General features: G+C 38.6%; 1 long non-coding RNA gene and 2 pseudogenes across 1 annotated transcript; 2 read left to right on the top strand and 1 right to left on the bottom strand.

Annotated features, from left to right (window-relative positions):
- Positions 1-27,793: 27,793 nt before the first annotated feature.
- LOC117097405 lies at positions 27,794-28,527 on the bottom strand (annotated as a pseudogene).
- Positions 28,528-78,458: 49,931 nt separating this feature from the next.
- On the top strand, positions 78,459-79,953 carry LOC117097404 (annotated as a pseudogene).
- An 86,101-nt stretch (positions 79,954-166,054) lies between these two features.
- LOC117097447 lies at positions 166,055-270,871 on the top strand. Its single transcript, XR_004442938.1, has 4 exons — positions 166,055-166,122; positions 172,678-172,752; positions 197,801-197,851; positions 270,775-270,871. It is a non-coding gene; the product is annotated as an uncharacterized LOC117097447 (long non-coding RNA).
- The last annotated feature ends 17,487 nt before the right edge of the window (positions 270,872-288,358 follow it).

Below are 288,358 nucleotides of genomic sequence, written 5' to 3'. Positions count from 1 at the left end.
CCTCCCCATCATATTTCATTCATGTATTCATTCACTCCACATCTATTTAGTGAATCTCTATCATGTGCCATGCACTAGACAGGGCATTAAGAACACACTGGTGAGCATAAACAGACCTGGAACAGGCCTCCTGGAGTTTACAGTCTAGACTTAGAGGGAAAAATAGCCTTTAATCAAACAATTTACATCAATAGATGTAAATCACAGCTCTGATAAATGCAACGAGGTAAAAGCACATACTATGAGTACAGATAATAGGAGAGATTGAACTTAATCCAGGGTTCAAGGTGGATTTTCCTGAGGAAGTGATAAATGCTGAAAGGTGAAGGTTGAAGAGAAACAAAATCACTCAAGAAGGAAATGAAGAAAATTCCAGGTTAAGTAGCAGATTTGGAGATCTGAGTTGGCATGGGGCAAGGGAATGACAGAAAGATGGCCGGGGGAGCAGAGAAGAGGCCAAGGGCAGCTCGGTGACAGTTGAGGCGGGAGAGGGCCAGACACATGAGACTTGAGGTCAAAGTAGGACTCTTCTCTTCGTCTTGGGAGACCGCGAAGTTGCTTAAGGGTTTTATCACAGTGCTGGGCAGCAGTTGGACAGGCAGCATTCAAGTGGAATTCTCCCATTACTGCCCTTTTCCCCACCACTGTCCCTTAACCTCTGCATCTTCTAGATGCCCTATTTCTGCTCCTCACCCTTTGCTCATCCAGAGCTCCTGCCACCTTTTCACCTTGGCTCCCTGCTTCCCCTTATTTCAGTCTCTACCCCCTTGGGCTTCTTGCTTTCTTGGCCCAAGGCCATAAAACCCCCATTACGAATTCAGAGTTAAGGTAGCCAGGGATATATAGGTGAGGCATTCTTGTGAGAGGATCCAGGTACCTTGAATTAGAATTTTGAATGTATTTGCCCACAGAATCAGGGGTACACAAAGTCTTAAGGTTCTAACTCACCTATGGGGTGGTTGACATTGGCCTTGGAAGGCTGCCCTTGAGCCTCATATCATAGGATGTGTTTTGTTTCCATGGGAATCATTATTTTAACAAACTTCTAAGCCAAATGCATTTTTTTGATTAGCAACTACCTTTATCTATATAAATACGTTTTTGTGTGGTGGGTGACTTAATAATCTCTCTCGTACTTTCTTTTCTTTCATCTTTTGTATGTTGAACTCGAGCAAATGTTGAATTAATAAAGAAACTAATGGAGAACTCTTTAGCTCCAATGATAATGGTTTTTTTCTGTTTGTTTGTGTGTTTCACCTCTGGCTATGAACGGGTTAGATTAGTGATTTGAATTGCTAGTTTTGATAAAATAGCCAGATGTAAAAATTTTGTAAACTTCAGTGTGGAATGGAAATCTAACTCATTGTAAACCGTTAATCTCTCTGTAGTTACTCAACAGGCACAAGCTTGTGTTTGTGTTTTGTCCATTATTCTTGCCCACATTTTACTTTAGTTAGACTCTCACCTTTTTGTTCTTTGCTTCCAATCAGGGATTCTTTTTAAAGTCCCATTCTCTGTCTTCCCATCTTGTGAATAGTATGACATCTTTCTGGATAGATTATTTATTCAACAAATATTGTAGTGTTCTTACTATATAGCCAACACTCAAGGCCCTGTGATACCATAGGAAAGACAGATAAAGGAAACTTATGGGTCATACAGGCAACAGCAGTGCAATGATGGTAATGTCCTATGTGTGCACTGTCCAGTATACTAGTCACTAGCCACGTATGGCTACGAGCACTGAGAATGTGACCAGTGAACTGAAAATCTGAAAGTTTAATTTTTTTTTTTTTTTTGAGATGGAGTCTTGCTCTGTTACCCAGGCTGGAGTGCGGTGGCATGATCTTGGCTCACTGCAACCTCCACCTCCTGGGTTCGAGCCATGGCTCAGCCACCCCATTAGCTGGGATTACAGGTGCTTGCCACCATGCCCAGCTAAATTTTGTATTTTTAGTAGAGATGGGGTTTCACCATGTTGGCCAGGCTGGTCTTGAGCTCCTGACTTTGTGATCTGCCCACTTAGGCCTCCTAGAGTGCTGGGATTACAGGCATGAGCCACCATGCCCGGCCTAGTTTAATTTTAATTAATTCAAATTTATTTGTAATTAAAACAATTTTTTTTTCTTGAGTCAGGGTCTCACTCTGTCACCCGGGCTGGAGTGCCACGGCACAATCTCAGTTTACTGCAACCTCCATCTCCCAGGCTTAAGCGATCCTCCCACCTTAGCCTCCCATGCTCCCACCTTCGCCTCCCAAGGAGCTGGGACAACAGGCCTGTGCCACTGTGTTGGGCTAATTTTTGTATTTTTTGTAAAGATGAGATTTCACCATGTCACCCAGGCTGGTCTTGAACTCCTGAGCTCAAGTGATCCACTGGCCTCAACCTCCTAAACTGTTGGGATTACAGGCGTGAACCACCGCGCCCGGTCAATTTAAATTTAAATAGCTACATGTGGTCACATAATCGTATAGTACAGCTCTAGGAGGCCAGAAGAGATGGGCCTAATAAGATATAAAGAAGGTAAATAGGTGGAGCTTGGGAAAATAATTAACTACTTACACGGTTTGGAACTAAAGGAAGAAGTAACTGAGTTTCAGACAAATGCGATTAACATAGGGAAAATATAGAGTAAACACACAATCTTCTAGAAAGGTAAATTTACAAGTCTTAACAAAGTTAAAAATCCATGAAAAAGAATGTTTGACTATCTATTGGCTTCTCTCCAAAACTATACAGATACACCTACCTATAGCCTTTCCCCTAAAAAGGATCCTGTGATGATTTTCAATATCAAACACACAAATACTTGGAGCTTCTTGGAAGTAGCGGGAGACCCTTACAGTACAGATGTGCTAGAAGTCATTATTTAATTGACTGCACCACGGGAAAGAAGTTGAGCTTTTAAGGATAAATGGGTCATGCGATGATTTAAAACACCATTGAAAAAAATCTCGCATAAAATGTTTTGTTCTGGAAGAGTATCACCTATTTTAGAAATCAGTTCAGAGGAACTCTTTGGCTGGAACAGCTTGTATCAGAGTTGTTTAAAATTGTATGTTGTGTTACTGCTAGCAACAGCCTTCTGAGATGTTTTGTGGTTAAAAGTCATCATACCTAACTTGCAGCTGCTAATCAAGGAAGGAATTAAGAAAAGGAGGGAAAACTTTCCCTCATATTCCAAAAAGAACAATGCCAAGAAAACATTCTTGGATTGGGAAGAGCTGGTAATGGGGCGGGGCTCTCAGAATAGAGGGATGCCCTAAATGGCAGTGATCAATCTGTGTTCCATCCTTCTTGGGAGACACAGTTCAAGACAGAACAGAGCCCTTGCAGCTCATGCACAGGAGCTAGAAAGGAAATTAAAGCTGTGTATTTAGTTGTTTCTAGAAAGCTAATAAAGAAAGGAGACCACATACGGATAAAGAAAGGTGCACCTGGAGATAAGCCTAGGAGGAATCTAGCTTCAAGGTAGTGGATTCAGTGTGGATTAAAAAAGTAGCCTAGGCCGGGCGTGGTGGCTCACACCTGTAATCCCAGCATTTTGGAAGGCCGAGGCGAGTGGATCACCTGAAGTCAGGAGTTTGAGACCAGCCTGGCTAACACGGTGAAACTCCCTTTCTACTAAAAATACACACACACACACACACACACACACACACACACAATTAGCCAGGCATGGTGGCGCTAATCCCAGCTACTTGGAAGACTGAGGCAGGAGAATCACTTGAACCTGGGAGGCAGAGGTTGCAGTGAGCTGAGATTGTGCCATTGCACTCCAGCTTAGGCAACAAGAGAAAAAACAAACAAACAAAAAAATACAGCTTAAATCTTTAAGTGGAAGACCAAGGTTAGATTAAATTGTGATAAATAAGTGCAGATTTCTGAGAAAAGTACTTTTGATAAATTCAAATTTATGCTCTTTAAAGATTGTTCAAAATTCACTGTAACTGAAATAATGAGATATAGATTTTAAAATGCATTAACCTTGACCCATTTATAGCCGTGTAGGAATCTCAGTTAAAAAGGAACATATCATCTAGCTGCCTTCCATCACCTGGTGACAGTCTACTTGAAATGTATTTCCTGGAGACATTTTTACACTTCTATCTCAGTCCCCTTATCATTAGAATAAAGTCAATAATATCTATATTTATCTCAGCATGTTTCACAGAAGTGACAAGCAAGAAAACAAGTATAAAACTCTCGAACATATGCAAATACAAGTAATTCTATTTATTATTTGAGTGGCAAATGATGTCCCTGAAACTTAAATCTATAAACTTAAACACGGAATTATTACAACTAGTATTGAGATAGGCTTTACTCTTCCTACTGGTTAGTTGAAGGGAAGTGCAATGGGGGAAGACAGAGAATGTGACCGTCCTGCGAGTTTGCTAAGTAGCTGAACTTTTTTTTTTTTTGAGATGGAGTCTCACTCTGTTGCCCAGGCTAGACTGCAGTGGCACAATCTTGGCTCACTGCAAGCTCTGCCTCCCGGGTTCTCCTGCCTCAGCTTTCCGAGCAGCTGGGACTACAGGCACCCGCCACCATGCCCAGCCAAGTTTTTGTAGTTTTTAGTAGAGATAGAGTTTCACCATGTTAGCCACGATGGTCTCGATCTCCTGACCTCATGATCTGCCCGCCTCGGCCTCCCAAAGTGTTGGGATTACAGGCGTGAGCCACGGCGCCTGGACAGTAGCTGAACTTCTAAGTATTTCCGGGTCTGTAAGAGGAAGGGCTGGAATGAGAAAGTACAGCCCAAATTCTTTTCTGCCCATTATAATGGAAATTAAAAATATTTGTATGTTTTCATTATGGTGCAACCTCCAATGTGTGCATCTAGTTAATTCCAGGCACGTATATAACTTTCTGTCCGTTCACAAAGCACCTCTAACCACTGTGGAAAGTAGAACGAACGAATGAACGAACTAACTAACTAACTAACTAACTAACTTACATAGAGGGCCACTGCTCTCTAAATCATAAGATTAGAATGAGGCTGTCCTTTGGTTATGTGACTATGAATAGTTTACTTTCTCCTTCTGGGGAATAATATTCTCTGTTTTAGAATAAAGTTCATCTGAGTTCTTGGGTTTTAGGACCCTGAGGTTAAGGATCACAGAAAGATCTTACTTTCTTAGGGCTTACTCAAATTAAGTAGCTGGAGCAACTGGCTGAATTCATCAACTCCTTTTGAGATTCTTTTCCTTAGTGATTATAGGTCTCAGGAAAGAGGATGAAGCAATGGAAGGTGCTTGAAGGAAGAAAGAGGCGCCACAGGGCTGTGGTGTACATGATATGTATTTAAGGGCTGGCTAAGAGGGCCTCTGGAAGAGAGATCTCAAAGCAAATCTGCTCGACCAGGGAGGAGCAAACTCACATATGTGTCAAGCGCCAGTCATGTGAAACAAGTCTACTAGGCACTTTACACGTCATCACTTTGTTTAATTAGCAGGGAAGAGGAAGAGTTGAATAATGTCCTTGTTTATGCAATTTGGCTATAAAGTAAAATTCTGCCTGGTGAATTCCAATTTTCTATTGACTTTTGTGTCACATTAGAGACTGTCCCTGTGGCTATGGCTGCTCCAGTGATCTTTCTTTCCTGGAAGTTTCAGCAGGCTCAGTTATCATAACAAGTTTGTATCATCTCAGTTATAATTAGGCTTACTTAAAGGGATGTTTTCATCATTGGTGTTGCTCCAAATACATATTTTTCCCCTAAGTATGTTGGAATTAAAATATTGTCAATGTTCAAGGGCCAAACACATAAAGCCATGTTTGTGTTTTAAGTCTTCAGACCTTGGTCCTTGAACTCCATACACTGGACCCTTGCTGTTGGAGTTTCCATAGGGAACGAGGCTCCCCAAGGCCTCTGAAAGAAATGGAGCCCAGCCAGCTGAGTCAGGCTGGGTCCCACGCCTCTGTAGGGCCGAAGTCCAAAGCAACAGGCAGGCAGTTCTCGCAGGCTTTTCCTCTGCAGAGTCATTATAATACTTTATTGTCTTTTTTTTTTTTTTTTCACTATTTCAGCAGCTCCCTCTATGAGGACATATTCTTCTCATCCACAGAAGCCCTTTTCAAACATTACTAAGAAGTCTGATAAGAAGAGAAAACATCCACTGATGGGTTCTCAGAAAGAAAGCATTAGATTTAACTACAGGGCAATACTGCCCTGATTACCACAGCCCCAGCTGACGGTAAGGTTGCCAGGCAGCTCTCATCCTGCCAAGAATGGTGGTGGAATGAAGCAAGCATGTGGTTTGTATTACCATTTTTCAGTTTTTTAAGGTTTAGAAAAGAGAACGTCACCAACAATGATAATTCACTTTGGAATGAATACATTTTCAATGCAGTGTTCAGCAACTGCTGGTGTGTCTTAAATCCTAGAGTTCATATGCAACGTTTTACAATGTGAACAAGATAAAGCACAGGATGTGTCAAGATCCTACTATATGCAAATAACTAAGTTTCTGGCCAAATCCTTCTTTTTAAAAAAGAACGAAAAAATGAAAAACCTCTCCAGCATTTCTAAGCTGCTACTTACAGCCTTTATAAAGATAGCACAGGAAAAAGATGCTAAAGCCAAAGAGTAAGCTAAATTCTGCCTTCCATTTCCTGGCACCATCTTCTTGAAAGTTGGGGTGGATTTTTTTAAACGTTTCAAGTCATAATTTGCCACAAATGAATCAATCTGTAAGCTTAAGTTAAATCATAAAATTCAAATATTTTAATTTGTCTTTTATTATCTATTTTTTTTTAATTTAAAAAAGGAGAGACAGATATGGGATTATTCATACTTTGAATTCTCCTGGGTGTTCTTGGAAATACTATTCTCAGAAAGTCGGAAACACTAAATTGGAACAAATGATTTGATTCTTAGACAAATTTACAAAGTCATATGGTTTGAGAATCTGCATTGAGTTTAGTGAATTACCTTATGCCCCTTCCTCAAAGAAGCACATCTGTTTCCCTCTCAGTGAAGCGCATCAGTATTTCCATGACATTGCTGCCAGCCTGATCCCTAAAAGAAACAAATTTTAAGAAACTCATATTGTTCAAAGCCATTTTCACAGAATTCAGGTGCCCCTTAGAAATCTATTGCCTTCTTACGACATTTAAAAGATTCTGGGAAACCCACGAAGACATTGCACCTCCTGGAAGCAGCATCTTTCTATTGGAGGTTACAGGGCAGCAGAAACCAGAAAGAACCCATAGCTAGTGCAGTCATACATGTCTGCAAAGACCTTCAAACAAATAAAAAGTATATAACTTGCCAGTTGTGAGGCCCTGGCCTAAACAAAATGCAGCCCTGCTTAACAAAATCCTGTCAAATGTGGTCATTTGGGCTCTAAAATTATGCTTTGCAAAACACTAAATTAGTTTTGTCAAAACATAACCTTGGTTCGCAAAACATTGTCAGAACTTCTAAAGTTCAGTAACAGGGGGCAGCATTTGTGGTTTAGGTGACATTAATCCTCTCTATTTATTCTACATAGCATCCATCGGGTTATCCATCTGTCTGCCCATCCATTCATCTAACCATTTCATTCAGTTTCAACATGTAGCGCCACATTCTTATTATGTGCCAGGCAATGTGCTGGACCCTGAACACAAAGATAGAAAGACACAGCCATGGACTCAAGGCTGGTATCCTAATGAAGAGATAGATGTGATGAATTGTTATAATTAAGTTAAATGACCACTGCAGGGGACAGGCCATGAAAGCATGAGGGAAATGATTGCTGTGATACTGCATTAGTTCAGGATTCTCTAGGAACTCAGCTGAAGACAGACTATTCTTTTCAGATACCTTTTTTTTTTTTTTTTTTCTCTGAGATGGAGTTTTCGCTCTTATTGCCCAGGATGGAGTTCACTGGCACAATCTTGACTCACTGCATCCTCTGCTTCCTGGGTTCAAGCAATTCTCCTGCCTCAACCTCCCAAGCAGCTGGGATTACAGGCATGTGCCACCACGCCCGGCTAATTTTGTAATTTTAATAGAGATGGGGTTTCACCATGTTGGTCAGGCTGATCTTGAACCCCTAAGCTCAGGTGATCTGCCCACCTCTGCCTCCCAAGGTGCTGGGATTACAGGTGTGAGCCACTGCACCAGGCTTTTTTCAGATACTCTTTAAAATTCACAGAAGACTTAATGTCTGAAATTACTTTATTTTTTCTTTTCTTTCAAGATGCACGGGATTGATGGCACTGTCACAAGGTATATACCGTCATGGAAATATCCAAATAAGGTGTTTAAACACACATTTCTCAGAGGAAGAAGATTTCCTGGAGAGGGTGAAGGAAGAGAGGAAGATATTTGGCAGCAGTTGATTGGTGGGTTGCCCTCCCACTAGCTGTAATGACATGTCCTTCTTCTCTTTCGAGGAAACATCTAAGCATGCAAATAAATGAGAGTGACATTGTATGGGATAACTCAAATTTGACATAATTTATTTAAAAAACAGATATTTTGAAACTTTTATACTTAGTTACACCTGATAAGTGACAGATTTCATAGATATTGACGGTTGTGTTGATTCATTGCCGGTGACCATGACTTGTTGAAAAAGCTTGCAAAGACATCCTTAAGGAGTTTACATTCTCCCAAGGTAAGATTGTTGGTGTTTTAACACATCACTTCAAAAAAATTATAGAAAATGGATTTAATTTTATAATTTTATTCTCAGTGACTTTACGTGTCATCCGTCACATACAGGCTGACAACCGCAACTGCCCTCCTACTTTTCCAACATTAAGAATGAGAAAGTGTGGTTGCACTCAACACTTATTTATGGCTGGGGAAGTACCCTCTCTGTCACACAGCACTTTAATAGAGCCCCAGAGGCGAATTTAGAAGGCAAGTCTGATGGTCTTATAGCAGTTCTTTAGAAGACCCTTGAGTTCTAACAGAACATGTCCAGAGGATGTAGCTGAGTAATTAGGCCAGAGGTGGTGGTGGTAGGGGTGGAGTATGGCTTATTCTGGAATCTGTAGGCCTGGGTGATAAGATTAGAGGATGTGCTAGACTAGGCGATATTCCCTTTACTCTGTAGGTTGAAAGGACTGTGTCTGGTCACACTACAGGATACGCTGTTATAAAACCAACTAGTAATTCAGAATTTTTCATTTTTATCTTTGCACAGTCCATTCAATAGCAATCGGTTGAGGACACGGTTTGTTGATCTTTTTCAATCGCTAAGACTGGAAGCTAAAACCCTAGATCCATTTGGTCCACTTCTTTTAGCCATTGAGATGCCACTGATATTTCTGCTAAACAAATAAAGTATGATAAAGCCATTGAGAAGCTTTATAGCTTAGTAAATAAAAGACAGGGAATGAATTCACTGTGCATATCTCAAAAATCTGATTCTTTGAATTTACTTGCCATCTGTCTTAAGTTTTGCGCTGAATATTGTTTGATGTTGGCCCTCGTCAGCTGGCTCAGGTTGGGAAGAAGTGCTTAGTGACTTGGTGCAGAACCCACACTTGGAGCTGCTGAAGAAATGGAGCTGCTTCCCCAGGAGTGTCAGCAAGTGTTTATGAACCCACGTGTGTTTCTAATGCATGCTGCCATGCTCTTCTTTGTTCAGAAGTCCATAATCAGTATTTATTCATTTAACTTAAATGTATTTTTCAAGTGAAAAAATAACCAATAAACTGAAGTTTCTGGCCGGTGGCTCATGCCTGTAATCCCAGCACTTTGGGAGGTCGAGGTGGGCGGATCACCTGAGGTCAGGAGTTCTAGACCAGCCTGACCAACATGGTGAAACCCCATTTCTGCTAAAAATACAAAAATTAACTGGGTGTAGTGGCAAGCACCTGTAATCCCAGCTACTCAGGAGGCTGAAGCAGAGAATCACTTGAACCAAGGAGGCAGAGGTTGCAGTGAGCCAAGATCTCACCATTGCACTCCAGCCTGGGCAACAGAGTGAAACTCCATCTCAAACAAAACAAAACAAAATAAAACAAAACGAAACAGAAGTTTCTTAGTCATTTACATGTATATACCTCTGAGTATATACTTGAGTATTTATCATCTATAGCTGTCCCAGTGGAACCACAGGGCATCTGTACAAGACCACCAGAGCTTCCCATGGCCATGCAGTGCTGAGGACAGCCTTCCATGTTCGTAGAGGAGGAGGAAGCCATGGAAATGGTGAATCTACAGATTATTGAGCCCTAGATAAAAGGGCCCCTCTTCTTTCATCTGGAGTTTCTCTGTTTCCTCTAATTTCTGGCATCCAGAAGTGTGCCTAGTCTCCACTAAAACTTACTATTTGGAGGCTGTTTATCCTGCCCTATTCCTGCAGGCTTCTTTTTTTCAATGCCAGACCCTGCCTCCTATTCCTTATCTCAGTCACCTCAGACAGGCATTCTCACAGTCTAGCTTTGCAGCAGACACTTCGGATTGCACCCTATGGCTTGGAAGCTGTGTCTGTTTCTTGTTTCCTTGGATTAGGAAGGCTGCTGGGCAGGGGTCTGAACTAGCCCCACTGCCCTCTCCCTTATCCTCCCATCTCCTCATTTCCATTTGACTCCAGCCTCGCCCACTCTCACCGGGCCTCTCTTCTGTCCTGGGTTTTTGTCCCTCTTAACCAGCTCATTTCCTCTACCTCTATTTCCCTCTAGGGCCTCCCTGCACAGTTGGACTTTCTGCCTACAATAAGCACCATAGTGTGAATGACTTTATTTGACCCTTTGTTGCCAGTGAATATTGACAAGCAAGGAAAATGGAGATAAGGGATTTGGAAACTTTTAAGGGGAAGCAGGGAGAAAGAGGAAGGCTACTTTTGAAGGAGAGGTGAAAGGACAGAGGCAACAGGAATTGTGGACATAAATGGTAAACCTGACAATCTGTCTTGATACCTATTTGTACGGCCTTCCAGCTCTGCTCACTCCAAACATGGTAAGTTTTGTCTTATGTGATTGTGGTTCTTGTGTACATCTTACATTCCTTCATTTTATTCATCCGTTCCACAGATTTTTGTTGGCTGCCAACTCCAAGCCAGTCGTCATTACAGGTACTAGGGATTCAATGGTGGGCTAAGTGAACTCTGAAGAAGTCTACAGAGAAGAAATGGCAATCCAATTATCACATGATTAATGTAAATGGAGTGGGGGAGTTACATGATGCAGAGAAAGGTTATGATATATGAGTTTAACCAGTTCACTAATATCTGGAAAAATGTCTCAGGAAAAGTGACAAGGTTGCGGAGATTTAGTGGCAATATAGGATATAATGTGGTGAAGCTAGAAAGAAATACCTTTATTGCAAAATTAGAAGATAATGAGCAAAAGTTCTGTAGTAGAAAGGAACATCATGTGTCCAAAGGACGGAAGGGGGATCTGCATGTCTGGGAGGCAGAGAGTGGTTGGGAAATGTTATGGGATGTGGCTGGAGAAGGGGGTTAAGCATTTTGCTCTTTCTCCTAAGAGGAATGGGAAGTTATCCACTATTGCATAACAATTTATCCTCAAACTTAGTGGCTTAAAACAATTATAAACATTTAGTATCTCAGTTTCTGTGGGTCAGGAATCCAGGAGCAGCTTAGCCAGGCAGCTCTGGCTCTAGGTCTCTCATAAAGTTGCTGACAAGATATCTTACAGGACTGAAGTCATCTGAAGTCTTGACTAGTCATCTGCTTATAAGGTGGCTCACATCGTTGGAAAATTAGTTTTGACTGTTGGTGAGAAGCTTGAGCTCCTTCTCCATAGGGCTGCTTGAATTTCCATGCCATGGTAGCTGTCGTCTCTGAGAGTAAGTAAAGAGAGAGAGAGAGAGAGAGAGACAGAGAGAGAGACAGAGAGAGACAGAGACAGAGACAGAGAAAGAGAGAGAGATAGAAAGACGGAGAAAGAGAGAGAGAGCAGCAAAGCTATACTTTTAAAAACTTAGCCTCAGAAGTCACATAGCACTTCCATCACATCTATTTGTTAAAAATAACCAGGGCTGGGTGTGGTGGCTCACACCTGTAATCCCAGCACTTTGGGAGGCTAAGGTGGGCAGATCGCCTGAGGTCAGGAGTTTGAGACCAGCCTGGCCAGCATGGTGGAAACCCGGTCTCTACTAAAAATATGAAAATTAGCCAGGTGTGGTGGCACATGCCTGTAATCCCAGCTACTTGGGAGGCTGAGGCAGGAGAATCACTTGAACCCGAGAGGTGGAGGTTGCAGTGAGCCGAGATCAGGCCATTGCACTCCAGCCTGGGTAACAACAACAACAACAAAAAACCACCTATTTCCTTTCCACATTCAAAGAGAGGAGAATTAGGCTCCTCTTTTTAAAAGAAGTAATATCAAATAATTTGGGGCATATTTAAAAACCACCAAACCATTAAAGAGAGTTAAGCAGGAATGGTGACATGATTAAATTTGCTTTTCAAAAATGATACTCTAAATTGCATTTCAAAAATGATACTTTATTATGGCTATTATTTCCTACGGAGTATACTTCCCTGTCCCATTGGTGCTGGCCTTGGCCATGTGATTTGTTTTGGCCAGTGAGATGTTAGCAGATGTGACAGGAGCAGATGTTTGAACTGTGCCCTGGAACTTTCTCTTTTGTGCTCTTTCCTTTGCTTCATAAAGAACATGCCTTGGATAGCCACTGGTTTGTGGAGGAATTAGCATACCTGGACCCAATTCAAAGTTTGGAGCCAAGTCCAGCTGACTCAAGCCTACATAAGTTGAACCTGATCCACAGATATTGAGCAAGAGATAAATGCTTACTTTTGAAAGCCACTAAAATGTCAAGGTTTTGTTGTTATGCAGCATTGTGCTAACAGCTGACTGATGCAAAGGCCTAGGATCTAGTGGCAAGAAACACTATTCTGTTTTTTTTTTTTGTTTAGACAGAATCTCGCTCTGTCATCCAGGCTAGAGTGTAGTGGTGTGATCTTGGCTCACTGCAACCTCCATGTCCTGAGTTCAAGCAATTCTCCTGCCCCAGCCTCCCAAGTAGCTCGGACAACAGACGCCAGCCATAACACCTGGCTAATTTTTGTATTTTTAGTAGAGGCAGGGTTTCACCATGTTGGCCAGGCTGGTCTCGAACTCCTGACCTCAAATGATCCACCCACCTTGGCCTCCCAAAGTGCTGAGATTACAAGCATGAACCACAGTGCCTGGCCAAGAAACACTATGCTTTAAAGTTCTTATTCGATTGCATGCAAATTAAGAACAGTGTTTATGTTTGATACACGGTTGTATTAGCAAAACCTAGCATAAAGTCTTGGTCAAATACTTGGTGAATGTATGAAAGCATGGATGGACACAGTCTAATTTAGCCATGACTGTTTATCACAGATGTCTGTAAGTCACATACACATATTCCTTTTTTTTATTTTTTGAGATGGAGTCTCACTCTGTGTCCGGAGCCATGAGGCCCGGAATTAGCCGACCTCTGTTGCTTGATCTCCGCAAAGCGGAGACAAGACGGCACATTCCCGGGTTCTTTATTTACAAACCCTTCCCGCGCGTGCCTAAGTTTTTCCCGGGCGCGCCAAAACTGTTCCCGCGCGCGCCCACCTTTCCCGCGCGCGCCAACCTTTCCCGCGCGCCGGCAAACATTTTCCCGCCCAGGAAGATATGCAGCCTAGGGCGCAGGCGCGATCGGGAAAAGTACAAACCCACGGCGCATGCGCGATTGTAATTTGAGAAGACCCAGCCCGCGTCACCGCCCTGGCCCAACCTCTTCCCCTGCCAGCCTATATAAGGCATGACCCTACATTCAATAAACGAGACTTGATCAGGCTATTTGTCTTGTCTCCATTTCTCGTGTTTTCTTGTCTCCTCCATTCCCACTCCCCCTTCCAGGGCCTGTTCGACTGTCCTGCGGGTCGGGACAACTCTGTCACCAGGCTAGAGTGTAGTAGCATGATCTCGGCTCACTGCAACCTCCGCCTCCCAGGTTCAAGCGATTTTCCTGCCTCAGCATCTCCAGTATTTGGGACTACAGGCGAGTGCCACCATACCCAGCAAATTTTTGTATTTTTTAGTAGAGATGGAGTTTCGCCATGTTGGCCAGGATGGTTTTGATCTCTTGACCTCGTGATATGCCTGCCTCAGCCTCCCAAAGTGCTTGGATTACAGGTGTGAGCCACCGTGCCCGGCCTACTACATATATTCCATATATTCTTTTTTTTTTTTTTTTTTTTGAGACGGAATCTCACTCTGTCACCAGGTTGGAGTGCAGTGGTGCAATCTTGGTTCACTGCATCCTCTGCCTCCTGGGTTCAAGCGATTCTCCTACCTCAGCCTCCCGAGTAGCTGGCACTACAGGTGCGTGCCACTATGCCCAGCTAATTTTTGTAATTTTAGTAGAGACAGCGTTTCACCATTTTGGCCGGGATGGTCTCGATCTCTTGACCCATCAGCTACCCAAAGTGCTGGGATTACAGGCGTGAGCCACCACGCCCGGCCCGTATATTCTTATAATAGCTCTTCCAAGCAGTGCATCCTCAAAGAAGAAGATGCTCGAAGAAAGCTTGATGCTGTGATCTTCAAGATCAAGAACTGTATCCCTTTCCCTGAGTACATTTTCCTTACATGTTGTAAAGAAATGCCCAATAAAATTGATGTTCTTTTTAAATACTATGTGAATATTTTAGAATATATTTTAATGTTGTTTTCAAAGCAGATTTCAAGGGAACAAATTTTAAAATTAAAAAAGAAAGTTATTAGTGGCAGTAAACACTCCTGTAAATAGTGTGTCAATGGAATGAAGGCAATCAAAGTGGCGCTTTTGGCTACTAACGTTTTCACAAAAGCTTTGATTAGTTATGAGGTAATTGTGAGAGATGATGAGTTGGAATCCAAGAAAGAAAAAATAGTTTCTCTACTTTAACAGCTGTGGAATCTTTTGGTAATTGCTGGAATATTCCTTTTCAGTAAACTTAAAGTTTGCTTTTTTCACATTACAGTTGAATGCTTGATGTGAAATATAAATTTTAACTTTGTCTTATTTACAACTTTCTTCAGTGTGATTCTAAGTTATAGTTGAGAAGGAGAGAAAGACAGCCCTTGGGTTTATATGTTATCTCCATTAAATAGAAAAACTCTGTAGGAAAAGAAAAAAAGAAAAAAAAAAACGGTGGCATTTAAAGTATTTGCCTTTTGATGTTCTGGTTGTTAATTGTGATTTTTTCCCCCAAATGTCTATATAAAAATTGTCTGCCTGGGTGCACACAGGCAAGTGCAGTTGTCCAGTGTTTACAGGGGACACGTTAAATTTTACCTTGCCTGGTTTGACCACAGTGTGAAATTTTAAAGTATAAACATGATCAAAAAGAAGAGTGGTTTCAAAAATGAAGGAACAACAACATTCCATTCTCCCAGAACCTTTTCAGTCTCTCAAACAGCTGCCCCCTACTCTGTTCTCCCAGCAGTCAGCAGAAACAACATCCCATTCCCCACACCAGCCCCCACCCAAGAGTAAAGGGTACCATCAACTCTGAGAAAGAAACTGCCGAAATAACAAAACGTACTGGAGTGGATAATTCCTCACAGAACTGCCAATCAGCTACAGACGCAAATCTGCCTTCCTTATCCCTCACCCCACCCCTTAGCTGGGCAAACAACCTAAACCCTCAGGAGAAACTTCGCCTTTCAGCCAAAGAATAATACAGATGACGCTGCCAACCTGGAATATTTTGCTTGTACTTCCCTTCTACCTTCTTTATTGCAACAGCTGACTGTGTAGCTGTTTGTCTTTTTGTCTTTTCATTTTGTTCAGTGTTCAATAAAGTTATTTTACCCCAAAAGAATCACAAACATGGTTAAAAAAGCCAACAGTATAGAAAATAAATGTCTCCCTCTCCTCACCACTCCTTCCTCCTTTTTCCAATTCTCTTAGACTTCCCAATAGCAGAAGTGTTGTGATGGGAGGAGGGAGTGTGTGTGTGTGTGTGTGTGTGTGCACGTGCGAGAGAGAAAATTGGAGATAAATTCTTGATACCATCTTATTTTTCATTTAAGAAGAAAATAAGTATCACACACAGAGATCCCTTCATCTCCCCACCCTACCCCCCCACCAGAAGAAAACCTCTGCTGTTTAGAACTCTTTCAGAGTTGCTGGTCAAAAATCTTTCAGATTAAGCTCATTCCAAAGACATTTCCAGTATAACCAAACACTGAGAAACACTGGTATCCAGCCAGGCGCAGCCCCTGCCATCTCTGATTTAGTGCAATTTGATGATGATTAACTCAAAGACAGGATGGAGATGGATTCATGTAATAGGAAAACAAAAAATCCTCCATTTATTTATATTTAAAATATCCTCTTTCTTGATTATTTTAGAGAATAAATTCATATACATTTAGGATGATTTTGCTGATAAGGAAAAGTCTCTTGGGCCTTACATTTTCTCCTTAATTATAAAGGTTTGTGGAATGTTTTTCTGAGAACAGAAACCTTCCTCAAGGAGTTATTCTTCCTAGAACGTTAGGAGGGTCTCTACTAGGTAAACAATGATGTCACTGCAAATGTTTGAGCACTCTTCCCTCCCATCCAACTTGGCTTGGGGTTTTTTAGTTCTGTTACTTGAATGTTTTTAAAACAGATTGAAAAATTTGCTCACCAAGAGAACAATGATTAACAAAATCTGTAAATTGCATTTCACTTGCTAATCAATAGCTCAAAAGAAAATCTAAATCCATGACTAATGGCCCAGGAGTGAACTACTTGCTTAGAAGAGCCTCTTTAGGTCAAAATGTTCTTTCAGAAATCTTTACGGTATTTTTTTTTTCTTCTGTTCCCTATGTTTTTATTATACATTTTTAAAAACTTACACACTCTATAAATAATAAGGAAATATATTCCCAGGCCTCATTCTCTTTTTAAATACACACTTGAGTATCTATCATCAGTTTTTCCTCTGAATGTCTATTCTTGGATTTTCCATGAGACATTGTAGAGTATTGGTTAAGAGTATCTGCTTTGGAAACAGCTGTTCTGACTCAAGACCTTACCAGCTATGTGGTTTAGATTAACTCTCTTAATTTCCCTATACCTCAATTTTTCTCAGCTGTAAAATGGGGACGAAATTTATAATCATAGTGTGAACTTGATAGGATTGTGGAAAAGTCTGAATGAGAAAATGTAATCCAAGTTCATGTTATAGTTCTATCCCATAATAAGTCTCAATGAAGGGAGGCTTAAAAAAATAAGATATACAGGCTGGGCATGGTGGCTCACGCCTGTAATCCAAGCACTTTGGCAGGCCGAGGTGGGTGGATCACAAGGTCAGGAGGTGGAAACCATCCTGGCCAACATAGTGAAACCCTGTCTCTACTAAAATGCACAAAATTAGCCGGGCATGTAGCCCCAGCTACTCGAGAGGCTAAGGCAGGGGAACTGCTTGAACCTAGGAGGCAGAGGTTGCAGTGAGCGGAGATGGCACCACTGCACTCCAAATAAATAAATAAATAAATAAATAAGGTATACAAGATAAAAAATTTTAAACTTTCAAAAAATCCCCAACTAAAAAAAAAAAGAAATTCACCAAAACATGTGATCTTGGATAAATAGAGCTTATTTCTCCAGATTGTTCTGTGTCTCAAGTTTTGTGACAGTGGGTATAAAAGTACACATAGATAGAAAGACTAAGTGACAGTTCAGGGATGCCCATGGCAGTGTGCTGGTCTGTGTATGGAATATCTAGATTATAGACTCCAGAAGGAAAAAGTCAAGAGAAGTTATGTAGATCATAGTGAGATTAGACAAAATGGCCCAGGGAAAAATATGTGCTATCAATTGTATTACTGATTGGAGAGCACCAAGACTATGGCTAGTATTTCCATGTGGGAGTTTACACATTTTTGCCTACACAGAATCCAGGGCCAAAGGGATTACTGACTCTTGGCCTTATTCATCTGAAAAATTTTAAGTCCCAACAACAAAATGTACCCATCAAGGTTATAACATATAATCACATTAGTTCTTTTTCATATGCATTTTTCTAGAAAAGATGCATTCATTTATTCCCTAAGGAATCAATGTATATCTCTTTCTTTTCTGTGGGGCAAGTCTCCTAGGCCTACTCTCAAGGCTGTTGAGGTAAACTGATAATACCAATAGAGTATTTGGGGTAATTCTGCGAGACAATGAGGGATATTTACTACTCTTATTGGGGGGTGGGAGGCGGATGGTGTCACAACTATGGAATGATTCTAGAAGGAGGAGTAAATGTCTGCAGAGTGAAAGGGAAGAGGAGAGAGATATTCTTATGAAGAGAGATGCAAAAGTGATAGACTGGTTGGTAGCAGGTGGATCTAAGGTCAAAGGAGGGTTTGTAGTGAATGTGAAGCATGTGGGAATATTTGCAGGTTGAAGTGGGAAAGTTGGAAAGGAGAGGTAGGTTAAAAATATAGGAAGAGTGGGGGCAAGTTTCAAAGAAGGTGGTGGTGACCTTTAACTGAAAGAATATCTCACCATTTGGGGAAGTAGAGTAAAGGAGATAAGGTTAGATGTGGGGACAAACTCTGATAATTTTCATTGATTTTCCTTTGATTAGAAAATGCGTTTTCCTTTGAACACCAGGGTAAAAAGCTGAACAGTTTATTAGAATTTCCCTGAATGCAAAAGAAGTAGAAAAAGAAGAAAACAGAGAAACATATTTTGTAGTGGAATACCTGTAAATTCTCTACTTAGAAAATATTAACTTCAGGCCGGGCGCGGTGGCTCAAGCCTGTAATCCCAGCACTTTGGGAGGCCAGACGGGCGGATCACGAGGTCAGGAGATCGAGACCATCCTGGCGAACACTGTGAAACCCCGTCTCTACTAAAAAATACAAAAAACTAGCCGGGCGAGGTGGCGGGCGTCTGTAGTCCCAGCTACTCGGGAGGCTGAGGCAGGAGAATGGCGTGAACCCGGGAGGCGGAGCTTGCAGTGAGCTGAGATCCGGCCACTGCACTCCAGCCCCGGCGACAGAGCAAGACTCCGTCTCAAAAAAAAAAAAAAAAGAAAAAAAAGAAAATATTAACTTCAAATTAGTTTTTCTGTTTTATCCATCTTGCAGAAACACTTGTTTTGTGTGGGTGTCAGTTGGCTAAAAACATTTTATATTTTTTACAAAATTCTCAGTACTTACAATCTTGTGTGTACACAAGGCAGGGACATTCTTTGTATTATCAAATATTTTATTTCCTCTGAGGTTAACATATTTTTATTTCCCAGTTTTGTGAATTGTCAGTTTTTTCATCTGAAAGAAAGCTTTTTTACAAAACACCTTCAAGCAAAAGAAAAAAAATTGCCTAGGATCAAGAGAATTCAAGATTCTCTGATCTGGGGTGGATGAATGGCGGAAACAGGAAGAAAATAACCAAGACAGAAAAGATGCATAGAAATATAGACTCTCATATATGAAAGGGTCTCTATGCAGTCCTGGTCCAATCAGTATCAAATTAGTGGATGTGATGTGTACTTTCTCGATGGAGCATTCCTCTAATATCAGTTAGATTACTTCTAGAAATAGAGAGATCACTATCTCTTGAGACTGCCCATTCCATTTTGGGTCTCAAAAGTACCTATGTTTGAAAGAGTCGAAGTTATTAATATACATATGAATAGCAGTTAAGTACTAGCTTCGAGAGCTTCCTATGTGCCAGGTGTAATTCTAAGTACCTCACATGTATTAAATCGTTTAATGCTCAAAGAGTCATCTTAGGAAGTTATGATTATTATCTCCATTTTACAGATAAGACTAGATGTAAGTTCAGATATCTTTGCATTTTTTCTGGTCTTAAGGGGAAAATATCCAATCTTTCATTATAAAGTACCATGTTAGCTGTAGTTTTTCATAGATATCTTTTATGAAGTTGATAAAGTTTTCTTTTATTCCTATTTCTCTGAGAGTTTTTATCAGAAATTTATGTTGGATTTTTTCCAATGCTTTTTATGCTTTTACTGAGATGATCATAAGGATTTTATGTTATAGCATATTAATAAGATAATTAAGTTGATTGATTTTCAAATGTTAAGCCAAAATTGTTTACCAACACTGTTTTCATGAGATAAATCCCACTCTTTCATGATGTATTATCATTTTTATATATTGTTGGATTTGATTCGTTAAATTAAAAAATTGCATTTTTGTTCATAAGGGATATTGGTTTGGGTTTTTTTGTGTTAATTGATGTCTTTGTCTGGTTTTGGTATCAGGGTAATGCTAACTTTATAAATTGAGATGGGGAGAATTCAAACCCTTCAATTTTTTGAAGAGTTCATGTAACAATACATATTATTTCTTCCTTAAATTTTGGAAAAACATGTTGGCATGGGATTTTCTTTGTGAGAAGATTTTTTTAGTTACACATTGATTTTCTTTAACAAATATAGAATTGTTCAGATTAAGTACTTCAGTGAGTTTTGGTCATTTATGTCTTTGGAGAAATTTGTTTATTTCATCTAAGTTGTGGAATTTATTAGCAGGAAATTCATATTATTTTCATATTTTCCATTTATTATTTATATATTTGGTTTTTTTTTTTTTTTTAGATGAAGTCTCGCTCTGTCACCCAGGCTGGAGTGCAGTGGCACGATCTTGGTTCACTGCAACCTCTGCCTCCTGGGTTCAAGTGATTCTCCTGCCTCCTGACTAACTGGGAATACAGGTGTGCACCACCATGCCCAGCTAATTTTTGTATTTTTAGTAGAGTTTCACCATGTTGGCCAGAATAGTCCCCATCTCTTGGCCTCGTGATCCTCCCGCCTTGGCCTCCTAAAGTGCTGGGATTATAGGCGTGAACCACTGTGCCTGGCCCATATTTTTCTTTTGTTACATGTAGTTTCTGTAGGGAGGTCTTCTCTATCATTTCTCATATTGATAATTTGTGTTTTTCGGATTAGTATCACTTTTATAGATTTTTCTCAACGAACCAAAGCTTTTCTGTATTTTTGTGGTATTCTACAAATTTAGGTATGTTGCCTTCTCATTTTCATTCAGTTTAAAATACTTTCCAATTCAATTTGCCATTTTTTCATTCAATTATCACTATATTGCAAGAAGGTATACTTAATTACAAGTTTAAACTATAGCTTGGTAATCTTGAGTCAGGCAGCAAGTTTTAATAAAGGCAAACTGCTTATTCAAAAGTGATCATGGAACAACTGAAATGCAGAGTAAGAAGGATGAGAAACATCTAACTGGACAATAAATTTAGTTATCTCACTATATGAAATAAGCTTTTCATTTTTAGGAGAGGTAACTTCTACTGAAGTTATAGTTTATCTCTCCTAAAAATACAGAATGCAGAATACAAAAATACAATACAGAAATATTTTGTCACATAGACTAGTTTCCATTTAGTCAATCAACTATTCCCAGTTTCTCAATTGGGATAGATACATTTACATAACTGACTGTGCTTCAGGCTTCTTCGCCAGCAGCTTACGTTGGCAGTGCACTTGGCAATTCTCTCCTTTTTTTTTTTTTTTTCCCATCTATTCGACATTTATATCAGGTATAACTCCCAATGCAATCCCTCCCCCCTCCCTGCTCCCCATGATAGGCCCCAGTGTGTGATGTTCCCCTCCGAGTCCAAGTGATCTCATTGTTCAGTTCCCACCTATGAGTGAGAACATGTGGTGTTTGGTTTTCTGTTCTTGTGATAGTTTGCTAAGAATAATGGTTTCCAGCTGCATCCATGTCCTTACAAAGGACGCAAACTCATCCTTTTTTATGGCTGCATAGTATTCCATGGTGTATATGTGCCACATTTTCTTAATTCAGTCTGTCACTGATGGACATTTGGGTTGATTCCAAGTCTTTGCTATTGTGAATAGTGCTGCAATAAACATACGTGTGCATGTGTCTTTATAGCAGCATGATCTATAATCCTTTGGGTATATATCCAGTAGTGGGATGGCTGGGTCATATGGTACATCTAGTTCTAGATCCTTGAGGAATTGCCATACTGTTTTCCATAATGGTTGAACTAGTTTACAATCCCACCAACAGTGTAAAAGTGTTCCTATTTCTCCACATCCTCTCCAGCACCTGTTGTTACCTGACTTTTTAATGATTTCCATTCTAACTGGTGTGAGATGGTATCTCATTGTGGTTTTGATTTGCATTTCTCTGATGGCCAGTGATGATGAACATTTTTTCATGTGTCTGTTGGCTGTATGAATGTCTTCTTTTGAGAAATGTCTGTTCATATCCTTTGCCCACGTTTTGATGGGGTTGTTTGTTTTTTTCTTGTAAATTTGTTTGAGTTCTTTGTAAGTTCTGGATATTAGCCCTTTGTCAGATGAGTAGATTGCAAAAATTTTCTCCCATTCTGTAGGTTGCCTGTTCACTCTGATGGTAGTTTCTTTTGCTGTGCAGAAGCTCTTTAGTTTAATGAGATCCCATTTGTCAATTTTGGCTTTTGCTGCCGTTGCTTTTGGTGTTTTAGACATGAAGTCCTTGCCCATGCCTATGTCCTGAATGGTACTACCTAGGTTTTCTTCTAGGGTTTTTATGGTATTAGGTCTAACATTTAAGTCTCTAATCCATCTTGAATTAATTTTCGTATAAGGAGTAAGGAAAGGATCCAGTTTCAGCTTTCTACTTATGGCTAGCCAATTTTCCCAGCACCATTTATTCAATAGGGAGTCCTTTCCCCATTTCTTGTTTCTCTCAGGTTTGTCAAAGATCAGATGGCTGTAGATGTGTGGTATTATTTCTGAGGACTCTGTTCTGTTCCATTGGTCTATATCTCTGTTTTGGTACCAGTACCATGATGTTTTGGTTACTGTGACCTTGTAGTATAGTTTGAAGTCAGGTAGCGTGATGTCTCCAGCTTTGTTCTTTTGACTTAGGATTGTCTTGGCAATGCAGGGTCTTTTTTGGTTCCATATGAACTTTAAAGCCGTTTTTTCCAATTCTGTGAAGAAACTCATTGGTAGCTTGATGGGGATGGCATTGAATCTATAAATAACCTTGGGCAGTATGGCCATTTTCACGATATTGATTCTTCCTATCCATGAGCATGGTATGTTCTTCCATTTGTTAGTGTCTTCTTTTTTTTTTTTTTTTTTTTTTTTTTTTTTTTTTTTTTTGAGACGGAGTCTCGCTCTGTAGCCCGGGCTGGAGTGCAGTGGCCGGATCTCAGCTCACTGCAAGCTCTGCCTCCCGGGTTTACGCCATTCTCCTGCCTTAGCCTCCCGAGTAGCTGAGACTACAGGCGCCCGCCACCTCACCCGGCTAGTTTTTTGTATTTTTTAGTAGAGACGGGGTTTCACTGTGTTAGCCAGGATGGTCTCGATCTCCTGACCTCGTGATCCGCCCGTCTCGGCCTCCCAAAGTGCTGGGATTACAGGCTTGAGCCACAGCGCCCAGCTGTTAGTGTCCTCTTTTATTTCACTGAGCAGTGGTTGTAGTTCTCCTTGAAGAGGTCCTTTACATCCCTTGTAAGTTGGATTCCTAGGTATTTGATTCTCTTTGAAGCAATTGTGAATGGGAGTTCATTCATGATTTGGCTCTCTGTTTGTCTGTTACTGGTGTATAAGAATGCTTGTGATTTTTGCACATTAATTTTGTATCCTGAGACTTTGCTGAAGTTGCTTATCAGCTTAAGGAGATTTTGGGCTGAGACAATGGGGTTTTCTAAATATACAATCATGTCATCTGCAAACAGGGACAATTTGACTTCTTCTTTTCCTAACTGAATACCCTTGATTTCTTTCTCTTGCCTGATTGCCCTAGCCAGAATTTCCAACACTATGTTGAATAGGAGTGGTGAGAGAGGGCATCCCTGTCTTGTGCCAGTTTTCAAAGGGAATTTTTCCAGGTTTTGCCCATTCAGTATGATATTGGCTGTGGGTTTGTCATAAATAGCTCTTATTATTTTGAAATACGTTCCATCAATACCGAATTTATTGAGCGTTTTTAGCATGAAGGGCTGTTGAATTTTGTCAAAAGCCTTTTCTGCATCTATTGAGATAATCATGTGGTTCTTGTCTTTGGTTCTGTTTATATGCTGGATTACGTTTATTGATTTGTGAATGTTGAACCAGCCTTGCATCCCAGGGATGAAGCCCACTTGATCATGGTGGATAAGCTTTTTGATGTGCTGCTGAATCCGGTTTGCCAGTATTTTATTGAGGATTTTTGCATCGATGTTCATCAGGGATATTGGTCTAAAATTCTCTTTTTTTGTTGTGTCTCTGCCAGGCTTTGGTATCAGGATGATGTTGGCCTCATAAAATGAGTTAGGGAGGATTCCCTCTTTTTCTATTGATTGGAATAGTTTCAGAAGAAATGGTACCCGCTCCTCCTTGTACCTCTGGTAGAATTCAGCTGTGAATCCATCTGGTCCTGGACTTTTTTTGGTTGGTAGGCTATTAATTATTGCCTCAATTTCAGAGCCTGCTATTGGTCTATTTAGGGATTCAACTTCTTCCTGGTTTAGTCTTGGAAGAGTGTAAGTGTCCAGGAAATTATCCATTTCTTCTAGATTTTCTAGTTTATTTGCGTAGAGGTGTTCATAGTATTCTCTGATGGTAGTTTGTATTTCTGTGGGGTCGGTGGTGATATCCCCTTTATCATTTTTTATTGCATGTATTTGATTCTTCTCTCTTTTCTTCTTTATTAGTCTTGGTAGCGGTCTGTCAATTTTGTTGACCAAACTCCTGGATTCATTGATTTTTTGGAGGGTTTTTTGTGTCTCTATCTCCTTCAGTTCTGCTCTGATCTTAGTTATTTCTTGCCTTCTGCTAGCTTTTGAACGTGTTTGCTCTTGCTTCTCTAGTTCTTTTAATTGTGATGCTAGATTGTCAATTTTAGGTCTTTCCAGCTTTCTCTTGTGGGCATTTAGTGCTATAAATTTCCCTCTACACACTGCTTTAAATGTGTCCCAGAGATTCTGGTATGTTGTATCTTTGTTCTCATTGGTTTCAAAGAACATCTTTACTTCTGCCTTCATTTCGTTATGTACCCAGTAGTCATTCAGGAGCAGGTTGTTCAGTTTCCATGTAGTTGAGCGGTTTTGATTGAGTTTTTTAGTCCTGAGTTCTAGTTTGATTGCACTGTGGTCTGAGAGACAGTTTGATATAATTTCTGTTCTTGTACATTTGCTGAGGAGTGCTTTACTTCCAATTATGTGGTCAATTTTGGAATAAGTGCGATGTGATGCTGAGAAGAATGTATATTCTGTTGATTTGGGGTGGAGAGTTCTATAGATGTCTATTAGGTCCACTTGGTGCAGAGATGAGTTCAATTCCTGGATATCCTTGTTAACTTTCTGTCTTGATGATCTGTCGAATGTTGACAGTGGAGTGTTGAAGTCTCCCATTATTATTGTATGGGAGTCTAAGTCTCTTTGTAAGTCTCTAAGGACTTGCTTTATGAATCTGGGTGCTCCTGTATTGGGTGCATATATATTTATGATAGTTAGCTCTTCCTGTTGAATTGATCCCTTTACCATTATGTAATGGCCTTCTTTGTCTCTTTTGATCTTTGATGGTTTAAAGTCTGTTTTATCAGAGACTAGGATTGCAACCTCTGCGATTTTTTGTTCTCCATTTGCTTGGTAGATCTTCCTCCATCCCTTTATTTTGAGCCTATGCATGTCTCTGCATGTGAGATGGGTCTCCTGAATACAGCAGACTGATGGGTCTTGACTCTTTATCCAGTTTGTCAGTCTGTGTCTTTTAATTGGAGCATTTAGTCCATTAACATTTAAGGTTAATATTGTTATGTGTGAACTTGATCCTGCCATTATGATATTAACTGGTTATTTTGCTCGTTAGTAGATGCAGTTTCTTCCTAGCCTCGATGGTCTTTACATTTTGGCATGTTTTTGCAATGGCTGGTACCGGCTGTTCCTTTCCATGTTTAGGGCTTCCTTCAGGGTCTCTTGTAAGGCAGGCCTGGTGGTGACAAAATCTCTAAGCATTTGCTTATCTGTAAAGGATTTTATTTCTTCTTCACTTATGAAACTTAGTTTGTCTGGATATGAAACTCTGGGTTTAAAATTATTTTCTTTAAGAATGTTGAATATTGGCCCCCACTCTCTTCTGGCTTGGAGAGTTTCTGCCGAGAGGTCTGCTGTTAGTCTGATGGGCTTCCCTTTGTGGGTAACTCGACCTTTCTCTCTGGCTGCCCTTAAGATTTTTTCCTTCATTTCAACTTTGGTGAATCTGGCAATTATGTGTCTTGGAGTTGGTCTTCTGGAGGAGTATCTTTGTGGCGTTCTCTGTATTTCCTGAATTTGAATGTTGGCCTGCCCTACTAGGTTGGGGAAGTTCTCCTGGATGATATCCTGAAGAGTGTTTTCCAACTTGGTTCCATTTTCCCCCTCACTTTCAGGCACTCCAGTCAGAGGTAGATTTGGTCTTTTTACATAATCCCATAGTTCTTGCAGGCTTTGTTCATTTCTTTTTCTTCTTTTTTCTTTTGGTTTCTCTTCTCGCTTTATTTCATTCATTTGATCCTCAATCGCTGATACTCTTTCTTCCAGTTGATCGAGTCGGTTCCTGAAGCTTGTGCATTTGTCACGTATTTCTCGTGTCATGGTTTTCATCTCTGTCATTTCATTTATGACCTTCTCTGCATTAATTATTCTAGCTGTCAATTCTTCCATTCTTTTTTCAAGATTTTTAGTTTCTTTGCACTGGGTACATAATTCCTCCTTTAGCTCTGAGAAGTTTGGTGGACTGAAGCCTTTTTCTCTCATCTCGTCAAAGTCATTCTCTGACCAGCTTCGTTCCATTGCTGGCGATGAGCTGCGCTCCTTTGCAGGGGGAGATGCGCTCTTATTTTTTGAATTTCCAGCTTTTCTGCCCTGCTTTTTCCCCATCTTTGTGGTTTTATCTGTCTCTGGTCTTTGATGATGGTGACATACTGATGGGGTTTTGGTATAGGTGTCCTTCCTGTTTGATAGTTTTCCTTCTAAAAGTCAGGACCCTCAGCAGTAGATCTGTTGCAGATTGCTTGAGGTCCACTCTAGACCCTGTTTGCCTGGGTATCAGCAGCAGAGGTTGCAGAAGATAGAATATTGCTGAACAGCGAGTGTACCTGTCTGATTCTTACTTTGGAAGCTTCCTCTCAGGGGTGCACTCCACCCTGTGAGGTGTGGGGTGTCAGACTGCCCCTAGTGGGTGATGTCTCCCAGTTAGGCTACTCAGGGGTCAGGGACCCATTTGAGCAGGCAGTCTGTCCCTTCTCAGATATCAGCCTCCATGTGGGGAGAGCCACTGCTCTCTTCAAAGCTGTCAGACAGAGTCGTTTGTGTGTGCAGAGGTTTCTGCTGCTCTTTTTGTTGTTGTTGTTTAGCTGTGCCCTGTTCCCAGAGGTGGAGTCTACAGAGACGGGCAGGTTTCCTTGAGCTGCTGTGAGCTCCACCCAGTTTGAGCTTCCCAGTGGCTTTGTTTACCTACTTAAGCCTCAGCAATGGTGGGTGCCCCTCCCCCAGCCTCGCTGCTGCCTTGCCGTTAGATCGCAGACTGCTGTGCTAGCAATGAGGGAGGCTCCGTGGCCGTGGGAACTTCCCTGCGAAGTGTGGGATATATTCTCCTGGTGTGCTCGTTTGCTTAAAGCACAGTATTGGGGTGGGAGTTACTCAATTTTCCAGGTGTTGTGTGTCTCAGTTCCCCTGGCTAGGAAAAGGGATTCCCTTCCCCTTGCGCTTCCCAGGGGAGGCGATGCCTCGCCCTGCTTCAGCTCTCGCTGGTCGGGCTGCAGCAGTTGACCAGCACCGATTGTCCGGCACTCCCTAATGAGATGACCCCAGTACCTCAGTTGAAAATGCAGAAATCACCGGTCTTCTGTGTCGCTCGCGCTGGGAGTTGGAGACTGGAGCTGTTCCTATTCGGCCATCTTGCTCTGCCGGCTGGCAATTCTCTCCTTTTCCTGCTGTGCAGAGATGCTCTGCACCACGTGCTTCTCCACCTAATTTATCATGTGTTCTCGCTTCTTTCAAAGCATCATGTTCTGCACAGATATACGATAGTCCAGGTGATTCTTTAGTTACTTATATACTCTATGCAGTTGTTCCCAGTAACCTCCAAAGCCATGGCAATGTTGTTTTTCTGCACATCCAAAAGGTAATGGCGCTTCTGAAGGAGTGCCCGCTGTGACTTCTCCAAATCAACTGCATCCTGGATTTGTTTGATAGAAGCCTGCTCTACCTCTTGTAGTTGGGCAATTTTTTGTTCATTGAATTTTTCAGCAAAATCTCCAATAGAGGCACCATATTTTTATATTATATAGACAAATAACCATACTATTGATGTGGTAGAGAAGGTCTCTGGGATAATCATATATTTTTCCTTGGATAAAGCACACAAGATAAGCCCAGTTCTGAGCACAAAGGGTCCTGTTACACCAGTTTTAGGATAAAGAAACTGGAAGAATTCCTCAGGGATCAGCCCCAAATGAACTTTTCCTCCATATTTAGGAAGAGGTGGTAGAGGGGCAAGGCATGGCTGCCCTGTGTGAAAGGTCTTCATTGCCTGCAATATCCCTGGACCTACTAAGGCTGTATTCTTAAGAGAGGGGGCCACTATGGCGGCGGCAGAATGTGCCACCTGGGACAGCATGGTCAGCAAAGGCCCAGGCAGTGGTCTTAGCATCCCTGTGATTCCAATCAGAGCCAATTTGCCTTTTAATCTTTGGTTTCTAGAGATTTCTATGTTAGTCATTTTAAAAATTTTATTCCTCTGTAGTCACAGAATAGACTTTGTATGATCTAAATTCTTTTAAATGTATTTAGACTGGTTTTATGGCCCAGAGTATGGTCTATGTTTCACATGCACATGAATGTTTCACATGCACATAAGAAAAATGTGTATTCTGCTGTTGTTGGTTGTGGATTGTTCTATAAATGTCAATTAGGTCAACTTAGTTGATAGTATTGTTCACATATTCCATGTTTTAGATAATTTTCTGTCTACTTGTTCTATCAAATATTGAGAGAGGTGAATTTAAATCTCCAACCATAATTGTGGATTTGTGCATTTCTTTATACAGTTGTGTTAGGTTTGGGTTCCTATGTTTTATTTATTTATATTTATTTTATTTTTTATTTTTAAATAGGTTTTGAGGGAACAGGTGGTGTTTGATTACATGAATAAATTCTTTAGTGATGATTTCTGAAATTTTGGTACACCTGTCACCCAAGCAGTGTACACTGTACCCAATGTGTAGTCTTTTATCCCTTGCCACCCCTCATTTTTTCCTCCATGTCCCTAAAGTCCAGTGTATCATTGTTATGCCTTTGGGTCCTCATAGCTTAGCTCCCATACATAAGTGAGAACCTATGATGTTTGGTTTTCCATTCCCGAGTTACTTCACTTAGCATAATAATCTCCAATTTCATACAGGTTGTTGTGAATGCTTATTATTTCACTCCTTTTTTATGGCTGAGTAGTATTCCATGGTATATCTCTATCTCTATCTCTATCTATATCACATTTTCGTTAAATACTCCTTGATTGATGGACATTTGGGTTGTTTCCATATTTTTTGCAATTGCAAATTGTGCTGCTATAAACATGTGTGAGTAAGTATCCTTTTTGTATAATGACTTCTTTTCCTCTGGGTATATATATGTTAGTGAGATTACTGGATCAAATGGTAGATGTACTTTTAGTTCTTTAAGGAATCTTCACACTGTTTTCCATAATGGTTGTACTAGTTTATGTTCCCACCAACAGTGTAAAACTGTTTCCTTTTCACCATATCCATGCCAACATCTATTATTTTTTGATTTTTTGATTATGGCACAATATAATCACAAATTGATTATGGAACAATATAATCACAATATTGATTTTACCCATCCAAGAGCATGAGATGTGTTTCCATTTATTTGTGTTGTCTACAATTTCTTTCAGCAGTGTTTTGTAGTTTTCCTTGTAGAGGTCTTTCACCTCCTTGGTTAGGTATTTTCCAAAGTATTCTATTTTATTTCTTTTGCAGCTATTGTGAAAGGGATTGAGTTCTTGATTTGATTCTCAACTTGGTTGCTGTTGGTGTATAGCAGAGCTACTGATTTGTACATTAATTTTGTATGCTGAAACTTTGCTGAATTCACTTACCAGTTCTAGGAGCTCTTTGGATGAATCTTTAGGGTTCTTCTGTCCTCTCCTTCCCTCCGCTTCCCTCCCCGCCACCCCCTCGCCTTTCTTTTTTTTTGATAGAGCCTCGCTCTGTTGCCAGGCTGGAGTGCAGTAGCGTGATCTCGGCTCACTGCAACCTCCACCTCCTGAGTTCAAGTGATTCTCCAGCCTCAGCCTCCCTTCTTTAGGGTTTTCTAGGTATATGATCATATCATGAGCAAACAGTGACAGTTTGACTTCCTCTTTACTGATTTGGGTGTCCTTTATTTCTTTCTTTGGTCTGATTGCACTGGCTAGGACTTCCAGTACTATGTTGAGTAGAAGTGATGAAAGTGGGTATCCTTGTCTTGTTCGTTTCTCAGGAGGAATGCTTTCAATGTTTCCCCCTTCAGTGTAATGATGGCTCTAGGTTTGTTGTAGGTGAATTTTATTACCTTAAGGTATGTCCTTTCTATGCCAATTTTGCTGAGGGTTTTGATCATAAAGGTTGCTGGATTTTGTCAAATGCTTTTCCTGCATCTATTGAGATGATCATGTGATTTTTGTTTTTAATTCTGTTTATGTGGTATATCACATTTACTGACTTCTGTAGGTTAAGCCATCCCTGCATCCCTGGTATAAAACCCACTTGATCATAGTGGATTATCTTTTTGATATGCTGTTGGATTTGGTTACCTAGTATTTTGTTGAAGATTTTTGTATCTATATTCATCAGGCATATTGGTCTGCAGTGTTTTTTTGTTGTTGTTGTTGTTATGTTCTTTCCTGGTTTTGATATTAGGGTGATAATGGCTTCATAGGATGGTGTAGGGAGCATGCCCTTTTTCTCTCTTTTGGAATAGTGTCAATAGGATTTGTAGTAATTCTTTGAATGTCTAATAGAATTCAGCTGTAAATCTGTCTGCTCCTGTACTTTTTTTGTTGTTGGCAATTTTTTTCGTTACCATTTTAATCTTGCTGCTTGTTATTAGTCTGTTCAGAGATTCTATATCTAGGAGGGTTGTATATTTACAGGAATTTATCCATCTCCTCTATGTTTTCTAGTTTATGTGTATAAAGGTGTTCATAGTAGCCTTGACTAATCTTTTATATTTCTGTGGTATCAGTTGTTATATCTTCCATTTCATTTCTAATTGAGCTTATTTAGATCTTCTCTCTTCTTTTCTTGGTTAATCTTGCTAATGGTCTATCAGTTTTATTTATCCTTTCAAAGAACCAGCTTTTTGTTTCACTTATCTTTTGTATTTTTTGTTTGTTTCAATTTCATTTAGTTTTGCTCTGATCTTTAATATGTCTTTTCTTCTGCCAAGTTTGGGTTTTGATTGTTCGTGTTTCTCCAGTTCCATGAGGTCCAACCTTAGATTGTTTATTTGTGCTCTTTCAGACTTTTTGATGTAGACACTTAATGATATGAAATTTCCTCTTAGCACCACTTTGGCTGTATCCCAGAGGTTTTGATAGGTTGTGTCACTATTATTGATCAGTTCAAAGAATGTTTTAATTTCCATCTTGATTTCATTATTGACCCAACAATCATTGAGGACCAGATTATTAATTTCCACGTATTTGCATGGTTTTGAGGGTTCCTTTTGGAGTTGATTTCCAGTGTTTTTTCCCACCGTCATCTGAGAAGACTTGATATAATTTTGATTTTCTGAAATTTACTGAGACTTATTTTGTGGCCTATCATATGGTCTATCTTAGAGAATGTTCCATGTGCTAATGAATAGAATGTATATTCTGCAGTTGTTGGGTAGAATGTTCTGTAAATATCTATTAAGTCCACTTGCTTTAGGGTACAGTTTAAGTCTATTGTTTCATTGTTGACTTTCTGTCTTGATGACCTGTCTACTGCTGTCAGTGGAGTATTCAAGTCCCCCACTATTACTGTGTTGCCATCTATCTCATTTCTTAGGTCTAGTAGTAATTGTTTTATAAATTTGGGAGCTCCAGTGTTAGGTGAATATATATTTAGAATTGTGATATTTTCCTGTTGGACTAGTCTTTGTTCCTCCTTGTCTTCTTTAACTGCTATTGCTTTAAAGTTTGTTTTGTCTGATATAAGAATAGCTACTCCTGCTTACTTTTGGTGTCCATTTGCATGGGAAATCTTTTTCCACCCCTTTACCTTAAGTTTATGTGAGATCTTATGTGTTAGGTGAGTCTCCTGAAGATAGCAGAAACTTGGTTGGTGAATTCTTATCCATTCTGCCATTCTGTATCTTTTAAGTGGAACATTTAGGCCATTTACATTCAATGTTAGTATTGAGATATGAGTACTATTCTATTCATCATGCTATTTGTTGCCTGAATACCCTGTTTTTTGTTTCATTGTGTTATTGTTATATAGGTCCTGTGAAATTTATGCTTTAAGGAGGTTCTATTTTGGTTTATTTTGAGGATTTGTTTCAAAATTTAGAGCTCCTTTTAGCAGTTTCTTGTAGTGCTGGCTTTGTAGTGGTGAATTCTCTCAGTATTTGTTTGTCTGGGAAAGACTGTACCTTTTCTTCATTTATGAAGCTTAGTTGTGCTGGGTACAAAATTCTTGGCTGATAATTATTTTGTTTAAGGAGGCTAAAAAGAGGACCCCAAGCCCTTACATCTTGTATGATTTCTGCTGAGAAATCTACTGTTAATCTGATAGGTTCTCCTTTATAGTTTACCTGATGCTTTTGCTTCACAGCTCTTAAGATCCTTTCCTTTGTCTTAACTTTGGATAACCTGATGACTGTCTGCCTATGCAGTGATCATTTTGTGATGAATTTCCCAGGTGTTCTTTGAGCTTCTTGTATTTGGATGTCAGGATCTCTAGCAGGTCCAGGAAAGTTTTCCTTGATTATTCCCTCAAATAAGTTTTCCAAATTTTAAATTTCTCTCCTTCCTCAGAAATGCCAATTATTCTTAGGTTTGGACACTTAACATGGTCCCAAACTTCTTGGAGCCTTTTTTCATTTTTAAAATTCTCTTTTCTTTGTATTTGATGGGTTGAGCTAATTCAAAAGCCTTGTCTTCAAGCTCTGAAGTTCTTTCTTCTGCTTGTCTGATTCTATTACTGAGACTTTCCAGTGCATTTTGTATTTCTCTAAGTGTGTCCTTGATTTCCAGAAGTTGTATTGTTTTTAATTTATGCTATATATTTCACTGAAGAATTTTTCTTTCACATCCTATATCATGTTTTTGATTTCTTTAAGTTGGACTTCACCTTTCTTTGACATCTCCTTGATTAGCTTAATAATTGATCTTCTGAATTCTGTTTCTGGCAATTAAGAGATTTTGTCTTGGTTTGGATCCCTTGCTGGTGAGCTGGAATGAACTTTTGGGGGTGGTAAAGAACCTGGTTTTGTTATATTACCAGAATTGTTTTTCTGGTTCCTTCTCAGTTGGGTAGACTATGTCAAAGGGGAGATCTGGGATTCAAGGGTTGCTCTTCAGATTCTTTTGTCTCATGGAGTGCTCTCTTGATGTGGTGCTCTCTCTCTCCCGCTAGGAATGGGGCTTCCTGAGAGCCAAACTGTAGTGAATTTTTTTGCTCTTCTGTATCTAGCCACCCAGTGGAGCTACCAGGCTCTGGGCTGGTACTGGTGAGTGTTTGCAAAGAGTCCTACAATGGGATCTGTCTTCAGGTCTTGCAGCTGTGGATACCAGCACCTGCTCCAGTGGAGGTAGCAAGGGAGTGAAGTGGAATCTGAGAGGGTTGTTGGTTGTGTTTTTGTTTAGCGTGCTGGTTTTGTGTTTGTTGGCCTCCAGCCAGGAGGTGGCACTTTCAAGAGTGCATCAACTGCCACCCTATTGGGAGGATGCAAACTTGCACTAGGACACCTGGTTAAAGTTAAGTGTTCAAGTTTCTCAGGTGGTGAGCAGGGCCATAGAGCTCCTGAGATGATGACCTTTGTCTTCAGCTACCAGGGCAGGTGGAGAAAGACCACCAGGTGGGGGCAGGGATAGTGTGTTTGAGCTCAGCCTCCCCTTGGGCAGGGCTTGCTGTGGCTGCTGCGGAGAATGGGGGTGTGATTCCCAATCCAATGGAGTCATATTCCCAGGGGGATTGTGGCTGCCTCTGCTGAGTCATACAGGTCGCCAGGGAAGTGGAAGAAAGCTAGCAGTCACAGGCCTCACCTGGCTCCCATTCAGCCCACAGTCCTAAAGGCCAGTCTCACTCCCACTGTGCTCCCGCAACAGCACTGAGTCTAGTTCCAGGCAGGCGGTGACCAGGGCTGAGAACTTGCTACACAACATGAGGCTCCCTGTTGAGAAAGCAAGCCGACTCACAGTTTTTCAGCATTTCAGGGAGCCTACAGTGGTGATCCAGTTCCTTCAAAAGGTCTGTGGATTCTCTCAGCTTTCCTAGTATGTTCCTGTGGTAGTTCTTGGAGCAGAAGTTCATGATGTGACTCTCTGCATGCTGTTTGGTCCATCTGAGTAGGAGCTGCAAGCTAGTCTTGCCTTCTATCTGCCATCTTCATCCCCTATTGGTTCGTGTATTTTAAAGCTATGTTATTAAATGCATAAATGTTTAGCATTATTATATCCTCTGGATGAATTGACCTCTATATCATTATAAGATGAACATTTTTATTTCTAGAGATATTGTTTGGGTTAATACCTACTTTGTCTGTTATTAATATAGCCACTTCACTTTTCTTTTTGATTAGTGTTAGTATATTATGCCTTTTACCTTCTGTATTAGTCCATTTTCATGCTGCTGATAAAAACATACCTGAGACTGGGAAGAAAAAGTGGTTTAGTGGACTTACAGTTCCACATGGTTGGGGAGGCCTCACAATTATGGTGGAAGGCAAGGAGGAGCAAGTCACGTCTTACGTGGATGGTGGCAGGGAAAGAGATAGTTGTAGAGGGGAACTCCTCTTCATAAAACCATCAGATCTAATGAGACTTATTCACTATCATGAGAAAAGCATGGGAAGACTTGCCCCCATGATTCAATTACTTCCCACTGGGTCCCTCCCATGACATGTAGTAATTGTAGTGGTTATAATTCAAGATGAGATTTCAGTGGGGACACAGCCAAATCATATCATTCCACCCCAGCCTCTCCCAAATCTCATGTCCTTACATTTCAAAACTAATCATGCCTTCTCAACAGTCCCCCAAAGTCTTAACTCATTTCAGCATTTGCTCAAAAGTCCACAGTTCAAAGTGTTACCTGAGACAAGGCAATTCCCTTCTGCCTATGAGTCTATAAGATCAAAAGCAAAGCAAGTTAGTTATTTCCTAGATACAATGCGGGTACTGGTATTGGGTAAATATAGCCATTCCAAATGGGAGAAATTGGCCAAAACAGAGGGGCTACAGGTCCCATGCAAGTCTAAAATCCAGCAGGGCAGTCAAATATTAAAGCTCCAAAATGATATCCTTTGACTCCATGTCTCACATCCAGGTCATGCTGATGCAAGAGGTGGAATCCCATGGTCTTGGGCAGCTTCACCTCTGTGGCTTTACAGGGTGTGCCTGCCTCCCAGCTGCTTTCATGGGTTGGCATTAAGTGTCTGCAGCTTTTCTAGGCACATGGTGCAAGCTGTAGGCAGATCTACTGTTCTGGAGTTTGGAGGACTGTGAGGTCTCTGACCCCATATTTCCCTTTTGCACTGGCCTAGCAGATGTTGCCCCATGATTGCCTATCCCCTACAACAAACTTCTTCCTGGACATCTAGGCATTTCCATACATCCTCTGAAATCTAGGTGGAGGTTCCCAAATCTCAATTCTTGACATCTGTACACCCATGGGCTCAACACCACATGGAAGCTGCCAAGGCTTGGGGCTTGCACCCTCTGAAGCCATGGACCAAGCTGTACCTTGGCCTCTTTTAGTCGTGGCTGGAGTGGCTGGGATGCAGGGCATCAAGTCCCCAGACTGCACAGAGCATGGGGACCCTGAACCCAGCCCATGAAATCATTTTTCCTCCTAGACCTCTAGGCCTGTGATGGGAAGGGCTGCTGTAAAGACTTCTGACATGCCCTGAAGACATTTTCCCTATTGTTTTGGGAATTAACATTTGGCTTCTCGTTACTTATGCAAGTTTCCGCAGTCGACTTGAATTTCTCCTCAGAAAATTGGATTTTCTTTTCTATCTCATTGTCAGGCTGCAAAATTTCCAAACTTTTATGCTCTTCTTCTCTTATAGAACTGAATGATCTTTTTTTTTTTTTTTTTTTTTTTTTTTTCTGGAGATGGAGTCGCCCAGGCTGGAGTGCAGTGGTGCGATCTGGGCTCACTGCAAGGTCCGCCTTCCGGGTTCACACCATTCTCCTGCCTCAGTCTCCCAAGTAGCTGGGACTACAGGTGCCCGTCACCACACCTGGCTAATTTTTTGTATTTTTAGTAGAGACAGGGTTTCACTGTGTGAGCCAGAATGGTCTCGATCTCTTGACCTTGTGATCTGCCTGCCTCAGCCTTCCAAAGTCCTGGGATTATGGACATGAGCCACCATGCCTGGCCACCTCTAGTTGTTTTTAAGATTTTCCCTTTATCCTTGCCCTTTATCTTTTCCCTGTTACCACCATTGGTTTATCTTTGTTTTTTCCCTCAAAACTAATGTGATTATTATGTACCATGATGTAATTTTCTTCATGGGTCTTCTGCTTGGGGTTTGTTGAGCTTCTTTTTTTGTTGTTGTTGTTGAGATATAGTCTCGCTCTGTTGCCCATGCTGGAGTGCAGTGGTACGATCTTGGCTCACTTCAAGTTTCGCCTCCCAGGTTCATGCCATTCTCCTGCCTCAGCCTCCCAAGTAGCTGGGGCTACAGGCGTCTGCCACCATGTCTGGTTAATTTTTTTGTATTTTTGGTAGAGACGGGGTTTCACCATGTTAGCCGGGATGGTCTCAATCTTCTGACCTCGTGATCTGCCTGCCTCGGCCTCCCAAAGTGCTGGGATTACAGGCGTGAGTCACTGTGCCCAGCCCTGATCTTCTTGAATCTGTGTGTTTATTGTTCTTATCAAGTTTGAAATACTTTCAGTTTTAATTTCTTCAATTTTTTTTTTTTTTTTTTTTACTCTCTGATACGAGGACTTCAGTTACATGTAAGCTAGGTTACCTGACATTGCTGCACAGCTCACCGATGTTCCTTTTGTTTTTCAAAATTTGTCCTCTCTGTGTCTTTTTTTTTGTTTTTTTTTTTTTTGAGATGGAGTTTTGCTGTTGTTGCTCAGGCTGGAGTGCAATGGCATGAGCTTGACTCACTGCAACCTCTGCCTCCTGGGTTCAAGCGATTCTCTTGACTCAGCCTCCCAAGTAGCAGAGATTACAGGCACGTACCACCAAGCCTGGCTAATTTTGTATTTTTGGTTGGGATGGGGTTTTACCATGTTGGTCAGGCTGGTCTTGAACTCCTGATCTCAGGTGATCCGCCTGCCTCGGCCTCCCAATGTGAGCCACCACGCCCAGCCTCTGTGCCTTCTTTTACAGTGCCTATTGCTGTTTCTACAAGTTTGCCAATTTTTTCTTCTTATAATATGTAATTCGTCATTAATCTCATCTATTGTATTTTTATCAAAGACATTATAATGTTCCCCCCTCAAAGTTTGATTATGCCTCCACATTATTTTTAAAAGTCTATTAAATGCAGTTATAATGACTGTTTTAATGTTCTCTTTTGTTATTTCCAATTTCTCTATCAGTTCTGGACCTGTTTCAATTAATCCTTTCCCTCATTTTGTTTCCTATTTTCCTTTATTTTATGCCTGTTAATCTTTGATAATCTTTGTTAGTCTTTGACACTGTGAATTTTACTTGTTAGGTGCTAGATATTTTTGTGTTCCTAAAAATATTCTGGAGTTTTTTTCGGGGATGCAGCTAAGTAACTTGAAAACGGGTAGCATTTTTCTAGACTTTCTTTTAAGATGTTAGTCATAACTAACACAGTGTTTTCTCTTGGGCTAATTATTCCCTACTACTGAGTCAAGACCCTCTGAATTTACCCGTGCCTGGTGAATTATAAGGTTTAGTAGTCTGGCTTGTGGGAACAGTCACTATTCCCAGCCCAGTGTGAGCACTAAGTTCTGTTTTCTCTAATCCTTTTAGGTGGTTCTTTTTCCAACTTCAAGCAGTCTGATCACATGTATACTCTGATCAGAACTCTGCTGAGTATTTGAAGGAGATCCTCTGGAGATCTCCGTGGTGTCTTCTCTGTTCATTACTTTCCCCTCAAGTACTTTGTTCTATGAACTCTGTCTGCCTTGGGTTCACTGGATTCTTAGTTCTGTTACCTCAACTCAGGGAATCTACACATTCCAGCTGGCTTTTTCCTCCCTGCATCACAACCTAATGTAATCTCCCTCAAGACTACAGTAACCCAGAGCAATCAGAGAATCCGCCTTGTCTTCCATCTAGCAGAAATTACATCTTTCTTGCCTGATGTCTCATGTCTTGAAAGTTGTTGTTTCATATACTTTATTTAGGTTTTTGTTTGTTTGATTTTAGTTGGGATGGTAATTCTATTCCTTATCATTTCATCTTAGGACAGAAGTTTATCAGCTTTTTTCTTATTCATTACTTATCTGCTCTGGAAATTTTCTAGTTTGTCTTTCAAATGTGTTTCTTACACCTCTCAGAATTCTGGGTAAGTTCTGAGAAATACAGAGGAAAGCAGAACATTCTTCATTATAATCCATTCTTGAGCCACGTGTAGAGCATAAGAATACATTTTGGTCGGGGGCAGTGGCTCACGCCTGTAATCCCACCACTTTGGGAGGCCGAGGTGGGCGAATCACAAGGTCAGGAGATCGAGATCATCCTGGCTAACTCGGTGAAACCCCGTCTCTACTAAAAATACAAAAAAATTAGCCGGGCATGTTGGCGGGCGCCTGTAGTCCCAGCTACTTGGGAGGTTGAGGCAGGAGAATGGTGTGAACCTGGGAGGCGGAGCTTGCAGTGAGCCGAGATCCGGCCGCTGCACTCCAGCCTGGGCGACAGAGTGAGACTCCGTCTCGAAAATAAAAATAACAGAAAAACAAAAACAAAAACAAGAACATATTTTAAAATTCAGTCTCATTATATTGTATCCTGTCAATGTACATACAAACAAGTCGAACATCCAAATATTCCTTACTTGTATAACTACAAGGTGTTTTCCCTATCTTGTATTTGTACAATTGTTCATATTTTTTTCTTTCTAGTTACAAGATTTTTGATATATATATATATATATATATATATATATATATATTTGAGATGGAGTCTCACTCTGTTGCTCAGGCTGGAGTGCAGTGGCATGATCTTGCAATCTCCACCTTCCAGGTTCAAGCTGTTCTCCTGCCTCAGCCTCTGGAGCAGCTGGGATTACAGGCATGTGCCACCACGCTCAGCTAATTTTTGTATTTTTAGTAGAGACCGGGTTTCACCATGTTGGCCAGGCTAGTCTCGAATTCCTGACCTCAAGTGATCCACCCGCCTCCGCCTCCCAAAGTGCACTGCTCGCCACTGCACTCGGCGAGATTTTTAATTTTTTAAAACTGAATTTCATTTGGTTAGATTTCCTTTTTTTTTTTTCTTTAGTTTTTGAGACAGGGTCTCACTCTGATGCCCAAGCTGGAGTGCAGTGGCGCCATCTTGGCTCACTGTAAGCTCCGCCTCCCAGGTTCACGGCATTCTCCTGCCTCAGCCTCCCAAGTAGCTGGGACTATAGGCGCCTGCCACTTTGCCTGGCTAATTTTTTTGTATTTTTAATAGAGATGAGGTTTCACTGTGTTGGCCAGGATGGTCTCGATCTGCTGACCTCGTGATCCACCCGCCTTGGCCTCCCAACGTGCTGGGATTACAGGCCTGAGCCACTGTGCCTGGCCCATTTGGTTAGATTTCAACTAGAACTTGCTAATTCATCACAGGAGAACAGATTTTAAGAAGTACCTAGAATCAAAGGCTAGAGGAAGGAGTACAGAGAAAATCAGATTGTTAGGAACAGGGCTCAGGAAAGATTAATCAAGTTGATGATCTAGAGAGAACATATGGTGGTTGAAATCAGGAAGAAAAAAAGTGAGATAAAAGCCTCCAAATGGAATGTACTAGTTTGCAGGAACAAGGACCCGGAAACTCCCTGAGCTAATACTAAAGTGATGAAAAAGAATTGCTAGAAAGGGTTGTTGGCATTTCGAACTTGTGACAAGATGATTGCATACGTATGAAGCCTATAGTTAGGATTTCCTACGTTTTATCTGTGATGATTGTCTTAGTGTTATTCAACTGAACTAACATATGTGTATATTTGAAGCTACCATTTGTGATGGTTGGCAGGATGTGTTACACTGGTGGAGAGACAGTGAAAAAAGGGGAAGACCCAGACCTATCATCCTAATGCAAGCAATGCCATTCTCTTCATTAGTCTAGATAATGTCCATGCAAAGTTAAACAAGCAATATAAAGTAGGTACTTATCTAAATGTTAGATCATGGTCTTTATTGAGGTTGCTTTGTCTTTTGGAGGCAAGAATGTTACCTCTTTGGGAGATGGGTATCAGTTTTTATTACAGCTGTATCTGAGAACACCAGATTTAGGGAGTAAAGATGGATGTAGTGCTCTTGATCATAGCAAAGGCTGGAAGTACTAGTCTCAGAAAAATATATGGGCTTCTTTTTTCCCTGAGCTATGTCCCATTCTTATTTATTTATTTATTTATTTATTTTTGAGATGGAGTTTTGCTCTTGTTGCCCAGGCTGGAGTGCAATGGCATGATCTCAGCTCACCACAACCTCCATTCCCCAGTTTAAGCGATTCTCCTGACTCAGCCTACCGAGCAGCTGGGATTACAGATATGTGCCACCATGCCCGGCTAATTTTGTATTTTTAGTAGAGATGGGGTTTCTCCGTATTGGTCAGGCTGGTCTCGAACTCCCAACCTCAGATGATCCACCCACCTCGGCCTCCCAAAGTGCTGGGATTACAGGCGTGAGCCACTGCGCGTGGCCCTTTATTTTTTTTCTTCTTAAAAACCACTTTGTATAATTCTTGTTTCTTCATTTCCTTGCCCAATATTTTTAATGCTTTATGCCTCTTTTTTCTTTGTCTTTTCTTTAAATTTTAATGCTTACCTGAGTATTCATTTCTGTCTAATCATGTTTTGCTTGCCACCTTTGCAGATAGTACCATTGTGGGAGCAAAGAGGATTTTGTACAGGGAGAAGAAGAGGGACTAATAGGTTATGAACTAACCTGCCTTTTCTCCAGCAACCAATGTGCACTGTATGGAATGGGGAGACATTTCTATTGCGGTCAGTTAGGCCTAGTCATGATGGGGCCATTGGAAGGAATAGTAAACAGGAGCTAGAGAAAAAAGCTGTGCTTGCTGCAGTGCTAGCTCCTTCCTTGCTCATATAGCAGAAATATGAGACCACAAGTGATAACCTGGTGGCCTTGTATTTTGAGTTATGGTCTCCTCCACCTTTGGGAATATTCCTTTCCACATGCCCACAGCAACCTCCTGCCACCCTTCTCTGTGGGCTGACAGAGACACAATTTGCAAGCACATGATATTCTCATCCAAATACAGAATCAAACAGATTTTCGATGCAATTCAACAAACACCTATTGAACGACTACTACGCACCAAGGACAGTAAGGAATAATTGAGTTTAAAGTTGCACAAGACGTGGTCTTTGATTTTTAGGAGCTATAATCTAGAGAAGCACGTAAAAAGCCACACTGGAAATGGCAAAAAAAAAAAAAAAAAAAGTGTAAGGGTCAGAAGAGAAGAACAAAGTACAGGGGGAGCTCAGAGGAGTGAGAAATGATTTCTTGTTACGAGGTTAAGAGAGGCTTCATGAAGGGTGGAATTTCATCTTGGTTCTCAATAGTGAGAAAGATTGAGGAAGGAAATGTTATGTAAAAGCATAGAGATAAGAAAATGCAGAAGACACTTGTAAAGAAAGTGATGGAAGAGCAGTGGAATTGAATGGACATTTCAGACGAGAGTATGTGACACTCTGGGATCCATATTAAGCAGGTTGGACTTTGTTCTGTAGGCAAAAGGCGATCATCAATGGACTTCAATGGGGTGATAATGTGAATTATTATGCATGTAAATAATTGCATTGGCAGCTGTATAATGATGGAGTGGGAAGTTAGCAGGCTGGGAGACCAATCAGAAAAAAGGAGAAAAAAGAAAGAGCCAAATCTTAGGGTTAAGCATAGGGGTTACGAGTGAAGCCACAGAAGCTAGATGACCTTGTGCATTAATAGAAACCTCGACTTGCCATGGATGAGCATAACCTTGGGAGAAGTTACTTAATTTTTCCATGGTTCAGCTTCCTACTCTGTAAATCAAGGACTGGAATGGGAGTTATTTCACAGAATTGTAAGGATTAAATTAGTTAACAGGTATAAAGAAATTAGATCTGCATCTAACAAAGAGTAAGCACTCCAGAATATATTAGCAAGGCCGTGATAACAAGAGGCAATAAGGAGTGGGTTTGAAAGTTATTCTACTATATAATTATGTCATTATTTATTATGGAGTTATTTTCAGCTATTTGCCTATTAAACACAATTCTATCATTTAGTAAGCAAAACAAGAAATCAAGTTGTTACCATAGTACTAACTTCATTTTGTTTATTTCTTGTGATTTCTGCTGGAACGTGTCTCAGACTTTGAAATGATATATTAGGTTGCCCCAATATATATTAGTTTTAAAAAGGGGCTTGAAAATTTAGAAGGCTATTTGAGCTATGTAGTCAGACTTAATTGTAACTGAGTTTTATCTATAATATCTATCATCTCTCTATATCTATCATCTATGTATCTATCTAATAAGTATGTATACTTCTTGTTTGTTTTTACTTTCTTACATAGCACCTAACTTATGAGAACTTAAATATTCTTTGCAGAAATAACTGTAACCTTCCTAACCCTTGGGAGGCAGGAAAAACCATATTAATTGAGATGTAGAACCATAGTTCCACCAATCCCTGCCTGGGTTTTCTTTCCTCCCTCTGCTCTACCCTCACTACTTAAACCATCACTCCAGAACAGAGGGAGATCCCCTCCAAGAGTCACCCAGAAGCAGCCAGGGTACTGGGAGAGCCTCCTCCAGTTGCCCTGTGTGTTCTGTAAGTTCCCTCCCTGGAGACCTTGGAAGAAATGTATGAGGCAGAATGAGGCTGAACAAGAGAAAACAAAGACGCAGCTCTCATTATTAGGGTCAAGGCAAAGAGGAAAACAAAGGGCGGTAAGCAATTCTCCTTTACTGTTTCCTGTGCAGTCTGAGTTTGATGTGGACTTATCTATGGTCTAGACCACATTGAAAATGTGAAGGTCATGATAACAGACATTGGTAGTCAACAGCTAACTGTAGAATAATTATCTTGATCTACTCTGGGCTTTAGTAATAATCTAGGACCTAGGAAAGAAACCATAGGTAAGTGTCAATGGGATGGCAAAGACCATCTGTGAATAGCCAAAGCACAGTTAAGGGAAGAACAGAGTGTGGGTGTTCTTGTGGCTCATAGCTTGCTACCTCTTTCTTGGTGCACCCTTGACCTTCCTGCTTCAGGGTCCTCTCTTCAGCGGTAGACACTAGGCTGACTGAAAGAGCAGCGACCTGCCTTAGTTCTCACCCTTCATAGACTTATGACTCTGGTAAGTCAACAGCACAGGCAAAAGCGATGATGGCATTTAAGACATGCCTTTTTGATGCCATTGTCTCAGCCCGGCTGATGAGAAGTTATCCAGCATCAAAAAGAGATGAACTCACATGTGGTCTTTAAAAAATAAATATCGATGAATATTTCCTGGCATGAAAATTTGTTCATGAAATGCTGTTAAGTACAAAAAGCATATAGTAAACATTATGTACAGTGTGAGCTTTCCTTGTAAGCCAAACCAAATTAACCATAAACATCACACATGTGCTTACAGGGAGGCTTACCCAAGTCTAATCAGAGCCATCACTGATGGGAAGGGGATGTGAGGTTTGGTCCGTGTGTGTGTGTGTGTGCATTTATCTTTTCTCTATCAATGAAAGTCATTTTTAATTTTCATAAGAAGAAGTATATCAACCCATGACAGCAGCTAAGTGATGCAGCTTCCACAGAGATCTCTGGGAAATAATGCAGTACCTGTTCCCTTTTTCTTTCTATTGTAGCCTCTTCTTTTTTTTGCACAGAAAGCATAGAGTAGCAGCCTCCTCCTTCCCTAACAAGGATCCTGGCATGTGGGTGAGGGAACCAGTGCAGAAAAGAAGAGGTTGAGGAGGCTTCCTCCTCACATTTTCATGTGTCAATCAGCTTCCTGCAGAAACCACTCCTCCCCCAGCTTCCTGCCAACATCCCTTTGGCAAGAAGAGAAAGATGGGCCGAACTCCCAACACTTGGCAAAATATCCCCTTTCCTGAAAGTGTTGGGTGGAGGGTGGGGGTGCTGGAAGAATCTGTCCTCAGTATGTATCCTGTTCTGTCCTACGCACTTTCAGTCAATAGTGCCACTGTGTTGGGTCAGGTTCCAAGCTCTCCCTCTCCTTGCCTTTCTATGACCAGTGACCTGTACACTTGCCCTGTTAACTTTCTCTTCATAAAGCTGACTTTAAAACTGACAACAAAAGTAGCAGTTAACAGTTACACAAGAGATGATGAGGAAACATCAGGCTGGTGACTGTGTTTGTTCATCAACTGACATTTGGTCGCCTTCTGAAGAAGGAAAGAAACAGCAGGGCACAGTATAATTTGAACGAGAGAGACAAGGTGCTGGTCAAAGCAAGAAAATCCTAACTGGGGTGGAATGAAGTGTGGGAAACTCTCTCTAGAATTTCACTGATTAACCATTGATAAAATAACAGAAGTCTATTTTTCCCCTCTCAGGGCCCCCTTTATTCACATGCTGAATGTGAAAAGTAAGACATCCAACTTACCTAAGCTTTACACTGTGCTAATTGTGTGCAAGAGACTGTCATTTGAGAGTGTAGCCTCACATCTCTTTTCTGAAGGACTTGGTGCAGAGCACATGCCTTGTCACCTCCTCTCTGCTTTGAGGAGGTGCTGATGAGCACAACAGTTGATTCTTTCATCTGTACTGTTTGTTCAGGAGTTATGTAGCATTTGTTTTTTGGTCTCATCTTCCTCAACTCCTATACTAGCAGGGTTCCTCCCCTTCCATTCTCTTCAGGAGGCATATTTCCATGTCAAAGACGTCTCTGGAGAGAAAGCCTCTTTTTCTTCCATCCTTTGCCTTGTTTGTGCCCAAATCACCTTAACTCCATCATTCCCAGCCCTGTTCCACAATAACTGTGGCAAGGAACAGAACCTGATTTAGAAATTGAAACCCTAGAAAAAGCCAGCTTTATTCTGTGAGGGATAAGAGCAGTTAAATTGCCCTCGAAAATATCAAGTTGTTGTAAGAAGGAATGATTGCTATCTCTTGCTGTAAACACAGAAATAAGAATTATTCTTTGGTGAAACTGTAGATTTTCCTTAGGAAAAATGGAAATACTGAGACCTCTACACACAGCTGGGTAAATTCATGTCAGGCTAATAGAAGAATTTATATGGGGGGAGTAAGCATACTTTAACTTGTCTTCTATCTATAGACAGTCTCCCAATATCCTCATCCAACAGGATGAATGGGTAATTGAAGTGGACACAAAGAAGACTCTTGTATTCCATGTTCTTGTTCTTCTAGGGTTGGGGAACCTTGGAACTTATTCCTACTCTTGCACTTTGGGAAGGTCTTGGGAACCCAAATCCATTTATTCCCTGTAAATTGTGCCAAGATCAGAAGCAGTCATGAAAGGGCTTCCTTTGGGAGTGGTTTTTGGTGGTTTCGTTCAATGCTGTTTGGACCCAACTAAGGCATTTTCCTTAAGCCATCAAAAGACCAAGAAATCTTCTGCACTACCCACCCATTCATAAGGAACTCAAGCTTATTCGTTCTGATCTGGTACCAGAATACATACCCCGTTGGTCTTTGGATGACAGCCCTCTGGGCTCCCCATAGTAAAAGGTAGTCTTAGAACCAGAGGAGAAATCAAAGTCTCCTGGATCCTAATTTTTTCTCATGTCCTAGGGCTTGCCCCCTCTCCTCCTATACTAGACTTGCTTCAGTCATACAGAAACACTGGACAAAAAGCCTTCTCTCTTCTTTCCCTAGATAGTTCACAAAATATTACGTTAGTTTGCAATGCTGTTCTCCTCTTTGATCCTGGCTGACTTCCACTTGGCTGACTCTTATATCCAATTAACTCTGAAGTCTCCGAAAACTCTGTTAGATGTTCTTCCTATATAATGTCACAACTGGCAGAATGAACAAATAAAACAATCATGGGGAAGAAATAAAAGCATCACAAAACCTTCCAATTACTCACCCTTTACCTCTTTTTTATGTGGTACTTGGGAGCACTAATGACCTCTTCTCTTTTATTCTTGAAAATGTTGACCTATGTCTCTCTCTGAAACCGGAAAAAGAGCACAGTCCTAAAAGTAGTGAGTCTATGCTAGCAGGACTCATTTAAATATCTTTTATGTATAACAGGAAATTCAGGAAACACAGGAAGTACTTTCATTGGAGAGGTCAACCTGGAACATTCATTTCCAAAGTTACCTAAAGATTATACAGAAGTAGACACAATTTTGGTTTTCAGATAGCTTACTATCAAGTACTCAGATAAAGCGCTAATATTACTTTTCTATTGTTGTTACAAATTGCCACAACTTTACTGGTTTAAAACAACACAAATGTACTGGCTTATAGTTCTGTAATTCAGAGGTTTGGGCATGGTGTAAACTTGTTCTCTGCTCAGGGTCTCACATTCAAGTATTTGTTGAGCTGAGTTCTTTTTTCTTTCTTTATTATTTTTATTCTTAATTTTTGGTGGTGCATAGGAGGTGTATATATTTATGGGTTACATGAGATATTTTGATACAGGCATGTAATGTGTAATAACCAAATTAGGGTGAATGGGGTATCCATTCCCTCAAGCATTTATCCTTCATGCTACAAACAATCCAATTACACTCTTTCAGTTATTAAAAAATGTACAATTAAATTATTTTTGACTGTAGTCACCCTGTTGTGCTAGGAAATACTACATCTTATTCGTTCTATATAACTGTATTTTTGTACCCATGAACTCTCCCCAGTTCCTCCCCACCCTTCCCAGCCTCTGGTAAGCATCCTTCTACTTTCTATCTCCATGAGTTAAATTATTTAAATTTTTAGCTCACACAAATAAGTAAGAACATGTGAAGTCTGTCTTTCTGTGTTTGGCTTATTTCACTTAACATAATGACCTCCAGTTCCATCTGTGTTGTTGCAAATGACAGGATCTCATTCTTTTATGGTTAGAGTAGTGCTCTATTGTGGATATGTACCACATTTTATTTATCCATTCATCTGTTGATGGAGCCTTAGGTTGTTTCCAAATCTTGACTAATGTGAAAAGTGTTGCAAAAACATAGGAGTGCATTTATCTCTTTAATACACTGATTTCTTTTCTTTCGGACATACACTGAGTGGGATTGCTGGATCATAAGTTAGCTCTATTTTTAGTTTTTTGAGGAGCCTCTGAGTTGTTCTCCATTGTGGTTGTACTATTTTATACTCCCATGAACAGTATATGAGGCTTCCCTTTTCTCCACAACATAGCCAGCATTCATTATTGCCTGTGTTTTTGATAAAAGCCATTTTAACTGGGGTGAGAGATCTCATTGTAGTTTTGATTTGCATTTCTCTGATGATCAATGATGTTGATCACCTTTTCATATACTTGTTTACCATTTGTATGTGTTCTTTTGAGCAATGACTATTCAGATCTTTTGCCCATTTTTAATTGGATCATTGGATTTTTTTCCTACACAGTTGTTTGAGCTCTTTATTTATTCTGGTTATTAATTTCTTGTCAGATGAGTGATTTTAAAATATTTTCTCCCATTCTGGGAGGAAAATAAAATTACAAGTCAATATCCCTTATAAACATTAATGCAGAAATCCACAACAAAATACTCACAAACTGAATTCAACAACATATTAAAGTGATCATTCATTATGACCAAGTGGGATTTATCCCTGGGATGCAAAGATGGTTATACATATGCAAATCAATCAATGTGATACATTACATCAACAGAATGAAGGACAAAAAACATATGATCATTTCAATTGATGCTGAAAAAAATTGACAATATTTAACATCCCTCATGATAAAAATTCCCCAAAACACTGGGTATAGAAGGCATATACTTCCACATAACAAAAAGCCATTTACGACAGACCCATAGATAGTATCATACTAAATGGGAAAAAACTGTCTTTCCTCTAAGATCTGGAATATGACCAGAATGCCCACTTTCACCACTGTTATTCAACATAGTACTGGAAACTATGTTGTATCTTCACTTTGTTGATTGCATACTTCGCTGTGCAGAAGCTTTTTAATGTGATATGATCCCATTTGTCCATTTTTGCTTCGGTTGCTTGTGCTTATGGAGTATTGCTCAAGAAATCTTTGCCAAATCTAATGTCTTAGACGTTTTCCCCAATGTTTTCTTATAGTAGTTTTATAGTTTTAGGTCTTAGATTTAAGTCTTTAATCCACTCTGATTTGATTTTCGTATATGGAGAGAGGCAGGGAAATAGTTTTATTCTTCTGCATATAGATGTCTAATTTCCAGCACCATTTACTGAAGACTGTCCTTTCCCAATGTGTGTTCTTGGTACCTTTGTCAAAAATGAGTTCACTGGGCCGGGTGTGGTGGCTCACACCTGTAATCCCAGCACTTTGGGAGGCAGAGGCGGGCAGATCACCAGGTCAGGAGCTTCAGATCAGCCTGGCCAACATGGTGAAACCCCGTCTCTACGAAATACAAAAATTAGCCGAGCATGGTGGTGGGTGTCTGTAATCCCAGCTACTTGGGAGGCTGAAGCAGGAGAATCGCTTGAACCCGGGAGGTAGAGGTTACAGTGAGCCGAGATCATGCCATTGCACTCCAGCTGGGGCAAGAGGAGCACAATTCCGTCTCAAAAAAAAAAAAAAAAAAAAATGAGTTCACTGTATTACATGTATGAATATATGGGTTCTCTATTCTGTTTCACTAATCTGTGTATCTGTTTTTATGCAAGCACTGTACTGTTTTGGTTACTATAGCGCTGTAGTATAATTTGAAGTCAGGTAATGTGATTCCTTCAGTTTTGTTCTTTTTGCTTAGGATATCTTTGGCTATTCTGGATCTTTTGTGGTTCTATATAAGTATTAGGACTATTTTTTCTATTTATGTGAAGAATGTCATTGTTTTTTGATAGGGATTGCATTACATTTATCAATTAGTCTGTTTAGTATGGATATTTTAACAATATTGATTCTTCCAATCCATGAACATAGAATATCTTTCCTTTTTTTGTGTGTCTTCTTCGTTTCTTGCATCAATGTTTTATAGCTTTCATTGTAGAGATCTTTCACTTCTTTTGCATTTTATTTTATTTGTACCTATTGTAAATGGGATTCCTTTCTTGGTTTCTTTTTAAGTTTATTTTCTCTTGGCATATAGAAATGCTACTGATTTTTTATGTGGATTTTGTATCCTGCAATTTGACTAAATTTGTTTATCAGTTCTTATAGTTTTTTGGTAGAATTTTTAGGTTTTTCCCAAGCATAAGATTGTATCATCTGAAAACAAGGATAATTTGAATTTTTCCTTTCCAGTTTGGATGCCCTTTATTTATTTCTTGTGTCTGATTGCGCTAGCTAGGATTTCCAGTACTATGTTGAATAACAGTGGTGAAAGTGGGCATTCTTGTCATGTTGCAGATCTTAGAGGAAAGACTCAATTTTTTCCCATTTAGTATGATACTAGCTATGGGTCTGTCGTAAATGGCTTTTTGTTATGTGAGGTATATGCCTTCTATACCCAGTGTTTTGGGGAGTTTTTATCATGAGGGATGTTAAATATTGTCAATTTTTTTCAGCATCAATCGAAATGATCATATGTTTTTTGTCTTTCATTCTGTTGATGTAATGTATCACATTGATTGATTTGCATATGTATAACCATCTTTGCATCCCAGGGATAAATCCCACTTGGTCATAATGAATGATCACTTTAATATGTTGTTGAATTCAGTTTGTGAGTATTTTGTTGTGGATTTCTGCATTAATGTTCATAAGGGATATTGACTTGTAATTTTATTTTTTCAATATGTCTTTTGTTTTGTTATCAGGGTAATACCAGCTTCATAGATTAAGTTTGGAAGTATTCCCTCCACCTCTATTTTTCATAATATTTTGAGTAGGATTGGCATTAGTTCTTTAAATGTTTGATAGAATAGAGCAATGAAGCCATTGGGTCCTGGCTTTTCCTTGCTTAGGAACTTTTTATTATGGCTTCAATCTTGTTACTTGTGAATGGTCTGTTAAGGTTTTGGATTTCTTTATGGTTCAATCTTGGTAGCTTGTATGTGTCTAGAAATTTATCCATTTCTTCTAGATTTTCCAATTTATTGGCTTATAATTGTTCATGATAACTACTAAAGATCCTTTGAATTTCTGCTGTATCAATTGTAATGTCTCCTTTTTCATCTCTGATTTTATTTATTTGGGTCTTCTCTCTTTCATAGTCAGGATAAAGGCTTGCCAATTTTATTTGTCTTTTTGAAAAACCAACTTTTTGTTTCGTTGATCTTTTTGTTGTTTACTTCATTCCAACTTCATTTATTTCTGCTTTAATCTTTATTATTTCTTTTCTTCTATAAATTTTGAATTTGATTTGCTTTTGCTTTTCTAGTTGTTTAAGATGCATCACTAGGTTGGTTAGTTGCAGTTTTTCTTCTTTTTTGATGTATGCACCTGTAGCTATAAACCTCTCTCTTTGTACTGCATTTGTGGTATCACATAGGTTGTGGTGTGTTGCATTTCCATTATCATTTATTTCAAGAGATTTTTCAGTTCCAATCTTTTCTTTGTTGTTGTTTTTAGATGGAGTTTCGCTCTGTCGCCCAGGCTCTGGAGTGCAGTGGTGCAATCTCGGCTCACTGCAAGCTCTGCCTTCCGGGTTCACACCATTCTCCTGCCTCAGCCTCCCAAGTAGCTGGGACTATAGGCACCCACCACCACGTCCGGCTAATTTTTTGTGTTTTTTAGTAGAGATGGGGTTTCACAGTGTTAGCCAGGATGGTCTCGACCTCCTGACCTCGTGATCCGCCCACCTTGGTCTCCCAAAGTGCTGGGATTACACGCATGAGCCACCGTGCCCAGCCTCAGTTTCAATCTTAATTTCTTCATTGACCCACACTGGTCATTCAGGAGTGTATTGTTTAGTTTCTGTGTGTTTATACAGTTTCCAAAATTTCTCCTTTTATTTATTTCTAGTTTTATTCCATTTTGGTCAGAGAAGGTCCTTGATATCATTTCAATTTTTTTGAACTTTTGAAGACTCTTTTTTGATATAACAACAAGTCTGTCCGGGAGAAAGATCACATGCTGAGGAAAAAAATGTATATTCTTCAGCTGTTGGATGAAATGTTCTGTAAATATCTATTAGGTCCATTTGGTCTATAGTGCAGATTAAATCCAATGTTTATTAGTTGATTTTTCTGTCTGGATGATCTGTCCAATGCTGATAGTGGGACACTGAAGTTGTCAGCCATTATTTTATTGGGGGCATATCTTTCTCTTTAGCTCTAATAATATTTGCTTTATATATCTGGCAGCTCCAGTTTTGGTGGCATATATGTTTAAAATTTTTGTTATATCCTCTTACTGAATTGACTCCTTTTTCATTATATAATGACTTTCATCACCTCTTATGATTTTTGTCTTGCAATCTATTTTGTCTAATATAAATATAGCTACTCCTGGTCTTTTTTGGATTCCATTGCCATGGAATATCTGTTTTTCATGCGTTTATTTTCAGTGCATGTGTTTCCTTACAGAGGAAGTGTGTTTCTTGTAGGCAATGGATTATTTGGTCTTTTTTTTTTTTTAATTCATTCAGCTACTCCATGTCTTTTGATTGGAGAGTTTAGTCCATTTACATTCAGTTACTATTGATAAGTAAGGACTTACTCCTGCCATTTCTAATTTGTTTTTATTTTGTTTTCTGGGTGTTTTTTGTTTGTTTTCCTTCCTTCCTTCCTTCCTTCCTTCCTTCCTTCCTTCCTTCCTTCCTTCTTTCTTTCAGTGATGGTGATTTTCTCTGGTGTGATTTAATGTCTTGCTTTTTATTCTCGGTGTGTCTGTAGTATGTTTTTTTTGATTTGAGGTTATCATGAGGCTTGCAAATACTATCTTGTAACCTATTATTTTAAGCTGATAGCAACTTAATACTGTTGCATAAACAAACAGGCAAAAGAAAACGAATACACAAAGCTCTACACCTTAACTTCATCTCCCTGCTTTTTAACTTTTTGTTGTTTCTTTTACATTTTATTTGAAAAGTTACTATTTTTGATTGGCTCATTGTTTAATCTTTCTATTCAAGATAAAAGTAGTTTACACACCACAGTTACAGTGTTATAATGTTCTGTGTTTGTGCACTTACTATTACTAGTGAGTGTTGCACTTTCAGATAATTTGTTACTGATCATTAATGTCTTTCTTTCAGATTGAATAACTCTTTAGCATTTCTTGTAGGACAGGTCTGGTGTTTATAAAATCCTTAAGCTTTTGTTTGTCTGGGAAAGTGTTTTATTCTCCTTCATGTTTGAAAGATATTTTTGCTGGATATATTATTCTAGGGTAAACATTTTTTTCCTTCAGCATTTCAAATATGTCATGCTGCTGGGTGCGGTGGCTCACACCTGCAATCCCAGCACTTCAGGAGGCCAAGGTGGGCGGATCACGAGGTTAGGAGATTGAGACCATCCTGGCTAACACGGTGAAACCCCGTCTCCACTAAAAATAAAAAGAATTAGCTAGGCGTGGTGGCGGGCACCGGTAGTCCCAGCTACTCGGGAGGCTGAGGCAGGAGAATGGCGTTAATCTGGGAGGCAGGGTGTGCAGTGAGTGGAGATCACGCCACTGCACTCCAGCCTGGGCGACAGAGTGAGACTCTGTCTGTCTCAAAATAATAATAATAATAAAAAATATGTAAATAAATATGTCATGCCACTCTCTCCTAGCCTGTAAGGCTTCCAATGAGAAGTCTGCTGCCAGATACATTGGAGCTCCTTTTTATAAGCTTATTTGTTTTCTCTTGCTCCTTTTAGGATCCTTTCTTTATCCTTGACCTTTGGAAGTTTGATTATTAAATACCTAAGGTAGTCTTCTTTGGGTTAAATCTGCTTGATGTTCTATAACCTTCTTATGCTTGGATATTGATATCTTTCTGTAGGTTTGGGACATTCTTTGTTATTTTCTCTACAAATAAACATTTTACCCCATCTCTTTTTCTACCTTCTCTTGAAGGCCAATAACTCTTTTTTTTGAGAAAGAATCTCTCTGTTGCCCAGGCTGGAGTGCAGTGGCACAATCTTGACTCGTTGCAGCCTCTGCCTCCTGGGTTCAAGTGATTCTCCTGCTCCAAGTAGCTGGGATTACAGACATGAGACACTGCACCCTGCCTAAGGACAATCACTTTTAAATTTGCCCTTTTGAGGATATTTTCTGGATCCTGTAGGCATGCTCCATTGTTTGTTTTTTTTTGGTCTTCTCTGACTGTATTTTTAAATAGCCTGTCTTCAAGCTCACTAATTCTTTATTCTGCTGGATCAACTATGCTGTTAAGAGACTTTGCTGCATTCTTCATATATCAGTTGCATTTTTCAACTTCAGAGTTTTTGCTTGATTCTTTTAAATTGTTTTATTTGTTAAATTTATCTCCTAGATTTATGAACTCCTTCTCTGTTATCTTGAATTTCTATGAGTTTCCTCAAAAGAACTATTTTGAATTATCTGTCTGAAAGGTCACATATCTCTGTTTTTCCAGGATTGGTCCCTGGTGCTTTATTCAGTTCACTTGGTGAGGCCATGTTATTGTGGATCATCTGGATACTTGTAGATGTTCACCTGTGTCTAGGCATTGAAGAATGCCTATTTATTGTAGGCATTCTTCCTACATTGAAGAATGCATTGCATTGAAGAATACAAAGACTATTTATTGTAGTCTTTGCAGTCTAGGCTTGTTTGTACCTGTCCTTTCTTGGAAGGCTTTCCAGGTATTCAAAAGGACTTGGGTATTGTGATCTAAGCCATATCTGCATTAGGGGATACCTCAAATTCAGCAATGTTGTGGTTCTGGCAGATTCATAGAGGTACCACCTTGATGGTCTTGAATAAGATCTGGAAGAAATCTCTGGATTATCAGACAAAGACTCTTGTTCTCTTCCCTTACTTCCTCCAAACAAGAGTCTCTCTCTCTCCCTCTCCCTCTCTCTCTCTCTCTCTCCTGAGATGTATGGAGCTAGGGATGGGGTGATACAAGCAACCCTGTGGCTACCAGCACTGGGACTGCACTGGGTCAGATCTGAAGTTAGCATAGCACTGGGTCTTGCTCCCAGCCTACTGTAACCACTAAGTGCCTACCGCCTGTGTTCACTCAAGGCCCTGGGGCTCTACAGTCAGCAGCTGGCAAATCCAGCCAGGCCTGTTTCCTTCCCTTCAGGGAGGCAAGTTCTTCCAGAGGCCAGGTGTGTCTGGAGGTGCTGGTTGGGTGCGAGGGACTGGAGTTAAAAATCACAGAAGTCTACCTAGTGTTCTTTTTGTTTTGCAACTGAGCTGGCACTCAAACCACAAGATGCAGTCCATACTTTTTTCTCCCCTTTCTACAGGCAGAAGAGCCTCGCCTTGTGGTCATAATTACCACAGGCCTGCAGGGATTATAACTAGACTACTGCCAATATTCCCTTCAGGCCCAAGGATTCTTCAGTCAGCTTCTGGTGAATGCTGCCTGGTCTGGGAATCACCCTTTTGGGAAGTGGGCTCCTCTCTGGCCCAGAGCAGGTTCAGAAATGTGTCCAAGAGCCAAGGCCTGCAGGTGGGGACTCCAAGAGCCTGCAAGTTGCTCTAACTCTCTATTGCTGAGTTGGTACCTAAGGTGCAAGACAAAGTCCCCTTACTTTTCCCTCCATGTTTCTCAAGCAGGAGACTCTTCCTGCAGCTCCCACAGCTGAGAATGTACTGAGCGTCACACGAAGCCAGCAAGTTTCAGAGTCTCACCCAAGGCCCACAGCATACTACCTGGGTGTCACTGCTGGTTATTCAGGGCCCAAGGGCTTTTTAGTCAGTAGGTGATCTGTCCTATCAGGACTGGGTCCTTCCCTTCAAGGTAGTGGATTTCCCTCTGGCCCAGAGTGTGTCTAGAAATGTCATCTGGGAGGTAGGGCCTGGAAGGAGGGCCTCATGGCTCAGAATAGAGCCCTATGCTATTGTTCCTGAGGCGGTATCCAAGATGCAAGACAAAGTCCTCCTTACTCTTCACTCTCCTCTCCTTAAGCAGAAGAAAGGAGTCGCTTTCATTGCTATGAGCTACACTGCCTGGGGTTGGGAGAGAGATGGCTCAAGCACTCCCTTAGCCAGCCCAGATGATGTCTCAGTAGGTCGTGTGCCCCCCAAATCCACTGTCTGTGCGTTCATTTTAACACTAGGACTTGCCTAGGAGTTGTAGTCCTTGTGGCCTCAACTGCCTTTCCAGTTTATTTAGAGCCCCAGGACACTTTAGCCTGTGGTGGCAAGACTTACCAGAACTCAAGTTCCAACTTCTAGGATGAACAATTCCACTGTGGCTAGGGCTGATTTATATATACACTAGGTGGGCGAGTGTCGGTTGAGTTGAGCCCAGATTTGCTTTCTGCTGTGACAGGGCAGCACTTAATTCAATGCAATGTTTCACAGCTGCTATACTCTCCCTTTCTTAACTGCACAGATTCTCTCTTTGTGCCATGCAGTCACTGCTGTGGAATGGGGGAGGGGTAGCATTGGTAATTCAAGACTGTCTTTCCTACACTCTTCCAGTGTTGTTTTCAGCCATGTGAAATTAAAACCAGCTACTGTGAGTGCTCACTTGATTTTAGGATTTTATGAAGGTGCTTTTTCTGTGTGCAAAGGGATGTTTCATATGGTGGCAGGCAAGAGAGGCTGCATAAGGAAACTCTCCTTTATAAAATACATCAGATCTTGTGAGACTTATTCACTAACATGAGACGAGCATAGGAAAGACCTGTTCCCATGATTCAATTATTTCCCACCGGATCCCCCCCATGACACATGACACATGGGAATTATGGGAGCTATAATTCAAAATGAGATTTGGAAGGGGATGCAGCTAAACCATATCAGGATGTGAGCCACTGTGCTAGGCCTGAGCTGGGCTCTGATCTGGGGATTTTGGGTCCTCTTCCAAGCTCACTCAGTTCCATGCAATGTAGGACTGAAGTCCCTATTTCTTGCTGACTGTTGGGACTGTTCTCAGCTCCTGGAACTCATTCAGGTCTTTGCCATGTTCTTCTTCCCTCTTCAGAGCCAGCAATGCAGAATCCCTCTGAAACTTTGAATCCCTTTTACTAGGAAGAGCCCTGTCCATTTTGAGATCTCACTGATTATGCCAGGTTAGGCTTACTATGACAAAAAATGTGACCTAATTATGGGAGTGACATCCCACAGTATTTATAGGTTCTTTCCACGCTCGAGAAGGATCCTATGACAGTGAGGGTCTCCGGGTCATACTAGAATTCTGTTTACCACAACACTCAGTGGATAAGGCAGAAAAATCTAAATTCTACTTGAAAGACATAAAGTGTTATATGGAGGCATCATAGGGAGACAACCTTACTCTATGATGGTAAATGCTTAGCATACAGGAGATGCTCAATCAGTGTTTGAACACAAAAATGTATTGGACGTATGAATCAGAAAGAGGATTACTTGTCAAATAAGAAAACCTGTTTGTTCCACAAATTGGATAGTTTGATTGCCAACTTTCTGTGCAGGGGAAAATGAACTCCAGAAGGAGGGGCTGGGTAGATAAAGATAGGGCTGGGGTAGATAAAGAGCCTTTACACATTTAAGCATTTTGAGCTACTCTCAGGGGAGAAACCAGAAGAGTTTTGATGAAAAACCTATTCAGAAACCACAGCAGGTAGCTTGATGTCAAAGGCAAGAGTACAGGATCAGACACAAGTTGTCTTTAGTGGCCCAGTGTTTTTCTTATTTGCTGAGGTGCCTGAAAGTGTGTGCTTACTCACATGGGTTACTAAGTTCCCGTTCAGTATATCACTTCCCTTGAAAGAGTCAAAGCACTTTCCTGAGAAATGCTCTGATAACCTGGCAACGAATGAGACAGACCTGCCCAGACTGGAGTTCAATACTTGTTTGTGTTGACAGTATCTTCCGGTGTCTAACAGGAGACTGAATTGTAGTCATTAAAAGCGCTTCTCTGGGGTCACCTAATAAAAACAACACCACTAGGCGGGCCTTCTGATTATGTGACTCCTTCATTTGAAGTAATGTCAGAGCTTTATGGACAGTTCTGTTTACAGCTGTTTCCCATTCTTGTTTCACAAATGGAAATAAGTTGCCTCTGAAGAAAACGGACTTCTCCAAGGTCTTAGTAAATCAGTTGAAGCACAGGAAAGCTAATGCAATACCCTAGCTTTAAAATTTCTAAAATGGAGATGCCTGGGTGTGGTGGCTCATACCTGTATTCCCAGCACTTTGGGAGGCTAAGATAGGAGGACTGCTTGAGGCCAGGAGTTTTAGAACAGCTTGGTCAACATGGCAAGACTCAATTTTTACAAAAACAATTTAAAAATTGGCTGAGCATGGTGGCGTGCACCTGTAGTCCTAGTTACTCAGGAGGCTGAGGGCTTAAGGAGGATCACTTAAGCCCAGGAGTTTGAGGCTGCAGAGGGCTACAGTTGTGGCACTGAACTCCAGCCTGGGCTATAGAGTGAGGCCCTGTCAATTTAGATAGATACTTTAAAGTTATACCTGAGTTTCTAATTTTCTAATTTAGATATTCACTTTTAACATTTATTTAGAAATACTTCTATTGTTCTCACAGTTCTCTAGTCTTGAAATGCTTGTATCTTTTCCAAGGCCGAAAATCTGGATATTTTATAAAGCAACTTAAATATTGAAGATTCAGATAAAGTCTGTTTGACCAAGCATGTGTGTTTATAAATTTTAGGTTTAAATATTTGTATTTAATTGCTAAATACAAAATTGAATTACCTGACTGAAGTGACAGTCTGATTATTTCAATGTTATGCAAGAAGAATTTTAAATTTCCTGTGAAGTTCTCAGAAAGAATGATGAAGACATTGTTACTTCTTATATAAAGTCCAGTTTTAAGTACTCCGGAGTAGATTTAGAAAGTCTTTGTCGCTGTTTATCACACTTTAGCTGTTCAAGGAGGAGTCAGAGAGGCACATAAGTAGGGAAGGATGACTTATATAACTGATGCAAATACAAGAACAGGCCCAGCAAAATTTCAGTTCACTATGGTTGAAGCTCTAATGAAGAGCAAACAAAACTACATCTTGTTATGTAGAAGTAAAGGAGGAGTGGCCGGGTATGGTGGCTCATGTCTGTAATCCTAGCACTTTGGGAGGCTGAGGCGGGTGGATCACTTGAGGTCAGGAGTTTGAGACTAGCCTGACTAACATGGTGAAACCCTGTTTCTACTAAAAATACAAAAAATTAGCCAGGTGTGGTGGTGGGCGCCTGGAATCCCAGCTACTCAGGAGGCTGAGGCAAGAGAATCACTTGAACCCAGGAGGCAGACATTGCAGTGGGCTGAGATAGTGCCACTGCACTCTAGCTTGGTCAACAAAAGCAAAACTCTGTCAAAAAAAAAAAAAAAAAAAAGGATGAGTGCACAGAAGAACTTGGAGGTTTATGGCCTATTTTCTGGTAACATAGAATCTTAGAATGGTTCAATCATTGCAGTGGCGATGGCTAATTCCCATCAAAATATCACTCTTGTAGATACTTGGAGAGGTTTGTGTGTGGTGAATTCCATCACATGTTAATATGACAGTAACAATGTCCTAAAAAAGTGACTACAATTGATGAAGATGTTGGATGTTTGTGAAATTAGCATCTAAACTACGAGTTTGAATTTCTTTTTAATAACAAATTGGTATTAAGCTAGAACATCTGAAGTATTTTCTTACACTTAGGAAAACATAGAGCGTTTTCTGATGTTGAGTTTTAAATTAGGAAACAACAGCAAAGTATCTAGAGACACAGAATACACCAAAGGAAACCCACAAACCACAGGCTAAGACATTGTTACTGTGTGGACCGACCATGACAAAATACTCACTCCCTTTCCTCTCACAAGGGCTGCTTTTAGCTGAATACTAGATATTATTGACATAAAAAACTCAGAGCACTAAAAATGTATCTACTCTGTTTTTCTAGTATTTGTTTTTCTTCCTTGTCTCCTGCAATTTTATGTGAGAAATGAGAACTTGGCGTGACCCCAGTTATTAAAATCTGGAAGCTAGAATCTGGATAAAGAATATCTACTGAAGTATGGCACCAAAACTTGATAGCTTTTGCTTCTTTTTGGTACTGTTGTGAGGACCAAGAGTTAATGAAAGTTCAAAAATCTAATCAAGCAAGTCTCTTCTTGTTCAGAAAGTTAAATGCATATGTGAAAGAATCAATGGTCAATATCGACACTTTGGTAGATGCATTGGAAGTGATTTGGCTTCACGCCAAGCTTTTAAGGCTATTGGTGGAGGAGGGAGGAGCTTAACAACAGGAAAACAGCCAAAGAATATGCACTTGTCTTTCATCATCTTTTTTTTTTTTTTTTGAGACATAGTCTTGCTGTGTCGCCCAAGCTGGAGTGCAGTGGTGTGATCTCGGCTCACTGCAAACTCTGCCTCCCAGGTCCACGCCATTCTCCTGCCTCAGCCTCCCAAGTAGCTAGGGCTACATAGGTGCCCGCCACCACACCCTGCTATTTTTTTGTATTTTTAGTAGAGACAGGGTTTCACCGTGTTAGCCAGGATGGTCTCCATCTCTTGACCTCATGATCTGCCCGCCTCGGTCTCCCATAGTGCTGGGATTAAAGGCATGAGCCACTGCGCCCGACCCTCTTTTAACCTCTTAATCACCTATCATATGTAATGATTGGTGAATAATATGGGAAAATTGCTAAAATTGCTCTGTCTCAACATTTATAGTTTCCAGGGATGGAAATTATATCCAGATATCTAGACTCAACAGGCATCTAAAATTCAGGCTCCAACTCCTCAATGTTCTAGAGAATATCTATAATGCAATTTCTGCCTCTAGAAATCTTTGTGAAATTCTCACAAGTGGGAGATGTTTAGCATAATAGATAGATGAATGACTTGCACCAGATGTATCCTTTGTGTGGAATGCTGTTTTCCATGACTCACATGCAGCTATTTCCACCTTGCTATATAGAGCTCAGTTTATACATCATTCCCTCAGAGAGGACTCTTCTGACCACCCTACCCAATCACTCCATAACATGTTTTATTTTTATCAGAGCACTTGCCACTTCCTCCTATTTTACTTTATTTTGTTTTGTTTGCGGTCTGTCTCCCTGACTCTCGAATTTAAGGTCCATGGAAGCAGAGACTTTGTGTGTCTTGTTCATTTCTATTTCCCTGTGTCTAGAAGATGTCTAGCTAATAGTAGGTTCATAATAGATGCCTGTGGGATGACAAATGAGTAAATGAATGAGCAATAAAGTATAGATATATTCTACCACTATTAATTCTTTGTTTCCCAGGGAAAGTTATTTGGTCTTAATATTCTGTCTCTCATATTCTTTCTGTTCACAAACGATATTAAAATGCATAGTGTTGCCAGTGTATAAGGGTTTACATGAGGGTTTTTCTACAAGTGTAGAGAGGTTTTCTCTAATAGCAAAATAAGATTATCAGAAAATTTACTTTTAAGATAAACAAATGATAGATAAAAACTGAGAAAGGAAGTTACCTAAGTAAGATAAAGTGACTCCTAGGTCAAGATTTGATTGAAATGAATAAAGTGTATTATCATATATAAGGGGCAAAAAAGACAACTAAAAGCATTGGTTAACCATGAAAGTAGAAAAAAAGAGTTTTGGATGCAACTTTGCCAGTGCCTGTCTACACATCCAAGGATCATGCATCCTGGAAGGGTCCCCCAACACAATACTCTGCTGTGGAATGGTTGCATCTGGTCATCTCAACCTCGTGCAATTATTTGCTTCTTGAAGTCTCTTTGTTCTGATTTCCAGGCCACCAAGCAAACTTTGCAACGTGATTTGGCACACATTTCTCCCGCCATGAGAATTGTACCTATGAACTTGAAGTCTTTCGGTCCCAGTGATGAGCATTGCCCATCACACATAATAAATTGGCATCAGGTTTATGTGTCTATCCCATAAGCTTGGTAAATGTGAGTTGTTCCTAAAAGAGCTGTGCTGACAATTCATACATCTGAGCTGGCTAGGTTCCCAGCAATGTGCTGGATTCTGATAAATTCACCAGGATGAGGGATTGAAGACCTTGTAAGGGAGGCACAAGAACTGAGCCAAAAATTTTAGTTGAATTTTTGAATTAGTGTCCATCTGCTATCCATGAAACAGGTTGGTGACTTAACTGAGGGCAATGTTTTGAATCTTTCTAACCTTAGGGGATGGAGGTAAGTGAAATCCCAATCACCATCTCTATTTCTCAGCACGAGAGGTAAAGAATTTGGGACTAGTTATTTGGAAATTCAGATCTCAGCCTCATTTGTTTCTTTAGAGCCTCTCCCTAGAGCAAGTCTTAACATGGTATAAAGGGAAAAGGTGGATTTTCTTCTCTTCCTTGGGAAACCCTCCCTATGCCTAATGCCTACCCCAATGTCTAAAGCCAAGTTCCTCAGCAGGGCTCTGCACCAGGGCTGGAGGCCCAGGAGCCCAGATGAAGCATGAAGAACCCATGGATCCAGCCTGTGATTGCCTGTGTTTGGCTGCATATAAATAACCCTGGCCTTGGTAAAAAGGTCAGCTCAGGGACTTGTGTCTTTGACATTGCTGATCTGCTTTCTGACTGCTTTTCATCCCTCCTGTTTTCAATGACCTTTCCTCTCAGCATTTCTATTTACGTTAAATACTTCTCCTTAACTACTTTTATATAAAATATTATTTCTTTAATTGTATTATAATAACCCAAAAGCAAGCGATAAGGAGGGGTGTCATACCTTTGTGTCTAAAGTCATACTATGGTTTGGTGTAAGTTTAAGCAAGATACCCAGCAAGAGCTGGGTGTCTTTCACTGAGACAGTAGAATGAAGCAGTTAAGAACTTTGGGCTTGAGCCGGGTACAGTGGCTCACACCTGTAATCCCAGCACTTTGGGAGGCCAAGTCGGGCAGATCACCTGAGGTTGGGAGTTCGAGACCATTCTGACCATCATGGAGAAACTCCCTCTCTACTAAAAATACAAAAATTAGCCGGGCATGGTGGTGCATGCCTGTAATCCCAGCTACTTGGGAGGCTGAGGCAGGAGAATCACTTGAACTCGGGAGGCAGAGACTGGTGAACTGAGATCGTGCCATTCAATGCGCTCTAGCCTGGACAACAAGAGCAAAACTCCGTCTCAAAAAAAGAAGAACTTTGAGTTTGAAGTTTGAATTAACCCTTGTTTTGCCACTCACTTGCTGCTTGATTTTGATTTTGGTCATGTTTTCAAATCTTGGGTTTCTCATCTGCTAAACAGCAGTAGTAGCTCTTCAGAGTGCTTCTGAAGATTAATCAAAATCATGGATTTGGGGCTTAGCAAGCTCCTAGCACACACTATTATTTGTTTTATCATCTCTGTCCTCACTGCGGGATTCTTTTCAGTTCTGCTCAGAAGGAAGAACCCTCCTAACCCCTTCCCAGTGAGGACAGCTCCTGGGCCCAGAGGGACTTGCCAAAGCCATGTTAAGAGAGGATAAGCCGCCCCTCTCTGTCTCGTGCCTGTTCTTTGCTATTCTCCTAGCCCTGCCCCATCTCCCGTGTACTTTCCACCCCTAATTGTCTGAAGCCCTTTCACTGTGCCTTCTTTTTTTGTTTGTATGTGCTGTATCCCAAGATCACTGCAATAACAGTTCTGCTGGCACCCTGCCTTACCTAGCAGATAAGCTATGGGGATATAAGCCACAGTTTCTATAGCCTTGAGGCCTGAGGGTGGAGTCTGGGGACAGAGACCATGAGCTACTGTGCAGGGGAATGTTCTGATGAAGGGCAAAGTCTGGCAATGAAAGAACTGGGAGAGTAGGAGTGGAACCCAGAAATGTTTAGCCCCAGGTGCAGGGGTTGGGAGTGAGAACCTAGACTGCTTGGTAATGGAGACGATGTTGTCATTTTCCCTGTGTCTACAGCACCTAGCACAGTGCTCGGCATAAAATAGGCCCTTAAATATAGGTGGGTGATAATTACTGAGGAGTAAAATTTAGGAACTTTGTTGTTTAAATTGTGTGTGATTGGGGAATTGTTGATTTGCCTGAATACTGATTATAGTCTCTCTAAAAGGAGCATAAAAATGACATATTTACGTTGCCTATGTAAAAAGTATTGAATGGCATTTATGTGACTTGCTTAGATTAACACATAGCAAACTAATACTTATTATACTTGTCATTACATTTGTATCATATTACCTTTGCTGTAAGTTTTATTTGATTGCAATCGTAAACTCTATGTATGCCTAAGATATGTTTACAGAATCTGAGGCTTAATCCACCAGTAACAACAGACATCTTTCTCTGTGCTTTAGAGTCCTACCTCGCGAGCTCAGACTTCCTAGAATGTTACCACGTGTCCCACATTTGTTCACTCACATATTTAAAAAAGACAAAAAGGACAGAAAGAACATTGCTCAGGACAGTCATGGGAGGGGGGTGACCAGAACGAAAACAGTCAGAGCAGAACATTGTGCAGGCCCATTCCTGGGGCATGAAGAATCTGAGACATTTGGAGAAGACCCAGGGAACACAAGGAAGGGAGGGGGTATCGCAAGAGGCAGGCAGTGAGGAAGCAGCCAGAGAATCTGGCTGGGATTCCAATCCATTCTTAGCTACTTGATACAAAGGCTATTATATTAAAATTCTTCTAAAGAAAGATGGATTTCCACAGCACTCTATTTGTGTCCTAAATTTAGAGTAACAAAGCTGGAGCAATTGAATGGTGCAAAAACTCTTTCTTCCCTCAGAGTCAAAGAAAGAGTAAAAACTGGACTTAGGAAATTAACTTTCTACTTGAGTAGTATTTGTCCTTTTTCACATACTTGTTTATAAACATAGTTTGAGTTTCACTGAATATTTTTTCTTTTAGTTAATAATATAGCTTCCCACATCCAGTCACTTACTAAGCTCTGGACACCTCTAGTTTTTTCAATAGCTCTCAATCTTCTATCTTAGTACAGGATCATCTAAAGGACATCTCAGGGGAAGGTTTCATGTGTAAGTGATTTATGAAGGAAGTACTTCCAGGAGAACCTGGGAAAAGAGTGAGGGAAGCAAGATAGGGAAGGGTGCAGTTTCAGGCAGCATGTTCCGAGAGTAGCTTCAGCCTGAGCCCATGGAAAATACTGGAATGTAACTTGGGTCTTGGGATTTGTCCCAAGCATGATCAAAGCAACTGGGCTTTAAGATTTTATATTTTATAATCCCTCTCTAAAGGCTGTGGGATTTGAGGGGTTAGTGGTGGTGGGGGTGGTGTATGGAAAGTGAACTTTTAGGCACTTTGGGCTTTTTTATGCCTGTGGGCAAGGCACTCCAATGCGAAAAGTGTTCGCCAAAGGAAAGTTTCAGATGTGAGGTGGATGTGGGCATGCAAGCAAAAGTGCAGCTGGAGGATGGTGCACAGAAGATGTTACCAAGGATACCAGGGGATCTCAGTGGAGCTTAGAGAATTTCCACAGCCTCTCTTGATTCTCGCTGTCCCTACCGTGTATCTTCAGCACAAGTCTCTGTGATTCTTTCTCTTCTGGGTTGCACGATATGTTCCTAACTAATATCCTCTGATCCGTAAATTCTTGTTGTCTTTTCATTTTTTCTTTTCCTTCCTTCCTTCCTTCCTTCCTTCCTTCCTTCCTTCCTTCCTTCCTCCCTCCCTCCCTCCCTCCCTCCTCCCTCCTTCCTTCCTTCCTTCCTTCTTTCTTTCTTTCTTTCTTTCTTTCTTCTTTCTTTCTTTCTTTCTTTCTTTCTTTCTTTCTTTTTTTTTGACAGAGTCTCATTCTGTCACCAGGCTGGAGTACAATGGCATGGTCTCATCACACTGCAACCTCCACCTCCTGGGTTCCAGCGATTCTTCTGCCTCAGCCTCCCGAGTAGCTGGGACTACAGGTGTGCACCACCACGCCCAGCTAATTTTTGTATTTTTAGTAGAGATGAGGTTTCACCATGTTGGTCAGGATGATCTCGATCTCATGACCCTTGATCCACCCAGCTCGGCCTCCCAAAGTGCTGGGATTACAGGTGTGAGCCGCAGCACCTGGCCATCTGTGATCTTTCTTTCGCCCGGCCCATCTGTGATCTTTCTAAATCACAAATCTGGCAGTGCTAGTCCAGTGCTCACAACCCTTCAGTTCTTACCTAAAGTCCAAGCTCCTTAGCGTGACTTGCCTGATACTCTTGATCTGACCCCAGACTCTTAGGGCTGTACTCAAACAGCACAGTGGGTGTTATGCACTGAATATTTATGATCCCACCCCCAAATCCTAATACCAACCCCATGGTGATGTATTAGGAGACAGAGCCTTTGAGAGCGATTAAGTCATGAGGGTGAAATCCCCATGAATGAGATTAGTGCCCTCATAAAAACACTCCAGAGAGCTCTCTCACCCTTTCAGCCATGTGGGGATGTGGAATAAAAATCCTGGGCCTTCTATGAAACAGGAAGTGGGCCCTCAACAGACACTGAATTTGTTGACACCTTGATCTTGAACTTCCCAGCCTCTAGAACTTTGAGAAGCAAATATTTGCCATTTAAACCGCCCAGTCTATAATATTTTTGTTATAGTGGCCTAAATGAATTAAGATGCTGGTATGACTTGCTACTCTCTGACCTCTGGAATTCTGTAATGTTATGCCTAATGTCTAGAAAATCTTTGCCCACCTCCTCACCTGGCTCACTGTTCCTTACCTTTGAAGATCTAGCTCAATCTTTATAGCCTCTGGTTTTCCACTGTACCCTGGGCTCATGCCATTGTAATATTTGCCACACTTGTTTTCCCACCAGACTGTGAGCCTCTTTAAGAGAGTCTTGTGCCCTGTTCACAACTACATTGCATCATTCTTGAATTCTATTAGAGGATAAAGTGAACTGAAGGAGGAGCAGGAAATCTGTCTTTGCAGGGATCTGCAGAATGAATGTGATTTAAGTTTCATGGGCCTCATTCTTCAGGAGTTAGGCCAAGAGAGTCAAAGCAAAAGGCTGGTCCCCTATTATGCACCAGATAAGTGGCTGGATGTACATCGTCACATTTAGGAGACTAAATGTACATCCAGCCCATTATCCGGCGCATAGCAGGGGACCAAACTTACCTTTGGAGATTCAGCTCAATCTTTGTGGCCTGTGGCTTCCCACTATACCTTGGGCTCATGTCATTGTAGTATTTGCCACACTCATTTTCTAAGAGGTAGCATCATCAAGAAACCATAAAATAGAATAAGTCTCTTGAGATCAGAGACTTTTCTGTTTTCAGAGCTTTTCTGGTTTCCTAATGGTGCTACCTCTGAGAAAGAAAAATTTAACTCATATACTCAATTTGGCCTGCATCTATACTGAAAGTGGAAGAGATATTTAAGCCAATTAAATGTATATTTTTGAGGGCCTTGGATTTCAGGTGAAGACTTGGCAGTGTAGTAGATGTCAAGTATGACATGAATTAAACATGGAACCTGACTGTTATGGGTTGAATCATGTGCCCTCAAAATGTATATGTTGAAGTCCTCACCTCCAGTATCTTGGAATATGACTTTATTTGGAAATCAGGTCACTGCAGTTATAATTCAAGATGAGGTCATCCTGGAGTTGGGTGAGCCCCTAATCTCACTGGCATTCTTACAAAAAGAATGCCATACAAAGAATCAGATATGCATATCAGGAAAATGTCATGTGAAGATGAAGGCAGAGATTGGGATGATGCCTCTAGAAGCCAAGAATGTCAAAGATTGTCAGCAAACCACCAGAAGCGAGGAGAGAGACATCGGACAGGTTCTCCCTCCCAGTTCTCAGGAAAAAAAAAAAAACTCTACTGACACTTTCATCTGGACTTGCTGCTTCCAGAACTGTGAGACTATACATTTCTGTTGTTTAAGCCACCCAATTTATGGCAATTTGGTATAGCAGTTCTAGCAAATTCGCACACTGATCAGTCAACTAAGAGATAGATACAAAAAAAAAACAGTACGTTGCAGTGTGATAAAGCTAATAGTAGCATCTGTGCAACCTATAGATGCAGCACAGAGACGAGAAGGATTGGCTGTGAGTTTTGGGAATGAGATCTACACAAGTAGGGGGTACTGGTGAAAGGAAAGTTGCACAGAAGAGTTTTGTGAGTCAGGTTTTGAAAGCTAAAGATGATGAAGACTGATCTCTCTCTATGGCGGTTATGGCAGTCACAGATAAAGCCAACTGCTGTCCATTATTACCCCTATTTTCTCTTAAAAATCTTTGGTGGGAGCTGTGCAGAGAGGCCTTAACAGATATGGGAGCAAGCAAGTGGATTTGGGGCCTAACAGTGGCATGTGGTAAGCAGCCTGTGATCTTGCACCAGTGGGTGCCATTCCACTCCCATCCCCCACCTCTGATGCAGCACACCCTTTGTTCTCCCCTTTCTTTTTTCCTTTGAGTAAATCTGTTTACTACCCAGAAAAACGAGGAAGGAATAGGCCAGTTGCCCAGGGCAGATGGTGCAATGTTAACAGATGACACACAGAAAGCAGAACTCCTCAGCTCCTATTTTCCTTTTACATTCTCCAGCAAGGCTCTTCAAATGAAATAGAACAAAAGAAACATCATCAAGAAGAAACTGAAACACAAGTCCATGAGAGATAGTGAGGGAACCCACTATCTGGTTGATTTAAATGGTTTCATGTCTTCAGATCCAAATGAGTTATAACCAAATAACGAAAGAACTTACAGAAAACACCAGTGAACCACGAAGCAGACGTTCTTTTCAGTGATTTTTCAAAAAGAATTTCTGGATAATTTAAAATGTGCTTCAAACCTAGAGAAAGGCAAATGTTGCTCTCATATTCAAAGAAATATAAAAGATAAACTCACAGAAAATACCAGTTCATCCTGATTCCCTGAAAACTCTTTTTTGTTATTTTATTTTACTTATGTACATACAAACATACAAAGAGGAAAGGAGGGACCAAGGGGGAGAGAGAAAATGAAGGAAATGAGAGAGACACAGAAAGAGGGAGAGAAAACAGAGCAGAAAAGATAAAAAAGGGAGAATAAGTTTATTAGCTTTGTGAAAATTACATTGCGTTTACAGCACTCAATTTACCTATGGTTGTAACTTCAATAATCCTGCAAAATTTTATAACAGTCAATTAAATAAGCATGATGTGTGCCTTGAGAAAATTAAGGAGATGATTAATAAGAACTAGAGGTTAATAAGAAAAAATCGTGCTAAACTTGGAGCTTTTTTCCTTCCCAATTTCCTTTGCCTTGTATTTTCTTGTTTTCCCAGTGTAAGAAATTCCTCCTCCATTTTTATTTCACCCAGAGATGCAGCACTACCTACACCAAACAGAATGTGAACGTCTGCAAGTTCTACACAGTATTTCCTGGAAGCTAATTGGATCAGAAGAAAAGGCAGTGCTGATCACAGAGTTTACCTGTCAGTCCCCAAACTGTATTTTCTATTTTCCAAGTTCCTCATCCTGAGGCTTTCTTCCCTTTCTTTTTCTGTCAGTACCCACAAATCCTCAGCTTCTTCCTTATCCACTTCCCTCTTGTTCCTGTTCTGATAATCTTCCCAGTACATTTGTCCATCCAAGAGCTGGTTGCTGGCTTGCTTTGGTCAGATGACTCCTCCTACGGTCTGGGTCCTTGATTGATAGCTGGGACCAGGAACCTCTGAGCAATCCATCCCTCCGATGCAGACTGTTCTTATTCACTACGCTTACTACAAATTCCAGTTCCCTTCTCACACATTGGGCTCATTTCTGCTTCTTGAACTATGTCATTATTTTTCCTTTATTCCATATTATTTGGACACCAACTCTTCAAAACACATCATTACCCCAGGATTAAGAGCCTGGGCTTTGGAGTAAGACTGTGCTTTTTATCTCTAAAAGTTATAAATCAGATCATATTTCTCTCTTGTTTCAAATCTTCCACAAAGTTTTCACCATGTTTAGAATAAAATCCCAACTCTTTACCATGACCCGTAAGGATCTAGATAATCTGGCCACTGCCTACCTCTGTCATCATTGCACACCGCTCTTTACCTTTTTTTTTTTTTTTTTTAATATGCCTTCTTTCTGTTTTTTAAAAATGTCAGGTCTGTTCTTGCCTCCCAGCCTTTATACTCTTTTCCCTCAGATCATCACATTCCTGGATTGTTCTATTCATGGAATTTTCAGCTAAAGTTTCTTCTTGGGGGAACCTTCCTGACTACTCTGTCTAAATCAGTCCTCTTCTCCCACTACCAGTTAGTTCCTGGCACTTTATGGTGCTGTTTTGTCTTTGTGACACTTAATATCCTCTAGAATTACCTTGTGCATTTATTTGATGACTTTGTTTATTTCCCTTGCCTTGACCTCCCAGAATGTAAGTACCATGAGCACAGGGTCTCTATCCTCAGCCCTTAGACAGTTTCTGGTATGTAGTAGGTACTCAATAAATAAAACAAATCAGTGAATGCTTGCTCCGTACTTCCTGTGCTACATGGCTATGAACTAATTGTTTCCATGGGTTTTAGTTCCTTATCTTTACAATGTGGTTGGCAACTCCTGTTTCATTGGGATTTTGTGAGTGTTGAATGAGATTACACAGGTGAGATGACTAGAGTGGAGTGGGGAATAGAACAGGCACACAATAACATGAAGAGTTATTATGATATGCCAGTCTCCATGGAATGCCATAGGAACACAGAGATGATTCTAACGAAGTCCTTTTCCCAGAAGTTCCCAGTCATTATGTTTGAGCAGACATTAGAGTTGCTGCAGGCCTTGGACACCACACCCCACTTTCCCTGTTAAACCTCTCCTGGGAGCCAGACTCTCCCAGGGCCTGTCACATCTGGTTGTTGGGTCATGTTCCTAGGCCTGATTATCCACATTGCCTTGTCTTATTGTGAATAAACAACCAAGATACACTGATAATCCCCGAGATTACAAAACTAACCCAATCCTCTTTTATGGATGAAGCTGTTAGACAAGTATTTCTAGGTATAACACAGGGTCTTAGTGTCTCTGTATTTTAGCAGAGAATATGACAGACATTTAGATATTATAGATGAATATGAGAATATGCCTCTTTGACATTAATTACTGTTTAATTAGATAAACCTGAAAAACTCCCAATGTTTTACAAGTTTAAAAAGCACTCTTAAGATTACAAACAGTAATGAAGATTCATAGGTAGAAGACTGGATCATTGAATTATAATTTGATTTGATTATACAGGGGGTGTCTACTTTATTCACTTCTCTACCAGTCTGTTGTCACAGTATCCTGAAAGATGATGAGCCTCTGAGCCTAGCATCTCTGTCTTCTAATTATCTGAACATAGTAAGAAGGCTACAAACTGACGTATGTAGCATGATACCATTCTGCTGAAAAATACATATCCATACATGAAAGAAAAATAGCAGAAGGACACCAACATGTTAACAGTAGAAATAATATTTCAGTCTTTTTTTCCCTATGCTTTTCAAACTGTGCTGCTGCTTTGACTCCTTATGACTTTTGTGGGTGGAAAAAAACTAATACAAATGAATTGCACACTTTTACAGGATGGGATAAGGATGACCTGTGAACTTTTCTTGTTAGAAAAGTCTCAGGGACTCAGGTGATTGTCAGTCTCAGAGCAGCCATATCTGAGACGAGGACCAAGGACCAAAGACCAAGTAGCAGTTTCTGAGACAAGGACGACCTCCAGAACAGGTGAGGAGTAGTTCCCAATGGTGCATCATGACAGGTCTCAGTCCCATCTTTTAAGAATTGTTATTATTTTGAAGTTAAGGTGAAGTAAGCTTTGGCTTAATTTTAAGAATAAATTTCTTATAAGTATAGTTATGGAGAGAATGACCATTTTGTTAGATAGTACGGTCCATCTTCAGCAGGTGGCCTTTCTCGAACAGAGATGCTAAAAAGAGGATTTCTATACTGGATGGGGAGTTGGACAAGATGATATTTTATATTTTCTTCTAGGTTAGTAGACATCATTATCAAATATGCCACTCTTTCTTCTTTATTACTTATACTATATGAGATGAATATTATTTTTATTAGTGAAGAAATTGATGCTTAGACAGGTGAAATAATTTGCTGAATACTCAAGATCTTGCAAGTTTCTTAGCTGGGATTTGAGCTTAGATCTACTTGGCCTCCAAGACCAAAATATTCTATGGTGTTCTGCTACTTTCCAATCTGTGATTCTGTACTCACTTCTTCACTTTCTTTTTCTCTTCTCTTTGTAGATTTCCACATTGCTTTCTTTCTGTTTCCATGACTTAGACAACAATGGCATCTGGTAATATATTTGGCTTTGATTTGGTTCTTGGTATTGATATTTAAGGCAAAGAAATAAATGGCTGACTCTTGGATAGCAGAGTCATTATTTATTATTATTATTATTAATTATTGTTTTTGATGTAGCTGAAGAGATAGTGGGTTATAATCTTAAAACTTCCAATGATGAGTGTCTAGAAAAAACAATCTTAAGTGTTTAAAGATTATTCTTTTTTAATACTGAAACTAACAGTATGAGGCTTTCAGTAGAAAAGTAATAGGAGACAAATTGACAGCAAATTGAAAATAAAAACATCTGTCTCAGTGCTGTTCTCATTCTGGGTTCCCCACATTTCTTTTTTTTGAAGTGTGTATCTTCTTCTTTTTGTGTGGAATTGCCAATTCTTCTACATGGATTAATCCCAAAGAGTAGTTTCTCTGCACATTCTCCACCAGACAGTAGCTCTTCATTAGGATGCCTTGATACTCTGGTGTGGTGCCACCACATGTAAGTTACACTGAGCTCCCTGGGACTTGCAGAAGCAGGGCCCATTCTACATATGCTACAGCTCCACTGTCAAAATCTTTGTAGTGGGGGCTCCCCGCTACATTTGAATTCTGTTGCTGCAGCAACGAGCTCAAGAAGAGCTTCTGTATGGGAATAGAGCTAAGGAGGATGTTAAGGCTCAGGCTAACTGACCCCTTGACAGCCTAACATGGAGGCTTTTATCTTTGAATTTAACACATTTGTCAACTTGACAGGAAGCTTGGGCTGCAGATTCCTGCCCTTGTGAGACTCTGAGGCCCGGCAGAAAGAGCCCAGGCATGGGAGTCAGACTCACGGGAGGGTGTGGGGGTAAATCCTGGCCATGCAACTTCCTGCGCGAGGATCTTATTTCCCCTGGCTAGAATTCTATCATCTATAAAATGGGGTAATAATGACTGTTCACGGGATTTTAGAGAAAATTAAATGGTTAATTATGCAGAAACAAGGATGTGGGGATAAATGGAAATACAAGAAAAACAATAGGTTAAAAAAAAAATCATAGCCCTGCTTCACAAATCTTTATGCCTGATTTTTACCCTACTCAAATGTTTGTGAACTGTTGTGGAGATATAGTCTTTGCCTGAGTATTTTGTCAGGCTCAAAAGAGCTATCTTTCAATCTGAGCAGTTTGATAATAATGCCCCCAAAACACCATGGGATTACACATGAAAATGAATGCCAAGGAAAATAAATAAAATTGATTAACAAAGAGTAATTGCTATTTAATCACAATTTGGGAAACACATTTTTGCCCTTTATTACAGTCATTCTGTGCTTTAAACTATTGGGTTTTGTCAAAAGAACATACACTTGCAGTGCTTGAAAGTGAAAAATAATACATTTTTTAAGCGTTCACCATATCAGTGTCAGAATGGCAATGAAAGTAGTTATTAAAAACCTTAGCTGCACTTTCAAGTAAGAAATAAAGTAAAACATAAATTGCTTTCATGAAATGAAGCTAGTTACCATGATCGATGGTCAATAATTGTATGTGTTATTTATTCTTCCATGGAGCAAGGGGCAAAGAGGTTTGAAAATGACTGGTTAAATATCAGTCTATTTTATTTAATAAGTGATAGCTATTTCCTACATTAAACAAAACTCAGTCTACTTATCCAGAGCTCACATTTCAGTCTCAAATTCAGCTTTGGCTGAATAACCAGAAGCCATCATTGTGGGCCTAAGCTGGGAGATTTTTAGTAAGGATTCTGTGACATGGTCAAACAGAAGACCAAATGGATTTGGTGAAGGCTGGATTACTTACACAAAGTCCAAAGATAAATTTAGTTGAAAATTGGTCACAGGTAGCCTTGCAGTCTCAAAGGGCATTTCTGACTAGACAAACAGCGTCTACCAACATCCCCTCCACTGAAATAAACAGCCGAGTGTTCCCTTGCCACAGGCTGGGTAAATACTAACTAAACCGTCTGCCTGTATGCCAGTCGGAGCAACACTCCCTATTTTTTAGCAAAATATTTTTCCACTCTGGCCATCCAAGAAACTCTCCAAATCCAATACATTTCAATGGAGTTTTTAGGCTTCTCGATTTTTCTCACTATTTATAGCTTTCAGATGTTGGCAGGTACGGGACTACATTTTCTTCAGAATAAAGTTATAAACGGCAGCAGTGCTGTTTCATCATATGCCACACAGTATTAAGTCAGTATTAAAACAATCCTTCTTTATGAATGTCAACATTGACAAAGGCTAGAAAACAAAATAAATGCCTCACCAATATTATATCAGTGGTCATATTTATATTGTGCAGAGTTTTGTGGAGTGAGAAAGTGGGAATGGGATCCGGAGGGAAAGCCCAGTCTGTTCAGGGGTAACGTCTGTTCAGGGAATAGCATTTGTGAGGCTGAAGTACAAAAGTCCAGGAGGCCAGATCTGCCCCTTCTGTGAAACTAAGGCTGAGCAGGGCATAAAAGGAATGTAACAATGCCTCCAGGCACATAGTATTTAATAAATTACCAACTGCTGGCAAACACAACACCTTACTGGTCCTTAGAACAACCTTGGGCAATAGAAGAGGTAATTATTCACCCCACTTTATGGATGAGGAAACTCAGTTTCAGAGAGATGACTTAACCGGGGTTACCTTGCTAGAATGTTGTAGAGCCAGAAGTGGAGGCCCAGTCTTCCGATGGCTAACTTTGCTTTTCTTCCCCAACTCACACTGCTTCTCCAAGAATTCAGCCCATGGAGCTTTCCCAGGCTCACTGGAGAGACAGTCTATTCACATGTAAAGGCCAGTGAATAAAGAGAAAGAGACAGTAAAGGGATGGGTTAGAGAATAAAGCGCAATATTCCAGTTGCTAGAAAAGGATTATATTGGGCAGGTTAGGAGGTGATAGTCAGGCACATCTGAAATGTGGAAAAGTTGAGTTTAAATTACCAGTTTTGTCACCAACCAGCTAGGTGACCTTTGGTGTCCTCATCTGTAGAGCTTTAAGGACACCTCGGGGATTGTGGTAAAATCACCACAATGAAGCCTTTTGGGGTCACTTGAGAGACAACCTTTAAGATCTTGCCCTAGGCCACCTGTGGCAGGATTCATCAAGGAGGCATGATGTGAACTAAGGAACTATAGCAACAGAGAGGGAAAGAAGAAGGGAAACATGGACAGGGAAATAGTTGAGTTCAGTTATGGTGGCAAGGGTGGGTGTGCTGCTTGTGTGGGGGAGTAAGGAGATACTTGATGGATAGGTGATACAAAAACAAAATATGTGCAAAGTTCAACCATTACCAAGTCAGTTTTAACCATGGAGTTAATCAGTCTGGACATTTCAGGTCAAAATTTACTCCTTTATCCTTTAACCAATTATCAAGACAGTTGTCCTAAGTCTTCCTTCTTTCACTCTCCCCTTCCTCCCGCCCTCCTTCCTTCTATCTACCTTCTTTCCTCCTTTCTTCCTTTCTGCCTCTCTCCTTTCCTTCCTTTCTCCCTCCCTTCCCTCCTGCCTTTCTCTTCCTCTCTCCTTTTCTTCCCTCTTTCCTCCCTCCCTCCCTCCCTTCTACTTTCCCTGCTTGTAGACACAGATTTCTCTGGAGTGTATTTCAGGAGGGGTGGATTTGTTTGTCTAGGGCAGGGCTGTCAAATACAGGTCATGCATGCTGCCACGCCCCTGCCATGACAGACAATACTAATCAATCACTGTTCTCTGGGCATGATCTCAGGATTAATTTCAAGGTGCATGGGTTGGTTAGAGTTGGCTCAAGTGACGAGAGTTGTTTGCCAACATAAATCTAGGACACAAATGGATCAAATATGGCTTTCCATTTTCAAAAAGGTTAAAGTATACTAGAAAATATACTTCCTTTAACCTTTTAAAACATTCCACCCCCACCCCCTACTGTTTTAATCTCAGCAAGAGCCTCAAGCAAAATAGACAAATGTTATTTGAAGACATCATTTAGTGAAGTGAGAGTCTAGCAAAGATTTTTTAGAAGCCTGAATATGTTTCATGAATGAATATCACCTTTTGAATATTTTGTCATACAAATTGACTTCTGGACATTTTGATGTTTGCTTCATGTAAATTTGAATTTCCCTAGTGCTAAAATTTGGTTTCTCTGCTTTAATGCAAATACATTATATGTGTACATAGACGTGGAAGTTATGAGCTTAGTTTCTGAAGCCTATGTTGGAACTCCAGCCCTGTCTGTTTCTAGCTGAGTGCCCTTGAACAAGTTAATGTTACCTTTCTGAGCTTCAATTTTCTCATACTGAAAAAAGTAGTAATCATCATTGTTATCTCACAAGCTTATGGTGAAGAGTAAATGAGATAATTCATGTATAACATTTAGCATAGTATCCTGCACATAATAATACTCCACAAATGTAAGTTTGTGTGTGTTGTATGTAACTACTACTGTCTATCCAGGGTGAATTAAGGACTCTGATGCTTATTGAATTGTTTGGCTAAATGTTACATTTCTTTGCTTTTGTGGGTTTAGGTCAGAGTTTTAATGCTACTTGAATTCTGTTTTGTGGTTCTATCATGATTTTTTTGTGTGTTTAAACTCCAAGAAAAATGTCCTCTTTTTTGGTAGCTGATATATTCAAACCACCAGTGCTGGAAGAAAAATAATCTGTCATTGAAGTAGATGAGAGTTGACATGACAGACTGTGCACTCTACCTTAAACATTCATAACATGCATAATATGGTCCCTATGGAATGAAATAACTCCTTTCGAGTCTTTGCAGTCCCTTGTATCATGGGTCTCCTAGAGCGAAGCCATTACAATTCTAAAGCACCTATGCCTGCTTGGGGAATAAAATATCAAGGAAAAAAAAGGCATTTCACATACCAAACAATTGACATTTCTATATTGTTTAGATGTGTGTGCATACATGTGCACAAAAGTATGTGGATGGTGCACATAGGTGTGTGGTGTTTTGAACTCTGGTGTTTGATATATTATTGCTTACTGGCTAGAAGTAATTTCTTCAGAATCTGAAACACTTGAAATCCTGATTTTATTATGTTATTGGTCATGTGATTTTGAAAAAGCTCCCTGTTAAAATCTTAGGTAACTCATATTTAAAATGTGGATAACCATATCTTCATATTCTTTCATAGGAAGAATAAACTCATGTGAGATAATACATGTAAAATATATAGTAAATATTTGGCACATTTCAATCTCTCCAATAATAGAGCCATTAATAATGATAAATAAGTAAAACAAGTAATTAAAATAATGTCCATGGCAAGGCAAACTGGTTTTCAGCTTCATTATTCAATGTCCTGCTTTGATTTTTATTTTATAGAATAATCATTTGCTAGCTTAAGTAATACATCATTCCTTAATTATAACTGTCAAGTGAAGACTTCACTAATTTATGCCTCTTCGGAGAAATATAAGCACTTGAGCAAATAACTAATATTCTGACCCTGAGTTTCCTAATCTAATAGGAAAGTCTATCTCAGTGACTGCATTCTGTCATAGCCATTCCTGTTGAAAGGATGAAATGAAATAATGGATTTTACAGGTCTGTGTGAGGCACAAACTGGCCATACAACTGGAGAAAGGATATAAAATTGTATATACTTATGAAATACTCAAATATTAATAGGCAGTGTCTAAAGAAGACCAGAACATTTGAATAAACAAACAAATAATCAGTCCAATAGCCAAGTGGAGATTTTTATATTTTCTAAGTATTCTTCTCAATTGAAAGAGTTGACTTGTGCAGTGCATGCACTGCATAATGACATTTTGGTCACTAAGTGTGAATATATGACTGTGGTCTCATAAGATCATAATACTGTATTTTTGCTGTACCATTTTATGCTTACATATGTTTAGATACACAAGTATTTCCATTATGTTACAGTTGCCTACAGGATTCAGTATTCAGTACCGTGACATGCCTTATAGGTTTGTAGCCTTGGGGCAATAGGCTATACCATATACTCACTTGTGTAGTAGGCTATACCATCTAGGTTTGTGTAAGTACACTCTGATGTTTGCACAATGATGAAATTGCCTAATGATGCAGTTTTAGAATGCATCCCTTTCATTAACTGATACAGGTCTGTATTTGTTTTTAATAAGAAATTACAGTACATGGTAAATTTTGCCTTTAACATTTTTTTGGAAATAAATGGCATTCCCAAAAAGCTTCTTGGGCTTGTAACTATGCTATATTTCCATGTTACCTACATCAAGATAATAACATTTGATCAACACAGTCTACTTGGAGTGACCAGATACCACTGGGTCTCTCTTGGTCACACTACTGTGGATATGCAACAACAAACAGATTTTGCCAGATGTTCCAGTATAAACAGCTTCTCTGCTGTCAAAACCTAGAGTTGAAGTGCAGAAGAGGGATATTTCAACCTTGTTCATACTCCAGTAGAGAAGGAGCCATGATTATTTACCCAACTTTTCAAAGGTAAACATTAAATCAATTTAACAATTTAATTTTAAGAAGAGTGAATTTGAAATTGGGAAACAAATCTACCGTTTACTTCCATGTATTTTTTCTGACATCTGTAAAACAAGGCTAATGATACCCACTTCACAAGACTCTTATAAAACATTAAAAAATTTTCCTGAGAAATTCATTTGTACATAACAAAATACTGCAACTATGTAAATTAGTAAGATATTAGCCTAGTCTTTTTAAATTCTCACTGAGGTTGTGCTTAGTTTGTGGTGTTTAGAAGTTAACTTGAATCGTTAACTCACTCAGGTTAAAATTTGGCCTCTGGAGCAAAAAAGCTATATATTTGCACTCACTTACATCAAAAAACTAGCGTTAAGCCCAGCTGGTTCTGTCCGGGAAAGATGACAGTGGCTGGGGCAGCATCCAAGGAGCCACTGGTGTAATGGTACACCCAGCAGCTGGGGAAAACTTTCGGCCTGGATGTCAGCAAGGAGATCATGCACAGTGCTTCCAAAAAGATGAAACTTTAGATGGGCAGAAATCAAGGGACCAGCTAAAGCTGGGTAGGAGGAAAGGGAGAGACAGACAGGAATTTCCTGTATTTGCTGAACCTGACACAGCTGCGGAGGTAAAACACCTTTTAATTTGCCCAAAGCATGAGAGAACAGCAACTCCTTTAAGAAGAAGACAAAGTTTGTCAATTTACAATTTACAAGAGGGGGACCCACAGGCTTGCAGTCTGCTCCCCAGTTGCCATCCTTGTGATTGCCTGGGCCAGAAGTACAAGCTCATCAGTAGCTCTCTGATCTGTGGGCCTGTTGTTTGTGAACAAGAGGGTGCCAGCCCTTGCTTATTCTGTGTCACAACGGTATGTACTCACGAAGAACAGGATATTTTGCAGCATGACTCAAATGAGAGCCAGAAACTGCTAAAAAAGCTTATGCCATTGATAGAGAATTCTGGAAAGGTGGACAACTCTGCCAAGGACTTTCTATGTTATCGAGAATTTCAAATTATGTCTGGTCTGGAGAAGGATATCAAGCACAAAGACAGGCTGTTAGAGTTGGATAGAGCTAGTTTTCAAAGGACCCAAGTCACTGATGCTGATCAGATTTTTTGCCAGTGACTCTAACCAGTGGTTGTCCAAACTTGAGTGGGAGACCAAATGAGAAGTGAGAAGAGGAGCTGAGAGAACTTCGACATGCCTCTCGACTCTCTAAGAAGGTCACCATTGACTTTACAGCAGGAAGATCCTGGAAGAAGAAAATCCATTAGCAGAATATCACAGCAGACTAGACGAGACAATACAGGCCATTGCTAAGGAAACCTTGAACGAGACACTGACCCCATTTTGTATATCTCCTGAAGAGCCTTTGGGAGTTCTGGTAAATCTCAGCACATAGCAGTCCCCTCCCCAGTGGGTTGACCATGCAGGTGCAGCCTCACAGAAGAAGGCTTTCCATTCAGCAGGATTGGGACTAGAATTCAACTCATTTCAGTACTTCTTGTGAATCCAGGATCAAGACTTTCAGGGAGGTTTGACAGTGGCTCATGTCTCTCTACATATCAGCCCTGGGTTTCTCAGCTTGTTAGAGGGATTAGAAAATGATGGAGTGCAGATCCTGGTACATCTCCCACAGAGGACAACTTTGGATAGCAGTCCTAGCCAAAACCTCCTTCTGCCTTCAAGAAGTCTCAGAACTCCAGGTTAGGTATCATCTTCTTCATGGGAAAGATGTGGAATTCCCCAGTAACTATCCATCAGGTTGTCTTTTGGGCTGTCTGGACCTAATTGCTTGTTTCAGAGGCAATTTAAGGAGCAGTTTCCAAACATCAGTCAAGAATCATGTTATCCGCTTGTTTTCATCTGCAAAAGTCCTCAGGAAATGGTTGTGAAGCTTTCTATTAAAGGAAACAAAAAAATCTGGAAACTGGATTGCAAGATCCATTAAGGAGCAAAGAAAGGGTAAATGAAGCAGAATAAAGATTTCGGAGTCAGGAGAAAAGAAACCATACAGCACAGTGGAGTTTGGTACACTAAAATTGCCATCCACTAGTTTTTTGGAATTGAAGCAGTAGAAATTTAAAGGCTTGGCATTAGGCTTGAATCTCTCAGAATTTAAACTCTTATCAAAATCTATATATTTTTCTTAGGGAGTAGGATTCTTTTTTATGTAGTGGCTCAAAATCTTTGAATACATTATTTATTTATATTTATATTTATATATATATTTTGAGATGGAGTCTCGCACTGTTTGTTGCTCAGGCTGGAGTGCAGTGGCGCAATCTCTGCTCACTGCAACCTCCACCTCCTGGGTTCACACCATTCTCCTGCCTCAGCCTCCGGAGTACCTGAGACTACAGGTGCCTGCCACCACGCCAGGCTAATCTTTTGTATTTTTAGTAGAGACAGGGTTTCACCGTGTTAGCCAGGATGGTCTCCATCTCCTTATCTCACGATCTGCCTGCCTCCGCCTCTCAAAGTGCTGGGATTACAGACGTGAGCCACCGTGCCCGGCCTGAATACATTATTTATTAAAAAACTATTTGAAAAAAAAGTTCAGGGTATTCCCTATTATTTGAAGGTTAGTGAGGCTACAACCTTGTGGGTTTCTAGATAAAAAATTTTCTCTCTCATCTTTCTTTTGACGTGGGAAAATACAAGTAAGATCATGGCAAAACATGAAAAGAGGAAGAGGAGTGTGCTGTATAAGACACTGGTTGAGAGCAAGAGGTATATAGTCAGATAGACGCAAATTTTTATATATTTATTTATTTGTTTGTTTTTTTATTATACTTTAAGTTCTAGGGTACATGTGCATAACGTGCAGGTTTGTTACATATGTATACTTGTGCCATGTTGGTGTGCTGCACCCATCAACTCGTCAGCACCCATCAATTCGTCATTTATATCAGGTATAACTCCCAATGCAATCCCTCCCCCCTCCCCCCTCCCCCCTCCCCGTGATAGGCCCCGATGTGTGATGTTCCCCTTCCCGAGTCCAAGTGATCTCATTGTTCAGTTCCCACCTATGAGTGAGAACATGTGGTGTTTGGTTTTCTGTTCTTGTGATAGTTTGCTAAGAATGGTGGTTTCCAGCTGCATCCATGTCCCTACAAAGGACGCAAACTCATCCTTTTTTATGGCTGCATAATATTCCATGGTGTATATATATGTGCCACATTTTCTTAATCCAGTCTGTCACAGATGGACATTTGGGTTGATTCCAAGTCTTTGCTATTGTGAATAGTGCCGCAATAAACATACGTGTGCATGTGTCTTTATAGCAGCATGATCTATAATCCTTTGGTTATATATCCAGTAGTGGGATGGCTGGGTCATATGGTACATCTAGTTCTAGATCCTTGAGGAATTGCCATACTGTTTTCCATAATGGTTGAACTAGTTTACAATCCCACCAACAGTGTAAAAGCATTCCTATTTCTCCACAGCCTCTCCAGCACCTGTTGTTTCCTGACTTTTTAATGATTTCCATTCTAACTGGTGTGAGATGGTATCTCATTGTGGTTTTAATTTGCATTTCTCTGACGGCCAGTGATGATGAGCATTTTTTCACGTGTCTGTTGGCTGTATGAATGTCTTCTTTTGAGAAATGTCTTTTCATATCCTTTGCCCAGTTTTTGATGGGGTTGTTTGTTTTTTTCTTGTAAATTTGTTTGAGGTTTTTGTAAGTTCTGGGTATTAGCCCTTTGTCAGATGAGTAGATTGCAAAAACTTTCTCCCATTCTGTAGGTTGCCTGTTCACTCTGATGGTAGTTTCTTTTGCTGTGCAGAAGCTCTTTAGTTTAATGAGATCCCATTTGTCAATTTTGGCTTTTGCTGCCGTTGCTTTTGGTGTTTTAGACATGAAGTCCTTGCCCATGCCTATGTCCTGAATGGTACTACCTAGGTTTTCTTCTAGGGTTTTTATGGTATTAGGTCTAACATTTAAGTCTCTAATCCATCTTGAATTAATTTTCGTATAAGGAGTAAGGAAAGGATCCAGTTTCAGCTTTCTACTTATGGCTAGCCAATTTTCCCAACACCATTTATTAAATAGGGAATCCTTTCCCCATTTCTTGTTCCTCTCAGGTTTGTCAAAGATCAGATGGCTGTAGATGTGTGGTATTATTTCTGAGGAGTCTGTTCTGTTCCATTGTAGACCCAAATTTTAATACCACCTCGGTTACTCACTAAACTCATTGTTGTTTATAGATTAAATTAGGTAATACTTCTTAAAGACCTTTTCAAATCTGTGCTAAGATGATACCTTCCTACAGATATCAGAAATACATGAAAAATATTAATACTCAAATTGTCTTTCAGGTAGTAGGTGAATCCCCTTTTTCTTATGCAAGGGAGATGCCTCAACTTTAAAATGCAAGAAGTGGATCAAGCAGTAGAGAAATGGAAGATTATAGTGATGACTATTGTCATGAGTCTTTGAAAGGGGTTGAGACACAGAATTAGAAGTGCAGGGTGTAGAATTTCTAAAATTTACCTTGAGATAATGTGAAAACTAAAAGATCATTAACAAACGATGAACATACACACACACACACACACACACACACACACTTGACCCTTGAACACTGTAGGGGTTAGGGACACCAAGCTCCTGTGCAGTCAGAAATATGGGTATAACTTTTGATTTCCCCAGAACTTAGCTACTAATAGCTGACTGTTGATTGGAAACCTTACTGATAACATAAACAGTACATTAACAAATATTTGTATGTTGTATGTATTATATATTGCATTCTTACAATCAAGTAAGCTAGAGAAAAGAAAATGTTATTAAGAAAATCTTGAGGAAGAGAAAACGTATTTGCTATTCATTAAGTAGAACTGGATTATCTCAAAGGTCTTTATTCTCATTGTCTTCATATTGAATGGGCTGAGGAAGAGGAGGAAGAGGAGGGGTTGGTCTTGCTGTCTCAGGGATGGCAGAGGCAGAAGAGGTGGAGGAGGTGGGAAGGGAGGCAGGAGGAGCAGTCACACTCAGCGTAACTTTTATAGGAAACTTTTGTGCAAGTGCATCAGTGCAGTTCACATCCATGTTACTCAAAAGCCGACTGTATATACATAACTTTATAGAAGTATACAATTTAATACATCATTTACTCACTGTACAGGTTTACTCATTGTAAGTACGGCTTAGTGATTTCTAGGAATTTTGTAAACTGTACAACCATAACAAAAATTCAGTTTTTTTTTTTTTTTTTTTTTTTTGAGACAGAGTCTCACTCTGTTGTCCAGGCTGGAGTGCAGTGGCATGTAACCTCTGCCTCCCACACAGGTTCAAGTGATTTTCCTGTCTCAGGCTCCCAAGCAGCTGGGATGACAGGTGTGTGTCACCACGCCTGGCTACTTGTTGTATTTTCAGTTGAGGTGGGATTTCACCACGTTGGCCAAGCTGGTCTCCAACTCCTGACCTCAGGTGATCCACTGGCCTTGGCCTCCCAGCGTGCTGGGATTATATGTGTGAGCTACCACATCCAGCCAATGATTCAGTTTTAAAGTACTTCTATCATCAAAAAATTGTTAATATCTTGGTCCCTTTTGTAGTCAATCACCACTCCAAAATTAAGTTTCAGTCCACCAATATCTGCTTTCTGTCTTAATAGTTTTATCTTTTTCAAAAATTTTATATAAGATAAGTGTTACACTATATATTTTTTGTACATGGCTTCTTTCACTTGGTGTAATGTTTTTAAAGTTTATTCATATTGTAGATACATCAAAAGTTTATTCATTTTTATTGCTATATAGTATTTCATTGTATAGATACACCATATTTTATCTATTCACCAAATGATGAACATTTATGTTATTTCCAATTTTTGTCTATTATTAATAGTGCCACTATGAATGTTCACATATAAGTATTTGTGTGGACATAAACGCCTTCTGTTCTCTTGGATAGGTATTAGGAGTAAAATTTGCTAGATTATATGGTGTCAGTTTATTTTCGGTTGCTATAACAGATTATCTGAGACTGGGCAATTTCTCAAAACAACAAGAGATTTATTTTGGCTAATGTTTTTGAAGCTGGGAAATCCAAAATTTGGTGGCCACGTCTGATCAGGTTTAGATGAGGGCCGTGTGCTGCATTCGAACATGATGGAGAAGAGGAAGGATAAGTGGGCATATGTAAATGGGAAAAAACAGTAGGGGCAGACTCACTTTATAATAACCTGCTCTTGTGGTTACTAATCCTGTCCCTCAAATTCACTCAGTCCCTTGAGAATTAATCTAGTCTTGTAAGAGTTGTATTAATCCTTTTTTTTGTTTTTTGTTTTTTTTTTTCGAGACGGAGCCTCATTCTGTTGCCAGGCTGGAGTGCGGTGGCACGATCTTAGCTAAATGCAACCTCTGACTTCCTGGTTCAAGTGATTCTCCTGCCTCAGCCTCCCGAGTAGCTGGGATTACAGGCATGCACCACCACGCCTGGATAATTTTTGTATTTTTAGTAGAGATGGGGTTTCACCATATTGACCAGGATGGTCTCAATCTCCTGACCTCGTGATCCGATCACCTCGGCCTCCCAAAGTGCTGGGATTACAGGCACCAGCCACTGTGCCTGGCTGTATTAATCCTTCTTAATGACCTAATCACCTCTTAAAGACCCCACCTCCCAGCACTACCACACTGGGGACCAAATTTCCAACACATGAATTCTGGACAACACACTTAAATCATAGCATATGGTAAGTGTGATTAACTACTTAAGAAACTATCAAACTATTTTCTGAAGCATCTATGCCATTTAGTTTCCCATCAGCAATCGATGAGGGTTTCTGTTTTTCCACATCCTCATCAATGCTTGGTATTATCAGTCTGTTGGATTATAGCCATTCCAGTAGATGTGCAGTGTATTTCATTGTGGTTTTAATTTGCATTTCTCTAATGACTAATGATGCTGAGCATTTTTTCATGAGCTAATTAGTCACTTGAATGTCTTCTTTGTTAAAATATCTACTTAAATCTTAAACTATTTTTTCTCTTTGTATTATTGAGTTGCAAGAGTTCTTTATGTTTTCTGTTTATATAAAACTCTTTTATAAGATATATAATTTGCACATAATCAAATCATATATCTGTAGCTTGTCTGTGACTTGTCTTTTTATTTTCTTAATGGTGTCTTTTGAAAATAAGTTTTAGTTGTTGATGTCACAGTTTATGATGTTTTTCTTGTATGGATCTTGCTTTTGGTATCATGTCTAAGAAGTCTTTGCCTAACAAAAGATCATAAAGATTATAGTGTTAGCTCTTACATTTTTTAGTTAACTTTTGTCTAAGGTTTACATTTACATTTTTTTAAACATATACACATCCAACTGTTTCAACATCATTTGTTGGAAAGGTTACACTTTATTCATTGAATTATCTTGGTATCTTTGTTGAAAATCAATTAGTCATAGAAGTAAGAGTTTGTTTTTGTCTATTTAGTTTCATGGATTGTTATATCTCTTCATAGACCAATACAACACTATCTTGATTACTGTAGCTTTATGGAAAGTTTTAAAATCAGTTAGTGTAAGTCTTCCAACTTTGTTTTTTTTAAAAATTGATTTGTTAATCTAGGTCCTTTGGATCTCCATATGATTCTTAGGATCAACTTGTCAATTTCTTTAATAAACTGGCAGGGCTCTCAGCCTTTTTCTTTTTCTCCTATGCTTTTAGTAATTTCATTAAAGGAATGCTGTTATGCTCAACATTACCAACCAGTCTCTGAGGCTGTATTCACTTTTCTCTCTATTCTTTAGAATAAATATCTATTAATTGATCATCAAGCTTATTGATTCTTGTTCTGTCATTTTCAATCTGCTGTTGAGCCTATCTTGGGCATTTTTCATTTTGGTTATTTCTTTATCAATTCTAGATTCCTAAAATTCCTCTTTTTAAAATAGTACACATTTTTCTACTGAGATTCCCTATTCATTGAGTCATTGTGATATTTTACCTTAATTCATTGAACATGAATTAAGCTCAAATGTTGTGCCCCACAGAGTTAGCCTCTGTTGACCACTTTTTTCCCCTGTGTATGGGTCACATGGTTTTTGGATTGTCTAGTAATTTTTGGTTGAAAATTGGACATTTTATAGACAGTAATAGATAATATACCAACTCTGAGTTCTGATTTTTCTGCTTTTTTCTTTTTCTTTCTTTTTTTTTTTTTTGTACCTTGTCTGGACTTAAAATACAAAATGTCTCCCCAAATGGGGAGCTGCTGATATCTCTAGTTAGCTTTTTATTCTTATTTTTGCTTTTTTAAAATATATATTTTTTTATCCTAAATTACTAGACTAGGGGTCAGCTCTGTGTCTGTGGTCAGCCAATGATTTGGGTAAAGGTTGTACTCAAACACCCCCAGTCCATGACAGTTTTACCTTCTGGCAATCAATATGCATGTGGTTTGGGGATCATATTCGAAATCAGCTCTTTCTCAAGTCATTTGTGGTTTTAACTTCTAACTAGGCTCTCTCAGGTTTCCCCTGTGCATACTTGTAGTTTCCCAGTCAAACATGAGGAGTCAGAACATTTCCATAGCCTGTAAATGGTGCTCTCTTTTCCAGGATCTCCCCATGTAAATATATGTCTGTGCACTTCTTACCCCAAATAAGACCATTATCTCAAACTAGTAAAGCTGTGGGCTTTCCTTGTTTTTCTTTATAATATTTGCTAAAGCTGCTGATTTTCTGCTCAACCTGCTTTGATCACCAAATGAGTCAGGGAGAAGAACATGGATGGAAATATCCTCAGGCAAGAACTTCACAAGCACCAATTGTTTTTTTTTTTTTTTTGAGGCGGAGTCTCGCTCTGTCGCCCGGACTGGAGTGCAGTGGCCGGATCTCAGCTCACTGCCAGCTCCGCCTCCCGGGTTTACGCCATTCTCCTGCCTCAGCCTCCCGAGTAGCTGGGACTACAGGCGCCCGCCACCTCGCCCGGCTAGTTTTTGTATTTTTAGTAGAGACGGGGTTTCACTGTGTTAGCCAGGATGGTCTCGATCTCCTGACCTCGTGATCCGCCCGTCTCGGCCTCCCAAAGTGCTGGGATTACAGGCTTGAGCCACCGCGCCCGGCCAGCACCAATTGTTTTAACCAAGAGCTCTAGAAATTTTCTAGAGTAAATGTTTCTCAATTTGTAGTCTGCTTTTTGGTCACTTCACAGATCCTTGCTATGGCTATTTATGACAATTTTGTCCTGTTTTTTTGTTTGTTTGCTTTTGTTTTTTTTTTTTTTTGGAGACAGAGTCTCACTCTGTCACCAGGCTGGAGTACAGTGGCATGATCTCAGCTCACTGCAACCTCTGCCTCCCTGGTTCAAGCAATTCTCCTGCTTCAGCTTCCCGAGTAGCTGGGACTACAGGTGTGCACCACCACACCCAGCTAATTTTTATATTTTTAGTAGAGACAAAGAATTTTGTCCTGTTTTATACTTGCTTTATGAAGAGAAGATTTCTCTGACCTCATGCTACCATAGTTGGTAGTTTTCCCTAGACCTGAAGATATATTTTCAGTTTATAAATATGTGCTTTTAAAGATGTGCCTTCTACTTTCCTTCTTCTCTTTCTGCATATGAATATTTATTTAAGTAGATAGACATAGTTTTTTAAAGATCATCTATGGATTATCTACTTTGTGCATGATCCATAGTGACTCCATTCCTGATATTGCCTAGTTAGGTCTCTTGACTCAGACAAAAGAATTCTAACAAAAGTGCATCGCAGTTAAAGACAAGGAGTTTACTATGTATAAATTTATGCGTGTCTATAATTTAAGAGCAAGTGAAATTTATTTGATCTGTGTTATCTGTTATGTCATAATTCACCTTTTAACTGCCAGAAAGCAACTTTTTCTGCTTCACTTCTACTTGGAAAAGCATTCTTGGGAAAATGCACTGGGTGAGGGTACCTTAGGAAAATTTGATACCCAAAATAAATGTTTTTAAGCACTGTTCAAAAGCCATTTCCTGGTATGTATACAGCAACATTATCACATTCTCTCACTTCTATACAAAGTGATGATTTTCATGTAGGACATTTGGAGCAAATATTAAGAAAAAACCTTTGGGAGGCCGAGGTGGTCGGACCATAAGGTCAGGAGATCGAGACCATCCTGGCTAACATGGTGAAAACCCGTCTTTACTAAAAATACAAAATATTAGCCAGGCATAGTGGTGGGCACTTGTAGTTCCAGTTACTCAGGAGGCTGAGGCTGGAGAATGGCATGAACCTGGGAGGCGGAGCTTGCAGTGAGGCAAGATTGCACCACTGCAAGTCAGCCTGGGCAATAGAGTGAGACTCGGTCTCAAAAAAAAACCAAAAAAACAGTTCACATTTGCTCAAAGTAGGGTCACAAAAGTACTACTTTTTTCATCAATTAAAACTGTAAAAAATAAAAAATATAAAAGTAAAAATAAATATGTAAAATATAAAAAATATAAAATGTTGATGATGTCATGGTACAAATAGTCTCAAATATTGCCAGTAGCAGGAGAATTTGGTTTTAAAAGCCTATTTAGGTATGCCAACACATTGGATAGACTAAAATAAATAAATACATTTCTAGAAACATGCAACCTATCAAGACTGAATCATGAAGAGATAAAAAATCTGAATAGAGCTATAACCAACAAGATCATTAAATTAGTAATGAAAATCTTCCAGTAGACAAAAACCCAGGACCAGATAGCTTCACTGGAAAAGTTTACCAAACAATTAAAGGATAATTAACACCACTCCTCAAACCTCCAAAAAATGAAAGGGTGGGAGTAAACACTTCCAACTTATTCTATGAGCCCAGCGTTACCCTGATACCAAAAACAGACAGAAATACTTTCAGATAAGGAAACTGTAGACTAATATATTTGATGGATATAGATGCAAAAACCTCAACAAAATCTTAGCAAACCAAATGTAACAACACATTAAAAGGATTATACATCATGATTAAGTGAGATTTATCTTGAATTAATGCAAGGATAGTTCAACACATGAAAATGAATCAATATGATATACCACATTAGCAGAATAACAGAAAAAGACCATATGATTTATCTCAGTAGATGCAGAAAAATCATTTGACAAAATTCAACACGCTTTCATGATAAAAACACTTAACAAAATGAGAACAAAATGAAATTACCTCACTGTAATAAAGGCCATATATGAAAAGCCTACAGCTAACTTCATACTTAATGGTGGATAATTGAAACCTTTCCTTCTAAGCTCAGAAACAAGTCAAAAGTGTCCACTCTCACCACTTTTATTCAACATATTACTGGAAGTCTTAACCAGATCAGTTGATTAAGAAAAAATAATAAAGGCGTACAAATTGTAAAGGAAAAAGTAAAACTATCGTTGTTCACAGATAACATGATCTTATAAATAGAAACCCTAAAGATTCTATAAAATAACTGTTAAAAGTAATAAACAAGGTCAGGCACGGTGGCTCATGCCTGTAATTCCAGCACTTTGAGAGGCCAAGGTGGACGGATCATGAGGTCAGGAGATCGAGACTGAGATCGAGACCGTGCTGGCTAACACGGTGAAACCCCGTCTCTACTAAAAATGCAAAAAAAAATTAGCCGGACTTGGTGGTGGGTGCCTGTAGTCCCAGCTGCTCAGGAGGCTGAGGCAGGAGAATGGCGTCAATCCGGGAGGCAGAGCTTGCAGTGAGCCCTGATGGGGCCACTGCATTCCAGCTTGGGTGACAGAGCAAGACTTCATCTAAAACAAACAAACAAAAAAAATCAGCAAAGTAGCAGCGTATGAAATCAGCATGCAGATATCAGGTGTGTTTTTGTACACTAACAATGAATAATCAGTAAAGTAATTTAGGAAAACAATCTCATTTACCACAGCATCAAAAATAATAAAATACTTATAATTGAACTTAACCAAAGAAGTGAAAGATGCATACATGGAAAACTACAAAACATTGCTGAAAGAAATTTGAAAAAACATAAATAAATGAAAAATATATTTTGTGTTCATTAAGTGAAATAATTAATATTGTTAAAATGTTTTTTTTTTTTTTTTTTTGAGGCGGAGTCTCGCTCTGTCGCCCGGACTGGAGTGCAGTGGCCGGATCTCAGCTCACTGCAAGCTCCGCCTCCCGGGTTTACGCCATTCTCCTGCCTCAGCCTCCCGAGTAGCTGGGACTACAGGCGCCCGCCATCTCGCCTGGCTAGTTTTTTTTTTGTATTTTTAGTAGAGACGGGGTTTCACCGTGTTAGCCAGGATGGTCTCGATCTCCTGACCTCGCGATCCGCCCGTCTCGGCCTCCCAAAGTGCTGGGATTACAGGCTTGAGCCACCGCGCCCGGCCTGTTAAAATGTTTATACTACCAAAAGTAATCTACAGATTCTGTGTAATTCCTATCAAAATGCTAGTGAAGTTTTTTTTTTTTTTTTTTTTTGCAGAAGTAGAAAAAAATCCTAAAATTTATATGGAATTTTAAAGAACTTTAAGTAGCCAAAACAAGTTTACAAAGAAAAACAAAGCTACAGGTCTCATACTTCCTGATTTCAAAATATATTACAAAGCTACAGTAATAAAAAGTATGGTATTGGTATAAAGACAGATATATAGACCAATGGAACAGAATAGAGAGTTCATAAATAAGCCCTTGGATATATGATCAAATAATCTTCAACGGGAAATCAAGGTTACACAGTGGGAAAAAGTCTCTTCTACAAATGCTGTTAGGAAAACTGAAAAATCCACATGCAAAGCATAAAGTTGGCTGTTCTCCTCACAACATTCAAAAATTAACTCAAAATAGATACATGACCTACATGTAAGACATAAAACTATAAAACTCCTAGAAGAAAACATAGGTGAAAACTTCATGACTTTGGATTTTGCATTGATTTATGGCATATAAGATCCACAGACAGTGTAAGCAAGAATAGATAAATAAGACTATATCAAACTGAAAAAGTCCGCACAAGAAAGGAAGAAACCAAGAGAGTGAAAAGACAACATATGGAATGGGAAAAATATTTGCAAATCGTATATCTGATAATGAGTTAATATTCAGAAAATATAAAGAACCCCTACAACTCAACAACAAAAACCAAGCAATACAATTTTAAAATAGGCAAAGGACTTGAATAAAGATTTCTCCAGCCAGGCGCGGTGGCTCAAGCCTGTAATCCCAGCACTTTGGGAGGCTGAGACGGGCGGATCACAAGGTCAGGAGATAGAGACCATCCTGGCTAACACGGTGAAACCCCGTCTCTACTAAAAAGTACAAAAAAAAAAACTAGCCGGGCGAGGTGGCGGGCGCCTGTAGTCCCAGCTACTCGGGAGGCTGAGGCAGGAGAATGGCGTGAACCCGGGAGGCGGAGCTTGTAGTGAGCTGAGATCCGGCCACTGCACTCCAGCTTGGGCGACAGAGCGAGACTCCGTCTCAAAAAAAAAAAAAAAAAAAAGATTTCTCCAAATCAGCTTATAGCTGATCTTTATAAGATGTCCAAAAACAGATCTTCCAGACAGAAAATCAACAAAGAAAAATTGGACTTAATCTGCACTATGGACCAAATGGACCTAATAGATATTTATAGAACATTTCATCCAAGAACTGCAGAATACACATTCTTTTCCTCAGCACATGGGTTATACTCAAAGATAGACCGTATATTAGGTCACAAAATAAGTCTTAAAACATTCAAAAATTGAAATAATATCAAGCATCTTCTCTGACCACAATGGAATAAAACTAGAAATTAGTAACAAGAGGAATTTTAGAAACTATACGAATGCATGGAAATTAAACAATATGCTCCTGGATGATCAATGAAGGATTTAAGAATAAAATTGAAAAATTTCCTGAAACAAATGATAATGGAAATAAAATATACCAAAACTTATGGGATACAACAAAAGCAGCACTAAAAGGGAAGTTTATAGCTATAAATGCATACATCAAAAAAGAGGAAAAACTTCAAATAAACAATCTTATAATGCATCTTAACTAGAAAAGCAAAAGCAAACAAAACCCAAAATTAGTAGTAGAAAAAAATATGAAAGAGCAAGCAAAAATAAATGAAATTGAAAAAAATATACAAAAGATCAATGAAACAAAAAGTTGGTTTTTTGGAAAGTTAAACAAAATTGACAAACCTTTAGCTTATGACAAAAAAAAAAAAAAAAAAAAGAGAGAGAGAGAGAAGACCCAAATAACTAAAACCAGAGGTGAAAAAGGAAGCATTATAACTGATAATGCAGAAATTTGAAGGATCATTAGTGGCTACTATGAGAAACTATAGACCAATAAACTGGAAAATCTAGAAGAAATGGACAAATGCCTAGACACATACAACCTTCTAAGATTGAACCAGGAAGAAATTCAAAACCTGAATAGACCAATAACAAGTAAGGAGACTGATGCCATAATAAAAAGTCTTCTAGTAAAGAAAAGTTGAGAACCTTATGACTTCACTACTAAATTCTAGCAAACATTTTAAAAAGAACTAATATCAATCCTACTCTAAGTATGCCAAAAAATAGAGAAGAAGAGAAAACTTCTAAACTCATTCTACAAGACCAGTATTACCCTGATACCAAAATCAGACAAAGACACATCAAAAAAAGAAAACTATAGGTCAGTATCTCTGATGAATATTGATGCAAAAATTCTCAATAAAATACTAGCAAACCGTATTTAACAATACATTAGAAAGATCATTCATTATGAACAAGTGGGATTTATCCCTGGGATGCAAGGATGGTTCAACACATGCAAATCAATCAAATGATAGATCATATCAACAGAATGAAGGATAAAAACTATATGATCATTTCAATTGATACTGAAGAAGCATTTGATAAAATTCAACATCCTTCATGACAAAAAAAAAAAAAAAAAAAACACAACAGGCTGGGTGCGGTGGTTCATGCCTGTAATCCCAGCACTTTGGGAGGCTGAGGCGGGCAGACCACAAGGTCAGGACATCGAGACCATTCTGGCTAACACAGTGAAACCCCGTCTCTACTAAAAATACAAAAAATTAGCCAGGTGTGGTGGTGGGCACCTGTAGTCCCAGGTACTTGGGAGGCTGAGGCAGGAGAATGGTGTGAACCCGGGAGGCAGAGCTTGCAGTGAGCCAAGATCACGCCACTGCACTCCAGCCTGGGCAACAGAGTGACACTCTGTCAAAAACAAACAAACAAACAAACAAAAACAAACAAACAAACAAAAAAACTAGTTATAGAGGGAATGTACCTCAGCATAATAAAAGCCATAGATAGTATCATACCGAATGGGGAAAAGCTGGAAGCCTTTCCTGTAAGATCTACAACATGACAAGGATGCCCACTGTCACCTCTGTTATTCAACATAGTACTTGAAATCCTAGCTAGAGCAATCAGACAAGAGAAAGACTAAGGGCATCCAAATTGAAAAGAAATAAGTCAAACCATCCTTGCTTGTTGATGATATGAACTTCCATTTGGAAAAAACTAAAGACTCCACAAAGAAACTATTAGAACTGATAAACAAATTCAGTAAAGATAAAGGATACAAATTAACATACAAAAATCAGTAGCATTTTCATATGCCAAAAGTGAAGAATGTGAAAAATAAATCAAAAAGGCACTACCTAGAAATTAACTTAACCAAAGAAGTGAACGATCTCTGTATTAAACTATAAAACATTGATGAAGAAAATTGAAGAGGACACTACAAAATGGAAAAATATTCCGTGTTCATGGATTGGAAAAGTCAACATTGTTAAAATACCCAAAGTATTAATAATCTACATATTTAATGCAATCTCTATCAAAATACAAATGACATTCTTCACAGAAATAGAAAAAAATCCTAAAATATATATGGAACCACAAAAGACCCAGAACAGCCAAAGCAAAAAGAACAAAACTGGAGGCATCACATTACCTGACTTCAAATTATACTATAGGTCTATAATAACCAAAACAGCATGATACTGGCATAAAAACAGACATGTAGACAAATAGAACAGAATAGGGACCCAGAAACAAATCCACATAACTACAGTGAACTCATTTTTGCCAAGATATGAAGAACATACACTGCGGAAAAGAAAGTCTCCTCAATAAATGGTTTTGGGAAAACTAGATGTCTAGATGCAAAAGAATGAAACTAGACCCCAATCTTTTGCTATGTATAAAAAATCAATCAAAATGGATTAAAGACTTAAATCTAAGACCTAAAACTATGAAACTACTACAAGAAAACATTGGAGAAAATCTCCTGGATACTGGTCTGGGCAAAGACTTCTTGAGCAATACCACATAAGCACAGGCAACTGAAGCAAAAATGAACAGATGGGATCACATCACGTTAAAAAGTTTCTGTACAGCAAAGTATAGAGTCAACAAAGTGAAGAGGGAACCCACAGAATGGGAGAAGATATTTGCAAACTACCCTACCCACAAAGGATTAATAACCAGAATATATAAGGAGCTCAAACAACTCTATAGGAAAACAAATCTAATTATTCCAATTAAAAATGGGCAAAAGATCTGTAGAGACATTGGTCAAAAGAACACATACAAATGGCAAACAGGCACATGAAATGATGCTCAACATCAGAGAAATGCAAATCAAAACTACAATGAGATATCATCTCACTCCAGTTAAAATGACTTGTATTCAAAAACCAGGCAATGACAAATGCTGCAGAGGACGTGGAGAAAAAGGGAACACTTAAAAAAAAAAGAAAGAAAGAAAGAAAGGGAACACTTGTACACTTGTTGGTGGGAATTTAAATTAGTATAATCACTATGGAGAACAGTTTGGAGGTTTCTCAAAAAACTCAAAATTGAGCTACTCTATGATCCAGCAATCCCACTGCTGGGTAATACCCAAAGGAAGGAAATCAGTATATGGAACAGATATCTGTATTACTATGTTTGTTGCAACAATGTTTACAATAACTAAGGTTTGGAAGCAACCTAAGTGTCCATTGACAGATGAATGGATAAAGAAAATGTGGTACATAAGCACAATGGAGTACTAATCAGCCATAAAAAAGAATGAGATCCAGTCATTTGCAACAACATGGTTTGAACTGGAGACTATCATGTTAAGTGAAATAAGCTAGGCAACAGAAAGACAAACATCACCTGTTCCTGCTTATTTGTGGGTCTAAAAATAAAATCAATTGGACTCATGAACATAAAGCATAGAAGGAGAGTTACCAGAGGTTGGAAAGGACAGTGGAGGTCTGGGGAGAGGCGAAGATAGTTAATGGGTACAAAAAATATGGAAAGAATGAATAAGAACTACTATTTAATAGCACAATAGGGTGACTCTACTCAATAATAACTCAATTGTATACTTAAAAATAAAGGATGTAATTGGATTATTTGTAACTCAAAAGATAAATGCTTAAAAGAATGGATACCCCATTCTCCCTGATGTGCTTATTTCACATTGCATGCCTGTATCAAAACCTCTCATGTATCTCATAGATATATACACCTACTATGCAACCATAAACACTTAAAAACAATAATTTAAAAATTTGAAGAAGATGTCCAACAGGAGGATGAAAAGATGCTTAACATTATTAATCATCAGAGAAATGCAACTCAAAACCACAGTGAGATATCACTTCACACCTGTTACAAGGTTACTGTCAAACAAATGGTTAATGACAAGTGTTACAGAGGATATGAAGAAACTGGAATCCTTGTGCACTGTTAGTGAAAATGTAAAATAGTAGAGCTGCAATGGGAAACAATATGGAGGTTTCTCGAAAAATTAAAAATCATCCTATCATATGATCAAACAATCCCACTTCTAAATCTATAGCCAAAAGAATTGAAAACAGGATCTTGAAGTGATATTTGCACACCCGTGTACATTGCACCATTATTCTCAATATCCAAGAGGCGAAAGCAAGCTAATGACATCAATGACAGATGAATGGATAAAGTAAATGTATTATATACATGCAATGGGATATTATTCAGTTTTTAAAAAGTTCTGTCATATGCTACAACATGAATGAACCTTTAGAACATTATAAGTGATATATACCAGTCATAAAAAGATAAATAGTGCATAATTCCACTTAAATGAGGTATCTAAAATATTCAAATTGTTAGAAGCAGAAAGTAAAATGGTAGTTGCCAGGGGCTGTTGGTAGGGAGAAAGGGGAAACTGTTTAACTGATAAAGAATTTTACTTTTGCAAGATAAAAAAGTTCTAGAGATCTGTTATATGACAATGTACATATAGTTCTCACAGTGATGATACAAGAAAGATCCCTTTATGGCACTGGCAGAAAGAGGGAAAGAGTGTCTATTCTAAAACATACCCAGAGCATTCTTCATACCAAAGGCCTGCTCTCCAGGTGAGAGGAATTTTCTAGAGCACAATTTTGAAATCTTATCTCAAATAAGGAAGTTTTCCTCACACCTATCCCTGCTTGTCCAACTTGTGACCTGTGGGCCACATGCGGCACAGGACGGCTTTGAATGCAGCCCAACACCAATATACAAACTTTCTTCAAACATTATGAGATATTTCTGTGATTTTTTTCAGCTCATCAGTTATCGTTAGTGTTAGTATATTTTATGTGTGGCTCAAAACAATTCTTCTTCCAATGTGGCCCAGGGAAGCCAAAATATTGGACACCCCTCATCTAAGATAAAAAACAAATCTTAAAACAACAACAACAAAATATGATGTGGTCAACAAGGGGTATTGCTTCAAGGACATGGATTGGAAACATTGCATCCAGAGAAGAAAGAGGTTGATGTGAGGGAAGCTATAGCACTGGAGGAGGGACAGAAACACTTGTGAAGGCCACAGCGCTGGGTCACAAGCCCACTAAAAGACTGAGTCTTTATGAGAAACTTACAGAACTTTCTTCTTCCCTCACACCCTGCAGTAACAGATAGATAACGTAAGCAGACAGATGGAAATTATAAGAAAGAATCAAAGGGAAATTCAATATATGACCAAGGAGCAAATAAATAAGCTTGAAGATAGGTTAACAGAAACTTCTCAGACTGAAATGCAAGGAGAGGAAATAAGGGAAAAAAAAAAAACAAAACAGAAAAAATAGAACCTTCAAGAACTGTAGGACACTATCAAAAGGTGTAGCATAAGTACAATTGTAATATATGAAAGAGAACAAAGTGAGAATGAAACAGAAGAAATATCTGAAGTAAAAATGGCAGAGAACTTTCAGAAATTAATGACAGACACCAAACCACAGCTCACTGAAAGAACTCCCAGTGGTCAAATATACAATAATTTGAGCAAAATGAAGAAATAGTTGACCCAAACTATAAAATAAAAATGTCCATGAATCCATGCTGATATAAATAAATATTGAATAAATACATCAGTGGGAGAGGATAGTTTCCTCTTCCATGCAGGAGAATTTTAAATAATTTATGTAGCCACTTTTCTATCAAGGAGGTGGAGCATAATTTCCACCATTTAAGTGTGGGCTGCATATAGTGACTTTCTTCCAATGAGTACAGTATGGAAAGAAGAAAAAGAGTAACTTCATAGTGGAGAAAACTGACAAGCACTTCCTCAGCCAGGTGATCAAAATTATCAACAGTGATAAGTCATGTTGATAGGAGGTACTCATAGTATGATGTAATGAGAATGACACTTTACCTCTGTGGCTTCCTTTTCCAAACCCCACAACTTTGGACTAATCGGAACTAAAACATTATACCAATTCAAATCAAGGGATATTCTACAAAATATCTTACCATCACTCCTGAAAACTGTCAAGATAATCAATAGCAAGGAAAGTCTGAAAACCTGTTAGAATCTAGAGAAGCCTAAGGAAACATGAGGCTAAATGTAACGTGCCATCCTGCATGTAATTGTGAAACAGAAAAAGGATACTAGATAAAAACTAAATAAATCTGAACAATATGTTGACTTTAGTTAATAAATACAAATATTGGTTCTTTTATTGTGGCAAAAGTATCATACTAATTGAAGATTTTAAAAATAGAAGAACCAGGTAAGGGATATATGAGAACTCTCTGTACTATCTTTGTTGCCTTCCCATAAATTTAAAACTATTCTAAAATAAAAGTTTATTTTTAAAAAACCCTGTGAAGTCTCTTTAATACAATATATAAAAATCAATTGTAGATGGGCCAGTGTCTTAAATGTAAAACACAAAACTCTAAAATATTTAGAAGAAAAAAATTATCTAATGACTTAAGTAAGCAATGTTTTCTTTGCAATGTTTTCTTTTTTTTCCCTTTCTTTCTTTCTTTCTTTCTTTTTTTTTTTTGAGACAGTCTTGCTCTGTCGCCCAGGCTGGAGTGCAGTGGCCAGATCTCGGCTCACTGCAACCTCAGCCTCCTGGGTTCACGCCATTCTCCTGCCTCAGCCTCCCAAGTAGCTGGGACTACAGGTGCCTGCCACCACTCCCAGCTAATTTTTTTGTACTTTTAGTGGAGACGGGATTTCACCGTGTTAGCCAGGATGGTCTCGATCTCCTGACCTTGCGATCCGCCTGCCTCGGCCTCCCAAAGTGATGGGATTACAGGCATGAGCTATCGTGCCCAGCCTTAAGGAAGTAATGATTTCTTAAACAGGACACAAAGGTTGCATACCATGAAGGTATGCATATGATAAATTGTATTTTAGAAAAACTAAAACCTTCTGTTTAGAAATGCTATCATAAAATGTGAAAAGAAAGGGCACAGTTTAGAAAAACAATATTAATCACCAAGGATTAATATGCAATAGATTAAAGACCTCCTATATATGAATAAAAGTGAGCTTAACTACTCAATATAAAAGTACTCGGTTCTGAAGTACATTCACCAATCCTGCCCTTGCCCTCCCATGCCCTCACCTCTCCTCTGGGTTAAGAGTCCTACCTTTGGAGCGACACAGAAGACCGGTGATTTCTGCATTTTCAACTGAGGTACTGGGGTCATCTCACTGGGGAGTGCTGGACAATCAGTGGTGGTCAGCTGCTGCAGCCCGACCAGCGAGAGCTGAAGCAGGACGAGGCATCGCCTCACCTGGGAAGCACAAGGGGGAAGGGAATCCCTTTTCCTAGCCAGGCGAACTGAGACACACAACACCTGGAAAATCGGGTAATTCCCACCCCAATACTGCGCTTTAAGCAAACGGGCACACCAGGAGATTATACCCACACCTGGCCGGGATGGTCCCATGGCCACGGAGCCTCCCTCATTGCTAGCACAGCAGTCTGCAATCTAACGGCAAGGCAGCAGCGAGACGGGGGGAGGGGTGCCTGCCATTGCTGAGGCCTAAGTAGGTAAACAAAGCTGCTGGGAAGCTCGAACTGGGTGGAGCTCACAGCAGCTCAAGGAAACCTGCCTGTCTCTGTAGGCTCCACCTCTGGGGACAGGGCACAGCTAAAAAAACCACAGGGAAAGCAGCAGAAGCCTGTGCAGACCCGAACGACTCTGTCTGACAGCTTTGAAGAGAGCAGTGGATCTCCCAACACGGAGGTTGAGATCTGAGAACAGACAGACTGCCTGCTCAAGTGGGTCCCTGACCCCTGAGTAGCCTAACTGGGAGACATCCCCCACTAGGGGCAGTCTGACACCCCACACCTCACAGGGTGGAGTACACCCCTGAGAGGAAGCTCCCAAAGTAAGAATCAGACAGGTACACTCGCTGTTCAGCAATATTCTATCTTCTGCAACCTCTGCTGCTGATACCTAGGCAAACAGGGTCTGGAGTGGACCTCAAGCAATCTCCAACAGACCTACAGCTGAGGGTCCTGACTATTAGAAGGAAAACTATCAAACAGGAAGAACACCTATACCAAAACCCCATCAGTACGTCACCATCATTAAAGACCAGAGGCAGATAAAACCACAAAGATGGGGAAAAAGCAGGGCAGAAAAGCTGGAAATTCAAAACATAAGAGCGCATCTCCCCTGCAAAGGAGCGCAGCTCATCGCCAGCAATGGATCAAAGCTGGCCAGAGAATGACTTTGACGAGATGAGAGAAGAAGGCTTCAGTCCATCAGACTTCTCAGAACTAAAGGAGGAATTACATACCCAGGGCAAAGAAACTAAAAATCTTGAAAAAAGAGTGGAAGAATTGATAGCTAGAATAATTAATGCAGAGAAGGTCATAAATGAAATGACAGAGATGAAAACCATGACACGAGAAATATGTGACAAATGCACAAGCTTCAGTAACCGACTCGATCAACTGGAAGAAAGAGTATCAGCGATTGAGGATCAAATGAATGAAATGAAGTGAGAAGAGAAACCAAAAGAAAAAAGAAGAAAAAGAAATGAACAAAGCCTGCAAGAAGTATGGGATTATGTAAAAAGACCAAATCTACGTCTGATTGGGGTGCCTGAAAGTGAGGGGGAAAATGGAACCAAGTTGGAAAACACTCTTCAGGATATCATCCAGGAGAACTTCCCCAACCTAGTAGGGCAGGCCAACATTCAAATTCAGGAAATACAGAGAACTCCACAAAGATACTCCTCCAGAAGAGCAACTCCAAGACATATAATTGCCAGATTCACCAAAGTTGAAATGAAGGAAAAAATCTTAAGGGCAGCCAGAGAGAAAGGTCGAGTTACCCACAAAGGGAAGCCCATCAGACTAACAGCAGACCTCTCGGCAGAAACTCTCCAAGCCAGAAGAGAGTGGAGGCCAATATTCAACGTTCTTAAATAAAAGAATTTTAAACCCAGAATTTCATATCCAGCCAAACTAAGTTTCATCAGTGAAGGAGAAATAAAATCCTTTACAGATAAGCAAATGCTTAGAGATTTTGTCACCACCAGGCCTGCCTTACAAGAGACCCTGAAGGAAGCCCTAAACATGGAAAGGAACAACCGGTACCAGCCATTGCAAAAACATGTCAAAATGTAAAGACCATCGAGGCTAGGAAGAAACTGCATCAACTAACGAGCAAAATAACCAGTTAATATCATAATGGCAGGATCAAGTTCACACATAACAATATTAACCTAAATGTTAATGGACTAAATGCTCCAATTAAAAGACACAGACTGGCAAACTGGATAAAGAGTCAACACCCATCAGTCTGCTGTATTCAGGAGACCCATCTCACATGCAGAGACATACATAGGCTCAAAATAAGGGATGGAGGAAGATCTACCAAGCAAATGGAGAACAAAAAAAAGCAGGGGTTGCAATCCTAGTCTCTGATAAAATAGACTTTAAACCATCAAAGATCAAAAGAGACAAAGAAGGCCATTACATAATGGTAAAGGGATCAATTCAACAGGAAGAGCTAACTATCATAAATATATATGCACCCAATACAGGAGCACCAAGATTCATAAAGCAAGTCCTTAGAGACTTACAAAGAGACCTAGACTCCCATACAATAATAATGGGAGACTTCAACACTCCACTGTCAACATTAGACAGATCAACGAGACAGAAAGTTAACAAGGATATCCAGGAATTGAACTCATCTCTGCACCAAGCGGACCTAATAGACATCTATAGAATTCTCCACCCCAAATCAACAGAATATACATTCTTCTCAGCACCACATCGCACTTATTCCAAAATTGATCACATAATTGGAAGTAAAGCACTCCTTAGCAAATGTAAAAAACAGAAATTATAACAAACTGTCTCTCAGACCACAGTGCAATCAAACTAGAACTCAGGACTAAGAAACTCAATCAAAACCGCTCAACTACATGGAAACTGAACAACCTGCTCCTGAATGACTACTGGGTACATAACGAAATGAAGGCAGAAATAAAGATGTTCTTTGAAACCAATGAGAACAAAGATACAACATACCAGAATCTCTGGGACACATTTAAAGCAGTGTGTAGAGGGAAATTTATAGCACTAAATGCCCACAAGAGAAAGCTGGAAAGATCTAAAATTGACACTCTAACATCACAATTAAAAGAACTGGAGAAGCAAGAGCAAACACATTCAAAAGGTAGCAGAAGGCAAGAAATAACTAAGATCAGAGCAGAACTGAAGGAGATAGAGACACAAAAAACCCTCCAAAAAATCAATGAATCCAGGAGTTGGTTTTTTGAAAAAATCAACAAAATTGACAGACCACTAGCAAGACTAATAAAGAAGAAAAGAGAGAAGAATCAAATAGAAGCAATAAAAAATGATAAAGGGGATATCACCACCGACCCCACAGAAATACAAACTACCATCAGAGAATACTATGAACACCTCTACGCAAATCAACTAGAAAATCTGGAAGAAATGGATAATTTCCTGGACACCTACACTCTTCCAAGACTAAACCAGGAAGAAGTTGAATCCCTGAATAGACCAACAGCAGGCTCTGAAATTGATGCAATAATTAATAGCCTACCAACCAAAAAAAGTCCAGGACCAGATGGATTCACAGCTGAATTCTACCAGAGGTACAAAGAGGAGCTGGTACCATTCCTTTTGATACTATTCCCATCAATAGAAAAAGAGGGAATCCTCCCTAACTCATTTTATGAGGCCAACATCATCCTGATACCAAAGCCTGGCAGAGACACAACAAAAAAAGAAAATTTTAGACCAATATCCCTGATGAACATCGATGCAAAAATCGTCAATAAAATACTGGCAAACTGGATTCAGCAGCACATCAAAAAGCTTATCCACCATGATCAAGTGGGCTTCATCAAGGCTGGTTCAACATTCGCAAATCAATAAATGTAATCCAGCATATAAACAGAACCAAAGACAAGAACCACATGATTATCTCAATAGATGCAGAAAAGGCTTTTGACAAAATTCAACAGCCCTTCATGCTAAAAACGCTCAATAAATTTGGTATTCATGGAACGTACCTCAAAATAATAAGAGCTATTTATGAAAAACCCACAGCCAATATCATACTGAATGGGCAAAAACTGGAAAAATTCCCTTTGAAAACTGGCACAAGACAGGGATGCCCTCTCTCACCACTCCTATTCAACATAGTGTTGGAAGTTCTGGCTAGGGCAATCAGGCAAGAGAAAGAAATCAAGGGTATCCAGTTAGGAAAAGAAGAAGTTAAATTGTCCCTGTTTGCAGATGACATGATTGTATATTTAGAAAACCCCATTGTCTCAGCCCAAAATCTCCTTAAGCTGATAAGCAACTTCAGCAAACTCTCAGGATACAAAATCAATGTGCAAAAATCACAAGCATTCTTATACACCAGTAACAGACAAACAGAGAGCCAAATCATGAATGAACTCCCATTCACAATTGCTTCAAAGAGAATAAAATACCTAGGAATCCAACTTACAAGGGATGTAAAGGACCTCTTCAAGGAGAACTACAAACCACTGCTCAGTGAAATAAAAGAGGACACAAACAAATGGAAGAACATACCATGCTCATGGATAGGAAGAATCAATATTGTGAAAATGGCCATACTACCCAAGGTTATTTATAGATTCAATGCCATCCCCATCAAGCTACCAGTGAGTTTCTTCACAGAACTGGAAAAAACGGCTTTAAAGTTCATATGGAACGAAAAAAGACCCTGCATTGCCAAGACAATCCTAAGTCAAAAGAACAAAGCTGGAGACATCACGCTACCTGACTTCAAACTATACTACAAGGCCACAGTAACCAAAATATCATGGTACTGGTACCAAAACAGAGATATAGACCAATGGAACAGAACAGAGTCCTCAGAAATAATACCACACATCTACAGCCATCTGATCTTTGACAAACCTGAGAGAAACAAGAAATGGGGAAAGGACTCCCTATTGAATAAATGGTGCTGGGAAAATTGGCTAGCCATAAGTAGAAAGCTGAAACTGGATCCTTTCCTTACTCCTTATACGAAAATTAATTCAAGATGGATTAGAGGCTTAAATGTTAGACCTAATACCATAAAAACCCTAGAAGAAAACCTAGGTAGTACCATTCAGGACATAGGCATGGGCAAGGACTTCATGTCTAAAACACCAAAAGCAACGGCAGCAAAAGCCAAAATTGACAAATGGGATCTCATTAAACTAAAGAGCTTCTGCACAGCAAAAGAAACTACCATCAGAGTGAACAGGCAACCTACAGAATGGGAGAAAATTTTTGCAATCTACTCATCTGACAAAGGGCTAATATCCAGAACTTACAAAGAACTCAAACAAATTTACAAGAAAAAAACAAACAACCCCATCAAAAACTGGGCAAAGGATATGAACAGACATTTCTCAAAAGAAGACATGCATACAGCCAACAGACACATGAAAAAATGCTCATCATCACTGGCCATCAGAGAAATGCAAATCAAAACCACAATGAGATACCATCTCACACCAGTTAGAATGGCAATCATTAAAAAGTCTGGCAACAACAGGTGCTGGAGAGGATGTGGAGAAATAGGAACACTTCTACACTGTTGGTGGGATTGTAAACTAGTTCAACCATTATGGAAAACAGTATGGCGATTCCTCAAGGATCTAGAACTAGATGTACCATATGACCCAGCCATCCCACTACTGGGTATATACCCAAAGGATTATAAATCATGCTGCTATAAAGACACTTGCACACGTATGTTTATTGCAGCACTATTCACAATAGCAAAGACTTGGAATCAACCCAAATGTCCATCTGTGACAGACTGGATTAAGAAAATGTGGCACATATATATACACCATGGAATATTAGGCAGCCATAAAAAAGGATGAGTTTGCGTCCTTTGTAGGGACATGGATGCAGTTGGAAACCATCATTCTTAGCAAACTATCACAAGAACAGAAAACCAAACACCACATGTTCTCACTCATAGGTGGGAACTGAACAATGAGATCACTTGGACTCGGGAAGGGGAACATCACACACTGTGGCCCATCATGGGGAGGGGGGATGGGGAAGGGTTTGCATTGGGAGTTATACCTGATATAAATGATGAATTGAGGGGTGCTGACGAGTTGATGGGTGCAGCACACCAACATGGCACAAGTATACATATGTAACAAACCTGCATGTTATGCACATGCACCCTAGAACATAAAGTATAATAATAATAATAAAAAAAAAGAGTCCTACCTTTGCAAAAAAAAAAAAAAGTACTCAACATATATCAAGAGGCCTGTCACAAAGAGAAAAGAAAGTGGCTAATATATATACAAAGAGATGTCCAATCTCACTAATAACCTGGAAAATTAAAAAAACCACAATGAGATGCTATGCCATACCCACAAAATTGATAAAATTAAAAATTGGATAATTAAAAATTTTTGACAAGAATGTGGAATTATCTGAACTCTACTACTAGTATGAGTGTAAAAAGTTGTACAACCATTTAGAGAATTAACCTGGTAATACCCAGGAAAGCTAAAGATGTGCACGTTCTATAATCCAGTCATTCCACTTGTGAGTAGAAACCTTAGAGAATCTGTTGCACCATATACAGGTACATTCATATACAGGTGTATCCATATATAGTGCTTGTTCCACATACATGCGGCATGTATATTTAGGAATGGTCATTGAAACATTGGTTAAAATAGCAAAGATTTGGAAATAATCCAAATGTGTATCAGTATTTGAATGGATAAATGATGGTCTGTAAGTAGAAAAAAAGAACAAACTAGACACATCAAAACAGACTGATCTCAAAGATAATTTTGAATCATAAAAACCAGTCTCAGAAGACTTTGTACAATATGATTCCATTTATAGAACATTGAGAAGCATGTCAAAAGTAAACCGAAGTTTTGTTTGGAAATATACAGACATTATATGTATACTGGAACATTGAGGTAATCAAATGTTATATAAACAAACTTTTTTGTGTTTTCTTTGAGGACTTGTAGCTAAATTTTATAGTTTTTCTCTCTTTTCCAGTTTATGGAATGTTAGCTTGCATTTTTTATTATGTTCAGTATGCCTGATTCTAGCAGTACTCCCCCATGTCCCTGTAATTTGCTGCTTTTTATTTTTGGTGGCCTAGGAAACAAGATAACTAAAGTTGTTAGAATCTTGCATAAGACAAGCAGTCTCCAGATTTGGGCCTGGGGAACTCTCCTCTGAGCAAATTGCATCACCTTTTGTGCATTTGCAATATAACAGTCATTCATTAAACAAATATTTAGCAATTTCCTATCACATACCAGACACTATTCTGGGTTAAAGAAATACAGCAATGGACAGTAAGGCAAAGTCCCTAAACTTATGTAACTTGCTGTCTAGTGGCATATGTTTGGGCTCTTGACTCTATTTTAAATAGACAAGCCTGTTTAACAAAGACAATTTGGGTGAATGAGGAATTTCTGTACACACAAATACACGTAATATTCACATTCCAGTGTGTGTATGTAGAAATATAAAGCCCATAGCCCTGTAGGTGCCAGCTCTATGTGTATGACTGTAGACGATGAGGATATGATAATGATGCTACGTGAAGGTGTAATGGTATGGTACTATAGGACACATTCTGTATCCTAGATTATGTTTGCTATAGCCTAACCAAACCATGTTTGAAAGTAAAGCCTAACATTTAAACCCTCTTTTTTTGATAGCATTAAGTTTCCTTGAAAGTATACTAGATTAATATATATTATCAGTATGCAAAATAGGTGACATTTCTAAAGTTGAGTTGCAAAACTTTAAGAGTGACACCAAGCACTTCAAAATACAAACTGATCATCTAGGGGTATATGGCAATGTGTTAATAAGGTACTGAAAGACTTTCTTCTCTAAACATATTAGTCTTTATTTCTGAAAGGCTTGTTTTCACCTACCCCATCAGTCTTAAACTCAGTAGAAAAAACAAAGAAATAAAATATATTCATTCATTCAGGATAGTATATTAGAATCTATAGTTGTGGTGTTTAACTATCTAATAGCATTTTCAAGCTATCTGGCACTTAAATTCAAAATGCACCTTCACGGATTGTTGTTCTAACTGTTATCTGGTTCAGAGACATGAGCCAATTTGAAATGTCCATTTCAGTTGTCATTTGAAAACTTCTCTTTTTCACAATGCTCTGATGCTAATAGTAGTCCGGGAAGCATTTGAGAATAAGAGGACACTTGACTTTTTCTCGGGGTATGAAAGTACATGGATTCTGGACCCATATTCTCATTTCGCTGGGTAAAAATAATGACTAATCAATTTGAGGGGCTAGGTGACATCACAGGTTAATTTACTAGGAGTTAGCATCTTGACCTGGAGGTTTACATAAACATCTTGTCTCAAAATGAGTCTAGTGCAGTGGATTGTTTGTGGTGGGTTGGTTTCCTGCTCTCTCCCTGGTTTAAAGCAACACATATTTTAAATAGTTTGATTCAAATCACATGATGATTGTTTCTCCTGAGGAAAATCCCAGCACTAGGTCAGCAGGTGGGTTACAGATTAGTGACGGCAGGGACGTGCTGAGAGCTGTGTGCAAGGGTTGCCTGGCATCTCCTCCACCTGCCTCCGCATGGCCACTGGGGGCTTGTCAGTTACTCCCGGCCATTGCTGCTGTAATTTAGCTAATTCACTCAAACCGTAGTTTTGAAAGACAGTAAAACAGAGTCATCATCAACATGGACGGTACATATAATGCATAAGACCAGACACATCTTTTTTTAAAAAAGGTCTTACATTTTATAGTTCTAAGTGATTAGTTTTATACTGCTTTACAAAGTAAACTCAGTGTGGAGGTCATAAAGAATGAATCCCTACATGTTTACCAAACCCAAATTAAATTGTGTTCTTAATTGTTTTGCAAATACATTGGCTTACCTAATTAAATAGGAATGACTCTATGTTGCTACAGAGGATAGAATATTGAAGCCTTTAGGACTCATTTCAAATGAGCTATTCTGCTTGATCAACAAATTTGGCCCATTCAGGTTTTTTGGTACTGTGAAATAATGTCATGCTATAAGAAACCACTGAAACAAATGTTTTTAAAATATGCAAAATATTATTTTGGAGATTTATAAATAAAATATATTTACTTAATTTACTTGGAATAAAGAAATAAGATGTGTCTACTTAATTTATTTGGAATTTCAAATTTTTCAATGTTTAAAATCACACTTTTTAATCTTATACATTTTTTTTTTTTTTTTTTTTTTGAGACGGAGTCTCCCTCTGTCGCCCAGGCTGGAGTGTAGTGGCTGGATCCTGGCTCACTGCAAGCTCCGTCTCCTGGGTTCACGCCATTCTCCTGCCTCAGCCTCCCAAGTAGCTGGGACTACAGGCACCCGCCACCTCGCCCGGCTAGTTTTTTTTATGTTTTAGTAGAGACGGGGTTTCACCGTGTTAGCCAGGATGGTCTCGATCTCCTGACCTCGTGATCCGCCCGCCTCGGCCTCCCAAAGTGCTGGGATTACAGGCTTGAGCCACCGCGCCCGGCCAATCTTATACATTTTTTTTTTTTTTTTTTTTTTTTTTGAGACGGAGTCTCGCTCTGTCGCCCAGGCTAGAGTGCTGTGGCCAGATCTCAGCTCACTGCAAACTCCGCCTCCCGGGTTCACGCCATTCTCCTGCCTCAGCCTCCCGAGTAGCTGGGACTACAGGCGCCCGCCACCTCGCCCAGCTAATTTTTTATATTTTTTAGTAGAGACGGGGTTTCACCGTGTTAGCCAGGATGGTCTCGATCTCCTGACCTCGTGATCCGCCCGTCTCGGCCTCCCAAAGTGCTGGGATTACAGGCTTGAGCCACCGCGCCCGGCCCTTATACATTTTTAAGAAATAAGTAAACAGAAGTTTAAAAAATCATAATTACGGGGCCTTGCTGTGTGGCCCAGGTTGGTCTCAAAATAAGGTTTTAAAATTACTTTTCTACATAGAAAAATAAGAAAACTTGATTAATTTATATGTAAGTACCATAATAGAAGTAATATCAACAGAAGCAAACAAAATTTTTTATTTTAAAATCTCGATAATCTTCAAGTTTTCTAAAATATTTGGACACACCTGTAAATATTCCAATATCGAATTCTAAACTACAGGAAGGTAAAGTATAAACAGGTCTTTTTTTTTTTTTTTTTTTTTGAGATGGAGTCTCGCTCTGTTGCTCGCTCTGTTGCCCAGGCTGGAGTGCAGTGACAAGATCACCGCAAGCTCCGCTTCTCGGGTTCATGCCACTCTCCTACCTCAGCCTCCTGAGTAGTTGGGACTACAGGCACCCACCACCACACCTGGCTAATTTTGTTTTTGTATTTTTAGTAGAGACAGGATTTCACCATGTTAGTCAGGATGGTCTCGATCTCCTGATCTTGTGATCTCCCCGCCTTGGCCTCCCAAAGTGCTGGGATTACAGGCGTGAGCCACTGCACTTGGCCAGGTCTTATTTTTATCTTCATAAATTATTAATATTTGTTTATTTTCTTGTCTAATAAAATATTATATTGGAAAACATTTTGAAAACGAGTGGCACAAAATAGGACTTGTGAATTTTTTTCATCTAACTTATTTTTTTCCCAGTTTTTAAAACTCCATGAGACCTACCCTTTACTTTTGAAAATAGTAATATTGATGGCACTCTTTACATTGCATGAAAGGAGTTCCAGAGGTAACTTTGTTTTTAACAAAAATGTTTACAATTCAAAAATTCAGAAGAGGCATGGAAAACAATTTCTCTTTTTGTAGATATCATCTGTTTTTCTTGTTATTCTTGTCACATGAACACTTATGAGAGTAGGTTTTTTAACTGCAGTGATTGCCAGCAGACCATTTGCTTGAAAATATTTTTTCCCTCCGAGTTTTATCATGAACTCTCTGGATGGCCTGATATATGCTGTCACCAGGGTTTGGGGATCTGATAGTCATCAAGTTACGGGATGAAGGCGGCTGCTGTCTGTGCCACTTGCAAAGAGGAGTATAAGATAATTGGTTAATCATTTCTCTATTTTTTGAGACGGAGTCTCACACTGTTGCCAGGGCTGGAGTGCAATGGCACGATCTCAGCTTACCACAACCTCTGCCTCTCAGGTTCACCCGATTCCCCTGCCTTGGCCTCCCAAGTAGCTGGGATTACAGATGCATACCACCACACCTGGCTAATTTTTTGTATTTTTAGTAGAGATGGAGTTTCACTATGTTGGCCAGACTGTTCTCGAACTCCTGACCTCAGGTGATCCACTTGCCTCAGTCTCCCAAAGTGGGATCTGAGCCACCGTACCCGGTCTAATCATTTCATTAAGGGAAAAATATCTTAACGAAATCAGAAATAGGTCAGGCGCGGTGGCTCATGCCTGTAATCCCAGCACTTTGGGAGGCTGAGGCGGGCATGAGGTCAGGAGTTCCAAATCCGTCTGGTCAACATAGTAAAACCCGTCTCTACTAAAAATACAAAAAATTAGCTGGGTGTAGTGGTGTGCACCTGTAATCCCAGCTACTTGGGAGGCCGAAGCAGGAGAATTGCGTGAACCCAGGAGGTGTAGGTGTGGTGAGCTGGGATCGTGCCATTGCACTCCAGCCTAGGTGACAGTGTGAGACTCCTTCTCAAAACAAAACAAAACAAAACAAGAAATCAGAAACAAATTTGTCTCTGTATTCCAGGCACAAGTATTTCCATTTTGAACTTTTTTTCTTTTTCTTTCTTTCTTTTTTTTTTTTTTTTTTTTTTTTTAGTGGGAGTCTTGCTTTGTTGTCCAGGCTGAAGTGCAATGGCACAATCTTGGCTCACTGCAACCTCCGCCCCCTGGGTTCGAGCAATTCTCCCGCCTAAGCCTCCTGAGTAGCTGGGATTACAGGCCTGAGCTACTATGCCTGGCTAATTTTTGTATTTTTAGTAGAGATGGGGTTTTATCCTGTTGGCCAGACTGGTCTCGAACTCTTGACCTAGGTGATCCGCCCACTTCAGCCTCCCAAAGTGCTAGGATTACAGGCATGAGCCACCTTGCCTGGCCCCCACTTTGAACTTTTATGATCATTTTCTAAGAATGAGGTTTCTGAAAGAAAAGCCATCACTTTTTTCATATTTCAATTATGAGGCTCATTGAATTTTTTCCCCCAATGGGCACCAATTCCTAGGAATTCGAAGGACTGGAAAAAATTGGAGATATTTTGTTATGCTTTATTCTCCCTCTAAAAAAATTTTAAAATTTTTACAATATTCATTAAAAACAAAAATACCTTAGGAAACCTCCTTATGATAATAACATGCCCTGGGAGGAATCAGCTCAGATCACTATAGGAAAGTTTCTTTTTACTGCTATGGGGAGTATTTCAATTGCCAGTATTCCTCCAGGGGAGAATTAGGTATGTGTTTGCCAAAAGAACAACAACAACAAACAAACAAACATACACTCAAGCAACAAACTATCTAAATGACTTTTTATGTATTTATTTTATTTATTATTATTTTTTATTTTGAGACCGAGTCTCACTCTTGTTGCCCAGGCTGGAGTGCAATGGAGCAATTTCACTGCAACCTCCGCCTCCTGGGTTCAAGCGATTCTCCTGCCTCAGCCTCCTGAGTAGCTGGAATTACAGGAGCACGGCATCACGCCCGGCTAATTTTTGTATTTTTAGTAGAGATGGGGTTTCACCATGTTGGCCAGGCTGGTCTCCAATTCCTGAGCCAGGTGATCCACCCACCTTAGCCTCCCAAAGTGCTGGGATTACGGACGTGAGCCACCAGGCTCGGCCCTAAATGGCTTTTATAAAAAAGTGGTTACCTTTAACCAGAAGTCCCTTTGTTTTGTAAAATTCTTTGATGAGTTGGATATGAAAGTTTAAAGATAGTAGTTAAGATAGAGATGCATTGCTCTAAAAAAAATACTGAATAAGTCGGAAAGGAATAGGTTTCTCTCTCTCTGTTTCTTCTTTTTCTTTTTTTGAGACAGAGTCTCGCTCTGTTGCCCAGGCTGGCGTGCAGTGGCACGACCGCGGCTCATTGCAAGCTTGGCCTCCCAAGTTCACGCCATTCTCCTGCCTCAGCCTCTCGAGTAGCTGGGACTACAGGCGCCCGCTACCACGCCCGGCTACTTTTTTATATTTTTAGTAGAGACGGGGTTTCACCCTGTTAGCCAGGATGGTCTGGATCTCCTGACCTTGTGATCCGCCCGCCTTGGCCTCCCAAAGTGTTGGGATTACAGGCATGAGCCACCGCGCCTGGCAAGATGTTCTTGAGGAAAGGGGAAATGTGGAAAGGGGCAGGGGAGAAATTAGGTTGTATTCCTTACAAAGGAAAAGAGGGAAAAAAAAAAAAATCAAAACCTCTGGAGCAGCTTGCCTGAGCAGGGACTTAAAAGAATAGAAATTTCTGATAAGGTTTTCGAGTTGTTTGCAGAGATAACTGAGAATTAATGCACTTTGTTCCTCCCCTACATATTTTCAATAAAGGCTGCTTTGCTTATTAACATTAGAGTGAATACCTTCTTTTGGGTGAGATCAAATAGGTATTGAGTTCTGCATCTGGATGTGGATGAAAACAGCAGATACAGAAACTGACCTCGGGGTCACAGTGGAATTCACCCTTTTCATAGTGGCAGAACATTTCTAATTTAAGGTGGAAGGCTTCTTTGAGAAAGTGACTTATATAAATGACCTTGAAGTATCTTTATCTTCATGTATAGAATTACATAACAGAGCCAGTTTCTAAATATAGACAAGCATTAAATGGCAAAGATGAGTGTCCATCTATATGGAATTCAAGTCCTAAAACCTGGAAGGTTATTTACATCCCAACTGGCTCCATGACAATGGGCTATGAATAGCTAGGACCCTCAATTTTGATAGGTTTGCAGTTAATTTGACATATGATAGTTTTAGAGCAGCTGCATAAAAATAGATCCAGGGCTTGCCTTGGCTCTAAGACCTCATGGAAGTCCAATCTTTGCTTTATTATGTGCAAAATAAGAAATGTGAGTAAATGACCTCTAGGGTCCCATTCAAGTCTGATATGATGATTTTATCATTAGAAAATGTTACTCCTTAAGTGGCTATAAATGTTGCTTTGATCTTTCTCAAGGCCTTAGTTTTTCAAATAGCCTGTACCTTCTGGAAATACTACCATAAATCTACAGGTAACCCTTCGTTTTAAAATTATCCTCTAGCCACAGTATGGTACTTCTGGAGTCTTTGTATGCTCTCTTTTCAATGGGATTTGGTTTTCATGAAAACATTTTATAAATAATGGAAATATAAAATCTAAATAATTAAAGAATGTCATAATAGTTATAAAGTGCTGAGCTACAAAGGCAATTATACTGACAATAAACCAGTTATGATAATGATGATAATAGTAAAAAACCAAATCATAACTAATCTTTATACTCAAAGCACTCCTCTATTCCTGATAAAGAGCTTCATAAATTACGGTATTTGAAAAGTGATTAAACAATTAGGATATTTCTTAATTTTTCAGGTACATAAAACATGTCTGTTGATTCATAAGTGGATTCATTCAATCACTTCTTCATTTAATAAGGGAATATAATGGTAAAAAAAAAGTCAGACATTGTCTTCATCTACATAAAGTTTACAGTCTAATAGAAGGTCAGAAATGTATGAAATAAATACCTATATGAAAGTGAAATTGCCACTGTGATGTTAGAAGCATCCCAACTTTCAAGGAGGATAGAGAGAAGGTTTCCCTGAGAAAGTGATATCTCTATTATCATCTTTAGAAAGAGTAAGAGTCAACAAGTGACCTGGGCTCGCTGCAACCTCTGCCTCCGGGTTCAAGTGATTCTTCCGCCTCAGCCACCAGAGTAGCTGAGTAGTACGTAGCTGCGCACCACCACACTTGGCTAATTTTTTTATTTTTAGTAGAGACGGGGTTTCACCCTGTTAGCCAGGATGGTCTGGATCTCCTGACCTTGTGATCCGCCCGCCTTGGCCTCCCAAAGTGTTGGGATTACAGGCATGAGCCACCGCGCCTGGCAAGATGTTCTTGAGGAAAGGGGAAATGTGGAAAGGGGCAGGGGAGAAATTAGGTTGTATTCCTTACAAAGGAAAAGAGGGAAAAAAAAAAAAATCAAAACCTCTGGAGCAGCTTGCCTGAGCAGGGACTTAAAAGAATAGAAATTTCTGATAAGGTTTTCGAGTTGTTTGCAGAGATAACTGAGAATTAATGCACTTTGTTCCTCCCCTACATATTTTCAATAAAGGCTGCTTTGCTTATTAACATTAGAGTGAATACCTTCTTTTGGGTGAGATCAAATAGGTATTGAGTTCTGCATCTGGATGTGGATGAAAACAGCAGATACAGAAACTGACCTCGGGGTCACAGTGGAATTCACCCTTTTCATAGTGGCAGAACATTTCTAATTTAAGGTGGAAGGCTTCTTTGAGAAAGTGACTTATATAAATGACCTTGAAGTATCTTTATCTTCATGTATAGAATTACATAACAGAGCCAGTTTCTAAATATAGACAAGCATTAAATGGCAAAGATGAGTGTCCATCTATATGGAATTCAAGTCCTAAAACCTGGAAGGTTATTTACATCCCAACTGGCTCCATGACAATGGGCTATGAATAGCTAGGACCCTCAATTTTGATAGGTTTGCAGTTAATTTGACATATGATAGTTTTAGAGCAGCTGCATAAAAATAGATCCAGGGCTTGCCTTGGCTCTAAGACCTCATGGAAGTCCAATCTTTGCTTTATTATGTGCAAAATAAGAAATGTGAGTAAATGACCTCTAGGGTCCCATTCAAGTCTGATATGATGATTTTATCATTAGAAAATGTTACTCCTTAAGTGGCTATAAATGTTGCTTTGATCTTTCTCAAGGCCTTAGTTTTTCAAATAGCCTGTACCTTCTGGAAATACTACCATAAATCTACAGGTAACCCTTCGTTTTAAAATTATCCTCTAGCCACAGTATGGTACTTCTGGAGTCTTTGTATGCTCTCTTTTCAATGGGATTTGGTTTTCATGAAAACATTTTATAAATAATGGAAATATAAAATCTAAATAATTAAAGAATGTCATAATAGTTATAAAGTGCTGAGCTACAAAGGCAATTATACTGACAATAAACCAGTTATGATAATGATGATAATAGTAAAAAACCAAATCATAACTAATCTTTATACTCAAAGCACTCCTCTATTCCTGATAAAGAGCTTCATAAATTACGGGTATTTGAAAAGTGATTAAACAATTAGGATATTTCTTAATTTTTCAGGTACATAAAACATGTCTGTTGATTCATAAGTGGATTCATTCAATCACTTCTTCATTTAATAAGGGAATATAATGGTAAAAAAAAAGTCAGACATTGTCTTCATCTACATAAAGTTTACAGTCTAATAGAAGGTCAGAAATGTATGAAATAAATACCTATATGAAAGTGAAATTGCCACTGTGATGTTAGAAGCATCCCAACTTTCAAGGAGGATAGAGAGAAGGTTTCCCTGAGAAAGTGATATCTCTATTATCATCTTTAGAAAGAGTAAGAGTCAACAAGTGACCTGGGCTCGCTGCAACCTCTGCCTCCCGGGTTCAAGTGATTCTTCCGCCTCAGCCACCAGAGTAGCTGAGTAGTACGTAGCTGCGCACCACCACACTTGGCTAATTTTTTTATTTTTAGTAGAGACAGGGTTTCACCATGTTGGGCAGGATGGTCATGATCTCCTGACCTCATGATCCACCCACCTCGGCCTCCCCGAGTGCTGGGATTACAGGCCTGAGCCACTGCACCTGGCTGTCACTGAAGTTTTTAAGCAAGCTGTTTTAGTTGTTAGCAGGGAGGTGGCGGTGGGGCTGACATTATACTATCATAGTTAAAATTTAGAAAGATGACACAGGCTACAGTTTGGAAAACAAATGGGAGGAGCACCAGTTTGGATGTGGTTAGATTAGATAAAAGATGATTACAGAACTCCGGAGAAAGTTCGTAGCAACTAACTAGAAAGGTAATGGTGGAAGTGAAAAGAAGTGGCAGGGTTTCCAGGGCTGAAAGAGTGATCAGATTCTTTCAGCAAATACCTGGTCAGGTTTAGGGATATTTCATGAAGGCAACTATAGCAACTCCCATACTTAAGTAGAATATTACCTTTTTCCCATATTGGAACTCCAGATGGCATAAGAAATAGCTGAAGTTTTCTATAGCTTTCCTTATTTTTGCCTTCTTCATGTTGGCTTCCAGACATGGGGAGTTTAAAACCAATCGACTTTGGGTCTGCAAAGAGTTATCTGGATTATTCAAAAGCTGCCTGGCAAAGCAGGACCTCACTCTCTGGAAGATGCTTGTTGACTCCTTCCTTTTTCAGAGATCTCTAGCTCTCCATTTTATCACTACTGCCCAGGTTGGGCTTAGGTTGTGGGCTCTTCATAATGTCAAATGTTGACATGTATCGGAGATAATGGAAAACCTTGAAGACAATTCTCCCTCTGCAAAACAATGAAAGCTAAAGAAAACATTTGTCTATAATCTTTCTATTCCATCTTCTTGCCAGGGATGTTTTCCCTTGGCAGAGGCTCCTAGTGTAGTGGCTTCTATCTGTATGTGATAACAGGACAGTATATTACCCAAAATTCTATGAAGTAGGAAGAAGTGTATGTGTGTGTGTATATGTGTGTGTATGTGTTTCTGTGCTTGTGTGTTCTTTCTTTCTTTCTTTCTTTCTTTCTTTCTTTTTTCTTTTTGCAAAGCTTTCTTCTGTTTAAACTGTACTCCTTAGGGAGAACAATTTCCTCCGCTGCAAAAAATACCTTAATTGTCCTATGAATAGTGGGCTAAAAGTCCTGGTGTCAGTCTAGATGGGGGAGCATGAAAAAGGGACTCAAAGTTCTCTAATACCACAGGAATTTAGAGCTTCTCTGCTGGTAGCTGTGGAAAAGAGAAGAGAAGAAGAAAGTCTAAGGAGAGTTGGAAAGAATGGGTCCCAGCAACCTGGCTGCAGTCTATAATGTAAATTTATATAGTTGGTGAGAAATTTCTATTCACTGAGGGGAGACAGGTTTCAGAGAAAAGAAACATCTGGAATTAAAGCCATGCAAATATTTCAGCTCTGTGCTGTAATTATTCCCATTATTCCCCCAACTTTCAGTAAGTGCCCATGCCAGGGAGAATCAGACCAGAGAGGAAACAGCAGCTTTGTCAAGAAGAGATGGGAAGCAGTGAACAGGCAATTGAGTTGAGAGCAGAAATTTTAATGGGTAATGATGGAAAACATGAGTGCAGACCTCATCCCATGCCTTAGAAATCCTGACATGATAAAGAGGGCACCGGGATTTATGCAGCACCAGGAATGGGGCTCGGGTCACTTTTCTTGGATATTAAAGGGTTACACCAGAAGGCTGGAGAATTGGAGGCTACCTTGGTTGTAATCGGCTTAGGGCTGTTTCTAGGGGTAGAATTAGCAAGCTAATGTGCCCTGGGTCGCAAATTACCTTGGATTAGATGAATGGTCAGTGGTTTATAGGGCACTGGATACAGACATGAAACCTGGGACCCATGAACTTGGTTATATATATATTTGGTCATTAAATTGATTCTTTCCCCAACTCGATTACTATAAACTACAAAGTCCCTGAAGATTGCTTATCACTCTTCTCTGCTTTTGCTATTAGAGGAGGTCATGATATTTAAGACAAAGTAAAAAAATGAGTTGATAACAACACTCAAACAACATTGAGTACCCTCTCTGTTAGGTATATGCACAGATGAATTTAAAGGTTATTGCAGTAACTTTTTTTGAGATGGAGTCTCACTCTGTCGCCCAGGCTGGAGTGCATTGGTGTGATCTCAGCTCACTGCAACCTCCACCTCCCAGGTTCAAGAGATTCTCCTGCCTCAGCCTCCCAAGTAGCTGGGATTGCAGGCACCCATCACCATGTCCAGCTTATTTTTGTATCTTTGGTAGAGACAGGGTTTCACCATGTTGGCTCTAATAGTCTCGATCTCTTGACCTCATGATCCGCCAGCCTCGGTCTCCCAAAGTGCTGGTATCACAGGCATGCACTACCACGCCCCGCCTGCAATAACTTTTTTTTTTTTTTGAGATGGAGTCTCGTTGTCACCCAGGCTGGAGTGCAGTGGTGCGATCTCGGCTCACTGCAAGCTCTGCCCCCTGGGTTCATGCCATTCTTCTGCCTCAGCCTCCCAAGTAGCTGGGACTACAGGTGCCCACCACCACGCCCGGCTATTTTTTTTTCTTTTTTTGTATTTTTAGTAGAGATGGGGGTTTCACCATGTTAGCCAGGATGGTCTGGATCTCCTGACCTTGTGATCTGCCCACCTTGGCCTCCCAAAGTGCTGGGATTACAGGCGTGAGCCACTGCGCCTGGCCTGCAATAACTTTTTAATAGAGTTAGTATTATATTCATTTTGCATATTTTTAAAAATGAGATGTACACATGTTCTCACTCATAGGTGGGAACTGAACAATGAGAACACTTGGGCACAGGGTGAGGAACATCATACACCGGGGCCTATCGTGGGGTGGGGGGAGCGGGGAGGGATAGCATTAGGAGATATACGTAATATAAATGTAATGTAACGTAATATATAACCTAACGTAAATGACGAGTTAATGTGTGCAGCACACCAACATGGCACATGTGTACATATGTAACAAACCTGCACCTTGTGCACATGTACCCTAGAACTTAAAGTATAATTTAAAAAAATGAGGTGTGGCCGGGCGCGGTGGCTCAAGCCTGTAATCCCAGCACTTTGGGAGGCCGAGACGGGCGGATCACGAGGTCAGGAGATCGAGACCATCCTGGCTAACACGGTGAAACCCCGTCTCTACTAAAATATACAAAAAATTAGCCGGGCGAGATGGCGGGCGCCTGTAGTCCCAGCTACTCGGGAGGCTGAGGCGAGAGAATGGCGTAAACCCGGGAGGCGGAGCTTGCAGTGAGCTGAGATCCGGCCACTGCACTCCAGCCTGGGCGACAGAGCGAGACTCCGTCTCAAAAAAAAAAAAAAAAAAAAAAAAAAATGAGGTGTAGAGAAGCTGTGATTTCCTCAAGGTGACACTGCTTGTGTGTTCTTGAACCCAAGACCTTTGATTCCAATCCAGTATTCTTTTTATTATGCTAATTTCCCTAAATTTACTGTAATTCAAAAGCACTGGAGAGAACAGTTTTGTTCACTGTGATTTTCCACAACTGCCAAACCCCATTGCATAAGCCCTGCGTAGAAAAGTGTGTTAGGGGTCTGTTTTGATTACATTGCTATATTTTATACTAATTTTTTTTTTTACAGCCATAGAGTAACAAACAATGAGATACAAAACCATGAGTAAGTTGGAGATGTTCAGTTAATTTTTCTTTAGTAGGTAAATAGTACACCATTTTGGAGAACTGCAAGAACATTCTCATCATAAGTAGTACTTGTGATTTACTAGAGTTTAGGGGAATGGCTTTTCAATCTGGCAATTGGTTTTTATGTATTTTCACTTCCTGTTACTCCAGGAACTCAAGTGAAATACTGTTTTTTCCTTTGATAAATTATTTCAGATCTTTACATTGATAAGACACCACATATATGTAAGTTTTCACTTGTTTAACATATTAATTCCAGAGAAACAAGAACAAAACTGCTTGAGATTTCATTGCAACTTGGCCTTATTCCTAGCTTTATGGGCTAGTGAATGACCTGAAAAATCAACGCCTCCAGCCCCTGCTTCTAGTGTGTGTGATGTTTAAGCAATTCAAAAAGAGCGTTTCTGCTATTCTTCAAATTCCACAATTTAGCTTGGTAACCTAAATCTCTGTAAGGCTATACACTCTACTTCAAAATATATCCTTCTATTTAACTTAAATCCATCTTTTCCATTTCCATCTGGTAACTTCAGTCTATAACTCTGTGTTCTGTTCCCAGTGGAGACAAGGCTCACATAGTCAGCCACCTCTGTGTAAAAATGATTCACAGATTCAATACATGTTCTAGGTCAGCTCTCAACTAGACCAAATCATGTCATTTTTAAAGCCTTTTGTTATCTGGGTCCAATGTTCCATTCTTGAAGCCACTTTAATAGATCTCTTTTATAATTTTGTCATTTATTCATTCTTCCTTAAACAGTGGAGTCAAGATTATGCCTGCCTGTGAATGGGACTGAATACTCTTAGGTCTCGCTTTGTTGCCTAGGCTGGCTTCGATCTCCTGGGCTCAAGTGATCCTCCTGTCTCAGCCTCTCAAGTAGCTGGGACTACAGGTACACACCACTGCACTCAGATTTTTAAGACTTCATTTGGAAATTGCCACATCTAGTGTTTTAGGTATTGCCTTTTTTTCTGGTAATGTAAAAAGGGGAGAAGCTGCTAACAAGGTCCATAAAGTGTTCATTTTTATTATTTAAAAATATTTATTATTAAGTGCCTACTAAGTGACACTTAAGTCTCAGGCCCTATTCTAGAGATTTGGGATACATAAATGAACAAAAGAAGAATCTCTGCTCTCTTTGAGCTTACATGACAGGTGTCATGCATTGTACTCATCATGTCACATGTATTTATGGTCCCTGTCAACATGCAGTCATGGTCTGTAATATATCTGGAGCATTTACACATTTAACTGGGAAGGTTCTTATCCTCACATTCTCATAAGCTGGGGTAGTCAGACAATGGAAAGTATGGGCTCCTGGCTCAGCAGAAAACCATACTAGAAATATATGCTCAAATAAAACATTGCATATTTGGTGGCTACTTGTTTTGTGACACTTTTTGTATTTAGTAGGCCTTCAGTGGTATATGTAATATCATACCCTCTCTAAGTGACATTGTAGAAAACGTGTTTTGCATCTCAAACAATTGACTTACAATTGAACATTTGGAACACATACATTGAAAATTGTGCAGTGTATATATACATCTACAGTGTGTATGAGTGTGTTTACGCAAATGTAAATATGTAGCCACAGAAATATAGCAAAAGCAAGATAGAAGCTATTTATTAAACACATACTTATTGTGTACCTATTCTTTATAAACTTGGTGGTGGAGTCTTTCTCTTAGTGATAGAAATGAGAAACGCATGGTAGTTGGGTTGAGAGTCTGTTTCAAAATTGGACTTTGATGTTTAGGATACAACTTGCTAGTTGTATAATCTTGAGGAAGTCATTTAACCTTTTGAGCTAATTTCCTTATGTGGACATTTGGATAATAGCCTCTAAGTTATAGTACCTACCATTGTTAGGATTAAATAAGATGATATTTATGAATGGCACTGAGCTCTTAATAAAGGCTGTTTTTAAAAAGTAGAAACAGATCCTTCCTTAAATGAAGAATAAAACACATGCATCTATTACTCCTGTAAGAGACAGAAAGAGACACAGATAAATGGATGCTGGCTGATTATCAGGATGTGTGATAGACCAGGAATGAGGACATTTGCTGGAGGAACAGACATTTGAGCAGAATGACATTTTTACATGAGAAGATGGATAAGGTTAGTCTAGACTGAAATAAGATCATGAGTGGCTGTGCGCGGTGGCTTACGCCTATAATCCCAGCACTTTCGGAGGCTGAGGCGGGCGGATCGCGAGGTCAGAAGTTCGAGACAAGCCTGGCCAACATGGTGAAACTCCGTCCCTATTAAAAATACAAAAATTAGCCAGGCATGATGGCACATGCCTGTAATCCCAGCTACTCGGGAGGCTGAGGTAGGAGAATTGCTTGAACCTGGGAGGCAGAGGTTGCAGTGAGCCGAGACCACACCATTGCACTCCCGCCTGGGTGACAGAGCGAGACTCCATCTCAAAAAAAAAAAAAAAAAAAAGGAAAATCAGTAAGGTGAGCTCTCATGTATCCCATACAGGGAACTTTAAATAACCACCCATGCGTACCCATCCTTTATGTTGAGAATATTATCTATGTCTTCTCAGGGTGTGCTATGTGATTTAAGAGACTAACTTTTGACTGGAGACTACAGTCAGTTCACCCAATGACCAGTCTCCAAAAGCAGGTCATTTTTGAACATTTAAATTCAGAAGAATTACCTGATTTCTAACTGTCAGGTATCACATCTTTGCTCTTCACGCTAATGACATAATTTAATATACACATAACAATTAGTTTAAAAATGAAAAGTATTCTAAAATATTCATCAGAATGATAGACAGTCAACAATAATCCAACTTCTTAATGGTCTTAAGAGTTTGTAAAACATGCAAATTTACATGGTAACCTTATGGGCTAATTACAGGCCCAATTCATCTTAGATACATGGAGTCCTCTTCTGCTTTCTTCTCCAGCCTCCTATGCCACGATCGCCACCTTCCCCCTCAACACACATACACAGACACAGAGACACACACACCTCACTGGCCTCCAGCCACACAAAGCTAGTCAAGTTTCCCGGGATTCATCTGATTTGTTCATGCTTCCATGACTTTGCAAAGATTTCCTCTCTGCCTGGAATACCACTCCACTCTCTCCTCTGCTAGCTTAAAGTACCGGCTTCTCTTTCCTGATCAACTCAAATGCAATTTTTCTGTAAAGATGCCCTGATGCTTACAATGAAAATAGTTCTTTATGCTACCTCTGTACCCCATTTTCAGCACTTATCACCCAATACTGTCATTAAATTTGTTTCTGACCATCTTCCCTATTATGGTATGAGATCCCTCAGGGAAAGGCTTATGTTTTAGAAAATTCTTATATAGCCTAGACTTATATAGTAGACATTTAGAAAATATTTATTAATTGAATAAATGAATGAAAAAGATTGAAATGATATGGGACCTGGTATTTCTACACCCAGAGTAATTGAATTCAGTTAAGTACACACTATGGGATAAACCAACCAAAGGGGAAAAACTAAGAGTAAGGATGAGGAGAAAAATGGGACAGTTCTGATCTGTCTTTTCCAGGCTATTTTGGAGAAAAATTATCCAACTCCTAAAAGAGTGGGTCTCAGACTGTGGCTGTATATTAGATTCACTTGGGGAGTTTTATAAACAGAATGCCTTGGTCTCAGTTGTAGAGACTTTGATGTAATTGGTATTCACTGTGGGCCGAGTCTTAGCTTCCCAGGTGATTCTAATGTACAGACAAAATGGCCTCCCAGTCCTCATCACAGACTTTTTTTTAGTACTTCTCTGAGAATGAAAGTAATGTGGATAGCAACACTGTGGGAGAGAGAAAGAGAGAGAGAGAGTACAAAATTATACAATTCCTAATCCTAGGTCAAGGAAGTGGATTAGTGGTATACAGGTCATAAAGGTGCTTTTGAATTTATTAATATTTAAAAGTTTCCAAGTGCAAATCTAAAATAAATAAGAATGATGTTTATTAAGTACATTTTTAAGTAGTCTACCCAAAGAAGTCATTTTAAAGTCAAAGTCTCCTGTGAGTTTTCAAAGTCATTTAGCTTTTGCTTGAAAGTTGATTCATTTTTAAGCTTCTGATTTTGAGCTAAATAAACACACAAGTAGATTATCTAGATAATTGAAGCCAAACCTAGTTTAGGCTCTAATTATCCCCACTACTTCAGGTGAAAGTGAGCCTTTACTTTGAATTATTTAGCTAATTGAGGACAAAGCACAGTTTTGGTCTGCTTTCTCTGGATAATTGACAAGTATCATTGCAGCTTTAATGTCTTCATTTTCTGGAGGAAACTGTAGGTGACACATTGTTGTGATGGGAATGTCAGCTTATAGCTAGCTAGTCCCAATGCCTCATGATCTGGAGTTTTTCTGAAATATAAGAAGGGAGTTTATACAATTAAATTGTGAAAAGTTGCTTTTAAACAAGAACATTGGCTGCATGATCCTATATTCCAATCTTAGATCCAGTTGAATACTTTGGGCCTCATCCAAGATTGCCCAGAGCGAATGATGGGCTCTGATTCTCTTCCCTTCCACCAAAGCCTGACATCTCTTGGCATCAAGACTAGATTTAAACTGAATCAAAGGCTGGGGACCTAGATGCCCTGATAGGATAGAATTATTTGTATTTCTATTGTTGTGTCAATGTGGAATGTATCAGAACATTTTTTTTCTTTATTTAAACTTTTCACATGGTAGGAAGTCTGTTGGAGCAACAGTCCTCATTTCTTTTTTTTTTTTTTTTTTTTTTTTTTGAGGCGGAGTCTCGCTCTGTCGCCCGGACTGGAGTGCAGTGGCCAGATCTCAGCTCACTGCAAGCTCCGTCTCCCAGGTTTACGCCATTCTCCTGCCTCAGCCTCCCGAGTAGCTGGGACTACAGGCGCCCGCCACCTCGCCCGGCTAGTTTTTGTATTTTTAGTAGAGACGGGGTTTCACCGTGTTAGCCAGGATGGTCTCGATCTCCTGACCTCGTGATCTGCCCGTCTCGGCCTCCCAAAGTGCTGGGATTACAGGCTTGAGCCACCGCGCCCGGCCGACAGTCCTCATTTCAAAGGTCATTAGTGTGTAAAGAGTATTTTCTTTCTTTACTGCACAAAAGGGGCAAAAAGCCATGAGAACTTGTTATAATATACATTCTGCTATCCTTAGAATGCAGTATAGTATAGATCCATCTTGAACCCTGTCTATGGTAAAAACATTTGGAGATCCTTATTATTGTAATTGTAAGGTTCTGAAGACTATGGCAATCTTTGAGTGGAAATAAATACAAAATAGAGAAGTAGATATTTGTGGGAACAATTCACATCATAGCCCAAACTGCTAAATATATTCTTAGAACTGATGAGACTTTAGTAAAAGTCTAGTAATACCATCTGAAATTGTATTTTTAAATATTATTTTATTTACATACACTTCCATGTGTCTTCTCTAAATTCAGTATAAAAATAGGAACTGATGTAGGTTGTTTGCTGTTGCATAGTTATCTTCAAAATTAGCTATTTTTATCTCCATTTACTAAAAAATAATGACTCACCAAGAAGTATGCAATCCATAGCTACATACATTGAATTGAGGTCTTTTAAGACATCATCCTCAGCTTATTGATGTTGTGGGCTATATAAATAAGTTCTCTAATATTTCAAGGCTTTCAGTCCCTTTGGGTTTTCATGTATATGTCTCCAAGAGCTTGGCGAATGTGGCTTGTTCCTGAGTAATGAAGGCAGTCTTGGTTTTTGTAATCTTCCTTCTGGTTTCTGAGACCTTTTGAGTATCTCTCCCTCTTCCCCTTAAAGATAACTAATCCCATTTAATAAATCAATATGGGCGATGTGAGTCTAAGAGTGGTTAGGTTTAGGACGTTAAAACCAGAGAAAACCTTTTCACTGTCCTATAACACCCCCTATGTTAATTTAAAGTCAAAGTTAGGAAAGAGTCCAGAGTCATGTAGGCCAGTCATCATACTGTTGGTGCCCATGGGTTGCCAATGAAAACCTCCTGGTAGCATTTTCCAGTTTGTTTTTAAGGAAATGGGGCTTTGAAAATAGTGATTCCAGATATGTCTGTGGGAGCTTGTACATGGGTGGTGAGTGATGGGCTAGTGATTATGATAAAAGCTAATTTACTGAGTAAACTGTGATAGATACTTTTCAAAGCACTTTATATGCATTGACTCTTTAATCCTCATAACAACCTTATGAGGCAGGTACTATTATAATCCTTATTTTACAGATGAGGAAAATGAGAGGTTAAGTAAATAGCCCAAGGTCAACAGTGAGTAAATGGAAGAGATGGAATTCAAACCACAGTATCTGCTTTTCTACAGTGCTATTACTGTGCCATGCTATGCTTTTCCAGAAGAAGACAATTTTAGTTACTGGAAATAAGAATATTTTTCAGAGGTCTTATTTATGGTACAGATATCTGTGTAAAACCTGACACCCAAGGACAGTTTTAGAGCTTTCTCTGTGATTATCTGACAGCAAAGCATTGTAACACCATAAGAACATTGAAAGCTGAGAAATTGCTTTGAAAAATTAGAATCCGTATGCAACAATAAGAAGGTTTTTACTTTATTAGAAGTAAATTGACTAGTGAGGATTTCAGAATCGTCGTTCAACTGCTGACTTCCTATAAACCAAGAAAACGTGATTTCTGAAACTGATAATAGCATGCAGAAGCAGTTAGAGAACAAACTGAGGGCTAAATTGTAATGCTTTATGTTTTATTTTATTTGTTTTAAGAAATGGCACCTTCTCCAGGAGAAAAAAATTCTGTTAACTTAAGAAAATATGTTTTTGAGCATAGAAGTCCAGTTGGTATATTTTGCTCAAATCCAGGAGAATTATACTTATTCAACCATAAAATCATAAAGCAGAGAGTTCAACTGAAAGTGTAGTCTCATGATAAATAATTAGATTGTAAAGGAGAGAAAATGTAGCCTGACAGCTGAAATTTTAAAGCTTATTTTTTCCATTATAGAGTTTTGGAAAAACTTGCAAGATAGTTGGAGAAGCATCAGGAATGATTTTAAATCATAGTTGTTAACAAATCCATGCGTCTTATTACCCAAACACATTCTATGTTTTAATACTCATAAAAGAGATGAGCTGTATATATAATAGTTAAAGCACTTTAACTGCTTCATGATTTTCTATCTTGGCATTTTTATTTTTTTTTGTCTTGACTTAAAATATTTTGTTTCTTGTCCTACCTAGATGGGTGCTATCCACTGATGTAACCAAGTTGAAAATTTGAGCTGCTATTATGTTATGACCATGACACACAGTTGCTGAAAAATCAGATTTCTTATGATTTGATTGATGCTAAAATCACAATTAAAATTTTCTGTTGCTTAATTATCTTGCTTTCTTATGTTTTGCCCTTTTCTTTTTATAATTGAACAGTTGCTTTGAAAATATCCAACTCAGATAAAAACTTAAAGTGGTAGAAATATATGAGGTGTGAAATAGAGCTGAACATTCTATGTGTCCAACACATCGAGGGACTCAACTTTGAAATGTGAAAGTTTTGTTGTTCTTCACCTTGAAAAGTTAAAGACATAGGATTTCAGTCTGCTTCAACTTAGACACTTATTTCTCATTTTTGAGTCATCCCCATACCACTTTCACACATTTTTGCTGTCTACCACCTACACTATTACTTACTAGATATTTTAAAAATTGACTTATTTTTATACTTAACCTTATCTTAAGCAACAGTATTCATGAAATCATAGGTTTGATGTACTAGCTTTATGTATTGCTTTATATATTTGCATTACTTAGTAAGATAAGTACCAAAGTATTGAAATTTAAATTGCTGTATCCTGGTACCACCCAACATCTGTAGTGCTAACATGGACAAAAAACTGTCCTGGTATAACAACGGGGCATTTAAAGTATTTCAAACTTTTCTCTCTCTCCTCTTCTTTCTCTCCCTTTTAGAATGTGGAAATGATGCAACAACTTGTAAAGTTACCATTCAAGTATTTCTCAATCTGTTTTTCTCCATATAGAAATTATGGCTATCTTTCTGTCCAGTGCAAATCTCTGAGCCAACTTGGGCTTTTGGTTATTCTAGACAGGTTTTCCATAACTCCACCACTCTCTTTCCTGCTAAAGAAAGTATAATGGAATGCAAGTGAGCTAACCTTGATTTTCTGTATTTTTAAAAGTAAATCATTTACAAACTCAGTCCTTTAATTATGACTAGTAAAAAACAATTTCCTTGCAACACGCCCCTCTGCTGATTGCAACACCATGCTTGAGAGCCTCTGTTCTTACAAATTAAAAGGCACTGCCAGAATTTTTGTTTTTATTTTAAATTTGCATCAAGTAACAGTGTGCTTGGGATTATTTTTTAAAACTACAAAATGTTGCTGTTTATTTTAATTCTTTTTTAGTTTCAAAAAAATTCTTTTAATCTCATAATTTTAAAAAAGTGCTACATTGAGAACTGTACATAACTTGACTGATTATTTTGGCAATGACAGCAGGACCAGCTCATCTCAGTTGGCCTGGGACTTTTTTACTTTTAGCACTGAAGTTCCACATCCTAGGAAATCCTTCAGCTCTGGGCAAATGGGACAGTTGGTCACCCTGAAGCAGGCTGACATAAATTGAGAATGTATCTGGTTAGGTTTTCAGTTGGTACCTAATTTGATAATCCTTATATTTATGCAGAAATCTTGGACATCAATCTAATGATCTCAGCTAAAAATGGAGAGATCTCTCTATTGCTCAATTTGCCCATTTTCTAGGTTGCCATTATAGTGAACTATCAAAAACACACATCTTAATCATGCCACTGCATTACACAACATGGCTTCTCATTCATTTCTGGATTAAGCCCAAACTCTTGAAAGTGGCTCATCTGGCCTTGTTTGATTTAGTCCAATGGTTCTCAAACTGCACTCTGATAAGCGCCAGCTAGATAATTTGTTAAAAAGGAAGATTCCTGTGCCTCTGCTTCAAAGGGAATGAATCTAGATCGTAGTAAAAAACATTTTTTTTAACAACAACAACAACAACAACAAGATTATAGTGGGTCATTGTGTTTTAGGTGGTCTTTGAACAATGTTTTGAGAAAAAACAACCTAGTTCCTTTTTTCTTTTCTAGGTTTAATCTGTTGCACTCTCCCCTTACACTGTATTATCTGGGTTTACTATAATTTCTTTAGGCTTTTTAGTGTTCCAGGTCCTTAACACACATGCCAGGCCTGCTCTCTGAATCTATCTCCTACATTTGTGGGCTGATTAGATTTCTACCTAGAAACCCCCTTCTCAGTGAAGCCTTTGCTGAAGCCCCTGTTAGAGTTTTCTCTCCCATTGCCTCCATCAGAACCCTCTCTCCTCCAGCCAGGTGCACATAGCATGACATTGAACTTGCCTATTCCTTGTGTGTATCTCCCTTTAAACTAAAGTCCCTACAGACACCTCTCATTTATCTTATTTATGATTGCCTCCCCAGTTTCTAGTTCATTGCTGAATACATGTTAAGAGCTTAAGATTGCTTACTGAAGAATTAAATTACCTTGTTAATGGAGAGATTGGTGTCACACAAGGTCCTAACTGGGCTAGAACCTAGACTTATGCATCTGGTATTGGGTTACTCCCCTACTGAGTCCTATTGATTATATTTACTGATTTGTTTGGGTGCTTTTATTCTTGGGCTAAAGGAGTAAGTAGCAGGCAATTTGATGATGGGGAAGAATGCAGTGCCACCCGAGAGGGAGGCAAGGGAAAGAAAATATAGTGGGTTAGAGAAATGGCATTTCATTCCTCCCCATCTGGACATGAGGGGCTGGTCTGGAGCATGGGAAGAGACATGGGCAGTGGCAGCTCCATCCAAGTCACTGGCTCAAGGGGTAGATGTGAGACAGCTAGGGGGTTTGGGAACAAGAAGCCACATACACTCACCTCAACACACAGAGATGCACACATACACACACATCACATACACATACCACATCCCCCCCTCCCGCCCCCCAACACACAGCTTCCCTCTCCACCATCACCAAGGACACAACTCTTCCCCCAGAGTGCTCTGGGCAGCTACCATCAAGTGCTTTCTCAGAGGCAAACAGCAGTACAATTATCCTGAGCACTCTGGAATCCCTGATCCCCCTGGAAATCCCATGAAAAAAACAAAAGAGATTTGGTGATGGTATTGAAGGCAAAGTCACAAGCTGAGATCTTGTATTAATAAATGCAGACTGAACATTTTTGTAATTTGAACTTTGTGCAAACTGGACATTTGAATGTGGCTGAGAATAAACCAAATCCAGCATTTAGACAAAGCCCATCATGAAACATCAGCCTCAGACTGCCAAGACGAGACTTTCTCATCATAGTGGACTGTGAAGTCTATGAAATGGGCTGGCTGAATTTTAACATTTTATTGCTTTATGGACTTTTTATATGTCATTTAACATGAAAGACACCACCATTCTTGACAACTGGTGGTACTGTGGAGTATTTTTCTAGTCCTTGGGAAATTTCTGCTGAGTCAGTGTACATCAGGTCTTGATATCAAATCTGTTTTTGAAAACTAGCATTGACCTTGCTGGTTGTGATACTAGTGATGAACTGCCACATTAGACTGTGCTGAGGCCATATTAGCAGCTTAGGGGGTGAGGAAGGGTGAACACACAGCTAATTTCTGCCTGAGAGATTCTTACAATTGTGTGGATGGTAACTGCACGAAGATTCAGTGAGAACTCTACACATTTACTCAAAATGGTATTAACATCCTGTATTAGTTTGGTCTCACACTGCCACAAAGGACTGCCCAAGACTGGGCAATTTATAAAGGAAAGAAGTTTAATTGACTCACAGTTCTGCATGGCTGGGGAGGCCTCAGGGAACTTACAACCATGGCAGAAGGGGAAACAAACACATCCTTCTTTTTTTATTTTTATTTTTATTTTTATTTTTTATTTATTCATTTTTTTATTATACTTTAAGTTCTAGGGTACATGTGCATAACGTTTATATCATGTATAACTCCCCAATGCAATCCCTCCCTCCTCCCCCCTCCCCCTGATAGGCCCCAGTGTGTGATGTTCCCCTTCCCGAGTCCAAGTGATCTCATTGTTCAGTTCCCACCTTCTTTACATGATGGCAGGAGAAGTGCTGAGAAAAAGGGGGAAAAGCCCCTTATAAAACCATCAGATCTTGTGAGAACTCACTATCACGAGAACAGCATGGGAGTAACTGCCCCCATGATTCAATTATTTCCCACTGGGTCCCTCCCAGGACACGTGGGGATTATGAGAACTACAACTTAAGATGAGACTTGGGTGGGGACACAGCCAAGCCATATCACATCCCCTGGTGAATGCTCTTATTATGCTACTTGACGATATGCATATGTACTTCCTGAGCAGTCTCTTGAGCTAAGCACCTCACTTTGTACTGGCAACAAGAGGAGAATTTAGTATTTCTGTGGAGCTGCCTTGAAATATGCCTTAAATTTTGGAAGACTTAAAAAAATACATAAATAAGTAGCCACGATGAACATTTCCTAATGAAATAAAACATAGTAGTTTAAAATTCTGAGTTTCCTATTATTGGATGTTAGATCAAGGTATATAATTTGCATAAAAAATTTTGGTGGCAGGCTGGGCGCGGTGGCTCACGCCTGTAATCCTAGCACTTTGGGAGGCTGAGGCGGGCGGATCACAAGGTCAGGAGATCGAGAGCATCCTGGCTAACATGGTGAAACTGCGTCTCTACTAAAAATACAAAATTAGCCAGGCGTGGTGGCGGGCGCCTGTAGTCCCAGCTACTCGAGAGGCTGAGGCAGAAGAATGGTGTGAACCTGGGAAGTGGAGCTTGCAGTGAGCTGAGATGGCGCCACTGCATTCCAGCCTGGGTGACAGAGTGAGACTCCACCTCTGAAAACAAACAAACAAACAAAATACCACAAAAAACAAACAAACAAAAAAATTTGGTGGCCTTGGTCTTTATATACAATTGACCCTTGAACAATGGGGGTTAGAGGCATTGAACCCCCACCTTGTGCAGTTGAAAGTCCACATATAACTTTTGCATTCCCTGTAACTTAACTACTAATGGCCTACTGTTAACTAGAAGCCTACCAAAAACGTAAAGAGTTAATTTACATATTTTGTATGTTGTGTGCATTATATACTCTATTCTTACAATAAAGACAGTGGGTGAAAATAACATATTGTTAAGGAAATCATAAGGAATAGAAAACATAGATTCATTAAGTGAAAGTGAATCATCATAAAAGTCTTTCCTCTTGTCATTACAATGAGTTTGCTGACAAGGAGGAGGATGAGGAGGGGTTGGCCTTGCTGTCTCAGGGGTGGCAGAAGTGGGAGAAAATCTACATATAAGTATACCCACACAGTTCAAACCCATGTTATTCAAAGATGAGCTGCAATTGTAAACTGTTATTTTCACTGCTTTTTAAAATAGGAGAGTGCTATTTTGGAGGAAAAAATATCAATGTAATTAGAAAGGTGGAGAGACCAACTGGTGACTTAGTGATATATACATTTATTTTAAAGATCACACATTTAAAAATTTTAAAAAAGAGAAAGAGGGAGAGGAAAGTGTTAAGGCAAATTTACTGAAATTTCACATTGTTAATGCAAATTACACTGAATGTTTGAGAGATACCAGAACTCTCATAAATGTATAAGGCCAAGGAAAGCTTACGCTTGACTTTCAACTGGGAAGCAGGAAGAGATGCCAAGTGTGAAGAATTGGAATTCCAGAAAACAGAGAATTAGATGGCTTCAAATTCTGATTAGAAATTGGAGGGAGGATTGTGGCTGTCTGCATTTTAGCAGAAAAGGCAGCCACAAAATAAAGTAGTTCCTAAGACCACAAAGTAGTTATAGACGAGAGGAACGAGCTCACAGAAGACCCCTGGGTGAGAGTGGTTATATATGTCAGTCAGTGAAATGGAGAAGCAGAAGCTTCTGAGACAGGGCCAATTCACTGATTTCTGCCTCTAAACCAGCACACCCAACCATTACATAATCCAGTCCAATGGAAGAAAATACGTGTCTATTTCTCAGCTCAAGCCAAGAGTTGGGGTGCGTAGGCAGGATTTGGAGGCAAAAATGATATATCCCATTAAACCTTGAACATAGGAAAATAACTCTGAGAATTAAAATGTAAACACATTTAATGAATCCCATTAGAAATATGCAAATTAACCCTACAGTGTAATTCTTAAAATGGTGGCAGTGGTAAGCTTTTTCCTAACTACTACCATAATGGAATCATCTGGCTTTTTAACCACCCCATCACACCCCTACCTAGATTCACTACTATCATTTACCCAAGTTATTGATGGTAATGTGTCATTCTTTTCAGGTATGCTGGGGTGTGGGGAAAAAGAACCAAAACAAAAATCCTGTGATTTCCCTTGTCTCCAAGTGACTGAATATCTATAGATTTGCCTGGAATATGACAAAAGGTAATAGATATAAAGAAAGACTATAATGGCAGTCAGCCATGGAAACTGACACTGAAAAGGTTGAGGAACAGGGATAAGCAGCAGTACTCTTCATCCGTGCACATTCAGGACCACCTGACCTATGATTGAGTTAATTGCAGGTCTAGCCCCATGAGCAGAGATGAAAGTATACAGCTCTCAGAGCTTAATGACAGTCAGCCTAACTAAATCCTCTTGCTTTATGTAATTCCATGCTCAACAAATGATACCATTTCTTCAAGGAATACTTTTACTCTCAATGTAGATATATCTATGGGTGGAACATACTCAGCACACACACATAACCATTCCATTAGTATTTTAGGCCACATTTTAAATAAATAAATTGGCAATGTGGTTTTTTATACATTATTCTCTGTGAGCTTTATTAACATAAGTCCATCCCTGAAATGTGAATCATTTCTTCATGGGTTGACAAATTTAGTTTCTTTACCTCAAGGGCTAATGGTCAGACCCTTGATGAATTTCCAAGTTGATGTCAGCTTTGTGACTTTTGGCTGGGTGACTAGCCTTCCCTGGGACATAGACCTTGTAGCTGACCCTTATTCCATGCCTTAATGTGTTGAGGAGCAAAAATTCCTTTCCTGGCATAAAGTTCTTAGGAGTTGTATGTAGACATTTTATTTGTTGGTAATACACCTATTTGTAAGATGTACGTGTATAGTTTTATTTGACTTAGGGAAAAGGCTTAGTAAGTTTTCTCATTGGGGAAGGTGTAGTGGTAGTCAGCTTCCAGTGATCATCAGTGTTTATACCCTTCTGTAGTCCCTTTCAAGTGAATGAAGGCTGGCTTGTGTGACAAATTATACATAGTGAAAATAATAATGTGTAACTACTATAGTTTTTTTGTCCTCATCAAAATTCATATTGAAATTTGATTTCTAATGTGGCAGTGTTGGGAGGTGGGGCCTGGTGAGAGGTGTTTGAATCAAGGGGGTGGATTCCTTATTAATGGCTTGGTGCTGTTCTTGAGGTAGTAAGTTCTTGATCTCGTGAGACTGCATTAGTTCTTACAGGAATGGATTAGTTCCTGAGAGAACAGATTGTTATAAAGCAAGGTTTGATCCCCTCTTCACACATGTCCCCTTCCCCTTTGACCTCCTCCACCATGTTTTGACATAGCACAAAAGACCTCACCGGAAGCTGAGCAGATGCCATTGCCATGTTTCTTACAGAGCCTGCAGAACCGCTGAACAAATAAACTCACATTCTTTATAAATTACTTGGCCTCAGGTATTCTGTTATAGCAATACAAAATGCAATAAGATGGTAACTTCCAAGGCAAACTTGTAAATTACACTGCAACTTCCACCTTGCTTTCTTAGATTACTCAGTCTGGGAAGAGCCAGCACCATATTTTGAAGCAGTCTTGTGTAGAGGCCCACATGGAGAAGAACGTACGTCCCAGCCATATGTTTGAGCTACCTTAGAAATAGATCCTCCAGGCCTGGTCAAGCTTTAGGTTCCCATAGCCCTAGCCAACACCTGATTACAACGTTATGGATGCTCCTGGGTAGGGGCTACCTAATCAAGCTACTCTGGAATTCATGAACTACAGAAACCATGAGAGTTGATAAATAATTATTGTTTTAAGCCTCTAAGTTTTGGGTGATTTGTTATGCAACAATAGATAACTAATGTAGAATTTGGTGCCCTTAAATTGGGATGATGATGTAACAAAAATAGAGAGCCTAGAGGGATGAGCCAACAATCATGGGAAATCATTTTCAGGCAGAAGTAGGGCTGAGCCCTAATCAAGAAGGTGGCAACATGTGCCCCGCTATTATTTCAGAACTGCTATGGATCAATGACTTCTGTGTGTTTCCTGTTTCACTCTGTTTAAATGAGAGTGTCTATAGTGGTTACCCAACGCCTGTCCCATCATTTCATATTTGGTGTGTTTGGGGCAGATAATGTGTCTCTTTATTTCATAGATTTTTAGATTAAGAGGAACCATACTTGAGAATTATTTGAAGAACTACACACCTGATGATTCTCATCTGTACATCTAAACATCAATATCCTGAACTTTGAGCATGAGTTAATGCTGTAATGGGGTTAGAATTTTGGTGGCCATGGACTGGGGTTAAGTGGTGTGTGTGTGTGTGTGTGTGTGCGTGTGTGTGTGCATGCGTATCATTGGGCATCAGAAAATGGGCTATGGCAGTTAGCCTGCAAGGGGGCCCCTAACAATCAGCATGTTCGGTATTCAGTCCCCTTCTATACTGAATCAGTATCAGCCTGTGTGGCCAATAAATTGTGACCACGTAATTTAATGAAATGATGATGTGTATCTTATGAGGTTGGTCATAAAAGGCTCTGAGGAAAGCCAGCTGGTGCTATGTAAAGGCACTCAAGCATCCCTGTGGAGAGGCCCACATGGAGAAGACTTCCCAGCACCAACTTGACAATCATGTAGATCACATTGAAAATAATTTCTCAATTTCCTTTGGGTGACTGCAGCCCCAGATGACCTCTGACTCCAACCTTGTAAGAAAACTTGATACATAACCACCCAAATGAGCCATTTTTAAACTCCTGACCCAGAGGAACCATAAAAATTGATCAGATTAATATTGTTGTTTTAAGCCATTAAGCATTATAGTGATTTGTTTTACACTGGTAGAGAAGTAATATGGGACATAAAGATTAATAAATGATACCTATACACTTCTTCTTTATTTACTTAGAACAAATTCAGAATAATATACTGAAAAAGTTTGGGTCACAATCTTAAATGATGCCAAGAAATACCAGCACTAAAATGTGAAAAGGGAATGTCTTTTTTTTTTTTTTTTTTAAGAAAAGAGCCCATTAATTTGACATTATCAAAGGATTCATTCATTCACTTATTGAGGGGCTTTGTATCTGATACTTTGCTGAATAGTTTGCATGTATTGTCTCATTTATTCTTCATAACAACATGATGATACAGCTAATATTATTATTCCCATTTTTTGGATGAGGAAGTTGTTGTTTTATGTGTTGAATGGAGTGATTTAAGGATATACAGCTATTAAAGATCAGGTCTTCCTGACTACAAAACTTGTAAGAATTGTGTCTTACGTCTTTATTTGAAAATTGTGCTTTGGGGAGGGCTTGAATTTAAAATATAGAACATAGGCTCTAGCTGTCCAGAGTCTATAGCTGGAGTGCCAGGGAGGTTTAAGCTAACAACATAAGATCTGTTTCATTCTTTAAACGATTCTTATTTCAAAATTGCAATTGTTAATTTGTGTAATAGGAATCACATAGATCACACTCTGGTAGTTATACAGGAAGATAAATGAGATGAGTCCATGCTACAACTAATGACTTCTGGGCCTTGATTTCCTGCTTGCATTTCCTAACTGAAGACACTTACTGGGATCGCAGGCTGTCACTAAAGTTAAACAAAATAAATCATGGGTCGTAAAATTAAAAACAATAAACCGATTTTATGGCTGTTTTGCTTACACTGTAAGAGCATTGAGCAAAATGGTCACGGCTGAACCAAGCTTAGATATTGCTAAGGCCAATTTTATGCCTTGTCATGCTTTTCATTTTCCTTTGCTTCAAGCTAATGATAAAGCAATTGGAATATTACTTTGAATCAAACATATCACTACAGAAACTTTAAAGAAGAGACTATATTAGTGTAATAGCTCAATAACGCAAAATTCAAATGTTCCTTTTGGTAAAAGTTTCACTTAATTTTAACTCAAATTTTCTAGGATACTTCAAAAGGTAATGAATTGGCAAATTATTTGGCATTTCTAGTTGCATATTTAACTGAAGATAAATCTTTATGGTTTTTATGTCAAAGTTGTGAGTGATAATTCTCTTTCATTGGAAATTAAAAATCCCTCTATCACCCACAAGCAAGAATGGTATAGGCATATCTATGTGTGATTGTGTGTGGGTGGTGGGGAGAGAGAGGAGTTGTGGGGGCATTCAGAAAGGCAGAGGTAGTGTGGGGGAAGAGTCACAGAGTAGAACCATAAGAATATTGAAGCTCAAATTATTATTAGAGCTGGAGGGAACTCAGGTATGGGAGAACAGTCATGTGTTTCTAAATCAAATTAAATCTCCTGCTAATTGAACAGCAGATTCTATCTCAGTCATTGAGTATGCTAGGGTCATTAATAAAAACTAAAATGCTGCCTGAAAAATTGGGCTGCTGTTGATAACCTCGTGGTCCATGCCCAACAGGTCTTCAAATGTGGATGGCTCCATTGTCCCAATACCAAGTAGGCTATGAATGGTGTTGCCTGAGCTGGGAGCTCCAGTTCCTAGGATCCAGCTTTCTGGATTCACCGTACAGCCATATCTTTTGAAATTTTTTGCTACCTTTCAAAATAGTGCAAGAAAGTGAGACATGTACCCTCACCACCAGTGGGGCCTTCCATTCTTTTCCCTTCCCAGGAAAACATCCAGCTTCCCACAGTGGTTTCCTACCTTTCCTGCCCAAAGCATCCCCTTATTTTCTTGCCTTTCCATGAACCATAGCTTAATCCACACAAGGAATCCAGGCTTTCTGTGCAAAACCAGGAAGGAGACAGGAACAAGAAGAGGACAGGAATGTTTTCAGGAAATGTCTGTAATAAAAATCTCCTTTGAGACCAGCAGCACAGAGCTCCTGGCTGCCATTTTTTTTTTTTTTTTTTTTTTTGGAATGGGGTGGTGGTAGGTAGGAACAAAAAAAATGCAGGGATAAACAAAACCTAAATTAATGTCTCAATTTTTTAACCTATTGCACTATCAGAGTACAGACTCCTGGCAAGAAGATGCCAAAATTGGTAACATGTCCAGATTGGCTCCAGTCCAGCAGAAGTTCAGTTGTTGAAGAGCATGTATAAAGTCTTCATAAATACTGTTAGGCCACACCCATTCATTACTTTGGGCATAGTTCCTTTAGGGAGTACCAACCAGTGCCCTCTTTATTTTATATTATGTGTCAGAGAGGATGAAATTTGGTGAGGCACTTCAGGGGGATTTTCCAATAGGTTTGAAGGAGTCTTAGAGAAAATTGTATACTTCAAACTCCTTGGAGAAGAGCTTCCTGAGATAAATGTTAAATTTGTATCAGAACAGAGCACAGCTCTTGTCACTGTTTGGTGCCTGGGTCTGTTGCTGGAAAATTCCTCTTGCCTTATGCTGTCAAGTGAGCTAGCTAAATTCTGGAGAAAGTTGCTCATAAAACTGATAAGGGCCCTCTCTTAAACAACCTAATTTGAACTTTATCCCAGAGACCTTGAGAAGCTGGGTCTGCACTTTTATAATCCAAGAATTGAATATGGTCCTGCACAGTTGAGTAACATTTGACCTTGAAATGTTGTTCTAAAAGTCATGTTTCCCCCATTGCTGGCTTTGCTGTTATCTGTGCATCAGTGAACACTTTATCATGGTAACGCTTCAGGAATGTGCAGAATAGTTGAGGAGCTTGAATGCCACAGCAGTTTCAAGTCTGCTGGGCTCTTGTTACCAGCTCACTGGGTTGGTGGCTAGAAGACTGCTATAGCACGTATGTTGCAGAACTGACGTTCATTACCAGGTCACTTTCAAAGTATTGGCTAACAAGGCTGTAGTTAGTTCATGTTTTTCTCCTTGAGTATATTGTCATTCCTACTGAGATGTGCCACAGAAAATGCCTATATTTTTATTTTGGCTTCAGGTGGAACTATTAGATGTTTGCAAAGGAGTGCTTGAATTTAACTTCAAAAACTGGAGTACCATAGTGCAGTGCTTAGTAAGCACCCAGGCTTTGGCATCACAGGCTTGGGTTTGAATCTAGGTCTATAATTTAGTAACTGTTAGACTTGGAGTCATTATCTTCACATCTGTAAGCCTCAGTTTCCTAATGTGCAAAATGGGTAGAATAATACTTTTCCAGACTGTTGGATGTTGCGTGTTATGTTAAAGGGGAAGATGCATACCATGCCCTTCGTATAATAAGAAGTAGGAAGAACTCAATAATTCTTCTATGGTTTTATTTGTCCTGTTTATTCTACCTGTACAAATGGACTGCAAATTTATTGAAAGAAGAAATCGTAGCTTTTCTTGCTTTACATTCTCATGCCAAGAAGAATGCCAAGGACATAGCAGGCAGTCAATAAATATTTGTTAGTTCCTGTTGTTTCTTTTGAAATTATTCCACTTTCAAGCCAGTTACACAGAACAGTTATTCTTTGGAGATGATCAGACTAAGACCTTCCTTTTTTATGTTTGTTGGAAAGTCATAGAATGTAAATAACACTGGAAGATTTTTTTAAAGTCTCTGTGTCTGGTAGGTTTTCTTAAAATTTTGATTCTATGCATTGTAAGGACTTTTGACAGTAGTAAAAAAAAGTACTTGAATGCACATAGGCATAGAGTTCTTAAATCAATATTCATTGGTTTTGTCTTTCCAGTTAACGTGAGCACTTCATGTATCTTGGTAATTTGTTTAAGGGACAATATGCACTTCTAGCCTATCTCTGTCTTTGCAGCTTCATAGTTATCAATAAGATCCTGAATGAAATTGAGCTATGCACCCACACAATCAACATTTTGATGGCAGTATCTGCAGGGTGCAGTAGAAGCAAGGAAGGGGGTTGAAGAGAGGACAACCTCCAGGGCCAAGATCTATAGCAGCCCTGTGGCTGCCACAATTCAGATGTTTCTTTTTTGTCATCACTCTAACTAGAAAGACTGTATGAGATTCCAAGTCCAATTTTAGGCTTTTTGGAAGGACAAAAAAAGCATCCTTCATCAAATATTAATAAATGCTTATGACTGGTTTATATTTTTAATTCCCTAAGTTTCTTAACATACTAGAAGAAATGGCAGACACCATACCATTCAGCCTTCATGGAGAGCAATATGTGACATATTTTCTCTGTAGAATTGAACTAAATGTAGACTTGAACTAATAACACTACCAGTGACTTTGAAGAAAATCTAAACTTTGGGGGTTAACATTGAAAAGGAAAAGAGAAGGGATGGGTATTAGCTTTTTAAAACTTTTAATATAATTTAAAAAATTTTAGAATAGTCTTAGATTTATAGAAAGTTTGCGAAGATAGTGTAGAGGGTTCCCATAAGCCCCGCACCCAGTTATTTACTGTATTATTCGCATCTTACATTAACATGGTATGCTTGTCAAAATCAATGAGTCAATACTGATATGTTATTATTAACTAAATTCCACATATTATTCAAATTTCCTTAAATTTTACCTCATGTACTTCTTCTGTTCCAGCATCCCATCAGGCTCTCTTTTTTTTTTTTGAGATGGAGTTTCACTCTTGTTGCACAGGTTGAAGTGCAATGGTATGATCCCGGCTCACTACAACCTCCACTCCTGGGTTCAAGTGATCCTCTTGCTTCAGCCTCCCTAGTAGCTGAGATTACAGGTGCCTGCCACCATGCCCAGCTAGTATATATATATTTATATATATATATATTTTTTTTTTTAAGTGAAGATGGGGTTTCACCATGTTGGTCAGGCAGGTCTCGAACTCCTGACCTCAAGTGATCCACCTGCCTTGGCCTCCCAAAGTGCTGGGATTACAGGTGTGAGCCACCATGCCCAGCCCAGGCTCTCATATTGATACTAACATTTGTGAAGAGCCAATTTAGTACCAGATGCATTTATGTCACCATTTCATTTAATTTTCATACATATTATTTAGGTAGGCATTATTTTCTCATTCTAGGAATGACACAACTGATATCAGAGAGGGTAATTGACTTTCTCAGAGTAACTCAGAACCCAGGAAACAGTGAAGCAATGATTCATATCCAAGCCATCTGGTTCCAATCCCATTTTTTTCCTTCTCGTATCTTGCTATCTTTCTCAATTGCAATACAATGATCAAATTTATATTTGAAATACGTATTGCACATATAGTGTTGCATTCACATTTTGGAAAATAGTTATACAGGAGCTTCCTTACTTGCTTTAACGCAAGTAGAATTGTTTGTAAGACTTTCCATCTGATTTCTCACAGTCAGAGAGACTTATCTGAGCTGCAGAAATCTAAATTAGAGCTGCCAAAGAATAACTGGTCATTGAATGATAGATGACTTATTGCTATAATATGTTTAATAATGCCTTGGTTTCTTATTGAAGGTTCTATATTACAGAAGATGTATTTCAACTTCTATTTCACTCAGAGGTGATATAAAAGAATGTGAGCCATATTTTGAGTTGAGGCATATATTATTAGAGGTTTTTTGTCTATTTTATTCTGAGTTAACAAGGTTACTCACAAACAATTCACACCAGAAACAAAACATATGGTCATTGGAAAGGGAATTCATGGGATTTTTCACAATCTTTAGTTATTTACATCATACTTCATTACAATTCAGTTACATGAAATCCCCATTCTAGAGTTTCAACTCTTCTCAAATATACAATATCAGTTGTCCTTTGGTTGACAGGAAAACTGAGCTTTCAAAAATTTTGAATGTGCTGGAGAAAAAGGTAAAAAATAAACACAATAGGATAAACAGTCATTATTTTAAGCAGAATCTTTTTCTCTCACAACTGTGTTTCACCTGCTTAACAGTAATCATTAAAAGTATCTAAAAATAGTCCTATAGGAGCCAAAGATTTCAATAACAGATTAGAATTACTGAATGGCCATTTCTTATGGTTAATAACAGATCTATTGTGTTGACTTAAAACATAAAAGGGTGATTATTCCCAACAGATATTTTCTTCTTCACGCAAAACAGGAAAATCTACAAAAAAAAAAAATACTGACTATTCTTGGTAAGTAGATTTTAATTTGTATCTACATAGTGTTCTTCTCACTTCATTAGGCTTAGAATTTGTGACTGAACAGCACTGTTTGGGCAGCCTGCTGCCTAGTTGGCAATGTCAGAAGCAATTACTTTCACAGATTTAAGATTTTGTTATCACACATATCCTGTCTTTAGTTATCTGAGTGGACAGTCCCATCAAGGACAATATGTATTTCATCATATCTTTCTTGTGAGATTTTAAAAACGGCTCAAGGATCATCCCCCTTTGCACAACAGGAATGCATCAGTTGGATGAATGGTTAAATGGAGTCATCCAAATTCAGAAATGTACTTCTTTTCCTAATTTCAAATTTTTTCTGTAGAATAAATGTCGAGTACATTTACCTGGTTTCTTTATTTTGGGCTCATGGTCCCTGGAGGAAGGGGATTGATATCTCCTTTTTTTTTTTTTTTTTTTAAATTTATGGCAGAAACCTAGAAATCATCACAGATTTTAACCTGACTTTCCTCATTCAATCAGAGACCAAATCTTGTAGACTTTCTTCTTTGACATGTATCATTTCACTATTTCTTAATAAGCTTCCACCCCTAGTTTAGTTTTTTCTTGCCTGAGCTGTTATAATAGTGTTCTTATTGTTTTGCCTAATTCTTTCCTTCACATAGTCACTGCAAAGAAAGGATTTGAGACATGCAGATTTGATCACAGTTTCCCTAATTTTCAACCTTCCAAGATTTCTTATTGCCTTCAGGCAAAAGTGCAAACTCTCTCCATGACCTCCTTTTCTAATGTCTTCTCCTGGGGGCATGTATACTCTGAAACATCAGGCTGTTTCACGCTTGCTTCTACCAAGTCTGCATCTTATATTTTCTGGGTCTTTGTCTCTTGAAGAACAAACAAATACACCTCCTTTAGGACTCAATATCATGTCACATGCTTTCTGAGGATTTTCCTGACCCAATGGGACAAACATAACCACTCTTTTGTTCAACAACCTGTGCATACCTCTTTCACGACCCTGTAATATACTATGATACAAATTGTCTACAGGTCTGTAGACTCCCTACAGATTTAGCTTTTCATATTTAAGACGTGAATCACGTGTTTTTTCTTTTTAGGCACACTGATGTTTGAGAATTCCTGATGGTCTCAAAGATCAATAAATGTGTGAGCCACTGTCACTGTGGCTAACCATGTGCTTGGCTTAGGGCAGAGATACTCAAACTTATTGAATGTGAGAATTGCCCAGATGTTGGATGATATTCAAATTCTTGGAATGCATTCCCAGAAATTTTGATTCAAAAGCGATGAGGAGGGACCCAGAAATCCATTGTTTTTACAGGCACCCCAGGTACTTGTGACACAGATGTATGAGGAATAAACATTGAGAAACTGACTCTTCCAGTTATCTATTGTTGCGTAACAAACCACCCTCAGGGACATAAACAAACCACTTGGAGGAAATAGAAAACAACTGTTTATTATGCCCATGGACTCTGAAGTTCTGGAATTTGTACATGACACAGCAGGAATGACTTGGCTCTGCTCTATGATGTTTGGGGAAGGGGGGAGGCTCAGATGTTTGGGGGGTACCTGAATGATTGAGGACTGGAATAAATGGGCTGTAGGATCTCTTGTGTTATAGTTTTCTTACTCACATCCTTGATTCTTGGGCTGAGATGAGTTAAAGACTGGGTTCAGCAGAGATGGTCAACAAGAGCACCTACATGTGACTTAGACTTCTCAGCATGGGAGCTGGGTTCTGAGAGGGAGCATCCCAAGAAAGTAAGCATGCCAAAAGAACTAGACAGAAGCTGCTTTGCGTGTTATGACTTGGCTTCACTTTACTCAAACGACTGAGGTGGTCTCAAGCCCACCCAGATTCAAGGTATGAGGCCTATACCCCACCTCTCAATGGAAGGAATTTAAAAAAAAAGGACAGCAATGTTTTAAAAGTGCCATATCGATTTTGAACTTTGATTTATCTGTGTGTGTGTATATCACTTGGAGGAAATAGAAAACAACATATATATATGTTTTCTCTACTGGATCTGTGAGCTGTTTGAAGATAAAGATGGTATCTTATTTAGTTTCGAGCCTTTGGGATCTGGTACAAGCCTTGGTGCTTAATATAAACCCAGTAAATACTTGTTGCTTTTAACTTATCTAAAGGTCAACGACCATAACCCTTCAATGACCGGTTATTATGGAGTATTATTGATCTAGACACGCTTCTTCAGCAAGAAATTCTTTGCAAAAGACAGGGACTTGCCTCATAAAAGTTGACTGAATTTTTTTTATTGATACTTGAATCCTAGTTGTACTATTTTGTGACTGTGATCTTGGGTGAATTACTTAAATTCTCCATACTTCTACTTACTCTTACTCACCTCCGATGTTATATAAAGTTCTTAGATAAGGACAGGTAGTGAGGTTGAACAGAAAAGCCCCTCCTTGTGAAGGTATTATCATTCTTACAATAGCCATTGATGACTACAGTTAATCAACTACTAATGTGAATAACAGTTAAATTATTTCAGTATAACCCCATAAGCTTTATTTGTGTATAAAGGTATGCACATATATGTTGATATGTAAGTAGTTTTATAAAAGTGAGCTTTTTAGTGAAGCATATTTATTCACTACATTATAAATCATAAGTGAATAGCTCAAAACATTCTTACAGTGAATATGTTTATGTAAACACTACGTAAATCAAGAAAAAGAAGCTTCTGTACCCCCAGAAACTTCCTTGTCATTCTACCAGTTTTACTTTATCAAGAATATCTACTCTTCTGACTTCCACGACTACTTTTTTTGGCCTGATTTTGAATTTTATATACATGGAATAAGATACTATGTAGTCTTTTGTGCCTGCCTTTTTTTGTTCAATATTACACTTGTGATTCATCCATGTTGTTGCATACAAGAGTATTTCTTTCATTTTCACTGTGGTGTAGTATTCTATCATTTGTACATTCCAACATTGACTAACATTTGGGTTATTTCCATTTTTGGCTACTATGAAGAATGCAGCTATGAACACCCTTGTGTGTATCTTTTGGCACTTATATGTGTTCATCTCTTGTATATGTAGGGAGGAAAAAAATTTCTAAGTCATAGAGTGAGATGATTAGTTTTTCTGTTTTTCCTTGCTGTTTCGTAGGGGGGAAATGATGTATATATACACACATACATATATCAGTATGTAAGTACATATGTATCTGTCTAGATGATAATCTTTTGTTGAATATATTATATGTATTGCATATATCTTCTCCTTTTCTGTGGTTACCTTTTCATTAATCAAATAACTTTCAATGAATAGAAGTTCTTAATTTTAATAAAGTCCAATTTATCAATCTTTTCCTTTATATAATACTTAGTACTACTCATGTCATGTTTAAAAAATTTTGTCTCACCCAAGATTATGAATATATCTTATGTTTAGTTCTAAAATATTTATTATTTTAAAATGAAATTTAGGTTTATAATTGCCCAGAATTGATTTTTGTCTACAGAATATTGACAATTAGACAATATAGACAATATAAAATATTTTCTATAGAGATTATTATTTAGTCTCATATGGTTAGAAAAACCAGCACCAATTTTTGAAAAGGTTATCCTTTCTTCAAGTCCAATTCAGAGGCATGATTGCCATAATCAACTCTGGTTTTAGACTATTTATTCTGATTCATGGGTTTAATGTCTGTCCTTGTCCCAAGACCTAACTGTTTACTGTCTTAATTACAGGAGTTTTATAATAAATCTCAATATATAGTAGCTTCAATTCTTCCATTTCTTTCTTTTTCAAGATCATCTTAGCTATCCTTGCTTCTTGCATTTTCATTAATTTTGGAATCAGCTTGTTGATTTACATACACATACACACAAATCCTACTAGGATTTTGGCTGAGTTTTTATTACCTGTATAAGTTAACTTGGGGAAACCTGACATTGTTACAATAATTAATGGTATCTCAAACAAGGTATATCCCTTCATTTATTTAAGATTTATTGATTTTCCTCAGTAATGCTATACTACTTGTAATGTAAAGACTTTTACATATTTCGATAGATTAATTTCTAAGTATTTGATGTTTTAATGCTATTGTAAATAGTATCAATTTAAAATTTCATTTTATAATTATGCTTGCTCATATATACAAATGCTATGTTTTTATGTTGCATCACATCCAGCAGCCTGGTTAAAATCACATGGTAATTTTAATAGTTTACTGTTGATTCTTTTGGATTTTCTAAATACACAATCATATCACCATGAATAGTGATAATTTTTTAATCTTTCTTTCCAATCTATATAAATTTTATTCATTTTTCTCATTTTATTGTGTAGCTAGGAACCACAGTTACACAACTTACAAAATTTGGCAGTAGACATTCTTTTTCTTATTCTTATGCCCAAATCATACAATTCAATATTTAGCTAAGTACATTTTTTTTTTTTTTTGCATTAGGAATTTTGGAGACATACTTTATGAGATTAAGAGATATTGTATTCTATTCCTGATTTGCTGTATTTCTGTCTTGAACATGTTCAATTTTATCAATAGAATTGTGTCAGTTGAACTGGTCACATTTTTTTTTCTCCTTTATTCTGTTAGTGTGTGAACAACGTTGATTGATTTTTAAATCCCTAAAACAAATTGCATTCTGGAATAAAAACCTTGTAGTGACTTAGAATTCTTTTTATATATAGCTGGATTTGTTTGCCAGTATTTTGCTTCAGATTTTTTTCACCCATATTCATGAAAGAAATTGGCCTATAATTTTTCCTTTTTTAATGTCCTTGCCAGGTGATGTTCAGGTTATGCAGAACTAATAAAACTAATTGAGAAATATTTTCCTTTTTTTCTGTTTACTTCATGAGTTTGAGTAAGTTTTTTTTTTCTTAAATATTGGAAATAATTCTATGGTAAAGATATCTGCACCTTGAATTTTCTTTGAAGATTTTAAATTATGGATTTATGTTATTTAATAAACTACTCAGATTTTTCTCTTCCTTTTATGTGTCAGATTTGATAAACTGTGTATTTTAAAAGATTTAAAGTTTTTACCTAATTATTCAAATGTATGGACATTAAGTTGTCCATAATATCCTTGTTATTTTTAATGTCGTTGAGGTACGTAATGGTGTTTTCCTTTTATTCCTGAAATTTGGTATTTAGTATCATGATTTTTTTTGTTTGTTTTTGGTTCAGTCCTGCTGAAGTTTATCTTTTTGATGAAATAACCTTGGGTATTATTGATTTTCTTTATTATAATTATACTTTGTTTTATATTTTATTAATTTGTACTTTTATCCTTATAATTTCTTTATTCATACTTTCTTTCTTTCTTTCTTTTTTTTTTTTTGAGACGGAGTCTCGCTCTGTCGCCCAGGTAGGAGTGCAGTGGCTTGATCTCGGCTCACTGCAAGCTCCGCCCCCGGGGTTCACACCATTCTCCTGCCTCAGCCTCCCCAGTAATTGGGACTACAGGTGCCCGCCACCATGCCTGGCTAATTTTTTGTATTTTTAGTAGAGACAGGGTTTCACCATGTTAGCCAGGATGGTCTCAATCTCCTGACCTCATGATCCGCCCACCTCGGCCTTCCAAAGTGCTGGGATTACAGGCGTGAGCCACCGCGCCTGGCCGACTCATACTTTCTTTAGATTAAATTTGCTATTCTTTTTCTACTTTTTCAAATGAACACTTGGATCATGGATTGCTTGCCTTTCTTCTTTTCCAAGACATGCCATTTATTGTTGTAAGTCTACAAGGACTGCTTTAGCTGCATCTCACAGGTTTTAATATATTCCCTTTTCTTAATTATTATTCAATTCAAAGTATTTTCTAATTTCCTTTTTAATTGTTTTACATTATTTTAGAGAAGTATTGATGAATCTTAAAACATTATAAAATGTTTTAATTCTTCCTTTATTACCGATTCCTAGTTCAATTTTACTCCAGTCAGTAAATATACGCTACTGTGTATAATTTATATCCTCTAAAATGTTTGGAGAATTTTTAAATTTCACAGCATTTGGGCTGGACACTTTGGCAGATGTTCCATGTGGATTTGAAAAAAAAGGTATATTCTAGAATTGTTGGGAACAGAATTTTATATAGGTAAATTAAGCCAAGTTTCTTATTCAAAGCTTTTGTATCTCTTTTTTCTTCTTCTGTGTATTTATCTTGTTCTACCATGTACTAAAAGAGATACACTGAATTGTCCAAATATTTTGTGGATTTTTCTATCTTTTGTTTCTCATGCTACTAATATTTGCTTCATGTATTTTGAATCTAAATGCATTTGGAATTATATCTTTTTGGTGGATTTAAAATTTTATTTTAATGACATGTCTCTCTTTATCTTTAGCAATTTTTTCCTTAAGGTATGCTTTGACTAGTAATAGTAATGTCAATTTTATTTTGGTCAATGTGTTCATGGTATTTTTTCATCTTTTTATATTCAATATTTTCTATGCTTGTACTTAGAGTATGTCTTTTGTAAGTAGTGTACCATTGAGATTTTAAAGAAAATCTCTTCAGATAATCTTTGCATTCCAATTGTAGTTTTATGTTTGCTTACACTTTATATAGTTTGATATATTTGGGTTTAAAGGGATCATCTTTTTTATTTCTAATTCATCTGTCCCATTTATATTTTTTCCCACTTTTCTTATTTTTTTGTACTAATCAACAATTTTCTGATTGTACTTCCTCCTCTATTCGTTAGTTATTCTTATTTTAGTTATGCTTCTTAAATAATCACTTTAGTGATTATCTTAGAAAGTACAAAAGGCTTATGTACTTTTTTCATTGATCTTCATTTCTGTCTGCATTTTCTACTTCTTATTGAGATTACTTTTTTTCTGCCAGGAAAATGTTCTTTTCATGTGGGTCTGCTGGCGATGAATTTCTGATGTTTTTTCTGAAAATATGGCCTTTATTTTTGCTGGTATAGAATTCTAGGTTGGTACTTATCATCTTTCAGCATTTTAAAGTTGTTAATTCTTTTTTTCCCCTAGTTCACTTAATTTCTGTTTAAAAGTCAGTTTTATTATTGCTCATTCTCATTTATTATTGCTCATTTCACATAATATGTGTTTTTCTTTGACTCCTTTTAAGATCTTCTTTGTCCCCAGTGTTTAGCAGTTTGAATATTACATGCCTAATTTTGGATATTCTTTGCCTATGTCCCACTTGGGGCTTCTTGGATCTATGAGTTGAAATATTATGTTATTTTGGCAAATATTTTCTCAAATATTGCTTTTGCCCCTTTCTCTTTGTATTCTCCTTCTAAAATTCCAATTACAGACATGTCAGACCTTTTCATGTCTCATATGCTCTTTTTTTTCTGTATTTTTCATCCTTTTCCTTGCTGTGCTATATTTTACCACTGCAATTTCTAGTTTACTATTTCATTATCTGTTGCACCTAATTTGCTATAAAATTTATTAAATTCATTATCAATTTCAGTTTTTTTTTTACTTATACCATTTTCATCTGATTCATTTTTATAATTCTGGTTATTTGACGCATTTTCCATCTTCTTATCTATTTTCTTAAATATAGTAACCACAATTTTTTTAAAATCAATGTCTGATTAACTCAAATTTTATTTTTGTTAGCAATGTGATTGTTTCTATTGTCTGCCTATTTGCTTTAGATTTTGGCCATTTGGGCCTATCTTCTGGTATATCTTGTAATTTTAGATTGAATACCAGATTTCATGTATCTATATTCTTTTCTTTACTTCCAAAGAGGATTTGCTTTACTTTTACCATGTAATTAGAGGAAAGGAATACGATTTTGATCCAATGAAGAACTGAGATGACTCCAGGTCATGTATGAGTCCTTTTGTGCTAGTCTATTTCCATTTTGCCCTTACTCTTAGATCTATTTCTTCATTAATTTCAACTAAAAATCTGATGCATTTTCCAGGGCCTCTTCTTGGCATGCACTATTCTTCAATTTTTGACTTCGTAACATACTACTATTGCATAAATCCCCAATTATAATTTTAGCCTCTTAGCTATGGATTTTCGCTTGGCTTCTCTGATTTTCACCTTATATAGCTTATTATTTTTAAATGCTAAGAGAGAAAATTCAGTGCGTAAGGTTGAAATGTTGAACTCTTTTTCCTGTGATTGCATTTTTTCCAGAATCTTAACCCTTCATTTTGACCAGCACAGTAGCCTCATAGTCCACTTTCGTCTCTATAGCTTTTGAATTTGCTTGAACCTCTAGGCCACCATTTTCTGCTTGGTTTCTCAGCTTCATGACAGTCACTATTAGGCAAATGTTTTAAGAAGAAACGTAGCAGAGAAGCTCATGCTCACCTTTGTGCACTGCCTTTCTCTCTAAAATATTGTTCTCTTAAATCTCAATGTCTTCATGAATCTCTGATGCCTTCAATTTTTTTTTTTGTCATTTTATCTATTTTTTTCTTTCAAATAGGAGAATTGATCTGTTCCAGACAGGAGAGTTAGTCAAACAAGGTGCTCTGTCACAATTGGAAGCAGAATTTCTCAGCTTTGCCCCCTTTGGGGGGCTGTTTTTAGCTCCATCTTCATGATGTTAAATACAACTTTCAGTTATATTAAGTGCAATTTTGTTGGTTTTCTTTTTTCAGCTTTCATAGATTGACAATAGCTAAGCATTTTGTTATTTGATTTTAATGCTTAAACATTGAGACATCTTATCTAGGGTTGTGGCATATCTGAAAGTAAAGACATTTTGGAACTCAGGGTAAGAGATTAATGTTTTGAATTCTCCATGTGATTTTATGGGGCCCTTTTAGTTTACAAAGCTCTTGATACAATTTTCACAGAAATTTGTGTCCAAAAAGGGCTACAGAGACCTCACTGTCAGTAATACATTTGCCTGTATGTATATACATATGTAAAGGATTATGTGTATATATGTATATGAAAATACATATGTATACGTGTGTGTGTGTGTGTGTGTATATATAGAGAGAGAGCGAGAGAGAGAGCTACACTCAGTAATACATTGTTTGATATGTATAATGAGCTGTGAATGACGTGAATGACAAAGCAGGGGTTTTATAATCATACTAGCCTGCATTCAAATCCTGGCTCCTTTTCCTAACAGTTGTGTGACCTTGGAAAAAATTTTTAGTTGCTTAGACTTCTATTTTTACATTTGTAAAGTGGCTATTTCTCACAGGACTTTTGTGGGGATTAAATGAGAGATCTATAAAAAGAAATGAGCACAATGCATGGCCCAGAGTAGATGCCTGGTGAATGTGAATCCTCCACCATCTCTTCCATTCCAGAAGTGTAAGTGTGGATAGTGAAAAGTGAGCCATGTGAAAGGCATAGCATCACTGCAGGGCTGTTTGATGTCTGGGTGGTTGGTGCAGCTAGTTAAAGCAATGTAATGGGACCAGAGTTATAGGTGAAAAAACATGCAAATCTGCCTGAACCAGATAACCTCTTCTCTCTCTCTCTCTATCACTCTCTCTCTCTCTCTCTCTCCCTCTTCATTATGGTTATGAGGTAATAGGGTGAAAATGTAGGCAAGGACCATTGAATATCTGCCTTCACTCTAAGAAACAATAAGTGTGCCTGGAAGGTGGGTTAGTAGCATTACCTTTACATATAAAGAACATAACAGCAAGCTGTTTGAAGCTTTCTTCAACCTTGATTCTGTCCCATGGCCTTAAGATAGAAGACTAAGAGTCCATGGCACGTTTGAAAAGGAATAGAGGTGACCTTGTTGTTCCAACCCACATTCACTGTACAGTATTTTTTAAAGCTTATTCTTTGAGCTAAGGGGCTGAGCAAGCTCTTGCTGAGCAGTTAATGGTTTCATATTTGCCTCTCAAATCTGTGTACTTCTGGTGCATGACTCATTGCTTTCGGGTGCAATAACTTGAACTACATAAAACCAATTTTAATTCTAAATATAATTTTGACTCTTAGGGAAATAATATATAGCATGCATCACTTGAATTACAAAGTAGATAAAAATAGTTGGAATTAGGTTATCATCTGTACTGCAAAAAGAGTGATTTCTCAGCTGCATTTTGAATTGTGGCATATAGTGATTTTACAAGTAAAGCTAATTTAAATATGGCACACAGGCACACAATATACTCTCTAAGGTATTGAGTTAATTGGAGAATGATGTTTTCATTCTGCAGTTTTGTTCGGAGGGTTCACTATCATTCTCTTGCTCTTTGATTTTAATAAACTTTTTATACTTTATTTCTTAAGCATAACATACTTGCTGTCTTCTGATATCTTATGTGATTTAAGTTGTTACTTTAAATTGATAGCATCCACATTGTTAAGAAGATGAGTGGCTGCTGTTTGATGGATCATTAGGCTTGATTTTAGGATTTTCCTCTCCAGTTTACATTAATCAGTTTTATGTACCTTGTGTCTCATTTCTTTTTCCCAGTTCACATAAATATTGATGTTATCTTCAATTGGAAGTTTCAGAAAAGAAATTAGAATGAGAAAGCTGGCTCCAATAGCCATCAGTTGGAAAACTAATTCCAGGCATATCTATCAAAATTAGCTACTTTTTTCAGTACATAAAATCCATTTATGCAAAAGGAAAATCAAATAAACTCTCATTAAAACAACCTGTATTTTTTTCCTATTTCCATCATTAAAAATGACTTTCCACCACCACTGGTCAAATTATAGTGTTTTTCTAATAACTCCTATAACCAATTTGTTAGTTTGTAATATAAATAATCTTCCTATGAAATTGTTTAACTGTTTGCTTCATTTTGGACTTCTTGTTTTGCAGTAACTTAATTTAAAATAAGCTCATATAATAGCTTTGTTGGGTTAAACAGATTGAGATGCAAAAATGCCTATTTAATAAGCATATATTGATAGGGCTCTTGTAGGAGGGTGAGCAGGAATAAAAACAGTTTCCTGGTAGCTGAGTACTCTGGAGGCCTGGAGTTCCAGCACTAATACGGCCAACACATAAGCCTGAATTAGAAGGCAAGTTTGGAAGGTCTACCTTTACTTGCCTAGAATTTTCTGACTTCTCCTCATCCTTCAACTTGCTTGCTATCCTGTCTTGCTAAAAAGCCCTAGAACTATGCTGTACAATATGGTAGACAATTTGCAGCAATTTGTCTTAGTCTGTTTTCTAGTGCTATAACTGAATACCACAGACTGGGTAATTTGTAAAGAAAAGGAAATTTATTTCTTACAGTTCTGGAGGCCAAGACGTCCAAGAAGGGCCTTCCTGCTGCATCGTAACGTGGCGGAAGGGCATGATACGGTCAGAGAGTGTGCTCGTGAGGCTGACAGAGAAATCAGATCAAAGTCAACTTTTTATCAGAAGCCCACTCCGGCGAGAACTAATGCACTCCCATAATGGCAGTGTTAATCCATTCATGAAGGCAGTGTCCTTAATCCCCTCTTAAAGGTTCCACCTCCCAATATATTTACCTTGGCAATTAAATTTCAATATGAATTTTGGAGGAGACATTCAAATCATAGCACTATTTAAAATTCGGTTAATTTTAAATTAAATACAATTTAAAATTCATTTCCTTAGTCATATTAGCCAAATTTCAGGGGCACAATATTCATGTGTAGCTAGTGGATATCATGTTAGATGGTACATATATAGAACATTTCCATCATCGTGGAAAATTCTATGATATCGCCCAGCTCTAGAATATCACATAGCTCCTTCTCTTTGGCATTGAAAGGAATGATTGGGATTAGGAAAAGTAGAAGAAACACTACAACCAAAGCATTGTCTTCATTCAGAGTATTGTCTTAACTTCTTGGGAACTTAGGATTCTACCGGCCCTGTACCATTAATCTGGCTTCCATTGTTATGATTTCATTATTAATGGAGATATTAATGTTTTCCCTATTTCCTTCCCTGAGTTCTTTCCTAAAAAGATATTTCTTATAGCCTCTGACTTGTTTAATAAATGATTGCTAACTTTTGAGCCTTTCATTTCCGTTTGTGATATACTGTGGCTTATCAGCACACTAGGATATTCACTCATAATTTTGGAGTTGTTTTCAAACACCATTTTGTTGCAATTTCTTTCCTCTTTTTCAAAACAGACAAGAGGGTGCCATTTTAGCTCAGTTCATTATCAGTTTCTAAGTAAGCTTGAAACACTAAATTGAGTTAGAACTTGAAAGCCAGGATCATAATTTCTCTGCAACTTTCTGTGGGGTAGCTCTTTTCTTCACCCTTGTACCACTCTGTAGTGGGAGAAATGTTCTTGCTCCTCACTTCAACTTTCAAATTATGATTTCTCCCCAGATCACACATTTGAATCTCAAGTTGTTCAATATACTATCTGCTGCCCTTCTTTGTTGCATTCATCTGTAGAACCCCTGTTCACACTCACATTTTCCTTGAGGGTTTTATCTCATTCCTATATTCTCTCTAGCACTGGACCCATCATAATTCCTTGTGATCTTAAGGCCACATAGATCTTAAGGCTTCAACTTCTGGCCTGTCAGTTACTTGTCCACCTTCCAATCTGAATAACTCACTTTCATGTTAATACCACAGACCTTATCGTACTAACACCTTTAACCATTCCATAATCACCATTTCAAGCAACCTACTCTCCAACTTCTAGCCCCTGTCTTCCTTCTCACTTTCTCTAATATTTTTACTTCAGCAATACTACTAAGGGCTTACTAGGGCCTGTAGTCCACCTCTTTTCACTCTCCATTACTCCTTTATATTATTATTATTATTTTTTTTTGAGACGGAGTCTTGCTCTGTCGCCCGAGCTGGAGTGCAGTGGCCGGATCTCAGCTCACTGCAAGCTCCGCCTTCCGGGTTTACGCCATTCTCCTGCCTCAGTCTCCAGAGTAGCTGGGACTACAGGCGCCCGCCACCTCGCCCGGCTAGTTCTTTGTATTTTTTAGTGGAGACGGGGTTTCACCGCATTAGCCGGGATGGTCTCGATCTCCTGACCTCGTGATCCACCCGTCTCGGCCTTCCAAAGTGCTGGGATTACAGGCTTGAGCCACCGCGCCCGGCCTTATATTCTTACTTTTTACCTTTCACCATCAATTTTCTCACTTCTTTTTCCCTTATACTGTTCTGGTAAAACCAGCCCAGTTATCATCCAACTGTCTTGTCAACTATGCAGGCAGCTTTCTCTACAGGCATGAGGAAAGCACCCAGTCATCTCATTTTAAATTCAAGGCTAATAACTTCAAGTGATTTTTCAGTTTTGCCAGACAATCTAGGGTACATTTCCCTAGTATATTTATTCTCCCTCTCCTAGATGATCGTATCACTCATGCTATCTTCCCCTGAATAGACATATTTCTTTAAATGGCAATGATATCTCTTTATTCTTTTTATAAAGAAATTAATATTACCTAGAAAATATCTGGAAAAACACAGAAAAGCTTACATATACAGTCTCTTTTGTCCTTCTGATTTTTTAGTATTTCCTTCCAGTCTTTTTTTTTTTTTTTTTTTGAGACAAAGTTTTGCTCTGTCAGCCAGGCTAGAGTGCAATGGCGTGACCTCGGCTCACCACAACCTCCGCCTCCTGGGTCCAGGCGATTCTCCTGCCTCCCGAGTAGCTGGGACTACAGGCATGTGCCACCATACCCAGTTAATTTTTTTTGTATTTTTAGTAGAGATGGGGTTTCACCATGTTGGCCAGGATGGTCTTGATCTCCTGACCTCGTGATCCACCCACCTCGGCCTCCCAAAGTGCTGGGATTACAGGCTTGAGCCACCACGCCTGGCCCCTTCCAGTCTTTATCCAATATTCATATGTATTTTTACATAGGTACATTGTAATATGTAAACAGCTTTGCATTTTCATCTTTCCCTCTTAATATTTTATAGTAATTATACTTGACTGTTTGCAATGTACCAGACTTTGTACCATCTTTTATGTATATTATTTCTAATTTAATGTATCTTTCTATGTCTTCATTACCAATTAAAAAGGTGAAATTGGTTTTACACAGTTGGATAAAATATTAGAATCAGAATTCAAACTCAAGTCTTTCTGTTCCAAAGTATATTCATAGAACTTTTAAAGCCTTCATAATGCTACTTAATTGCTACATAATATTTCATTGTGTGAATATAGCATAATTTACTGAAATATTTCCTTTTATTCACAAATTTGGTTATGTGCAATTTGTCACTCTTATAAATAATGTCATTATAAACATCTTGGGAATATATGTCATTGCCTGAATTTAGGACTAATGTATTACAAGAAATTCCTAGAATTCATATTGGACCAAATGGCATAAATTCTTAGCATATGGACATTTTGCTTTCCAGAAATAAACATGGCATTTCTCGCATGCTGTAAACACTTTTCTTCATTGAAAAGATTTCCTGCCTTTGATTAATGGGCCACAGATATAGTGCTTCATCGATCACCTTGGAATGAATTCACTACCATTAATGATTCAGTACAGTAAATTTTTTATTCCACCTGTAATCCGCAAAACAGTTACTTACCATAAGAAGAATAATTTTAAAAATTGATTTGATTGTGAGTCTAGATAAAAATCCCCAGGGAAATATAAATTTTTTTTTAAAAGCCCAATAAAATAATAAAAACTGTAACAATGACAATAAAAGCAAAAATCCTCTTACCAACCCATCTGAAAGTGTTTTGGTCTCTGAATAAAGAATGTGTTCTCCTTTCCCAACAAAGCGAAATTTGCCCTTTTGCATTTTATGATGGCTGAATGTTACTCAGAGGTGAGACTTTGATCACCCTTCCCGTTTCTAGGACACGCTTTCACATTGGCAGTAACTGAAATTTATCCAAATAGACTTTCAAAGCTCCCAAGTGTTCTAAATTTATCTCACTCAATTTCGTTGGTTTAGAAACTAGTTTGGAAATTTCACAAGGCCAACTTGTCTTCAGTAATTTCTAGTGCTTCTTGTTTGGGACAGGCTAGAAAAAGCTCCGAGACGCTGCTAAATTTGGTGCTTGGCAGAAATCATAACACACAAGGAGAAATACATGAAGTGTAAAACCTAAAATACCAAAACTCTTTGACATTTTAAACTAATTTCAAATATACAGAGATTAGAAAATCATAACATCTGCATAAATCAGCTGTGTGGACAACCTATATAAGTGGGAACAAAAGGAGAAGTATGAATGGAATAATAGATTTCGTGCCTTTAGTCTGCACCAATCATTTTATAAATCTGATGTGTGCATATGAATGGGGTGATTTAGCCTAAGGAAAAAAAGTCTATATGTTTTTTTCCTACTGGTTATAAACGGTGTTAGAATTTGCCAAAAACGAACATTTAATGCACGAACCTGCAAAGAAAGACTAGTATTGTGATAAGCGCTTGAAATTGTTACTGGAAAACCTGGGCTTAAAATCCTGCCTTCACACGTGCCGCTTCATGTGTAATCTAGGCACAGTTTACTCAAATAGTCTGCATCTTAATTTCTTCATCTGTAACATGGAAATAACAATATTTACTACCCTGAATAGTTCTGAAGATCAAAACAAGGTAATGTTCAGGAAACACTGTGAAAAGTCTAAAGCACTATATAAATATGAAGTGCTATTTTATATTTGCTAATTGCAAATTAAGAGTTCCTGGGATTAACTGAGTTCACAGGAAGTTTAAGGATTTCTTTTAGAGTGGGGGCAGCACGGTTTATAATTTTTACTTTTATTTTTGTACCCATCGCCCAAATAGTATATGTTGTACCCAATAAGTAGCATTTCATCCCTTCCTCTGTCCCATCCTCCCTTCTGTTGGAAAGTCTAGGGTCTGTCATTCTACTCTATATGTTTATGCATACCCAGTGTTTAGCTCCCACTTGCAAGAGAGAATATGCAGGTTTTTACTTTCTGTTTAAGAAAAATTTTATTATTTAATTTTGGTAGAGAGACATTGTTAATTAGATTGGGATGTTGTGTATGATTCTCTCTTAGGTGTAAAAGCTTAGGCAACTGTTAATGGATTTTAATTGGTTCCCCCACCACTCCTTCTCCCAGTCCGTCACAGAGGAAACACCAAATTATTTTTTTATCCAAGTGCTCTTTTCAAGTGACAGGACAAGGGGGCAGTGAAAAGTGTATTTTCACCAGTAACATGGACCTAGCCATGGATTTCAGTACCAAAATGACATGTGAATAGGTAAGAAAATGGCTGAATTCTAGGGATATATTTAGATGTATTACTTCCTCCCCCACTTCAACAAGGTAGTATCACTGTGAATACAGAGTTTGGCAGAGGTGATACAATAAAAAGTGATGATTCAGTGTTTGGGTAAGTTCTAGGGAAACTGGATATTAAGGGAAAACCCATAGGTAGGTGTTTTAATCCAGGTTTATTGGTGAACTGTAGACTCCCAAGCCAAGTTCCTTGGAAGGATTAGTCAACAGTGTCCTCTAATATAAAAATGTCCTTTCAGTGGCTATGTGTGCATGGCTGAGAGGAGACTTTGACCATGGTTCTTCAAGTTACCACTGGTAATAAGTTTTTATTCAAATATTTATGAGTAATTGTAGTCAATGGAAATTGTTAGTGAGTAACAGGGAGATGAATTTGGCATTGGATTTTGAAGAATGGAACAACTTAGTATTTAATCTACTTATGAATCTGTACTTTAAATATTTGTTAGTTATCCAAATAACTTCTAGTAGATAGATACATTTGTGGAACAAACTTTCAAAAAAATTGGTTTGTCTTCTTTCTAGATTTTGACCAGTCTTATTAAGATCATGTTATTATGGCCGGGTGTGGTGGCTCACACCTGTAATCTCAGCACTTTGGGAGGCTGAGGCGGGTGGATCATGAGGTCAAGAGGAAGAGACCATCCTGGCTAACACGGTGAAACCCCATGTCTACTAAAAATACAGAAAAAAAAAATAGCGGGACTTGGTGGCAGGCGCCTGTAGTCCCAGCTACTTGGGAGGCTGAGGCAGGAGAATGGCATGAACCTGGGAGGCGGAGCTTGCAGTGAGCTGAGATTGCGCCACTGCACTCCAGCCTGGGTGACAGAGCGAGACTCCATCTCAAAAAAAAAAAAAAAAAAAAGTTATTATTTCAAGGGTTGAATTTTCCATGCATGTATGAATTAAACACAATCTTCTTCACATATGAATTCAAGATTTTCCTTTTATACTTTTTAATTTTAGCACTATATTCTTTTTTTTTTTTTTTTTTTTTGAGTTGGAGTTTTGCTCTTGTTGCCCAGGCTGGAGTGCAATGGTGCGATCTCGGCTCACTGCAACCTCTGCCTCCCAGGTTTAAGCAATTCTCCTGCCTCAGCCTCCCAAGTAGCTGGGATTACAGGTGCCCGCCACCACACCCAGCTAATTTTTGTATTATTAGTAGAGATGGGGTTTCACCATGTTGGACAGGCTGGTCTCGAACTCTTCACCTCAGGTGATCTACCCGTCTTGGCCTCCTAAAATGCTGGGATTACAGGCATGAGCCACCGTGCCCAGCCTAGCACTATATTCTAATTGTTAAGAATACTAGCCACACAAGAGCTAATGGAGAAGTTATTATTTAATGGATTTCAGGTTTTCAAGATAAAAGTTTTGGAGATTGAACAACAGTGTGTGTTGCACACTACTAAGCTGTACATTTAAAATGGTTATGATGGTAAATTTTATGTTGTGTGTATTTTAACACAATTTAAAAAATTACATTAGTGGGATAAAAATAAAAGTCTCCCCTTTATCTACGTCTCAATACTACTTTCCTTCCCCAGCCTGGTTGGTCTTTTTTGATAGACTTTATTAGAGCCAAGTCAGTACCATGACCTTGAATGACATAATAGATTTTGAGAAAAAGACAGTTGCACTTTGTTCAAAATGAAACTTCTTAACAAAAATTCCATTAGTAATAGTCTTAACAACTCCATTTTTAATGGTGTAGTCTCACAGATGATTGTGAAATGAATACATTTTCATGTTCATATTATGTTGGTATCTGATTTAGTTTTCTTAAATGGAGACATTTAAGATCTTATGAAAGACAGAGTCACAGATACTATCATTGAAGTGTTTCCCCCTTCTATTACAATTCATGCGTGGACTCAAACTTATTTTAGTTTGTCATATAATTAGTGCATATTTTGTTTTATATTGTGGACTCATGTCCATCTACCTGTTTGTTTATAAGTGGCCTCATGTCCATCTACCTGTTTGTTCCACAAAGTTCTAGAGACTTGGATACTCGTCTGCCTGCCTGGGTGGATCTGCCTGAATAACTGTTGCATGTCCTGTTCCTTGTTCTCTGAGTCATGCCTTCCCCAGCTGTGTGTTTTTGCCAAGACAGTGCACAAACAAGTTGTTCATTGTTGAATCTGTCATTGGGGCCAGGACTTGAAGCTTCCACAGGCTTCAGGTGTTATTCAATTCTCTCTTTCTCATTCTTTCATTTTAAGCATTTTTGTACTCAGAAAAATTTTTTTCAAATACTTTTCTAGAAGGAAAACTCTTGGTGTGGCAGTTTTCCCTTAATATAGTGTATGTAAGTTCAGGTCTCTTCATTTGTAGACAGAGCAAATAAATATTAATTGGAAGCTTTGGCGCATACCTGATTCTCAGCAGTGTGCTCATTAGATGCTCAGTGTGAGTGAGAAGTGCAGTCTGGCTGCTAGAGATGTCATTTGAATGTAGAGGCATATTAGAGAGCTGCATGAGGGATGAGGAGGGGGAGAGGGAAGCAGGAAGGGGACGCTGCTCCTCATGGCCAGAACACACCTGGAGCATGGTGGTCTTTCCTGGACCTTGATTTCAGGATGGGAAGTTTGGACTTCCAGCAGCTGGGAGAGAAAACTTAAAACCATTTCCTTCCTTGATTTAAACCTATGCATGGAACCCTTAATCTTGGTCTTCTTTAGGCAATGAGGACTATCGCAATGAAAAAACACGGAAACCCTGGCATTTATGGAACTCACATTCTGGTTGGGATGACAGGCCATAAGTAGTAAGACAAATAAAACGGACAACAATCTTGTAGTAATTAGTGCTAGGAGGAAAAATAAGGCAGGGTGGGAGATTGAGAGGCACAGGAATGCTGGTTTTGAGACAGTGTTCAGGGAAGCCAAGGAGGTGACATTTGAGTGGACCCAAATGCAGGGAGGGGTCAAGACACAGATTATCTGAGGGAGAGAAATTCCAAGTAGAAGGACTAGCAAGTGAAAAGGTCCTGAGATGGGAACATGGGAGCAAGACAATTTCGAGGCCAAAGTGGAGTGAGCAATTAACAGTGGCAGGAAATAAGATCAGACAGGCAGCCTAGTAGGCCTGGCTTTTGCTCTGAGCATGAGGAGAACACCTTGGAAGGTTCTGAGCAGGGAAATGATGGATCTGTTGCATAAGATCACTCTAGCTGCTGTGCAGAGAAGGTATTGTAGGAGAGCTGGAGTGGGAGAAACCATAGATGTTCAGCCGATAAGAGAAGGCGTCAGGCAGGGAGAGAGGCATGCAGTTGCTTCAAATGTTTAAACTAATTTCCTGCGTAGGAAGGAGTTTTTTCTTTTATATATTGTCATGTACAAATATGCTGAAGTTATTTAAAAAATAAAGAAATTTTGGTTCAAGAAAAGACCTACACTAAACTTGCTTTTCTTCTGATTATAGAAGTAACAAATGTTTCTTTTAGAAAATCTGCAAGGAAAGAGTAAAGTATAAAGAAAATATACTACTCATAATCCACTGCTCAAAAATTTTAAAAAGGAAATGACTATCAACATTTTTCTCTATTTTTCCAGACTTTTTTTTTCCTGTGCATGCAAATATACATTTTATAAAAGGAAGCAGATTATTTTCTGTTATATAGATATTTTTATAACTGTTTTGTAATTCGACTTTTTCACTTACCAATGACTGTTTCTTCATTTCATTAACTAGTATATAAAGCATCATTTTTAATGATTCCACTCTACCCTGTTATATATGTGAACCATCATTTAGTAAAAATTTTGTATAGTTGGGCGAACAGGTGATTTTCAGTTTTCTTTCTTTTTTGTTATTATAAATGACACTACAAAGAATATCCTTAAACATAGATTGTGGCGTATATCTCTGGTCACTTAGACAGATTGTTAGGATACCTGCTAGAAATGTATGCACACTTTAAAGTTTCGTGATTTATATTTTTAAGTTTGTACCAATTCACACTTCTACCAATTAGCACATTTCATTCATTTCCAGTTCCTATTTAGAGAAGTCTAAATTTCGAACAAGGTCCATCAGGAGAAACAGAGTTTCCTGTCGCTGAAGGCATTTTAGTAGGTGCTGGAAATTCACTTGGATAAGAGATTATTGAGTAAAATTTAGTTGAGTATTTGAAGTGTCAGTGAGGTTTTAGAATTCTTTTCCAGTTTATATGTGAGAGCACAGGGAAAGCAAGATGGAGGAAAGATGAAAAATTCTGTTGCTTGTATTCTATTCTATAGAGATAAATGAGTTGTTTGTGGTGATAGTTCACATACAACAATAAAAAACAAAAAGTAAAACAAAAATAGGGTACTTGTAGCAATTTTCTACAACTTGTTGGAGAATGGAGCTAGCAAAGGCCAAGTAGGATAACAGAGTTTGGAGATACAATTTAATAAATAAGCCCTCAATTGAAAATACATTTTATTTAGTTTAACAGAAAGCGAACTGTAAGTTGTTCTTAGACTTTTTCATGTGCAAAACACAGCAGCATATAACCCAAACAGTCCATCTCCATCAATTTATCAATTGGCTTACTGATTTAATTATGCAGTAATTAACAATATTATTGAATACCCACTAATTCTAGGCAGTCTGTTGGGCTCTGGGGATATAATATCAAATAGAACATGATTCCTGCCCTCAATAGACTTATAGCCTATGGGGGGAGAAAAGCAAGCAATTCAACAATTTCAGTGTGATAAATGCTGTGATGAATATTCCATAGCATACACAGCATGCGATGGCAAACAGTGAAGGGGTATCACCATGCAAAGATACATGGGACAGGCCATGCCTACTTACAAAAAAGCATTGGACTGAAGATGAAGAGATCTAGGTTTACATTCTGGCATGGATGAAGTTGTGTAAGTCATTAAATCACATTTAAAATAAATGGGAAAATTATGTTTACCTAATATGGTTTTTGTAAAAATGGAATAGAATAGCATGTGAGAGCAACTAATCCAGTAAAAGGCATGCACAAAATCTGAATAAATATTAGTCGAATCATTGAGACATGAAGAGTTCACAGAGTGGTCCACCAGAAACACAGAGTGAGGCAGTATTTATCAAAACTGGAATAGACTGGGCGCGGTGGCTCTGTAATGCCAACACTTTGGGAGGCTGAGGCAGGTGGATCTCTTGAGGTCAGGGGTTCAAGACCAGCCTGGCCAACAAAAATGGTGAAACCTCGTCTACTAAAAATACAAAAATTAGCCAAGCCTGGTGGCAGGTGCCTCTAATCCCACCTACTTGGGAGGCTGAGGCAGGAGAATTGCTTGAACTCAGGAGGCGGAGGTTGCAGTGAGCCGAGATTGCATCGCTGCACTCCAGCCTGGGCAACAGAACAGGACTCTGTCTCCAAAAAATAAAACAAAACAAACAACCCAAAAAACTGGAATAAACTCTTTTGCTGCACTGAATGCACTTTCCCCAAGTAGTATATTCTACATAAATCTGAGCTCAAAATAGTGTATTATGTATGAATTTTGATGAATTGAGGACACAAACTAAGATGCTGAACAGTTAGACAAAACCCAGAAGTTAGATGAAATCACAGGGCATACAGATGGAGGAATTTCTCTTTGCTAATTATCCTATGCCTGGAGCAGTAGCACAGAGATTACTGCTTTGTGCCTAATGATTATGAGGGTCAAATTGTATTTACAGATAAATAGAGACAAGTATTCAGTGCTCCAAAATACGTCTTTGAGGAAGGACAAAAGTGCTCCCAAGCAGTGGAAATGTAATAGAAGCTGTTCTAGGGTATGGCCTTGGGGGAGGCAGGATTCAGAACACTTTTCTCTCAGAAGATGCTCTTCTGTTGTACTCCAGAATGTCTCTTCTTTTGCATCACACCAAGTCTGACAAATAGAGGAAGGAGGTGCTGTCTCTCGAGCTCTGCAGTGTGCAATGAGGATACCATAGTGAACTTCCAAGTTCTGGCTTTCATGGAGCATGGAGTCTATCAGAAAACACATCTGTTGTAAAACAACACAGAGAGATGCCTCTTATGGATGTGGAAGTGCAGAAAACCACGACAGGTTCTAGTGAAAATGGGCTCAAGTCCTGGGACACCTGACCCAGAGTTCTCTTGAAATATAATGTAACCTCTGAGAAGTATTCTTACTGCAAATTTGTGGTCAAAGAGAGAATTTTAGTTTTCATGTGGAGTGGCGATGTAGCAATTGCAGAAACTCAGAAGCCTTCATGCTGGTCTCTATGGAGGTGACCTAAGCTATTGATTTTGACCTAATGGCAATTCAACTTTAGGCCCTCAAATAAATACAAGCAAGTAACAGAGGGGTAAAATATCTAACTTCTCTAATAATCAAATAAATGCAAATTTGGACAATTTTCTTAAACTATGAAATCAACAAAGATTTTAGTGACAATATTTACTGCTGTTAACAGTCAAAAAACTATCATGGGTGGTAGAAGTGAAAATTGATATTCTTTCTGAAAAGCAATTTGGCAATATGTATTACAAACCTTTAAAACATTCTACCATTTGATCCGTTCATTCTAATTCTAAGACTTGATCCTAAAATGAATACAAAATATAGGAGGAAAGATCATTGTATATAAACATGCCCATTGCAGAATTATTTAGAACCTTGAAATCCTGGAAATAACCTATATTTCTAACAACAGAATGATTGATTACCTTTTGTACATCTTATGAAATCTCCATGGCATATGGGGCCAATAGAACTGATACTTATAATGATGCTTTGTCATAATGTTGATATAAAAGCTTACTTTTGGTTTCCCATGAAAGAAGCAATTCCTAAAGTAATAATGTGCTACCATTTAATTAACAATTCAGCACATTGTGCTGTGTGACATCTAGTACTGTGGGTTTAACTTTTAAAATATGCACTGTTAATTAATACCATTGCAACTATGTAAAAATAATAAATCAAAAACTTTGCAAAATAAAAAAAGACTGGAAAGAAACGCATCATTTTTATTAACAATGATTATTAGTAGTGGGATGTGTGATTTTTTTCCTTTCCTTTTTCTTCATTTTTCAAAAATGTCCAAATTAGTGTATATTACTTTTAGAATGGACATATGGACATCAAGCCTGAGGGTGTTTTTTCCTTTTCTTAAAAAGCAGTCCTGTTTTCTGTTCTGTTAGTGAAGAAACATGGTCTTTGGTGACGAGAAATCCTGAAGCATTGACTTAATAAATAGGCCTTTAATGACTTAAAAAAGTCAGAGACCCGTAGATTCTTAGGGTTGAAAGGTCACTCATTTCAAGTCAATGCCACTCATTCCAGAACAAGTAGATAATTATTTATCAAGTGCTTACTATGTATAAAGCCCCCTGTGAATCAGTTGCCCACCTGCCTTCCATTGAGAATTCCTACTTATTTGTTTTTCCAGAAAAGAAACCAGCATCGCCTCCTTTACATAGACTTCCTTGAACTTCATCTGTGTCCCCTATCCCTTGTTTCAGGTGATCTGGGCTAGGACCTCTTCTGTCTGTTTCAGAGGTCAGTTATTTCAAGCTTTCTGAGGGCAAGAACTACATCCCCAGCTCCTGGCACATGGTGAAAACATAGACTGTTCAATGAATAAGTGAATGAATGATTTTTTCTTTTTGAGACAGAATCTTGCTGTGTTGCCCAGGCTGGAGTGCAGTGGCATCATCTTGGTTCACTGCAACCTCTGCCTCCCAGGTTCAAAGGATTCTCATGCCTCAGCCTCCCAAGTAGTTGGTATTACAGGCATGTGCCACCATGCCCAGTTTTATTTTTTTATTTTTTGTATTTTTAGTAGAGATGGGGTTTCACCATGTTTTCCAGGCTGATCTTAAACTCCTGGCCTCAGGTGATTCACCCGCGTTGGCCTCCCAAGTGCTGGGATCACAGACCTGCGCCGGGCCAAGCAAATGAATAATTTTTGAAGATAGTATTTTAGCTGTTCTGGAAAGATAGAAAATAGTGTGAGAAATGGTATTTGCCCTTAAAGATGTTATGAATAATTGTAACGCAAAAAGCCAATTAACTGTGCATATTTAAAAACTAAAAAAGGACAGCAATAGATGTCACATGGTTCAGTGTACTTATTAAATAAAGGGTAACATGTGATTAATGCTTTAGGGGTAGTGTTATTCATCAGAAATAAAAAAATACCGAGAAAAGAAATCAAATGGCTTAAATATACTCTTTCATATGATTAAATTACTTGGTTTTATTTTATAACTTTTAATCAGCAAAACAATAAACTAATAATTTTATCTTCTCCATACCCAAATATACAAAATTATTAAGAAACATTTTTCCTTTTTTTTTTACAATGACTAATCTCCCAGTTGACTTGTAGTTGAACAAGGGCCAGAAAATTTAATGTCTTGCCTAAAACACGTGTTTCTTTTGGGTGAGATCGTATGATTCTTAGTCTTTATTCATTATTACATTATCTATGACATAAGTAAATAACAGTTCTAAAAAGTTCAGCTCTTCAGATGGCTTGTGAATGGTAGAAAAGAACTTAGATCAGTAAGTATGAATTTCCTTTTTTATATTTTGGAATTGCATATACTCCTGACTGGAGAGAAATAGGCCTCCTTCCCTTGTCTTCTTTTGCAAGGAGGTTTACATATTACTGCAGTGAGGAACCAAGAGGATCCTCTCATGGGTTTTTCCCTCCACTGAGTGAATGACTTGGCAAAGTTTCCAAGTTATGTCAATTTACCTGCCCCCTTCTGCACTACAAAGTCAGGGACACTGAGAGTATACTTTCCAACCTTTATATTGCTTTTCAATGTAAATTATGCTAATATCTTAAATTGTGATAACTTAGATAAATTTAATGGATAAAATGTACTCTGCTTGCATATGCCCTTTATTATAAACATAGACCATAGTCTTCTGGAGCCCTTAACAATTGGTAGTAGAATTCAGATATGCAAGAACTAGAACTTAGGTTCCTTACTATAATGGGTAGAACATGACTTAGACTAAATATATCTGTCTATAAATATCTCTGAATAACATAGATGTAGACTTTTTTCATTATGCAAAAAAGAGTATTTATAACACTGTCTATCAGAAACCTAGATGCTAACTCTAAACCAAGAGGAATATTGTAATTATTTAAATGCTGCCTAAGAAAATGTGTTATACAGTTTGAACAATTAGGGGAGATATCAACAAAGAAATCAATTCTAGTAGAAAATTATAAATAATGAATTTTATTCAAACAACCTAGACCCTGAATTACTATAAAGTAAGCATCAATTATATATACAGTTTAATATTTTATTATAACATTTACATTAGAATGGCAGTAAGCTGGGCTCCAGAGCAGTAATTCACATGGCATATTGGGCTTTTGGGTACCTTGCCCCTTGCCCTTCAGGGGCTCTTCAGGGTGATGATGAGATGATGTTCCTTGTCAAATCTTGGGAAAATGAGGGCTGTTTCAGTATGTAGGAGTCCTGAAATCTCAGGAGAGCGCCATGGTATAGGAATTATTTTTACTAGAAGCCAAAGAACATCTACAGTGTTGGAAACATTGAGAAACGAGACTTCCCAGAGGATGAAGAATAGGCTGGGGAGGAAATTGGACACTAGGCTACTTGAGGTCAAGATAAAGATTCAGTGGCATCCTTAATACATGCTTTCCAACCTCTGAGGAGCTACTCCAGGGAAGAAGAAGCAGCCCACAAAGACGATTTTCTTTAAAAAACAGCATCCAGCTCAGTGGATGGAAAATTTAGGGAGGTGGTCTTTGATTTGATATTTATGTCTTCTTCTCTTCTCTTCTATTCTCTTCTCTTCTCTTTTCTCTTGTCTTCTCCTCTCCCCCCTTTTTCTTTTTTTTCTTTCTCCCTTTCTTTCTTTCTTTCCTTCTTTCTTTCTTTCTTTCTTTCTTTCTTTCTTTCTTTCTTTCTTTCTTTCTTTCTTCTTTCTTTTTCTTTCTTTCTTTCTTTCTTTCTTTCTTTCTTTCTTTCTTTCCTTCCTTCTTTCTTTCTTTTCTTTCTTCTCTCTCTCTCGCTCACTCTTCCCTCCCTCCCTCCCTCCCTCCCTCCCTCCCTCCCTCCTCCCTCCCTCCTCCTTCCTTCCTTCTTCCTTCCTTCCTTCCTTCCTTCCTTCTTCCTTTCTTTTTTTTTCTTAGAGACAAGGTCTCATTCTGTTGCCCTGGCTAGAATGCAGTGGTGAAACATTTTCCTACTTTAGCTCTCTCTTGCTCTTGAGAATGTCTCATCTTCTCAGATTCATTTCAGATAGCTTTGAGAATCCTCCAGACAAAGTTTCATGTTTGAAAGAGGCTTCTCAGCTCTGCGTTCTGTCCAGCATGTGTCTCTCTCTGCGTTCTGTCCAGCATGTGTCTCCTCTCTAGTTCTGATTCACTGTGGCAATATCATTGGTTGAGGCCACTGATTGATCAAAAACCTAGAGCCGCTTCATGACGTGCTTCCTTCTTTCCCAATCCAGTTGTAGGCTACTCCTGCTCTCTGCTCAAAAAAGAATTCTAGCCCTGATATGCTGCCTGTAGTCGACTTGTGTCTAAACCCCAATATAAGCTGTATACAGTAGATTAGGATTAACCTGTGATCCCAACATCTTATGTAGAGATTTGTGTTATTGTTCCTTCTCTTCAGTGTACATGTTGTGTCAAAGGACTCAGTATTGAGTGCCTGGGGGCTAGCGAACTATATGAAAAACTGACAATGTGGTGTATTCAAATAGGCCCCACCCTCTGACACCATCTTATTGTCTTTGAGCCAAACCTTTGTTTCCTGAATCTCTCTTCCATGGATTAGCCTGACTCTACTACTTCCACTGGCTTGAGAGACACAGCTGAATCCTAGGGTTGTCGTGGCACATGTCCTAAAATTTAGAATACTGATACATAAGGAAAAATGTTTTAGTAGTTAGAGTTAGCTTCTCAAGTGGAATGTGGTAGCTCAAGAAAGAATAACCTCCTTCCAATAGAAATATGCAAACAGAGGTTCAGCACCTATGTGAGGGATGTTAGGGAAATAATTCTGTATAAAGGAAAGGCAGAAATGTGGACTAAGTATCTGTCATAGTCCATTTTCTGTTGCTATAACTGAACACCACAGAATGAGTAATTTATAAAGAATAGAGGTTTATTTAGCTCATGATTCTGGAGCCCAGAAAGTCCAAGATCAGGTGGCCACATTTTGGGAGGGTCTTCTTGCTGTGTAAAGGCATCATATGGCTAGAGACCAAGAGTGTGTGTGTCATTTCAGGTCTCTCTTCTTATAAAGCCACCAGTCCCATCATGGGGGGGCCCACTCTGTTGACCTCATCTAGTCCTAAATACATCCCAAAGTCTCCACCTTCAATCAGCGTAATAAATTTCAGGCTTAAGTTTCCAATAGATGAAATTTGGAGGACACATTCAAACCATAGCAGAATCTAATAAGGTCCTTTTCATCTATAATGAGATGCTGTTTGGGCAATTCTGCTACTATATTGGTATCCTTGACAGGATAATTAATTTAATTAACAGCAGTGATAGTGAGAAGAGGAAACAAATGCACACGTGCATGCACAGACCCATGGAACACTGTATAATACTCCATTGTCAAGAATGTTCCTTCGTTAAGAATTTTTTTTTTTTTTTTTTTGAGACAGACTCTCGTTCTGTTGCCCAGGCTGTAGTGCAGTGGTGTAATCTCGGCTCACTGCAACCTCCACCTCCTGGGCTCAAGCAATTGTCCTGCCTCAGCCTCCTGACTAGCTGGGATTACAGGCGCCCACCACCACGCCCAGCTAATTTTTATGTTTTTAGTAGAGACAGGGTTTCGCCATGTTGGCCAGGCTGGTCTGGAGTTCCTGACCTCAAGTGATCCACCCGCCTCAGTTTGGTTCTTTCTTCAGTTTTCTCTTAGGGATTACTCAACACTGTTAAAAGAATTTTAGTGGTCATTGTAACACTCAGTAACTTACATATAGAAAATACATAATAAATATGAGCGTTAGTGAATCTGGAGAAGTGCCTCTTTTTATTCACTTACTACCTTACACTACAAGATGTCTTTTTAAGAGTCCATTTGCACTGCCTCTCCAAATAGAGGGCGGGGCTCATGGCTTACCCTGTCTTATGATCCCCAGGAATCCTAGCTTTTTCTTTGCCTAACCTTAGAAGATTCTCAGTTAATGATAGAAGTCCACCGTTTGTTTCATCCAGGAGAGATTGTGATACTCACTGTGCTAGATTTAAAATGGCTCTGCTATGATCTCTGAGACTTGGGAAGTCTATTTTTAATGTATAAGAGAAAAGGTTTTGAGTTGTACAGGATTTTGATTTTTTTTCCCCTGTACCATGCAGCTCAGAAGTAAAATGGTTTAGGTCAAAATAAATTGAACAAAAAGAAAGAAGACCTTGCAGTCTAGTGCTAGTCTTTGTAATTTCTAGATATATGGTCTTGGAGAAATTAATTAACTTCTTTTGAATCTCTGTTTCTTCATCTGTAAAGACTATTTAAACTGAATGATAGTGGTATTATTTACTTAGTGAAGGACAAAGAGATGTTTATATACTGTACTCAAAAGGTCAAACAGATGGGATTATTTTAGATTGAAAGCTCATGTGTGGGAGTCATGCCTTTTGTGAGCCACATAAATTCCCATGGGGTCTGGTAACTTACTGTGTGCCCAGCAGGAACCCAAAAAGTCTTGTCATGGTGATAAATATGACGCCATTTAATAAGGTCACATTTAACACAAAGAGAAACTTGGGAAAGAAAACAAAACAAAAATCTAGACCTCATCCCTAGGTACTTTGTGTGACTTTGGACAGGTCACTTTACCCCTCTGAACTCTTTAATTGATTCATAAAGAGAACCAAATGCTAAGAAGGGGAGGACAGGCATCTAAATGGAATAGTAGACAAGATTATTGAGCCCATGAGGTGGGAAGTACAGTATCCTGAAAGGTATGATACCCTGAAATTGTTGGCCTCCTACATGTATTCTCTTCAAAGGGAGAGAGTTCCCATAAAAATTACTCTTGGACAATACTTTTCAAGATATTTATGGGAGTTGCTTTGGATACATGGTATGCTTGAACTGAGAAGGAGCTTTAAGATATTTGAGATTAACCTTTTAATTTTATACACGGAAAAAGAAAGTCTCAAGGAAGTTACACAAATTCTTTAAAATTATATAATGTGTGAGAGAGCTAGCACTAGATTTGCAAGGCTGTGAGCCATTGGGGAATTCAAGTTTGTTTGTTTTGGCCTATTTTGCTTATTTTTGAGTTTAAGTGTCAGATGATGTTCTTATTTTCTTGGTGCCTTACTTTTCAAGAGGTCTTGTCAATGCTCCCTCATTTCTTGTCTGAAGAAACCAAAATAAATCAAAAAAGGAATTAATTTTACAAATATACTATGTGCTAGCCAGGCAGTACCCATTGTTGGACATTGGTAATACAAACTTGCTACAAGGCACTTGTTGTCCTTGGATAGATTTCTGTTTTCATTCCTTCACATTGTTAGCATTGAGCAATCTGCTTAGTCAGGAAAACGCAACACATTGTAAAGGTATGCAGATATAAAAAAAAATCGGAGTCCAATGTATGATTCATTCCTATAGTAGCCCTGATGTAGTCCAGTCCAAAGGACAATTTTCTCCATTAGACATTAACTACCATCAATTTATTCTCTCATGAAATAAACAGATTCTGTCTTGGAAATAGAAATTGTCTCTGCTAATGAGCTTTTTTACTGCTTGGGAGTCTTCTATTTTTATCTGAGACTAAAGGATAGAAGGAGAGGCTTCACAGGGAGCAGGAAATGGAAATGACAGTAGACCCTAACTCCCTCTCCACCTGTGCATGGATATGGCACCACTTATAATAGCGCAGTCCAGGGAACTGGGTGTTAAAGTCAATGCCCATGATAGGAGAGCTGCTCACGCTTCTTACAATGTCTTGAATACTCTTAATCCTTTTGCAAATACTTACTTTGTTGTAAGACAAGTCAAAGCAGATATGATGATGTCTTAGCCGAGGAAGAAATTGTGGCTTCTTGGATGCAATATAGCAAAGAGGATTGTCTCTTAATAATAAAGAAGAGTTTTTTTTTTTTTTTTTCATTTAAATCTCGTCTAGGAAAAATATCCTCTTGAAAGTCTTTTTACTATTAGTTTTGTTTTCAAAAAAACACTGATCTGAACAAGATTAAATAAGCAAATCAATGGCTTTCTGGGTTTAAAGCAACTGAATTCCTACTGATCTTCCTTTATACTGAAATTTCAACATAGATTCTTCACAAGAGAAGAATGATGAACTGAATCCCATATGACACTCAAGAAGATGTAGGACAAGCAAATAAAAGTGGTCCCAGGGAAGCAAATAATCTTCCCAGCCCTGCAAATGATTCGCTTCTGCCCTATAGTTTGACTCTTCCAAAATCTGATTTTCAAAACAAATTAGTCCACCTCTGAAAAAGGCATGCCGACTTCCCAGCTGACAATTATAAAAGTGACCCTGTCTACAAGCATCTGATGAGTGAGTGTCTAGGTTATAGAAACAGAGATACCCTCTTCCCACTGTAATATTTCTGTTGATAGGCTCTGTTTAGAAGATTAATTCTTAATGTCATCATTCATGAATTACAGAGAATGAAAAACAGGAGAAAGGGAAGCAGAGAAGGATGTGCTAATGTTACAATGCTTTATAATATTTTCAAACCCTAAGTTCTTCCACCAATCGGACCATGTCACTTAAATTTAAGGCTCTAATAACATTGGCTTACAGAAATATTTTCACTTGTATGACTTCACTTGTCCTTGATGCCAGAGTTCAAAAGGGTGTACAAATAAGACGGGAGGAGGGACACATTATCACAGACCAATAGCAATGACAACAAAAGTACCTCAAAGCTCTTAACAAGTATAAAGCTAGAAATGATCTGAGGCTTGTGAAAAATACTGATTAGCACAAAAATGATTTTAAAAGCAATATTCAGAGAAAGTAGAGTAACGGAGACCTGGTCCTGGCACAGATAGTGTTACCTTAAAAATATATCACAGAGAATGTATAATTATTGACTGTAGTTATATCTTCTCTATCCAGGATCTTCACATTTGAAAGGAGCAGACAAACATCACTAGTATGATGGGACTGAAGCCCAAGATTTGCAACGTGATGGTGGGAAAACATTCATTGTCTTTAACTCATGTTAAGTATCTAAACAGAAAATTTCATTTTTATAGCATAGAAATTTTGTATATTTGGTTTGCAAAATCTGTTTTGTTCTCCAAAATATGGAAAGCTATGGAAAATGGGAAATGTCTCCCCCTTGCCCTAGAAAAATAGATATAAATTAGTATTGTTACAGTTTTTTTTTTTTAAGTAGACTGCAGGAAATAAAAAGAAGCTAGTGACCTTAAGACAATTTTCTAAAAACTTTTAAGAAAATTATATTAAGCTTATCAGCTTGTTTTCATGACTGTGAGTATTGAACATAGAAAGTAGTGATAATTAGAAATCAGCATTGACTTATTAAAACAATTCATGCCAAAATAAATTCATTGCATTTTTATAGCCTTCAGTGCAGAATTTAATGGAGTGTTGGGTTATACATATAGAAATACATGGAAATAAAATATGGTGAGTTTATGTGAATTCATAACTGGCTGAAGACCTGTAAAACAATTTGTGTCCAGTTTCAGGGGGTCTCTATTGGTTTGCAACAAGACTCTGTACTGGGTGATACTGTTGAATGTTTTTATCAATAAGTATAATGATGAAGTAGAAGTTGGGCATATCCATTCTGTGTCAAGCACCGAACTTGGCACTAAACAGAGGCCACACTGTGTGACTGAAAGGATGAAGGGCTTGCAACTCCTAGGGGAGTTTGAATTCCAGCTCTATACTTACTAGCTGCTTGACCCTTGACCTCCAGTTTTCTCATTTGCAAAATGGTAACTGCTTTGCAGGACTATGAAGATCACAATAATTCATGGATATAAAGTGTTTAACTTGGTGCTTGGCGCAAAGCAAATTCTGTTTTCCCTGTCTTTTTCCTCCTCTCTTTCTAGTAAAATGGATTTTTAAATAAATTTAACTGAGTCACCTAGTGGTTTGGTTCACATTGAATTACAGTCTTAAACAATAAATGCACACACGTACTTATTACATGTTATTTCCCTTTCTTTCTACACAAAAGTTACTGTGATAATTTTCTTTCACAGAGGTGCCAATTTGCAGTTTTCTCACTTAATGCATCTTGGAAATCAAGATGTCAATATAATGAGTTTATGCATTTTCAATAATGAACCCAGTCACTTGGTCCAGGTTTTGCAGGGGAATTTTCCAGGCAGATGGTAGCGGGAATAGCTTTCCATTGTGAGGAAACCGGATAGACCAGGGCCCACTTGCTCAGTTATTTAATTTGTTCAAGAAATGTTTATTGAGTACTTAAACACGCCAGGCCATAGGCTGAATATTTTTTGTTCATGTCATTGAATCCTCACCACAACCTAATGGGGTAAATAATACTACCATCCTCATTGTACAGATAAGGAAGTTGAGGTTACAAAGATTAAGTCTCTCACCTAAGGTGAGAAAAATACTTAACAGAGGAAGTCTGATTCGGAGCCAACCTGTTTTGCAGGAGTCATGCTCATAATTGCACACTTACTTCCAGATAAAAGGCAGGTTGGAGCAGAGAGGGTTCTGGATATAGGAGCAGCAATGCAAATGGCCAAGGGTACAGGAGGATCAAGTGTAAAGGAGCTAAAATCCTCCATTATTGAAGCAACTGTGAGTCATATTAGTAGTTGTATTGTGGGAACAAAGTTGGAAACAACGTGGCAAGAGGTGAGGCTGAAGATGCAGGCAGGCCTGGCGTGGGTTTGCAGGTCCAGCAATGTGTGACTTAGGTCCTGTTCCTTGTGCATGGGCCAGAGAGTAGTGTGAATGTCCTCAGTCCTTAGTAGTAACCTCTTGGAGAAGGCTGCTGTGTCAGGCCCTCAGGCTGAGAGTAGGAGAGAACGCTGAGGCTTCAAGGCCCCTGGTTGAATGGGGCAATTTGCTGCAGGAAACCCGCCAACTTAAAATGCTTTACAAATACCTTAGAGTGACACCTGGGATTTCCTGGGCAATTTGAGGGGTGACTGGAGCTTCTGAAGCTCTTATATTATAGGTCGTGGCTTTGGCTTTTGACAGGGTTGGGGCAGGATACCTTGGGTGTATATCTAGTATGATTAACTAACGTAATCATAGGGCATCTTTATTTTTGTCCCTCACTGTCCCTTTAAATGGATTTGGTTGGGGAAGCTCTTCCCTTTTTAATGAATGGCAGTCTCCATGAAATTATCTGGTCACATTCAGATCATAAAGAAAAAGTAAAGGTATTACTTTAAGTCTCAAGACATTGTCGTATTCGAATCTGTAAGGGTAGTGGGAGAGTTCTCACTTGCCTGACCCTCACCTGGTGGCTGGCATCACTCTCTCTCTGGACTTGGCAGGTAGGTGAAGCAGGCTCATTCTACCACAGATGCTTTCATTCTTGGAAACCACCTCCTCCTGTCTGCCCCCAGATCAGCGAGGGTCTATCACCTGTACTTTCCTGCTTAGGCTGATTCCTTAGTCCCTGTGCAGTCAGCAAAACCTCGGGCTTCTGTCAAGGTGTGAGTGATTCCCTGGGCATTCCTCTTAGAAGGACCTAAGGCAGCCTTGGCTGGCTCAGCTCTGTGTGCACGTCTCATGCACAGCCTCATCCAGGTCCTTGCTCCACACTCACACATTCTGGATTCCAGGGACTCCAAACCTGCCACCCCTTCTCAACACAGCCTCTTTTCTTTGCATCCTGTCAGAAAAGTTAATCAGCCTATCTCGTGTCTTATAGGTTTTCAGGTGGGACTCAGACACCAACCTAAACTGCAGAGGACAAACATTAAGTTCTTGGAGTAGTCCTATTGAAGCTGTTATTCACAGGCATGAGTTGAGGGGCCAGCACCTGTATTGCTGTCTCCAGAAAATTCTTCCTTGAGTTTATGGGCTGGAGGTTAGGGGTGTCTCCCACTCCCTTGGAGCAGAGATAGGGTGGTTGTGACTCAGAGCAAAGGCCTCTTCAAATAAATCCTCTCCTTTCCAAAAATTATCTTCTAATCTCCAATGATAGGCCCTTTTATACTTTTGATGTGGTTGAGGCATTTAAGTGTCATCTAAAAGACCTCAGTCACTCGCTATGAAACATTTTTGCTTCTTGGTCTATCTACACACTCTGGCATGTGCTGAGGCTGAAACCTCCAGTTTAACATCAGATAAATCATAGATATTATACTGAAAATGACATCATTTTCCTCTACTTCAGAGTGCTCTTTCTAGAGTACAAATATGACTACATGACTCTCCTGCTTAAAACTCCTCAATGAGTTCTCAGAGTCCTTGTTCGTACAATGCTTGGAATGTAATAAGGAAGACAGACAGCATGAGATAGCATGCAAGGACACAGATAAGCAAAGTGGTGCAAAATCAAACACATAGAATGCTGAGATAGGGAATAAATGGGGAAGAGGTGAGGGGAGAGGAGCCAGGCTCTCTAGCCTCTGGCCTTAGAGCAGCAGCATATAATCAGGAATGCTAAGAGCATAAACTCTTACCTGAGAATGTCTGGGTTCAAATCCCAGTACTGCCACCTGTTAGCTATTTGATCTTTGAAGTTACTTATCCTCTCTGTGCCTAGGGTTCCTAATCTGTAAAATGGGAATAGTAATCATTTCCTCTTATGATTCTTGTATTAGAAGAGTTACTATTTTTAAGTAGAAGAATGTCTGGCATATTATAAGTGATATATAAAGTTTCTTAAATAAATGTAAAATTCCAATGGCTTTTTCTACAGGTTTTAGGCCTTTGCCCTGACTGACCTAAATTTGGCCTGTGCTATCCAGCTTAGCCAACTCCTCTTCTGAGAAGCTTCCAATGATCCTCAACATTCATTCAGGTGTCCTTCTTACATGCTATGATGCATTGTATACATATCAGTATCACCACAATTATCCCACTGTACTGAAATTGATGCTTTTCCTCTGGAGACCATAAATACTCTACTCTTGAGAGAAAGAACTATATCTTATTTATACTGGTATAAACAAAGGTATGGCATATCTGATACCCATTAAATATATGATGAATGAATAAATAAATGAATGAGTGATAGAGAAATCTAATAGATCAGAATAAAACTACATACTTACAATTTGATAGTTTTCTTTCTTTCAAGATAAGAACACTCTTTTCTTACTGGTTAGATTTTTCACAGATTCTACATGACACCATAATCCTCCATGTCATTTATAAGGGAAGGGAATTTAGGGATTTATCTAAAATTCGAATTTACAAAAAGCTAAATTGAGTTGGATTGATTACTTCAGCTAAGTATTTACCATATTCATCCAATATATTAAAAACATAATTTAATTTAATACATATTTATTGAGTGCTTTTCTAGGCAAAGCACTGTGAAGGGCTGAACATGAATAAAGTAGGTCTTCTGCCATACAGCAGCTTATGTTCTAGAAGAGAAGACAGAGACACAGAAAACTGTGAAAGAAGGAGAAATATAATAAAAGCAAAAGGCTGGGAGATTTAAAGAAGAGAGATTTAGTTTATTACCATTTCATTTTTAAGAATCTGTTTTGTAAAGTGAAGTATTTTTTTTTTTTGAGATGGAGTTTCGCTCTTAGTGCCCAGGCTGGAATACAGTGGCGTGAGCTTGGCGCTCACCACAACCTCTGCTTCCTGGGTTCAAGCGATTCTCCTGCCTCAGCCTCCCAAGTAGCTGGGATTACAGGCATGTGCCGCCATGCCCAGTCAATTTTTGTATTTTTTTATTAGAGACGGGGTTTCTCCATGTTGGTCAGGCTGGTCTCAAACTCTTGACCTCAGGTGATCCCCCCACCTCAGCTTCCCAAAGTGCTGGGATTACAGACGTGAGCCACTACTCTCGGCCAAAGTGAAGTCTTAATTCCTAATTATTTTGTCTCTTCTTGTTATTAACTTCTTTTCACTTCTTGAATTTACCATAGTATCTGCACCAAAAGAATAATTTCCTGATTATATAATTCATGCAGAAATCAAAAACGCTATTTTACAACAGCCCTTTATTTCCTTTTTTAAAAAAATCCTGTTTCCCTATCTTTTGTGTGAGCATAGATTAATTTGTATAGCATTTGAATGGCAACATTCCTCATGCAAGATATCAATGTTGTCAATATAGAATTTTAGAGCTTGAAGGAAATTCAGAGATCATCAAGAATACACATTCATCATTTTATTTTATTTTACAAAAAGCAGGACATGGAATAACTTGATTACAAAGCTAGTTGTTAGAACAGCTAAGAGAAAACCCCAACATCCTGAGGCCCAGGACTATTCTTTTTTCCATTATACCATGCTGCTTCTAGAATAATTTTAGACTATGGGAAATGCAGTCCTGGGGAAGATATTTATAACAAGTCTCTGGCTCATTTAGCATGCCGTTGTTTGGGGTATCCAGCTGCACACTTTGTTCTTGTCAGTAATAAATTATTTCCTGACAATTTGGTTGACAAACGGGATCCCAGCCTCAATGATTTGCACACATCTTTTAAAAAATGATCAGGTTAACTGTTCTAAATAGCTTTTTTGTCCTTCACTTATCTTCCGGCATGGAGAAAAAGAAGATTCAAGATCTTCAGTAAGAGTGTAAATCACACACACCGTCAGAACTCTGTTTATATAACATTTAGGGTGAAGGTACCCTTTTATGAGCTTTTGTAATCCAACGGAGAATCTCTGAAAGCCACAAAACCTCTCCTGTGCCCTAAAACTAACTAAGTTTGCTTTTCTAACTTCCCAGTGGGCTAGGATACAAAGTACGTGGACACTCAAAGGTTTGAAAAGCAAAACAGAATCAAGAGGTGGGGGTGGGGAGGGGAATGTAGGGGTGGCCAATAAGGATTCTTTTACAACTCATATTTCTCTATTGAAAACTGAGATTTCTGGTCACATTGGGGCAGAATAATTGATAGCAGCTGCAGATGAGAAGGTTTGAACATGTATCTCCCCAGGCAATATTTTCTTTGGTTTTCTCAATGGTATGTTGAAAGTATAGCAGTTTAATATTGAGTCAGAGTGTCTTTAGTTAGCTAAGTGAACTAAAACAACTTATTTATTCCATTTTCTTCACAAAAACTTGCCTTATCCCATGTTTTTTCTTAGACCACCACTGTGTGGTCGTGACATTTGCCTGTCATCAATGTTGGTGATTCTGAGAGACCCTCCTGTAGTAGGGGGTGAGTGAACGCAGAGTGCCCACGGGCTGGCACCATTTCTGCTGCAGACTGGCCTCTCAAAGTCAAGAATCCTTGGCCTATTAGTGAGGAAAAATTCAGGATTATAGGAATGACTTCTCTTTCAGTTCCCATTGTTAATAATAGCAAGATAATGAAGAGGAAATTAATCTTTGAGATGTTTGAAGGTCTTCTTAGTACAGGCAATAAACAAGTTGTAATTTAAGAGACAGTAATACTTCGAAATGGTGAAAATGAGTCCAAAATATTTCCAAACTAATGTGCTTCCTTTTGGAAGCATGTGGGCATTTTTCAATATAGACGTTCTTCAAAGGGCAAGTCTCTGATTCCTTTAATAAAATATTTCTTTAAAAACTTCACATTTCTTTCCTTTAGTGAAGGTTCTCCTTTTGAATGCTACTATTATGATAAATAGAAAAAAAAGGGTATGAAAAGGCTATTAAAATAATTACAGAAGTTCAGGTCATAAACTATCTGTTGATTCAGACTGTCATCAGGTAAGTCAATTGCTTCAATGTTAAGACTAATTGGCCAGACTAGAGAATTGGCTATAAATGACTTCAGACATCTGGATCAGATCTAAGTCATCAGCTTGGCCAGTGTGATCCAACCTGCACTGAATATTCCCCTCATTTGAGCAATAGACATTAAGTGTTATTGTGTTACTGGTATTTTGTGATATTAGTTTGCCACTCTGCCACGAAACATGATGGGATTAAACACACACAATATGGGACAATGGTGAGATAATGGGATAATGGTGATCAGCAGCCCAGGTGTCTCCTCTGAGAGAAACATGGCCGAATTAAATAGCTAGTGAATGTTGACTATGGATTGGGTTCATGCGCTAGCTAATTTTTTTTTTCAGATTGCTGTGGTTAAGAAAACTCATATTTAACCAGTTTTGCGTGCTTCCTAAAATATCTAACCTAGACACTACTGTCCAGCTCAATCTCCTCCTTCTCTGCCCCTTGCAAAACTATGAGACCAGAAATGGTTTACACTTCTATATGGGCATGCATGCATTTATGTATGAGTGAATTGTCTAAAAAGTGTCATAGGCTTTTAAAACTAAGAATCTCCTGGGACTAGAAGAATGCAAGATCTCAACAAACGAGGAAATAAATGTGGCAACAAGACATCCTCTCATCTGACCTAACCCCCGTAATTTAGGGGTTCACTCAGCTCTTGTCCTCTCAGTGTGAACATTGTTAATTTAGTAAAATACAATGAAATCAGGACAGTTGACAAAATCTGCTCTTATTCACTGCATTTATCTGGTGACCAGGAAAACATTTTCAATGTGACAACAGGCTTAGTCTCTTCTAGATAAAACTTCTCCTAGTCTTTCACTTGAACTCTTGATAATATTTTACTTCAACAAAAATAGTCAAACTTTAAAGCTGTATTATGCCAATACCTCATTTAACTCTATGATTGCAAGAAAAGAAGGTGTACTGCAAAACTAAACTTCCTAAATATCTGAAAGTTTTATTTTTGAACTTCAAACCTTTAAAAAAATTGAATTATTTTTATTGGAAACATAATTATACTTGAAATTTCTCTGCTTTCTTAAGCACCTTAAATGGTATATTAAACATAACTATTTTTATGACTCAGGTATAACTATAAATATAAATGTACCAATACACTTAGGGGCCATTAAAAGTTTGAAGCAGTTCACCTTTTCAATAAATCTTTATGTTATCTCAAATTACTATATTTTATTTGTCTGCTTTTAGTAGTTTTTCTGTTAGCTGTTAATCCTTGCCATTCTTGGGGTGCCTACTCTATTACTCAGTTCTATCTCTTTTCCTTTTGCAGTTTCTAATCTGCTATGGTCTGGGAAGCACATAGCTAGCATTCTTAAAATTTTGTGAAAACAGGAGAAACATGCTTTATGAAGTGAATGAGCTTTACCGTCTGGATGTCAGGAAAACTGTTTCTCTTGCCCAGAGGCCTTATTTGCTTATGTAGTGGAGGGACACAAATTATTTGCTTTCAGATGACACCAGACTCTTTGCATGGGGAAATTCTTTGATATCTGATAACTCCACCACTAATGTTCTAGGTGCTTTGATTCTCTGGGGAATGTAGAATGAACATACTCATAATAATATGGGTGCTTTTAGGCATGCAAAATACATATCCTAGCATACATCCTCAGGTGTTTATAGTGTAAAGAAAATGTATAGTTGTCAGGAAAATGAATGCTCTAAGAATTGACGCCTAAGTATTGTGGTGTATATGTTTTATTTTAATATGAACTTAGTTATTTTTAGTTAAAATAGGTTTGATAATAATCGATGTATTTGTTTACACATTCTAAAAAGGGGAGTTAAGCCAAACTTCACTGGAAAAGAAAAAAGTAAGCTAGGTGAAAATTAGAGATAGACAACTTATTGCCATAGAGAGAGAAATAAAAATCTCAAAATCTTTACAAGTGTGGGAGGACTGAGGAATCTCTTGCTGAGTGAAAAAAAAAAAAAAAAATTAGTCACTTGAATTAAAATGTTTCCACTTCAGGAGCAAATGAAAAATTTAATGTTTTTCTGACATAGTCACACCTAATATAACAGTCTTTCCTTTGTAAGAGAATTCTCCATCTTAAAATCCTAGAATGTTCTGATGTCTAAGGCATAGACACCTTAGCAAGCATTTTCATTCTTTTTTTCTGATTCAGGAAGCTTCTTTAGTAGGTCACAAATAAACTTTAATTGCATTTTGTAATTAAAAACATGTTCAAATGATTACTAACTTTTAAAAACCCTTAATATGAAGTACTTTCATTCCTTTTTAAAATAGAAGTTTTGCAAAGACTTACGAAAGTGTCCTAGAAAAGTATATGTGAATTTATATTTCTTTAAAAAAATTATTCAGCCCAAATGGTTCCTCTTTAACCTTTTCTACATCTTTTCTAAGTTGTTAATTTAGTCCAATATTGTTGGGATAGTCGTGTGGTTCCATCTGCTTCTCTCTCTCTCTCTCTCTTTATGTGTGTGTGTGTGTGTGTGTGTGTGTGTGTGTGTGGGTGAGGTAGCTGGAATATGAGGGATGAGTTGTGGAGGAGAAAATTGAGATATGAAGGTATTTGGTGATGTGTTTGGGGAGTTGATATCAACCTTGAGAGCTGACTGCCTTCAGCTTGACTGATAATAGTTATTTTTCTTTCTTCTCTTCTTTTTAAATCACTAAAATGTTTAAGGGCTTGCAGGATCAAATTAAGTACACCTGGTAGGAACTGCATTTGTGTTGCAATGATCTGTGAGAACCGATTTAGTCAGCTATGGAGTTAGGTTCCGATTCCTGCTTTGTCCTCACATACAGTAGTTTGTTTACCTCTTTTCCATGGCTAAAAATGAAAAACAATAAACACAGAGACCATTTGCTCTTTTTCCATCTTTGCGTATTATGCAACAATTTGGCTAACTGGGCAGAAAGTGACAGCATTTCACTCCCAGAAGAGATGCCAGTTGTGTGTATCTCATTGCAATGTTCAACTAGATCAACTTCACTGAAAATATCAAAGAAGTGCCCCTTTAAGGCCCTTTCTCTGACCTCTAATGCAATTCATTTCACAGAACATGAAAAACAAATCACCAGAATAAACTTCCTGAATTGTAGTTGTGAGCTAATTCTCAATCTACTTATAAATATTATTAGGAGTATTGGCTAAATGCTACCATCTGTTAAGGCAGAATTTGTAGAATCAAAATGCCATACACATCACAAAATAAATGGAGTTCACTGCTTCTATCATCCTTAGTTATTTTAACTTTATACTTGCGGTGTGTTATGAAGGCTATTTCCCCCTAAGGAACATGTGCAGTGTGTAAATTATTAACTCGTTAATTCCTGAGGTCCTTAGGCTTCAAGGACACAGCTGTTTATTTTTCTCTAGTTTGCTGGTTTCATAAATGTGGAAACTGAAAGACTTACAGCAGGAAATTAGTGCTAAGCCAAAAATAGAGCTCAGGTTTTAGTTTTTAGAACGGTATTGAAGAGCTTTTGCATGGAAATAAATTTATACTATTTGTAGGCATGATATCAATTGAGATTAGAAAAATTGTTTTTGACTGACTATAATATTTAATTGCTTTAAGTTACTTTAAAGAATAAATATGACATTTTGGTTTTGGGAAACGTATTGCCCTTAAAGCACTATCACTTAACTGAAACTTATTCAATGAAATTATTAATCTACTAAGAGAAAGATAGCCTGATAAAGTCAACACATACAAGTTTGACTCAGGCCGGGTGCAGTGGCTCATGTGTATAATCCCAGCACTTTGGGAGGCCGAGGCGGGCAGATCACCTGATGTCAAGAGCTCAAGACAGCCTGACCAACCTGGAGAAACCCCATCTCTACTAAAAATACAAAAAGTTAGCCAGGCATGGTGGCCCATGCCTGTAATCCCAGCTACTCGAGAGGTTGAGGCAGGAGAATCGCTTGAACTTGGGGGGTGAATGTTGTGGTGAGCCAAGATCATGCCATTGAACTCCAGCCTGGGCAACAAGAGCAAAACACAGTCCAAAAAAAAAAGGATTGACTCTGCCACCACACGTATCATGAATCCAGTTGTCATCTACTGTGTGACACTTAATGAGTGAGGAATCAGGAGACAGTAGAACTAAAAAGAGCCAGTCTGGACAAAAAAAAAAAAAAAAAAAAAAAAAAAAGCAAGTTTATGATGGCTTTTGTTTTGTGTATTTCGGAATTCTCCAGAGGCCTTACAAGCTACTTGGCATTTATTTTTTAAAAATAATCCTTCTACTATATATACTATAATTATATATGTAATTACAGCTTGTTTTAGGATCATCTGTGAAAAATGTATTACAAATACACTTTGAGGATGTGACTACAATAATAACACAATGGAAGGTAGCTGTTTCTAAGGATAATTCGACAAATACTAACAAAGAGTTTACTAAAGCAACACTGATTGAAAGGATACAGACACAACTAAGGACACGAGGAGAAGAAAAAAATCAAATAGATGTGGTTTGCATTCACAGTAGAGTATCTTAGCAATTATGAGATGGAATACTTTAGAAAATATTTTACACATAAGCATTTTCTAAAGGCCTGAAAAATTCTTTTAGGAATTCCTCAGCATTATTGTTACTTTTTTCTTTTCTGAATACTCTTTGAGCATCAAAATTTCTGTATCAGTGCCATTGTAATCATACTATGTAAATATGTTGCCCATCACATGAATTCATAAATTAGGGTGAAGTAACAAATGGTGAATGGACAAGGCACAAAGAGAGTTCAGTAATTTTACACTGGGGAGATAAAGGAGGGGAAAAAATTCACAGGAAACTGTATTTCCATTGCAGATGTTTTTCTTTTTCACGTATGCTTTCAGCATCTTAATTGTGAAACCTCATGGTCATTCATAATTATAAGAAAATCTGGTGTAATGGTGGCCATTTCTACAGCAGAATGCGACTATTGACTGTTCACTAGAAAAAGGGAGACTCAAAGCATATTTGGAAACAAGTGGAGAACAAGGGAACGAAGCAGAAAGGGCTACAATGAGGATTTAATGAGGGATGCTGTTGGTTCCAGTGATTCTCAGTAGTGGCTGTTTATGAGATTCGTTTTTGAGTACTTTAAAAAGTACTGATGTCTGCCACAAACCCCTCTCTGCCAAACCCCACCCTCCATATTCTGATTCAGTTGAGAGTGGAGGACAAACAAAATATGGAAGACTTTTGGTGTGCAAACTGATCTGATGACTAGTCCTAAAGATTGCTTAGAAATAGTGAAGATGGGCCGGGCGCGGTGGCTCAAGCCTGTAATCCCAGCACTTTGGGAGGCCGAGACGGGCGGATCACGAGGTCAGGAGATCGAGACCATCCCGGCTAACACGGTGAAACCCCGTCTCTACTAAAAATACAAAAACTAGCCGGGCGAGGTGGCCGGCGCCTGTAGTCCCAGCTACTCGGGAGGCTGAGGCAGGAGAATGGCGTAAACCCTGGAGGCGGAGCTTGCAGTGAGCTGAGATCTGGCCACTGCACTCCAGTCCGGGCGACAGAGCGAGACTCTGCCTCAAAAAAAAAAAAAAAAAAAAAAAAAAAAGAAATAGTGAAGATGGGGGGAAAAGCATGGAGGAAATCTTAATATAGAAGGGACCCAGACAAGAAAGAGAATGCATTGATAGAAACAATGGGAAAAGAGGCATGTAGTTCATGGACAAACCATCCAAGGATCTTAACTGTGGTAAATAGAAGATGAGTGAATATTCCCAAGAGACATGTACTTTCCTGTGTGTGGATGTAAAGTAGATAATTGATATTTATTGGTAAATCTCCCCAAACCTGGCTTTTTCACACTAAATTTCCAGCTACTGCTAACAACTTCCACTGTGCATTCCTCCAGAAGTTTCTGAAATTGGTACCAGACAAAGAGAGCTATCAGGCATTTTCAGCAGTCCATAATATTCTGGATCAATTAAATAAGAAAGAAACAAAAGGATTAAAGTGGTAAGTCAATGGTAATACTATGGTAATACTGAGAATAACTACGAGATTCCTACCCTGAAACAGAATAGTTGAAGAGTTATGCAATTTGTGTGAGGTTTCTGAGGAATCTTTATTTTGCAAGATTTGTAACACAATGTTATTTTGGCTGAGGATACCATAAAAACAAAGTCATTTCCAATAGTGCACCACAAATCTTGCACTTTTTCTGTTTTCCAAGCTCAAGGGACTACCTATCATTCTAAATACATGAGCCCAAACTACCTTTGTTTTTTTTTTTTGAACGTCTTTGTGTCTTCAATATCATTTTTTTAGTCTTACTCCAAAAGACACATTCTCTGTTAAACATCTTGCAGTTGATGAAAGACAGTATCCAGGTATGCTGTCATCCAGAACACACACATCTTTAATATCACTTTCATGTTGTTCTGTTTACTTATCTCCCTCTCTTTCTGGATAAACTGAGAGTAATTCAAGGAGAGTTTACAGCCATTGCCTTGCAGAATGTCTGTTTTTAATTGTACTGGAAAGCTATCCCTTCTGTTGGGTAACTAGAACCCCTAATGAAAGAGAACTGGACAAATGCTTGCTGCGTTAAGTTGACACCCTTCACCTACTTGGAAATGTTCTTTTTGGCCAGTTCTGTTAAAGCAACTTCAGTTATGTCAGTTGAGTCTGTCCCGTGGTATGTTTTTGTGTGAGTGTGTTCATCAGTCTCAAGGGGTGTATGAATCAACTAAAAATATACTAAAATTTTGCTTGTTTGTGCAGCACATGTGCTTTGAGAGAAAGAAAGATTTGTTTAGATTCTCAAAGTGGTCTAAGGCCCAAAACAGATGATAAAATAAAACACTATCATAAGCTGTGAAAAACTAGACAGTTTCTCACTGAATTCCAAAATTAGATGAGGATGACCATTGTGATTACATCATATTTATTGGAAAATAAAGGCAAAATTTATTACTTGCAGCATTATGATAGTCTACCTAAGAACAAAACAAAAAACTAACTGAAACTTTTAGTACTAAAACTAATAGAAAGTGGCTAGATATAAAATAAATAAAATAAATTTAAATGCCAGTAGGTTTAGATTTGCAAAATCACTTGGTAATATAATTTTTAACAATCCCAATTCATCAGTAATAAAAGCATATAGCACATCAAAAGTTAATAAGCTATTTGCAAGACGTCTACCAGAAAAATAAAATAACTTTCCTGACAATCATGAAGGAGGACTTAATAAATACAAAGCTGTGCTGTATTCCTCTGTGAGGTTACTTAGTATTGGAAAAATTCCAAGTAAATGTATAAATTACCTCAATGCAGCTAAAAAATGTAAATTTAAATAATAATGAGATACATTTTTATCTTTCAGATTAGCAAAGCTTAAAATATGTGGAATTGGGTATTTTCTCATACATTGCTGATAAGGGTGTAAATTGTTACAACGTTTTGCACAGTAACTTGGAACTATGTAGCAAAGTTTTAAATTTTTCCCTCCATAGTTCTGTTTTTAGACATTTATTCTCCAGAAATATTCACCCAAGTAATTGTAATAGCGATGTATTAGAAACATCATGAAAATTTGTCAATAAGAATTGGGTTAAAAATTATTTTCCATCCCTTTGGGGAAATACTGGGCAGACATTAAAAGGATGTGGCAGTTTTACCCATCAAACAAAAATCTTGTCCTTGTTTATAATGACAATTACGCAAAAGCAAGCTGTGTGTATAGTTGATATAATTACATCTTTGTTTTTAAAAAAAGTATATGTGTGTGTTTGTGTAAGGGTGTGTGTGGGTGCGTGTGTGTATGTGTAGGAGGCATGTAAGAAAGTTCAGGAGGGAATAGACGGATCGGTGGTCATTTCTTGGAGTAGAATTTCAGGGGCTTTTTGTTATTTACATCTTCCTCATTTTCACGACTCTTCAAGACTTTTACAATAAAAATATGTTATTTGTTTAATTGGAAACAAACATAAAGATTTCTTTATCTCTTCAGCCTTTCACCTTAAGATTGTTATGGCTTCATCTCTGTTTTCACCATACTTAAACTTCATAACACAACCCTTTTTAGGGGAACTGCCTACCCGGTCCCTCGGGAGAAGACAGACACCATTCACTATTTTATAGCTGAGTAAAGCTAATGATGGAAATGACAATGATAATGACAAGAGAGGGCCTGACATATTTCTGAGCTTTTCGTCAACTTTTACTGCTCGCTCTTCACCTCCCTTTGATCCCCTGCCCTAAATGAGAGTGTTAGAATGTATGTCATTAAAGTTAATTTAATTTGAAGCACACATATTAAAAAAGAAAAAGAATCACAAAGATCCTTCCGCTTTACCAAAAGAAAATTATATTCCTCAGACGGTCAAGGCTAGGCAGAGCTTTTTAAAGCTGGAATGTGAAATTTCGGATCTAGAGCTTTTCTTGATAAGGAAAAAAAAACTTCTAAATGGAGATAAAAATTAAATTGGAAACATCCAGATGTATTTACAGAGGCCTGCCTATTTGTTGGTTTTCAAAGTAGTTACTACATCCCCAGGTCTCTAGGTTTTTTATTAAAATGGTTTTTAAGAAATATCTCATCATTGCATAATCTATTGGGCACAAAGAGAATGTTATTGTAATCAGATACTGAAGAATGTTGAACAAACCCCATCATTTCTTTAATTTTATTGCCATTTTGATTGTGTGATTATTTATTTCAACATTAAAGAATATTTCTCTTTTAAACTCTCTACCGATCAAGCACACAATGAGTTATTTTAAAACACATTCCAAATATTTTATTTCACCCAGCTTCCTGTTGACAGGTACAATAGTCCCATCTTAGTTCTGTTCACACAAGAACACATTTTGAAACCCAATTAATAAAAGGTAGAGCTAGGCAAGCTCTGCAGAGCCCAGCACCTGCTGAGCAAACTGTCAAATGTTTGCCACGGTACTTAGGGCTGTATTATGGCAAAATGGAAAAAAAAATAGGCATGGGAATAAAATCTAAAACCCACAATGAAATAGTTGATTAAGAAAATTAAGCCATTTAGTACAGACCCATGCCTCTGCCTCCTGGAGGAAGCCTTAGGAGGCTGTGTGGACCAGAGTCAGTTAAAACATTTGTCCTCTATGGCAACGACTGCTTAATTTTATTCACAAAGGACTCCTTTGGCATTCATCTACATTTTCAGACCCCTTTTCAAATTTATTCATAAGTTTCCTCTTTCCCAGTGACCCCAACATACTCGGTGCTGGGAAAGAGTCTGTCAACAAATGGCAGATCTGCACCTAAGCCAGCATGAAGCCTTAGGGGTCCTGAGGCCCGACTTCAGATAGCTCCTTGGTATGGGATAAGGTTGAGCTCTTAGTCTCCCTGAGTCAGGCATTTTAATTGCTGGATTTTTTTTTTTTTTTAATGTTTAAGGGAGGCAGGAGAGGAAAATGATAAGGGAAGCTTTGAGGGAATAGTGATGAATGGACATGGCTCAACTTTTACCTCCTTCAGAAAGCCTCCTCCAATTAATTCTATTCTTACACTAACCATCCCTTTATTCCACCCCTTCATTCTAAGTTTCCCCAGCCCCTGGGTCCACAGTTGGCCCAGAAAAATTTTGTGTCTTCTGAACTGCTTTTGTTTGTTGCTTTAGTTACTGAACTCCCCAGCTAGCCTATGAAAAATTTCAGAATCCTAGGAATACGTCTTCCATTGCTTTATGGAATTTAATAGTGCCTAGTTTACTCAGTAGGAAGGAGAGCTCAATTAAGTATAAGAATTATATTAATTAGCTAAAAAAATTAGAACCCTGAAGGTTTTCTGGAAACAAACAAGCAAACAAAAACTACTAGAGCAAATGCAGCCGGCAGAACTTTTTTCTCAAATAAGAACCTCTTCAATTTGACATGGCCATGAGCTATTCAGGGCTCAGGCTTAAAGGGAGTGTCTTCTAAATTGTGATATTTATTAGGAGCAATTTTGGTGACTTGATGTAGATTGAGGACATTCACATGTTTAGAAAGAGTCAGTCACATGGCAATGGTATTCTCTGTAATATTTATTTATATCCACATCTTGTTTTTTAAAGGATTTGAAAAGATTAATGAGACTAAATACAACATATCAATTAAAAATTGTTAAGAAAGGAACACGAAACCAGATTCATAAAATAGAGTTAAAATTAAGACTACATTGAAAACAGATCTTGCAAACACTTGCACACTTGCCAAAAATTTGGACCTAAGCTTCCTGGCAACTAACCTGAAATAGATTAGGTACGTGATCAGGTACACAATAGATAGTATTTAAGTGACAGAAATAGTTCACACTGTTCAGGAGAACTGTAACGAGTCTTAATGCAAAATACAGGCAAAGACCTCTTGAGGATGTTTATCAAGTTATGACTGCATAATACCTCTCGTTCATGACAACATTCTTAATCGTGGACCAGCTTGAGTTTCACGAGGTGCGTTTACAGTGTCTTTCAATATGAACAATCTTCACATCAAATGTAGTTCAGTAAAAGCAATTCTACTGATATTTACACAGGAGTTCTATGAAATAATTTCCTCTAGTCCATCTAAATTTGGGAATAGATTTGAGAGTATCTGCCCAAATGGAAGGACTACTCTATCAATTAGGTAGGGCTAGTTTGTGCCAGAAAATGTCAGCTGCTTAAAACTACAATATTTAATTTTTGTTCAGGTAACATGTTCATAATGGGTTAAAAAAGGACTGTGCTCATTGTAGTTATTAAGGAACCCTGGGTGAATAGAGGCTTCATGCGTTCATGATCACAGAGACTGAGGGAAAGGACACAGCAAACCACATCGTAGCTCTTAAAACTTTGGCCCAGAACAGTCATCACGTCTGCTGACTGAAGCAAATCAGTCATCAGGCCAGGCCAGTCTTCTGTAGAAAGGGATGTGCAATCCTCCCATAGGGAAGTGCACTGAATATTGTAAACAACAATACAGGTTGTGACAACCATGTGTCCTTAACAAAAAAACCTAAATAATGATTTTCTTAATTGACACTTCCCAACATATTGGGTGACAGAAATTTCCAAATTGAATCATTCCCTACTGACTCCCTGAAGTAGTAGTGTTCTCTGCTGGCAGTTAAAAATGAGAACTGCCTGCTTTCAAGGATAGACCAGCTGGAGGTAGGATTGATATTCTACCATGAAGATGCAGCAGCCTCAAGGACCTCTGCCAGAATACGCTCTACCACTTAATACTTTTTATTGCTTTTGACAACTTGTACTCCACGTTTTTTTTTCTTCTCTAGGAAAGCATATTGGTAACTAGACATATACGTAACATAGATTGGTATAATGACGATGTCTTTTATGATTCACCTTAACCATTCTTTCGTGACCCCTCCCATCAAAAACATTCAGTGACTTCCAGTGGCATTCCTAGCATTTTTGACACCTTGACTGGACCATTTTTATAACACACCCCACTTTGTGATGAAATTATTTTCATGTAGTAATTAGTAATCAATATAATTTTTAAATCTTCTGTTTTAAAACAACAAATGAAAAGAAGTGATTTTGATTCTGAAGACTGTGCAAGTTTGGGGTATTTTATATATGAATTAAAATTTGCACCTATCAAATAAAAAATGTTACACTTGCATTTTGCATTTAAACGAAAATAGGAAACTCCAAGTGATCCCACAGTAACTCAAGTTCTGTTTCTCTGACTCAGAATCGCAGCTATGTCTGTCCAAGGCAATTGCCAACGTTTCCCCATTTATCCTAAATGATTGAGTGGGGTACGCTTGGGGAACAATTGTTTAACTGGGAATTTGCTGAATTAACTTCTATGTTGAACACAATGTTTAATAAAGGACAAATAATAAAAATGTGCTAATTCAAACCATGCAATGTATTATTAAAACTCGATGCTAATGGCAGCAATTGTTTAAAACTAAGACCAGAAATGATTTTTTTTTTTTTTTTTTTGAGGAGGAGTATTTTATCACTTCATTGTTTAGAAATGTCGACAGGAAGTGATGATTAGAATCAGAATGACTGGGTTTTATTAGAGCTTTAAAATTTTTTATAGGCAGGGTAACCCCTCATTGTCCATACCCAGAACTCCCTTATACTTGGTCAGCCACTGGTGACTCCTCAGTGTTTACATAATTGAGTGCAAAGTGGTGATCTTTCGCATAGTTATCCAATATATGACCTCAACCTCCCTCCAGCCTACTCCTCCACAATTCACCTATTGTGAAAATACCCCATCATCTAGAATTGTGAAAATATTTTGTACCCAGAGCCCTCCTCTTAAAAAAATACTTCTGTGTGTGTTCAGATTTCTCCCTCTGACAAAAGTATAAAGAACACAGGCTTTAGAGCCAGGATTTTCTAGGACTGGATTTTCCCTCTGCAGTTTATAAATTGTGTGACCTTGGACAAGTTATCCAACCCATCTGGGCCTTATCCTCCTCATCTGCAAAACTGTTGATTACATAGCCCATTTACAGATACCACTGGATGAGATGAGAACACATAAAATATATGTAAAATTGTCTTATCACTCCATATCTTTCATTATTCTCCCTTAATAAGTTTTGCATATCTAACAGTTACAGGACTTTGATCAAAACAGACCTGCATAGAGTTTGAACAACTGAATTGAATTGATTGGGCTTCATTCGTGGTATACAAGCTACCAAAGTCACACGGTCTAAGCCCAAGCTCCAGTTCTTTCTACAGTTGCCTCAGCTGTGAGTCTTGAGCATTGTCATAAGAAGAGAATCTAGGATATTTCTCATTTGGCTTCAGTTCCTCTTCTTCAGCTGTCCAGACCTTTTTCATTTAGAACAAACACTGTGACAAAATGAGGAGGCTACAGAAGCACAAGTGGGAATGGCAGCTGACTGCATGGGGAGGAGGTGTCCATTTCACCTTCAGGACCATCTTAGCATTTTGAGCAGCTCATAGGTCAGGAATGCTGTTGTCATCAGGGTTAGAGCTATGTCCTGAATAAATACCAAGTTAGGAGGAAGATGACTCAGAGCTGCCTAAACCTCATACTCCTCTGATATTTTAAGCAACAGAGAGTGGCAAGCAGCTGTTAGATATCTTTGCTTCTTTGTTCAGGCAAAGCTTAGCCTGTTCCATTTGGAAATAAAATGGTCATAATTTCCAGCCCATTTTAAACTCTTCCTTCTTAGAACTGTGACTGCACACATAACCTGGGTCACACAACTTAGTTTTCTGCAATCTCAATTCTTTTTCTAATTATTTCCTCTTCCCCAAATGAATATTAAGTTTGTTGTGTAAAGAGAATATACCTTACATTCCTCTTATATTCTTTCCAAACTCAAAGATTAGCCTTTGACCCAGAGTAGGTAGTGCATACAAACACTAATTTCATTTGTATAGGACTTTAATATGAAAAAATACCTTTATGTCCATTCTTTTGTTTAAACTTCACTACAACCTCATAAAATAATTATTATTATCTTTATTTTATAAACCAGGAAACTAAGGTTTAGAGAGATTAAGTATACTGCCAAGAATAAGGATCATACAGCTAGTAATTAGCAAATCCTGCATTTGTGTGTGTGCGTGTGTGTGTGTATTCACTCCATAAATCGTATCTTAAATACTCATGCATTAATGACAGCTTAATTGAAAACCTTTAAAAAATATATTTAATTTTTTTTCTACTTATTAAAGTCTTGTTCCCTAACTTGTTTTTCTGGCTCTGAAAGCAGCTAGAAAACCATTTGTAATTGGCAAAGATGTAGATCTAGAACCTAATTATTTCATTTGTACACAGAAAAGAAAATCTGTACAAATGTAAGAAGAAATGGCACAGGAAAATCCTCAAGTAATAAGAAACCATAAATTCATTTGTATTTTAGGTAATATGTTTATGGCAGATATTCAGAGAATTAACATTATTTTGGGGCATCATTATTTATCTGAAAGATTAGGAAGGGCGTGGAAGAGTCTGTGCGGTTAAGGAGAGCAAAAATTGTGTAAATAATATCAATTGGTAGACTCATTTGATTCAGTCAACAGGTTTTATGAAGCACCTGCCTTTTCTGTCATGGCTGAGGAGTGGTTTTCAACACATGTTGACATTCGGGTAGGTCAGATACTCTGTGAGTTCAATCAAGATAACCCTGTTTACCCACTAAGATGACTCAGAGAGCTGCTAGAGACCTAGTTTTTCATTTTAGTCTCGTGCTGCAAATGGTCAGCAACTCTGAGATTGATTGAAGACACTTGCCTCAATTATTATGCTATGATTCATAGATTCTTACTATAGGACATAATTGAGTATTTGGGTTTCCTCTTTCAGTTAGGGAGAGTAAACAAATTTCTTATTTATATCGACAAATCACAATTTGAGCAAGTTAAATATTAAAACCTATTGAAACAGAAAAAGAAGTTGAGTTTAGGTGTGGATCATGTCAAGAACAACTATTTAGTCTGTTTTGAGAGATGATGTGCAAACATTTCATGCTGCTTGCCTAATTAATGTCTTCAGTAATTTACTACACCTTTTACTTCATTCATGAAAATTTCAAAGGATTAACTATGAATGGATATTTGAGGAAGTTAACTTACTGGATCACCGAAGTAGGGAAAGAGTGGCCCAAGGAAGGGTGGGGAGTAGAAAAGTGCTCAGGAGATAGTTGTTGAAGCTGCAGAGAAATCTCTATTTCTATCTCCTTGTTTAAACCCTTCATCCCACTCAATGTGCATTAACCTGAAATATTGATACATCACTGTGCTTCTCCCTTAAAAATAATGCATAGGCATTTAGATTGATGATTACTACCGCATTCAAGGTTCTGTAAATAATGATAACATAACTGTCTAGCACATTATATAAGATCACCTAAATTATAAGTAGAAGATGTATCACGTCATGGTCAAGTCTAATATATATAATTTATGGGCTTTATTCTCACTGTTGCAAGTGTCTGTTGAAGAGGGCAGGAATAATGACCCTTATCCAGAAAAATAGATGAAGCCTGTGTCTTTTTCTAAATCTAGAGTTTAAGAAACTGTGCAATACAAAGGAAAATCCCTTTCAAGGGGAAAAATTAAATCATTTAAGATCACCCCTCCCACTAGGTTCTACTAACCACATTTTGTGAACTTGGTATGTGTCTGACACGATGGTGAGTATAATGGCAGTGGTGGTAGGAGGTGTAAAAAAGTGTTGGACATGTGCCTCGTTTTCACTGTTAGCACTATTTCTTTGAAGAAAGGATGGCAGTCAGTCTTTTTCTTCTGTTTTGGGAACATCCCAAAGAATTATTAAAAATTGTTTTAACTTTCATTTTGTCCTCAGGCTTTGATTTTTTTTTTGTTCTCTGAATCTAATTTTACACTTTTTCATAGCTATAAGTGTTCATCTTTTAAATATTTCTTTCTCTTCCAAGACAGCTTTCTCATATCTTATCTTGCCTGTCTTCTTTCTTTTAGATTTTTGCTGAGTTTCTTAACATAACTACTTTGAGCTCCATCGTGGTAATTTTTCCATCTGTTATGACTTTGTAAGCCTGTCTACAAACCTTGCATCATCGTCACCTATTGGTGCATAGAACTGAATTATTCTTCTTCCCAGTTCAGAGCTTATTGTACATCCACAAGACTTTTCTTTTGTTTAGCCATATACCTTAATCTATTTCTACATCTGTTCTCCTTTTTTCATAGGCAAACATTAATCATTTCATGCATTAATTTGAAGTTCATGAAACAGACATTATGTAGGTCAAAACAGTCAAATATCAACAAATTCATATGATTCAAATTAACATGTCTTCCTATTTCCCATTTCTTATTAATTATAATATTCAAAAATTGAAAAATATACAATATCTGCATATTTCCTTTTCTGACTAAGTTAGTGGTGCCACCTATATCAAATAGCTAGTTGCTACAAACATGGCGCTGTTCCTGGGTTCTGTATGCTTTTCCAGTAGCATCGGCTGCTGCCTAGTTAGCACGAGGTGCAATGATTTTCCTTTCCCTGCCAATATCGTTTTAGATATATATGAGTCTTTGCAGTTGTTGAAATAAATTTAGCTGATATTTGGCAATTAATCTTCTAATTTCAGAATGCTTTCTCTCCTATTCTCCATCCCTTTGTCTGTTTGCTCTTTGTCTTTTCCATTTTTTTTTTTTTTTTTTTTTTGAGACGGAGTCTCGCTCTGTCTCCCAGGCTGGAGTGCAGTGGCCGGATCTCAGCTCACTGCAAGCTCCGCCTCCAGGGTTTACGCCATTCTCTCGCCTCAGCCTCCCGAGTAGCTGGGACTACAGGCGCCCGCCATCTCGCCCGGCTAATTTTTTTGTATTTTTTTAGTAGAGACGGGGTTTCACAGTGTTAGCCAGGATGGTCTCGATCTCCTGACCTCGTGATCCGCCCGTCTCGGCCTCCCAAAGTGCTGGGATTACAGGCTTGAGCCACCGCGCCCGGCCGTCTTTTCCATTTTTTAAACAGTATATTTAAGATCTTCCATTGCGTTTTTAATGTTAATCATTGTAAGTTCAATATCCAAGGTCTTTATCATGTTTTCTGATTGTTCCTTTGTCACAGCATCTTATTCTTGATTCATGGATGTAACATTTTCTTTCATCTTTCCAAAAATATTAATCGTAGTTTCATCTCTTTTCCTCCAACTAACTTCTTATATTTTCCATTTCCAGTACCTGGTCATAGTTTAGAGTGGAGGTTTGAAAAGTGAATTAGAAGCTCTGTGCTCATGGTTGGGAATTGCCAACTGTGGACTTCCCTATGGCCTATGCTGGCAAGGCTGCTCAGAGCCTATAATGGCCTTCAGGGCTTCCCTCTCTGGTTTATCAGTATTTCCAGATAATGATCTTCTGATCTCCAACCTAGATAGCATGAGGCTAGCTATTAGCATTCTGGTAACTGAGGGATCTCAAAGTTCAGTATGTAAACTTGCACTTAATCCCCCTATCCTGAGTATGCCATTTCTTTTTTCCACTAGGCTTGATGTCCCCCAGGTCAGAGAGTCTCTGTTTTCCTATGTCTGGAGAATAAGCTTCCAGCTCTACTGTTGTGTGGAGTAGAAGTCACACAGACTAGAGGAGGATATCTGAAAATAGATTTCATAAACAGTTTTAACCAGTCCTCTTTGGTTTTGTTTGGTTTCACCTTATCCCCACTTTCAGAACCATATGGTGCTAAAACTATCTGGACCTTGGGAAGATTTTGCCAAAGCATTAGAATAGTTTCCCAGATTTCTGCTGCCAGTTTAGGATTCACTTTCTTAGTTCATGAAGTCATTTAATATTCATTCTTTTTTTCCATCTTCTGAAGTTTTATTGCTAGTCTCCCGTTCTCTGTTCTCTTTGTCCTTATAAGTTTATGCTTTGAAATATCCTTTTACCATTGTTTTATGGGGTTTCTGTGGGGGGTAAATTCAAAGGCACACATCTAATCCCCCATTTTTAACTGGAAATCCCTCTATTATCTTGTATTATTTGGTTCTTGTTTCTTTAGTTTACTTGGTTACTGTTTTATTGTTGCTTTGAGTAATCAATCACTTAACTTATTTACGTAAATCTCAGTTTCTGATAAATGTCTCTAAAATAAAAAATTTCATTAGTACTAATTTACTTCCAAAATTTGACCTTTAAGCTTTCATTGTTATTAAACTGTAAATATTTCACAGTTTTTCTTATGTCTTTCTCTTTAACCAAAAAACCCCCTCATTTTTAAATAATATGTTTTATTGTTTCCAGCAACATGGATCATGGAATTTCTAAATCTTAGTTTTGATTTCTGATCTTATTGTGTTGTGATCAGAGCTATAAGTCTATATTATACTGATTTTAGGGGGAGTATTGAAGCTTTTTTGTGGCTAATTGCACAATAGATTTTTCTTTTTTTAATTCCATGTGCTTGAATAAAAAAGTGTCCTGTATGTTTGTTGTGAAAAAAGATTCCTAGGCCGAGTGCAGTGGCCCACGCCTGTAATCCCAGCACTTTGGGAGGCAGAGGTGGACGGATCACTTGATATCAGGAGTTCAAAACCAGCCTAGCCAACACAGCAAAACCCTGTCTCTACTAAAAATACAAAAATTAGCTGGGCGTGGTGGCACATGCCTCTAATCCCAGCTACTTGGGAGGCTGAGGCAGGAGAATCACTTGAACCCAGGAGGCAGAGGTTGCAGTGAGCCAAGATTGCACCACTGCACTCCAGCCTGGGTGACAGGGTGAAACTGTGTCTCCAGAAAAAAAAAAAGAGAGAGATTTCTAGGTAGTATAAATTAAGCTTATTCATTCTCAATTTTTTTTATTTAGTTTTTATTTTTGGTATTATTTGCAACTACTTGGTCCTTCTTCGTGGTCCCTCTTTCCTCTCTAAACTCTCTGCTTTTCTTTCTTGTTGTCATCTGTAGGATTTGCAGAAAGAACCAACAACTCCTACAGATGATGACAGTTCTCATTTTGTAAGTTTATCTGATCCTTATTTCATTTTATTAATACAACAATGCAATTTTGGCTGCTTATACTTTTCCATCTGGCTGCTTGCTATAGAGCTAGAGGGACTTCAAAGAGACTCACATGGAATATTTTTGTTTATATAAGTACAAAAACTGAAGCCTAGAGAAGTTAATTCACTTCTGAAACTCTCAACTAGTTATTCTAATTAGTTGATCACATTAGTTAATCTAGTCTATTAACACTTTTCTTAACCTGAAGTTGAAGTTAAAAGTATCTTGACAGACCTAATGGTAAAATATAAGATTTGTGAATGTACCGCTTAAGCAATGCATGTTTTACAAATGGAAGGAATTATTTTTGTAGCTCAGTACAATCTTTGCAATAGCACAGTTCTTCTGAATTCCTGATGTATGTATTCACTATTATTATTACGAACATGTATCAGACACGTTGCTAGAGTTTCTTATTTCAGAAATGATTCCAGTTTAGTAGAGAAGGCATCTACATAAACGAGAGATCTGAGATTGTTAGATAAGCGCTGCAAGATAAGAAAGCTATGAGTCAGAGGTTTTCTGGTGAGGAGAGTGTTCACTCTTCCACTCTTCCAGGAGGTCGGGGGAGGCTTTGCAGAGGACAGGTCACACCCTCCAAAACCTCTCAGGCAAGAGTGCATCCTTTACTTTTGTCCTCTGTTCTCTGGTGAACACACACAGGAAAACTGTAAGTCCTTTGGTATTTCGTAGAATATTGTGTGTGCTGTTGCAGAAGATTTTGTAGAGTTAAGTGGTTTTTGGACAGCCTTATGGATCATGTATCTTGTAAAAAATGGAAAACCAGTAGAAGATCTTAGGCAGGAAAACGGGTATGTGTCTGTAGTATTGATGCCTTAAGTATATTGAAACATCATTGGTGTATTCCTGCACAGACCTGATACATTTGTTAGGACATTTACAGGAAACCTTTCATTACTATTGGGCTTAGGGTTCCAACTTCTTTTTTATTCATGATCATTCCTCACCCTTGTATAATCCTGTCCCTAGTGAAACTATAATAAAAGTAAGATGCCAAGAACCCAGGTACAGAAGAGAAAAAGGTTGTCAAGATCCTGAAAGAAATTAGGGAAAATCACTTGTGTTCTCCAGGCTTGTTAACTGCTCATCTTCCAAACATTTTTTTTGTCGGCTGGGTGCGGTGGCTCATGCCTGTAATCCCAGCACTTTGGGAGGCCAAGGAGATCACAAGGTCAGGAGATCGAGACCATCCTGGCTAACATGGTGAAACCCCGTCTTTACTAAAAATACAAAAAACTAGCTGGGAGAGATGGCGGGCGCCTATAGTCCCAGCTACTTGGGAGGCTGAGGCAGGAGAATGGTGTGAACCCGGGAGGCAGAGCTTGTAGCGAGCAGAGATCACACCACTGCACTCCAACCTGGGCAACAGAGCAAGACTCCATTTCAAAAAAAAAAATTTTTTTTTGTCTATCTTTTCTTCTCTTCCCTCTCTCCTTCCTTCCTTTCTCTTTTTCCCTCCCCTCCCTCCTTCCTTTGCCCTCTCCTTCCCTTTCTTCTACCTTCTTTTCCTTTTTTTCTTCTTCCTTCAACACAGAGCATAAATTCTATATTTTTGATTCTTTCTGGTTAGTCTTTTTAGATGAAGATGGTATTATAGCAGTTCATACTCTATACCCATGGAGAAGAGTTTACTGGTAAACCATGAACTAGCCAGGGCTCATTTAAACCTGAGACAGAGTCAAAGCTCTAAGCTTCTTGACTTGGAGTTTATGGTATTTTAGTAGTTTATACACTGTTTATTCAACGGGAATTAAAGTCCATTTTTAAAGAATAAAATAAACTAACATAAACTTCAGCCCCCAAACTGCCTTTCATAAGCAGTAAAACAAAAACTTTCCACAGGCACAAAAATGTCGAAAAACAATGATTTTTCATGTTGGCTCAGAATTGCTTGCATTTGCATTACTATAATTATGTATCATCCAGAATGGTAACCCTGGTTTATTTTGTCATTACTCCATGTGCCTCTGTAGTTTTATACAAGTGGTAGTGGTGAGTTGGTTATTGTTCTAAGTTTTATTATATTTTATATTGTGTGTTTTGTTTTGTTTTGTATTATTCCAAGTTTGTATTGTGGTTCTTTCTTTCTAATTTTATTGTGTCTACTTTATTTGATTTAATCACACTGCATTATAACATCAAATGAGTAGAAAATTTTATTCTTTCCCCAAATAATTACAATTTTATACAGTTTAAAGTTGTGAATAATCATATTTAAATCATAGTTTCAATTTGGTTACTTTAATACATTTAAGGCTATTCTTCTATTTTCTCTTTAAAACTCAGAAAGTACAGCAGTATGGCTTTGTGTGTGTGTGTGCGTGTGTGTGTGTGTTCATGGGGGGAGTCTCTTAGATATTAATTTAGAAGTTAAGTAATTCATCCAACCTGTGAGTATGTAGAACCAGGACTAGAACTCAGATCTTTCGAGTCCTATCTCTTTCTATCTTTCCTCTGCTATTCAGCCCTTCACATAATTAATACATTAGTCCCATCCTTATCCTGTGAGATACTTCCCAGGACCCTAAGTGTATACCTGAGTATTTGGAGAGTATACACTCTGTTTTTGCTTTTCTCTTTCTCTTTCTTTCTTTCTCTCTTTCTTTCTCTTTCTTTCTTTCTCTCTTTCTCTCTTTCTCTCTTTCTCTCTCTCTCTCTTTCTCGCTCTCTCTCTCTCTTTCTCTCTCTCTCTCTTTCTTTCTTCCCCCTCCCCTTTTTTTTTGAGACAGGGCTTTGCTCTGTTGCCCAGGCTACAGTACAGTGGCATGATGTGAGCTCACTGCAATCTCTGTCTTTTGGGTTCAAGCAATTCTCCTGACTCGGCCTCCTGAGCAGCTGGGATTACAGGCACACACCACCACACCTGGCTAATATTTTTGCATTTTTTGTAGAGATGGGGGTTTCACCATGTTGGCAAGGCTGGTCTTGAACTCCTGACCTCAGGTGATCCACCCCCACTTGGTGTCCCAGAGTGTTGGGATTACAGGCGTGAGCCACGGTGCCAGGCATGCTTTTTCTTATACATATATACTTATGATGATAATTTACAAATTAGGCACAGTAAGAGATGAGCAACAATAAGTAATAATAAAATAGAACAGTTGTAACAGTATATTCTAATGAAAGTTGTGTGAATGTGGTATCTCTCTCTCTCTCAAAATATCTTTTTGTACTTTAGGTAACTGAAAACCACGAAAAGCAAAATGCACATAAAGGTTGAGGGGATTACTGTATACCCAGTCAATTGCCTTGGTGTGTGAAAGTTCAGTAAAATAATTTTAGGTTGTCAAATCTAGTCCACGATGAACATTGGAAAGGCACAGATCAGGGCAGGGGAGTAGCATTAACCATTCTATAGTTACAAGGTAGGTATTTGTGCCTGCTGGGGCATCAAGGTATAAATCACAAAATTTATAATAACATAACTTATCAACAAATATTTTCAAATTATAACATGCTTTATTGGGTCAGAATACATTTTGGATAATTTATAGGGTTGGTTTATCCAACCTGCTTCTCTCATAAATCAACTATAAGAATGAAGCTCACTTTCTTTAGATCACACAACAATGGGGACAGAAGTGTCTGAGAATGTTCATTTCTTTCACTCGCTTGAACTATGATAGTACAAAACTTTTCCAAGTAGATGGATAATTACCCTGTATTTAAGATGCCATAATTTTGTAAAATGACCTTTTAATTTGATCCCAGTAGATGGATATTTAATTAACCTCATACAAAGATCAGTAAGATATAATTTTTGAATTTTTATAGTTTAAAAGCTGAAGAAATGATATGATCAATACTTTTGATTATTATAGGCATATTATGATACTGGTCATAAAGTACATGTAAAAAAACATGTTCTGGGAAATCAAAGTGATAAACATATCTATAGCTTAGGCACATCAGAAAACGCTTCCTGGTAGAAGGCATTAAGATGACATTGAGCAGGGCACTGTGGCTTATGCCTGTAGTCCCAGCATCTTGGGAGGCTGAGGTGTGAGGATTGCTTGAAGCCAAGAGTTCAAGCAGTGAGCTATGATCATGTCACTGCACTTCAGCCTGGGTGACAGAGCAAGATCTTGTCTCTCAAAAAAAAAAAAAAAAAAAAAAAAAAAAATATATATATATAGTGAACATTAAAAGATGTGCAGGAGTTCAAGAAGGACCGGTTGAGGGAGGGAAGAACTGTCAGTGAGGTGCATATAAGAAGCAGAGGTCTGGAGTCACTGGAGTGTGTGACGTGATCAGAAGGGAGCTCAGGTCCCCGCTAGGGAAGCCCTGCGAGGTAAACCTGGACACATAGCAGAGGCAGAGTGGAGACAACCTGAACGCCAAAGTGAGGAATTTACAAATTACTCAATAGGGCAATTCTGGGGAATCAATGCCTGTTTTTGAGGCAAAGAGCAACCAGATGGGGCCAATACTTTAGAAGAAAGATCTCTTGGGTGGGTTGAGTAACAGGGATTGAAAGGGGAGGGTAAGTGGAAGCAGGAAGGACAGAGAAAGAAGATCTGAGGCAGGTGGTAATGGAAAAGGGTTTGTAGGGAAGTGGATGATGGCGAGGAATTTCCTGGACTTGGCCACTGATTTGACAAAAGGGAAAAAGGAGACAAAGTTAAAAAAAAAAGACACCTCCCCCTGGTGTTTCTGTCTGGGTGACTGGTAGCATGGTGGCTCCATGAGAAGAACAAAGAAGTCTGAGAAGCAGCTTTCGGGGTGGAGGTGAGGGTTATGGATGGTAAAGAAAAGATCGCTTTACATCTAAACTAAATGCTTCACATATCAGCTTAAACCACTGGACAAATAAAGGATTTAACACCTGACCCTTATTTTTCATGGGGCTTGTGTGATTTTTTTTTTTTTTTTTTGTGCTGTCTTTTGCTTACAGTCTATATTAAAATAATTAGGCTTATCTTGCAGTTGAAGCAATATTATAATTTCCTGAGTTGGAAAATAATGACAATAACGATAATAACATGAGCAACAATCACAACAACCACTGTCACAACAAACCCACCAAGAACGTGATTGTGCAGCCTTCTGTTGTTCACAATTGCACGAAACTATACTCATTATATTGCTTTCCACTCTTTGACTCCATGCCAAACTTCAGCCTGCTTAGGGTCAGAGCTTGCTGGGAGTGTGCCGCCTGCTATATTGTGTGTGCTGTACTGGGATCAAAGCATTCTTTCTCGTTCCTCATCTACCTCTTCTCCCTACTGCTTGTCTGCCTTCTCCTGCAGGGGGTCAGACTGGCCACATTTGCACGTCTCAGTGCATAGCCCTTTTATACAAAGTTTTCTTTGTTAATCAGGAGAAGTGAATGCAAATCCTCTCTCTGTACAATGAACTGCTTTGAGAAGAAGGTGTGACAGTGATATAATGACCTGGTGAATTTTCAGACAAGGAGAATCAAAATATCTTGGTTTATTTTCTAAAGATTAGTGTTTGAGAGATGTGTGTGTGTGTGTATGTCCACATTCTTCCTCTGGAAGACAATGTCATTATGCAATAGAGTTCTTGAATTCGCTCCTTCTCCATGTTTATATCTGATTTATCCTTTATATTTGGGTGTCAGAGCAAGATTTTGTTGTTGCTGAAACTGCAGGATATGCAATCTGTGTGTCTCCGGCTGGTTAATGAGCTTTAATACCTAACCTTAGTGGGTCACTCTCACAGTCTCTAGACTGGTAGGGCCTAGAGGGGTACATGTGGCTACCTCCCCCTTATTAGCCATGAAGCCAGAGTACACTGAAATATAAGCACTACCTTCCATCATGTTTCTAAGATACTAATAAAAGCACGGTGGCTGTTCCTTCTGCCTTTCAGTTTTACTTGTCATTACTTCTTGCACCAGTCAAACAAACAGTTGGTAATCATTTAATGGAAGTTCAGGTAAGTTACAAGGTGGTCTTTTGAATAGCCCAGCAGTCTTTGGCTATGGATTATACTTGAAGATCTTGGATGACACACTAGGTAGTTATTAAATGTTAAAAAACAGACACAAAATGAAGAGGTCTCTGTTGTGTTTTACTTAATTTCTTCTTTTGTTAGCATAGTAGAATCAAAAAGATGGTCGCTTCATTTGACCTCCTCTCCATGGGAATAGTAACTATAATGGGTTTAATTAACTATGTGGCATTGATGTAATTAGTTATCCTGGTGATTATACTTCTTTAATAAAAGCGCTTCATTTGAGATGCATTGGTGTTCTGCAGTGGCCGAGCCCTGCACCTATATTTCATAACTGTCTAGACAGTGGAACTGTGTGAATATTTTACCAACAGCCCTTGAGAGAGGTTAGCTTGCATGGCTTAAGGTAATTGGGAACTAATGATTTTGCCCCTGGTTTCAGGCTCTTGCAGCAGAAAGCAGAGACGCTGTGGGGGAGGGGTGGCCGTTCATTTTGTGTACACTGAAAGGGAGGGGGAAGGGCTGTGTTTTGGAAACCATATGCTCTTAGGAACTATTTCTCTTTAAGCTAGCAATCAGAGAGACAGTATCACCAGAGGGAATTGGGGGTGTTTAATCTATGGGTGGACTGCATAAATACATTTCAATAAATGTACACAGTGTATAGGGACATATGCTCATATTAACAGGAATCCTGACTGTACACATGTCTGTTAAGAAACATGCAGTACATTTCGGTATTAAAAGTAGATCACTGCTTAGATTTGGTCAGCAGGTGACTGGCAATGTCCCTTTCACATGGCTCAGTAGACAATGAAGTCAGGCTGTATGGAAAAAAATAGGGCAAATATAAAAGAAGAAACATAATGCAAAAATTACCATATGAAAATGTCAATAATAATGTCACAAGAAATCCCAAAGAAGAGAACAAAAGCAAAAAGATTATCTAGCTGTGCCCAGCCCCATCCACAGCAAACATGGTGTCTGAACCCCCTTAGTTTCCTCACTATTCAAACTTGGGTAATGGAAGGGGAGGGGGAAAGGATGGGGATGGGAACAGAATGGTGTGGACAGAAAGGGGGTTTAGAAACTAGCTGAAGTAGATGCTGCTGAGAAATAACAGGCTCTGCAGATGATCTCTTTCACAGGTAGAAGTGCTATTTCTTTTCCAGTCTGCTTTCTTTGACTCTCCTTCTTTTTTCAAAGCTATGCTTTCCCTGTCACCTCTTCCAGCAGCTCTTTATCCTGCAGAACTGTGTACCCTCCCATCCACATCTCTCCCGCTTTCCGCTTTCTCCTCGTCTAGAGACACACACTGAAATCACTGCAGGCATTTGACTGCTTCATACAGCATGGCAAGGAACACTGTGGGTCATTCTAACAGCCAAACCCATAAACAAGCACCACTGAAAAACCAAACAAATGGAGAAGAAGTGCCTCAGTGGAGGTACCTGCCAACAAGACTTGTTCCTTTGCCACGAGGGATGCTCCGGCAAAAGCCTCCATCCCTCATTAAATCAATAAAATCAAGTGTCCTTTATTTTAATCCTCTGCACTGTAATCCAGTAGCAAGGAGAGGGGCCCAGGCTTTTCATCTCATTGTTTCAAAACAGATCGTTTGGTTGGAATTGACAAAAGGTTCATTCCTTTACCTTTGTGGAAATGTCAGTAAAAAGGCAGGTGCTGGGCATTCGGACTCTTTTGCTTAGTAGAAGGAAAAAAGGAGTGTGTGGGGGGTGGGGGTGGCATTGGGGGTGGGAGGAGGGATCTGTGACAGGCTAACTACATGTACCAAAGCTTTCTAAGACATTTTGTTTAGCTTGATATTGTGCAGCAGTGAGAAGAGAGGTGGAATCTATTGTGTGCCAGCTGCATGAATCACCGGATTGAAGTCTAACAGCCTCAGATCCTCTTTTATACAGTAGAGGGGAGATTAAAGCAGGGAGCTCATATGTCACAAAATAGAGGTACAATGCAGTTCTGGCTTGCTTAGTGCACTTAGCCGGCGTTGGATCCAAATTTAGCCAAAGGGAAAGAACGTGCGCTGCTATCAGCCAGGGAGGTGACAAATGTTGAGCTGTAATATCCAAAATTCCTTTTCTGTTTCCAAAATGTCATCTCTCCTTTGTCAGCTTCATTATGATTGAATCTATGTATAGTTACAGACCAACTGGAAACAAACAAAAACACCCAAACCCTAGATAAATTATTCCACACCTGCATCTTCCTAAGCTGTGTAATTGATACAGAGCATAGGGAAGTTTTGTATCTGGGACTGTAAACCACATTTATCTAATATATATTTGTCGAGTGCTATCGTAAGTGCATTCTAGAAGCTGAAAGGGATATACAAGGAATCTAATATATATTCTTCTACTCTCCAAAATCTGGCAGACTTCTTAAAGAGATAAGATAGACAGACAGACAGATAGACATAACTATATACACACCCTTTTGGGAAAAAAGACTGTGGGGCATTTTGTTAAATGTGGGAAGATGAAAAGTGCTGTAGAAATCAGAAGAAGTGAACTTTTAGTTGAAACTTAAAAAAAAAAAAAAGTAGAATAGAGAGTGTTTGCAGTACTCAGTACTTTTTGGAATCTTACATGCCCTGCATCATGGAGCATCGTGTATTTATATTTGTATCATTTCAATTTAATAGGTAAAGAAACTGAAGCCCAGAGAGGTAAGTAACTTTCCCAGAGTCATGCAGTTAATAAGAGAAAGAGCAGGAATTTAAACTTACAACCTATTACTGATTTTTTTGTTTTGTTTTGTTTTTATTTTTGTTTGTTTGTTTTTTGAGAGAGAGGGTTTCACTCTGTCATCCAAGCTGGAGTGCAGTGGCACGATATTGGCTTATGGTGGCCTCAACCTCCTGGGCTCAGGTGATCCTCCTGCCTTAGCCCCCCAAAGTAGCTGGAACTAGAGGTATGCACCACCACTTTAGGCTAATTTTTGTATTTTTTTTGTAGGGGTGGGGTCTCCACATATTGCCCAGGTTGATCTTGAATTCCTGAGCTCAAGCAATCTGCCCCCGTCAACCTCCCAAAGTGCTGGGATTACAGGCGTGAACCACCAAGCACAGCCCCCAACTATAATACGACTTAAACTACATCTGCAACTCTCTTGGCAAAAGGCTGTAGACATGAGTCTACAATTTGTCTCTGAGGCCCAGTCCAATGTCTTTCTGACAGTTCCCACTGGCTTTCTTGCCTTCCTGTGGGCCTTCACCATTGATTCCTAAGATCTACCAAATTTTTACTGTGTTTTCTGCACCTATCACACCTCTACTATCTGCTTTTCTTTTTGCTTCATGGAGAAAACTTCAAGGAAGATGGAGAGCCATGTAGCCCTGGCCATCTACACCATCAAGGACTCCAATTACACCTGGGTGATCACATCTGCTTGCTGGCTGTGCTAGTCATCTCTTTCTGAGACTTCCAGGAGCCATTCCAGGCATTCTCTGTTTTCAAGCCCTCAATGCAACTGGTAAATGATCTCATATCTTAATAAGAACATCTGACATGTGATACCTCATCTTCACCTTAATAACAACTTCCAGCTCCCATCTTGGCACTCCCTCAGTACCCTGCCCAGAGAGGTGAGTAACTTGCCCAGAGTCACACAGTTAATAAGAGGCAGGGCAATACTTTAGACTTTGCCAGAAGAGCTGCCCCTCTCCAGCTTTTTCACACTAATTGGTGGGATCACTGACGATTGACTTTGGAGTTTGTGTCCTTTTTTGCCCTCAAGATTTCCCCCACTCTATTTCTGAAGCTCTAGGTCTGTATACCACTGCTACAATCCTTATTCAAAATCTGAACTCAGAGAAGACCTGATAAACACAGGATCGTAAAAATCTTTAAAAAGACTCAGTATTTTTCTCAGTATAAGAGCTTTTAGTATTTGTTTAATAGGAGAACAAATCCACCTGCCAAAGGACACATTTATGATTGTGGGGCATCAGACACCACTGTAAATAACTAAGATATTTGGGGGCAATGGTACTCAAAGCACATGATCTCACAGAGTAGGTCACCTCCTCTGTCAACATATACATGGACAGCCTGCCCCGATGATCACCACAGGGATAAATCTTCAACCTGAAGAGCTTTTTCCATTCCTTTTAGCTCAAGAAAGACGTCTTCTCATTTTTATCTGGTACTTTCTCTGGCTTTTAGAAAAACCTCTAGTTCTCCACTCTACACGAATACCTCCCTTTGCCTTCACTTCAACGATGCACAGGTTCACAAAACTTGATAATCCTTCATCTGATTCTGGTGCAAATTCTAACAATTCTGTTTATTTCCTCTCTTTTACTGTCCACACTTTGAAGTGCATATTTTAAATACCCTATTTCTCCATCTCTCAATGCCTGCTCATTCCTTAAAAGTTTGACTAACTTCAAATCAGCAAAACCTGGGAAAATCTACTAAGTCCTTATTCTTCTCTATGTCTTAAAAATTTAACTCTTTTAACAATCCTGTCTTCTAGAATAATTAGTCTTGATCCTACCAAACCCTCACCCCACTTTAAAACTAATTCTTAGAATGCTGCCATATCTTGTTGAAATAAATGCATTGGTGATATAATTGTCCTACTCACACAGTTTTAATAACTCGGCATAATACTTTATATACAAATGGATTAAAGTAATTTGTGATAAAATAATATGCATCAATGCATAGAATCATCATTAATATGATACAAATGCAGATTGATACAACTGTGATTCAAATACCATGAACAGCACTATTATAAGAAATGTCAATTTTTGGACTTTTAAACAAGTTTGGTAAAGATTCAAACCAAGCAAACTAAAGAACTACATAATAGTTGCATTTCTGGAAAATTTGGCATATTTAATAACATGTAAAAATATTTGGATGTTTATGAATAAGTTAGGTCCTAGACTAAAGTCATTTTAAACAGATCTTTTTACATGTATGAGGGTCCATGAGTCATTCAAAAGTTTGTTTTGCTGCAAAACAATTCTTCTACATGTGGGACTGTCTGATATACTGCAAGATGTCTAGCATCCTTTCCTACTTCCCCAACACGAAACGTAAAAACGTCTTCCAGTATTGCTGTCAACCAAAAATTTCTAAAATACCTCTTAGTGGGTGGTGGTGAAGTACTTCTTGAAAACTGCTATTCTGTATTAGCTCAACTTTAGCCCAAGTGGCATTCCTGTCTTCATTCCTGCATTTCTGATCCATCTTTTTCCTTTGGTGAGTTCTTGTCCCCTTTCTTCTAGGTAATTTTAATTGTAGACCTTCTTCAAGTCATGCTCCTTGGACATCTATTACTCTCTTTATCTTTCATTTTCATTGAGGCGTGATGTATATGCAATACAATTTCCCTTTTTTTCCTAAGTAGATTGTTTTTCTTATTATTTCGTTGTCTAATTTTTTCATATATACTTGACATGTCATCTGTGAGGTGCATGTTTTGAAAATATTTTCTCCCAGATGGTGGCTTGTCCATTTCTGTTCTTAATGATATACATTTTTTTAAATTTTATTTTTAATTTTTAACTTAGGTTCTGGGGTACATGAGCAGGTTTGTTTTATAGGTAAATTGTATATCATGAGGTTTGGTGTTCAATTTTGTCACCCAAAAAAGAGAAAGGAAGGAAGGAGAGAGGGAAGAGAAGAAGAAAAGATAGACAAAAAGAAATTTTTTTTTGAAATGGAGTCTCGCTCTGTTGCCCAGGCTGGAATGCAGTGGTGCCGTCTCAGCTCACTGCAAGCACCACCTCCTGGGTTCACGCTATTCTCCTGCCTCAGCCTCCCAAGTAGCTGGGACTACAGGTGCCTGCCACCATGCCTGGCTCATTTTTTCTATTTTAAATAGAGACAGGGTTTCACCATGTTAGCAGGATGGTCTCAATCTCCTGACCTCGTATTCCACCCACTTTGGCCTCCCAAAGTGCTGGGATTACAAGAGTGAGCCACTGCGCCCAGCCTACAATTGACCATTTTTAAGTGTACAACACATACTTCAGTGCATGCAGCCATTTAACCCTCACCAACCAGAGTTATGATGTAGAGTACTCCCAACGCTTTGGTTTCCTCTGCCTTTTTCCACTCAATCTCCTCCCCACAAATCTAACCCCTTATAGACACTTATCATTTATCTGTGTCTAGAGTTTGACTTGTTCTAGAATTTCACGTAAGTGGAATCATACAGCATTTAGTGTTTTAGGTTTAGCTTTTTGAATTTAGCGTAATGTTTTAGATATTTATGCACATCATGAATATAGCAGTAATATGTTTCTGAGTGGTAATTTGTTTATGAATAGTATTCCATTGTGTGATGTACCAAATTTGTTTATCCATTCACTTGGTAATGGGCACTGGAGTATTTGTAGTTTGGCCTACAACAACTAAAGATATTCTAAACAACTCAGAAATACATTTTCATTTCTGTTGGGTAACAGTACCCAGAAGAGGTATTGTTGGTGGATATAATAAGCATATACTTTATACCATAAGAAATGGCTAAAATATTTTCCAAAGTGTATGTATCATTTTGCATTAACACCAGCAATTTCTGAGCTTTAGTTACTCTACATCCTTACCACCTTGTTAGTCTATTTTAGTCATTCTTGTGGGTTCTTAGTGGTATTTCATGATAGCATTAATCTGCATTTTTCTAATGGCTACTGACGTTGAGCATCAGTTCATATGCATATTTTCAATTTATATAATTTTTTGGGATGTGTCTGTTCAAATATTTGTCTATTTTCTAAGAGATTGTTTATTTTATTTAGTTGCATAATTTTTAAATATATACTTGATATGTCATTTCTGAAGTACATGTTTTGAAAATATTTTCTCCCAGATGGTGGCTTGTCCATTTCTATTTTTAATGATATCTTTTTTTATTTTTATTTTTAACTTAGGTTCAGGGTACACGAGCAGGTTTGTTTTACAGGTAAATCGCATATCATGGGGGTTTGGTGTACAATTTTGTCACCCAGTTAATCAGCATAATACCTGATAGGTAATTTTTTTATCTTCACCCTCCTCCCACCCTCTACGCTCCAGTAGGTTCCACTGTCTGTTGTTCCCTTTTTGTGTACACGTGTATGCAAGGTTTAGCTCCCACTTGTAAGTGAGAACACGTAATACTTGGTTTTCTGTTCCTGTGTTAGTTTGCCCAGGATAATGGCCTCCAATCTATGTTGCTGCAAAGGACATAATATTATTCTTTTTCATAGCTGTGTAGTCTTCAATGGTGCATTTGTACCACATTTTCTTTATCCAGTCTACTACTGATGGGCATCTAGGTTGACTCTATGTCTTTGCAATTGTGAATAGTGCTGTGATGGACATATGCATGTATATGTTTTTATGACAGAATTATTTATATCTCTTTGATATACCTAATAATGAGATTGCTGGGTTGAACGACAATTCTGTTTTAAGTTCTTTGAAAAATCAACAAATTGCTTTCCACAACGACTGAACTAATTTACAATTTGCATTAGTAGTATATAAGTCATCCTTTTTCTCTGCAACCTTACCAAAATCTACCACTTTTTGATTTTTTAAAAAGAGCCATTCCAACTGGTGTGAGATGGAATCTCATCGTGGTTTTGATTTTCAGTTCTCTGATTATTAGTGATGTTGAACATTTTGTCATATCCTTGTTGGCCATATGTATGTCTTCTTTTGAAAAGTATATGTTCATGTCTTTTGCTCAGTTTTTAATGGAGTTTTTGGGTTTTTTTTTTTTGCTTGTAAATTTGCTTTAGTTCCTTATAGATGTTGGACATTATATCTTTGTGGGATGCATAGTTTTCAAATATTTTCTCCCATTCTGTAGATTGTCTGTTTACTCTGGCAATAGTTTCTTTTGTTTTGCAGAAGCTGTTAAGTTAAATTAGCTCGCTTTTGTCAATTTTTGGTTTTGTTGCAATTGCTTTTGGCGTTTTTGTCACAAAATCTTTGCCTAGGCCTAAGTACGGAATAGTATCCCTTAGGTTATCTTCCAGAATTTTTATAGTTTTAGGTTTTACATTTAAGTCATTAATCCATCTTGAGTTGATTTTTGTGTATAGTATAAGAAAGGGGTCCAGTTTCAATCTTCTGCAACTAGCTAGGTAGTTATCTCAGCACCATTTATTGAATAGGGAGTTTTTCCCCATTGCTTATTTTTGTCAACTTTGTCACAGATGAGATGGGCATAGATATGTGTCCTTATTTCTGGGCTCTCTATTCTGTTTCACTGGTCTATGTGCCTGTTTTTGGACGGCATCATGCTGTTTTGGTTACTGTAGCCCTGTAGTGTAGTTTGAAGTTGGGTAATGTTATGCCGCCAGCTTTTTTCCTTTTGCTTAAGTTTGCCTTGGCTATTTGGGCCTTTTTTGTTGTTTTTGTTCCATATTAATTTTAAAATAGTTTTTTTTTCTAGTTCTCTGAGTAACGTCATTGGTAGTTTGATAAAAATAGCATTAAATCTGTCGATTGCTTTGGGCGATATGGGCATTTTAATGGTACTGATTCTTCCTATCCATGGATGGACAAGGAATGTTTTTTCATTTGTTTGTGTCATCTATGATTTCTTTGAACAGTGTTTTGTAATAGTCTGAGTTATGTTGTAGAGATTTTTTTTTTTTTTTTTTTTTTTGAGACGGAGTCTTGCTCTGTCGCCCAGGCGGGAGTGCAGTGGCCGGATCTCAGCTCACTGCAAGCTCCGCCTCCCGGGTTTACGCCATTCTCCTGCCTCAGCCTCCCGAGTAGCTGGGACTACAGGTGCCCGCCACCTCGCCCGGCTAGTTTTTTGTATTTTTTACTTTCCTGGTTAGCTGGATTCCTCGGTATTTTATTCTTTCTGTGGCTATTGTGAAGAGATCACATTCTTGATTTGCCTCTCAGCTTGGGTATTCTTGGTGTGCAGCAATGCTACTGGTTTTTGTACATTGATTTTGTATTCTAAAACTTCGCTGAGGTTCTTTATCAGATCTGAGAGCTCTTAGGCAGAGACTATGGGGTGTTTTAGGTATAGGATCATATTGTCTGCAAACAGAGATATTTGGACTTCCACTCTTCCTGTTTGGATGCCTTTTATTTCTTTTTCTTGCCTGATTGCTCCAGCTAGGACTTTCAGTATTATGGTGAATGGGAGTGCTGAGAGTGAGCATTCTTGTTTTGTGCTGGTTCTCAAAGAGAATGCTTCTAACCTTTGCCAATTCAGTAGGATGGTGGTTGTGAGTCTGTCATAGATGAATGTCTCTTCTTATTTGTAGGTATGTTTTTTCAATGCCTATTGTTGAGGGTTTTTAACATGAAGAGATGATGAATTTTATCAAAAGCCTTTTCTGCGTGTGTTGAGATAATCATGTGGTTTTTGTTTATAGTTCTGCTTATGCGGTGAATCACATCTACTGATTTGCATATGTTGAACCAACCTTGCATCCCAGGGATGAAACCTACTTGATTATGGTGGATTAGTTTTTTGGTCTTCTGCTGGATTTGGTTTGCTAATATTTTGCTGAGGTTTTTGCATCTATGCTCATCCCAGATCTTGGCCTGAAGTTTTCTTTTTTTTTAATTGTGTTTTTGCCAGGTTTTGGTATGATGATGGACCTCATAAGATGAATTAGGGAGAAGTCCCTCCTCTTTAATTTTTAAATAGTTTCAGTAGGAATGGTACCAACTCTTCTTTATACATCTTGTAGAATTTGGCTGTGAATGCATCTGTGTCCTGGATTTTTTTTTTTAGTTGGTAAGCTTTTTACTAATGATTCAATTTTGAAGTCATTATTGGTTTCTTCAGGGATTCAGTTTCTTCCTTGTTCAATCTTGGGAGGTTGTATGTTTCCAGGAATTTATCCATTTCTTCTAGGCTTCCTAGTTTGTGTGCATAGATGTGTTCATAGCAGCTTCTGATGGTTTTATATATTTCTGTGGGATCAGTGGTAATGTTCCCTTTGTCATTTCTGTGTGTGTTTATTTAGATTGCCTCTCTATTTTTCTTTATTAGTCTAGTTAGTGGTCTATTATTCTTGTTTTCTTTCAAAAATCCAGCTCCTAAATTTGTTGATCTATTGTATGGGTTTTTTTTTAACTTTTATTTTAGGTTTGGGGGTACACATAAAGGTTTGTTACATAGGTGAACTCATATCATGGGGGTTACTTGTACAGATTATTTTATCACCCAGGTGATGCTCCTCTCCCTCCTGTCTCCCTCCACCCTAAAGTAGACTCTAGTGTCTGTTGTCCCCTTCTTTGCATTCATAATTGCTCATCATTTGGTTCCCACTTATATGTGAGAACATGCAGTATTTGGTTTTCTCTTCCTGCATTAGTGAGCTAAGGATGATAGCCTCCAGGGCCATCCATATTCCTGCAAGGGACATGCTCTTGTTCTTTTTTATGACTTCATAGTATTCCGTGGTGTGTATGTAGTATACCACATTTTTTAAATCCAATCTGTCATTGATGGGCATTTAGATTGAGTCCATGTCTTTGTCATTGTGAATAGTGGTGCAATGAGCATTCACATGCATGCGTCTTTATGGTAGAATGATTTATATTCCTCTGGGTATATAGCCAGTAATGGGATTGTTAGTTCTGCTTTTAGCTTTTTAAATACTCACTATATTACTTTCTATAATGATTGAACTAATTTACACTCCCACCAATAGTGTATAAGTGTACTCTTTCCTCTGCAACTACACCAGCATCTGTTATTTTTTGACTTTGTACTAAGAGACACTCTGACTAATGTTCAGATGGTACTTCATTGTGTGCTTTACATTTCTCTAATGATTAGTGATACTAGGCTTTTTTCACATGCTTGTTGGCCACATGCATGTTTTCCTTTGAAATAGAAAGGAAAAACTGTTACCAGCCAATACAAAAACACACTTAAGTATGCAGAAAAGTAACACTATAAAGTAACCATACAAACAAGCCAGCATGCTAACCAGCTAACAATGTCCTCTGCCTCTTTTTCATGTCCTCTGCCTACCTTTTAATGGGGCTGTTTGCTTTTCTCTTGTAAATTTGTTTTACGTTCCTTATAGATGCTGGACATTAGACCTCAATTTTTACTTTTGTTGAGATGACTTTTGGTGTCATTGTCATGAAATCTTTGCCTGTTCCTATGTCCAGCATGGTATTGCCTAGGTTGTCTTCTGGGGTTTTTATTGTTTTGGGTTATACATTTAAGTCTTTACTCCATCTTGAGTAGACTTTTGTACATTATGCAGGGAAGGGGCATTTAGCCCATTTAAATTCAAGGTTAGTATTGATATGTGTGAATTTGATGCTGTCATTGTATTGTTAGCTGGTTAGCATGCTGGCTTGTTTGTATGGTTGCTTTACAGTGTTACTTTTCTGCGTACTTAAGTGTGTTTTTGCATTGGCTGGTAACAGTTTTTCCTTTCTAGTTTTAGTGCTCTTTTCAAGATCTCTTGTAAGGCAGGTCTGGTGGTAACGAACTCCCTCAATATTTGCTTATCCCAAAACGGGTCTTATTTCTCTTTCGCTTAGGAAGCTTAGTTTGGTTGGATATTAAATTCTTGGTTGAAGACTATTTTTCTTTAAAAAAGTTGAATATATACCCCCAATCTCTTCTGGCTTGCACAATTTCAGCCAAGATGTCCACTCTTAGACTGATGGTGTTCCCTTTGTAGGTGACCTGCCCTTTATCTCTAGTTGCTTTTAACATTCTTTCCTTCCTTTCTACCTTGGAAAATCTGATGATTATGTGTCTTAGGGATGATCTTCTTGTGTAGAATCTTGTAGTGGTTCTCTGTATTTCCTGAATTTGACTGCTGGCCTCTCCTGCAAGGTTGGAGAAGTTTTCATGGATGATATCTTGAAATATGTTTTTCATGTTGTTTGTTTTCTCTCCATCCCTTTCAAAGATGACAATGATTCATAGATTTGGCCTATTTACATAATCCCATACTATATACTACTCAGATGTTTTGTTCGTTTCTTTTTTTTTCTTTACTTTTGACTGACTGTCTTATTTCAGAGAGCCAGTCTTCAAATTCTGAGATTCGTCTTTCTTCATCTTCAGCTCAGTTAATTTTTTTTTCTCTCTCTCTCTCTCTGTGTGTGTGTGTGTATGTGTGTGTGTGTGTGTGTGTGTCTGTTTTGAGACTGAGTCTTCCTTGCTGCCCAGACTGGAGTGCAGTAGTGCAATCTCGGCTCACAGCAACCTCCGCCTCCTGGGTTCAAGTGATTCTCCTGAGTCAGCCTCCCAAGTAGCTGGGGTTATAGGTGTCTGCCACCATGCCCGGCTGATTTTTTGTATTTTTAGCAGAGTCAGGGTTTCACTATGTTGGCCAGGCTGGTTTTGAACTCCTGACTTCAGGTGATCCACCCACCTTGGCCTCCCAAAGTGCTGGGATTAAAGTGTGAGCCACCACGCCTGGCCATTTTTGCTGTTAATAGTTGTGACTGCATTGTGAAATTCTTGTATTGTGTTATTTGGCCCTGTCCAACCCATTAGGTTCTTTTCCATACCAACTATTTCATCCTTCAGATCCTGTTTCATTTTATTATGCTTTTTAGTCTTCTTGGATTGGGTTTTACCATTGTCTAGAATCTCAATGATCTTTGTCCCTATCCATATTCTGAATTCTATTTCTGTCATCCGAGCCAGCTCAACCTGGTTAATAAAGAGAACTCGTGCAGTTATTTGTAGGACATACGACACTCCAGCCATTTGAATTACCAGAGTTCTTGCAATGGTTCTTTCTTATCTCTTTCTGTGGGTGTTCCTTTAACTGCAGTGTTGATTGAATACATTTTGGGGATGTTTTCACAGGGCCGAGGCTTTGTGCAGGGTCTTTACTTGAAGCTGACTTATTTTCTGTGCTTTCAGAGGTAGATATGTTAGCGAGATATTTTTGGTGTTGAAGCTGGGAGACTTGCTCAGTTGTGTGACTCCCCTATGTTTCTTCACAGTTGCAGTCATATGCCCCCTCAATGCTCTGAAAGTGTGGGTTCTTCTCCCCATTGAGTGCTGGCTGTAGATCGCAGCTTTGCACTCCTGAGCTGTCCACTGCAGCTCTGAGGTGATCTCAAGTGTTTATGTTTCTTCCTCAACTTGAAGGCAGCAGAAGTCTTTTGCTTGTCCCCTGGGGACTCCACCCCAGAGAGTGCAGGTGAGTAATCGCTCAGTACAATCTGCCCAGGATACATGGTCTATACTGTGGGCCCAAGCCAGGGGTTCCCTGTCTGGTAATGAGCAGACTGGGACCCATAGGAGATGGACTGGCCTTCTCTCTTTGGGTCGACTACAGTTTTTTTTTAGATGTGTAAGGCACTTAGGGTCTTTGCTCCATTGTTAGTCCAAGGGTAGCTAGCAGTTCTACTACAGAGGCAGTGGCAGAGTGGGTTTTAGTTCCCCTTGTGGGCTCTGTCCAGCGAGTTGCAGAGCTTCTTCTTCTTTTTTTTTTAGGTGGAGTCTCGCTCTGTTGTCAGGTTGGAGTACAGTGGCACGATCTCAGCTCACTGCAACCTCGAGTTGCAGAGCTTCTACTGGCTCCATAGCTCTGGCAGGGGGTGGATGTAGGCCCAGTCCTGGAGGACCTGGTTGGTGAGGAGATATGGGAACAGGTATGGGAACAGCCTGGCCATTTTTCCACAGTGGTTCCTGCAGTATGCTGGAAGCCCACTTCAGTCTCTAGTCACCTCGCATTTTCCAGTACCTGGAGGTATCAACAGTGAAGGCTCCAAAACAACCAAGATATTGGCCTGCCCCTCCCTCTTAGAACTCCATCTCAGGGAGATACAGACTTGTTGCTGGCCTGAATGCACCTGTAGGAGATGGCTGGAGACCCCGGTTCTGAGGTCCCACCAGAGGAACAGGATCAGGAACCTGCTTAAAAAAGTAGACTGGCCTTGTATTCATAGAACAGTTATGTTGTGCTGGGGGAACTGCTTCTACTCTTGGTTGGGTTGAACTCTCCAAATGCCAAAGGCTGGAACAGCCAAGTTACCCTCACAGCAAAAATGCTGGCCCGCCCCTTTCTCTGAAAACTCTGTCTCAGAGAAGTTTCAAATCTCTGTTAGCCAGAAAATGCCAGTGGCGGTGACTATAGACCTTGGTTGAGAGGTACTGTCCAGTGAGGAGAAACAAGGTCGAGCACCCACTTTAAAAAGAAGTCTGGCCATGTTTTCGTAGAGCAGCTGTGCTTTGCTGGGGGAATGCTTCCATCCCTGATTGGCTTGAGTTTTCCAAAGCCTGAAGGATGGGACAGCTAAGTTGGGCCAACAGGAAAAATGGAGGCCTGCCCCTTGCTCTGAAAGCTACATCCCAGAGAGATTTCAAATCTCTGGCAGCCAGAGAACACATGTGGGAGTGCCTAGAGGGCTTGGTTGGGAGGTCCCACCCAGTGAGGAGGAATGGGATGGGGGACCCACTTTAAAAAGCAGTCTGGCCATGTTTTTTTAGAGCGGCTGTGCTGTGCTGGAGGAGCACTTCTACCACCAGTTGGCTTGGACTTTCCAAAGCCTGAAGACTAGAAAGGTAAGCCACCCAAACTGTGAAGTGTCATGGAAGTGGGGTCTATAGACCATCGCTGCTCAGCCCCCTGGATTCAGCCCCTTTCCTAGGGGTATGGAAGTCTAACCTGCTTTGCCAGAGTTGCAGCTACTTTTGCTAGGAAGCCTGGGTATCCAAGGCTCTCAGGTCTCCACATGTACCTGAGTGGCTGCTCTACCAAAGTTTCACATAGCTCTGTGTGTTAGACTGAAGGCCCTTGTGGAGTGAGTTTATGAGGGGATCTCCTGACCCAAGGGTTGCAACGATCTGTGGGAGAAGCATGGATTCCTGGTGTTGCACATTCACTAACCACTTCCCTAGGCAGCAGAGGTTCCCCTGACTCTGTGTTGCTCCTGGGTGGACCGCTGTCCTACCTTGCTTTTCTTTGTTCTTCCAGGGTCAAGCTGTTTCCTTGATTAGTCCCAGTGCATGTTTCAGTTGAAGGTGCTGTATTTATTTGCCCTTCCATTCCTCTCTGTGAGAGCTGTGTACACTAGCTGCTTCTAGTGCGCCATCTTGGCCACTAGATTTTTATTTTTATTATGTATTATTTATTCTTATTTATTAAATTATTTAGTATTTATTATTATTATTTTTTGTATCTTAATTTCTTTTATTTCAGGTCTGGTTTTAGTTATTTCTTTTCTTCTGCTAGCTTTTGGTTAGGTTTGTTCTTGTATTTTTAGATCCTCCAGATGTGATATTAACTTGTTAATTTTTGTTTTTGATGTTTACCCAAAAGATCATACACAAAATTAAGGAAGAAATCAAGAAATTATTTGAAGCTAATGAGCAGATTTTTAAATTTTCATTGACTTGCATAGTTTGTGATTTTCACTGAGAAACTGATTTCTATTTTTATTGTACTAGGGTCCAGAAATGTATTAATAGTTGATATAAATCCAGGTTTTTGAATTTGCTGAGGATTGTTTTATGACCAATTGTGTGGCTGATTTTATAGTATGTACCATGTGCAGATAAGAAGAATGTATATTCTTTTGTTTTGGGGTGGAGAATTCTGTAGATGTCTATCAGGTTCATTTGATCAAGTGTTGAGTTCAGATCCTGAATATCTTTGTTAGTTTTCTGCCTCACTGATGTGTTTAATACTCTCAGTGGGGTGTTGCAGTCTCATACTATTATTGTGTGATTATCTAAGACTCTTTGTAGATCTCTAAGAATTCGTTTTATGAATCTGGGTGCTTCTGTCTTGGGTGCATATATATTTAGCATAGTTAGGTCTTCTTGTTGAATTGAATCCTTTACCATTATGTAGTATCCTTCTTTGTTCTATTTGATCATTGTTGGTTTAAAGTCCATTTTTCTTGAAGTTAGAATAGCAACCCCTGCTTTTCTCTGTCTTCTGTTTGCTTGGTAGATTTTTTTTTTTTTTTTCATCCCTTTACTTTCAGCCTATGGGTGTCATTGCAAGTGAGATGGGTTTCTTGAAGACAGCATACAATTGGTTTTGCTTCTTTATTCAACTTGCCACTCTGCCTTTTAATTGAGCCATGGAGACCATTTACATTCAAGGTTAATATTAATATGTACAGATCTGGTGCTGTCATTGTGTTGTTACCTGATTATTATGCAGACTTGATTGTGTGGTTTCTTTGTAGTGTCAATGGTCTATGTGCTTAAGTGTGTCTTTGTGGCCAGTAACAACTTTTCCTTTCCATATTTAGCACTGCCTTAAGTACCTCTTGTAAGGCAGGTCTGGTGGTGACAAATTCCCTGAGCATTTGCTTGTCTGAAAGGAGTTTGTTTCTCCTTCACTTATGAAGCTTAGTTTGGTGGGAAATGGAAATCTTGATTGTCAGTTTTTTCTTTAAGAATGCTGAATACAGCCCCCCAGTCTCTTTTGGCTTATAGGGTTTCTGCTGAAAGTTCTGCTATTATCCTGATATGAATCTCTTTATAGGTGACCTACTCCTTCTCTCTAGCTGCCTTTGACAGTTTTTCTTTCATTCTGACCTTGGAGAACCTGATGACTATATATCTTGAGGATGGTCATCTTGTATAGTAGTATCTTGCAGGGGTTCTCTGCTTTTCCTGAATTTGAATATTGACCCCTCTAGTGAGGGAGGGGAAATTTTCATGGACTACATCCTCAAATATGTTTTCTAAGTTGCTTACTTTCTTACCCTGTCTTTTAGGGACACCAGTGAGTTGTAGATTTGGTAGAATCCCATATTTCTTGAAGGCCTTGCTCATTCTTCTTTATTCTTTTTTAAAAATTTTTGTCTGACTTATTTCAGAGAACCAGTCTTTAAACTCTGAAATTCTTTCCTTAGCTTGGTCAAGTTAGCTGTTAATACTTGTAATTGTATTCTGAAATTCTTGAAGTGAGTTTTTCAGCTCTATAAGATCAGTTTGGGTTTTTCTTAAAGTGGCCATTTCATCTTCCATCTTCTGTACCATTTCATTATATTTCTTAGATTCCTTTGATTGGGTTTTGACTTTCTTCTGAATCTCAATGATCTTTGTTTCTATCTGTATTCCGAATTCTATGTTTGCCAATTCAGCCATTTCAGGCTAGTTAAGAACGATTACAGGAGAACTAGTGTGGTCACTTGGAGGTGAAAATACACGCTGACTTTTTGAGTTGCCAGAGTTCTTCTGCTGATTCTTTCTCATCTGTGTGGGCTATTTTTCCTTCAATCTTTGAAGTTTCTATATTTTCTATGTTTTTTTTTTTCTTTTATCTTCTTTAATGCCCTTGGGAATCTGATTGTGTTATAAGGTGAGTTCAGTCAACTGGATTTGTTTCTGGAAGATTTTGGGGGGCCAAGGCTCAGGTCAACACTCCTGGGCTGCATATTCTAACTCTGGGGTTGTGGGCTAGTACTTTCAGCTTTGTTCTCTGGTCCCACAAGACTAGGAAACTGCTGTGCTGGAGGGGCAATGTGTTCACTCTCTGCTTGCCACAACACTCCGAGGGTTGGTGACAACCAAAGTGCTTCATCAGGACAGTGGGAGTGGGATCCGTAATTGTTTTCACGTGGCAGCACAGAAGAATGCACCTGCACCTGCTCACGTGGAGTGTCGGTGGGAGTGAGGTTGTGGCATTCCTGCATGTACTCATGCTGGTGGTGGTAGTAGAAAGGTAGTGTGGGGCATTGGCAGATATGAGGTTGCTGGCTTCTGTGCATGTGTTCACATCAGCAGTGGTGGCAGGGCTGATGGTGTTCATGTGCAGGATGGCAGCAGTGGTGGTGTCAGCATGGGGCAGGCAGAGTTGCTGGCATCCATGAGTGTGTTTGCAGTGGTGGCCGTAATGGCATGGGGAAGCAGGGTTGCTGGTATATATGCACACATTTACACTGGCAATGATGACTCAGCTGGGTGCCCTCATGTCAGTGGAGGGGGATGGTGGGGTGTGCTTATGCTGGCAACAGTGGCACTGTGGGGTGTGTGTGCACATGTGTACCAGCAGGAGAGGGTAGGTAAAATCCCCCTGTACACACACACTGGGAAAGCACTGGGAATTGGCCATGGGTGAGTGTGCACCAGCAAAATGGTGCAGGGGAAGCTGCATTTGGGAGAGGGTGCAGGTAGGTTGGTGTGCGTGGCAGGGGCCACTCTGCTGTAGCTCTCCAATGGTCAGGCATGGTCCACTGGTGAAGGAGCTGTGATGAGGGCTCCTGGGAAAGCACCCTGTTTCAGCATCTGAGGCTGTACTGCAAGTTGGCATGGCCACGCTAGGACCCTAGAAGAGGCCAACAGAGAGGGGTGTGCTCGGATTAGAGGCTGCCCTCATCTCACAGGCAAGACCACCTTGCTCTGCCCAAGTCCAACAGTAAAGACAAGGCTCAAGTCTCCTAGAAGAGCATGGTGAGCCTTGGGAGATGGGCATCCTTGATTGCGCCCCACTGCAGACATTCCTGCGTCGATAACTCTGGGCTCTGCACAGGCTGGAGTCCTGCCCCTACTTCCGCTTTAAGCATCTCACTCTGCCAGCTCAAGTGTCCATGGAGTCTCCTGCTTCCAGGATTCTGGAGGTCCACAGTGAAAGCAGGACACACCTCACCTGTTCAATTCACCCCTTCCCAGGAGTCACTGTGTGGGGGTTGAGAATGAGTCCTGGTGTTTGGTAGCCCTGTGCAGGGTTCCCAGCTTCCTTCCTTTTCAGTCTAGCATCTGCATCCTCCCTCTGCCTACTCTCAATGCCTTCCTTTTGAAGATCTGCTGGGAGCATTCCAGTCATCCTAATGTCCTGGTCTCTTGGTGGCAGATATTTCTCCTGGCTGTGTCTTGATGGCCATGTTGGCTGAAATCCCCTTGGTGTGTACCTTAGTGGTGTCTTTGAAGGAATAAATATTTTTATGTTGATGAAGCCCTAATTATCAATTTGTTTTCTTTTTATGTTTCATGCTTTTTGTATCTTATATGAAATTTTTGTCTACCACAAGGTCACAAAGATTTTCTTATATATTTTCTAGGAGTTTTATCATTTTAGCTGTTACATTTAGGTTTATTATCCCTTTTGAGTTGGTTTTTTAATGATATGGGTTAAATATTGAAATTGTTGTGATTGTGTTTATGTCTGTTCATGTATGGATAGACAACTATCATAAAGATTCTTCTTTCTCACATTGAGTTACCTTGGCACTTTTGTGAAAAATCAATTGACCCTATAGATCTACTTCCAGACTTTAATTTAGTCCCACTGGTCTATGTGTCTAGCATTAGTCAACACCACAGTCTCTTACTTCCTGCAGCCTTATAGTAAGACTTGAAGTTAGGTAGTGTGAGTCTCCAATTTCATTCTCTTATATAAATTTTGGAATTGACTTGCCATTTTCTACAAAATATTCTGCATTGATTCTACTGAACAATTTGAAGAGAACTGACATCTAAACAATTTCAAGTTTTCCAATCCATGAGTATATTATATCTCTGCATTTATTTAGGCCTTGAAAATTTTCCTTTAGCAATTACAAGTTTCAGCATACATATGTTTCCATGTATTTTGGTAAATAAATTTTCTAAATATTCATGATGATGGGCACTATAGTAGTAAATAGTAATTTTTAAAATTTCATTTTGTAATTCCTGGTTGTCAGTACATAGGAATACAAGTGATTTTTGTGTGTTGATTTTGTGTCACACAGCCTTAATGAATTACTTATTTGTTCTAGGGGATTTTTAAAAATAAAGTTTTGAAGGTTTTCTGTAGAAACAATTGGGTCATTTGTGAATAAAGATAATCTTGTGTCTTTCTTTCCAATTCGTAGACTGTTTATTTCATTTTCTGACTTTGTCTCATTGGTTAAGACTTCCAATAGTGAATGTTGAACAGATGTGGTGAGGACAAATGTCTTCGACCTGTTCCTGGTAATAGGAAGAAAGCATTCATCTTTTTGCTATTGAGTATGATTTAACTGAAAGTTTTTCATAGATGCCATTAATTAACTTGAATAGCAATTTACAGATAGCTTGTGAATCAGAAACGGATGTTGAATTTTATCAAATGCTTTTTCTGCATCTATTGAGATGATGATATAGTTTCATTTTCTATACATGCCCTTGGATTACATTTAGTAAAATATTGTTAAAGATTTTTCATCTATGTTCACTAGGGAGGGTAGTCTGATGTTTTCTTTATTTGAACATGTTACTATATTGGTGACAGAATAATACTGGCCTCACAAAATGAAACTTTCCTCTTTTGTTTTCTGGAAGTTTGCACAGAATTGGTATTAATTCTTCTCTAAATGTTTTGTACAATTCCACAGTTAAATCACCTGGGTCCAGTGTTTTATTTTCTGAAATGTTATGAACTAACAGTTCAATTTCTTTAAAAGACATAAGGCTACACAAGTTACTCATTATTTTCTCAACTGAGCTTTGGTAGTTTGTGTCTTTTAAGAACTTTTGCAAATTGATTGGTTTGATATTGTTCATATTATTCTTTTAATTCCATTTCCATGTTTGTTGGATCTGTAGTAATATCTTTTTCTTCTTTTATGATAAGGGTATTTTGTGTTATTTTTTCCCCTGATTTGCATTGCTCGAGGGCTATTAATTTTATTGATATTTTCAAAGAACCAGTTTTTTATTTCTTTGGTTTTGTTAACATTTTCTATCATTTTCCTATATTTTAAATTTTTTCTTTTGTTTTTAATCATTTCCTGTCTTCTGCTTTCTTTTGTATAAACTTATTTTTCTTTTTCTGGTTTCTTACAATAGAAGCTAAACTCTCTGATTTGAGAAATCTCATCTTTTCTAATATAAGCTTTTAATGCTATAAATTTCTCTCTGCTGAGAATGAATGCTGTTGCTTTATCTACATCCCACAAAATGTTGCATGTATTTTTAATTTGCACTGAGATCAAGATATATTCACATTTCTCTTATATTTGTATTGGCTCATGAGGTATTTAGAAGCATTTATTTTTATATTACCATATATTTGTAGGTTTCTTCCAGTTATATTTCTATTATTGACTTTTGTAATTCCATTGTAGTCAGAGAATTTAATTGGCATAACTTCAGTGATGTTAAATATATTGATAATTGCCTTATGGACCCGAGCATATATTGTGAATTTTCCATTTGCACATGAAAAGAATATGTATTCTCTTATTTGGTGGCATAATATTTGGTGGCAAGAATATGTATTCTCTTATTTGGTGGTGTATAAATATCCTGTAAGCTAAGTAGTTCTATAATGCTTTTCTAGTCTCTTCAATTATTACTGAGTTTTTGTTTACTTCTTCTATTGATTATTGGGAACAAAATATTGATCTCACAATGATACTTCTGAATTTGCCTATTTTTCTTTAAATTTGCTTCTTTGTTTTGTATTTAGAAACTCTGTTCAAAATTTAAGATTATCATGTTCCCTTCATTATTATAAATTATTTCTCTTTATTCCTAGTGATTCCTTTGTTCTGAAATTTTTGTTTGATACTAATTTAGCCATTCAATTTTCTTTTGATTAGTGTTTGTATTGTATAGTGTACCTTTTCCCCGCTTTTAATTTTAACTTATATGTGTATACTAAAGTAGGCTTTTATAAACAGCATATGGTTGAGTCTTGCTCTTTAAATCCTATCTGATACATTTGCCTTTCAATTGGCATATTTGGACCATATTATTTCATGCATTTATCAAGATAATTGGACTTAATCCATTTTACCATTTGTCCCTTTTTCTACTTTTGCTCTCTTCTATTGGATTGATTATTTTTATGAATTTTGTAAATATCCAGATTTGGCTCATTAGATCTATTTCTGAATCACTAAAACATATATCTTTACTATACTTCTGGAAATTAATTATGTCCATTTTTGCTTGTATGGAAAAAATGCCTTTTCATTTTTTTGAGACAGAGTCTCGCTCTGTCACCCAGGCTGGAGTGGAGTACAGTGGCATGATTTCGGCTCACTGCAACCTCTGCCTTTTGGGTTCAAGCGATTCTCTTGCCTCAGCCTTCACAGTAGCTGGGATTACAGGTGTGTGCCACCAAGCCTGGCTAATTTTCATATTTTTAGTAGAGATGGGGTTTCGTCATGTTGGTCAGGTTGGTCTCAAACTCGTGCCCTCAGGTGATCCACCTGCCTAGGCCTCCCAAAATTCTGGGATTATGGGGTTTTACCATGTTGGTCAGGCTGGTCTCGAACTCCTGACCTCAAGTGATCAGCCTGCCTTGCACTCCCAAAATGCTGGAATTACAGGCGTTAGCCACTGTGCCTGGCCAAAAAGCTTTATTTTGTTGTTACTTTTGGATAATGTACTTGCTAGATATGGGATTCTATATTGACAGCTTATTTTTCCCCTTTGAATATTTTAATATTATCACTCCATTGTGCCCTTGGCAGTGTTGTTTTTGTGAGAAGCCTGTTGTCATTATTACATTTGTTCCTCTGTGCGTAATGTGTCTCTTCTTCTCTGGCTGCTCTTAGGATTTTCTCTTAATCACTTTATTTATTTATTTATTTATTTGGCAATTTGATTATACATTTCTTTGGTATAGTCATTTTCATATTTCTTCTTGGTGTTCATAGATTCTTGGATTTGTATGGTTATCAACTTTGAAAAAATTTTGGTCATTAGTTCTTAAAATAGTTTTCAAAAATTCCACCTCTGTTTCTAGTACACTATTTATATGTACGTTCATCTGCTTGACATTGTCCCTAAGTTACTACAGCACTTTAAAAAATATTTTTATTTTTTTTGGATACATTGTAGATATGTATATTTATGGGGTCCATAAGATGTTTTGATATAGGTATGCAATGCCTAATAATCAAATCATGGAGAATCCCTTCAAGCATTTATGCTTTGTGTTACAAACAATCCAATTATACTGTTTTGTTTTTAAATGTACAATTACATTATTATTGACTATAGTCACTCTGTTGTGTTATCGAAGAGTGAGTTTTATTCATTATTTCTTTTTTTTTTTTTTTTGGTACCCATTAACTATCCCCACCTCCCCACACAGCCCCTAACCCAACCTTTCCCAGCCTCTTGTAACCATCCATCTACTCTCTATGTCCATAAGTTCAATTGTTTCTGATTTTTAGATCTCACAAATAAATGAGAACATACAATATTTGTCTTTCTGTGCCTGGCTTATTTCACTTAACATAGTGATCTCCAGTTCCATCCACGTTGTTGCAAATAATTGGATCTTATTGATTTTTATGGCTGAACAGTGCTCCTGTATATGTACCACATTTTCTTTATCCATTCCTCTGTCGATGGACACTTAGGTTGCTTCCAAATCTTGGCTATTGTGAACAGTGCTGCAACAAACATGGGAGTGCAGATATCTCTTTGATATACTGATTTATTTTCTTTCGGGTATATATCTAGCAGTGGAATTGCTGGATGATATAGCTCAACTTTTAGTTTTCTGAGGAACCTCCAAAATGTTTTCCATAGTGGTTGTAGAAATTTACATACCCATCAACAGTGTATGAGGGTTCCTGCATTAGTCCATTTTCATGCTGCTGATAAAGACATACCTGAGACTGGGCAACTTACAAAAAAAGAAGTTTAATGGGCTTACAGTTCCATATGGCTGGGGAGGCCTCAAAATCATGGCGGAAGGCAAGGAAGAGCAAATCTCATCTTATGTAGATGGTGGCAGGCAGAAAGCTTGTGCAGGGAAACTCCTTTTTATAAAACCATCAGGTCCTGTGAGACTTATTCACTATCACAAAACAGCACAGGAAAGACCTGCCCCCATGATTCACTTACCTCCCACTGGGTCCCTCCCACAACATATGGAAATTCAAGATGAGATTTGGGTGGGGACATAGCCAAACCATATCATTCCACTCCTGGCCCCTCCAAATCTCTTGTCCTCACATTTCAAAACCAATCATGCCTTCCCAACAGGCCCTCAAAGTCTTAACTCATTTCAACATTAACTCAAAAGTCTATATTCCAGAGTCTCATCTGAGACAAGGCAAGTCCTTTCTGCCTATGAGCCTGTAAAATCAAATGCAAGTCAGTTGTTTCCTAGATGCAATGGGGGTACAGGTATTGGGCAAATGTAGTCATTTCAAATGGGTGAAATTGGCCAAAACAAAGGAGTTACAGACCCCATGAAAGTCCAAAATCCAACAGGGCAGTCAAATCTTAAAGCTCCAAAATGATCTCCTTTGACTGCATGTCTCACATCCAGGTCACACTGATGCAAGAGGTGGGTTCCCATGGTTTTGAGCAGCTCTGCCCCTGTGGCTTTACAGTGTACAGCCTCCCTCCCAGCTGCTTTCATGGGCTGGTGTTGAGTGTCTGTAGCTTTTCCAGGAGCACAGTGCAAGCTGTAGGTGGATCTACCATTCTGGGGCTTGGAGGATGGTGGCCCTCTTCTCCCAGCTCCACTGGTTGGTGCACCAGTAGGGACTCTGTGGGAGCTCTGACCCCAAATTTCCCTTTGCCCTGCCCTAGCAGAGGTTGTCCATGAGAGCCCCACCTCTGCAGCAAACTTCTGCCTGGACATCCAGGTGTTTCCATACATCCTCTGAAATCTAGGCAAAGGTTCCCAAACCCCAGTTCTTGACTTCTGTGCACTTGAAGGCTCAACACCATGTGGAAGCTGCCAAAGCTTGGGGTTTGCACCCTCTGAAGTCACAGCCTGAGCTCTACATTGGCTCCTTTCAGCTACAACTGGAGCTGCTGGGATGCAAGGCACCATGTCCATAGGCTGCACACAGTATGGGGACCCCAGGCCCAGCCCACAAAATTACTTTTTCCTCCTAGGCCTCTAGGCCTGTGATGGGAGGGGCTGCTATGAAGACCTCTGAAATGTCCTGGAGATATTTTACCATTGTCTTGGGAATTATCATTGGGCTCCTTGTTACTTATGCAAATTTCTGCAGCCCACTTTAATTTCTCCTCAGAAAAAAAGGATTTTCTTTTCTATCACATCAGGCTGCAAATTTTCCAAACTTTTATGCTCTGCTTTCCTTATAAAACTGAATACTTTTAACATCACCCAAGTCACCTCTTGAATGCTTTGCTGCTTATACATTTCTTCCACCAGATACCCTAATTCATCTCTCTCAAGTTCAAAGTTCCACAAATCTCTAGGGCAGGGGCAGAATGCCACCAGTCTCTTTGCTAAAACGTAATGAGTCACCTTTGTTCCCATTCACAACAAGTTCATCTCCATTTGAGACCACCTCAACCTGGATTTCATTGTCCATATCATTATCAGCATTTTTGTCAAAGCCATTCAACAAATCTCTAGGGAGTTTAAAACTTTCCCACATTTTCCTGTCTTCTTCTGAGTCCTTCAAACTGTTTCAACCTCTGCCTGTTACCCAGTTCCAACGTCACTTCCAATTTTTGGTATCTTCTCAGTAGCACCCCACTGTCAGTACCAATTTACTGTAATAATCTGTTTTCATGCTGCTGATAAAGACACACCCGAGACTGGGCAATTTACAAAAGAAAGAGGTTTAACGGACTTATAGTTCCACATGGCTGAGAAGGCCTTACAATCATGATGGAAGGCAAGGAGGTGCGAGTCACATCTTACGTGGATGGCAGCAGGCAATGAGAGAGCTTGTGTAGGGAAACTCCGTCTTATAAAACCGTCAGGTCTCATGAGACTTACTCACTATCACAAGAAAAGCAAGGGGAAGACCTCCCCCCATGATTCAATTACCTCCCATGGGGTCCCTCCCACAATGGGAATTCAAGATGAGATTTGGGTGGGGACACAGCCAAACCATTTCCCTTTCTCCACATCCTCTGCAGCATTTGTTATTGCCCGTCTTTGGTTACAAGCCATTTTAACTGGGATGAGATAACATCTCATTGTAGTTTTGATTTGCATCTCTCTGATGATCAGTGATGTTGAGGACCTTTGCATATATGCCTGTTTGCTATTTGTATGTCTTCTTTTGAGAAATGTCCATTCAAATCTTTTGCCCATTTTTTTCATTGGATTATTAGATTTAATTTTCTATAAATAGAAATCTATATATAGTTGTTTGAGCCTCTTATATATTCTGGTTATTAATACTCTGTCATATTAGTTGTTTGCAGATATTTTCTACCATCCCATGAGTTGTCTCTTCACTTTGTTGATTGTTCCCTTTGCTGTATAGAAGCTTTTTAACTTGATGTGATCCCATTTTTGCTTTGGTTGTCTTTGCTTGTGAGATATTGCTCAAGAAATTTTTGCCCAGACCAATGTCCTGGAGATTTCCTCCCAATGTTTTCTTGTAGTAGTTTCATAGTTTGAGGTCTTAGACTTAAATATTTATTCATTTTGATTTTATTGCTGTATATGGTAAGAGATGGGGGTCTAGTTTCATTTTTCTGCATATGCATATCCAGTTTTCCCAGCACTATTTATTGAGGAGACTATCTTTTCCCCAGTGTATGCTTTTGGCACCTTTGTCAAAAATGAGTGCCCTATAGGAAAATTGATTTGTTTCTGGCACCTCCATGCTGTTCCATTGGTCTATGTGTCTGTTTTTATGCTAGTACCATGCTGTTTTGGTTACTATAGCTCTGTAGTACAATTTGAAGTCAGGTAATGTGATTCCTCCAGTTTTGTGAATTTTGCTAAGGATAACTGGCTATTCTGGATCTTTTCTGGGTCCATTAACATTTTAGAATTGTTTTTTTCTTTTTCTCTGAAGAATGTCCTTGGTATTTTTATAGAGATTGCATTGAATATATAGATTCCTTTGGGCAGTATGGACATTTTAACAATATTGATTCTTCCAATCTATGAACATAGAACATTTTCCCATTTTTTTGGTATAATCTTCAATTTCTTTTGTCAATGTTTTATGGTTTTCATTATAGAGATCTTTAATTTCTTTGGTTAATTCCTAGGCATTTAATTTTATTTGTAACTATTGTATATGGGATTACTTTCTTGATACCTTTTTCAGATTGCTCATTGTTCACTGTTGGCATATAGAAATGCTAATGATTTTTTATGTTGATTTTGTATCCTGCAACTTTGTTAAATGTATTGGTTCTAACAGTTTTTAGATGGAATCCTTAGGCTTTTCCCAATGTAAGATCATATTATTAAAGCTCTTTTTAATGGCTTTTTAATTTTTTGATTTATTTTAGATATGTTCTATTGCTACATCTTTCAACTTACTAATCATTTCTTTTACAGTATTTATGGTTAATCCTATTTTGTGTCTTAACAATTTGAAATGTAGTTTTTCACCTCTGGAAGCTTTAGCTTTATTTTAAAAAATCTCCATTTTGCATCTCATCACTTTCATGCTTTGCTCCTCTTTCTTTAATATATGGAATAACATACATGGGTGGATATACATATATATGTGTGTATGTATATATGTATGGATATATGGATATACATATTTATGTGTGTGTGTGTTTTATTTTAACTTCCTGTCCTTCCTGATCTATTAATTTTATTATCTGTGTCACATCTATGTATATTTTTGTTGATTTTTTTTTCACTTTTTACCTCCTGATTCTGGGTTACATTTTCCTACCTTTTTTTCAGGTCTGGTAATTTTTGATTGATTATCAAACCTTGCAAATATGTTGATGGATGTTGCATGATTTTTTTGTTTGTTTTGAACTTGTCCTGGTGAACATTTGCTTGAGGTCAACTAGCTTTTAGTCTTCCTTTTAACTTTCTTGAAAAGGTGAGGTGTGATCTAGAATAGCCATTAATCTAAAGTAAATATGGTCCCACTACTAAGATAATCTCCTTCCAAGAACTGTACCCAGTGCTTTGTAACTTTCTACTTTGGATGGCGGAAATATAAAATATGCCCAATTGTGTGGGAGCCCTAAATGTTGCTCTTTTCCCATAGTTTTTTTCTTCAGATTTGGGTAGTTTCTGCTCATTTATATGCAGATCAGCACTCAGACTTGATCCATTCCCTAGTTGACTATCATATCACTTTCCAGTTCTCTGAAGGGATCTTCTGCAGGTCTTTGGGAAACTTTATCTTTGTCCCTCCTCTCTGATATTCTTCCCAATAAATTTCAATGATTTTGGCTTCTTTGAACTATAGGTAGTGATGTAAAATGTAAAATTCACTTAACTTGTTTCTTTTCCTGAGTGATTATAGTCTTGATATGTGTGCTGAAATATTTCAAAATTTTTGCTTATTGAAGACAGAACGATAAATCTGGTCCCTGTGAATCCATCATGGTCACAAACAATTCATGACTATCTTTGAACGACTCATAAAGTCATACAAATATAATATTTACATTTATGAAGCTGTTTCTCAAAGATTAATCTCAATCTGTGACCTCTAAATTAGGCATATTGCCATTCCAGATAAATTTCTTTCTTTCATGTCAATGTTGATATTTCTTGATTGGCTTCTATAATGTTGATAGTACTTGATCTGCTTCTCAACTAGATATAGTTTGGACATTTGTTCCCTCCAAATCTCATGTTGAAATTTGATCCACATTGTTGAAGATGGGGCCTAGTGGAAGGTGTTTGGGTCATGGAAGTGGATCCTTCATTAATGGCTTGGTGCTGTCCCCATGGCAATGAGTGGGTTTTAACTCAATTAGTTCATGAGAGAGCTTTTTTTTTTTTTTTTTTTTTTTAGATGGAGCCTCACTCTGTCATCCAGGCTGGAGTGCAGTGGTCTGATCTGAGTTCACTGCAACCTCTGCCTCCTGGGTTCAAGTGATTCTCCTGCCTCAGCTTCTCAAGTAGCTGGGATTATAGGAGCCCACCACCACATTTGCCTATATTTTGTATTTTTAGTAAAGACAGGGTTTTCCCATGTTTGCTAGGCTGGTCTTGAACTCTTGACCTCATGTGATCCGCCTGCTTTGGACTTTCAAAGTGCTGGAATTACAGGTGTGAGCCACCACACCATGCCAAGAATGCTAGTGGTTTAAAAGAGCATGGCATCCCTCTCCTGGCTCTTCCTCCTTCTCTTACCATGTGACATGCTTGCTCCCCTTTCACCTTCTGTCATGATTGCAAGCTTCCTAAGGTTCTCACCAAAACAGATGCTGATGTTATGCTTCTTGTATGGCCTGCAGAACTGTCAGATTATAAAGAAATCTCTTTTCTTTATAAATAACCCAGATTTAGGTATTTTTTATAGCTACACAAAATGGACTATGACACAATCCAATTCTCTTTTCTTCTTTATAGTTTCTGCCAATGGCACTATTATATTTCACCACATACTAGGGCTTTTAGCTTTGAAGTTATTTTTGAATCCTTACATTTCTTCCTTGTCCATATCTAATCTGTTAAGAAGTCCTGCAAATGCTTTTAAAGTTTTACATCTGGCTTGCCATCCCAATATCCATTGCTACGACTATTCAAGATCTTTCCTGTCTCATATCTTTATTATGCAACTATTTTGTAACTGGAGCCCCACTCTAATTTCTCCCTACACCAATTCAATTTGCATTAAATATCAGTCATTGCCTCCATATGCTCACAAAAGAAAGTGCGAAATACTTATATCGAAATATTTGACATTAATGATCTAACTCTAACCAACTTTTCATAACTGCTCTTCCACTCATAGCCAACACAATTCTCACAATATTATAGTGCATGATTTCTCTGTCTTGTGAGCATATCATACTAATTTGGTTCCATAGCTTTTCTCATAGTATCCTTACTACTTTGAGTTCCAATACCCATTTCTCTCTGTTTCTCTTAATCTCTCCCATTACTGTAAATTTTAGTTTAATTTCCACTTATTATGGAAATATTCTTATACAGTCATACTTCACTTAATATCAGGTATACATTCTGAGGAATAAATCACTAGGCAATTTTATCGTTGTGCAAACATCTAGCATATACTTACACAAACCTAATGGTATAGCCTCCTACACACCTAGGCTATATGGTATAGCCTATTGCTCCTAAGCTACAAACTCATACAACATGTTACTGTACTGACTACTTTAGGTAATTGTGACACAATAATAGGTATTTGTATATGTAAACATAGAAAATATACAGTAAAAATACGGTATTATAATCTTGTGAAACTACTATCATATATGCGGTGCATCATTGACTGAAACATTATTATGTGGCACAGGATTGTATTGATCTTTCTCTAATATTTGGACCAATTTTTTTCTTTTTTGCTACTGAAATCAACAATCACATGATGATTTAGAATATTAGTCATTGATTTGGTATGATTTTCCATATATTCCCAGTCATTATACTCAACCAGTCACATTCATGCTGCTACCTGACGGCATGTACAGTAGACCAGAGGCCAAGCTCTGATCTTCCAGCTTCTATCCTTGAGTTAACCTCACTTTTCCCTTTATCCTATGTTGCTTTTCACTCTTACCTTTTTAATTAGGCTCTTTATTTGTTATGGAGGTAAATAGATCAACCTGAAAAGGAGAGGAAAGAAAATAGAAGAAAAGGGAACTTTTATTTCTTTGTAATAAGAAAATAATGTGATTATATATGTGTATATATATGTGTTTATATATATTTATATGTTGTTGGTATAATACTATGAATAAAATTTTTAAATGAATTTCAAGCCTTTCTTAGGCTATAGTACTGATTTGGATATGTATATATACTTCCAAGGAGCCTATTGTTCAGCTCTTTCTTCTTGGAAGATGTATAGATACAGTGATTAAGAGCAAAAGTGTGTTCACAAACTTGTCTAGGCTCAAATCTCAGCTCCAAAGCTTATGAGATGTGTGACTGTAGGCACTTTTTTCTTTGGCTTCTTTATGTCTAAGATGGAGATAATATTAATCCCTACTTTAAAAGTTGTTGTGAGCCATAAGTGAGATAATCCCTGTGTCAAGTGGGCTGATGGAAGGAGAACGTTACATTTTGGTGACATTTTCAATATGTTCTTATTTGGCAAAATGGAAATTTTTTGATGGAGATGGAAAGAGTTTGGTTTTGTTGATTCAGAATAGGATCCAATTCTGGCCTCCATTCAAAATTTTTGACTTTTGAAAATAACAGCTGAATAAAGCATCAGAAATTCACTGTAACTAAGAGTTAGTTTATATAACTTAGTCAAGTTTTTGACTCAGCTCTGCCCCTCTGTTCTTTTTGTTTCCCACTCACTGTTTTCTAACTTCTCTTGGGATGATCTTATCAATTGTCTAGTCCCATAAACTCCAGCAAATTTCAGATCCCCAATGTGCCTCTCATAAAGACACACACATGCACATACACACACATACACACATATGTATGTATATATACATATGCATTCATCTGTATACATGTGTATATGGAAAATAAGAGAGAGAGGAGAGAGATTTTGTTTTGACTCTTACTCATTGATACACAGACAATTGATTGGAAAAAGAAAGAAAATAATTTAGACAGAACAGTTATTTGGCATGTAGAAAAATTCTCTTATAACACGTTCTTTGATTTTCCTCCTTTTACTTTTCACTGCATTCAAGCAAACGTGTTTGCATAGATGTAATCACCTGTTTAAAATGTTCTATGTTATCTTCAGATTGGCTTCTGATTCTCTCATGTGTATCATAATGTCCTATCATGGAAATGAGTATTCAGCTAAGCATCCGCCCACTGATCCACTGGAATCACCTTGACTACATAATCACAATTCTAACCAGGAGGATTTTAGGTGGAGGCTCTTTCAATCAAGAATTCAAAATTTTAGAGAAGCATAATGTGTACCAGAAAAGATATCTAGGTCAGATTTCATCTCCTCTAATTTTCATATTCCTATTTTTGTTCTCACCTCACATTGTTCCATCAAACCATTATCAAGCTATACTGATTAAATATTCCCCCTGCCTACAGTTGTGTTAGGATTTTGATGACATAAATTAATTGGTATGGTTTTAGTCATTTGGAAAATTTTCTAAAGGTATTGCAACCCAGCCTTTTCATATTTTAATGTTAAACCATTTTAAATATTAAAATGTGGTAAAATCCCACTTAATCAGAGCTTTCCTTTAATTTATTTAGTCTACAGGTAAAACTTGGGGTGTATAATAATCCTACAACTTTTTAATCAATTGATGACATACAGTGTAGGGACCACTGACTGCTCACAGGCAGACACTCTGGTGTATAACAGTTGATCAAAAGATGTACTGGAAGTAATGCTTTTTAAAGAATACATTGCCAAGTTTTGGACTGACCCGATTAAAGATTAAATCAGGATGGATTCAGTGGCATATCAAAGAATTATTATTCGTAATTTCTTCCGGTGATTTTTTGTATGTGAGTAGGAGAGAATGGGTTCAGTTGTAGGTAGTGTGCTTGGAAAAAATCCATAACAAGATATCTATTGGTTATTATTATGCGACAATCCCTATGGTTTATATGCATTATTTCATTAAAACACAGGAATTAAGTGTTATTATTTTCTGCACCCTTTAGAGGAAATGAAACCTTAGCAAGGATTCTGATGTAGTTCTGCCTAATCCTGAAACCTGAACATGGGAGTTCCTTATGTATACAAAGCTCCTCCCTCTCTCATGGTACAGCAGAAACAAAGCCGAGAACAAATGTGCTGTGGCACACACTCACAAGGAGTTTCAGGGCTTACAAGGCATATTCACATTTTAAAAATCTCCTTCAAGCCTCTCGTTATTACTGTGAGATAGTATTACTATTATTACATTCATATTACAAACAAGGATATTGAGTATCGGGGTGCTGAATAAATTGCTTAAGTTTACAGAGCTGGTAACATAGACCCAAGATGAAGCTCAGGTCTCTGACTCAAGGTCCCCTTACTATTTCTACTACGTTTCATTACTTCCAAATGTAAACATAACAGTTATCAAAATCAAGACTATGTGTGCCCATGTGTGCTAGATATAAATTTAAGTTGTCATTATTTATTTCCCTCTTGTAAATAAACAGACCAAAAGAGAATCTGGTAGACTTTGAGCTGTACAACACCTAAAATAGTCCATGACAAGATAAAAAATCTCTGAATTATAAAAATATATTATTAATGTGCACTGAGCTTAGCATCGTAAATATCAGCACCTGACTCTTGGTCTGGCCTGGATGTTCTGATAAGAAAATTAAAATGGGGAGAGATATTGTTTAAAGAGAAATGTCACAGAAGAACCTTTGACCTGAATGCCACAAAAGAGTTAGGAGAAAATGGAACTGAAAAGTAAACTATCAGATTTCCTCAGGCACAGGATTAAGCTGTGACAGTTTTATCTAGAGGTAGATGAGGTATTTTTTCTCCACCATGATTTATGAGGGACAAGAAATAACTTCCCTGTCCAGAATTACCTTTGCCTTTTGCAGCGACTGCTTCCTCATCATTAGACTTTGTTTTCATAAAGTGAAAGTGTTATCTCCATGAAACTCTATAAAATTACCATATTTCCTCCACAGAAATCTGCATTCTATATTGATCATTATCAGATTGCTTTTAGTGATAACTAGCAAAGAAAACAGAACACATAGGACTAATATAGGGGAAGGTAGAGAGAAAAGCCAGAAAGCTATATTATTTTATTGGAAGGCTAATTTTGGTGCTGGAAGGCAATCAGTCATTCACTTAACCATTCAACAAACATACAGTGGAGGACCTTCCATATGCAAGATGCTGTCCTAGGTGCTGAGACATAGCACCACCAGCCATGAGCCTGTATTCTCACAGCTAGTGATAATAGCAGGGTAGCAGCTCATGCTAGTCTCTCTTCCCCCACCATAAAAGCTTTCTGAGAGGATGTCTTCAAGATACAAAAACCTAAAATATTTTGGATCGAATGTATTTTGCCCGTGAGGAGAAGCAATGAAAAAAGGAAAAACGACCTGGAGGGAAGAAATGTTTGGAAAAAGCTTTTCAAAAATTTTTCTTCTCTGTATACCTGGGCAGAGTGGAAGTTTCAGGATAGGGAGCTACAAATAGTGGCGGGGTAGACTCAAAACATACAAACAGGAGATGTATTTGAGAAAAGCTGTAGATGCTGATTATTTGAAATAGATGCTATGTAGGAAGAGAAACTTTAGTCAAGAGCCAAGGCAGGATTTGAAGGCAAAGAAGGTCTAGGAGTGAAGTGCAAGGTGGAACAGATGAGGAGCTATGATTCAAAAGAGGGAAATTCTTCTCTTTTCTCCAGCAGCTATGATGAGGTAGTGGTCATATTCATGGTGAGGTGGAAAGAGACCAGAACAGTGTAAGATACTTAATAACCACATACAGACTTCAGATCAAGTGACGGTGATGTTATTTTCTTTTAGAGTTTTTCATTTCCAAATATTTTGTGGAGGTTGTGTAAGGGAGGCATGTCAGACAGTCTGGCATATTGTCTCAGAAGCTGATGAGTGGGGAATGCTTGAGCCAAGCAATGTGAAAGAATGCCTCTTTCTTTTAGGAGATTCCTCAAGATAACTCAAGTCCTTGTTATGCCAGGATTGTTTCTGACATAGGAGTTGCACAGGTGGCAAAATGTCTTCTGCTAGCAGAATTGATTATGCAGTGAGCATTTTCCTCTTGGTAGATTATTTATCCTGCTTTTATGATGTATCCTTAGAGACAGGAAAAACATAAGATAGAGAATCAGAAGGAGACACAGACTTCTTGAATTTTGAGACTGGAATTTTATGGGCTTGAAAAGAAGTGTATTATGTAACAAATATAGCTTACAGCAGTAGTTCCCAAAGTGTGGTCTCGGGACTCCTGAAGACCCTTGAGACCATTTTGGAGATTCATTAACTATTTTCACAATAATAGTGGGATGTTTTTTACCCTTTCACTCATTTTCTCAAAAACGATTGGTAGAATTTTCCAATGGCTTGACAAGATGTTTGATATCACAACAGACTAAACGCAGAAGCAGATATGATAATCCAGCTATCTTCTATGATGCAAGACATGATATGAAATATGAAACAATGCCTCTTTTCATATATACACATTTTCTTTTTTTGAGATGGAGTCTCACTCTGTCACCCAAGCTGGAGTACAGTGGCATGATCTTGGCCCACTGCAACCTCCACCTCCTGGGTTCAAATGATTCTTGTGCCTCAGCCTCCCGAGTAGCTAGGATTACAAGTGTGAACCACCAAGCCTGGCCAAATTTTTTTTTGTTATTTTTTTTAGTAGAGAGGGATTTTACCAAGTTAGCGAGTCTGGTCTCGAACTCCTGACCTCAGGTGATCCTCCCACCTAGGCCTCTCAAAATGTTGGGATTACAGGCATGAGCCACCAAGCCTGGCCAGTAATACAAATTTTTTTTACATTCTCATTTTTAATTTCCACTATGATGGACATAGCATATATTATGACATACATTGGGGTCCTCAATAATTTTTAAGAGCACAAAGGTCCTGAGATAGAAAAATTTGAGAACTTCTGCTCTAGAATGTTTGAAAAACAAAGTCTAGCCATTTGTTAGGATATGAGGAAAAAAATCGATTGTTTTCCACTTTTTCTCAAAAACCAATTGGAAAATGACAAAAAGAGTGAGAAACAAAAATGGAAGTTCTAGATTCGACACGATTATGGCATACCTAAAATTCCCAACTAAAACGTATGAGGAGGGACAGCTAAGTGTAATAAAATGCAGACTAAGAGAAAACTATGTCACAGTGTTGCAGGATTCTTCAGGTGTCAGTTTTCCAGCTGGAAACCTCTATGGCTGGTGGTGCCTTTGCCCGAGTTTTGCTGGAGCCCACTGGGCGTTTTCCACCCACGTGGCCTGGCGGGCTGCACTCAGCTCACACTGCTGGCCTGGATCCCATGCCTGCCAAGGGCAAGCCAGACATGGAGTGGCAAAGGATGCGTGAACCAATGAGTGCAGGATCCGGCCACTGTGCACACCCAGGTATGTTGCAGCTGGGTGGGCAGCTCCAGGTGCTGGCTCTATGAGATCCTGTGGCTAGATCAGAGCACTGCAAGCAGCTTCCATTGCTTGCACCTGCTTCTGGATGAGGATAATGTGGTAGTGCCCAGAAACTTGGAGACACCAGAAACTGCCCCAAAGAGGGTGTCACAGCCCTGGCTCGGGGAACCTCTTTGTCTGGGCTCCCAGAAGGGCCACAGCTCTTCTCTCTTTCTCATCACCTGCAACTTGGTGAGCAAGGAGGAGCATGTTTCAGCTCTGTTTGTGTTATAGCTTTTTCAGCTCCATCATTTGGCAGATCCTGAGTTCTTGTCCTGTGTCCAGGAAGAATGAGGTATGCGGACAACTGGAGGGTGAGCAAGGTGAAGAGGTGCTTTATTGAGCAAGAGCACAGTTTTCAGGAAACCCAAAGTGGGTAGCTCCTTTCCACAGGCAGGTCATCCCATCGAGTGCAGCTCTCAGTGGAGCAAAGACCCAGAGTGGGTAGCTCCTATCTGCAGGCAGGTCATCCCGATGACTGTGTATCCCCCAGCAGAGAGGAGACCTGGAGTGGGTATCTCCGATTCACAGGCAGATCATCCTGAGTCTGGCTGAGTCTGGAGTTTCTATGGGCTTCAGAAGGATGGAAGTGCATGCTGATTGGTCCATGGGCATCCATGGGCAGGCCTGGGAAAAGCACTGTTAAGTTCTCACTCTCGCACGGACTCTACTGAACTGATAGCCAGGCTCCCATGCTTCAGGCCTTCCCAGGCTTGAAGGTGGGGCTTAACTGGAGACCTTCCCCTTTCCACCCAGGAGCCTGCCTCCTACCACCATCAACATGTTGTCTATGGCACCCAAGCTGTTCATGACAAGGAACACTGCGGGCCTGTACCAAGCCATCCTCAGCCCCCTCTCAGCCTCCCTTTTGTGCTCATCAGTGACCAAAGTCTGGAGGTGGACAAAGTGGCAGGGGATGGCATGTCAGTGCCACCCTCAGAGCATGCACACCTGGCTGGGTTGTGACAGTGCTGGAGCTCAACCTCCAGTTTTGCTTTGAAATTGGAGTGGGTGCTGGGAGTAGGGAGAGGCCAGGCGGTGGGAGCAGGCACTCCCAAGCCTGTGGGAATGGGGGTGGGGGGGCTTTCCTGGGTCCTCAAGAGTACAGGAATGCCCAGGTCAGCTTCCACAGTTGGGTGACTGCAGCTGTGCCCAGGACGGCAGGGCTCCTGCCCCGCCAACTTGGAAGGGGGCAAGGCTCCCACCTGTTCCTGGCTCCTATGAGCTCCATGGAGCATGTAGCCCTAGTCACCTTCTCCTGTTGCATGCAGCTGATGTCTTCCCAGTGGCCGCTCCAGTTGGGCCACGACTGCTATCAACAAGATGGCTGCTGCTGAAGGCTTTTTGGCATAGATGACAGAATACACAGGATACAAATTCTAATGGATAGCACACTAGTTTTTTTTCCCCTGTTGTGATATGATACGTATACCATAAAACTCACATTTTAAAAGTGTGCAATTCAGGGACTTTTAGTATATTCAAAGATTTACACTACCAGGACCACTATTTAATTCTAGAATATTTGTGTCACCTAAAAGAAACACATACCCATTAGCAGTCACTCCCCATTCCCCCCAGTCATTAACTTCCTTTCTGTCTCCATGGATTTACCCATTCTGAACATTCTATATAACTAAAATTATAGAATATGTGACTTTTTGTGTCTGGATTATTTCACTTGGCATATTTTCAGAGTTCATCCGTGTTGTAGCAAGTATCAGAACTTCATTTGTTTTTATAGCCAAATGATCTTCTGGTGTATGGATATGTTGTCATTTGTTTACCCATTCATCAGTCAGTAGACATTTAGGTTATTTCTACAATTTTCCTATTAAGAATAATGCTGTTATGACCATTTGAGTACAAGTTTCTACATGCACATATTTTTAATTCTCTCATGTATACGTTGTGTATAAACCTAAGAGCAGAATTTCTGAGTCTCATCGTAATTCTATGTTTAACTTTTTGGGGAACTGAAAAACTGTTTCCCAAAGCAGGAATGCTATTTTACATCCCCCCTCCAATATAATATTGTAGTTTTGATTTGTTTTCCCTTCTTTTCATTTGTTTATTGGCCATTTGTATATATTCTTTGGAGAAATGTCTATTCAAATTTCCCCTTTTAAAAAAATTGTGTAGTCTTTTTATTGTTGGGTGCAAGTTCTTCATACATTTTAGATGGTATTCAGTTACTAGATATTTTCTCCTGTTTTGTGGGTTGTCTTTTTACTTTCTTAGTTGTACCTTCTAAGGTACAAAAGTTTGTAACTTTCATGAAGTGCAATTTATCAAATTTTTCTTTTGTTGCTTGTGCTTTGGTGTCATATCTAAGTAACCATTGCCTGACCCAAGATCAGAAAGATTTATGCTAACTTTTTTTCTAAGAGCTGTATACTTTTAGCTACATAGTTTTAGTTATACACATTAAAGTTGTTGATCAATTTGGAGTTAATATCTGTGTATGGTGTGGGGTAGGGGTCTAACTTTATTATTTTGCCTGTAGAAATTCATTATTTTCAGCATTCTTTGTTGAAAAGAAAATTGTTTTCCCCATTCAATTATTTCAGCGCCCTTGTTAAAAGTCAATTGACCATCAATGTAAAGGAGGCACATGCATGTGTATATGTGTACATGTGTGTGTGTTTCTTGACTCTCAATTCTGTTCCATGGTCTCATATGCCAGTGCCACACTGTCTTGATTACTGTTTCATTGTACTGAGGTTTGAAATCAGAAAATGTGAATTCTCTAACATAGTTCTTCTCTCAAGATTGTTTTGGCTATTCAGCATTTCCATATATATTTTAAATGAGCTTATCCACTTCTAGGGAAAAGGCAGCTGGAATTTTGATTGTGTTGAATTACTATTGGGCATTATTGCCATCTTATCAACCATGTGTTTTTTGTCTTTTTCTGTCAGTATGGTGTATTACATTGACTAATTTTTGTATTTTGAAACAATCTTGCATTCTTAAGTTAAATTATATTTGATCATGATGTGTAATCCTTTTATATGTTCTTGGATTCACCATATTTGTATTTTTTGAGAATTTTGTGTCTATATTAATAAGATATGTTGGTCTTTAATTTTTTTTTGCAGTGTATTTGTCTGGTTTTGGTATCAGGATAATATTGAGTTCATAAAATGAGCTGGGAAATGTTCCCTTCTCTTGTATTTTTTGGAAGGGATTCTTTTGTATGTGTGAAGAATTAGTGTTAATTCTTCCTTAAACATTTGGTAAAATTCACCAGTGGAGCCATCTGGTCCTAGGAGTTTTTGTGTGCATATGTGAGTTTCTGATTACGGATTCAATTCAATCTCTTTACTTGTTATAGTTCTATTCAGATTTTTAATTTATACTTGATTCAATTTCAGTAGTCTATATCTTTCAAGAATTTGTCTATTTCATCTGTTATCGAAAGTTTTTGTATACAGTTGTTCACATTATTACTTTATAATGCTTGTTAATTTGGTAAAGTCAGTAGTAATATCCCCTCTTTCATTCCTGATCTTTGTAATTGGTAGGTACAATTATCTAAAAGTTTTCAATTTTTTGTCATTGATCTTCTCAAAGAATGAACTTCTTTAGTCAATTTTCACTCTCATTTTTAAAATTCTCTAGGTAATTTAGTTCTCCTCTGATATTTATTTATTTATTTTTGCTTTATTTGAATTTAGTTTGTTTTCCAAATATACCTCTAAAAATTAGTTTAGCTATATCCCATACATTTTGGTTTGTTATGTCTTTATTTTCATTCATCTCAAAGTATTTTGTAATTTTATAACCTCAAAGTATTTTTAATTTCTCTTTGATTTTTTCCTTGAGCTATTGGCTATTTAGGAGGAGTGCGTTATTAAATTTCCACATTTGTAAATTTTCTGAAATGTATTGTTATTAATTCATAATTTTACTACATTTTGATTAAGGATCATACTTTGCATTATTTCAATTTTTTTAAATTCATTAAGATGTATTTTATGGCCTAACATGGTTTATTCTGGAAAATGTTTCATGTATACTTGAAAAGAATATGTATTTTGCTGTTTTGGGGTAGAGTGTTCTATTGATGCTAGTTAGGTCTAGTTGTTCAAATCTTACTTGTTGATCTTCTATCTAGTTGTTCTATCCATTATTTAAAGTAAGCTACTGGGCCAGGCGCTGTGGCTCACACCTGTAATCCCAACACTTTGGGAGGCCAAGGCAGGCAGGCAGATCACGAGGTCAGGAGTTCAAGAACAGCCTGGCCAACATGGTGAAACCCCATCTCTACTAAAAATACAAAAATTAGCCAGGCGTGAGTGGCGGGCACCTGTAATCCCAGCTACTCGGGATGCTGAGGCAAGAGAATCGCTTGAACCCGGGAGGTGGAGGCAGTGAACCAAGATCGTGTCATTACACTCCAGAATGGGCAACAGGGGCAAGACTCCGTCTCAAAAAATAAAAATAAAAATAAAATAAAATAAAGTAAAATAAGCTACTGAAGTCTACAACCATTATTGTTGAATTTTCTACTACTTCCTTCAACTTTGTCAATTTTTACTTTATATATTTTGGATCTCAGTTAATAAGTGAATATATGTTTATGATTGTCATTTATAGATGTATTGACCCTTTTATCATCATAAAATGTCCTTCCTTGTCTGTTGCCACAATTTTTGTTTTAAAGTTTATTTTGCCTGATTTGTATATAACCATTCTGGATCTTTTTTGGTTACAGTTTGCATGTTCTGTTTCCATGATTTTACTTTCAATTAATTTGTGTTGTTGAATCTAAAGTTTGACTTCTCAAAAGAAGACTAACATGTAGTCAACAAACATGTGAAATATCAGTGCTCAATATCACTAATCATTAAGGAAATGCAAATCAAAACTACAATGATATACCATCTCACATGAAATACAATGGCTATTACTAAACTAAAAAATAACAGGTGCTAGGGAGGTTGCAGAGAAAACAGAATGTTTATATGCTGCTGATGGGAATGTAAATTAGTTCAGCCACTATGGAAAGCATTCTGGAGATTTCTCAAAGCACTTAAAATAGAACTACCATTTGACTCAGCAATCCCGTTACTAGGTATATGCCCAAAGGAATAAAAATCATTCTGCTGTAAGATATATGTACACACATGTTTATTACAGCACTAGTCACAATAGCAAAGACATGGAATCAACCTAGGTGACCATTAATAATGGACTGGATAAAGAAAATGTACTATTTTTGGAACAGTACACAGACATAAAAAAGAACAAGGTCATGTCCTTTGCAGCAACATGGATGGAGCTGGAAGCCATTATCCTAACCAAATTGTTGCAGAACAAAAAACCAAATACTTCATGTTCTTGCTTATAAGTGAGAACTTATAAGTGTAACGATGTGTAAACATTGAGTACACATGGATGCAAATAAGGGATCGACATGCACCAGGGCCTACTTAAAGGTGAAGAGTGGGAGTAGGGTAAGGATCAAAAAGCTACCTATCAGGTATGATGCTGGTTACCCAGGTGACAACATTGTCTGTACACCAAACCCCCACAACACACAATTTACCCGTGTAACAAACCTGCACATGTACTTCTTGAATCTAAAATAAAAGTTGAAAAGAAAAAAAATTAAAAAGAATAGTTTGTCTACTGCATACTGCATAGAGTTGGCCCATATTTTTAATCCAGTCTGTGAATCTTTGCCTTTTTATTGGAGCAGTTAATCCATTTAAATTTAATGTAATTACTAATATAATTTATATCTGCCATTTTACTTTTTGTTTACTGTATATGTCTTCTTTCTAATTTCCTTCATTACTGTCCCTTTTGTTTTCAATAGATACTTTCTTGTGTACTATTTTAATTCCCTTGTTGTTTCTGTTATTATATATTTTGACTTGTTTTTACAGGTTGTCCTAGACATTGCAATTAACATCTAAAGTATTACAATTCTGTTTGTCTGATAGCATACAATATGTCTGCTTATATATAGCCTCATTCCTACCTCCCTTCTCCTTTTTGCTATTATTGTGAAGTAAATACATTGAATATCCATCAACACAGATTTATAATTATTCTTTATTCTTAAACGTTGTCTTTTAAGTCATACAAGAAAAAAGAGTTATACATACAAAATACACTTATACTGCCTTTCATTTTTAAAAGTTTTTTAGAGATCTGGTCTTGCTCTATCATTCAGGCTGGAATGCAGTGGCAAGATCATAGCTCACTGTAGCCTCAAACTCCTGGCCTCAAGTGATCCTCCTGCCTTGACCTCCCAAGTAGCTGAGACTACAGGCACACACTACCATGTCTGGCTTATTTATTTACTTATGTACTTTTTGCAAAGACAAAGTCTCATTTTGTTGCCCAAGCTGTCCTCAAACTCCTCGTTTCAAGCAATCCTGCCAACTTGGCCTCGCAAAGTGCTGGGATTATAAGCATGAGCCACTACTCCCAGCCCGTACTGTCCTTTATATTTACCTATGTAGTTTCCCTCGTTCCTTCCTTTTTTTTTTTTTTTTTTTTTTTTTTTGGCTTAAACAACAGAATTTATTTTGCTCACAGTTCTGGAGGCTGGAAGTCCAAGATCAATGTATTGGCAGCTTTAGTTTCTCCTGAGGTCTCTCTCCTTGGCTGGCAGATGACTGCCTTCTCACCACGTCCTCACATGGCACTCCTCATATCTCTCTCTCTCTGTGTCCACATTTCCTACTTTTATAAGGATACCCGGGAGGCGGAGCTTGCAGTGAGCTGAGATCTGGCCACTGTACTCCAGCCTGGGTGAGAGCGAGACTCCGTCTCAAAAAAAAAAAAAAAAAAAAAAAAAAAGCCAGCACCTCAGAAGTGACTGTTTTTTTTTTTTTTGAGACAGAGTCGCGCCCTGTTGCCCAGGCTGGAGTGCAGTGGCACGATCTTGGCTCACTTCAAGCTCCACCTCCTGAGTTCATGTCATTCTCCTGCCTCAGCCTCCCAAGTAGCTGGGACTACAGGCGCCCACCACCACTCCTGGCTAATTTTTAAAATATTTTTAGTAGAGACGGGGTTTCATCATGTTAGCCAAGATGGTCTCGATCTCCTGATCTTGTGATCTGCCCATCTTGGCCTCCCAAAATGCTGGGATTACAGGTGTGAGCCACTGCGCCCAGCCCTTGTTTCTTTATGAAGATATAATTTACTGTCTAGTAAGATACAGGGAAGTTTTGTTAGCAACCGTTTTTATTTATCTGAGAATATTTTGATTTCTCCTTGTTTTTAAAATTACACCTTTGTCAGATGTAGAATTCTTTGTGGGCAGTCTTTTTCTTTCAGCACTTTGAATATGTCATCCTACAGCCTACTGGTCTCCATAGTTTCACGTGGGAAATCAGTTGATATCTTATTGGAAATCCTTTATAGGCGATGAGTTATTTCTCTGTTATTGCTTTTGAGATTCACTACCTTTGCCTTTCAATAGTTTGATTATGATGTGTTCAGGTGTAAATTCAATAGAATTTATCCTATCTTGAGTTCATGAAGAATGTATCTGATGTGAAAATTACTTTTTTATTAAATTTGGGAATCTTTTTGCCATTATTTCTTTAAATATTCTTTCTATCCCTTTCTTCATCTTTGCTCATTCTGAGACTCCAATCATGTTAGTATGCTGGATGGTGCCCCGCAGGTCTCTGTGGATCCGTGCATTTTTCTTTATTCTTTTTCTGTTTCTCAGGTAAGGTAATTTCAACTGAACTATCTTCAAGTTTGCTCATTCTTTCTTCTACCAGCTCAAATCCACTGTTGTGGCCCTCTAGTAAACTTTTATTTTATTTGCTGTACTTTTGAGCTCCAGATTTTTTATTTGTTCATTAAAAAATAATTCCTATCACTTTATGAATATTCGTTATTTGATGAGACATACTTCTGATATTTTTCTTTAGTTCTTTAAACCTGGTTTATTTTAGTTCTCCAAATTTATTTAAAATACTTGAATTTAAGTCTTAATCTAGTAAATATAATATCTGCATTTCTTTAGGAATAGTTTCTATTGGGTATATTTTTCTTCTCCTGTTTATAAGCCATACTTGCCAATGTCTCTGTGTACTAAAATTTTTGTTAAAAACTGGACATTTAAAATAATATTATGTTTAATTATGAAAATTAGATTCTGCTCACTCCTCGGTGTTTGTTATTGGTGCTGTTTGTTTCCTGAATGACTTTCATGAACTAATTCTATAAAGTCTGTGTTCTATGTTGGCTGTGGCTACTAAAGTCTATGTTGGGTTACCTTAGTAGTCTTCTAATGATTGGACAGAGATTTCTTATACCTAAGAATATATTTGAGAAATAATATGTATCTCTATATCTCTATAAAGGAAAACTTAAGGCACTCCTGAGTGACACAAGGACTTGAACAAAGAACTTCATAATATTTTTGGATTGAAAGATTCAATATAAGAGAAATAACAATTTTATTAATGTGTTAACTTTAATTGCTATTGCATAATAACAATGAGATACTAAGATGATTTTGAGCGATCTTAACAACTTGAATTTTGATTTCATATAAAAAATAAACAAGCGGAGAAAATTCTGAATAAGAAGAATTACATATCATACAGTGACGTAAATCAAACCAGTGTGGTAATGGCAAACAAATGGATGGATAACTCAATGGAACAGAAATAAAAGTCCAGAAACAGTTCAGTGCACTTGAGTAGCATCTCAAATCATTGGAGAAAAGATGCATTACTGAACAGATTGCATTTGCAGAAAAGCAGTCACATGGAAATAAATAATAATAATATTAGAGTGACAAGAATTTTAAGTAAGATACCAATTGTAATAACCATAAAAAGATAATTCAGGATAAAAATCTACTTAAAATATTATCATTAACCACATTAAAAGATGAGCAAGAAACTTTCAAAAAAATTTGTTTTGTATAATTTCCATAATATATACAGAAAATAAAAGACCAATAACTCAATAAAACTGGGTTAGGGATATAAATAAGAATGAAAGGAAAAGAAAATACAAATCTTAAATGTGCAGCTATGTGCCTGACTCACACATAATATGAGAAACGCAAATACACACAACAATAAGTAATACCTTTTACCTATCTGATTGGCAAAGAGTAGAAGTTTCATAATACATAGTCTTAGCATGGGCGTGAGAAAACTAGTATGCTACTGGTGGGAGTGTGAATTAGAACAGTTCTTACTGATCATAACTTGGCAATATTTATGCTAATTACTAATGCAAATACCTTTTAGTTCAGCAACTACACCTTTAAGAATTTATCTAATAAACATACGCAGATGTGTGAAATAACATACCTGCAAAGTTATTTAGTACAATATAGTTTATAATAACAAAGGAATAAAAATAACTTGAATATTTGTCTATAAGAGATTGAATAAGTTATAATACAAAAGAATGTCAACAAGTGTGAAAAAAGAAAGAACTAACAAAGAAAGAAGAAGAAAATAATCTCTTTATATATTAATATGGAAAGAGCTCCAAGATACATTTAAAAATAAAACAAAATCAAAATGCAGAACAGTATATATAGGGTGTGCCACTATTTGTGTAAAAAAGAAAAATAGTATTTTTGTTGCTTATACATGGAAGAAGATATAGAAGAGCATTTGTTATTTATAGGGAAGGGCACTAGAATTGGGGCTCAGGAGAGTAGACCTTTTGCTGCCTAAATTTTGAACATTATTCATGTATTAATTATTCAGTAAATGTAAAAATCATATCCAATTGCACCACCACCAAAACAAAAATTGAAGAGAGAAATAAAATCACCTTAAAAATAGTATTTTTGGAAGCAGCTGAGAACACAATTAGGACAGCAGACGTTTGATGAAAATGAGCAGAATTAAGTAGGAAAAAGAGAAAGTTTCAAAGAATTAGTGAGAAAATGTGAAAATCTATAAAGCCTCAGCAGATGTAAAAATAATACACAGTAAAAAGGTAAAATTTCTACCAGTAAATTCAAAGAAATCTTTCTTGGAATAATGAAAGATATCCTAACAATTGAGAGCAGAACATGTCAGAGAAAAAACTGAAACTAATTGATCAACTTCAGGTCTTTCCTGAGCATAATCATATCGGAACACTCCTGTGAACTGTCAGGCAAGAAAAGAAAAGAAGAACCTGATGTTTATGGCAGAGAAACAGTAAGTTTGGATCCAGACTTTAGAACCGCTTCCAGCGCTAGCAACGGTGGAGCAATGTCTACAAAGTTTTAATAGAAAGGAACATCGTCATATTTTATGTGCAGCTGAACCACTGTGTGGTAATAAAAAACAAGGAAAAATATTTTCAAACATACAAGAAATCAAGAAATATTGTTTCCATAAACATTCTTGTAAAAACTACCAGAGGACAGACTTCAGCCAACCAAAATAGGAATTTAGAAGTGAAGATAAATGGAGTCATAGTGAGGAGCGAATCCCTTTAAACATTAAACTAATGCTCAGCAACTGTGGGAATTGTGCTTATGGAACCAAATATGACAGTTTTACACCATGAAATTGTAGAAATGTTATAATAAAAGCAGAAGGGTGAAAAAATGTAGGAAGTAGCATATGTAGTTGAAATGGCTTAGAGGAGGTCATATTTTACAATGTTTTTTAAAGTGGGCTGTGTAAACATGGTGAACTTGGTGGAGGAAAATAAGCCTGGGACAGGACTTCTTCTCATATTAGCATGTTGGGAAGGCTTCTCTCTGGTGCAGAGATTTTTTTTTTTTTTTTTTTTTTTTGCCAGAGTCTTGCTCTGTCATCAAGGCTGGAGTGCAGTGGCATGATCTTGGCGCACTGCACCTTCACCTCCCGGGTTCAAACTATTCTCATTCTTCAGCCTCCCGAGTAGCTGAGATGAGAGGCATGTGCCACCACACCCAGCTAATTTTTTGTATTTTTGGTAGAGACAGGGCTTTGCCATGTTGACCACGCTGATCTCAACTCCTGGCCTCCCCGTGATCTCCCTGTCTCGGCCTGGTGCATTGTTTAAAAAATGTTACATGTGAATCTCAGTTTCCACAGTTTCTGCCAATAATAGAAATGCAATGACCTGGGCTTCTGCCTCCATCATGCCTAATGACCAAAAAGAGATTTATCTCATGCAAAAAGTTCAGGGTTAGGATATTTTTTAAGATTCCTAACTGGAAAGGGCAAAATTCACTCTACCTGGTTATACAAGAAATATTGTTCATGGAATCCTGGGCAAGACTGGAATTACAACATATAAGTTAAGATACAAGGAAAAATTCCTGAAACTATATCCCAATACTGATCTGGTAAGGGAGTTGCTGCCACCATCCCCAAATTGCTGTGTAACAGAACTCCATGGCGCATTCAGCGACTGTTTTGCCCCCATGGTAAGGGTATACTTCTGGCTCAGAGCTTAGGTATTGACTGGTTCAGAACATTGGTGAGTATGCACCAGTGCTCATAGCAATTCCAGATGAGAGGCCCAGCTGTAACTCAGAAAACCCATATGTTCTCTAATCTTTGGGGGTTACGCCTTACTTTCATATCCGAGATGGATCATGTCTCTGTGAGAAATCTGACTAATTTCTATATTCTTCCAGTCACACCATCCCATAGTCTGCCTCATACATTGCTAATCCTTCTCAGCAGCTGTTTTCACTCACCCCTCCTCTTCTTTCATGACTGCTACATACGACAAACTCAAGATGTAGGATTTAGAAGAGTCTTTTCTGAAAGTTTGAAGAGAGTAGAGCGTTACTGTAACAGAGAAGAAAATAATTTCAACACTAATACAAGTTTATTGGTGTAAAGCATTTGTTTTACTAAACATTTATGGTTAGTGAGTATATCAGTCCATTCTCACACTGCTAATAAAGGCATACCCAAGACTGGGTAATTGATAAAGAAACAAGGTTTAATTGACTCACAGTTCAGCATAGCTGGGAAGGCCTCTGGAAACTTACAATCATGGTGGAGGGGGAAGCAAACATGTCTTTCTGCACATGGAGACAGCAAGGAGAAGTGCCGAGAGAAAGGGGGAAAAGCCCCTTATAAAGCCATCAGATCTTGTAAGAACTCAGTACTATCACGAGAACAGCAGCATGGGGGTAACTGCCCCCATGATGAAATTACCTCCCACCGGGTCCCTCCCACGTGGGCATTGTGGGAACTACAATTCAAGGTGAGGTTTGAGTGGGGACACAGCCAAACCACATCAGTGAGTTTATTTAATCAATAAAGCATACATTCGTTTCAAATTCGATGTCAAAAATTAGTGTTGTAGCAATGCCTTGAGCATCTCCCATCATGAGGACACTCTCAGTGGTCATATTTCTTATTGGCTATCACTTTCATTATACTGGTGGTCCTCATCTCTTTCCAAAATCTTCTCACATCTTATTGTGCATGTCTCCCTTATTTTCTCTCCTGTGCTGACAACAGGATCTTAAATTTCCAACCTGATTATCTTGTTGTTTTACAATCTGCTTCCAGATCACGTCCTTGGGAGGGGGGTTTATTTTTTGCACCCAAATAGGTTGATTCAGTTGTTTTTTGAGTAAAAAAAAAGAAAAAAACAACCCAAGAACTTCCTTACTCATACAAATTATACCCTTCTACCCCTGTAAGGGAAATATCTACCTCCAGAATTTTTTGTAATACAACCACTTTGCCCTCCTTGCTATGGTCACAGTGGAAAATGTAATGGTGGAGATTGAAATAGGAAACCAAGAAAAAGGAAGCAAAGATAAAATTAAGGTTTGGTATTAGCAAAAAGGATGAAAACTATTTTTTATCTGTATACCCAATACTGGTGCTAAACTCACTGAAAATCGTTAATCAACTTCAGTGTATATTTTATTCCTTGATTTCTGGAAATCAAAATGAAATTCATTCCTTTTGATGTTACTTTTACACAGGTCATCATTTTTCTTTGATCTGATATTGTAACATCTTCAAGTATAGTCCCTCCTACCGTTCTTGTTATATTGGCAGATCACTGAAGTTTCTAGAATGAAATAAAAAAGGAAGCATCACTATCAGCATTTTGCTAGTTCTCTCATACAAACATTAAATTTGGGGCACTCAGTATCCTGGCAGTGAAGTGGGTCTTTTTCCATAAAAAATAGCCAGATAGTCCATGATGGTAGGAATGGTAGCTTTCAGTATGGGGTCAGGAAACAGGATGTAGTTAATGTTTCTTAACTCTTTCTCTGTTTCCCTCAAACAAGTCCTATAGCAGTCTAAAAACTATTGCTCAAGTATTAGTAGGCTATGGAAACTAAAATCATTCTTGATTTATTATTTATTTGTAAATTCATTAATGAGAAGAAGATTAGAATCACTCTGAAGGCTCATATCCTCCTCATTTTTGGTAACTCAGCAGGTTTGTGTTAGATTTACCAAAAAACAGGACATCAGTCACAGGCTGAACAGGTACCCCCTTCTTACATGGCTTATTCTTCAACCAGGAAGCTTCCATTGCTACATAAATGCATTGCGGAGTGAGAAACCCTCTCTACTGGAATGTCAGCTGTGAAACATAAAGACTAATGATGGCTCAGATCTAAACTGCAGAATTAGAGAGTTCATATGACTGCTTGTACTCTATTACTTCTGTGTTTGTAATTTTCCTCCCAATCTGTCCTATGTCTGTGTCATGTGACACTGGTGCTTGAATCCGTCACCCTTTGGGTGACATTTATTTCACAAATAGTTATTGGAGGGCTACTGCCTGTCTGACACTGTTTTAGCTCCTTGAGATAACTCAGTGAACAAAACAAGAGGTGTTCTCTTCTGGAGGTTAAATTCTAGTGGTGGTGGCGAGAAGAGAAAACAATAAATACGATAAGTAAATTATATAATATGTCAAAAGATAGAAAGTGCTATGGAGAACAAAAAAGTAGAGTAGGGCAACAGGGATGGGGTTTTGATGTCAGAGTTGGGATGTGGTGATTGACATGTGGCTCTTCTCTGGCTAAGTTGTAATATGTATATATAAATTCTTCAAGACAGAGTCAGTGTTTTATTCATCCATGTATCCCTATAACACCCAGTACAGTGCCCAACACTGAGTGGATGACTGAAAACTGTTGAATTAACTTGCCTCATGCAATTTAGAGCACAAGAAGTGATTTTGTCGGGTTTTACATGTAAGTAACAGGACTTCAGTACTTTTATAACTCTAGGACATTCCTCTGCTTCCGCTAAAAAATACCTGGCACATACTCATTTAAAGAAACCTTATTATAAAATGATGTTCTATGCCATCGCCTTCAATTTAGTTAATGTCTCCATTGAAGACTGGGTCACTGTGCTGTTTCTAGCATCTGGCGAAGTATAGCATATAGTCTTAGAACAGATGACCAAGACATACCCAGGAATGGAGGATTCTACAAACCATGAGCTGTATGTTTCAAAGTGGATGCAGTTCTAGGGGAAGAAAAGAAATGCAAAACCTGCGAAGAATCAGGGTGCCTCTTTGTATATACTGTATTAGCTTTGAGGACTGAGTTCTGTTTGAATTCTGATAGTAAGTTGGAAATACTACTGCTGTTCTGAATCTTGGCCTTTATGTAAGCTATTATATTTTCCTTTATGGAGATATTAGTCATTGGCTCATGAACTTTTTAGTCAGCCTCTGTTTTAATTAGGGTAAAGGTCACATTGCTATAACAGAATGGCCCTAAACTCAGTGTTCTAAAGAAGATAGAAGTCTATTTTGGTTTCCAGTAAAATGTGACCAGTTTAAGCTACAGAGGCAGATCTGCAATCATCTGGGCATTTTCCATGCTTGCATGATCAAATAAAGGTGTCATCACATCCTGAGTACCAGCCAGCAGGTAGGAGGAAGAGAGGGTAGAGAAGTCACAACATATTTTTAAAATTCAGATCTAGAAATGGCAGACATCACTTCCCCTGACATCCATTTGTGGGAAATTGATCTCATGGCCATATCTAACTGCATGGGAGGCCACAGAGCAGTGTAGCAATGTAGCCATGGGCTTATGTTATGGACAAAGGAGAGTATATATTTTGGTGGGCAATTTGCAGTTCCCTCCGTCATCTCTGAATCAATACAATATAAGGAGAGGAGTGTTTTTGTGTTTGCTTATAATACATTCATGCATGTGGAAAAGCCATTATAAGATATGCCAAGATAAAGCTACATCTCTTAGCCCCATCTTTGGTGTACCCTGAAAGCTTTCCTAAAGCAAATTAATTCTTCCAGTTCTCCAGTTCTAACAATGTAATCCGGCTTGGTAAGCCCCACTGATTCTCAAATGATTCCATGTGAAGAACTTGAGAAGGCTCAACACATGACAGAATAAACTCAGAAAAATCAAAATAAAACAACAAAAACAACAAAAAAACCCTTCTAATTTGACTCCATTCATCTCATTTTGAAAGCTAACTAAACTCGCTCAAAGTCCTTTGTGTTGTGTCTCAGTCAATGTGTAGGCCAATGACTCCAATTTTTTTTTTTTTTCCTTTGCAAAGGAACAGGTATAAATAACTATCACCACTTCTCCCAGGAGGGTACACTGCTAGGGTGTTAGGAGCACAATATGAAAGTTTACTTGAATAGACTGATTTCACAGTATATTTATTAGAATCCCAGTTCTCCCAGATTTTAACTGAATAACTTTGGTGACATCAAAAGCCTTTGGAACCTCATCTTCCTTATCTGTTAGGAAGGGTTAACAGTCCCACGCTAATTGTGAAGATTAAATACAGTGCTATATTGCTGTGTATATTGCTACCTGTGTTGATATTTACAAGACGTTTCAGGACTAAAAGAAAATCTTGAAAAAAAAATTACTGGAAATCATATGGCTCAACTCAACAAATCACACTGCCTGGCAGACAAATGACTTCTTGATTGTGAAAGCAGTTCAATGGCCGGTTTGCTCCATAAAGCTCATCTTGACAAAAGAAGTGTGACTTTCTTTGATCCCTGGTGTGGAATACTTCAGATGACCTGGTTCAATAGCAAAAATAAAAACCGGCCAAGATTGGCTTGGCAGCCTAGAGTTAGATCACCTTGAAATGAGTGGGTCACGAGCCTGAGTGAAAGATAATCTTACACTTCCTTTCAGTTTTTTTTCACCATACAGTCCTTAAGATTTTAATCTGAAATCACCAAATGGAATTATTCACTGTGAATAACCATACACAGAAAAAAGAAACATCAGCTTAAAAATTACGTACAGTATAAAAACAGAGATGGCACCCATGTCCTTTTATAAACAAGTTTGGGCTTAGAATTTCTGTAAAGAATCAAAATTTTTATTTTTATATGCAATTTCATATCAGGCAGAACTACTCTTCGAAGGAGCACATACTATATTTGTAGAATAAAGGGAATGTAGTAGAAAAACAACATTAGTGTACTGCTCCTGATTTATGGACATTGGTGAGTCATTCATGTCTCTGGAGCCCAGTTTCCTCTTTGGTAAAATGGGAGACAATTATGTGTATTTTCCATAAATATTATGACAATCCAATGAGATAATACAACTGCGCATGTTCCATAAAGCAAAAATGCTGCATATCTATGAAGTTTGATATTATTTATTATTTTGCAGTGGTTCTAGGGCAAGTAATTTCTAAATCATGGCATTGATGTTCTCTGGATTGCGGTTAGCCTGAATGTGACTTTCAAACACTTCCCTTGCTTCATTCATCTACCCCCTCATTTTTCTCTCATCTCACATAATATTCCTGTTCTCCATCATATTACCCCCAAAACTTCTTTTTCTCTTATTCCCCAAATGCCAGTGCTAGTACCATCACTCTGCCCACCAGATAAGAAACACTATCTATGTTCCCTTGTTAATCTATTGACCTTTAAGCCCAGTTGTGTTTCATGAAGAGAACGTGTACTTTGAGGCAAACACTTTCCACTGCTTTAATTTTAGCTGTAGGGGCGAGAAAGGTGTTGGATCACCAAAAGAGGTCACACACACAGAGTCGGAGAGGAAGACACTCTAGAAAACATTCCTCTGGTATCACTTGATATTTAATTTTCTGCAGCACACAGCTAAGCTGTAGAAATTTTAAGGGAAATGCAGAAAAATGAAACAATACAGCATTTCAGCATTTCTCCCAGGAGAAATTTCTCCCACTGCTAGGGTGTTAGGTGCACAAAATGAAAGTTGATTTCAATAGACTGATTTCACAGTGTATTAGAATTCTAGTTCTCCCGGTTTTTAACTGAGTAGCTTTGGTAACATCAAAAGCCTTTAGAACCTCATCTTCCTTATCTGTTAGGAAGAGTTAACAGTGACTTTCCCATGCTTATTATGAAGATTAAATATAGTGCTATATGTGCAAGACTCTGGTATAAAGTGGGTGCTTAACAAATATTATTTGCCTATAAATTTATAAACAATAAATATTATTTATTTATGAGTCTGTATCTCTAAGTGGATATTGGCCATGTGCCTTTGTTGTAATACAGAAAGCTCAAAGAACAGGCACACTATTCATTTGCGAAAGACTTACGTTGTGGATACACAAAATCTTGAGAGTACTTTAGTCCAGACTTCCAGGAAAATGAGATTTCCTTCTGTATCATCCATGACTGGCAGAAATCCAGCCTCCAATTGAGCTGTCGTAAGTTGTCAAAGTAGTTAATTCCTTTTAACAACAGCTCTAACTTCTAGAAAGAACTTGTTTACAATCTACTGAAATCTGCCTTTCCATAAATTGTATCCATTAATCAAAGATCTCCCTACCACACTGTTTAAGATGAAGCTGAATCATCATTATTTTCTGAAACTCTTACTAAAAGAATAAAGATAATATCATGCTAGACTGAAGTCTTTTCTTGTTTTAGTTCTTAAATGGATTTTCTTTTTTTTTTTTTTTTTTTTTTTTTTTGAGACGGAGTCTCGCTCTGTGGCCCGGGCTGGAGTGCAGTGGCCGGATCTCAGCTCACGGCAAGCTCCGCCTCCCGGGTTCACGCCATTCTCCTGCCTCAGCCTCCCGAGTAGCTGGGACTACAGGCGCCCGCCACCTCGCCCGGCTAGTTTTTTGTATTTTTTAGTAGAGACGGGGTTTCACCGTGTTAGCCAGGATGGTCTTGATCTCCTGACCTCGTGATCCGCCCGCCTCGGCCTCCCAAAGTGCTGGGATTACAGGCTTGAGCCACCGCGCCCGGCCCTTAAATGGATTTTCTTCTGACATAATTCACAGCTCTTTACTAGCCTGGGTTACTCTAGTTTGTCTTTTTAAAAATGCATAAAAACTAGGTTTGAACACAGCACTTTAAAAAAATTAACATACTATGCATTTACAAATGTAATCCAAATTTACAGTCTATATTTACCATTAGCTAGGAACGCCACATGCATTTTATTCAAACCAGGACACTTTTGAGGTGGAAAGATACATTACTAGCAATTACACTTGGAAGAAACATTTAAGATGAAATTTAAGACGGCCAAGGACAAGTAGTCATTCCACATCAAAAGCGTCCTCACACTGCTAAATTCTTTCTTTCCCTTTCTCTCTCTCTTTCAAATTTTCACCTAAATGGCCTTTTCTCCAATTTACCTTGGTAGCTAATGAAATTTTGTACAACTGCGTGTCTCCTTCTACTGTTCCATACTCTTACCATTTCTGATAGGTCTGATTTGGTAAACACAATGTTCATTGCTACGTTTAAAATTTTATTAGTATACAAGGTTTAGGTAGTCTCTTTTGCAAAAATTTCAAGCCTGCTTTACCATAGCATCTTCTGTACATTAGAATAGAAGAATTCAGGGCTTAATATTGCTTAATGTTATTCCTTGTTACTTTTCTCTTGAATTAATACTTTTCATATATGTTATCTCTTGCTTTTGATAGTTTCCATCTTTATCAATTTATCTGAGTAATTATCTCTCTTTTTCAAATTTCAAGTTAATACTTTTTTGATCAGGTCGTCAAGTCTATAAATAAGCATATCAATAACACTTTCACCCTTTCATCATAACAAAGCACGCTTTGACTATATTCCATATACTAGGTGATATGCCTCTGAAAAAAAGAGTGGTTATTCAACAATCTCTAAATACTTTTTCTTACTATGCCATGAGAATAAATTCAAAGAAAAAATTCAAAGAAAATTCAAAGAACATCCATGTGTCTGGATGTTCTTAATCCTTCTCAGGGAATCAAAATCACCAGGTAGAGATTCTGTCTCTCTCAATTTTTTCTTTTTTCTTTTGCTTTATTATTTGTCTCTCTAATTATTGGTTCAAGTGAATAAGCAAAAGTGGCAGAAGTTGGTGGGTTCAGGAAACATAAGCAAATTCTCCTTCAGACACTGCACACTGCTGTGCTGCTACACTACTGTCATGCCAAGTCAACAGAGAGTTACAATCTCTGTTAGATGATGGACGCCCCTTATCTCACTCCAAGGGTATCAATAACTTGTGAAGCTTTCTTAGTATTCTGTGAAGCCAGCGATTAATTTTTTTCAGAAGATCTTAATTCACCTTATTTGGAAGATTCGTTCTCATGCCCAACATGTGAATCCAATGATACAGTTTCTCTTCTCCTCTTTGTCACAACATTCTACTCTCCGAAGTCTTGATATTAAGCTTGCTCTCTTCATTTCATTTTTTTGTCCCTATTTCTGACTTCTCAGTAGCATCCCTTCATATTTTCTAATACACCAAAAAGAGAAATTTCCCCCTTAAGATTCTTTATGTTTTACTCCAGCAGATATTTTATCTCTAATACAAGTTGTGATGTAACTCCTCCTTTTCCTTCCTGCAGGCCGCTAGGACTAGATATTTGTAATGAGGACAAGCAGTAGAGATAACCAGACCTCCTCTGAGGGGAGCTTTAATCTGAATGTTCCATGTCTTTGTCTTACTCTTGCTTTTCCATCCCTTTGCTGCCACTGTTCGCTTTTGGTCTTCTGGCAAGGTTGGAACCTCAGAGGGAGAAATCATATCACTTTCAGGAACGGCACATCCATGATTGCTCAATATGGCACCCAGGCCAATTCTGAGGCACAAAAAGTGAGCAGTGTGTCCCTGGACCGAGGATTCCACTTCTGCCCCTCACACCAATCACCCGGGGACCTTGGACTTGCCACTTAATCATCCACTGCATCAGATTCTTCCCCACTTAAAGTGAAGGGGTTGAACTAGATATCCTCTGAGAAATTTCCTTATTTGACATTAGTATCTTCCAACCATGAGTGTAGTATTTCCTGTGTGGCCTCTTAGTGCCATACAATAATACAGTAGTCCTCTCCTAGGTTGGGAGTGTTGCGTTTGATGGCCAGGAGATGGTAATTGGTTTTTAGTGGTGTTGGTTATAAAGAAATGATTTACTTCTTCTCACTTTCTAACAACTGCTCATGAATATCTGTCATTTTGTCTTAACATTCATTTCACATATTCCTTTCTAGAGTACTAAATGCATAGAAAAATTACTTTGACTATATATTTTTTAAAGTTCATGTTTATAACTCATCATTACAATCCTGGAACGTTAGAAGATATGTGGACTTTAATATTCTCTACTGTTCAGAGTTTGTGTGCGTGAATATATTTGTCCATGATGAATTCTGGGTACCTGCTGGATAAGAAATACGCAGCTCTCAAAGGTAAAAGTCTGTACTAATTTTAGGTGGTCTCTGTCTCCTATTTATGACAAGTTTTTTTTTCTCCCAAATGTCTAATATTTCCTAGGGTCCAATATTTCACAAGCTCAGCAGCATTGCTGTGAGATGGGTAACAAACCAACTTCTATTTTGTCCATGCTAAAACTGAGGCACAGAGAAAGTATATGATCTGCTCCAGCACGCCAGCAGCTCAGCGAGGAATGGCAGCATAAAGACGGAGAAAAGAAAGAACCTGATTCCTCTCTGATTCTCCTTTGGTAAGGATCAGAGCACCACGGGGCTGAAAGATTCTTTGAGAAATGGGCAGGCTACTATATTCTTTTTAGAGAAGCCTATATGTGAATTTAGCCAGTAGATATGTCAAGCTCCTGACCCTAATCAATACCAATATTTAATATTCTTCATTACTAAAATGATCCTCCTCAGCCTTTGCCATCATCCACAAATAAATCCCAGCACTCATTTTGTCATGACTCGATTCCCTGTAATAGCCTTATGACTAGGCACCCTTTAGTAGTCACTCTCCTCCAACCATCCTCAACTTAATTCTATGGTCTATGCCAAGTGACATTCCTAGGTTCTATTTCATTGTAACACTTAATTAAACAAGAGTGTAAAGACATCCTGTTTCCTAACACATCAGGTTTATGATCCCCTACCTAGCTTTTAAGGCCACACACTATTGGACCCTGCTCCATTTTTCAACTATCATTTCCCTATCCTAGTCCAGATCTACAGATCTCGTCTTTGCTTGCAATGGGATATTATTTTGCTTTTGCACATTCTGCTTTTCATCCAGAGTTTGGTTTTCACTTCTTCATCCATGCATCTAAGCCCTACTCCTCTCATGCCCTCCACGAAGCCTCCATGGACTCCTGTAGCTGTAGCAATCTCTTTACTGTGTCAACTCTAATTGTCCTGTGTGTTTGTATTACCTACAAATAGTCTCTCATTGTGTTTGTGTGTGACTACATTACACCTAAACCACTAAACTTCCTAGAGGGCAGGAATTGTGTCTTCTTTTTGTCTTACCAATAGTACAAGGGAAAATAAATAAAAATCATAAAAACAAAATAAAGTCCTCAATAAGTACCAGTTAATTCTCTGGAATTCAGTGAATTAGATTTGTAAACTATGCACATGCATGTGTGCATACTTTGTGAATGGACTTTGTATTTTGGGGAAAAAAGATCATAAATAAAGAGAGAAGTACAACTGACTCTTGAACAACTTGGGAGTCAAGAATGTCAACCTCTGATGCAGCCAAAAACCCACATATAACTTTTAACTCACAAAACTTAACTGACCAGAATGCCTTACCGATAACACAGTTGATTAACATGTATTTTGTATGATTATTCTATACTGTATTCTTTCAATAAAATAAGCTAGGGTAAAGAAAATCTTATTAAGAAATCATGAGGAAGATAAAATATATTTACAGTACTGTATTCCATACTATAAGTTTACATTGTCTGTTTACAAGATGAATCTTCTAAGATGGCCATAACTGCAGCTGCAGACCTCAATCTGCAGTCGATACATGTTAACCAATTCAGCTCTATTTTGCAATGTCATGACTTTTAATCTACTTCTAATGGGCACTTCCAGCCTCACCGTTGGCAATTCCTATGGATCCCATAATATTATTCAAGGTTTACACTATGGTACTAAACATGATGGAAAATATGCGAGAACTTCAAGAGATCATTTTTTATTGCAGTATGGGATTGGAACTGCTCACGTGGGGATGATTAGCATCACATGGTGTTTTAGGCAGATACTCACGTGAGCTCACTGCAATAGTAATAGGGGATGGCTACGAAATTATTGCAGTAGTACAGTATGTGCTACGATCAATTTTATGCAGTTATGATTTAATTTTACATCTTTGTTTATATTTCTCTCACCTTTGAATGTATTGTCTATGTGTGTGTTTTGATAAATTTTAACTTTTTATAACAGATTTGTGTATATCTTATGGCAGTGAATGATAAAGTACACTAGTATCTTGCATATATTTTGTGCATTCCTGACATGCCTTTTTCTTAATTTCTTGGATAGTACTAGGATATGCACCTGGTTCACCTACAAGTTTTTTCAAATTGATGCACATCTCCAAAATTTTTTGCAATATATTTATTGAAAAAAATCCATGTGGAAGTGGACCCAGCTTGTCCAAATGCATGTTTTTCAAGGGTCAACTGTATATGTAGCATTTTTGTTTCGTTTTGGGGAGTATTTTTAGAGGATAATTTAGCCTCAATTATCACCTGAATTTCAAATGCCATCCAGAGGACTTCTTTCTTTAACTGGAAGTTGTTTTGCTGCATATAAGAGCAATATCTTCCTTGTCAAGCTGGCGTAGCATTTGACTTTCACTCTGATGACCCTCTCATGCTCTGAGCATCCTGAGTCCTTGTTTTTCATTTCGCATAATACAGAACTAAATCTTGAGTTTGGATATTGTATGAACTGAAATAGCATACAACCAAGGTTCGTATTTTATAAGTGGCCGGAATTCACTTGAGAATACTGACATAATAATATATACTTTATTTTGGAAGGCAGATAAGGTGTGAACAGGTCTTAGCACAGGGGAAAATTTTATTTTATTTTTTTTTAGAGTGTGGGGTGGGAAATCAGGGGGCTCGCAGCCTTCAGAGCTAAGAGCCTCGAACAGATTTACCCACATACTTACTGACAGTAAGCCATTGATAAGCATTGTTTCTATAGATTATAGATTAACTAAAAGCATTTCTTTTCTTTTTTTTTTTTTTAATTATACTTTAAGTTCTAGGGTACATGTGCATAATGTGCAGGTTTGTTACATATGTATACTTGTGCCATGTTGGTGTGCTGCACCCATCAACTCATCAGCACCCATCAACTCATCATTTATATCAGGTATAACTCCCAATGCAATCCCTCCCCCCTCCCCCCTCCCCATAATAGGCCCCAGTGTGTGATGTTCCCCTTCCCCAGTCCAAGTGATATCATTGTTCAGTTCCCACCTATGAGTGAGAACATGCGGTGTTTGGTTTTCTGTTCTTGTGATAGTTTGCTAAGAATGATGGTTTCCAGCTGCATCCATGTCCCTACAAAGGACACAAACTCATCTTTTTTCATGGCTGCATAGTATTCCATGGTGTTTATGTACCACATTTTCTTAATCCAGTCTGTCACAGATGGACATTTGGGTTGATTCCCAGTCTTTGCTATTGTGAATAGTGCCTCAATAAACATCCGTGTGCATGTGTCTTTATAGCAGCATGATTTATAATCCTTTGGGTATACACCCAGTAATGGGATGGCTGGATCATATGGTACTTCTAGTTCTAGATCCTTGAGGAATTGCCATACTGTTTTCCATAATGGTTGAACTAGTTTACATTCCCACCAACAGTGTAAAAGTGTTCCCATTTCTCCACATCATCTCCAGCACCTGTTGTTTCCTGACTTTTAATGATTGCCATTCTAACTGGTGTGAGATGGTATCTAATTGTGGTTTTGATTTGCATTTCTCTGATGGCCAGTGATGACAAGCATTTTTTCATGTGTCTGTTGGCTGTCTGAATGTCTTCTTTTGAGAAATGTCTGTTCCTATCCTTTGCCCACTTTTTGATGGGGTTGTTTGTTTTTTTCTTGTAAATTTGTTTGAGTTCTTTGTAGGTTCTGGATATTAGCCCTTTGTCAGATGAGTAGGTTGCAAAAATTTTCTCCCATTCTGTAGGTTGCCTGTTCACTCTGATGGTAGTTTCTTTTGCTGTGCAGAAGCTCTTTAGTTTAATTAGATCCCATTTGTCAATTTTGGCTTTTGTTGCTGTTGCTTTTGGTGTTTTAGACATGAAGTCCTTGCCCATGCCTATGTCCTGAATGGTATTACCTAGGTTTTCTTCTAGGGTTTTTATGGTATTAGGTCTAACATTTAAGTCTCTAATCCATCTTGAATTAATTTTCGTATAAGGAGTAAGGAAAGGATCCAGTTTCAGCTTTCTACTTATGGCTAGCCAATTTTCCCAGCACCATTTATTAAATAGGGAATCTTTTCCCCATTTCTTGTTTTTCTCAGGTTTGTCAAAGATCAGATGGCTGTAGATGTGTGGTATTATTTCTGAGGACTCTGTTGTGTTCCATTGGTCTAGATCTCTGTTTTGGTACCAGTACCATGATGTTTTGGTTACTGTAGCCTTGTAGTATAGTTTGAAGTCAGGTAGCATGATGCCTCCAGCTTTGTTCTTTTGACTTAGAATTGTCTTGGCAATGCAGGGTCTTTTTTGGTTCCATATGAACTTTAAAGCAGTTTTTTCCAATTCTGTGAAGAAACTCATGGGTTGCTTGATGGGGATGGCATTGAATCTATAAATTACCTTGGGCAGTATGGCCATTTTCACGATATTGGTTCTTCCTATTCATGAGCATGGTATGTTCTTCCATTTGTTTGTGTTCTCTTTGATTTCACTGAGCAGTGGTTTGTAGTTCTCCTTGAAGAGGTCCTTTACATCCCTTGTAAGTTGGATTCCTAGGTATCTTATTCTCTTTGAAGTAATTGTGAATGGAAGTTGATTCATGATTTGGCTCTCTGTTTGTCTGTTACTGCTGTATAAGAATGCTTGTGATTTTTGCACATTAATTTTGTATCCTGAGACTTTGCTGAAGTTGCTTATCAGCTTAAGGAGATTTTGGGCTGAGACGATGGGGTTTTCTAAATATACAATCATGTCATCTGCAAACAGGGACAATTTGACTTCTTCTTTTCCTAACTGAATACCCTTGATTTCTTTCTCTTGCCTGATTGCCCTAGCCAGAACTTCCAACACTATGTTGAATAGGAGTGGTGAGAGAGGGCATCGCTGTCCTGTGCCAGTTTTCAAAGGGAATGCTTCCAGTTTTTGCCCATTCAGTATGATATTAGCTGTGGGTTTGTCATAAATAGCTCTTATTATTTTGAGGTACGTTCCCTCAGTACCGAATTTATTGAGCATTTTTAGCATGAAGGGCTGTTGAATTTTGTCAAAAGCCTTTTCTGCATCTATTGAGATAATCATGTGGTTCTTGTCTTTGGTTCTGTTTATATGCTGGATTACATTTATTGATTTGCGAATGTTGAACCAGCCTTGCATCCCAGGGATGAAGCCCACTTGATCATGGTGGATAAGCTTTTTGATGTGCTGCTGGATTCGGTTAGCCAGTATTTTATTGAGGATTTTTGCATCAATGTTCATCAGGGATATTTGTCTAAAATTCTCTTTATTTTGTTGTATCTCTGCCAGGCTTTGGTATCAGGATGGTGTTGGCCTCATAGAATGAGTTAAGGAGGATTCCCTCTTTTTCTATTGATTGGAATAATTTCAGAAGGAATGGTACCAGCTCCTCCTTGTACCTCTGGTAGAATTCAGCTGTGAATCCATCTGGTCCTGGACGTTTTCTGGTTGGTAGGCTATTAATTATTGCCTCAATTTCAAAGCCTGATATTGGTCTACTCAGGGATTCAACTTCTTCCTGGTTTAGTCTTGGAAGTGTGTAAGTGTCCAGGAAATTATCCATTTCTTCTAGATTTTCTAGTTGATTTGTGTAGAGGTGTTTATAGTATTCTCTGATGGTAGTTTGTATTTCTGTGAGGTCGGTGGTGATATCCCCTTTATCATTTTTTATTGCAGGTATTTGATTCTTCTCTCTTTTCTTCTTTATTAGTCTTGCTAGCGGTCTATCAATTTTGTTGATCTTTTCAAAAAACCAACTCCTGGATTCATTGATTTTTTGGAGGATTTTTTGTGTCTCTTTCTCCTTCAGTTCTGCTCTGATCTTAGTTATTTCTTGCCTTCTGCTAGCTTTTGAATGTGTTTGCTCTTGCTTCTCTAGTTCTTTTAATTGTGATGCTAGAGTGTCAATTTTAGATCTTTCCTGCTTTCTCTTGTGGGCATTTAGTGCTATAAATTTCCCTCTACACACTGCTTTAAATGTGTCCCAGAGATTCTGGTATGTTGTATCTTTGTTCTCATTGGTTTCAAAGAACATCTTTATTTCTGCCTTCATTTCATTATGTACCCAGTAGTCATTCAGGAGCAGGTTGTTCATTTTCCATGTAGTTGAGTGGTTTTGATTGAGTTTCTTAGTCCTGAGTTCTAGTTTGATTGCACTGTAGTCTGAGATAGAGTTTGTTATAATTTCTATTCTTGTACATTTGCTGAGGAGTGCTTTACTTCGAATTATGTGGTCAATTTTGGAATAAGTGCGATGTGGTGCTGAGAAGAATGTATATTCTGTTGATTTGGGGTGGATGTTCTGTAGATGTCTGTTAGATCTGCTTGGCGCAGAGATGAGTTCAATTCCTGGATATCCTTGTTAACTTTCTGTCTCGTTGATCTGTCTAATGTTGACAGTGGGGTGTTGAAGTCTCCCATTATTATTGTATGAGAGTCTAAGTCTGTTTGTAAGTCTCTAAGGACTTGCTTTCTGAATCTGGGTGCTCCTGTATTGGGTGCATATATATTTAAGATAGTTAGCTCTTCCTGTTGAATTGATCCCCTTACCATTATGTAATGGCCTTCTTTGTCTCTTTTGATCTCTGATGGTTTAAAGTCTGTTTTATCAGAGACTAGGATTGCAACCCCTGCTTTTTTTTGTTCTCCATTTGCTTGGTAGATCTTCCTCCATCCCTTTATTTTGAGCCTATGTGTGTCTCTGCATGTGAGGTGGGGCTCCTGAATACAGCAAACTGATGAGTCTTGACTCTTTATCCAGTTTACCAGTCTGTGTCTTTTAATTGGAGCATTTAGTCCACTTACATTTAAGGTTAATATTGTTATATGTGAACTTGATCCTGTCATTATGATATTAACTGGCCATTTTGCTCGTTAGTTGATGCAGTTTCTTCCTAGCCTCGATGGTCATTACATTTTGGCATGTTTTTGCAATGGCTGGTACCGGTTGTTCCTTTCCATGTTTAGGGCTTCCTTCAGGGTCTCTTGTAAGGCAGGCCTGGTGGTGACAAAATCTCTAAGCATTTGCTTATCTGTAAAGGATTTTATTTCTCCTTCACTGATGAAACTTAGTTTGGCTGGATATGAAATTCTGGGTTTAAAATTCTTTTCTTTAAGAATGTTGAATATTGGCCCCCACTCTCTTCTGGCTTGTAGAGTTTCTGCCGAGAGATCTGCTGTTAGTCTGATGGGCTTCCCTTTGTGGGTAACCCGACCTTTCTCTCTGGCTGCCCTTAAGATTTTTTCCTTCATTTCAACTTTGGTGAATCTGGCAATTATGTGTCTTGGAGTTGCTCTTCTGGAGGAGTATCTTTGTGGCGTTCTCTGTATTTCCTGAATTTGAATGTTGGCCTGCCCTACTAGGTTGGGGAAGTTCTCCTGGATGATATCCTGAAGAGTGTTTTCCAACTTGGTTCCATTTTCCCCCTCACTTTCAGGCACCCCAATCAGACGTAGATTTGGTCTTTTTACATAATCCCATACTTCTTGAAGGTTTGTCCGTTTCTTTTTCCTCTTTTTTCTTTAGACATCTCTTCTTGCTTCATTTCATTCATTTAATCCTCAATCGCTGATACTCTTTCTTCCAGTTGATCGAGTCGGTTACTGAAGCTTGTGCATCTGTCACGTATTTCTCGTATCATGGTTTTTATCTCTGTCAGTTAGTTTGTGGCCTCCTCTGCATTGATTTTTCTAGCTGTCCATTCTTCCATTCTTTTTTCAAGATTTTTAGTTTCTTTGCACTGGGCACATAATTCCTCCTTTAGCTCTGAAAAGTTTGATGGACTGAAGCCTTCTTCTCTCAACTTGTCAAAGTCATTCTCTGTCCAGCTTTGATCTGTTGCTGGCAATGAGCTGCGTTCCTTTGGAGGGGGAGATGCACTCTTATTTTTTATATTTCCAACTTTTCTGCCCTGCTTTTTTCCCATCTTTTTGGTTTTATCTGCCTTTGGTCTTTGATGATGGTGATGTACTGATGGGGTTTTGGTGTGGGTGTCCTTCCTGTTTGTTAGTTTTTCTTCTAACATTCAGGACCCTCAGCTGTAGGTCTGTTGAAGTTTGCTTGAGGTCCACTCCAGACCCTGTTTGCCTGGGTATCAGCAGCAGAGGCTGCAGAAGATAGAATATTGCTGAATAGTGAGTGTACCTGTCTGATTCTTGCTTTGGAAGCTTCGTCTCAGGGGTGTACCCCGCCGTGTGAGGCGTAGGGTGTTGGTCTGCCCCTAATAGGGGATGTCTCCCAGTTAGGCTACTCAGGGGTCAGGGACCCACTTGAGCAGGCAGTCTCTCCATTCTCAGATCTCAACCTCCGTGTTGGGAGATCCACTGCTCTCTTCAAAGCTGTCAGACAGGGTCGTTTGCATCTGCAGAGGTTTCTGCTGCTTTTGTTGTTGTTGTTGTTGAGCTGTGCCCTGTCCCCAGAGGTGGAGTCTACAGAGACAGGCAGGCCTCCTTGAGCTGCTGTGGGCTCCACCCAGGTCGAGCTTCCCAGTGGCTTTGTTTACCTACTTAAGCCTCAGCAATGGCGGGCATCCCTCACCCAGCCTTGCTGCTGCCTTGCCCTTAGATCGCAGATTGCTGTGCTAGCAATGAGGGAGGCTCCACGGGTGTAGGACCCTCCCAGCCAGGTGTGGGATATAATCTCCTGGTGTGCCGTTTGCAAAGACCCTTGGTAAAGCACAGTATTGGGGTGGAAGTTACCCAATTTTCCAGGTGTTGTGTGTCTCAGTTCTCTTGGTTAGGAAAAGGGATTCCCTTCCCCCTTGGGCTTCCCAGGTGAGGCGATGCCTCCCCCGGCTTCAGCTCTCGCTGGTCGGGCTGCAGCAGCTGACCAGCACCGATTGTCCGGCACTCCCTAGTGAGATGAACCCTGTACCTCAGTTGAAAATGCAGAAATCACCTGTCTTTTGTATTGCTCACGCTGGGAGCTGGAGACTGGAGCTGTTCCTATTCAGTCATCTTGCTCCGCCCCTGGAGTCTCCACAGGGGAAAATGTTAAATAAGCAGTCTTCATTTTGCAAATATTGTCTTAATTGAGAAGCTATGTAATATTTGAAATGTACCAATTTTAAAATATGAATGTTTCTTTCAATTTCATGGGGTTGTATTTAGAAATTTTGAAAATTTTATTACATTAAAACATTATAAAAACTTGTACCAGGGCCTTCTCGGTCTGGGCTAGAGGATTCGGTTCATCCACTGCACCAGTCTACTCAGCAAGAATTGTTTCTTGGTATCTACTCAAACCTTACTGAAGAGAATAACTGCTGCAAAACTCTCATTTTTAAATGTTTTCTTAAATATGTATATATAAAATTGAAACTTGTCTTATTGGAATTTCTACCTGTTGCGTCTGCACTCTCAGCAGCATTGGCCAGAACTTTTTCCCCTGATGGAAATATTCTTTATCTGCATCATCTGATAGGGTAATCACCAGCTGCTTTTGGCTTTGAGCACTGGTGACTTGAGGAACTGAAATTTTTCATTTTATTTAATTTTACTTAATTTAAATTTTAATGTGAATAGCCCCCCAATACAACATAAATAATCACAACATAATACAATGTAAATAATCACAAAATACAATAGGCTAGTGACTGTTGTACTGGACATCACAAACATAGTAGTTTGTTGAAAAAGCTAGCGATCATTTTCACATGCTGGCCCTTCAGAAATGTCAAGAGATTGTTGATATTTGTAGTTTCTTTTTAGGGCATTTTTTTGTTTCCTCATTAATAGGTTTGAACTTCAGAAATTAGTTTGTTGCTACTGCTGCTACTGTTGCTATGATCCTCTTTTTCCTAAGGTCTCTTCAAACTCATAGATTCTGTCATTGTTTCTAGATGTTCCTTGGAGATGTTGAGCAATTATAGCCTTGATACATATAAAGTACTCTGAATGCATGGGACAACAAACAAACAAACAAACAAAACTGACACACAAATCACAGAATGTGGAACATCTGGAGACATAGGGCACACAAGATTTAAACAAATGGTTGTAACCGGGACAATTTTGCCTCACAGGGGACATTTGGCAATGTCTGGAGATGGGTATTGACTGCCATGGCTTGTGGGGGGTGCGGTGCTTCTGGTATCTAGTGAATAGAAGGCAGTGATGCCGCTAAACATCCTACAATACTCAGGACAGAGCCTCCACAACAGAGAATCATCCAGCCCAAAATGTCAATAATGCCGAGGCTGAGGAAGCCCAGATTCCACATTTAAGAAATAAATATCACATTAAAAGTCTCATTCATTTGAAAAGAAGGAAAGACTTACAAAATGGCCTGCCTAGGTGTACTAATATTGTAAAAGTTTATAAGTTGCATGCTTGTTTCTGAATTCCTCTTCCACATCAAGAACTCTATTGGGTCACTGAATGCACTGGTAAATTTACTAAGAACATCTTCAAAAGTTCTTCACTCCTTCCTTCTTTTCCTTCTGAAGCTATTACTGCGGATCTTGTTGTTATCATTATTAGACACTCGTAATATACTTTTAATCCCCATTTGTGCTTTCGTCTTCACAGAACACTATCTGTGTTGTAACAAAGCCACTGGTTAAATAATGAGTCCAGATAAAAATGATGTGATATCGTGAAGTCATCTTCTTCAGATACGTATTTGGTAAGACTCCTTTTTCCTTGGAAATATTTTATTTGGTAGTGTGTGAGGCCAGTTAATCTTTCTCTCGCATCCTGAGGCAGGAAATAATTAATATAACCTGGGGGAAGAGCCTGGCTAGCTGGTCAGAAGGAAATCTGACACCTGGTGAAATGTGCCTCGTTTCCGGTTTCAGCACTAGCGTGAAATTTCCCGAGGTTCATAGAAAGGTTCTTCAAATCTTGGCAAATCTCTTGGTAAACTGGGTAGTGTCAGATTCCAAAAGAAATAGGAAAGTTTTACCTGGCTTCAAATTTCCAGTGTAAAATGTTCAACAGTCTAAGCAAGAGGGCTCCTTGCAATTGAGAAAAATCCAAGTTTCTTACTTTGAATAACTTATTGGAAGATACAATTCACCAAGCATAAAACCTCCAGGGAGACACATTTCATAGTAAGCCATCCAGCCTCTTTCAGAACATGCAGGAGTTTTCAATGGACATGGCTGCTATCACTGCACCAACAATTTCACGTTGTTCATTATCACATTGTATCATAATGTTCCCATGTTCAAAGCCATGCTAGAGGAAAATACTCTCCCAGAGGGTTTTTCAAAGTTTCCACTGGAGAGAAGAATGCATGGGACATTTCCTATCAAGTTCCAAAGAGTGGAAAAGAAAGTACAATGATAAGAATCAATAGACAATTCCTAAAATATTGTTCATGAAATGAGTTCTAGCAGGCTGTGAAGGTGAAGAGAAAAGTTACATTTCCAAGTTCAAGTTCTAATAGCAGTGTTGGACTTTGAAATAAAAGGAAGGTTTTCTAAAACCTTGTCTTGATTTGAGTAGGCTTGAGATTTGACATTCAGCACACATTTTTAAAATCTTCCTGCAAAACCTCTGTACATCCACTTAGTACTAAAGGGCTGCTTTGCCCAGTTCCCAGGGGCTCTAACATGCAGGCTGATTGCAGCCCTGCTAAGTCAGCAAAGGGAGGCTGCCGGTTCAGAATGCTGCTCCTTTTAAAGGAGGCACATCCTGCCAGGGCCTTGGAATCATTACAACCTCATGATAAAATTTCTGGCAATTTAATTAACACAAAGACATTTGAATCTTTTCTAGTGTTTGTAATCTCCTTCTGTCTGAGTACCATATAATCAAGGACATTCAACTGGAACAGAATTAGCCTACTTTAAGGACACCCCAAACAAATTCATACAGGCTGAAGTTATTTAATCATTGGTGCTGAGAAATGGATATGGTTAAGCTGATGAACACAGTTTCTCCATAGTGTCTTTGATGGAAAGTAGTGCTCTTATAGAGGTATTGAACTGTGGGATAAATACAAACACTGGGGTTTAAAATTACATTGATTATTACTAACTACTCCTTTTTCACTGAAAGCAATATCAAGTCCATCAAATAAGTCTATGACCAGAAATCAAAGGCCTTTTTTTGTGTGTTCAAAACATGGAAAAAATTATTGTTACCAAATCTATCTTTTCAACCAACCCACAACATAGGTAGAAATTGCTGTCAGAGTTGACACACGCTAACATGAAGAGTGATGAGAGGTTATTCTTTCTTGGTCTTTTTGGTAATCAAGCACTCTGAAATTGTGATTGATTGCTGGCTCCAAGTGATTTTTTTTTTTTTTTTTTTTTTTTGGGCAAGCTTCCAAAGGATTTCCTAAGGCCAAATCTAAAATAGCGAAGAGGAAAATACATAAATTTATCCTTTAATAATTGATGCTAAAAACTAATTTTCAAAATATTCCCAGGAAAGTCCTATCTTTGTACTCAAATTACTAGGAAATTGTTCTAATTGTTTCAATAAAAGAACTGTTGTTAAAAATAACCTGCAGTGTTCTGTTTTGGTTAGTGGTAAATCAAGTTTAACTCCTGGGAAAACTCAAAATTCATTCTGTAATACACCGGCCCCAGTATTTTTCTTTGGCTTTTAAGAAAACTATGAGTCAGAACTTGAATTGATTTGTAACACAAATACTAATATTGGCTCCCACCAAACAGTGATGGTGCCCTTTTGTTAAATGTAGACAATTAGTAGCCCAGTGGGTGAATTGATTCTTTGCCTTGGGATAAGAGAATACAAGGACTCAGGAAGAGCTGAGTAATGTCCATACATGAATGAGTGAATGATGAGACCGAGACTGTATCACCACAGGCTTTTCTCCAATTCCAGGTCTCTTGTCCAGTAGAGAGGATGATGTACTTTTCTCCAGAAAGTTAGAAAGCAGCAAAACTTTGTATTTTTACTAGAGGGGACAGTTTAGTATTCTGCTAAGCTGACAGTAAAATGAAACTGCCAGTTCCTCCTTTTTAAACCATCCACTGACATGGGACTAAAGAATTGCTCAAGGAAATTAATTGCAGACACTCTTAAAAACCAAGTGGAAAGGAATTTCTGCACTTGAAGGGGAGTCAGTCTGAAATTTATGCCAGTGGAAAGTACTTTAATCAAATAGTGTAGCTGTATTTTTAAAGGATGGGATAATTTTATGATCAATAACAATATTTGCGTGCCTGCATGCTGAAATGGAGAAATCAAATCTCATGCTTCAAAACCTAGGCTATGTGCTGCAGGTGTCTAGGAGAAATGCTTTCATAACATACATGATTATAAACTAGCCTGGGTAAATTGATGCCTTTTTCTGCCTTTACATGAAGCATGAGGAATTGGTGACTGCAATGGCCTAAGACTAAGTTAAATGTCTGACATTGAGCTTGTCTGGGCTCTTTTCCCACTAGCTGAAGAATAGAGGTGCTGGAGCCATGTGGAGTTGGGTGGGGCTTGAATGGGAAAGGTAGAATGTTATAAGGAGTTAGTTCCTCACATTTGGATAATTTGAGGCTGAAAACCATATTTCCATTACCCGTTGGTAAAAGAGTGAGAGCAGAGAGGCAAATGCCAAAGAATGATGTCAGTCAAATGCCCGAGGTTTAACTAAGTGACAGAGAGCCCTGGGGCTCGTTGTAGCTCCAATACATATTTGTGTGAGCAGACAACTCACTAAAATCTCCATCATCTCAGTATGTAATGCCAGTGTTACGTAGTGGAATTATGGATTTAACTTTAAAAATCACTTATAAAAATGTTGGAGAAAATTTAAGGTAAAAAAGAACCAACATTGAAAGCACCATGAGTAATAGTAATTATACTCTTGAAGACTTCAGTATAACCAGGTCCATTTGGAGTTCAATTCAAAAAGACTTTGTTACTAACGAGCCCAAAGAGCATTATGATAAAGGTTTGACTCATCAGGGCATCAAGGACAGCATAATACTGAGACTGAATGTCATAAAATGATTGCCTCCCAATTAAGACTAATTGTAAGAAAGGGCTGTCTGATTTATAGAATAGTTTTAAGAAATGTAGTTGAATTACTTTTAAGCAGGCTGATACTATAATTGTTGTAGCCAATGGCCTCTTCATCCTTCAAATAATGAGGTTCTAGGCAAATACACTCTGATTCTCAGCCAGTGATTTCTTATCTATGAAAAGTGTGTCATAATTTGAAATAAGAGCCAATGTTTCAGCCATTTAAAAGTAATCAATAACCCATATAACTACAAATAGAGGCTTCTCGTGCATTCCATTGATAGTACTATCAAAAAATTGGATGCTTTCTTAAGCAAACTTCTGCCAAATTATGGCTAGATAAAAGCATAGGATCACCATCACGATTATTAGTATATGAATGTGGCTTGGTTCCTTCATTACTATCTTGAGAGGTGTAAGTAATACTAGACTGGAGCCACTCTTTGCAGCAGCATCACCCAGTGTCATGTCTCTGCAGAGAAACCATGAATTAGGGGCTCTCTCTTACATGAACAGTGTCAGTTAAGTGCTCACATTTCAGGTGAAATGTGTGTAAGTGCAAAAGTGTTGCTGATGTCTCCCACCTGGAAACAGGAAATACTCAGGAGTCATTCCCATCCATCTCATGCTGAGTTTTACATTAATAAGGTAATGTCTTTAAGATCTCTGAGGTTTCAGGAGAAAGGCACACTGGGAGAATGGCTGTTATTATTTCCGAGACCTCCCGTCTCGAGCTAGCTTAAAGGCTAAGGGTCCCGAGGTGGTGCTGTAATAGTAGCTCTAATAATGTGCAGTTACAGCACATCTCACGTGAGGTGCTCTGAAGACATTATACACATTTATTCATTAAACCTGAACACACCCCAGAGATAGGTTAACTGCTATGATACTCCTTTATGCCAAAGTAAATGAAAACAGAGGGGGAAGAGAGTCAGCCAAGATCGTATGATGAACTTGTGGTACAATGGGAGCAATGATGGTGCTCTCAAGTTCCCTAGTGACTCGGTGAAAAGTCTTGCCACATTTGGCATGAGCGTATACATGTACCTAGTATGCTTGCTTAATTTTACTTCATCTTGTTCTAGAAATAACTGAAGAACATGTACAAATATATTCAATACAGCTAGATAACATAAATGGAAAATAAGTTTTTAGGGAAAAAGACCCAAGGAAAATAAGGATATAGAAATGAGATGAAACCTGGGATGAAGCACAGTTTGTGTTTTCTGTGAATGATGTTTGGCAAATACTCTCTTCACAAATAAATTGTGTATAAAGGGAAACAAATAGCCTCAGTTTCCCTTATCTGTGTGCCTTGGGAAGAAAGTTTTGCATGTTATGGGAAAGAAAGGGCTAGACAAAACATCAAAGCTTTGTAAAATTAGACTTCAATCCAGTTTGTTGAGTGGTAGATCAAAACAGTATTATTAGGGCCCAAGAGCCCCTCAATCTAGTGGTACCTCTGCTAAAGCGCAAACCTAGGAACAGTACGTTTCCCCACCATCTGGAGGGGTAAACATCAGAGACAATGAGAAAAACTAAGAAGAACAATGGGCAGTGGCAGCAGAGGGACTTGCTCTAAATCCTGAAAGGGGTTGGAGGTCATGGGTGAATTAGTGCCACAAATGAGGCAGTGATTCATGGTTTGGGCAGAGTTTATGGGAACAGGGGTATGTTGCAACAGCATGGACAGCAGCCCATGGGCAAACATAGTGCCCGCAGCATAGTGCTGCCTACGTGTGCGGCAGCATCAACCCAGGTGAGCAAAGGGTCAGCCTGAGCCACCGCTTTAGAGCTGCAACCAGATGTGAGATGGTGCCCCCCTCTGCTACCCCCACCTCATCCGTCACCTCCAATCTCATTCCTCAGACCCCAGCCTCTTTTGTAATAACATTTTTATTTTTTTTAATTTTTTTAATTTTTTTTTGAGACGGAGTCCAGCTCTGTCGCCCACGCTGGAGTGCAGTGGTGCGATCTCGGCTCACTGCAAGCTCCGCCTCCCGGGTTTAGGCCATTCTCCTGCCTCAGCCTCCCGAGTAGCTGGGACTACAGGCGCCCGCCATCTCGCCCGGCTAGTTTTTTGTGTTTTTTAGTAGAGACGGGGTTTCACCGTGTAGACCAGGATGGTCTCGATCTCCTGACCTCATGATCCACCCGTCTCGGCCTCCCAAAGTGCTGGGATTACAGGCTTGAGCCACCGCGCCCGGCCACTGTAATAACATTTTTAAAAGACACAGTATATTCTCATTGGATTGGTATAGCTTAAACCCAATGCTTTCTTGGGAGTAATCAGCTTCTAAACTTTTCCTTTAGTACTGTACTATTACTGTCAGAGGGTTTTTTAAATTGCGGTGTGTGTGTGTGTGTGTGTGTGTGTGTTTGTGTTATTCTGTTGTTCCTTACATTCCTGATCTAGTACATACAGGCAAAGTCTCACATGTGGTGGTACATGAATGGACAAAACCTGAACATCAGGTGGAAATTTCAGGTCATGTAGTATTTACAGAAAATCACTTGAAGCCCTATTCTATGCCCCCATGGAAGTAAAAATATCATAATTATCCCTGCACATGTACTGGGGCCTTATCTGCCTTCACTGGATTAGATGGGGTGAGGGATCATCATGTTCTCCCACACATGCTGTCTGTTTGGCATGATTTTACCAGATGTGAAATTCAGCCTCAGTTTTCTCAGAACATTCACCAACTCACAAAGAACTTTGAAAATAGTCAAGTTGGTCAATGTTTTTTTGAGAGGAGTTTACATTCCAAGATCAAGCTATTTCAAATTGAACACTAAAAATTTCTATTCATGTATTCATTCATTCATTCACTCTTTTCTATAAAAAACATTAAGTCCTTACATTGTGCCAGGCACAGCTCATGGTGCTTGGGAGTTATCAGTGAAAAAAACTGACAAACATCCCTGCTGTCATGGAGATGAAATTATAACAGATATTTGCACCAAGCTACCATATATCCCCAGAGGTTTTCCCTGGCTGCCTCCTCGGTGACAGGCTCTAATCTCCCCCAATTTTTTCTATCTCTTCTCTTCCATCACTTTTCAGGAATAAAAAGAAAGTCCTCTCAATTTTTTCTTAATGTGATGCATTGACTCTTGAACCCAGGTTCTCAAGTTCCCTAAGTGATATCCTAAATGCTGTGTTAAAATATTCTTTTCGGCCGGGCGCGGTGGCTCAAGCCTGTAATCCCAGCACTTTGGGAGGCCGAGACGGGCGGATCACGAGGTCAGGAGATCGAGACCATCCTGGCTAACACGGTGAAACCCCGTCTCTACTAAAATATACAAAAAAATTAGCCGGGCGAGATGGCGGGCGCCTGTAGTCCCAGCTACTCGGGAGGCTGAGGCGAGAGAATGGCGTAAACCCGGGAGGCGGAGCTTGCAGTGAGCTGAGATCCGGCCACTGCACTCCAGCCTGGGTGACAGAGCGAGACTCCGTCTCAAAAAAAAAAAAAAAAAAAAAAAAAAAAATATTCTTTTCTTTCTTTCTTTCTTTTCTTTCTTTCTTTCTTTCTTTCTTTCTTTCTTTCTCTCTCTCTCTCTCCTCTCTCTCTCTCTCTCTCTCTCCTCTCTCTCTCTCTTTCTTTCTTTGACAACGTCTTGCTCTGTCTCTCAGGCTGGAGTACAGTGGTGCGATTTCAGCTCACTGCAACCTCCGCCTCCCGGGTTCAAACGATTCTTCTGCCTCAGGCTCCTGATTAGCTGGGATTATAGGCACGTGCCATCATTCCTGACTAATTTTTTATTTTTTGTAGAGACAGGGTTTTGCCATGTTGGCCAGGCTGGTCTCGAACTCCTGACCTCAAGTGATCCACCTGCCTCAACCTCCCAAAGTGCTGGGATTACAGGTGTGAGCCACCATGCCCGGCCTGAAATATTTTCTTAAAGACAGTTGTTTCCTTATGAATATGTCAGAAGGAAAAAGATATTTTTATCATCTCTGTTAGTGGGATATAGACAGTTTAAGTTATTAGATATTCATTAATAGGAGAAGAAATCTCTTATGGTACCCATGCATAGTTTTAAATCTTGCTGGGAGATCAACTGCTCATCTGTAAAGTTTTCATGTTTGAGTCTCCCTGCTTCCCCCAATCCAGTCAGGATGGCAGGCACACTGCATAAGAGCCCTTCCAGGGACTACAGAAGGGAAATGATTACATTTTACCATGTTCAGAATAGGGATCTGAGAGATGATGATCAGCCCACAAAGACTCTCTGTCAGTATTATCTACGAACCTCACACCAAGGCTATATATATGGGTCAAATACTCTCTGGTTTCATTTCATGTGTTTCATTCCATGTGTTACCACTCAGTGCCATCAGTATTCACCTCATGAATAATTTTAGCAGTTTAAAAAAATTTTCGTAAATATATTGGCCTTTAAAAGGTGGTCCATGAATAAGCAATCCATCTACTTTCCAATGACCCTGGTAGTTCACCATGTGAGCCACCAGAAATTTTGGTGTTTACATCCAAGAATGGCTACATTTGTCATAGATCAGTGTGATAAATGAATGTCAAACAGCAACCTAATGTCCACACAGAGGGAGCCCTGATTAGGAAATGTGTGTACCAACATAAACACAAGTATTATATTTAAAAAAAAACACAGAAAAATAAATGGTCTAAAAATTGTGGATATCACTTGATGGATATTTTAAAATTTAATCCTCTGTCAAAGAAATCGTTTTCCATAATACAGAAGTCTATGAGATCCGAGATGAGAAAAATGAAACAAAAATAACTCAACGAAACAGTTTGCTTTTAGCACAATTCACAATTACAAAGATATGGAATCAACCAAAGTGCCCCACCAATGAATGGATAAAGAAAGTGTGTGTGTGTGTGTGTGTGTGTGTGTGTGTGTATACATACACTATGGAATACTACTCACCCATAAAAAAGAATGAAATAGTGTCTTTTGCAGCAACTTGGATGGAACTAGAGAGTATTTTCCTAAGTGAAGTAATTAAGGAATGAAAAACCAAATACCACATGTTCTTACTTACAAGTGAGAACTAAGATATGGGTATGTAAGAGCATACAGAGTGGTATAATGGACATTGGAGATTTGGGAGAGTGGGAAGGAGGGTGAGAGATGAAAAATTGCCTGTTGGGCACAATGTACACTATTTAGGTAATGGGTACTCTAAAATCCCAGACTGTACCACTGTATGACTCATCCATGTAACCAAAAACCATTTGTACCTTAAAGTTATTGAAATAAAAAAGATTTTTTTTAAGCTCAGCTTGCTTTTGAAGGAAAAATTCCAGGTGAATTTAGTGAATCTAAGGAAATATAATTGTCCGTTTTCCTAGATAAATTATCATCAGTTAAAAACCACTCTCCTAATTGGAGAAAGCTCACCTAGACCTGACAATTCATGTATACAAGACAGGACCTTCTGGAAATGGGAAAATGTGTTGAGGTGGAGTTTATTGGTGAGTCAACGAAGGAAGGATTATCTGTTGCCTGAGAGCGTTGGGCAATGGTTGAAGAAGACCGGAGGGTCCAGTCTTTAATGCAGAAAAAAAGGTAGAGGTATCAATTCCTAAAGGCCGAGCAGGCGGACATTCATTAATAATGTGACAAGAGTCATCAAAGGGAAGGAAATTCTTCTACATGGAGCATTGCAAGGATGGAGCTCTGATGAGGGAAAATTTCTTGAAGTAGGAATATAATCAGCTCCATCTTACAGGTTGCCATCCCTGTGCAGTAGTCATTAATTGGTCATGAGTTCTGTCTAACTTTCCTCAGTTATCTGTCCCTTAAGAAGATGGAAAGATCCTGAAAGAAACCAATCTGTATTACTTTCTTGTGCTCAAGAGAAACAAGATGGAAAACAGATGACTTTCTGATTTGAACAATATGGTCTCTGGCATCTATGAAGGTTTTTCAGAGATGCCAAATGATTCCATAACAAAAGTGAAATAAATAACAACAAATCTCTTTTGAATAAGTCTCACTTTCATTAGCTTTTTCTTTGGTTTTCCAGTGAGGAAATGGACTAAGTTTCACTGAACCGGAAGAGGATTCTTCTGTGACACCAATAAATGTGAGAAATCAACTTAGAAATTTTAAATTGAATTAGCATATAGCAGTTACTGTATGCCATGAATAGTTCTAAGGGTTTTACAAACATCAACTTACTGAATTCTTGTGAAAGTCTATGAGGTAAACACTACTATTTCTTTTTTTTTTTTTTTTTTGAGACAGAGTCTCACTCTGTCGCCCAGGCTAGAGTGCAGTGGCCGGATCTCAGCTCACTGCAAGCTCCGCCTCCCGGGTTCACGCCATTCTCCTGCCTCAGCCTCCTGAGTAGCTGGGACTACAGGTGTCCGCCACCTCGCCCGGCTAGTTTTTTGTATTTTTAGTAGAGACGGAGTTTCACCGGGTTAGCCAGGATGGTCTCTATCTCCTGACCTTGTGATCCACCCGTCTCGGCCTCCCAAAGTGCTAGGATTACAGGCTTGAGCCACCGCGCCCGGCCAAACACTACTATTTCTAAGGGCAGACTGTTGTTCAAGTAGAAACCCAGCTGTGGATTATCCGCTGCGTGTCTTTTTGGGTCTAGTGATAGGAAGTCTCCGTGCTGATCAACAGTAAGGAGCTTAGGCCAGCATTACTGCATAGAGGATGACCCTCAGGAAAGGTGCCTCCCTGCCATTCTCTCCTGTCTGCAAAGCCTACAAACTGCCAAAACCAACATAGTGTGAGGTCTCAAGAGTGAAAATATCTCAATAAATGAGTTGTTCTTCCTGTGTAGAGAAAATAGTCATCTTGGGGGTATTGATTAAAGATTTTCCCAGATTTCCTAAGGTCGGGGTTTTTGTGGAAGGTAAGGAAGTTAGGAATTTATGTGGGGGCAAACACAGAGGCCCTAAGAGCCATGGAGAGAAAGAAGGGCTTCTACCTCTCTCCTCTGCTACTATTATTTATTTATTTATTTTTGAGATGGAGTCTTGCTCTGTCACCAAGGCTGGAGTGCAGTGGCTCCATCTCAGCTCACTGCAAGCTCCGCCTCCTGGGTTCACGCCATTCTCCTGCCTCAGCCTCCCAAGTAGCTGGGACTACAGGTGCCCACCACTATGCCCGGCCAATTTTTTTGTATTTTTAGTAGAGATGGGGTTTCACTGTGTTAGCCAAGATGGTCTCGATCTGCTGACCTTGTCATCCACCCGCCTCGGCCCCCCAAAGTGCTGGGATTACAGATGTGAGCCACTGCACCCGGCCCCTCTGCTACTACTATTATCAATTCCATCACCATTCTCATTTTCACCACTTTCACACTCCTTTTGTGAATCATAATTTTTAAAACCTAAAAAAAAGAGGAAAGGAAAAAGAAAAGTCAAGGCAGTAGAGGTTTAGAGAAAAAATTTAAAATAAAAATTTAGAATAAAAGAAAAGAGAATAAAGTAAAAGTATGTATAAGAGAATTAAAATTCCAGTAGAACAAAACGTTGAGTTTGAAATTAAGATTGAAAGAATGAGATTTAAAAGATAAAAGTGGATCATTAAAATTATAAATCTATAGATTATTAAAGAATAAGATAAAATACTTAAATCCATCAGATAAAAATTTCAATATAAAAATAGATAAAACTAAGGATTAGTAGGAATTAATCACTAAGTAGGAAAATATTAAGGCATTGAAACTAAAAATAAAGAGGATTAGAGGCAAATATGTTAAGAAGAAATTAGAGAACTATAGAAGAAAATAAGAAAGGAAAAAAATTTTCTTTGAGCAGTTAAGAAATGAGTCTTGTTTAAAATGTAGATACATTGGGACAACATCCTTTCCGAGTTAAGTGCACAAGGAGGAAGGGAATATAGGGATAAGTTGCTCTTTGGCCAGGGATATGGTTTGGCTGTGTCCATACCCAAATCTCATCTTGAATTGTAGCTCCCATAATTCCCATGTGTTGTGAGAGGGACCTGGTGGGAGATAATTGAATCATGGGGGTAGTTTTCCCCATACTGTTCTCATGGTAGTGAATAAGTCTCATGAGATCTGATGATTTTATAAGGAGTTTCCCCTTTCACTTGGTTCTCATTCTCTCTTGTCTGCCACCACATAAGATGTGACTTTTACCTTCTTCTATGATTGTGAGGCCTCCCCAGCCATGAGGAACTGTAAGTCCATTAAACCTCTTTTTCTTTATAAATTACCCAGTGTCTGGAATGTCTTTATCAGCAGCGTGAGAACAGACTAATACAGCTAGAAAGTCAAACTCTGAAGAGACTCCTCTAAACTCTGCCAGATATGCCAAAAATCAAGTCTCCTTCACACATACAGAGCTGAGGCACTCCTGAGCTTCCTCTGCCTAATACTAAGATATTTCATTTTTCTTTGGGTCACCTATTAAAGTGTTCTGCTCTTTATTCAAGGCAGAGTCCTTAAGTCTCATGAACAGAAATTGTAGACTACTAAAGAATATGGTGGACATCAGAGAATCTGAGTCATGAGCAACAATCAAATAATAACAAATTATGTTTTCTATTAAATATTTTTTTCTGTGATTTGTAAATTTACATTAGTAAAAAATACGTTTTTAATGGTCGGGGATTCTGTTTTTTTTCCCACAGTAGGTATTTCACAGTTGCCATTTTTACCATGATGTCATTGATGAAGTTGTTCCACAAATTCTTAAAATATTGTGTTGTTGGGGACATGAACCCTGGCTGGCCTTGACATCAGACCTAGGGCAGGACACAGGAACCGGGCTGACTCAGAGCTCCGCCATGGCTACGTCTGTGCTTCCTTCCCTTTTTAGGAGCTTCATTCTTTCTTCCTCAGCAGCTTCTCATTTCATTCTTCTCATTTCATTCTTTCTTCCTCAGCAGCTTCTCATTTCACAAGCATGAGAGCCAGATGGGAGTTCCTCCGCCCACCCTGCCTGGTTAGCAACAGTGACTGGTTTAAGAGTAAGTATGCACCTCTGCAGAGTCAGTCACCTAGAACCTTACCTACTAAACTGCAGATTGGTCCAGGAAGTGAGAACGTGACCTAAACCAGACAATCAGAGGCTTTCCCTGAGATTTTCCTAATTTGAGCCCGAGGGAAGAAGTACTTGGATGCCATGACTCCTCAAGAAGTGCTTGAGGAGAGAAAGTTGAGAAAATGAAACCAAACATAAAGAGCTAAACCATGAGGAGTCCTGCCCAGCTTCTGAGCTGTCCATCATGAGGTCATGACTGCTCTCCTGTTTTTGCAATCAATAAAGGCAAATGCTTTCTGCCCCTGTAGCTATCCTCAAAGAGTGGTGTCCAAAAGCAGGGCAGCTTAAGTCCTCATTTAATGAGAACATTCTTTTATTAATAGCATATTTTTAGTTCTTTTGGTAAACTAGGGGAAACTAGCTTGCGTTGGTATGTGTTAAGTAGATGTACTAATCTTGTAATTTATACTCTTCCCCAAACTCCAGGACCCACTGCATAAATAAGTTCCTTATGCCAGATTTATTTCTTTCATAAGAAATATATATATTTTTTGTCTCAGAGCCCCACTATCACCATTTAGGCTCTAAAAAATCTGAGAGATTTGCCCCACGTACATTTGATTCCCAGCTGCTAACCTGGAATTTTGTTTTAGGAGTTTGTGAAGACTACTTTCCAACCACCTGTGTAATGCAATTATTTCAAAAAGGTACCAGAGAAGACTGACTGCTTGAGTCGGGCCATGGGTCTTTTGTCCTTAGACTGAGGTTTACACCATTGCCTGCCCTGGTTCTCCAGCCTTCAGACTTGCACCCAATTATACCACTGGCTTTGCTGAGTCTCCAGTTTGCAGATGGCAGATCCTGGGACTTCTCAAGTTCCATAATTGCAGGAGCCGTAGATATAGACATAGATACAGATATAGATATAGATATAGATATACATGGATAGAGATATCTCTATCCAACATCTATCTACCTACCTATCCATCTATTATCTATCTATCTATCTATCTATCTATCTATCTATCTATCATATTGCTTCTGTTTCTCTGGAGAACTCTAATAACACCACTAAAAAACATAAAGTGTTGTCAATTAAAGTATGATAAGAATCAGTAAGCCTTATCTGTAAATGATGATAGTAAATATTTTAGGCTTTAAGGTCCACAAGGTCTCTATTATGATAGCTGAATCCTGCCATCGTAGCAAGAAAGCAACCATAGGCAATATGTAAGCAAATGGCTATGACTGTGTTCCAATAAAGCTTTACTTGTGGACATGGAAATTTGAATTTTATGTAACTTTTACATGTTATAAAACTATTTTTCTTTTTTTTTTTGTAACCGTAAAAAATGTACAAACCAATCTTAGCGCCAGAGCCATACAAAAGCAGGTGGTCAGCTAGATTTGATCGACCAGACATTACGATTTCTTATCATGTTAATTACAAGATGCATCCATATTTCAGAGTTGTTAGAATGTAGAGATACCTGCGTCTTAGATTGAATGTGATAGTTCAGTATTATAGAACCCTAGGTCTTTTGGATTCCCTGGGTTTTAACATGTATAACATATCTCCACAATGTGTTTCCACTTAACCTTTGGCAATCAGCAAGGATCATTGGTAAGCATACAGTGTGTCCTTTCTGGGACATAGTGAGAGGTGGACATGGAATGGAGAAGGCTGAGAAGAAAGTTAGAGGAAATTGGGGTGTGTGGGGCAGTCTTTTGGAATCTGAATGTTCAGAGAATAATGATGCATGCATGCTACTTGTATAGCACTTTAAATTCCATAAAGTCTATATATATATTGTTTTATTGAATTTCCCCCATGGATCTGTGAAGTACCCATTGTGGAAATTAGCTGCAGAACAGAAAAACATACATGTGAGTGAGTTATAACTGGGAAAAGGTAGACTCTAACATTGTCTTTTGACCATACAACTGTTCTTCCTTATGCAAAAAGCTTATATCCAGTGAGTGTTTCTAAGGATGAAAGTTAAGCAGACATGCTTCAATGGACTGGGAGAAAGGAATGAGAAAAAAAGTAAGAACCAGTGTTTCCAGTGCTTTGAATAATCTCCACCCTTCAGCAAATTGAAGGAGGCTTTTCCCACTTATGATCATGATTGTATTGTCACAGCCTTTCTCTTTCATTTTCCTTACAGTATTGCTTTCAGCAGAACCTACTGCCTCTTAGCCGATATTAGTACAAAGGCATTTGCAAGACACCGTATGGGCTTATCTGACCCAAAATGCAGCTGATTTGTTAATTAAATTTAAACGTTTTGACATTTATCTCTGATTTCACTTCCTTGTTCTGTTTCTCTTCTCTTCCTCTTTTGAGCCAAGTAATAAATGCAATGAAAGTAACATGGACTTTGAACTCAGGGATTTGAATCCAAATGTGCTGTTTATTAGTTTGTGACTCTTAGCAAACTACTTAATCTTTCTGAATGCTTTCATTATTCTCATTTTTAAAAGGGGAATAGTATTACCAATATTATGGAAGTTATCAGTGAGGTGTTACACATAATGCCCATAGAAACATGCCTACCCCATAGTAGTATGTGTTAACTATCATTGTAAACATTAAATGGAGTCACATATAAAATACCAAAAAAGGCATCTGATGCATAATAGATAATCCCTTAACCATAGAGAAAGCAAGATTCTCTCTATATGGATTCTCCAGGGTCACCTTTTTCATCTAATTTGCAACGTTGTACCCCTCTTTTCGAACACACAAAATATGACTGAATAACATGATCCTGGTCACTCGAGTTGTTTTTTGTTGAGTTTATCTTCATTTTCTCATTTCTGCTAAAGGCTGTGTAATATAGTATAGAAATTACAAGCTCTTACCTACCCTTTATAAAGTTAATCAATCATTTACTTCTCCAATAAAACCCTATCTTTTTTCTTTATATATTTCCACTTTGTTTCTCTATATTTCTAATTGTATTAGCCTCCCTCTTAAAGACTGATTACTTATCCCCTCATGTAAGTACATTTTGATACCTGCAACCTCAATGAATATTTTTCTGCCTTTCATCTCACCAGGTCTCTCAGTAACATTGGACAATGTTGGCATCTTCTTGCCTTTTGAATTATTCTCTTTCCTTATCTTCCACAATTCCTCTATTTTCCTTACACCTATCTGTCCCTTCCATCGGTGTTGCCCTTGTAGGCTCCTCCTTCTCTATCAAACTATAAAATATGTCAGTACTTCAAGGTTCTTCCTAAGCCATCGCCTTTCCTCATCAAAATTTTTTGGCAGCTAATTTTCTTTACTTTTTCAATTTAATATTTCCATTATTGTCTTCCCTATCCTTCCAGTAATCCAAGATAAAATTTCAACCCAGTCTGTCTCCTTTCCCAGATCATTCTTTTGATGTTGTGCCCTTGTTACATATTTGTGGAATGGATAAATGATATAACCTCTCACATGACAGATTGGATTGGACACTTACAAAATCTGCATGATTTAGTTACTACAAACATTTCTCCCCACTGGAATGCTATATTCCAAAGATAATGCTCTACCCATTGTCCATTGTTCTCAGAAAATCCTGTAACTATGAGAATATGGCATCGTTTTCTTCTTCTTTTTTTTTTTTTTTGAGATAGAGTCTTGTTCTGTCACCCAGGCTGGAGTGCAGTGGAGTGATCTTAGCTCACTGCAACCTCTGCCTCCCAGGTTCAAGTGATTCTTCTGCCTCAGCCTCCTGAGTAGCTGGGATCATAGGTGTGCACCACCACACCCGGCTAATTTTTGTATTTTTAGTAGAGACAGGTGTCACCATATTGGCCAGGCTGGTCTCAAGCTCCTGACCTTGTGCTCCCACCTCAGCCTCACAAAGTGCTGGAATAACAGGTGTGAACCACTGCGCCTGGCCTCCTTTTTTTCTTAAATAAAGACTGGGAGCCAATAGCATGTAGTGAGAACTTAAAAGAGTCATTACTGGCCGGGCACGGTGGCTCACGCCTGTAATCCCAGCACTTTGGGAGGCCGAGGCAGGTGGATCACGAGGTCAGGAAATTGAGACCAGCCTGGCTAACATGGTGAAACCCCGTCTCTACTAAAAATACAAAAAAATTAGCAGGGCGTGGTGAAGGGCACTTGTAGTTCCAGCTACTTGGGAGGCTGAGGCAGGAGAATGGCGTGAACCCAGGAAGTGAAACTTGCAGTAAGCCGAGATCACGCCACTGCACTACAGCCTGGGCAACAGAGTGAGACTCCATCTTAAAAAAAAAAAAAGAGTCATTACTAGGATGGACATTTGGTAGCCTTTTATGTTAATAAGAAAACAACCGTTAAGTGATAAAGTAGTGCCATGCTTGATCTTCCAGATCAAAAAGCAAAAGAGAAAAAGATCAACAACAGCAAAACTCTTCTTAAGCCCGAATAGCCAAGACAATCCTAAGCAAAAAGAATAGCTGGAGGCATCATGCTACCTGACTTCAAACTATACTACAAGGCTACAGTAATAAAACAGCATGCTACTGGGGTACAACCACAGACACATAGGCCAATGGAACAAAATAAAGAACTCAGAAATAAGACCACACACCTACAACCATCTGATCTTCAACAACCTGACAAAAACAAGCAATGGGGAAAGGATTCTCTATTTAATAAATGCTGCTCGGAGAACTGGCTAGCCATATGCAGAAAATTAAAACTGGACCCCTTCCTTGCTTGATGTGCAAAAAGTAATTCAACATGGTTTAAAGACTTAAATGTAAAACCCCAAACTATAAAAACTCTAGAAGAAAATCTAAGCAATACCATTCAGTACATAGGCACAGGCAAAGATTGCATGATGAAAACGCCAAAAAAATTGCAACAAAAGCAAAAATTGACAAATGGGATCTAATTAAACTAAAGATCTTCTGCATAGAAAAATAAACTATCATCAGAGTGAACAGGCAACGTCTAGAATGGGAGAAAATTTTTGCAATCTATCCATCTGACAGGGGTCTAATATCCAGAGACTACAAAGAATTTAAACAACTTTACAAAAAAAAAACGAACAACTTCATTAAGAAGTGAGCAAAGGACATGAACAGATACTTCTCAAAAGAAGACATTCATGTCGCCAACAAACATGAAAAAAAAGCCCAATATCGCTGATCATTAGATAGATGTAAATCAAAACCATAAATAAGATACCATCTCACGCCAGTCAAAATGGTAATTATTAACA

Source organism: Trachypithecus francoisi, unplaced genomic scaffold (genome assembly GCF_009764315.1).
Source record: "Trachypithecus francoisi isolate TF-2019V2 unplaced genomic scaffold, Tfra_2.0 Lachesis_group15, whole genome shotgun sequence".
NCBI classification, from domain to species: Eukaryota; Metazoa; Chordata; class Mammalia; order Primates; family Cercopithecidae; genus Trachypithecus; species Trachypithecus francoisi.
Note: the sequence above shows the minus strand (reverse complement) of the source record. Positions and strands in the feature narration are given on the sequence as shown.